Below are 224,587 nucleotides of genomic sequence, written 5' to 3'. Positions count from 1 at the left end.
CATCCCCACAGCTGGCCAATACTGGAGAGCAAGAGAGTGGCAGCTCAGGGCAGGGCAAGGGTTCTGGCACTGTCACCCAAGCTTGTTTCACAGAAACAGAAAAGAACAGAATCTGCCAGCACCAGGGCATCCCCCTCTGCTTTTGGCAGTGGCTGGTCTAGGACTCAGGGACACAGCCAGGAGGATGAGGAAAAGCAGAAGGACAAGGCTGAAACAAGCACCTCTCTTACAGGCATTGAGGAGTGGTTTTGCACTGGAGTTATGCAGAGCCCCAGCAGCACAAACAGCTTCCCTGTGAGCCTGCTCTGGCCTCTTAGCCATATATTTACAGTTGTGTGAGCACCAGATAGCTAACCTCAGTCCTTTTCTGCTGACAAACCCCTTCAGGACACCTCAGTATCCCTGAGCAGCCCCAGGTCCAGCTGCTCCTTCCATGAGCAGGAGGAGGAAGAGGAGGGGAAGGAAGGCAACAGCACAGCAATGCTTGAGCAGAGAAAGCCACCAGACAGCAAACGAGTGTCCCTGAGCACTCAGGAGTAATAAAGTGCCCCACAAACTAAAGAGCCCCCAAGTGCTACTGAGGACTAAGTAGTCCCTGAATACTCACATCTCTCTCAGGTCAAATTCCACTCTTTAAACCAATCCCCATTACGTTTTACACATCGGGCTGTAGGAGGCCTCCAAGGGGCTGTTAGAGTCTATTGTAGGGGAATAAAGAAAGTGTCAAAAAGACTTTTAATGCCCGGTTAAAAGTGGCCAAAATACAGTCTGCAGTTACCTGATAAGCTGCAAGGTCTCTACTGGGAGAAGTATTTTGGTTTTTCAATTGTCTCAGCCCTTGCATACTTGCAAGAGGCCGGCCTTAGCTCTGAACCAAAGCTTTGTCAAGTATGTTAAAACATTATTAAAAGCCTGGCTTTTGTTCCATAAAGACTTTTAATGCTTGCTGGTTTGGTTTTGGTTTTTTTCTTTATAATGTTTAAGACCAGTAATTATTGAAGATACCAGAGCACTGCAGATTGCTGCAGCCTCTCTGTGGTTTGCAGCATCAATACTTTTTCCAGCACAGTGGCTGTCCTGCCACTGCCATGCCCACTGTGCAGGTGTGGGAATCAAAGTGCTGGGGGGGATTAACAGCTCCAGAGATGAACAACAGGGCAGTGCCAGAGCCAGAGGACAATGCCTGAGTCCCCTGTTCATGGGCTCTGCTCATTGCAAGAGAACATATTCACAGTCCCCTCTTGGTGCAAATTACCCTCTCTAAAGGGAAACTTGGGACATTTCACCTACTTGCTGTTTCAGTTATCCTTTCTCATGAACAGCTTCCTAATGGCTATGGACTATGCCTGGTGTCCGTGGCTCTGCTGGTATTTTTTATGGTGATATTTGGACATCAAAAAGTTAGGTATTTGAAAAGCTAGAATTTTGGGGTTGTTTTTAAAGAGATCTGTAATTCATTCAAAGGTTCAGTCTCAGAGTGTCAACAGGCAAGAGCTGCCAAGCTGCTGAAAGCAGGGTGTTTTTCACCATGCTCTGTTTGCTGCTCTGCACTGTGAGGGCTCTCTGGGGTGGACAAGCCCTGTGGTGCAGTTTTGCTGCTATTGCTGTGCTTTGGGAAGGGTGTTTGCATAGTAGCGAGCAAGGCCAGCACACAAAATTAATGACATTTAAAGTTCAGTGCAAGTCTTGACTGTCAGGAATGCAGCGCTGAAAACAAAACTTTAAGCTTCCATATTGCAAAACCTATTAACTGCTTTACCGTTTTTGCAGCCGTGCCAGCTCACTCATACTGGAGCTTTTACCAAGGCATGACAGCTCATTTGTTTAGCTTGGGCCAGGCTTAAAGTTCTGATGAAGCCTAATCTTGTGACCTGTATTTATTTTGGCCAGGGATGCTTTTTGCACAGATGACTTCCTATCCTCCCTAATCTTTCCCGCAGGAAAGGAGCTGGGAGTTACGAGGCAGGGGAGGAAGGCAAAGCCAACCAGACATGCAGTGAGAGAGAAACAAGTGCTGCACATGTCAGTGAAGTGCTCCAGCTTCAGGGACCCTGTCTGCTAGGGGAAGGAATTAAAGGGGGAGTCAACACCTCCATGGTTGTCTTTTGAGATGTGTCAAATCCATTATGGTTTCTCTGGAATTTTACCCATCTGGAAATATGGCTGTCTGCAACTTGGACAGCTTCACAACTTAAGGATGGAAATGTCTCTCCTTGGCTTGAACTTATCACACATCCCACTGGAACAGAGAAGAATTTTGGGGGTATAAACCCCCAGCAACCCCATGGGATGTGACACAGGTTCCCCACAGCTGCCAGTCCCCCATGGAGCGAGCTGGCCCTCAGCAAAGTGCCTGTGGGAGGAGTTGCTCTCTCCTGTGTGACTACAGAGGGAGGACAAACCCCGTGTCAGGCAGCTCAGCTGGTGCCAACAGTTCCATAATGTGAACTCCCTCACTCCTCACTTCCATTTCTTCTGAAATTAACTCAGAGAAACACATTTAAGTACCTGCCTTGGGCATCAGACTTTCACCACCCCTCTAAAATCTGCCTCGTCACATCCCCTGCAACCACAGGCCACTGGAACATTATGTGTCCATTTACTGGAAAGAAATCAGGGAAGGTGTAATTGGTTTGAGTCCTTCACCCTCTGCTTTAACAGGCAGGACAACACCAACGTGTGTGGAGGAGCCCCATCAGGACCCTTCTGGTACCTTTGCAGCTTGAGCTGCACCAGAGAGCACCAGTCTTCCCCTTGGCCTCTCCTTCAGACACCCTACACAGTAGCTGTAAGATTAAAGACAGGGAGAGAAAGACTGAAAACCTCAGCACACCCTTCTGGTTGTTTTCCAGCAGAAGCCAGAACCCTGTGGTGGCATTTCCCAGCTCTGAAGGCACAAGTCACCTGGGACATGACACCATTTTTCCACTGGAAGCCAGATGCTTGAAGTACCAAACTGCTTTCTAAAAATGTCTTTTCTCTCAAGTTGTGAAGCAATGTGGTAAGCACAAACCTGCCTTTCTAATGCAGCAGTGGGACTCTGCACTGTGCTGGCACTAGAGCTGCTGGTGACCTTCCCAAAACCCCTGCTTTACAGAAATAGGGCTCTGAATGCACAGCCATGGCAATGAGGCAGAGGGGTTTTTTAAAGACAAACCACCAGTTAGGTTTGGTTTCTGTTGGATATCTTGAGTTTGACCAACTCCCACGAGTTGAAATAAAAAATTTCTGAGTAGCTGGAACTATTCCCCAGTTTCATTCCCATGGAAGAAAAGTGCTTAAAAGCATTCTAAGGTTAATGGGAACATAATGAAAGAGACATTTCTGTAGAGCAGCATTTTGAGTATGTGCCTCCTTTAAATATATTTTCCAAGCATTAAAGCAGAAAAATTTGGGATAGATTTCAAATCCCTCAAACCTCTGGAAATTGGGTGGCAAGGAACCAATCTATTCACTGCTGCAGGGATGCTCCAGTTCAGGGCTTAAAGGCTCTGCAGTGGCTGTGCTGAGAGTCAGCACCCACATCAGCAAATCCCCCACTGAGTGGGAAACAGAGCACCCAGATGGTTGCAAATGTTTTGGTAAGGATGTCAAACCCACAAGCAATGTTAGGAGAGAGCCTGAAGAGGCCACTGGCTTTTAAATTACTTGAGAGCTGCTTAATGTGCACTGTGCATTGAGGTTAGGCCTACAACTGCCTTGCAAGGTTACCCTTACTGTGACCATTAGCAATAAACCTTAAATAGGCTTCACCATCAATACACATTTCAAACCCTAGGGATGTGCTTTATGCAGAACAGACACTCACAAATCTCACAGGTGATTTGCTGAATCAGGACAATAAAGTGGGAACTATTTTCTGCCACTGCCCTGTGCTTTTCTAAGGCACTGAATTTTGAATGCCCTGCCAAAGAGGAGCACTGGTCTCACCACTGACGTGCTCCTGTCCCCCCTGCTCCAGTGCCGCCCTGCCTGGATGTGTTGTAGCCCAGAGGTGAGGGCCCAGCAGATCAAATCCATTGCACAGTCCCACATTAGAGACCTTATCAGACAAGCTCCTCCTGACCCCTCACCTTTCTGCATGGGAAAATGCTGGGAGGCTCATTCCCTCCAGGAACAAACAGCAGCAGTTCCACATGGCAGGACAACACCCACTGGGGAGCTCCCTTTGCAGTGCAGGTAAACAGTTGTGCAAACCATGAGCAAAGTTCTCAAGAACTGTCAGGCTGAGGACACAAGTTTTCAATTCTGTTGACTTAGTTTAAGTGCCACAGCAGGCTCTGGGAAGAGGGATGCAAAGAAAGGCTGTGGTGACGGACTGCCCAGCTGAGCTAGTGAGAAGCAGTCGGAGCAGAGCAAAGCAAACACGGGGCAGGCTGTGCCTCCCATCCTGTTTGTGTTTATGGGACACAGCCCCTGCCACCAGCTGCACCTGCAGTGATGGATGGCTTCTGCAGAGCCCTCTGTACCTGCTGGGCCACGAACAGCCTGAGGCAGCCCCCAGTCCATCTCCCTGGTCTGTGCCAGGTGTGCTGTGCCCTGCACAGGGGACAGCAGGACAGTGTGTGTCTGCACAGGCACACAGCAGCAGCTGCCTGGGGACAGCAGGACAGTGTGTGTCTGCACAGGTACACAGCAGCAGCTCCCTGGGGACAGCAGGACAGTGTGTGTCTGCACAGGCACACAGCAGCAGCTGCCTGCAGCCCCCTCCTCGGCAGAGAGGTGAGATACAGGGAGCTGGCAGCCACAGGGAGAAGGCAATGGGGGCTTTAGCAGCTGCCTGTGGCTCACTGACTCTTTGCTCGTGCAGAGCACATGTGTAAAAGACAAGCCTTGTCTTGCAGTTTAGCAGCATTCCCAGCACATGTCCTTAGGAAGCCACGATGATGCTGGGTCACCCCAAAAAGCCACCAGCCATCACCATGGCCCATGATGTCAGCCCTGGGCAGTGCTGGTGCTGGAGAATCTCCAGAAGACAAGCAGCACCTTGCAGCCCCACATGCCACGTACCTGAGAAAGGATTTAGGAAAGGAAAAGGACTGAGAGTAGCTGCGTTCAGGCATTACCTGAATGGTAATGGTTTGTCAGGGTTTAGTCTTCTGCTTGTAGAAGAAATGCTTTAGCAGTTCATGATGCCATTATCTTGTGACAGTGCTCTGTGTCATTGATACTGTCTCTGATGCAGCTTCTGTTCAGACACAATTTGCTTTCATCGAGCTTTCATCTAAGCTGTCCCTTTTGCAGGACATTTCCCTTCATTCTCCCACGGGTACCAGAGCATCCCTCAAGAACTGTGCAAACGAAACTTGCAATGAGGGTGTTTGATATTAAACAAGCATTAGGAAGAAATGAGGTAACCAACAGCTCCGGAGTCTTTGCTGCCTGTGGCACCGCTCATGCCACAAACCACCTTAAGGCAGGGAAGTGAAGAGGGAGCCCGGCCCCAGCACCCACAGCCCCCTCTCCTCTGAGACCCTCCAGAGCCCCCGTTTGCCCACTCTGACGAGCAGGCTCTCCACAGCCGGTGTGCAGCTGCAGCCAGCACGGTCGGCTCTGCACCATCTTTAATTTCTCATCCCCCTTGAGCTGCACCCCGTCCTGCCGGGAGCCCCGAGGTGTGTGACCCCAGCCCGGCCCGGCGCGGTCGCGCAGCCCCAGCGGAGCCCGCAGCGCTCCGGCTGCCAGCGGGTCTGCAGAGCGGAGCGGAGCGTGTCATACTTCTAAAGAGTGACAAATTGCCAGGAAGGACCCCCCCGCACCCCGGCTCTGCTATGCACTGCCCAATTCCCCCGTGCCGCATTAACAGCTAATAAAACAATAGAGCTTTTAGTGGGGAACTTCAAAGGGCTCTCAGGCAGATGAATGAATTTCGCATTTCTTCACTTACTGTCAGCACTAAGGGAGAGAAGGGCAGGCTGAGGTCGAAGGCTTCAGCAGGCAGCAGCAAACAAATACAGCCTGGTGATCGGGCTACTGCAGAAAACGGAGTGGGAAATCAGCTAAGCACTTAGCAAGTACCAGGATTTTCTTCATCCACTTCAGCTGCCCTATTTTCTTTTTTTGTTTTCAAAAAAAAGTATTATAAAAATTAAATAAACAGCCATAGTTACACCTAAACCATAGGCTGAGCCAGCAACAGCTCATTTTAGTGTGGAGAATCTTTAGGCAGCCTGGCCCAAACTCAAACAAATATAATTATTTTCAGCAACACAATTGTATTTGGTAAATGCGCCTTGAGGTCCCACAGCTAATTCACAACTATGTGTCCATCTACAAAAGACATCCTGCAAACCCTTAGCTCATTGTCATGTGCAGCCACAATGAGCACCTACATGAACTAAGCTATGAATTGAGTGACTAAGAGTGGGTTAATGAATTGAGTGACTAAGAGTGGGTTAATACTGCTTAAAAGATATTTCCGGTTTAGGACAGGGAGAAGGAAGTACAATTAAGCAGTAAAAATGGAGAGAATAATATTGCATAGCTCAAATCATAGAATCACAGAATTGTTTGGGGTGGGTTTTAAAGTTCATCTCATTCCAAGCCCCTGCCACAGGCAGGGACACCTTCCACTCTCCCAGGTTGCTCAGAGCCCCATCCAGCCTGGCCTTGGACACTTCCTGGGATGGGGCAGCCACAGCTTCTCTGGGCGACCTCTGCCAGGGCCTCAGCACCCACACAGGGAAGAATTTCTTCCTTATATCTAATCTAAATTGTCCAAATTTCAGATTAAAACCATTCCTCCCTTGTCCTAGCACTATCTGCCTGTGTAAAACACATACCTGGCTGGCCATGTAGGTAAAGATTCTCCTGCAGGTTGCTCTCACATGGAGCAAGGAAAACCCAGAGCTCAGGACCATAAATTGCACCTACAACAGAGATACTCACTGGTGGAGGAGACTCAAGGCCACCAGCAAGACTCTGCCAGCCACACCTTCACTAGGGGTGGAGCCTGGAGGGCAGTTTGGAAGGAAATAGGGATGGAAAAGATTTTAAACAGATGAAGCATCATTTCATAAAACTGCCACAAGCAGCACGGCTCAGTTTCTTATATTTCTCCTCTCTTTTCTGACCAACTTTTGTTAAGTCACAGCCTTTACCCCCACACAGTATCTGAGGAAGAAAAGAAAAATCTGATTGTTCTGTGCATGGCTTTTTTTTTCTTTTTAATCCTTATGTAGTACATGATACCCAAAACAACAGGAATAAATTATTCTAGTTTTCAGAGCTGGCATGTTTTAGCCCCTTGAATACCATCATCTATATTCTACATCACTTCCAAGCACAGCCCGAACGGCTCGTTCTGCAAAACGGCTTTAAAGGTTGCAATCATTTATGTCGTGCTCAAATCTGCTGCCAGACTTTCAAAGCATTCTGCCTTTGGCCGTCCTGGCAGCCACGCCTGCATCGGACACTTTGCCAAGGGCTCGCCGTGGCCGGGCAGGGGCAGCGTTCGCAGGCAGGAGCTCCCGGGGAGCCGCGGCAAGGCTCAAAGCAGCCGGCCGGCAGGAGGGGAGGCAGGCTGCCTCCTGATAACTGAGCTGACAACTTCTAGGTTCTCTAAAACCAGACCCTTCCAAGAATGCCCTTTGTTCAGCAGTTGCTCCATTCAGTCTCTCTCCCGGTTTGCTTGTAATTTATTCCTTCTAAAAGCCTTGCCCTAGGCTAGCAGAAAATGAAAACAAGGAGCCAGATTTTCTTTTTTTTTTTTCCTCACTTTTGCTCTTTCATCAAGAGCAGTGAAAATTTGGCACAGTCAGATATTTTGTTCAGCTCTTTCTTTCAGTCTTTGAAGTCCCCTAAAGCCTTGGTAGGAGTCTAGGCTTCCACTCACATCTGCTTTCCATGAAGCCATTTACCGCACTTTATTTGTGCCATATTAGATTTTTCAGGACAGGGACAGAACTAACGAAGCATTTACATTCTTGGGAAAGTGGCAGAGATACAACAACCACATTACTCTGATAGAAACAAACTCTAAGTGACATATTTCAAGTTCTCAAGCAAGGAGCTGTGTCATGCCACAGGCAGCAAAGACTCCAGAGCTGTTGGTTACCTCATTTCTTCCTAATTCTCATTTAATATCAAACACCCTCATTGCAAGTGTCGTTTGCACAGTTCTTGAGGGATGCTCTGGTACCCGTGGGAGAATGAAGGGAAATGTCCTGCAAAAGGGAGAGCTCAGATGAAAGCTTGATGAAAGCAAATTGTGTTTGAACAGAAGCTGCATCAGAGACAGTATCAATGACACAGAGCACTGTCAACAAGATAATGGCATCATGAACTGCTAAAGCATTTCTTCTACAAGCAGAGGACTAATCCCCTGACAATGCTCCATTCCAAGAGCTCTACTGCTGTTAGAGCAAGGAAAGGGTGTTGACTGAATCTCTATCAGGAGAATCTTGGCAATGCCTAAAGGAATATTGATTATCCTGCTGTTTTCTATTTTGCATTTCTCTCTTCAATAACCAAACTCCTCCTCTAGGAAATGTTTGTCTACTTCTCATAGACAGCATTATTGAGAGAGTTCTAAGTCAGAAGTGATAAAATAGCAACTGAGAAAAATATGCCTTGGAGGAGGCAAGATCAAGAGCCCAGCAAGCTCATCCTCTGAGCATGGTCTCCAATGGCCTTCTGAGCTTAATGAGGGGAGTTTGTTAAAAAGCCAACTGCAACTTGGAAAGTTCATCACAGGATTGCCTATCCAAGCTCAGCACAGCTCCAATCACTGAAGCTCATGGAAGAAACATTTTTTGGAGTCCAGCCCTTTGCCATCCAGGCAAAGGACCAAATCACAATCAACTGGCAAAGTATGAAATGTGCTTGGATTTGTTCAGGCTTGGGAGGAAAAAGTCACTTACTGGCTGGACTTGATCACAGGGGCTGTTCATCAGCAGGTGAAAGTCTTCATGATATTGCTTAACATTACTTAGGGCAGAAATGGCCAGATCAGGCTCTTACATGTGGCTTTGAGCAGGCAAATGCCAATTTTGTTGTCTATACAGACATGGAAATCACACCCCGTGCACAGCTATGAACAGCTGCAAGGAAGGGGATAGCACAGCCTCCTACCTCAGCTTTTCTGGGTTTGAAAGTGAGAGAATAAGGTGTCCAGAATGGAAGTTATTTACCACATCCTGACAGTGAGAGGTAGGACTGTGGATACAGGAGGATAATCCTGGGTTTGATGGAAAGCTTGGAGAGGGTGCAAATCCCCATCTTTGTAAAGCCCCATCCAGTTTCCCCCATCTCGAGCTGAGCAGGGCTGGTCCCCTCCCTTCTGACACATCTTTCTTCCTAACACTTTCTGCTTCTTCATCTCTTTCATGGGCAGTGTTTTCAAGGATGGAGGGTACTGAAATAACCCCCAGATTGCAGTTCCCAGAAGATGACAGCCCTGCAAGAGGTGTCACATTCCTGTAGGACACCCTCACTGCTGCCACGTGTGTTGCTGCTGAACTGAACAGCCCTTACAAAAATATTGAGACGTGATTCAGGTGTGTAAAAGCAGCTTAGACCCCAAAGCCTTCCCCAGCCAGGGCAGGGGATCAGGTGCCCCATCAGTGCTCAGGTGTCCCCTGTCCAGAGAGACCCAGCTCTTGCTGGGAGGTGCCTGCAATCACTGGAGCAGGGGCTGAGGGGGATGTCAGGAGGTAGGGGCCCAAGAAAGGGATGCTTTCCCCTGCTGCCCTAGCAATTCAAATTATTTCATGATGGCAGAAAATTAGGAGAGGAGAAAACCACAGCACTCTGTTGAAAAAAGAAAAAAGAAAAACATGATTTTAAAAAATGCTGTGCCAGGTAAAACTCCTCTGCTTTGTTATTATGAGAGTTCCCAGCACTGATAATTTCTCCTAGTTGCTGGTTTGTAAGTTACTTCTGAGTAGAAAATTCAATTACATGGGCCAAGTCAACAATAATGTTTTTCCTGGCAATGGTTCATTTTGCCAGTGGAAACATTTCCCCCCCTCCCTTTTCTGGATTCAGCTCTGCAAAGTTGCTAAATTCTTCCAGATCTCTGGTCTGATGTGATCATAAATATCCTGATTGTATTCGACTGATTGACAGACTGGGGATGGATTAAGTGGGGATTACAGCCTGGAATGATCAAAATGTGCTTTCATGGTCAGTAACTCTGCAATAAGTCATAGTTCCAATGTACATTAACTATATAATCTAATTAACATGGCTGTTTATGTATTTAATATTACTCTTAAAACTTTTTAATAAAAGAGGTTTTAAGGAGAATTAAATGTTGTTTAAAGTATAAGAACCTGTTCCTTGAATGAACAGTAGTTTGGGGTTTGCTCTGTCATTAAGATGACTAATAAAACTCTCTCTTACTATTAAAATGAGATTTGAGCAGTATGAAGGGCCTAATCCTGCCCTAACTAATAGTTGTGTAAACTCAGGTTTTCTCTGTTTTATTTAAAGTTACTTCAGGTGTAGTAATTCTGGGCAGAGTTTAGTCCATTAGAATTAGAAAACTCCTTTTTAATCAACTGAGAATATTAAATATAGGTCCATATAGGTACATAACAAAGAATATTCTAGGGTGCTCAGCGCTCACAGATCTCACAGCTGTCATTATTTACTGAGCAGGAGCAGCAGGAATTACCTTTATGGGTACAAATTAGCACAGGCTAATACCCCCCCCATACATACCTATTGATATCACACTGAATGAAACAATTCATCAAGGCAAAACTCCCAACAACAGCAATGTGTTCAGCAGCTGCACTTGTGAGTATAAAAAGAGCTGGCTACTTGATGGCAAGGGCAGGGAATTATAGTGGAGATGTTGTGCAGTTGTCCATAAAAAATGAAATCTGAAACGAGTAAATATTTCAGAGGACATTGGGTTCTCTGCTGTCTCCAAGGCTCCAGCCTCAAAGTCAGCTCCTCAGAGCTGTGGATCAAATTGCTCTGCAGCTATAGTGCTCCTCCAACACCCTTTTTAAGTTTTCAGACTTTTCATTTTCACTTGAGAGGTTCCCAAGCCAGTTTACCATGGTGTGTGAGCAGTGCTGGGCTGTGTCCGTGGAGATCGGGGCAGAGGGAGCCCTTCTGCCCTGCCCTCTCTCACACCCACGCTGGTCTCCCCCCTCCGCTGCATGGCCAACTTCTCACCTGTGTCCTTACAGCTTTTTCCTGACCTGAAAACTTCTTAAAAGGAGCTAAAAACTTTCAGCTTGTCCAGCAGTTGACTTCTGATGTCCCTCCTGGCCAGAGGATGTGCCCCAGGGACAGCGTGGTCTGGTGTGTGGCCATCTCTAAACCAGGGTCAGGACAGGCACCCCTGCCCCAGACTCAGGAGCTGACCTGGAGATCAGAGAAGGGGTCAGCCCTCTGCCCACCCCAAACCTGGGCTCCTGGCACAGATCACAACTCCACTGGCTCTCACCAGAGATCAGGGATGGCTTGCCTCAAGACTGACCTTGCACGAGTCAATCCATCAACACCAGGATGAAACCCACTCCATGGCACTGCTGATCCTCCAAGCCACGCAGAAAGCTCTGCCCAAAGTCCCTTAAATGAAGCAGGAATGTTTCAATTTAAAGGAATTAAAAGCATTTTTAAAATGTGATGGTTCCCATCACACCAAGTCCCTGCACAGTGCACTGCCCGACAAGCCTGATTATTCTCCAGCCAGCCAGGGGCTTAGAAAGTATGTTGAGCACTCAAACCATTTTAGATCCCACTGCACTGCACATACCCAGAATTTGAGCAGAGTTCACATTTGAGGGCTTATAAAAACTTGAACACACTCCAATAACTTAAATCACTCAGTGAGGTTTACAGTGATTTAAAGCCATTGGAACTCTCCACGTTTGGTGCACAAGGGCTCCAGCTTGGAAAAGAATCAAGGCATGTTCCAGCATGGCAGCTCCAGGCATATTGAATCAATTTCAGCATGTAAAAATAATTAACAATGATAAAAATACATTAATAATACTGTAATTATAAGGCCAGACCAAAGTTTCAATCTGAAGAAAAAAAAAATAAAGAAGAAATTCAGCAAGGTTTGTGAACAGCTTGGACTGGGACTAATGAGGGATTTCTGTGACAGGAAAATGAATGGAGGCAAATCAAGGGTAAGGAGCAAAGGAAGATCACATTTGTCAGTAGTTTAAAAAGTTATCCTGGCCTGAGCTGCAGGACTTGCTAAATTCTGCCCTGGAGGTGAGCCAACACAGCACTGCTAGGCCAAGGGATCAGACACAATCCAAGGTCCAAGTTCTTGCAAGCCATCAGGACAAGGATCAAATGCTATATATCATGGAGCTGGCTCATAAATCTTCACTTTCTAGTAGCTTTGAGTAGGGAGGCCAAAAGTAGCACCTGTCTGGAAAGGATGCCACGCTGTCTGAAGGATGCTTTTCCAGAACCAGCGCAGTCCCTGCAGGGTGATGTCAATCCCCCAGCGCACAACGGGGCTTTGGCTATTTCTACATGAACTTTCCAGCACCTGGTACAGTGGCTTCAGCTTGGACCAGCACCAGGAAATGCCTGAGGCTACAGGAATAAATACAGCCAGGGACATTAACCACCAAATGGTTTAGTCACATCAAACAACAGATTTGTTCTGGTCAGCAGTCCAGGATGACTCTTATTTCATCAAGGCTGATTCACCCATCCCACTTGTTCTGTGCTCAGCCATCATGCAGGTGCCTCCTCGAGCCTTCCAATAACAACTCTACAGAAAATTTTGTAAAGTGAACTAACAGCACAAGGTCTGTCCAAAGGCTGTGAGGAAAAAAAAAGTAAAAAATTAAATTTTCTAGTGCACGTGTTTGAGAGGAAAGGGTTGGGCATAGAATAGACAGGTGATGTCCCCTTTTTGTAGGGGAAAGAAGTTAATTGGAATTCCCCTGGCAGAAGTATTTTCCCATTGTTCATGTTAAGCTGAGTTTCTGCACTATCACAGAAGATAGTGACTCTGTTCCCAGAGCCACCAGAAAAAAAAAAAATCCTTATCACATGCCATTATACCCCAAGCTCTACTGCAGTTTTGAAATTAACACAAATTCCCATCTCATTTTCTGTGAAACACAGCAGAGCTCAGGACAAATTCAACCAGGAGAGATTTCTATGGAGGGGGAAAAAAAAAGCCTGTAAATCCTTTACCATCTTTAATCATGAAAACAATTCAGTTGCTGCAAACGTGATATTAATGGCCAGGGCCCAAGGACCTTGCAATTCACAACAGCACTGAAGGGATCCATAAAGAGTGGCTGGCCATGAGGAATTTACACTTGTTTTTTAAAGGGAGTAAAAATGTGGCTGTAGCAATTTAGAAGAGTTTATGTGTTCTGGCCTCAGAGAGGTTTAAATCACTCAGTTGAGAAAGATGCATTGGTGCATTAGTGAGCCTTCAGGAGAAGCAAAAGGACAGAAATCATATCACAGAATGCTTTGGGACAGAGAGTGCTCTCAAATCTTGCTCTGCCCCTAAGTGGAGGCCCTGACTCACACTCAGAGCATCCTCCCAGCTTCCCCCATGTCCCTTCCACCCCTCCACAGCTCCAGGCAGGGCCCCTCACGCCCAGCTCAGGTCCCCCAGCTCCCCTGGAGCTGCCCCTCACATCACCCAGAGCCTGGGAGGTCCCCTGGTCCCCTGGGATGGCCAGGAGCCCTTGGCCAGCAGAAACATCCAGGACAGGGAGGCCCAGGAAGAAAAGTGCTTTCAGAGGGCTCAAGATAAGATGTGGTCTTTGGGAGATAATGACAATCCCCAGCCTCACAGCATGCAGGACTAATTGCAAAGCCCATCTCCCTGACCCAGGTTTCCCACTCTAAGCCCTTCTCTGTTTCTCATATTCACTTGCTAATTCTGTTCAAGCATTTTAATCCCACCGACTGCCAGGACAGAAAAATAAGAACTTGGTGTTTGGAAAGCAAGCTAGTAAAAACACAAGAATGCAGGGCAGGAAGAGCTGCTGCTGTGCAAGGGCAGTGATCTCTGGTTCTGCAGGATCTCAGGGCCCTGACCTGGGTGCCCCACATTGCCCCTGGGCACCTGGGGGTGCTGCTGCCCATCTGCAGCCTGGGCTCAGCCCCACAGCTGTTCAAGCTGCCTTCCAGGGTCACACAGCTCTGACAGCAAATGCCATCAGATGCTGCTCCCTCTGACAAAGATTTTCTGGCAGACTGCAAGAACTCAGGACGTGACATTTCTGCTGCTTGCAGGGAGGGGGTGACACAGCAGCAGCTACACCAGACCTGGAGCTGGGGATACCCAGGGAAAAACACCTGATGCCCAGACATTTAACCCAGCACTGACAAAAGCATCTGGCACTCAAGTGGCACAAGCTTTGCAGCTCAGAGAGCCACAATTTCACCTCTGCATCTCCCAAAGCTGCCATCCCAGGAAAAGCCCAGTTGACTTTGTTGGCTGCTCACCACCCCCAGTCTTGGGAAGAAGTATGGGGAAAGGCACTTTTCTTGTTCAGCTTTGGGTGTGTGTTTTATTTGCCTTGCCTTGGTGCCCTCAGGGTGGTTGTTGGCTGTAGTAGATGGTGGGTTTTATTTTCCTGACTGGTTGTACCCCTCTTGAGAGAAGTTGTTACAGTTGTAGTTGTATTTTTCCAGCTTTTCCAAGCTTACCAGCTCCCCAGGGTGCTGTTTCCCTGAGTGGTTTGGTACAGTTTTATTTTTACAATAACTATTACACTTTTAAATTTTATTTTTGTATGTTAATTAAATACTTTTTAATCACAATGCAGACGCAGTTGCAGGGGCCAAGAAAAATACATAAACAAGAAGAGAATCCAAACATATATCTGCCCAGCATGGTACAGAAAAACTTTCCAAACCCAAGTTCAGCCTAGCCCAGTCCTGGATCTCTGCATTCAACAGCAGAACTCAGCCACCAGCAGTCTGCTCTTCAGTTCACTGCAAAGCTTTTCCTTGCATTATGGAGCAGGAAGTAAAATGCCCAGAGAGCAGCCACTGGCATATGGAAAAAGCAGACCTGTAGCACCAAATCTGCCCACCCGAGCGCCAAATCAGAAAAATATCCTACAGTTTTCTGAAATAGTGTTTGCCACATCATTCTGAAGAAATGCTGAAATTGTACAGCAAATGGGACTTGTTTCTCACCCCTGGAGCTGGGCACCTGTCAGGCTGGCAGCTCCATCAGCTGTGCCAAACATTTTCTCCCATTCCAGTGCTTGCCCCAGTAAATTCCGCAGGGAATCAGCTTGCCCACCTATGCAAATGCAGCAGAAAGGAAGCAAAGATTCTGTAGGCAGCTGGAGAGACATGTCTATGCCTATAGCATGGCCCTCCTTAGAGGGCAAGTGCTGTAAAATTCTTGCCATGCCTGAGAAATAAAATGTGAGGTTTAATTTAAAATGAGAGATATTAGAATGGCGAGCTGCAGGTGATGAGGTGATGGCGTTTCCTTGGCTCAGGGCCAGGAGGGTAGGAAAAGAAAACAAGTGAGATGCATTATATCCTCCATTCCTTGGCAGCTCAACAAAGTGACACTCACGGAGGGCTCACGAGCGAGGCAATTAATGACGGGGAAGTGGCAGAAAGAGCACTGTAAGAAATTAGAGCTGAAGTTCAAAAGCACAGGAGAGACAAGACCAATGAAAAAAAAGAAAAATCCAGCAGCAGTGTGTTTGTGAAAAGTCAGTGCAGTAGGTATGCAGTGAGAGTGGAAAAGATATTTTTTCTGAGAACCTGTGTGTGATCCTTGCATACCTGTTGCCTCCTTTTTATTAAATGTTTGACTAAGTGGTGATTTCTTTAATATCTCCATGTATCTTAATCATGTAAGTGGTGAACACAGTGGTGCTGGGTTAACAGCTGGACCCAATGACCTCAGAGGTCTTTTCCAACCTTAATGATTCTGTGAAAGGCTGGGAATGGTACAGGTTGGAACAGCTGAGCATGAGGACCCCTCGTCCTCAAAAACAGGTTTTCTACAACTCTCTCAAATTTGCCTGATAAAAACCACAGCAATGGTGTTATCTGGATATGTACAAAAGATAAATAATATTATTTCAGGTGAGCACACGTGCATCTCAGTGGGGACAGAACCCTGCTGCAGACCAGCAATGGGTGACTGTGCTCCCGTTTTGGCTCTCCCACTGCTGCCATGAGCTGGGGCTCTGGTAGTCCCTGAGCTGAGCAGGAAATTTTAGTGCTCTTTGTGTCTGTTGTGGGCCCAAAGACCCTTCCAATCATTTGGAGAATTTTTGAGACTGAGTCACATCAGAATGATATTTTCTTCCTATAAGTTATTATTGCCACCAAAACTACTTATACTCTTTAGCTTGAAAAACCAATTCTAAAATAATGTCCAATCTCTCAATTTAAAGCTGGGCAGTAAAACCAAAGCAGTATAACTTCATAAAACATGTTTTGACTAAAATAGATTGTTTCATGATCTTCATAAAGAAGATTTGGAAGACAACATTTTATTGGAAATGTCTATATTTAGTTATTTCCCACAGTGAAGTTTATTCTAAGTTTGTTGTTATTTTCATAGTGGTGGGCTGTGTTCCTCTTCAGCAGAAACTGCACAGTATGCCTGGCATGTGATGGACTTATCAAATCTGCTGTAAATAATTTTTTAGCTATTTATAGCAAATTGATTCGAGCTTTTGTGAACAGGCAGCAGCTCTTCCACTCATAATTTGCCCAAAAAGACAACAACAAGGCTCAGCTGCTGGGCTGCCAAGCAGGAAGGTCAAATTACTGACCTCCATTTTGGGGTATCAGTTACAGCCACCTCAGCACTCCCCACTGCTGCTGCACTTGTCTTCTAAATATAGCTGCTCTCACTTGCAGGATATTCTCTCCTTGTACACACTGCCAGTGTGGTTCATACCTCCCCCAGGAAAGCCCATCACAGGATACTGGCAATATTTATCATTAAAAGTTACAGGCCTTCTGCTGTCTTATTTATTGAGTGTTGACAGAGACTTTGGTGCTGCTGGTACACCCAAGTAAAGACAACATTGTTTGAACAGTTTAAGCCTGAACTAGCAAAGCTGGGCTGGGTAAGTTGGCCCAAATATAGTCTGATGAGGGGCTCAACAAAATCTCAAGTCATTTTGCATAGAAAAATTAGGTCCATAGATATTTTCTACACTGAAGAATATTTTACATTTCTTTCAAATCACAGGAACGCAAGCTGACCTGAAACTCACGATTCACATAGACCAGTCAAAGAAATGCAGGACTGGGAAATAAGACCTGGAAATAAGACCTGGACCATGGAATCAACTCAGCTGCCCATGGGCCCCCTTTCATCTCCAGCACAACAGATGGTGGGGACAAAGCCAACCCCAGAGCTGCATTCTGGCTTGGCCTAATTTTAGACACAGATGTGTTATTCATAAGAAAGTCTCAGGTCGTCTATTGGTTTGGGAAGTCACTACACAACAGTGGGAGACTGATCCATCTTTCTTCAGGGAAAATCCAGTAATGTTTGCCAGCCTGCCATAGCCTGGGGCAACCAGGGGCTGAGCAACACATTCCTTCACAGTGGCCTCCCTTCCTCTCCTGCTACAGCAACACAAAAATATAAAACTTCTGTCCCTAGAGGATCTTTTTCTTTGGCTAATAACTGGAGGGATCCCTTAGTACCAACAGTTACCTACAGAGCTCACCCTGCAAGGACAAACACCAAGTGATTTCACTGCCCATCATCTGGGACCAAGGTTGGACTTTGGGGACAAAGAAAAAAGTCTTTCCAAATATGTGAGGGATAAGTGAGTAAGTTTGGCTTGTGCAAGGCATTTTTGACATTCCCACGTCTCAAATGTCCAGAGCTTAAACACAAACAAAATCAATGGAGATTTAAAGAACTTTGACCCTATATTCTTCTTGCCTTTCATTTCAAGAGGAGAAGCCAAAAGCCCCTCATGAGCGCTTGCAGGCACAGCTGAGCACCCTGGTTCAGGCCATCTTTCCATCTCTTCCAGGGGGATGAAACTCCCCACTGGAGCCTGGCCAGGCTGTCCAGGGCACGTTGTGCTTGTTTGCATATCTGCAGTCTCAGCAGAGCAGAGAAAAAGGGCTGTCAGGAGTGTTGAACAAATAGTGTACTTGATTTTTCACTGGGCTTTTATGGGCTCAGAACAAAAGCCTGGATCTGAACCCACAGAAACTTTGGGGCATGTCAAATCTGAATCCAGATCTGAAACTTGAGGTTGGATTTCCACCTCTAGGGTTTCATTAGAGTTCAGTTCAAAAACACTTCTGCCATGGCCTTTTTCTATTTTACTCCACCATGAATCAAGAGCTACTGCCATGAAATAAAGCTAGACCTGATCACAAGTGAGAATAAAGCAAAATTTATTCATATCACCAGCCATACCTTTTTGCTCTTTCATTTCTATAATATATCTATCATATATATATAATTTATTTATTTATTTATATTTATATATTTGTATATTTATATATTTATCTATATACGCACACATACATACATATAATATAGAATACAGTCACAGTGGCTCAAATGTACACAGACTGTGAGCACAGCCCTGGGCTAAAGAGTGGTGAAATGATGGTAGGAGGAGGTGAGATTAAAGAGAACAAAGGCTCAGCAGAAGAACAAAAAGTATTCAGAAGTGGTTATAAAAATTCATCTACCTCCTCTGTCAAATGCTTTGCACACACTGCAGAACCCCCTGACTGTTCAAGCCTTGCACACATCCACCAACAAAATGTTCTCACTCATGAACTCCTCACCAAAAATTCAGCTCCTGAGCTTTGCTTGCCATTCAGAGCAGGCAGGAGTCACATGTTTGAGACTTCACCAGGCAAAGTGATTCAAAGAAATAATAAACAATTTAACATAAATTAAGAAAAGCTGCCTATGGGCTTGTAACAGTAGAACTCCAAACCTGCACACCCTGTCTCCAAGCATATTGCTGTAAGAACCACTGTAAAGCTTTTCTGCTCCCTTCCCATGGAGGGGAGAATCTGAACTGAAAGATGCTCCCCAGTCTGCCCCTAAAGCTCTGTGAAATGGGGAGCTCAGAGTACCAACACTCCTCCTCATCACACAAGGTGATGCCATCTCCCTTCCTTCTCCCCTGAGTTTTGGAAGCTGGCAGTCCCATTCCTGCATTACAAATTCCCCACTCACTGAAGATTCCATGGCAGAAGGTCTAACAAGGACTTTTATGCTTTGCTGGCCATTTTCACAGCATGATATCTTTTTAAGGCTAAAATCTGTTAGGGAGACCCTTCCCACAGTCGATGTGACCTGCTTGTGCCTTTCCTCCAGGATCCAACAGCTTCTCTGCATGCTCTGCTCTGCTGCTCATTGCCTCCAGTGCACAGTATTATTTTCTATTTGCAGAAGGAAAAAAGAAAATGAGCTGGTTGTGGGGGGAGCAACCAGATATAAACCATCATCCAGTTCATCAGAAAACTTTTCACTAACCCTTTGCATATTCAGTGCTTCAGGGGTTAATAAAGTCTCTTAGAAAGCAAAAGGTTTCCATCTGTAATTGGATCCTTTGTATGTGCTTTCCGCTGTAGGAATCAACTTAGCATTGACATCCTCGTAAAAATTTCCATTAGATCGAGCCCTGAATGCCCACTAAGGCTCTGTGTGGTTTTGCAATTGATTCACTGAATGAAATCTTATCTAAAATCTTTTTATTTTATGCTATTATGGGCACAAGGGAAAATAGTGATGTAAAAATTTTCACTGCTTAGTTAATGCACAGTGCCTCTTGGAAATGGCCTTCAGGTTAGCTAAAAAGATTGCCATTTCTATTTCCCACTATTTTGTTTCATATTACCAGTAATTGAAAAATGTTTCATTTCTTACTGAGTTACATATTGACACTTCAAATTGAATTCAGAACCTTTATCTTTAATCTTCTCATTAGATCTCTTCAGACAGCAGCTCATGCTTTTGAGGGCAGGAAGACACAGTTCATCTGTTGCATTTTTTTCAGCAATAGATAATTTTCACAAGATATAAGTAAAGCTTTTCTTGTGCTTTAAAGATGTAAAGAGCAGCCTGGCCACATGGAAGCTGCAAACCAGACCTTGTATTGCCAGTGTCCCTTCAGTGAGGGGGGTCCCCAGAGAAAGGTGGGTCAAAATATTGTTTACAAAAAATGTCAAATCTTTTATTCTTTAAAATTATATCAAACCCAGAACAGGGAGAACCGAAGGGAAAGAACATTTTGTCTTTATGATCTACAGGTATATATGGATTATCCACTATTTTTTTTCCTTCTTTACAAGTTTGTGAAGAATAATCACCCAGACCAAATTCAGCAGAATGGAGGTTGAACAGAGAAATTGTCAGAACTCTTTGCAATGACTTCTTATGTCCTCCCAGCCAAGCAGATTGGACATTCCCATCCATCCACCACCGTGGCAAAGGGAACCACACGCTCACAGCCTGTACTCAGAGTGCCCTTAGAAACACCCCTCAAATCCGGGGCAGAAGCCCTCATACAACCCCTGCACACTCACTCCCAGTGCAAACTGCTCAGATGTGCCCAGTGCCAGCACTTTGTACACAAATATCTGCACTCAGCACACAGACACATGGTCTGCATGTGAACAGTCTGTATCTGAAACCATCAGGTTTATTTTCCTTTTCTCTTCGCTGGATCTGGCCTGGGAACATCTCATGTCCCAACAGATATTGCAGCATCCCTTACTCCAAGCTGGAAGACATTTGGGCTACTGAGTAACATCACCCCAATTCAAACAGGAGCCTCATGGTCTGCTCTTGGGCAGCTCACAGAGCAGACAGGAATTATAGCAACAACAATAATAGGTTTGCCTCTGCCTTCCTGCCTCTCATTTCAGTTGCTGGAGGTCTTTACAGTGCATAGAAATGAAAAGAAAACAATCCTGTGCCCTACAGCTGGAGGGAAGGCAATGGAGCACTGGAGCAGCCAGGAGCAGTGTAAGGCTGTGCCAGCCTGGAAGAAACTTCACATCCCAGGGTGCAAAACGTGCCCTGTCCCCTGGACTGGAGGCAGCCGAGGGAAGAGGAGCAGCATCAAGCCTTGTTCATGATGTCTGAATGATCCCTGCCTGCCCAAGTTTCTCCACAGGAGGAATGTCCACTTTCCATGCTATAGGGTTCTCTACACAACATTTAATGATAATTGGAAAATATCCTAGCAATGCTGTGTTGTCAAGTTTCCAAACATCTATTTCAAGCTGAGCTGGCTGGCAATTTTCTAATTTTTTTTTCTCTGAGAAAGCTACCTCCCTAATATTTTTCAGATAACCTTAAATTTTTCTTTTAAATCAATCTCAGATTTCAAAATTAAATTGTAGAGCTTTTACTCCAAGTGTTATGAGAGATCTACTCTTTCCTCTGCCTTCCCTCACCTCCTGAGTGCAAAAACACGAGAAAGTAGAACAAGACAGCAGGAAAGAAATGATAAAAAAACAAACAAATGTAGAACCAAACCCAAAATTTTAAACTAAATTTTCTTGTTTTCATGCATTTTCTACTGAAAATGCCAAACCCAGTTCTTTTTCACAAAACAATTTTTTAAGTAATATTAATGAAAACAGTCATTTTTCCTAACAACTCACATCTGGCCTGAGTAATCCTGAAGGCACCTGACATTAGATGAGCCATGGGACCGTTGGCTCAGCGGTGATATTTGTCATTAGTCCAGCAAGAAACCTCAAACTGGCAGAATTTTCATTCTCTGCATACACGAACACACACAGTGTGACCACAGCCTGGAAACTCCCCAAGACGACAAATGAGCTGAATCCCAGATTTCATTTCAAAGCCAACCTCAGAATTTCCATGGTGCGTTGAGCCCTCCAGCCTTCCATCCAGAAACCAATGAGGTGACATTGGCATGGAATAAAAATAATGTAGTGATGAAACAGGGCCCTAAAGTGCTTTGCAGTGACATTTTAAAAACTGAATGCCATGTGAAAAAAATGAAGTCAAATGCCCTTTAATCTCCATAACTCTGTAGTGTCACAGACTAATTAAACCCTCAGCCTTCTGCTGACTTAGAGCTACGCCCACTGGAAAAGGATGCCCTGTGATAGACATTATTAGGTGACCTCCTCCACCCCAACATCTGTGTAAGTGCCCTTAGCTCTAACGAATGCACGTGCTGGAAGAATGACGGGATTTCCTACAAGCTCAAATTCACCCCATAAACTGCAGAGCATTGCTAATGTTTCTGTCTGTCCTGCTAAAATCCTGTCCCTGGACCAGACAGGCAGGAGGAATGAGCTGGACCTCTCAGCTGAAGTCCTGTGCAGTTTCCTTTAATATAAATCGAATACAAGAATAATGGCAATTTATAACGCAGGCAGCCAGTTCACAGCCTCAACAGCCCTTCTGAGACTGAAATGCAACTCCTGGCCCCAGAGGGAGGTTTTGGGAGAGCGATTCCACCGTGCTCACATTCCTGCTGGACACCATTCCTGCCCCCAGCACACCAAGCAGGAAAATCCTTCCTGCACTCGAAGCAGGAAAATCTTTCCTTTGGCTGTGGCCGCTTCCCCATCCCCATGAGCAAACCAGGTGCAAGGAGAGAAGCCACAGAGTGGGGTACCATGCTGCTAAAATTCCTGTCCCAGGCAGCAGCTTCATTTAGCCCCTTCTCCCCCATCACTGAGCTCAGCACTTTTGGGGACACACCCGTCACAAGGCTTGACACCATTTCTGCCTCTATCTCCATCCAATGCCTCTGTGCACTTCAAGAGCTCTGCAACATTTTGAAGACCAGTAATATTAGTGAGATTATGACTAAAGCAACCATCTCTATGCCAAAGAAACCCCTTGCCAGTAGGGATTAAGTGCCCACTGGTTTTAATGGGCATAATACCAGTAGGAAACAGCCCTGCTTGTTTCGGGGAGAAAAGGACAGAATTGTCCTTCTCTCATGTATTTACCAGTGCACATTTCTATTACTCTGCATTCTCACTTCCCTTCCAGACCACAGATGCCCCACTTTGAGCTAAGGCACCATTCAAATTCCTTGCATAGAAACTTTAGAAAGAGTAAACAATAATAAAATTGTGTTAAAACACAGCCCTGCTTGCAGTAGAGATCCGTAATCATAGACCACCCCAAGACAAAGTTTTCACAGCCCAGTTTGAGACATTCCCCAGGTTACCCAGCAAATCCAGGATGGACTAGAGAAGATTCACCTCCTTCAAGCCAGGCCTGCTACATCTGCCTGCCCTTCCTGAGGCCAAGCTGCCTTTCCCAGGAGATGAATCCACCCAGCCAGACTGTGTTGCTGCCAAAAAGTCACTCCCCCTGCATCTTTTGGAGGAAGGTCCAGACTGCAGCAAGCAAAGCCAGGGGCTACAAGGCAGCAAAGAGGGAGCAGAGGGGAAAGCTGGCTGGAGATACAGATGGGACCATCAGTGGGATCATTCACTGATGGGCACACCAAGTGCATCCTTATCCTATGAATATTGCAGGGTGCAGATGGATTTTCAAAGCAGTTCCAGAGGCTTGAGCCCCGGGTTTGCTCTTTACAGTGAGCCTCCACACCTGGCTTGGCAAAATGATTGATTCACAGGTAGATGCTGCCAGCCTCCTTCTCTGTGCACCTCCAGGGGAAAGCAGGCACCGAGGGGCTGCAGAAGGAAGGAACAGCCCAGAGCACCCAGCCAAGCCATTTCTAGGAGAAGGGCCCTGGCACCCCGTGCTGGGGCTGGCAAAGAGGGAACCTGCAGCAAGAAAGCAGCAAAAAGCCAATTTCTGTGCTGGCACCACTGGAGCAAGAAGAGAACATGTATCCACAGGCCACAGTGCTCGTGATTTACACTGACATGAGTAAGATCAGAACCAGGCCCTGGTGCTTTGTTACAGCAGTAAACACGACAGGGAGCTTTGCCTCTCTTCCTCAGGGTATATCCCTATGCCTTTGTGGTACCAGCACAATAAATAATACATTCCTGGAAAAGGAGATCCAAGGAGCTTTCCATAAACAATTCAGGGTTTCTCCTTTAAAAACCTCTGAAATATATTCTTAATGCCTGGGCCATGTAAGTCATTAGGTTTCTGTCAGTGTGCTCAATACATATGTATGTGCCAGAGAGCAGAATCCTGGTGGAGTCTGTACTGCAGGACATCTATAAAAGAAAATTGCAGTTGAAGTGTCCAAAACAATGATCTCTGGGTGGTCCTCTGGTTAGCAGATGGGTTTGTACAGTGCACATATATCTACTAGCACCAAACACCTCCTTGTTTTTGTCTGCATGTAAAGAAGGGTTAGTGCACAGAGGATTCACTGCCTACAGATTAGCAGTTCATGTGCCTTTGTAAAACAGAGTGGGCAATCCTATCTAGGCAGGTCTGAGAGCTCTAATTGCATTCTCACTCAAAATGGAGCTCCTTACAGACATTTATCATAAAATAACAACATCTGACATACGTGTTCTCACATGGCATTGTGTCTTCCGGGGGAAGCCAAACCAGAACAGGTAGGGTGAAAAAGGAAATTAAAACCTCTTTTCTTTAGACTCATGGAGACACCCATACAGCCAGTGGGATGATCTGCCTGCTTTGACCACAGACCCAGCATGGAGCCTCCTCAGTCCAAGGTTTCTTACAAACAGACCATCAAGTAAGACCTTGAACATCACAGTTCAACCTAAACAGTGCTGCTCTTCTGATTTGGGAAGAACAGTTGCATAAAGAAAATTGAGGTGGAGAGAAGAGTGAGGGATGGGGACAGGGAAAGGGCTGTCAGGAAGGTCAGAAACCTTTAAAGGAAGCCCATGAAGATTGCCACATGCCAGGAGCTCACCAGGGAGGGAGAAGGGTTTAACCCACACACGCTCCCAGTAGACAGCTGCCAAGTGATCACAGCATCCCCCAAATCCTCTGCACACCTGGGAACAGCCCAGACCTTTCTGGATGTGATGAGAAGATAGGGCAGGCTCACCAAGTACTGTTGTTCTGCAATTCCACATACAAATGTTGCCTTTTACAGGTCTTTAGAAAATTCAGTTGAGTTAACAAACTGGCCTCTTGAAACTTCCTTTCCTGCCTCCACAGGCCTTTGAAGAGTAAAAATTACCCGTGTAAAAATGAACTGATTCTAGTTTGCAGTTCACTGTATGGACAGAGATTACTTTAACCCTCTTGGCTTTAGCCCTTATTTAGTCCACAAGGATCATTGTTGGAATGGGACAGTTTGGCCAAAGAAGCACTGAAATTATGAATGTTCTAAAACATTCACTCCAAAGTCAATTAGTTCATAAGCACTTCCAGAGCACATGATGTTTCATACTGCAGAGCATGTCTTAAATTTTCCATCTGGGTGTAAATCCTGGAAGAAGATGTCACCAGTCAATTCTGAGAAGTGAGAGTGTCATTAGCATGTTGCTTTAATTGTGTTTTAAATATTATATTAAACAATTTTTTTGTACATTTCCTAAGAAGAGTCTTCTTTCATGAGGTGTCCCAAGTCTCATGTCAACTTACTATGGCTCAGATGTGTACATCAAATCAAATTAGCACATTCCAAACTTCATTTCCACTGAAACACAATCAATTGTAACTTATTTTTGAATCACGCTGCTTTCTCTAATTGTTAGCTCCAGCCTCTGCTGAATAGGTGGTTAAGCAAATTATTCCATCTCACATATGAAAATTGTGCTATTTATGCTGGCAGCTTTCACAATTACTGATGAGGTTTCTTGAGCTAATGAAATAATGAAAACACAAAGCAGATTTAGCTTTCTTAATAAGGAAAAAGATAATGAACTAAAATTAAAATTGAAACTCTCACTATACACAGAGTTACTGTAATATCATTTCTTTTTTAAATTAATGCCCATGCTTTTTTATTTTATTTTTAACATGCCAGTGACAAAGCTAGTTAAAAATCCACTTCAACCACGGTAATGTAAAGATGCTATTACTTTATTGCATTTTTTGTAATGCAATTATGGGACATACAGTTTTAGTGACTTTTCTGTGTGATTAGTCATACATGAAAGGGTAACACTTTGATTAGACACTGTGCTTGGCTTCATGGAAGGGGAAAGGTGAAGATGGAAGAAAATGACTTTTGGTTCCCTTTATATCCTTCTATCTTTGATGGATGGGCACCTAAGGGCTAGCACCTTCCTGGTGCAGATCTGCTGGGATTTGCCTTGCTGCAGCCCTGCAATGCAAGCCAGTGTCCTCCCTCACCCCTGAGCCAGAGATCTGGCTCACCAGGAAGTCTTGCCAAGGAGAAAGCCCAGCCACACTGTGCTTAAAAACTCCTTCTTCTCACCCCAGGGCCAAAGCAGAGAGGAAAACTCAATGTGCCCTTGTCACCTGTATGGCAAAACCTTCTTGCTTCCTCTGGTTTGCTCACATTGGGTTTGAAAGGGCCCTGCAATAGTGTTCTTCTCTCTCCCTCGTGGTCCCCACGGGGAGGCCAAGGACTGTGGGGCTCCAGCTGAGGCTGAGCTGGTGCTCCATGGGTCGAGCCAGGAAGGAGCCTGGCCACAGCTGCCTGGGCTGTAACAGGAGATACCCCCTGGCACCACTTCAGAGCTGGAAGCCTACAAGCATGTGGTCCCTCTGGTTTTAAAATATGTACTTCTAGAGCTTAGCACCATTGGTTTTCATTGCAGAGAGATTTTGGCTGGAAATACAAAATCTGAGAAATTTGATACAGGCCAATGTCAGGATATATTGGTGTTTCTGTCAAATAACCTGCACAGCAGGGCTAGGAGATGCTCCATGCGTCTGTGACACGCCTCTGGAATTTTGCAGGGTTACCAGCCGGATCCTGAATTCGTTCCTCAACCCCATCAGTGAAGATTTCCTGAGGAAGAGGAGCAAGAGCAGAGCCCAGTGCCGAGGGTTCTGGCAGCCTGAGGGTCCCAGGGCTGGCACACCACGCAGTGCCCCTGCTTTGCTGCATCAGGAAATGGCTGCTAAAGCCCCTCGGGCTCCCACTCCCTTGCTGAACTCTCAGCTCACACATCCCTTCTCTGTGCTGCAGCACCCAGTCTTGTCCTTACCCTAAAACAATTAAACATTCCTGTCAATAAATACCATACCATGAATTAGCGGGCTCGCTGGCTCTGTGCCTGCCAGTGCAGGAGGAAATGGCCTCATAAATATTTGTGCAAGACATCAATAAATTTGAAGTGTTGACTCGAGTACTCAGCTTCCCTATCTGGGACCTGGAGCAGAGTTTCCGGAGTTCACATGTTCCTGCCGCCGGGGCCGGCGCTGGAGGCCAGCGAGATCCCCAGGATGCTGAAACTGGAGCTGCAGAGAGAAACCCCACAGCAACCCCTCAGCAAAGTCCCTTCATGCTACTGATCCAGGTGGAAAACGTCCTTGCAGTTCAGACAGGGGAGGTTTTGAGAAGGAAGGTCTTCCTTTGCCCACTCCTGCTCCTTGCATTTTTTCTGATTTCCCAATTTTTTCTGTTTATTACTACAGAAAAGCCATTGTTGTAGAGCTTCATGTGGCCAGTGAGCTGGGCAAACCCCTCCAGCAAAGCTGCTTTAGGGTGTACACAAGACCCCGAGGAGGATGGGTGACCATGAGCCTGCTTCATGCTGGACAACTTCAGAACACAGGGACATCGGTGTTGGGAGCTCCCTGAGCTTCTGAGACCAGAATAATTTAATCTGGATCTAAAATATTATTTTGAGCTCCTCTACTTTCATAATGCTGAAATGGCATCACTTCAGACTGTGGCTGTTTTGCTGCAGCTACTCCCCAGCCTGGATAATCAGAGGCTTTTTGGCTTCACTACCAACTAGCCCAGGTTTGCAAGCTTTTTCTTTTTTTTTTTTTTTTGGAAAGAATTACTCCTTTTTGCAACACCCCCACACTCGTATTAGTGCTGGATGCTCTTCTCCAGATAAGCAGTTTTCACCAAGAGCAGAAAATGGGATGAATGGATGAATTTGATTTTCTCTCTGCTCCGTGTCCATGGTGTATGCACACATGGAGTGATCTGAGGAGCATGTCCTCAGGAACAGCTCCCTTCCATCCTCAGGAGATGGTCCAAGTGGTTTACTGAGCCTTTCATTTCTTGTAAATCAAGTATTTGGGAGTCTTGTCTAGAAGTGCTCTCTTGCTACTCGTGAAAATGTGACTGTTAGAGGAAAAAACGGCTCTGAGGACGTCAGGAGAAAAGGTGAGGGTCAGGAGGTTTCCCCAGCGCTGTGTGGAACTCCTCCCTTCTACCCCAGGAGATGAGCAGCAGCCAACAGCTCCATTTTAATGAAACAGTGTTGATTGGAAAGACAAGTGTGATATTTTGTTCCTGCCCAGGCAACAGGCTCTCTTGTATTCTCAGTCTGTGAGGTCTAAGATCGTGACAACCAATTAGAAATAGCTGTGAAAAAAGCACATGTGCAGAACTTGGAGTAGAGAGTAGAGCAGATGTACAAGGAAGGTGCTCTCTGCCTCACTTTCTCTGGTGTTCCCAGCTCACTGTCTAGACTCAGCTCTCCTGGGGGGACTGAAGGCAAGGAGGCTCAAGGAAGAAAAAGAAAAAGTGAAACTCAAGCTAGCAATTGTCAGACCTGTGATAATGCTAAATTCCATCATTATTATCCAGGCTACTCAGGAAACCATTTCACAAGGCTTAGAAGACATCTGGGGCTCGAGTCAGATATATTTATAAAGCCACTCACAACCAGGTTTGCTAAAGCAATTGCTTTATCTCCTAATTTCCCATGTGTTGAGAACACAGACCTGGAGAGACTCCCCTCGAGCACCCCAGCCCAGCACGGATCAGCAGTGGCACAGCCAGACATCCTCCAAGGCAGCACTCCCCGCAGTGGCCCTTGGCTGCTCCAGCAGCTCTCGCTGGTGCTGCTCCCACCAGCACACGACCTGTGTGGCTGCTGCCAGCACAGAATTCCTGTGTGATGGGTTCCCAGCCCCACACTGCTCTGCAGTCACAGATCATTCACAGCTCCGTGTTCCCCCAGCCCAGCCTGGCATCCCTGGCTCCCACACCAGAATTTGCCATTTGGCTGCAGCCAGGACTTGGCATCATGATCCATCTTCCCCTTTACACGTTCTTTTCAAGACAAGAAAAAGCACTTTTTTTCCTGCCCTGCTGGAGGGAAATCAAGGAGCAGACAAAAATTCTTCTGTTTCAGGAGGTCTTTTTGCTTTTTTGCAAGAGGACAAGGGCTGGCATGCAGCAACTGGGCTTTTCCCCCAAGTTCTGCTTCATGAAATGGATGTTTTAGAGAAAAGGAAAAGCACTGCTGGTGGAGTAACCTGAAGAGGCTGTAGAACTGCTCTTTGGGTAGGTGTGTGTGCATCAGTTGGGTTCACCTCAGCAATCTCCTTCTCAGCATCTCCCCAGCTTCATCAGCAAGACATTCAAGCTCAACCCCACCTGTCAGTCCTCCTGGCTTTAAAACATGAGTCTGTATGCCCATCATCCAGAAAAACACTACAACAAATTGGAAATCTACACTGAAATTACTGCTGTGATAAATACAACTACTGTAACACTGGCTACAGAGAAAGATGGCAAGGGAGTACTCCCTAAAAATTTTTTTTCCCTTAAATCTGCAAACAGCCATCAAGCATTATCAAACTATTGAGAGAAGATGGCAAGAAGACAGCATCTGTTTTGTTTGCTGCCACATCTGCTTGTTCTCGTTACCCTGTACTATCTTCCTTACACTGGTTTTCTTTCTCTTGTTGAACATTTTTATTTTGTTTTCCTAAGAAAAGCAATGTTGCAGAACAGTAACATCGGTAATGCATGTGTGGAGGGAGAATTGCTGACTAAGGGGATTTATGCTGTTACACACAAAAATTATTCCTCAAAGGGAAAAATATATGCCACACGTTTTTGGCCATCAGAGATCACTGTTCTGACAGAGAATCTGTTCAGCTGAGCTGGTGGGAAAGACTCTCAGGAACAGCTTGGAGTTACTGGCACCACACCTGCAGCAGCTTTCTGGAGTTCACGACTCGGAGCCCAGCGCCAGACCACAGAAAAAGGCAGAAAAGGCAAAGAACAGCCAGATATTATGTGCAGCTATTGTGACTCACTAGGGCTCCTATTCTCAATTTGCTGTGACCTTTAGAGAAGTGGAGCTGATACAGAGCAGACAATGCAGCTCTCTGCTCCCTGGCAAGCCCCAGCTCCTGCCCTGTGCCTCTCTCGGAGCGCAGCCCAGCCACACGCACCACCTGACCCGCCTGCCGGGCCTGGGATGACGCACCAAGTCATTTTGATTTGTGGCACCTCCCTGGGTAAGATGGGCAAAATAAAGACAGATGGCAGTGGATAAACTCCAGCAACTGTGAGGCTGCTCTTAGCAAGAGCTCCCACATTGTGTGCAGCGCCCTCAAATGAACTTCCCTGCGGCCCCAAGCCCCTGGTAACACTCAGAGATACTGCAGCCCATCTTTGAGAAAGAACTTCTGTGCCTTTTACCATTTCACCATCTTTTGCTTTACATTTTTTCCCAATGTCCTGACTTTGCTTTTAATCCACCACCTTCACACAGCTGTTCCTGCAGCCATCGCTGTCCAAGTTAGTGGGGGTACCTTGGCCAGGCAGGGAGGTCTCACCTTCAGGGTCTGTGTGGGAAAGCTCCTTCCAAATCCAGGCTTTTCATGTGTTCCCATCACAAAGCACTAAAATTCTTATTCCTCCAAATTATTTTCTCCCAGAATTTCTGCAGCATCACCAAACCATGCAGAACAAGATCCTCCAGCAGGAGGATCCAGGTGATAATCCAGGCACCTTTCTGCCCAGGGGATAGTTTGGCTTCTCTCTTTATTCTTCATGTTATTTCCTAGTTCAGATGCCTGAGGTCTGCAGTTTTGTATTTCATCCAAAATAAATGCAGGCACACACTAGTGTTTTCTGATGCTTTTTTCCTTAGGTATATCAATAGAATTCCACCACCGATTGTCTTTCCAGAAATGAAATTAGGAGGCAAAAATAACCAAAAAGCAAAAGCCATTCTGGGGTAGCATTTTTATATGAAACCTTGGTGGTTTTGGAGCCTACCTGTTATTTTCAATAGTATTTTTTTCCACCATGGATTCAGGTCAGTTTTGAAGAAGAAGAATCCTACTTTGCTCACATGTTTTTGCAATTTTTCCTTTCAACCTTCAAAGGTCATCTCACCCCCAGGTGAGATGGGACAGCAGGGACAAAACTGGGATGGTTTCATGTGAGTTATAAAATCTGAACCTTCTATGAGAAAAAATATGGAAATGAATGACACAATGAGAACAATAACCTTTGTGGGCTTTAGTCTGACTATTATTAGTGTGGAAGACATGATAAAAGAAATCCCACACATTTCCAATGGAGAACAATCTGGGTCTGCCCAAATTAGCTCCCCAGCCCAGCAGAGGCTCAGTTAAAGCCTCTGGTAGCCTCACCAGCAGAATTCCAAGTTTCTCTGGTGAAAGCAAAGAATTTCTTCATATGTGCAAACATACCTGATGATTGGCATAATCCCAATGAACACACATTAGGTAAGTAAAAATATTCCAGTGTATTGATATTAATTCCACAGCTCAGACCCAAGATCAAGTTCTCATTTGTCTGAATAACAGAGCATTTAAATATTTCATTCAAATATAAAGAATATTTCGGCTTATATACGGTGTTGGGGGGAGAAATCCAAGGAACAAAAGTTTTCCTTGTAGCATGCACAGTGCTGATTTCCAACCCTTGGCAGCCACAGCACAACACAGCCATGGCAAACCTCTGGCCAAGACAAATCTATAAAATTTGCACTGTACATGCACGCCTTCCATGCATGAAGGTCTAATAAGCCCAGATACTTTCTGCCTCTCCAAACAGTTGAGCTAAAGAGGTTTCCCCATGGATTCTAACAGGGCCAGGGGCACGGAGACTTTATTATGTAACAACCCACATTATTTAGTGAAAATCTGGAATGTGCTTTATTAGTTGGGCCTTTGTTTGGTCAGGAAATACCTCCAGACAAATGTGATGACACAGGCATTTTTAATTTGCCACTTCACGTTCACAGCAAATTAGGTGATTTTACGTGTTATTCCCTCCATTAAAAGCGACAGGCTGCAAGGTTAGCAGTTTCCCTCAGAAGCTCTTGATGACATTACAGACACACATAGAAAGCACAAGCCCATCAGAATGAATTAAGATCACCCCTCTCTGCCTGTAATCTGAAAGACTCCATGTGGTCTCTCTTAGCACCAGTTCCAAATGCCAACCCTCTGGAACAGCATGTGCAAGTGGTTGGAGGTAAGGGGAGGAGAGGTCAAATTCTGTGTGCTCCATACGATCAAATTTGTGGTATTAAACCAACAATTACCAGCGAAGTGGTGAGTGCAAAACAAACCTCCTATCTATTACCCAATTTCAAATGCCAGTGTGATGCCTGCAGGACTCTCAGTCCTCTGGCTTTTTTTTTTTTTTAACATACTTGGTAATGTGTCAAGTCTTAATACCTGCTTTCAAATGGAGTTGGGTTTTTCCATTTGTGAGCTTGAAGTCATTTTCATTTCAGAGCAGACTTTAAAAAAGGCCGGTTAGACTGCTGCTAGTATAGTTGGTGAAAATATCCATTGAGGATATTTTCCTCAGTGGATTACACCTCTGCTTAGGATAGATAGGAAAAAATGCAGGAGATATTATGTTAAATACAAAATATTTGGTCTTGACTGAACATCACTGAAGCAGCTCAATGAAGACCCAAAGGAAACATTGGCAGAGAAAAAGAAAGGGGGGAAAAAAGCAGTCCTCATTTTCTTACAGTGAGAATTAGGAACTGAAGTGTGGCCAGCATAGGAACATACACTTCTGCTGGACTTCAATCCAGGTAATAAAAGCAAAAATAGAGATTGTGTAGAGCTGGGTAATAAAAGAGGTAGCAGTGGTGAGTCTGCTGCGGCAGGTTTTTTGGCTGGAGCTTTAATGACTGGGGCTGAAGCTCTGCCAAGCAGCGCTGAGCGGGACTGACGCAGCTCCTGGGGTTTGCCTGAAGAGGGGAAGCAGCCGTGGAGGTCTGCAGGCTGAGAGGCAGAGAGGGAGAGGTGGAGGTCTGCAGGCTGGGAGAGAGAGAGGGAGAGAGGGTGGGAGCCCTGTGCTGGAGCTGCTGCTCAATCCATCAGCAGGGAGGGACACACTGACACCTTCCCGAGCTCCGGGTGTTTGTGCAGGCTGCAGGACGCCCTGAGAGCCTCCCCGGCTGCACTGGGCTCTTTTATGGCCAGGCAATGAAGTATGGCTGGGATTTTGAGCAATAGCAGGTGTGTGCTGGAGAAGCTGATTTCCATGTTGGGAAAGCCTCCAGCTTTCCAGGTGGGTGGCCCTGTGCCTGCCGCTGGCATCCCCAGGAGAGCAGGTGACTCCCCTGAGCAGTGACCTCAGCCAATGCCACCAACAGCCTTGGGTGGATGTGCAGGGAGCAAGGAAGGAGGAGAAGAAGGAGGAGGAGGCAGAGCTCCACACAGAAGTTGTCTTTCAAAACCAGGAGCTGCAGACTTTAATCTCTTCCCACCTCTTAATGAGGCTCAGAACTTAAGTATGATGTTTTTTCCCCAAACTTCTCTGAAGTTGGGCACCTAAAACTGTCAGTGAAACTCAGGTTTTAGCACAGGAGGAATAATCTGGCTGCTCTCTGCACACATCTTTTAGAATTACTCCCACAGCCAGGTACATTTCTGCACAGTGGCTTTGTGTGTGTTATTGCAAACACCTCAGTGGGGACTGGGTAGAGGGAGACTTTTTTCCTTCAGGTCAAGTGAATTCAGGCTGTGTTTGTAATGCAGTTTCCAGGTGTTGGATGGTCACTGGCCTTGGCAGGCACAACATCCTTTTAGAATTCTTTCCAATCTCAAGGGGAATCCCTTTGTGAAACATCCCCTCACTAGCAGGGCACACGTCCTTGGAAGCCACCTCAGCAGGTGAGACAGGGGTGGTTTGCAGGCCCTTGTCGTCAGTCTCAGGAGGTGCAGGGTCTGGAGGTCAGCCAGGTGTGAGTGTGGCAGTGAGCATCTGCTCCTCTGCCTTCTGCTACTCAAGGCTAAAATGCAGGAAATCCCATTCTTGCTTTTTTTTTTCTCCAACATTAGATGAATAATCTTTATTTTTAAAGCAAGAAGAAGCACCAGGTGTATCTCCATACCTGCCCTACTGCTGTATGCCTCACCCTCTTGCCACCACCAGCATGCAGTGAGCATTCTCTGTTGACTTTGTCTGCCTTGATGTGTTTTAAGCCCATGTTTAATTGCTGAGAAACCCTCTCTACTGAAGAGTCAGAGGAGAGTCTTTCTTTGTGTTTCTTTTTGCTCAGAAGGGGCTGAAGCAGCAATCTTGACTTAAAGGCTGACTCTGATTGGAAAATAAACAACTATAAAGTACAATAAATCCCATTGAAGAGCCCAGTCAAAACATCCCAATGAACAGCTAATGCTCCTCTAACCAACTCCAGATGTCCCAGCCTTGTCTGGCACTAATTGGTTGACTGGAGAGTCAGTAACTGTGCAACCTGGAGGAAATCTCTACTTCTTGCACTTGAGATGAATTGCTAAAACAGAAAATGGTTTTGTTTTGTTGTGCTTCCTAATTTCCAAACTGCAGAGGAGTCGCAGGTACCTGCTGATACCTGCCCAGTGGCAGGGCACTGTCCCATTTTGGGGTCCCTAAGGCACCTCACAAAAATTTTCTCAAGAGCATGAAGCTGCCTTTGACAGCAGCTCGGATGTTCCTCCATTCCCAAGCTTTTCTGGGTTTATTTGTTTAACCAGAGGACGTGCCCTAGCAGATTGCAGCTAAATTCTTAGATAAAGGTAGTTGCAAATTCCATCTGGAAATGTCTGAAGCACCAAAAACTAAATTAAAAAAAAAAAACCTCAACCAAAACCAAACTAAAATCAAACAAACAAAATCCCAAAGAAAGCAATTGCTTCCAATTATAATTAAAACACATAGAAAGATGAGTTTGGAAAGAGAAAATAATTTTTTTAAAAATGAGATGAGCCTGGTGCAACCCAATTCCTACAGGCTGAAAATTCCATGTCTGTCTGCATTGGCCAGGGATGTACAAAGTGGCTAACCAGGATCTTCCAATGGGCTTTTTTGGGGATCTTTGAAAGGATCTTATTATCTATTCTGTGTAATACTGCAAAGCAATGTGTGCCTGCAGGTATCTTCTCTGTTTTACCAGAATACTTCCCAGTGCCATGACTCTGCACACACTTACCTTGTTGTTTACCTTCGAACAAAGATATCTCACCGGCTTCTGAGACTTCCATGACATTAAAATTGCTATTCATAATTCATTCTTGGGGTTCCAGTCATATCCTGAGCACACAGGAGGAGGTTCTGTGAAAGACTTTCCTAGAAAGTTACTTAATAAGTTTCTGTTTAAAAACTACTATTGGTATTCCTTAGTATTTTTGATTAATCTGTAAAAATAATATCTTTAATTAATTTTTTAATCAAATGGCTTACATGACTTTTAATAAACATTTCCTTTAGTGTCACTGACACATTGTTCATACATTGTAAGAGCATTTTAGAGCTACATAAATTAGCACACCAAAAGCTGAGGTAAAGCTTCAGCTTGCTCACATATAACTGATTTTTTTTTTTTCAGTGCTTGTAAAAATACCCAAAAAACCAGTCTATAACCTGTTTCTCGAGTGTCAAAACCATTTTTTTCTGCAGAGCAATGTGCAATACAGCATCTGTTTGGACACATCCAGCCATATCTTTCACTCCTGATCTGCAAGGGAATAACACAGGATTTGAAATACAGTAGACACTTGTGCAAAGCATGAACAATGAAAATTACATCCAGCCCTTAATCCAGGGGATTCTGAGCTGAGCTCAGCCTCTGTGGGTATACATATCCATTCTGCATTTAGTTCCACATATTCCAAGAGTGGATGTTTCCCTATAAGAGTCACATGGGAGCAAAAGTGGGATTAAGTGGCTTTCTCTCCATGTTTTGCTATTAGCGTTACACATGTAATATGCAGCACATGAGCAACTGTGCTGCACCATGGTCAGCGATGAAATTAATTTTTTCCAAGTTGCTAAAGGTTTCATATTTCAGGTATCATCTTTATTTTGTTCACAGCCTTGGGAGAGAATGGATGGAAAAGAAGCAGGAAGTTAACCATACCCCATATATTGAGATTCAGAAAATCTTCCCCCTTTGAGCCTGAGTGAAGGTCTGGTTCCTGCCAACAGGGCAGAGCTGGGTCCCTCACCAAACTTGTCCTTTTATGCTTTTAAATCTGCCAGAAGCTGGCCTGGCTTTGGCAATGGTGACACAACAGAGGATTCCTCTGGGTTCTCTCTCTGGCTGCTGAGTTTGTATCAACAGAAATCACACCCCTCTCCTTGCTGGTACCGAAGTTGGGTGCAAGGAACACTTCATCTACCTGGTTTATTATTTGGCTCCAGGCTGGTACCTCTCATCAGCAGGAGTTAGATCTGTAACCTCAATATCAACAGAATTTTTTTTAAATGCAACGCATGAAAGTAAGAAATTTAAGTAGATGAATATTGAACTGTTAGGCAGAGGGGATTGAATTTTCTGTTTATTTCGGTTCTGTTCAAAAGTTCCTACAAAGAAACTGTGGGACATTAGGAAGGAAATGCCTATAGAAGTTAAATTTCTGTTTCTGTTGAGCCAAGCAGATAAAAATTCTGAAACAGGTTTTATATACCATTGCAGAGCTTTTTGACATTCAACATTAAATGTCTCTGTTTATCACTAACCACTTCAGAACACTAAAGCACATCTTTAAAAACCAGCCTTTGATATTGGCAGCAAAGTTGTCTGTGAAAAGAAACTGTTAACATTCAGTTGAGTGGCATTTGGAAGAAAACTGGAAAAGTAAACTCAAGGGTTAATGAAAGTAAATGAGATAATCCTCATTGATCCCCCATAATCCCCACGGTCTGAGTGCAACTGTCAATCACTGGGAGAGACTTTTTCCTAATCTGTCCCTCTGTGAATAAGTCATTCCAAACTGAATGTCCTTTATACACAGACGTATTTAAATCTACAAACACACACTCTGAACATATAACAAAAAACTTAGCACAGTCAATTCCAAAATGAAGGGGAAAATAAAGCATAGCTAAAAATATGGTGCATTAATTTTAAAAAGTGAAAGTTTCTTTTACTAGCTAAAACATATTCCAGCTGTCCTTACTAACTCACTGTTTCCCATGTAAGCTGGTAGCAAATAATGAATCTGTTAAATCCCTGCTCTGTAAAGGAGGAAAGACTGTTCCCATAAAATTAAAACTTACTGTTTAACAGATTGACCTAAGCCAAATATGGTCTGGAGCATAAAAGAAATTATTTCAGTACTTTTCAGAGAAACTGCTGACATGAATAATGTATTAAATCACATTATGCCATATCTGAGGCTCAGAGGGTGCTGCAGGAAGAGCAGGCTGTAGGAGGGAAGGGCACAGAGAGCTGTGCCCATGACTTGTCCTGGCTGCTCTCAGGCCCTTCCTCAGCAATGCCAACCCCACCAAAGTTGTCTCCTCTTTTGGGAACCACATCACTGCAGGGCCACCCCACACTCCTGTGGGATCTGTGGTGTCTGCAGAGTCTGAGCTCATCAACCCACTGTTCCCAGGACTGTGCTGAGTTCAAAGACAGAGGCACCAGTCTCCCCTTAACTCTTCTTCCCCTTTGGTCCTTAAACCCTGAAGCAGTTCTGTGCTCCTCCTGCATGGGCACAGCCAGGGAGGGATGCTTGTGGACAGGCACCAGCTGTGCACTCCCAGAGCTGGAGAAGGAACTGGCTCAGGAGGCAGTGTGATCTGGGGAGGTGAACACATCTGGACTATGAGGGCATCAGCTCTCCAGGCCAGATTTGCCTCAAAATCTCAGTTGTAAATTCATGCTTGATTTTGTGAGAAATCCTTTCAAGATGCCCAGTGCACAGACACTGTTAATTTCAGCATTTATAAGTACCTACTTATTCTGGGAAATCTCCCTCTAATACTTTGCATCTGGAATTCTTGATAATGCAGACATGGCACTTAGGGACGTGGTTTAGAGGTGGACTTGGCAGTTTTACATTTACAGTTGGACTCAATATTAAGGGTCTTTTCCAACCTAAATGATTCTGTGTTTCTATACTAGAGTCACTTACAGAGAAACTCTCTGGCATTTAAAAGAAAGACAATCTTTCTACAGAGCTTTCAGACACACCTGTAATAATGTTACTGCTTTCTGTAGAGGAAAAGGAAATTGTCTGTCAAAGGTTTGGGATAGAAATGCTTCACACCGCCCAAAGGTACCTCTTGATAACACAGTGCAACACCCATTTTCCTCCTGTAAACACTCAGAGCCACCACCTCTAACCTGAGGCTGAGTTGGAAATAAATGCCCCACTCTCAGGTTTAAAGAAAAACCAGCTTGGTAGCCATTTGGCCTGCAGCCAGGATTAAAGTGTTAACTCAATGTCTGTCAACCTGTCACTTAAACATTTACAAAACTACTGACCACTTCTATTAAAAGACCATTAAACCAGGATTAAGCTTTTCCAGGGTTAAGCTGATGTAAAAATGCAAGGAATGTCACACCAAGGGCAGCTCATTTTGTTTGTATTGTAAACAGGCAGAAGTTGGAGGATAAAATGTTACATGTGTATTAAATATGGGGATATACCCCTGCTTTGCATTTTTCCTTTTTTCAGCTTCCTAAACACAGATCCCATTACTCAGTGCTCTCACAGCTACAGAGCACACCAGAGTGAACATGGAAACCCCCAAGTGCCTTAAAACCAGCCCTGGATGCCTCAGGACAGGCTGGGGTAGCTTTGCCTGGAGAGGGGATGTGACACAGGCTGGCCACAGTGCTGGGAATGGCCATGGATATAACACAGCACTTACTTAATGTGCCATATTGTAATAAGAGATAAAATGTTAAAAAATGAGAGCCTTATCAAAAGCAGGAGCCCATTTGGAGCATTCCCTGGATTTATTTTGTAAAAGTCCACCAAGGGGTACCAAGGAGCTCAGTGGGACTCCCTGCAAGCTGAGCTGGCCAGGTGCTGGGATGGGACACTGAGATTGCTCTGGTTTCTTACATTTCTTGCCCCTTGCCAGCCCTTGGCAGAGTCAGGGTGCAAGGCTGGATGGGCTGATGGCCTGATCTGCTCTGTTTGCATCTGCCACATCATTAGCTGTGAATAAAAGCATGCTGGCCTGTCTGAGCATCAGTGCAGAGGCTCGGCTCATAGAATTATTGGCCTTTATTTATTAACTACTATCCTGCAAAATTTCAAAATATATGAGCCATTGAGCTAGTCTGCCTACATAAATATTACAGAATTGGCCATCTCCAAAAAGGGAGGTGCACACATGAAATGAGATTTCTCTCCTTCCCCACAAACCTCCCTCCATCTAGGCTGTTATCTTTATGAAATATAATTTTGCTTTCAGGAAGTATCTATGACACTTCCATCTGAAGCAGTGCTTCCAGTATTTACAGATATCAAAGAACTGGTCTTAATTTCATCTGATACTTTAAAAAGCCTTTTATTCTAAAATAAATTATTGAAATGTGGTATTGGTAAAATGGGTTGCTCCAGTAATGGATTTACTGTGATGGTGCAATCAATTTCAGAGATTGGATTTCAGGATAGAAACTATTCATCACTCTCCATGTCAGGGCAAGGTTTACCTTCACACTGCGGTCACCCACTGCAGCTTCTGGATACAAGGGCAGAGGAGGATCCATTGGAGGAAAACACTTTCTGTTGTTTTTTTTTTCCATTGTTGCTGAGGTGAGAGTTTGAATTTTTACAGTTGCAGCAGCTCCAGAGCATCCTGGTGCCACTCAGGGGGGTGCAGAGGGACTCACCTATACAACAGCAGATGTGCTTAAATATCCTATTTATCTGTTGTGCCATGACTCAGTGCAGGCTTTGCTACCGGAGTTTTCCAACTTCTCTGTTTCATTTCAGGATCAGCAGAGCCTTTTATCAGGTAGAGGCCTTCAGGGGTAAGGAATATAATGGTTTTAATTGGAATGATGGGGAGAGAGCTGCATTGGTACAAATCCTTCCCACCCTGGAACACCGAGCACTCAGCATGAGTGATGCTAATGAGGGGAGAGAGGAGGGGAGCTGTGACAGGAACCACCCCTCCTCACCCCTGCACTGACCCTCTCTTTCACATCTGAGGTTTTTCACAAGCTGGAGACCCCAACACCTGCTCTGCCATAGCTGGAAATGGAGCTCCTGGACTTCTGCAGCAAAGGAGGAGGTTGAGAACAGAAGAAGTTTAGTCCTGGAGGTCAGTGAAGACAGGATTTTTTCTCCATTTATTTTTGCTCCATGGAGGCCCATGTGCCTGTATTAGCATAAATACATATTCACAGTCTCATTAGTACTTCCTCTTGCTCTCTGCCTGATGGGGCCACAACCCAGAGAGGCTCTGCAAAGCACCACAAAACACAGCTTGTCTGAGGTATCCTGACCTACCACTGGCAGGAACAATTGGCATATCTAAGCCTTGTGACACAAAAAAAATGAAAGCTTTTTTCCCATCCTCATCTCCAATGAGTCTTGCTCTTCACTCCTAGAAAGCAAAGGCAGCTCCATAAATCTAGAAGAAGTCTGTGGATTTGGGGTTTTACATTAACACCTTCAATTCATGCTTTGCTGTGACCTCTTGGATGGGGATGAACTATTCTACTGTGCTGGGAAATGGCAGCTCCAGAGCCAATTTTAGCACCTAGAAAATTTCCCTTGGCTCCCAGATGCCTTAATTTTAAATCTGACCCTCTCCTTAAAGACAAAGCCATGTTTACATTTGATTTCAGGAGTTACATACAATAATTTAAGAAGTTATGTGGGGACCCAGCAAGTCTCTGACTATGGAGGGGGTTGGAAATATTATTTGGAGACAGAATTTCAGATTTCTTGGCTATGGTCTATCTACCAACCTCAGCTCTGCATTTAGTCTTTCACCGACTTTTTCAAGCACTACAAATGATGGAGTTCTGCTCAGCTGGAGAATCACCATCAATAAATACAGCTGGATTGGAATAACTAATGAAGGGTGAAAAACTGGGCTTGTTATAGTTATTTATAATGCCTCTTAAGACAGTTAAAAGTAACTGAAAGTTCTCTGGTGTTTTAAATCTTTCTTCTCACTCCACTTCACTACTCACACTCCTTCTTTTCCTGTTTTTTTCATATGAAATATGGACTACACTGGAAGTTTATTTTAAAAATCAAAACTCTGAAGAAACTCAAAAAAGGCACTTTGAAACGGCTAAGACAGAGTGAGCCTTGGCAAGAAAACTACTGCTGATGTGAAACCTGCAGAGGAAAGGCTCCTGGAAGGGCACAGTGTCAGGGAGAGCCAGCTCTAACTTGGGTCCCAGCCATGGGGGAGCTCAGGGCTCCTCTTCATGATGCATTTAAATGCACCCATCCTGCATTTAAGCGCACCAATCCTTCCATCCATCCACGGCTGAGCCTCTGCTTCCCTCAGCGTGGGGCCTGCCTGCAGCCTCAGCAAGTCTGTAAGAAAGGTAACTCAGCTCCCACCTTCCCAGTCCTCCTGTCTCTGCTCAGGGATGAGATGAGGCTGCTCTGCCTGTGCCAGGGACTCAGTGTTTTCCACCTGTGGTAACCACAGGAACATTGTAATGAACAGGCTGCACCCCTGGAACCCAGCACTGACCAGAGCAGAGCTGCCCAGCCCAGTGCTCACCAACACCAGTGAATCTCCTTTGGGAGTGCTTGGGGAAGGGAGGTGATGGAAGGGTCCAGGAAGACGCAGCAATACTGAAGGGGGGAAACTATGTTGTAAATTAAACTTTCACTCAAAATTCCAAATTTTGAATTTTGTATTTTGCATTTTCAAACCAGCAGCAATTGCTGTGATGAATGAAGAATTACTTTATCAATGATCCAGCACTCTTCACTGCTCAAATAAGAGGTAAGTAATCCAAATATGCTAAATAAAAATAATAATCTATTCTCAAGTCTAACCATCTATGATAACCTGTTCCTGCAATTATTTTGTACTTCCTATCTGAGGAGTATCAATGGACTGGAAATAAATTAAACCCAGAAGACTCTTGCAGCCTTCTTAATCCACTGCAAAAAGGGAAAAAAAGGATACAACTGGAAAGCCTGGTTAATGACAGCTGGAGTGCAGGACACTCTGAAGTTACCAGGGCTGTGTTAGACATTTCGTAGCAAGGCAGAATCAATCACTCTCCAAGAAAGCTCTGGGAGCCATGGATCTGAAATGATGATCTGACTCTGGTATTCCTTGGGATCTCACAGCCCTGATACCTGGTTCATCCATGACGGGATGAGATCCCAGATCCTCCCTGGATGAGCCAGCAGTGCCTCCTGCTGTACTACAGCCTGCATTTATTCCCAGGCTCCCAACTCTGTCAGCTTTCAGCTACCAGTGAAGCCACTGCTGGCATTTTGAAACCTGGGATGAGTAAAGGGAGTTGTGTCCAACTGGGCTCAACAGCGCTGGAAACATCAGTCTGTGCCACAGGAACCCACCCTGCCCAGTCCAGCGGGGGACAACGGGGAGCTGAGCAGTCTGTGAGGCAGCCTGGAACACCCCAGAGATGTTCTGCTCATAAACCAGCTTTTAACACATTTCTGAGTGTGTTTGAGTATCACAGCACAGCAGGGCTAATCTGAGGAACCCAGAGGGTCCCAGCCTGCTCAGCCATGCTCCCTCCTCTTGCTTTTACACATTTCAGCACTAATCTGCAGGAAGTCCTGCTGCAGTTCCACGACCTTCTACTGAACAGGCTTTCACTTGTGCTGACCCATGACAAACCATCACAGCTAGAGAATGCTGACTGTATCACAGCCCACGTGAATGCCAAGTCTGCCTTAATCCAAAAACATCAGAAAAAGGAACTCGGGGTCAATCTCACTTAAGGAATGTGCCAAACTTCCTGGAGGTCACAGCAAGAGAACAAGCCCAATGTTTCACCTCTGAAGCTGAAAGACTGAAAGGTTTTAAATCCTTTTGAGTCACCAGCCTGCAAAGCAGGTAACTGGGAAAATAAAAGGGGGACTTGTCTCTACTCTGGGCTGTAACTGGAAGTCTTTCACTGGAGAGGGTTCTTCCTCCCCCTCGGGGTGGTTTTCTGCATATCAGGTAGAAAATCTCTTTGAAAAACAGCAAGTCAAATCTTTCAAAACAATCATTATGATAACAAAGAAGAATGAGACTACTCTGTTGCCACAGCTACCCAAAAAGTTTCTGAAGGCTTTGCAGAAGCTGTTTATTGAACCTCAGTGGCTCTGGGGAGGAGCATCAACACCAACCTCCTCCACATCTTGCTGCAGTCGCTCCTCACTGCAGTTGGAAGAGCTCTGAGATGGCTCCAGTTGCAGAATGTGGCAGCAGCCCACCACCCTTCCCTCCCCAGGGCTATGCTAATCCTAAAAACGTGATCTCAGTAACTGACATCAGATGATGGCACTGCCAAACAGGATGTCTGTCTGTCTGTCTGTCTGTCTGTCTGTCTGTCCCACTCTCACACCATTTGAATCAGTCCTGTTTGCTGACTTGCAGACTCTGGCACCAGGTAACACCTGCAAAGCAGTCCAAGATTTTGGATTCAAGGATACCATGGGTGCAAAGTAATATCATTTCATTCCCTGGCAAGCTTTAGACTACCTCTAATTTTCACAGCACATGTAGACACTTCTACAATTTATATTCAGATAAGCCAAGGCAGAAGGTCACATGGTTTCTAAAAATGACCAAATGAAGCTGTGGGAGTGCCAGATAACCCTTCAATGATCTCTTCCATTACAAAAATCCCTTTAATATTAAATTCCCATCAAGAATTGAGAAATATCCTAATACTCCAATATATGAAAGTAGAGAAGGACATTTTTACCTGAAGCAAGTTTAATCAGGGAATGGGGTTACTAAACACCCTTCCTTATGCAAGGACAGTAACAAGTAGGAGGGGACAGTGGACCTGGAAGGTGTGACACCTCCCTTGCCAGGACCACAGTGCTCCTGCCAGCCTGGCTCTGGAGGCTTTGCCAAGTCCAGCTTTGCTGCAGTAATCCCCTACCAGCAGCATAGCCAGGAAAAATGTGGTCTGCAAGCTGTGATGCCAACAATGAATGAGCCCTAGGAGGGAGTGCAAGCGCAGCTAAAGTCCAATGAGCAGTAGTGCAAGGAGAGCCTCAGCTGAGGAGAAGGTTCTCTCTCCAAAGAAACATTTTTCCTTAGAAAATTATCTGCTCCCTCTGCAGACCAAAGAGAGCATCATCTTCTGAGCATCTGTGCAAGCCAAGCCAAACTTTTCAATTGTTGGCAATTCAAAATTCAGAGTTCAAGACACAGCATAAAACTGAGAGATTTCACTTTTCCACAGTTTATATTGAATTCTTAGAACAGAACAAGCACTGCATTTGGGCAGTAATGCAAAAGTATTAATTTGCATTATTAAGATTGTTTTCTTTAGCTTCATTGACTGCTTTGCAAAATTGTCCCTGAGAGTGAGGTTAATTAGAACAGTAATCCTTCTGACATTAATGGGAACATGAGCATGTGCCAGGCTTTCTGAAGTGAAATAGTTGATACTCACTGTCAGCCAGAGGAAGGAAGATGTGACCACAGCATCTCTCTGCACCCTTGTCACAGACATTCTGTGCACAGCAGCAAGAAATGCTCAGAGTGAGAGTTTTTACAAGGGAAGGGGAAGAGGCTTCTTGACTTCACACACTGAGGTCTGAAAAAGAACATCTGCAGAAAGGAAATTTAGAATTCATTTAGGGAGAACTTAAGAAGGAAATAGAACATTAAAGGCTGAGTTCTTCAGAAACTGAGGTCCTGTATCAATCACCCAGTACCAACCTGCAAAGTCACAAATGAATTACACCCCCAACTAATGGAAGGAATGAGCTTGCATGAGGCTGCTGCAGGATAGTCCAAGAGTATAACTCAGAATATGTTAATTGCTGTTAAGTTTGGGATCTGCTTTAGCTGTTCTACCCTCTTTTTGATTAATTGTTTTTCACTTGATGAGCTGTTGTATTTAAAAATCCCAGCTCCATTTCCCAGGTCACCACTTAAAGGGACTGACAAGAGCAGGTCCCTTAATTTTGACCAGCATGAAAGGACCAGGTACAATTGCAGAATATTGCCCAGCCAGCAATTAAATCTGACCAACTTTCTGGCTGCCCCAAGTCTTCTGGAGCCTCCCCATCTTAGCAGACGAGCAGTTTCTGAGCTAAGCTGAAAAGACAGGCAGTCAGGAACTCATATTTTCTATCATATTTTGCAATTTTTTTTTCATGAACTAAGCCAATTTTGTTCTTCTCTGCAGAAACAAGACCTTTCCTAAGTCATTGTCTTTCATGCATATTCAATCTTTATGCCAGTGAGACTCTAACCCAAAGCTGTTAGTCAGTCTCAGGCAGAATAAACTCTTCTCACAGTGCAAATAAGTACTTTTTAGACTGGTTTCCTTTCTCTCAGGCATTTATAGGTGATTATCAAGAGGCAAATGTCATATTCCTCCTTTGTCTGACAGGCTTTTTTCCTTCTTGTCTCTCTATTCTCTGAATAGTAATTTAAAAGCTGGAGTTTCTGAGGGACTTCCCAAATTTCTGACCACACTTGCCATGGGGTTGCATTCCAGCATAAAATCCCAGCCATTTCCTATTTTTCTGTTGCAACTAGTAAACAAGGACCACAAAAGATCAGCACATGTGGGGAGGAGCTGTGGGTTGTCTGCTGGCAAATGACTGCAGTTAAGTACAATTTTATATTTATGAAGTACCCTCTTCTCATGAAAAAAGACAGAGATATGTTTCCTACTTACTATACACTTGAGAATGATGTCTAGCTGAGCATTTTATTACAGTTTGATAACCAGAAATATCCTTGGAGGGATTCAATTACCTGGTGCAATCCCTATGAAGAGCCTGGCAATTAGAAGCAATTAAGATCCCCCTTAGCTTTTGGTGGCTTCCACCCAGCTGCTTCCTTCAGCCTCCTGAGCATCTTCCTGGCCTCCCTTCCTTTTGTTTCTGGGGGAGCCCAGAACCAGCCTTTCACTCCAAGAGGGGTCACAATGCTGTGAGGCAAAGAGGAATCCCCATTTTCTCCAAATTACTGGCTGTGCTTTCATTAAAACACCTCCATGTGCCTTCATCACATCTGCAGTCCTTGTTCCCTCCCTCTCCTTGCTTTCCCTGAGAGGAGATGAGCAGATTCTTTCAAACAAAGGTAGCTTTGATGTGTCCTTTACCTTTGCATCATGCAAAAATAAAAGGAGGTGTTATTGATTTTGCAGTAGCCTCACAGTTTTGGGAAAAAATTATTCTTAATTTCGCCTACTTTGCAGATACACTGTGGGTGTAGGAAAGCCTGAAGGAATTGAAATGGGGCCCAAAATTGAGCAAATGTTAGACAGCTGCATGCATCTTTCTGAAGTAAAACAGATACTGAATGTAACTGCTTGGAAATGAAGATTTTCTGCTTCTGCTATGCTTGTCATCCTGCAAGTTCTTCTTGTTTCATTTATCAGTTTGGATGCACCTGACCTTGTCTGTTCCATCTTGAAAACCTCCTTGTGCAGAAACAGCAGCTGGGCACCCATCCCACTCACAGCCCTGAGCAAAACAGCCAAATGACCCCAAAAGTCTGTCCATCTGTTTGTTTTGCATTTTGTTTAAGCAAAAAAGGAGGGGGGAACTCAGTGAGGTTCACCAGCCCTCCCCAGGAGACACGCAGAAAGAAATCCCTCTGGGTTCTCAGCTCACTGCCACTGCTGCCCTGTGGCTCCCTCTGACCTGACACCCTGTCACCTTCCTCCCAGCTGTCCTTACTCTGATGGAGAATAAACTCATCTGGGAAAAAAAAATACCCGAGAGAAGCAAGGAAAAATCACTCTTTGTACAAGTTTCTGTCCTATCGATGAAAATGTGAAATGAAAACATCTCTTCAGTCATGGGATGGTGCCAAGCACTCAGTCTCTTCTCCCTGCCCTGCTCCCTGCAGTGCCTGTGGGGTGATTTGGGGAGCTCTCCCACAACCCAGTAGGAACCCAAAGGAGCTGTGGCTGCACATCCCAGCCCTCTCACTGCTGCCAAATGTTCACCAGGGGACTTGGTGTCCCTTCAGGCTCCCTTCAGGGACTGGCATGGATCTGCATTCTCTTAGCTGAGAACAAGAGATCCCCTTGTAGCCAAACTCCCCCAAGCTGCTGAGGAGTGCTGGCCTGGCTCTTCCCTCCTCTCTTGATCTCTAGGCTGGTGACACCATGCACCTGTGAGTTGTACCAGGAGAGGTCCTGGTCTTGGGCTCTGCCTTCTACATGTACTTGGATGGTGAGATTAAAGAGCTTGATTTCATCTCAAGGAAAAAGGGTTGGTGCCCCAGGCAAATGCAGAGGTCACTCAAAGGCAGAGGCTCCTGGCCCTCAGTCCTCTGGAGATGTGGCTCCACTCAGAGCCTCTGGCCTTGTAAAGATTGATAATTGAGGCTGGACACCTCCCCATGCTGTCCTGTCCCCTGAAGCAGTGTGAGTGATGGACCAGGGTCATCCCAGCCCCGTGCTCTGCGGAACCACAGCTGATCATCTCCTGGCTGTCACCACGGGACAGCATCACTGGGGCCACTTCTCACCTGCCCTGCCATGTGGGCTTTTACACCAGGGACAGGGCCTGCAAAATTTATTTAAAGCAGAATAACAACAGTTCCACAACAGGGAAATGAAAATGTGAGCATTGAAGAAGCCAAGGATCAGTCCTCTCCTGCACAGTAAACAACTTTCCCAGCTTCAGGATAATTTCTTGGCTCCTCTCTCTTTAAATCATCAGTGTCACAGTGGAAAAACCAGAAGGATGCAGTCCCTTAAAGCTCTTTCCTCTTTTTGCCTGTTGTTTAATTAAATTATCCTATAATGAAATCTTTCCCTAATGAGTCAGTGTTTAATAATTTATTAGCCACTGAAGCCCTGCTTGGAGTCTCATCAATTATGTATCAGAGCACCAGGCACTTTCAATCTCTCTTTTTTCATTTCTCATTCACTTCATTAAAAGCCCCAGCCTTGCTGCTTCTGGGTTTCAATTCACTTGCTCGGGCATGGAGGTCAGTTCACTGATACCAGTTTTGCCCAGTGCCCACCAACAGATGTGTGTGCATGTGTTGCTGGGCTAAAATGACACCTGGCATCTGGGTACACATCTGTGCACACGTGGGACAGAGGTGGGCACCTGCCTTTCTGCCTGGGAGCAACAATGAGCATTTAGCTCAGATTTACAGAGCTTGTCACCTAGGTGCACACGTAAATAAGTTTGGAGATGTATGAAATCTGTTAGCACTTGTGCAGCTGCGTCTGTAAGGTCAGATTTGCTCAGATATCTGTGAGGAACATGTCAATACTGGCATTCTTACCCAGGTCAGCCTGCCAGCACACCCTTCTAATTGCAGGGAATTCATTTGTCTTATTCTGCCATCTTTTTTATTTTTGGTGTACTTTAAAAAAAAATGCACAGATAACCCACAGGAATCAGTCAGGAAATACACATGAAAGACAAGGAGTTGATATCTACTGAGGAGATTGGGATGGGATTACCAAGCACTCATTGCTGCAGTACTGACTGTCACCCATGGGGCACGTTGGGGAGAGGAGCTGGCTTTTTAATGAGGTTTCCCATCCCATTCACTATCAGCCTTCTGCACTAATCTTTTATAAGGACCAAGCTCCTCCAGATACACACAGGCAATTCTGGAGTCACTAACCCAGCTAACTGTTTAACCTGGATGCATTTTTCTGTGAAGAATTATATAAAAATATATTTATATTATATAAATAAATGCCATAAAATCTAGTCCAGGGGAAGTTTTCCTTAAGGACTGTTGGCCTTGGAAGCATTATTATAAAACATTCCCCTTTTGCTCCAGCTTGTTTTTGTGTCAAATTTTTTCATTTAGCAGAAAAACATAATTGGTTTAATCTCCATTTTGGGAGTGGAGAGTCAAGCTCAGTTGTGTTGACTCATGCAGTGTCCTGGGTGTGTTGGAGAGCTGGAGCAGGAGGAGCACCTGTCTCCACACACCTGTGCTCTGTGCTGGGAGCACAGCTCAGTGGCACTGGCAGTAGAAGAGCAGATCAGGTGTTCAACTTACACTGTCCTGCAGAGGCAGAGAGTTCTTTGGTTTCTCTTCCTGAGCAAAGCCTGGCTTAGCCCTCCATGGATCTGAACATGTGGAAGCACCACTGATTTATGCTGATGTCTTACATCCCCCTGAAACTCTGGGTCAGGATTGTCCAACTGCAGCAGGTCTGAGGTTTTGGTTTCAAAATGATGCTTTTCACAGTAGCCAGTTTGAAGAGAGGAGCAGAGGAGCCATGGTGCTGGCTGCCTTTCACTGGGGTCAGATTCTGACTTTGTCCCACTGCCCAGCTATGCCAAGAGAGAAGCAGACCCACAGCACATGCACTGGGTCACCACATGCTCCCAGTGACCAGGAGGAGCCAAGGGCAGAGGGGATCCCTTCTCCTCTGCACAACCAGCACAGCCCAGCTCTGCTTCACCTGACCACTGCCCCTGGTGGATCAGGGCTGCTGCTCCTGTCCCTGGTGACGTGAGGTGGGGTGTAAGTGCTGCTCCCACAGTGTTCCCAAGGATGGGAAAATCACAATCACTCACATATACATGCATTTGCATTTTGAATACTTAACTAGACAGCTGTTCATGGGAAAGATTTTTTTTTGATCAATTTATACCCTGAAGCACAAAATTTGATTTTCTTCTTAATTATCTTATCAAGCATTTCTAGAAGAGCTGTTAGCTGTAATAATCTCATCAGGCCATTCAAAAAACCTATTGTGATCTTAGAGGATCTTTCTTTACCTTAAATTGCTTCTTTCCAAGCGAACACTTCCCCATGAACATTGCAAGAGAATCTGTAACAAACACCAATAAAATGCATTTTATTAATTAAATCTTAAAAAAAAAAAAAAAAAGGGATGCAGCCCTCCAAAACAACCCTGTATTGGTGTCACTGGAACCCTGTGTTGCTCGTCAGTAAATATTCTGTGTCAATAGGCCATTAACTATTAATCCCAGTGCTGGCCATCTGAGAACTTTACATCAACACTCTTGTTATTTTACACATTGCTTCTCATCTTATTAAATGCCTTGTGCATATGGACAAGGGCACAGGCTCTCAAATGAGCCCACATCAATAACGCACAGGACACCACCTCCGATAAGGAACGGAGAGAATCCCAAGAAAATGAATATGTCTGGGGCTATCATGGGTATTTATTTACACTGAGAAGAAAGAGAACCTGTTCTTGAAGAGCTTATTGTATTACCTAAGCTGAACTTCCAACATATGTTCACTCTCAACCACATCCTGGCTTCACTTTTTTTTTTTCTTTTTTTTTTTCATCCTTAAAGCAAATTTGGTGTTAGTGAAAGATGCCAGACTGACAGGCAGAGCTCCCTGCTCTCTGTGCAGGCTGCTGCCCAAATGTGCTCCTCTCTTGCTCAGCTCCCTGCTGCTGCTACCTGATGCAGAGGGATGATTTCCAGGGTGAGAACTGAGTTTGCTGATCCAGTCCTACACTGCTACCAAGGACTATCACCTCTGGGAATGTCTGCTCCAGAATAAGAGACAACAAGGGGAAAGTTGAATAGCTTTGATTCTCACCCTTTTCTTCAACAGTATCTTGCAGCTTAAATGCATTAAATGCAAAAAGCAGGAGGAACATTTTAATAATGAAAAATGGTGCATCAATAAACAGTGTTTTTTCCAATTATTTCAGTACGCTGGACATTGTTCCTCCCAGGCACCTTTCTCCCGGCACCTAATTTATGATCTCAAATCAAACCCTGACCTGCTGATTTTAACCTGACTCTTCTGTAAGTCACCCTGGAAATATTTTGATTCCCCAACTGGCTTTTCACTTCCTTCCAAGTAAGAGTCATGCAAGTCCACAAAGCTACTCCAAGCAATTATTCAACTGGACAAACTAAGAAATACAATATCCTGTATCCAGCTACTAGAGATGTCCCTATAGTATTCCTCAGGCTGTTACAGAAGGTGACTGACAAAAGTTTTGAAAAGTCCTATTAGTGACATATGTAGTGAGACTGAAGGGGAAAAAACACTCACTTCTGGTTTTCTCTCTAGCAGAGAGATGGAAGTGAGGGATAAGCACGGAACAGAGATTTGCAGTAGGCGTCAAGAGCATGTGGCAAGGTGGCAGCCGGACAAACGTGCGCACACATGGACAGAATTGAATCATATTGCCATGGCAGTTGCTGCTGTCTGATTGCATGGCTCTAATTCCTGGTCAGAGCTCAGCAGGAATCGGGGCGTCTTCGACAGAGAGAGATGATGACATTGCAACAGCTGTGCTCTCCAGTAAAATCTGTAATGATACTCAGGTTTTATGGCTCTCTGGTTTGATTCCCAATAGCAACCCTCCCATTATCCGTGGCTGAGACAGGTTAGCACCTGCTAAAAGCAATTTCTCATAAATCAGCCTGTGTCAGCCCGTGAATGGCCGACGCCGGGGCCGCGGCCTGCCCGTCCCGCGGTGCAGATGGCCGTCCCCACACAGCTGGGCGGAACAATCGGGCCCTGTGAGAGCCCTGCCAGCCTCTGCTGGCCCCCGTGGGGACCCACACCTGCGCTGGGCAGATGGTGCCGGTGCCCCTTCCCTCTGGGGCCGCGGAGGAGCAGCACACGGGGCGTGTGGGCATCGAGCGCCGGGTGTCCCGGTAGCCATGGGCAGGAGAGGGCCCAGAGGGCCTTGCTCACCACAGGAGGCAGAGCCCACGCTGTGCATGGCGTCCCTGAGAGGGAATTGTTTGTGTCATGGGACATGGGGCGTCTCTCAGGAGTCAGCACGGCCGTGGCTCAGCCATGAAGTGGGCCCCACCCGTCCACGCTCGATTCTTGCTGAACATTTCTCGGGGTCTCTAGCTGCCAAGAGTGACCCTGAGAAATGTTAGAAAGTCTCTTTCCCCAGCCTGGCGCTCTCAGCTGAGAGCTCTTCAGTTCTCGGTCTCAAGGTTATTTATTGTATCTTATCTATAACATTTTTTCTCCTGTCCAGCCAAGGTCCGCTCAGCAAGACAGTCCGAGGCACTCTGCTTGCTCCAGAGCGGTGTTATATTTTATACAAAAAACTACATGTACACAATGTTTACAATTACTTCTCAATACCTATCTCCTATGTTAGACAGTGAGCTTCTACTCTAAACCAATCTAGAAGTGCCACTATCACAGCAGAAGATTCTCATTTCTCACCTCATCCTGGAGACCCTCACAAACACCCCACTGAAGGGTTAAGAGCAAAATTTGAATCACTCAGCTGTAGAAATGCAGGTCAGCCCCAGTTCCCCCTGTCCTTTGGCTGCTAGACCAACATGTGCTTTGTGCTCTCTGCACAGACCCAGACACGTCTATTTGTGCCCACTTCACGTGCAAATCCAGAGATGGCACGGTGGAACTTGACCCACGAGCAGCAGCTCTGTGGGCTGAGCTGCCGGCGCTGACCTTGGTGGGGACGAGGCGTTTGCAGGACGGCACAGATGGAACATTTCCTTGACACTGATATTACACAGAGTCCAGTAGGTCACTGTGAGTGCTTTGGATCAATGAGGCATCTCACAAGAGCCCATGCAGGCCCCCAGACCGGGGTGAAATCTGATCTCCTGGCTCAATGTGTTAGAACAATTTTTCAACTGCATTGAAAACAAGAGGCTACAGGGAAAGCAGTTGTCTCTCTTGAGGAAATAGCAAGGAAAGGATGAGGTTTACATGAGGCATGTTCAGGATCACCAAACAAAAAGTAACAGTTGTGACCAGTGGGAAGCAACAAAACCTGATGCCAGTGAGCTTATCTGGCAGTGGTCAGAGCGTGGATCATCAGCACAACCTCCAGCCGTGGCCATTTCATTGGCCTGGCATCAGAGAGCAGCATTTCCTGCAGATGCCACAATCATCCCCTTGCAGACCATGGAGCCTTGTTCCACCTGTCCTGCTGGGCTCCAGACCTTCCCTGCCCGTGCCAGTGACCACTACAGGACGCTGGCAGAGCCTGCCCAAAGGGGGCACAGGGCTGCTTTCCCCATGTCCATTACCACACTGGCTTTTACTCTAGACTTCCTTTTATATTTCTGACAGTTTTGTTACAATTTTTTTTTTAATTTCGAAGGGATAATTTTTTTTTTCATTTTTTTCCCTGTGTATCTCTTCCTCCTACACAGTGTTTCTTATTTTTCTTTTCCACTCAGTCCTACCACCACCTCTGCTCTGGAAACTGTGCATTTCCACAGCTCCTTCTTCCTCTTGATTTGTGGACAGCTTTTATTTTTAACTCAGCAATTTCTTTAGCTGTTGGACAATGTACTAAACCCTACCAGAGGTTTAGGTTTCTATCCAGAGGGAGGCTGAGCAGACTTTTCTCTCTGATAGTGATAGCATGTCACACTTTTCAGGCAGAACATGGATGTAAGCAGTTTCAAATTCACACTAGCTAACAGCTAAACTGACTGGCACACCTTCACCCACAGTCATGACTCTTGAGAAAAACATTAAATGTCATTTTAAACAGTGACCACAGAGCAGACCTGAGTCCTGTATGGTGGTGTGGATATGCACAGGTGCAGAGCCCCAGGCAAACCTCCCTCCCCCAAAATTGTATTTCCAGCACATCCAATTTCTCAACTGTTGAAACACAGCGACAGCAAAAGCCAAAAAGCAGACAGCACAGATGCTCCAGAGTTAAATAGTCACAGGGACAGGTGCACCCACCACCCAGGACAGCAGTGCTCTGCCTCTGAACAGCAAAAAGTTACATGGAAGGTTGGAAAAAGCCAGGAAAGTCAATACAGGAAAGTCACGGTCAGCAGGAGCATAAAGACCTTGGTTTACAGCACCAGACAGGGGGAGGGAAAAAAAAAAAGAAAAGGAAAAAACCCACCAGAGTCAACTTCATCTCTCATAGGCAAGCTGCAATCAATAGACACTTAATGGTCTCTCAGAGTCCCATCTGGGCAATTAGCAATAGCATTAAGCAAGCAAAGACGTATTGTAAGTCTGTTCCTTCAGTGGAAGTGACAGAAAAGAGAAATAAGAAACCAAATTACATCTTTAGATCCAAATTCTTCTCTCATTAATACTGCATGAAACCTACTGTCACAGTCAAAAATAGAACAAAACTCAGAGTTTTGTTTTCTTCCTGCAATTTTCTGGTGTATTTTTTGTTGTTGTTGTTGTTGGTAGTGGAGGTTTGTTTTAAATTCAAAAAATTCAACCTCAGTTTCAAACTGTAATAAAATCTATCAGAGTTGGGATATAATTATGAATGCCAGTGAAAGAAAGAGTGGCCTTTGGAGCCATATTTATTTTATCAACAAATAAAAAATAATTATTTTGAATGTCCCAGATTTCACGGGAAAATAAGGAAAGGATAATTTATATTTTCACTCTTTCAACCTTAAAATGCATCAGGCCTTCTGAGACAAAAATCAGCCCTAGCAATAACTGGAAAAAGTAAAGTTTTCTGTACATCTTTTATTTCGTTCATGACAAACCCTGAAGAATAACTTATTAATCAGGCAGAAGTATTCAGTGTGCTTTCAGTTTTATTAAATATGACACTGATGCACTATAGATGACAACATTATATACTACAAGTCATGCAACTAAATTACTGTCTCCACTGTGATCTCAGGACACTTTTCCTGAGAAATGAAGCAGATCCTGTATCCTGCACAAATTTAGTTGATTATCCCACATTTTTCTCTAGCAATTCAGCTGACACACTATTGTGCAAATTTTGACCTGTGATTTCATAGAAAATAAAGACTAAGGTTGTTGCTGGATTGGAATAAAACTTTCTATTGTAAGTTGTGTTCTTTTATTATCTATCTATCCAGATCTTCCAAAAATAACAGAGAAAGTCAATTATGAGTACAGGAAGTTCCTGTGTGAGGTGTGCTTAATATTGCACAAGCAAAATGGGAATCTGTGCACACAGCCAACAAACTGGGTGCACTCTTGCATTACAAGTAACTACCTGTTTTGTGTGCCATCAGTGAACTTATACAGATGACACAAAATATCATACAGAAGCCAAGCCTATAATGGAAAAAAAGTTTTGAAAGCTTTTTCTCAGCTCAAGACTTCAGAGACTCAGCCAGAGTTAGAGTGGAGTGTTAGACTCCACAAATTTTGGCAAGTTATTAGCACCTTTCTGTATCCAAGTGGGGCTACCAGGATCAAATTTGCAGCAGATGCTTTTAACTTCATCTGTGGAATTTTGCAGACAAAACAGACAAATTACAGAAAGTATGTCAGCTTGCCAATGGAAAGTCATATCCTGTCTATATGTAAGTTTTGGGGAGCAATTAAAAAGGACTGGTGGGATGTGCATTCCTTGTGCCTTTGCTTTGTGGCACAGCTCTGAACTGAAAATGGTAATCTCAAAACGATGGAGCAGGAAAACTCCCCAGCTCTGAGCATGCTGACCCTGTACTGAGATAACTTTCTGCATCACTTACCAGTGTAACAGAGACTCCTTTGAGCTCCCTGTTGCCCCTCTAAGAATCAAATTACATTTTAAACCTGCAGTGCTACTATTTTTCTTATCTTTGACCTACTGTAGGAAGCAACTTTAAATCTGCCCTGAGTGGACCTGTTTTCAACATGCTTTTAAACTTTTGCACTGGTGGTGAGTTCTGAAGTCCAGAAGCAGCAACTCACTTGTAAAAGCTTAGTAAATCACTTTATCTGAAATAGTTGCCAGTGAGATAGAGCTTGTGTTTCTTTGCAAAGTCTTATCTGAAAAAGGATTCTTTATAAATGCTTTATTAAATACTGCAAGAGTGACAGACATAACAACTGAGCCACCACCAGATGCCAAGAGTCTGGCCATGGTAGCAATCATATTTGGCAAGATAAGTTGCTGAAATGCTTCTGGTCATTGAATTTCTTCTTTCAAACCCCTTTCTTTCATCTGCCATAATGAGTTTTGCAAACATATATAAAAGATGGCACTGAGACAGCTTGTAACATATTGACTGGGTTAACCAGCTCTGCCTAGAAGGGTTTGCAGTAGGAAAGTGATACTGAAAGCAATCCTGAATCCTGGCTGCTCGCTCCTAATTGATTTACATAAATGTTTATGTGACTCCAATTTCATAAACATTACATGCAACGTTAAGGGATTTGCAGGACAGATTTCTACAGCTTTCCATTTGGTCTCCATTTATCAGCAGAGACAGAGATCAGACTGAGAAGGGCCAGAAGGAGAGGCAGAGAAGGACCAGGAGATCTAGTGTCAGGTACTAACATCAGATTAAGTTCATAATTTCTAATGGGCTGTTATTAAATGTTTCTGGGCTCCCCAGTACAACAGAGATATGGTCATACTGGAGGGAGTCCAGCAGAGAGCAAGAAAGGTGATTATGGAACTGGAGCATCTGACAGCTGAAGAGAAGCTTAAGCCAGGACTGTGGAGTCTGGAGAAGCCCCTTGGGGATCCTTACTAATGTGTACAAATATCTGATGGGAACTGGATGAGAAGGTGGCTCAGTGATCCCAGTGGTGAGACAAGAGGCAATGGGCACAAAAACACCATTCCAAAAGATGAAAAACTTTTTCTATGGTGAGAGTGGTCAGAGTTGCCTGGGGAGGTTGTGCTGATACCCAAAACCTGGCTGGACGTGGCCAGAGAAACCTGCTCTGGCTGACCCTGTCTTGAGCTGGGGGCTGGATGTCCAGGGACCCCTCCCACCCTCAGCACCTTTGGGTTCTGCTGTATGGATGGGCCTGAGCAGCAACAGCCACATTACCCTGCCTTACACCATTGGAAAGGTTGGTTCTGTAGCAAGACACTGAAGGAAAAAATTATTTTTATTACATTCTTTGTCCTGTAGATTAATTTGGTGGCATGCAAAATATGTTATAATTTATCATTTATTACTGTCAAACACTGTGGCAGCCCTGTAGATAATTTTTTTTTTCTCTGAACATGCTGTGGGTGTCTGTATGTTAATTACAAAATCCTGCACCTGGGTATAATTGTCATTATTAATACTGATGTAAATGAAATGTTAATTCCTGCTAATACATCAAACGATGAAATGCTTTAAGAGCAGAATTACTGTAATAAAAGCAATTGGGCTGTTTCTTTGTAATTTGATGGCCCACAGAAGTGCAGAAACATGTCTTATGGCTTTACAAATCTGTGATAATTTCCTTCAACTTTTCCTTTTATTGCCTTGTCATTAAATTCTCATTGAGTTCTTAAAACAAAAATGTTTAAAACAGATGTGGCTGTTAAAGTTACAATATGAATTTTACAACCTTAAATTTTATGACACTGAAAGAAATTTCAGCCACCAAAGTGACAAGAATTGAAGCAGAAGGCAGCTCTAAGGGTGACAAAATTCCATAATTGCCAAAAACTTAAGTCAGTATAGCCCATACATTATAATCTAATTGTGTAAATCAATATTCAGAATGAAAATTATCCAAACCCCCATGAATTACCAGAATTGAATAACAAAGAAACAAGAAAATAAAATTTTAAAAAAAAGGGAGGAAAAAATAAAATAAGGGGAAAAAATGAAAGAAAAAAAATTTTCTTAGTTCTACTTCTGTCCTTTATCAGTTTCCTCTATGAATCTAATTTATTTGACCTAAATAGTTCACTTCACAGTGATCCACACAGAATTTTTCAAGCAATCCTAGGGCAAAGATTCATTTTTTAAAAATTAGTAATTATCATCCTATTTTGGAAAGGAAATTCAACTTCCATTTAATCTATCTATAAAAAACCCTGATATCTGATTTCACCAGAAGTCTCACTACAGGTAGACAGACAGACAGAAATGTAGACACAGTCTCTTTATGTCTTTAAATAATTCCCAACAAGTGTAGGAATGACCCCTCGCAGTATATTATCCCACACAATATGTTTTCTGAACTTTTATGTGAATTGCTCCATGCTAATTCCTCATTTCCTGGATTTAAGTGTGTGTGCCACAACCCTTCACCAGGGTGTACATGTTTCCTTTGCTCCCTTTCAGCAAGAAACATCTTCCCATGCTGAATATTCTTTCATGTTGAATATTCTCAGTCAGTTCAGCAGGATTATGTCAGGACTATCCCAAGTAAAAAAAGTAAAATCTGATTTCGGACTTCTTATTTTTTCTTTCTATTTTTTGGCCTTTCCAGTTCTAAGGATGTCTAAAGCTTTGTTTCACCTAGCAACTGCATTTTTATTCTTTTCCAAGGCAATTAATATTAATGGTCATTTGCTAAAATTAAAGTCTATAAATTTCAGATATGGACTGAGTAGTTCTCTTTACAATGAAACATCCATAATTTGGTTTAAAACCTGTCTTCATTTCGCTGTTTGTCAAGTTCTACACACTTCAGCTTTGTAACCAAGAAATAGTTTTAGTGAGGGTTTTAATCTTATGCTCAGGGAAAGTGAAAATTCAGCCCCAAATAACCTTTAGTAAGACTGTATGATCTCCCTGTGTGCTGTGAGAACAACTGTGAAGTTGTCCTCTTGGGTTTCAGTGGGATATGTATTTAAATAAAGGCTGGTATCATCTAATTAACCTGTGCAATCAAGTTGCTACAAAGACTGGTGTTCATTTCTATAGTCCCCAGGTTTAATGGCTCCGTTTTGTTCTTTAACCCCCGTCAGCAGCAATGTCCCTGCGCCACACTGCTCCGTATTTCTTCTCTCCAGCTCTCCTGCAATGAGCCCTGCAGACTTTTCCTGTTCCCCAACTCTCTGTTCTTGCTTGTATTTTGCTCAGGATTGGGCAGAGGCTTTCCAGCTTTGTTCTGGTCCCTGATTTACTGCTTTTCCTCCCGTGCACTTCGCAGTGACTTCCCCGTGCTCATTATTCCCATCGCATCAGGCACGTTCTAGGGAAGGCAGCTCTGTCAGTCAGCCACATGATGACGTACACTTTTGGCTTCAGCAGAGCAAAATCCTTCACCTCTTCTCTTCCAGTCGGTCCCAGCTCCAGCCCCTCTTCCCCAGCAGCCACATTACCTCACGGTTTCGGCAGCCCTGCCTCTGATCTTCCCTTCTCCCGTGACTGATCTCAACCCTGGCCAGGTAACTTTCCATATTAGCAGCTAATCTCTCTGCTCCCATATGGCTGGGGTCAGTCATCGTTTCCATGACTTATTTGTTTCAATATCCGTAAAAAGTGAGGAAGTCCTTGGCATCAAGTCGCTTTAAATGATGTCAGGGGTCAACTGTGCCTTTGTTCCAGAGCTGTGAATGTTCCCCCATGCCTGTGCTCACCTCTGAGCGCTGCCCTGCAGTGAGCAAAGGGTAACACAGGTGCCCTCCCATCTCATTTAATTTACTGCAGACATTATTATTTTATATCCATTGTAGTTCAGTTAATAATATGGTCCCTTTTCTACCAGCCAAGCATGAGAAACGTCTGTTAGGAAAGTGAGTCTGGGGCTTACAGGGAAATCTGATAAAATACTGTCTCACTTCCAGAATCACCATGCCAGCAAGACTCAAATCTGCCTCAAAATCTGTATCATCCATGCAAGGTCACAAAGGCAAAAGAGGGGAAAATAGATATACAAAATGATCTTTAAAAAACTCAGAGATCTGAGTTCCCAGAAAAGAGAAGCTCCATTGCTAAGGGAGGATTTAGCTTGGTTTGACAGTCCAATTTGCTCAGCCCTATTAAACTTCACCTGTTTTTAAATTATTTTCTTATGATTTCTTATCCATTGCTGTGTAAGGTCTTTAAGATCTGTATATGCTTTCAAAAATAAAGCACATACATCTGCCAGCATCTTGGTTCCTCAGTCCTTTAACCATGTTCAGAGAGGGATTGAATATCTCTGATTAATGCTAATGCTTGATTAGTGAACTAATGCTCTCATGAATGGTAGCAAGCCACCACACAGACAAAGTGCTACATGAAACATTTAAGAGACTGCCGTGAGAAGATGATCCAATAGGCCTCTTAACATTTTGTTTTATTATTTATTGTAGCTAATTCATGTACAACTTGCACGCTATAGTGTTAACATGATTTGAGAAGTCATAAATCTCATTGATATTAAGAGACTCATGCACATATATACAGAAATTTTTTAACTACTCTCCAGACATTTACAACCTAACTGTTGCACGTAGCTTCAGGCTTTTTTTTTTTTTTTTTTTTTTCTGGAAGTATCACCATCAGTTCCCATGCACAAATAGTTTGGTCATGATATAATGACAACAGTGCTTCAGCCCAGGCAGCCCCCAGATTTCACAGATGTGGTGTGTAACTGGCTGCCACCCAAGTGGTGATACACTCCTGTCAGAGCAGTGCAAAGAGATTTCAGCCAGACAGTCAGACCAGCTTTTCCCTCAGACTGCAGAGTGTGAGCTGTGTTTGTCAGCACTGACCTGCACGTTTTCAGCAGCAGCAAAACCAGATGGGGCATCATCCACAAGTAGTACCAGCTGGGGGATCCTCTGAGACACAACTGTTTCCTTTTGTCCTTAGGGAAAAAGAAATACACAAAGAAACTCCGGGAATAAATTCCGCCTGCCGTTTAAGGACATGTTCAAGAGCTAATTAAGGCTCTTCTAGGCACAAGCCAGAAGGAATCAAACAGGAGGAGGAGCTGAGGGTCTGTGTAAGGTTTTCATCACATTAGGAAGCTCCAAGTGCTGCTATTCAGATCCTGACATCCTGACCCACCTGGATGATGTCTCTGAAGTTCAGAAACACTGTAAAAATAACAACCTCACACACATTTCACTGAGATTTTGCCTGCTCCCGTCTTTTCAGCAAGGGCTTAACATTTGTTGGTGTGGGAATGTGTGTGGTGCCTGGGAGTTTTGCAGTCCTCAGTTGTGACTACAGCTCTGCCTGTGTCTAACAGGCAGTTCAGAATTGTTGGTCTGCAAACACTCATCAGAGGCTTGGGGAAGCTGAGTGTCTGTCTCCTCTGTTCAGCTGTAAAAGGGGGTAATAATGGGATTGGCTATTGCAGCATTGATGCAAAGGTGAAGTAATTGATTTTGAGATGCATTCAGATAGAATGGTGATACCACCATGGGAATGTACACAACCAGATTCACTTTCATATTCCAGCAGCATTGGAATAATGTGCAGTACAAAACATCTTGGAACATGTATTAAAAGGGGTTAAAAAGCCCTGAACAGCCAGTGAGTACCCAGTGGATGAAGCAAGACAGGATGATGCAGCTATGATTTAACTGAATAAAGTACAGGGGAAAAAAGTCTGTGTTAAAGTTACAACATTAATTCCTAATTATTTTCATTTTTGAGTGCTTGAATTAAGAATTTCAGCATATTTTGAGTAAAGTAATATTAAAATTTTTATGCATACCTTCCACTTCAGTGGAAGTGCATGTAGGTTTGACTAGGCCATGTATAATAGCCCTGACACTTTTCTCTCAGTTACACTACAGCTGAGAAAGCAGAGATATGTGTGAAATAGATACAAACAGGCATCCATTTCACTTTCCAGCTCTGGCATTTAGAAGTACCTTGGATCTCAGCTCTGCTTCAAAGTTCCTGTGGAGCAGCTTCCCAGCTTTTTGCAGCTTCCCTGATAAATGCACTCACAGAAAATGCCTGTAAGAAAACTTGATATTACGTGAAACTAATCTGGTTTCACATTCTGTCAAAGCCTCCAAACCAAGTACCTCCCAGCTGAAAGATTTGTGTACCTGTGACCCATTATTGTGCTGCCATGAAAACTGAGCAAAGACAGGAACAGATGCTTTAGACACACAAATGAGATGATTACGACAGTTTAAGCTAAGCTTGACCTCTGGATTTGGGCCTCATAGTCTCCAGCTGAGTGATAGCCAGAGTAGACACTCTCTCACACACATAAACTGGGAAACATTCCTGCAGGGTCCTGGAACATGAAATACAGAGCTGTAACTGGAGTCTTCTCAGCTCCTTCTCAATATGGAGATAACATTCCCAATGCCAAGCAGTGCATAAAGACTGTCAAACCAGGCTTTGGGATGTGTCCCCCCAAACAGACCCTACAGGATGCTGAAATAGCCTGGACTTTTGCTATGAGCATGCAAAATGGAGTCACAATTGCAGAGATTTTATTCTCACACACTCATCCTGCCTCCCTCACCCATGAAGATGGTCACTGACCCCTGCACAGCCCCTTCCACACCAGCAGCTCAGCAGGCAGTGAAGATGGTGACCAAAGTGATCATTCACTGATGTGTTCATGGCAGTGCTGGCCAACAGCCTTCCTGTAACTCCCTCTTGGCTATGGCAGAGAAAGCATCTCCCTGGTGTAAGCTCCTGATTGTCCCTTCTCCTGCCATCCCACATCAGACCTGGGGACAAACACACCGTGTCCCTTCACAGTGGAGCAGCCCAGCCTGGGCCAGGCTGAAAGACTTTGATGGAGAAGATGAATTTTTTAGTTAATTTTCACTTCCTGTGGGGTGTGCACATGAGAACCCATCAGTGAGGCAGTGGAGGCAGAACTAGTTTGGTTCTGTTTGGCTCTGAAAACACCATCATGGGGTATTTACTCCTTCTCATATTGCTCTCCATATAAATGCATGTGTAACATACAAATAAATACTGTAATAAGATTTGCATTTTCAAGACTATAGTCTGGTCTCTGTGTGTGAGTTCCTTCAGCCCTCTACCTTCATCATGCATTACTTTGTTGGTTAAATTAGAATCTCAGCAATATTTATGGTAACCCACTTCCTTAGTGAGTTTAAACAGGCAAATTCAGTGAACTTGGATTTGGATCATTCAATCTCAGTTTGCTGATTCTCCATTGGTTTTTGTTCTTTCAGGCTAATAAAAGTAAAAATCAGTAAAAACTTATTTTTGGCACTAGAGACGGTGGGTCTGACTGAATACAGAAAAACAGGAGATTGACTGAAATGGTTCCATTATTACATGGTCATTTTGAATGTTGAACTTCACTTCAAGCCAAAGAACATGCTAAAGAAAATAAAGCTTGAATATATTGTTCCCACATTTGCAAACCACTAACATAGGAATATTTTTGAGCATCCTAAATATTCACCATTTTTGGCTATGACTTTATCTCAGTCACCATCTCCAATGCCAAGTTTATTTTTAAAGAGCAGTCTAGTTCCTGCTCCTTCAGGTTTCTGCAGACAGCTGTTTTGTTTTGCTCTTCCCATGCTATGAAAAATCTGTCATTCAGTATTTAATTCTAGCACCTAACTGCCTCTCTTGAGACAACAGAGGAGCCTCCAACAACTATGAACCCATCAAGATTCCCAACTAGGATAAAAAACCCCAAAGTGAAGGTTAAAGCAAAACAGCAGGTCAGGAAGCTCAAAGGCTTGTAGCATTGATTTCTTTGGCACAAAAACCACTGGGTTAGTCCAGTCTGTCCTCTGATTTAAAAGGAATTATCCTGAGGTAAAAATAAAGGAATGCAGTGGTGAATCGGGCTCATTGTCTGGATGGAGCACAAAGCTGAGATGAAGGTGCTGGGCTGCGTGTGGTGCAAGGTGAAAATGAACAACACAGGAGCAAGGGCTGATCTGTTCCTTATGGCCTGTGCAAAACTCCTCTCAGGTGCTCCTCTGCACAGCTCCTCAGGCCACACAACACTCATCTGTTTTCTAATAAAAATATTGAGCTGATACAGTAAGACCTTGAAAAACCACTGGAGCCAATGCAATGAGACTCCATCATTTCTCTGTCAAAATTTGGAATAAGTCATTTTTAATTTGTGAGGGTTTCAGGCTGCAAGCTCATGTTTGTCAGTATGTGCTTGCAAGTGATTTGCTGTCCTTCTTCTACTCCTTCCCTGTGATTGCCCAAGAACTGCACTTGAATTTTTCACCCCTTTTGAAGGTTTAGGGGCTGCTGCTGCTGCTTCCCTCCTCCAAAACAATTGCTGTTTTTTCTGAATAACCTGCAGAAAGCAAGGCTTTGGCTGGCCAGTCACACAGCCTGCAAAGGTTCATGTGGGAGAGGCTGTGGGGAGAAACCAGGCTGGGTAAGAGCAGAGCTCATAAAGTCCTTAATGTGGCTTTCAACAAATATTGCTCCACTGTGCTCTATATCCCTGAGGAAAGCTGTTGGCAAGTGACACAGCCTGACTCAGGCTGTTCTAAACTCTGCTCTCTGTGTATCAGACATGAGCAAGGGGCTTATCAGACCTTCTGGGTGTCCTGTAACAGGACAATTGCACCCTCCTCATGCTATCAAAGCTCGTCAATAAGACTGGCATTTTTGAGAATTGCCTCACACAATTCTTTAAGAGGGGCCCACAAGACAGAGATAACCAGAGAAGCACCCACAGAGCTTTTCCCCAAACACTGCAGTGTTTGGAGCTCTGTTTAAAGCACCAGCCCTAATGGTACGGCTCTGGATAATGAGACGTGACTTTAAATGAAATACACGGAGTGCATCAAACATCATCACAGCCATGAGGACAATCTAAACCCCAAAAGCTCAAAGAGCAATTGTTTTTAGCATCAACTGATGCTCACACTGGTGAGGGAACCTCCCTGAGCTGCTGGAGCTGTGGGATTAGCAGCACAGCCTGGCTTGCAGGGACCATGACCTGGGCGCACCCAAGACTCCCAGAGAGGCAGTGACACTTCTTGAAGCAGCTTCCTGCCTTTACAGAACACCTCTTTTGGAGATTTTCATATCTCACTATAATCTGGCTGAATTTTAAACAGAAACTTAGGTGAAAAGGGGCTTCTCACTGTGTTTCACAATAGCTGGCACTGGTTGTTCCGACAGTGAGCACAAACGCCCTAAGAAAAACACTAGTTCAGCCATAATTTCCTGTCTTTCTGTTTCTGCTTTTCGGGGTTATGCATACCATTACCCAGGGCTTAGCAGTGTTGTGAAAGACACTAACCAAGTGTAATGACTTGGGGAATTCAGCTCACTTTAGAGTTTCCAGAAATCTTTCTCCCCCAAGAAGATTTTCCAGCTATTTTACAGGCAGCAGAAGGAAAAACAGTTTGCCCAGACAGCAGCAGCGTGAGCTATCTTTGGATCCATGCTGTCAAATGCAGAAGGCATTCGCTGGGCAGCTCTCAAAGTGTGCATACCACAAGATTTAATCAAGGAAACTCAAGTTCATGTCCTATTTTGCAAGAGGTATATTCCCCAAAAGGGCTGGGCATGCCTCCAGAGAAAACTCATCACTGCTATGGAGCAAAATAGAGATGGCAAATGCCTTAAGGTTGGAAACACCCATGTGCTGCTCCTGCTCTGCCTGGTGACCCCTGGCCTGCAGAGCTGGGACCACAAACTGTGCCTGGGCTTTTGCAAACTGTGGGGCACTGGCACTGCTCTCAGCATTGTGTTCTTGGCAGCAGCCCATGCAAAGTCCCTTGGTGGATCATCTAAAAACTCAAGAAGGCCGTTCAGATTTGTAAAAAGTTGTGACAAGTGCTTTTTCCCTTTGTTAGGCAGATAACTTTGATTTGAAATGCTTTTTTAACTCGGAGACAGATTAATTTGGGAAGCACATTCTGTCCCACCAATGACATTGGGGTTATACCAGCCCAACCAGAAAAACTCTCAAGAACCAAGACAGAGAAGAGCAGACGGGTTCTGTTATCTTTGCTCACCTAAACTAACAGCTCTATAACAATAACCCCACGGAAGCAGACAGTTATTGAACAAGGAAAAGATTAGTATTAAAATAATATTCAAATGGCATGAAAATCCCTCTTTTAGAATATCAAAAATTAATGTCAAGTGTGATAATGATCAAAACTAATAAGGAGCAAAATGGCTTCTTTCAAAAGGGAACACATCTGCTCTGCTTTGTTTCTTCCCTGATCACTGTGAAAATAGTAGGTTTTGCCTCAGGAGGTAGAAAAGGTCTCTCTCCTCTAGCAATGCCTTCATTTTTCTTCTGACCCCTTGGATCATTTAATTGGGCTCCTTTTAAAGCCAGTCTGTAGGTAAACTGCATGCATAATTAGCCAGCTGCGTCCCCTGCCAAGAGTGTGTCATTTAGTATCTGTGAGTGCCAGCAGGGTCAGGCGTGACACATGGCGCAGCTCTGAAAAGCAAACAACCCTCGGGTCCGTCCATAAAACAGGGAACACGTTCAGGGCTCCACCAGCCTCTTTCAGCAGTTCCTCATGCATGACCAGAGGTGTGGATTTTATGTGCAACTCATAAAGAAAACTCTCCAATTTGCACGCCACAAGCACTAGCAGGTGATGGCTCAGGGTAGCAGAGGAGGTGAAAAAAGCTTTGGCAAAGACATTAAACTGTGTCTGCATGTAAAGAATACTCTTTTCCATTTAGTGCAGGCAGCAGTTGCCATGTGATGGCTTAAGCAGCTAAGCAGCAAGTTAGAAATAGCTTTGTGAATCACTTCTTTGTATCCCAGCAGGACTAGCCCAGACCCTTTGGAGGGTGAAATTTTAGGAATCTACCTGTAAGTGCATTTTAATTTTAATGAAATGCCCTGGCAGGACCTATGCTTTGCTTTCAGTGCAAGGGTGGTGCTTTGCATGGCTGGCAGAGTTAATGGTGCCTTGGCCACATGGTGGCCCACCCTGGGTGGATCTTGGAGAAGGTTTTGTGTGTAAATTGAGCTCCAGGCATCTCTGCTGCCACTTGGAAAGCTCTTGTAGTACCAGAGCTGCATTACACTGTGCTGGGTGTTACCTGTGACTGGAGGGTCTGCAGCAATGAGACACACAGAGATTTATCCGGATCTGATGGACAGAGAAAGTTTCCTGACCACAGTAATCTCAGCATTATTATACCACCACTTCCATCAAGTCACTCTTCCCTGAAGTATCTGCCTTGCCTTCCATTCATTTTCCCCCAAAATCCAAGTGAGACTCACACAGGTGCTGAAGTGTTACTTGCCTGCACACAGTGTGGAGCCATCAGACACCACCTATGTCAAGAAGTTCCCATTTTCATCAGCCACCTCTGTCCTTCCCCTGGCTCAGCTGTGACTCTGCCACTGAAGAGTTCTCCATTCCTTGAGGGTGAATTGCCAAGTCCTTTGTTGCTAAACAAATGCATTTTTTGATGAGAAATTTCACACTTCATGCAGGAAATGGAACATGGAAATCACTCAGTGATTTAGGTACATTGTGACATTCTTACCCTGCTCAGGACAGACCCAAAGTCAAGCCCCAGATGTGGATCCCAGCAATTCTTTACTTGCTAAGCCCTCACACTGTGGCCCTTCCCTGCCTTGCAGAGCTCTGTGAAACACCCACCTGTGTGATTCCAAAGAGCCACAGGAGAAGGATGAGCAGGAATTCCTGAAGTATGCCGGGATCCCAGGATGCCCACACCACCTCTTCCCACTGACATTTCCTTATTGTGGACACTTGATAGGACACTGCTTTCATTTTCTGAGGGAGGGGCAAACTTGCAGATTCAAAATAGTAAGATCTGCCAGATCTGCCAAATCAGGAACTGTTACTTCTTTGTATTTTACTATCTGAATCTTTCAGAGTCTCATTTCTGAGCTTTTCTCCACAAGTAGCAACACCAGTAGCTCATCTGTGTGCTTGCTTATATAAAATACATGGAAATGCTGACAAATTCATTGATTCCAGAAGCTGGAGATTCAAGAAAAACAGCCGGTATTGTGAGACTCCCAACAGTCACAAGACTTTGATGTTTTGAATGATGGAGTTTCCACCACTTCCACTGGAGACTAGTCCAAACCAGGCCCCTGTATACTCATGTTGCTGTTACTCAGCAGTTTTGTATTTTCACTGCAAAACCACTCCTTTCATATCATTCTTGACATCCCATACAGAGGAAATCCAGAGAATGGAGGTTTCTCAATTCTCCATAACACTTAGGAATATGAGATTAATACATTCATGCGGTCCATTTAAGGTTATCGTGATTGTCTTCAGGAAATGAAAGGGGCCAGAGCTTTCACACTGGTTTTGAGCATATATAAAAACAATTATTGAAAAAAAAAATCTCTCCAATCTTCCTGTTTAACAAAGAAGATATTGTTTGGAAGATAGAAAATAAATTAATTTTCTACTATGACCTCATTAAGATTGGATTTAAGTTCCAACCCAAAAGAATTTTAGAACAACATTAGTCTCCTGCCCTTAAATCTCCATCTATTGAAGCTGGTCTATTTATTAATTTCCCTGCTGGAGAGCATATTTTGACTGGCCTGCGAGCTGAGCAGACAGTCTCTCCCCAAAAGCTCACACATGAGGGCCATTTCCTTATTCATTTCTTCTCAGTAAAAAGGGTGTTTCCAGCCATATCATTTTTAATCAAAGCACTCTTGACTCAGACACAATTGTTCACATTGATGGACAGATGGGGATTTGATCCAGACCCAAGAAAACAAAAAAGCAGAAAGGGCAGTGCCTCTCTTATCTTCAATGAATGAACAAGATTAACCATAACCTGTTCTCTTCTCACCATACAACAAATCCAGTGTGTGCTCCCAGCACAGCCACAGATTCACATCTTGTAATTTTTAATACAAGACATATACAGCCTGAGGGAACAAATTACTCTTCTGTATTCAACATGCTTCAGTGCCTTCAGAGGGCTGTGCTTGAGAAATACAGTTACTTGGCTTGGCAGAAAAAGCCTTTGAAAACAAAGGAGAGGGCTCTCTGCGATGAAAGTCAAGTTCATCCCAAAAGCAACAAAAGAAAGCAGTTTGGGAAGTTGGACAGGCTCTGGTGGAAAATTGTCCAGACACGAGTTCACTTTCTAAGTGGCACTGTGCAGCAAATTGGTTTTCTGTGCAATCCCAAAGCATGACTGTCTTTAAAAAACCCCAACCAAAACACAAAAACCACAGCTCAAAATGGGCCAGGCTCCATATCCCAGTTTTCCTGTTGGGACCTGGATTTGAGCTGATGGAATGAGGGAGCCCTTCTCCTCCTTCTCCTCTTGTCTGCTTATCTTAAAATCTCAGCTCCTCAGGAGAGGCATGTTCTCATGTGAAAGTGCAGGAAGGCTGGGATCTCAAATGCTACTGAAATAAAAATTCCAAAGGGAGATGAAAAGTGTGGGTCTCTCTAAATGAGCCTGGGGGGCTCCTTGTCTGATAGCCTGGGCAGCTGTGCCAGCCCCAGCACTAAATCACTGCAGGGCTGCTCCACACTCCCACTGGGACACCCACCCCAGAATCACCAGATTTTAAACACTACAGAGCTGGAGAGATCTCATTTGTTTCATTCAGCAGGAGTTGGTTTGAGCTTACGAAAGCCATGAAAACTAGAAACCTACTCCATCTCAGAAACAAACAAAAAATTAAAAAAGAAACAAACCAAACCCCCCAAACAAAACCAAACGAGTAAAAAATGAAAAAAACCAAAACCCCCAAAACAAAAACCAAACAAACATACAAAAAATAATAAAAACCAACGAAACAAACAAAAAACCTAAGGAAAAAAAAAAAACAAGAAAGAAAACAGATTTGTCTGTAATGGCCTGACTTCAGAAACAAAACCCCACAAACAGTAAATTCATTTTTACTGAGCAAAGAAATGGGAGACTTTTTTATATTGATTATTTGACCAATCACATCAGATACTCTCTTCAAATTTTTTTTCCCCCAGGCTTTTCCACATGAAAATTTCTATAAGACTGCAAATGTCAAATACAGAAAATATTTCTATTTCTCTGCCTGCTGTAGTCCTCACTGACCCATCTACAATACTTCTTTTTTGAAAGTGCTCTTCATAAGAATCTTGTTCAAAAAAAATCCAATTACAAAGGTTGCAGCTTTTCTGTTTCCAGAACTGTTTTCAAATATGATATAATTCTATTTCCATTCTAAATGGCCCAACTGAAAATATCAAAATATTGCTGCTTTATACTGCATCCATTGAGAACATAATTCTAGGTTTTGGCAACTGAACATTTTTGTTTTCCACCTCTGCTGGCAGGGCAGGAGGGTTTCCAATTTCCTAACCTTCTCCCTCTCTACAAAAAAGCCGCAACCAAACGAATAGAGCTTTTAAGAGGCATGAAAAGAGAAGTAAAAAGGTTAAATAAAAGAAAGAGTGATATTGCTTTTCCTAGGGGATGCAAATTATGTTTATTTACCCCCTTTGTCTCCAAAATTTTCATGAGATTTAATTAGAATGCGATTTTTAGACACAGCTTTTTTTTATGATTGAATTGAGATTTTCTTATGCATTAGAGTCCAACATGGAAGTCCAAACTACAGTCCTATTATCTCTTAAAAATGTAGCTAGTTCTAAATGCCTCTCTTCTTAAACAGCTCCATGGGTTTGGGAACAATGCAGGTTGTATTTTCCAGTTTACAAGTAATAAAGTGTAACTTCCAGGAAGGAAACCCAGGATAAAGTATCCTGTCATCTCTCTGTGCAGTGTCTGGTATATTCATTTGCAGAACAAAGTATGCAAAAATATAAAGAGACCAAATCAAATGTCATTTTAGTGCAGACACAATTGCTTAGGGAATGATAATACCTTGTTAGTTTGTGGATGTGCTACTTTTTCTCTAAGTTCAATGTTTCTCAGTCTATTCTGAAAATCTGAATTCACACACAGCCAAATTGTATTTAGTATCTTCCTTGCTAATAATTGTCATAACAACAAAGAAAAGACATATGCAAGAGTTTACATATGCAGTGCCTATTAACACAGAATCAAAAAAAGAAACCTTGCAAAATTGTATATATGCTCCCTGCCGTGGATTTGATTTTGTCTGGCCTGTAACTAAGGTCCCTTGATACTCCAGTTTTATGAGGGTGTGATGTAGTGGTAAATCAGGGCCATACTGATGATCTAAATCAGAATAACCAGCATGTTTTTCATTTCAGAAGAAAAAAAAAAAAAAGAGTTTGTGAGAGAAAGTTTGCCAGTTTCAGCACTTCCTGGCCGCCAAGAACATTTACTGAAAATCAATGGTCTGTCCAAAACCTAATGTGAGCAGGAGTCGTAGTGCAGCTGTTCAGAATCTATACTGCTTCCTAGGCAAAGTTTCTAAGCCCTTTCAGTCCTTTAGAATAATAAAAATGATTAATGGTCTCAAACACTGTGAACCAAGTGTTTTGAAGTGTAACCTGCTACTTGTAATGCACTCAATATTTCTGATCTGTATTGTACTGGCATACGGCGCCTCTGGAAGTTAATGTTAAAATGGGCAACATTTGAAATGAATGAAGAGAGGTGCATGAAGCCTGGTGGCAAAATCATTTTCTCCCAAACCAAGATATTATTTCCCATCAGTTCATAAAGGCAAAAAAAAAAAAAAAGTGACTATAAATATATATAAATACCCATTATTTTCTATAAATGTGCTCTAAGAGAGCAATATGGATACCTCACAATGCAGAAGGAAACTGATCCATCTCCTTCAGTGCTCTAAAGAGACATCAACTCATTTTGGACAAAAACAAGCTGGGTCTTCTCAGAGACTGTGCAGCAGAAAGAGGTTAAAAAACTTCATGGAACCACTTCCCTATTGCTGGCCCAGCTGGGCACAGCCCTTGCCATAAACACAAGCCAGTTTGGTCCATGCCCAGAGTTGGTAGAGTCACACAAATAACAGAGCCCAGCGAGGCTCAGAGCCCAGCGAGGCTCAGAAAGCCGCTGGTGGCCGGAGCTGGCAGTGCCTGCAGGGTGGTGGCACAGGTCACCCGGGCACTGTGCTGGGCACAGACCCCTCTCCAGCTGGCACACACCTGACTGCCAGCTCTGCCTGCCCCGAGGCTGCGGTTGCACAAGAAGCTCCCTGCAGGGGCTGGAGCCCAGCCCGAGCTGTCGCTGGCGCCCGTTTATCCCGGCCTGTTTGCTCATGCCCTGCACCAAACAAACAGATTCTTTTGGACCACAGCAATTGCCAGGTATTGGCAGCACCCTGCATGCATGGAGTCCTTAACTGCTCCCAGAAGCCTCACCTGGGCCCCCACCCACAGCCCCTGCCCATGGCCCAGGAGCTCTGTTTAGGCTCAGCCCAGGAGCTTTGTTCAGGCTCAGCCCAGGGTACGCAGTCCCTGTTTGGGCTAGAGGTGTTTCTCTGTCCAGCCTGGAGTCCTGGGTGAGCCTTGCTGCTGTGCTGTGGGTGGTTCATCTCTGGTGTCCTCTTTGCCCCCTCCTGTCCCCACCTGGATGGGCTCCCTGGGTGGACCCTGGTTCACTGCTCCTCACCTCTGGGGCTCTAAACGAGCCCCACTGCTGGCACCCATCACTGCCTGGGCTGCCGCCACTCTTGGGTCCTGGGCCCCCTTCCCTCAGGGATGTATTGGCATTTGCTGCTCCCTGAAACACATAACATTGTTGTTAGGCAAAATATCTACCAAACAAGAGAAAGCTTGTCCACTGGATTGCCACTTCATCCTGGCTACCTGTGCTGCCCTGTCTTCTTGTTGGGTGCAATAGAAGCTTGGGAAAGCATTTTTAGGAACATTCAGTTAATGTTTACAGAGAGGTAATGTGCCAAGTTCCTTTATAAAACTTTCAACTCTAAATTTACAGGCCTTATATGCTATATTATTTTGGGGACAGCATATTGTATTCATTAGATATTTAAAATGGTATAAACAAGGCAGTAGAAGTACTCAAATTGCTGCAAGCCAGATGGAGATCTTATCATAATACCTCCCACAATTCGGAATAACTTCTTTTTGAATGTCTCTCTGCTCACAACCTAGCAAAGGAGTGGATCTCTCCTGGGTCAGCTCTGATCTGGGCTGTGTAGGGCAGACAGTTGCCTGTCTCCTCTCTGCCAAGGAAGAACATGAAGGGCTGCACTAGTACATGGGAGCAGAAGGGGCATGTAGGCTTAAACAAAAACAAAGTAAAAAATTAGATCATGCAAAGTCACATTTTTGGAGCATAAGGGAACATTTTCGTCCAATTATCTTCTTGAGCACAGAAAGAAAAGGAAACATTTTACCAGTCAGTTTTTAAAAGAATTATCCTGGGTAAATTGATCTGCAGAGAATTGCCCCCAAAACTATAAATCATACTGATTTCCTTGCTTTACACTCCTAAAGAGCGACCAATGAGTTATTGGAAGGATGCATGGAGCTCTTGGCCTCAAAGATTGAGGATGGGGCTTATTCCTGCCTGTAATATGGATTAGCAAGATGCAAATGATCTCTGTCATAATAAACAGTAAGGGAATTATTGTATGCTTGACAAAAACATTGAGAATACACTAGTAGTGATTTCCTAGCACTAGTTGACTAGATCTGTCTTGAATTTCACTGTATTTGCATAGGAGTTAGGAAAGAACACCCACTCTTTTAATTTGGGGTGGATCTTTACAGTTTGCAATCCCACGCAATATTAAATGCAGTACAAGCTGCACTCTGGAAGCACATCTCCTTTGGTGCATTCCACTTCTTCCAGCATCTGCCCTTTCATCAGTTTGTAAATCAAATATAAAAGTCCAATGACTACTAATGATGGGAAACTGGCAAAATGTTCTTAGGCATCTATTATATTCTCAGATTGTTTCAAAATATTTAACAGCCATGGTTTGGAGCAATGTTTTTAATATTGTGTTAAATTTCTAATTAAAGTTTTGCAGCAGCCAGAGTGGCTTATCTGAACAAAAAGATTGGTTTGGCAGAATTGACTCATGGTCATTCTACCTGACAGCATTCCCTTTTGTGGGAATGTAACTCTCACTGTGAAAATGTTGTACTAAGCAAACCTTAGTTCCGCTCGTAAATCAGCTCGATGAAAGGTTTGAAAGCCTGTTTCTATGGTGCAGCTAAATTACATTCAAAGTACAACTGAATTTGCCCCTATTTCTCCATCAAGTGTAATGTGATTTAAAGAAAGGTTCTTTAAAGATAGAGAACGGTTTAGAAAGCCAGATGAGAATTCCTGAATAAAAGTAGATAGAATTTAGGTAAACATTCTCCAAGTTTAAAATAACAGACTGAAGCATTTGTCTTTGATTATCAATTTTAATGTACATAATAATGAGACTCATTCCCACTAGGACAGGCATGCTAAAAAACTTTTGGAGTGCTTGCATTCCAATTCCTAAAATCAAACTCTTCCGTTCAGTCAAAATCAAGAAGAATGGCTTTTGATTCCTGTGTGAGGAAACTTTCAAAATGCTTGCAGTTCTACAAGATAAATTAGATGAAATATTTCTGGGAGACTGCTCAGGCTCTCTGTCCCAGCAATGCTGCTCAGATGCTGCTGCAGCCCAGCCAGAGCACTTTGATGCTGTTGCATCAAAAGCCAACCAATGCCTAATTTGGATCCCACCCAAAATTCAGCTTTTTTTGGCTTACTGAAACATCAGCCGCCTAGAGAGAGATACAACTTTATATGGGTCAGAGGCAACTTCAAATTATGTCTTGCCTCATGCACGCTGCTCCAGTCACGAGGAAACAGAGCCAGAAGTTGTAATTCATGAGGGGCTTTGCCAACCTATGGAGTTCATAAGTCTTCCCTGAAGAGGAAGCTGATATCTACAAAATATTTCACTTAAAGTGTAAAGTAAAAAATTTTTAAAAAGCCCAGGACCCATGAGAAAATAACTGCACAAATCCCTTCTGTTTTTACTCACAGCCACAGGAGTGGACCATGTGTCTTCCTCTTAGATAACCAATACATATTAGATTCAAAGGGAGTGTGCTTTTATTAAAAGCTAATATAGATTTTATTTATCTGGCTTTTGATGCATGCACTGATTAAAACTGAAAATTGGTCATTTCTCAGCTCTGCTCTAGTGTAAAAAAATCTCCCCAGTCCTGCAGCTCCTCTCCAAATGGATGAATGTCCAAATTCTTCCTAGTGATTTTTTTTTATTTTATTGCTGGTAATTGAAATAACATCAAACCTTAACTTTAAAATATTGCTTTAGCTCAGGGGCAGGTTTTCAAATCTCTCCTGCAGACCATCATTCCTTCCACCAGCAGAGCCATGGCATTTCCCATATTCAGATCTGGGTTCAAAACTGCACGTGGCAAAGTGAGTCAGCAGGAACCATGAATTTGCATATAATGCTCCATGCAGGCAGCACAAGACAAGAATTTTAGTCTCACATTATGTTATTAAAAGAGGTCTTGGAAAAAAGCTCATGAAGAAAAAAACCAAAATGGTCATAATACTTATTTTTCATTTTAATACCTTTCTATGCAAACTATTTGTTTTTCAGCTGCGCTCAAAGATGAAATTTGGTTTACTCCTATTGTTAGAGATGCCTGCAGTAAGAGTGGAGGATACCAGCCTGAAACAAATCACACATTTTCTGTCAATGGAAGTTTTATTTGTGAAGTTGCATTGTCTACACAGTCCAAAACATTTTTCCTCTAAAGCATGAGGAAACAGGAAGGATGGAGTAGAGGGATCTACTGTTTCTACAGGAGAAATTCCAAGCAAAATAGTGGGAGAGTATTGGGGGAAAAAGGAAAAAAATTCTGGTTTTTTTCATTTCAGTCCAGTAGTGGAAATTGATTAATGAAGCCCGTCTGCAGCCGGTACAAAGGGCCAGATCTTCAGCTAATATTAAATAGCAAGCTTCTACTTTTGAAAACCAGAAAGAGGAAGGGGACATAAAACTAAAAAACAAACAGGCATATTTGATCATTTAGCGGTGAATAGATCAGGCACTCCTCAGTTGCAGGGTTTTATTTTTGTGCATTGTGTCAATGATTAGAAACCATATGTTTTAAGACCAGCTTCAATAGTATCAGTAGCTACAGTCCTGCTCTCAGATTACTTTTTACTGCCTGCCTAATTTTGAGCTTTAATAGCTAACATGCACTTTGTTTATCAGTTACAAATGTTCTGAATGTTGATGAAACAGGCTAAACAACACATTGGCTTATCATCAATACCAAAGACTGAGATAAAATTTGTTAAATGTTGTTGCCTGTGACTTTGCAAACAAGGAGTTCTTAGAAATAAGAAGAATAATCTCAGAATTGATGGCTCTGGTTCTGAATGTGAGATGTTAGCACTCAGATCCTGACACAGCTCTTGTTTTCCCCAGAAGAATCCATCCTAGGAGGAGCAGAGACTTTTGGCACCAAAAATGCAACCAAGTACAGCACAGTTAAGCCCCCTTGGATGGCACAGTCCCACGTGAAATGCTTTATTGTACTGGGGGCAGTCTGGTGGTATTCAAATTAAATATATTTAAAGTATTTCCAGAATCAGACCCTTGGTATCTTGCAGCTCTGAGCACTAATGCATGACATTTTTACACAATTCTGTTTAGCTGTACAGCAAAGAAATTTTAAATAGTCTCTAGATTATGTTATTTATCCTCTAATTACTTGAGAACAGAGTACCTCTCTTCTGTTTTTAAATTACTGCATAAATTAACAATAACAGCAGCAGCAATTCAGGACATTTACCAGAGAGAAAACAACCATTAGCCTTGAGAATGAAATTTCACTGGAATCCACAAAATATTGTGTTAGGAAATATTATGGTTGCCAACTTTCGTAATTTTGTTGAAAGTCTTCTAAAATGTGAGGGTTGGGGTGTTTGGGGTTTGTTTTTGTTTTTTTTCCCCACAAAGCCAGAGCTCTGGCATCATGTGAAAACATGAAAATGTGATATTCTCAGTTTTAATTTTAGAAGACAACTAAGTTACTCAGCATTGTGGTTGCAAACAGAAATTGAAAACATGAACCCAAGGACCAGAGAACAATTAGGAAGAGCCCAAAATGCATTATTTTTAAATTCTTACACTCTGTAAAGCGATTTCTGACTTGGGCTGTTTCTGTGCTCAGGGTAAACCATATTCAGTATCCCAACAAATTTTCTGCATCCTTTTCAAGGACTTTTCACCTTGGTTTTTGACAGAGGGTGACATCTTAATTGTGAAGGAGGGTGATGAAGTTCAATACTGGCTAATTTCTTGTTTTTAAAAACAGAACCACTTGCTGGTACTGATGTAGTTCTCTTCATTTTGACAGCGAGGTCAACAGCAGACACTGGTAATATTTCCTCAAGGGAAATGCATTTCCACAGTAACTAAAATTTGGAATCTAGCTCTTCACCTTCTCCTCAGAGAGGCTGAGGTGTGGCTCTCCCACACTATGGGATAAACCCTCTGGATCCCAGTGTCTGGCAGAAGACAGCTCCCCATACTCCCTAAGCACAGGGCATTGTCTGCCTGCTCAGCTGCCAAAGGAGGACCATCATCTCCTAAATCTGTGCGGGACACTGGCACCCAGCCCAATGATTAGGAGCATCTCCATTTGGAGCTTTCTGCACCGTTTCCATTCAGTCTTTGAGTTTATGATATGTGGGAATGAGCACAGAGTAACAGGTCAAGCAAACCACCTTCTAAACCTGCCTTGGTTTTTGACCAAAAAAATTCCACTGGTCTGAGAAATCTGGCATTGTACGGCTGATGATGCCCCAGCTTGATGAAATTTGAGGCTTTTATCAAGCCAACTCCAAGGAGTGGCTCCTTTTCTCTCACCTTGCAGCCTGTACCCCATGCAGCTGTCTGACCCATGCCCCTGATGGGGCAGAAGCCATACTATTCCCTTGCCTTTCCAAATGGATTTTAACATCTACGGGTATTCTCCTGGATACTAACAATGATGAAAATACTTAAAATACCTAATTGATAAAAATGTCCTTTATTTTCCTCTTTGCCCGCCCTTTTCCCACTGTGCCTTTATTACTTTTCTAAATATTGCATACAATGTTTTTGGTAAATAAGAAGGATATTAGAGTAGACAAATAATGTTTATTCACCAGCTCAAGAAAGGTGTTTCTGGCACCGATTCACAAGTTACTCACAACTTACAAAAATTACTTATACTGAAAGGGACAAGGAGTGTCTTTTTGTGTGCAGGTTGCTGAACAAACAATGAGGTCCTGGTCCCTGCCTGGCTTGCTGTGGCATTACCACAAACAATACTAATTCTTAAATACCAGCCTGACTTTAAGCACTTAGGTAAATAATTGTATTGATTGTTGTAGGCCTATTCACATGCATAAAACTAAGCATATATTCAAATATGTTGTGAAATCAGGGCTCGGGAGAATTTTGCAAACAAGACATTTTTAGATATGAATTTACTTGTTAAAACCAGCTTCAAAAGGAGCTAATGTGGCAATCAGGCTTTTGGGCACGGCAGGTTGAGGAAGGAAAAGATTTATTTTCAAGATGGATCCAAGGACGTTCATGTACTTCAGAGACTCCTCGCCAGAACCCCAATTACAGGTGAGAAAGGCAGCAAGGAAGCCCCCCCAGCCAGTGATTGCTCAGAGTTTAATGTGAGAGCAGTGTAAACTCAGAACTGCAGATAATCCTTGGGGAAATCAGGGGGTTAGTGCCGAGAACTGATGGAGAATAACAACTGAAAGAGCTTTGGTTTTTCTAGGCTGGCGGGAGGTAGCTCATGCTAGGAAGCCTGCCAGCTCCACACTGATGCTGGGAGCTTTGTCTCCTTTGGATTGTAGGAACACACTTTGCAGTCAAACTGATCTGAGAGATTTTGATAGTAAAAACAGCTGTCTCGTTGCAATGATGTTTTTGTTCCATTGTCAAAATTTTGAGTTAAATCCATGAGTGGGCTGCAGCTTGTTCAAACCCTGAACTCAACACCCTTTGTGCTCCTTTGGCTTTTCCACTGCGGTTCATGGGATATCTCCTTCCTGAGGAAAGGGCTAGGTGTAATAAAAGCCGTCAGGACAAGGAATTGCAGGTCTCCCCCGATGCCTCCCCAGTGCTGGAGAGACAGAACTGGAGGACTGCAGTCTGTCCCAGACTGGTAAGGAGGGGAAATAAGGAGGACGAAGAGCAGCCTGTGGAAATGAAACACTCCAATGCTGCTGTGGCCAGGCTGCATCCCCAGCGAGCAGGTATGCCAGTGGAAGGGGGAACTGTCTGGTACCTGAGCAGGGAGAGGCCAGCATGGGCAAGGGGAAGCAGTTTGTGGGGTGTACAGCACAAGGGGATTCAGGGAAGGGGTGTGCAATGGGATGTCCCAGCGCCATCTTCCCAGCATAAACCATCTGAAGGTGCCTCCTGCCACTTTCTTAGAGGATGTGCAAACAAGCAGATGAGGTGCCTGATTGAGGCACCCAACAGATCAGGCAGGAGCACAAGGGGCACACGCCAGACTGCCTCTGTTTTTGCACTGACAGGAGAGATGGGACAGCGCCTCTGTACAGTCACAAATCCATTCTGTGTCGCTTGAGGTGATGGGAACTATGGGCAGGGTTTTGCCCTCTGGGGAGCCAAGAGCCGTGTGGTGCTCTGTGAGTGCAGAAAGGTGACTTGTGTGAGTGATGCTGTTTCTGCAGGACCCACGGCTCTGTGGCACTGTTCGTGTTAAGACAAAATAGATGTCAACAAAAGCCCTTCCTTTTAAATTGATATTTAAAAATTGTCGCTAGAGATCATTAACACAAGGACTGTAGTGAAAGTGACTTGTTTTCATGGAAACAGAGGCTACAGACAAGGTGATATTCACATGGCATTTAAAGGTCCAAGTTCTAGAGGAAAAAAATTCTTTCAAGGACTTGCAGCTCGACGAAGGCTGATAGCACCAACCTAAAACCATAGCCACGGGCGGGAGCAAGCGCGCCCGGCGCGTACCTGCCGCCGGTGGGAGCGCAGCCCGGCCCGCGCCCGGGAGCGGCGGCTCCGCGCTCCCCGCGGCCCGGGGGGCGCGGGCAGCTCCGCGACAGTAGCGGGGGGCTGCCGGGCGGCCCCGGGAGCCGCGGGAGGCTCCTCCTCCGCCCCGGCACCGCGGGCAGCGCGGCGCTGCGGGCGCCGGGACGCGCCGCGGCCCCACGCGTGCGGTAGGTGCGCCCCGACGGCGGCGGCGGCGGCACGGGGGCAGCCCCGCGGCGCTGCGAGGGAGCGGCGGCCCCGGGCTCGGGCTGCCGCGGGGGGCGGAGGGCCGGTGTGCCGGGCGAGCAACGGGGCAGAGGAGCCGAGGGCAAGCCCCCCGCGCCGTGCCGTGCGGTGCCGCGGTGCGGCCGTGGCGCTGCGCTCCGCGCCCCGCGCAGCCCGCGGGCGGCTCCGGCGGGAGGCGCGGCGGGGAGGGGGCGGGTGGGCGCGCCCGGGGCGCAGCGCGGGGCGCGGAGCCGCCGCCCCGCTCCGCTGCGCTCCCTTCCGCGGGCATGCGCGCCTGCCTCGCACATGCTCACTGCGCCCGCGGCGGGCGCGCACACTCCGCAGCGCCGCGGCTCCGCGCTGCACCGCCGGTGAGTGGGGCAGGGGTTCCGCCGCCTCCGCGGGCGCGGGATGCCCGCCGGGCCGGAGCGCTCCGCGGGCGCGGGGCGGGGGGCGCGGAGCCCGTCGGGGGGAGGCTCCGGCGGAGCGCGGGCGCGGAGCGGCTCCGGGTGCGGAGCCCCAGAATTAGCGCGGGGAGTTAATTGGTGCGCAGCGTGCGGTTCGGTTTTACCGTCAAGCGAGCCCCGCTTTTTAATGATTTTAATAGCTGGAGCGTGCGTTTATATAAAATGAGCCGCTGCACTTTCCCGCGGCTGCTTCTATGAGGAAAACTTGTATGTGATTTATGCAGTTTAAGTAAACTTTTCTGAGTGTTAAATTGTGCTTGAGCCCAGTGAATGGCCTCTAAAAGAAATTATTCCTGGTATACAGCTACTGTTGTTCAGACATTTCAAATAATGATATATTCTGTTGTATAAAGTTGTGATTGCTATAATACATGTAGTGAACCAATAAACAGTTTATTGGTCTGTATCAGATATTAACAGAAATTTAGTTCAGCGCAGTATCAAATTCACGCGTCCCTGAGCCCCGTTAAAAGCAGTGGCAGGAATGGTTTATTGTTTTGTCTCTCTTGTGGACTTCATTAATTTGCTGAGAATTTCTTCTCTCTGCAATGCCATCCGTGGACGGGTCCCTCCCCTTCTTCTCCCCCAGTTTATTGAGAAAGCATGTCTAAATTTCTTCATGCTAGTCCCCATCTGTGTGTATTAGGGCAATCTGGTCCTCAAAATATGGCATACATTTAAACTATTAATTCTGTGTCTAAAGTAATATTTCTTAGATAGTTTCGTACATTTAGCATTGCATTGTTTTGTTACTTGTTGCTTCTGACAGGATAAATTCTTTCTCATCATCCTTTTTTATATGGGGAAACTGTTTCCTTTTCTTAATAAAGCTGAATTTTTATTTCTGCTTTGAAATTGAAGGCATGGTGTGGCCTCAGATGTAACACAAGCAAGTAGGAAAGATTGCAGTACAAATGCCTCGAAAATAATCAGTACTCATAGCTTTGGAGACATTCCAGAAACTTTTTAAGCATGTTTTGAAAATTTAATTGAAATGGTACAGCAGCTGATAACTTGACTCAATTGTTCTAACTTAAAACTCTTAATTTAAAAAAAAAATAATCTAAATTTATGGTGTAAAATTGAATTGTGTAGTTACAGAGTCAAATTGTCCACGTAATTCTTGTGCCTCTTCTGCTCACCCACCAACAGGTCAAAACATTTGGCTAAATAACAAGTGGTGTATGCTTTTGGTTTTACACTCATCGATTTGTTTTGCTTTACTTTGCTTAGCCCACTCCCCTCAGCTCATTTTCCTTTAAAATAGTACGCGGAGACTCGATTCCCATGACTCGCTAATCTTATCACCATTATTTGGTGGAAATTTTTGAAACGGGTTCCTGTTTCAAATACCTCACAACATTGGCAGCCTTAGGTTCCATTAGAAAAGCTTCATTAGGGAGAAATAAAAATTAAAAATGTTGTTGATAACTCTCCCTCCAACAATAAGCCCCGTATTCAACTCCATGGTGTGTGCGGGTATGCCTTGAATTTAACAAGGAATTAAACTCAGGTATTCACACAAAGAACTTGATCTCAGAATATCACTTAGAGAGTCTCGTGTGCTGCTGTGTTGTTATGCATAGCTGGTTAATATGCCTTTTTTTTTTCCCTGAAAATTGAATAATTTAGCTATTAATCCTGCAAATATTAGTTGCATGTTTAATTTGAAGCCTGAGAGGCGTCGGGCTGAAATCTGCGTGGCTCTGTTTGTGTGTCAGTGTCTATGTGTACACACTGCTGACAAAGAAAACAATTAGAGACGTTACTAATTTTCTGCTGTCTTCCCAACTGTTATTTATGATGTGTAGTAGTACAACAGCTATTCTGAAATCAGCTATAATTATCTTCAGTAAGATTTGTTTCTTCTGTGCCAAATTTTGCAGTAACCAGATGGTCTTAAGGTGTCTTCAGCCGGAGAACAAGCATGAGCAGTGCTGAAGACTAATTATTCCTTGCAGTACATTCCTTCTGCAATAAATTCACAGGTTGTTAGACCTAATCTGTGGAAATGATTGTTAAGATTGCTTATGCAGTGAAAAATGCTTTTATAAATCTGTGAAAACTAGCAGAAGTTCTTAGAATGCTGAGAAAATACTTTTGAGTTAATTTTGCCTGGCTGGGGTAACTTTTATTCAGGACGAACTGTTATATGAAGTTGCAAATTGAAATCCTTTTCATAAGCCATGGAACACTGCAGTTTTAATATGAAGATTTTAAATGTATCCTGTAAGTGGAGGGGTCATTTGATAGACCATGTATGGAAGGAAATCTCATACTGCCATTCCCCGTGTATAGTTAGTTTCCTTGTACCTGTGTATTTTTCACAGCAGTAGCAATGTTTATTTGGTTAGTGCATGGAGGAGTGTCCTGGATTAACAAACAGGTTATTTTCATTAAATTTCACATTGTACTGCACATGACAGAAAAATAGTTGGGAACAAAAAATATATTCAGTTATAAACAATGGTATATATAAAAGTAAATCCAATGGTATATATTTATAAGGTAAAGCCATTCGGGCTTAAATTTGTCCTTCTTTTTGGTGGCTTAATTTAGTAAAAAAGACAAGATTTTTTTTTAAAATTAGAATATGTCTATTAAAAAAATCTAAGTACTCAAACACCTTGGCATTTTTTTCACTTTGATATGAGTAAGGAGAACTTGTCAAATCTCTTTCTCTTCCTTTTCTGTTGAAAATCCTGGTTGGGACTGTTCATTAAGAGATCCCATCAGAAAGCAATTGTTTCGTGGCAGTCAAATTCTTAAAACAATACTTCATCTTTATTTGCAGATCTTAACTCAAGTAATGATGTTTAACAAACACCTTGTTTTAATCAGGTGAGGATAAGCCCTTCAATTAGGATGCAAATAATTGCTCCTCCTGGTTGGGTCATTTGGGGCCTGGAGGTGCTGCCATTTGCAGGTAGATTTGGTGCTACCCAAGGTTTGAAGCAGGAGAGAGGAGAAATCTGGAATAAGGATTTAAGTCTTGTGCAAAATATTTTTTTTATTGCAGCATTCAAAACCCGATCCAGCTCCCTTCTTTGTCAGGCTGTTCAGTTGATCTTGATTTACTGCTGCAAGAGGTGTGAGAGGAAAATTGGATCCAAAATAATGTTCACTGCAGAGATGGTTCCAGTGAGCGTGTCACAGAGTGAATATTTAATTAAAAATAGTCAAACCTCTTTTCACTCAGTCTTTCTGCTTGTGCTTTAATTATGTATTTTAATTATTTCCAAGATGTGTAAAATGAGATGAGAAAGATTACACGGGCATAATCCTTCCCATTTAAAATTATTTGTCTGCAGCTGCCTAAGTCCTGGCATTAGGAGTCACATACAAACATGTTTATTTAACATCAGCGTTATCTGTTAGATTGTACATGGTTCATTAACATGGAGAGAATACTTTTTGTTTACTAGTGTGTGGGAGCTGCCAGAGGTCAGGAGGGGTTGTTTGCCTGAAGTCGAGATGGCATCTTGGCTTTGCTCTTGTTCTGTTTGTCACCTCCGCTGTGCCCGGAAAACGCTTCCTTAGTGCCGGGCTGAGGTATTTTTCCCTGGTGTTGAGGTGCAGAGGCTCTGTGCAAAGCCAGAAGTCTGCTGCAGGGTTGTGGTAAGGTTTATGGGGAATTTCAGGGGAGGTCTGTTGTAATTGTTGTAGTTGGGGTTCAGTTAGAAAAAGCGGCTTGGAAAGGATGGAGCGGGAGGGGACAGAGGAGCCTGAGATGTTCTTGTGGTGCCCACAGGGTGCATGGCAGTGATGGAGGGATTTTACAGATTTGGGGTGATGGCTTGGGAAATTTGAGAGTGTTTTGTGTGCCAGTGAATAAGGTTTTGTTGGTGTGGCTGGGTCAGAGCTGGGCTCAGGACAGTCCTGGTGATGGTGCTGAGCTGCGAGAGGCGGCAGCTCCTCTGCAGGGGCAGCGCAGGATGGGACCCTTCTCTCTCCACAGAGCTTGTGGGGGGTTCCCACTCTTTCTACTGCTGGATTAGAAGCATGCTTGGACTTATAAAACCATATCAGGGACTTAAGAAATTCAGAATTACCCATGGCCTGAAGTTTTAAAAGGTCAATTAAAATGTTTTACTGTGACTTCTGTATATAAGGTAATAGCCATGCACTGCACACAGTATTGGCAGAGAGATGTGCACACCCATCTCCATGCACAATTTTAAGTTAAATTTCAGCTTCTTGAAAATGTTTCTGAATGTTTCCTACAACTATGTGAATTTCTCCATTCTCATCTGGATCATGGGGGCTCTTTGGGCTTTTTGTGCCTTGGAGGAAGAAGATAATTTAAATTTCCATTAAAAAAAGGTAGAAAATTGCCTTCTTTGATTTTTATCAAGCAAGGATCCCTGGTAGATAATAAGCAAAAGGCGTTGAATAAAATGAGCATTATTGTAGAATTCAAAGTGCAGTGGAAGATGCAATGTGACTGAAGCATACCGCAAATGTGCAGTTTTTAAAAAGCGTAACAGTAAAAATAGAAGGGCTTAAAAAAATAAGCTGAACTACTGTGTTGATTATAAGTTGTAGCTGAATCACTCTTCAGGCCTAGATATTGTTTTTAAAAAGCCAGCAAAACATCTATTTCTAAAAAAATAGCAAGTTCCCTCAGAAGGGGGGGGGGAGAGAGAGCAAAAGTGTTATCTTGGAGGAGGGAATGTCTGGGGTAGGGTTTTTTCCTTTGAATTATTTCAACAAGTACTTACTCTGTTCTGTATTTTTAAGAAATTATGTGGACAGCAATTTTGTTGCTTTACCAAGGCAGTGAAAACACCAAGAATCCTTTTTATAATTTGGAAAGAATGTCAGAAGAATGAAGTAGTTAAACCTAAGTGTATTAGATCATACGCCTTAAATGCATAAATAAGCATAGCTGCAATCACAGAAACCAATGTTAAAACCACCAGGAAAACTCACCCACAAACCGTAATGACTTAAAGGGAATGACCTCAGCCATTGTGAAATTTGTGCCTATTTGTTGACTGACATTTATTTAGTAGAAGCAGGGTGCATGTTTTGCTGGGGTGTGGGATTTTGTTATTTGCAAGACTGCTAGGGGTTTTTTTGTTGTTGTTGCTGCCGGGTTTGAATACAAAGAGTGAAAATGGGCTCAAGGCTGTGAGAGCCTGGATATGATTTGGGCCGTAGCAATTTGAAAAGCAGGTGAAGGGTTTGTTGTTGATGCACAGAAACTGGTGGAACTGAAGTTTGTTTTTCAGATGTTAGGAACTTCCTTGATGATAGCCCACCTCTAGCTTATTCCCAGCTGGTTTTCTGTTAAGGAAATGAAAGTTTAAAGTGTTTGGTTACAAACCTGAGATTTCTTCACGTCCATGTCTTTGCGTGCGTGCTGCATGAAATGCTGGTGTCATTCATCTCCCCTCTGCTTTTTGGAGAGGAAATTGATGCATGGTAGAACCTCAACTTGCCTTTGCTGCAACACCACTTAATAATTCAGGGAAATGGAAGTCTTGAATTATTTTAACTATAATAGACTTCTTCAGGAATGTTTTTATATAAACCAGCATTACAGACTTCAAGCTCAACCAGAGCCATGTCTCTCTGCAAACAGGATTTCTCTCTGCTGCCTGCTCCTGGATGTGGGCTCCTATTTTTGTGGGTTGCAATAATTAAAGAAGTTTCCAGTTTTAATTGTCCCTTCTTAGATGTGCAGAGAGGTTTGAGAAAATGCATCAGTTCATGCTGTTGGCTTGAACACCTAAGTCTAGATATCTGGTCTTGTAGTGTAGAAATTCTTGTTTGCCGTCCCTGCTTTGGAGAAGGAAAGCAGCCCAGCTAAATAAAAAAAATAATCCTATATAAAGAAAATTATTTAATACTAGTCAGCCCAGATACTAACTGGTCAACCCAAGGAGAGTTGGTGTTTCTGTCTATGCTGAAAAGAGCAGACTTCACAGAGAAACTCAACCAGGGCAGGACTTCCAAAGACAGGGGGACATGGGGAGTGTTCCTTAAACTCAGCAAATGCCTTAAAAACTGGACATGCCTCTAGGATTGCTCAGGCACCCACAAAAAACAGTGAGGGGAAAGTGGGGCAGGCATCTGAAATGTTTTTGTTTTTTAAATAGGTTGAGTAAGCAAAGCAGTCTGGGGGCCCCAGTTATTTACAGCTCTGTCTGTGCGCCACGCAGAGAGCCTCATCAGCTGGCCTGAGGACAAGTTTTCCATCTATTGCAAATCGTGTCTTTTGATGACACATTTGATTTGGCTGTTTGCTGTGTAATTGTCCTACAGCTCCTTTGGAAATAACTTTGATCAGTTTTGAATATAGATCTGTATCGCTCGTTTTGATTCCCCTTGCGACTGCTCCTCTGTGCTCAGTTACCATCCGTAGAGTTCAATTGCAACTATCTGACAATTCTTTGTTTCTAAGACAAGTCAAAATGTATTTACAAAATACTTTATCCTCTGTAAATGTTGACAGTGTGTACTTCATTTTTGTAAGCTATGTAAATTTATTATTTTTCCCCACTACTGTGGGTGAAACAAGACAAAATCTTGTCTAAAATTGAGCAATACTTTTTTTTTGAAAAAGAGAGATTGTTTTTTCCACCCCTTAACAAACTAAAAAGCACCATTTTTTTCTGAAAGTTGACACTTTTTAAAGTAAAACATGTGAATGTTATTTTCACTGTATCCAAATTTTCCTTTTTATTCTTCTTTTGTGGGCTGACTTATTTTTGAATTTACAAACCCAAACAAACCCGTTTTTTGCTAGCTTACATTTGATAAGTGCTGTGTTGATACTACTCCTCTTCACTGAGATTGAGTTAGGACTAAGTCAGCCTTAATGCTTGTAGCAAAGTACATAAATTTTCTCCTTCCTTGTGTTCAACTGTGCATAAATGTATTAGATCCAGTCGTGCTCTCACTGCAGTTGCCAGTCATTTCACTTGAGTAAGGGTTGAACTTCACTGAGTGGGAGCAGTTTTAAACCTTCTGTACTTGTTGCAAAAGGGCATAATTAATTTTTTTTTTAAATCCCATCATAACTGCTGCCAATGCAAGTCCAGCTGACTTCTTCAGTGCCTGAGCCTTGCAAAAACCAGAGTGGGAATCAACATCTTTCTGTGCTGTCCACACTCAAATGCATGTTTGCAAATCAGCAGTTTCCAGCAGCAGTTAAAAAAGTTGATAAATCTGAATTGGGTGGAGAGAGGGAGGTGCCACAGCCCTTTTGGTACCAGTGGTTGTAACCTCCTGTACCAAAAATTTGCAGTGATATGACTTAGTCACATATCACATCTCTGACCTGGTACTCCTAAGTGTGTTGGTGGAGTTAAGTGTGCAACAGGAAAATAAGGCAGACACCATTTTCCTTTTTAATTATTGGAATAAAATTATGAGATCCTTATTCTGTGCAGCCTTGGTGGCCTGTTGTGTAAACACCTACCCTAGAGGAATCTTGTTTTTAATAGAATTCATTTCTCTCTGAATAAGAGACGAGCTTAGGTGTCTGATCAGAAATACATAATCATTCAGCAATGCTGTAAATGTGTGTCACTCTGCACAAGGCAATGTAAGATTATGTTCTGTATAGCCACTTTCACAGACCTTTGCTGTCTTTCCCTCTTCAGTGGCTTTTCACCTGAAAACTCTTGAGTTGTGGTTTGAAGGAAGGCGTGTTCTGCCTATTATATATGATTTCATATTGTTTGTTTGGCAGCCATCCCTCCTGTTCACTGCAGCAGATGAATATAATTTGGGGAGGAGAGCTAGATGGGGAGGGGGCTGAGGAAGCCAAGTGAGTCTGCTGTAAAATATTTGAGATGCAGCAAAACCTTCTGGGCTAGATTAGTTCTGAAACAGCATTTATCCCCCCCTGCAAATTAGGGGTGGGGTGTGGAGACAAACGCTTGGTTTCTAATTGAGTGTAATAAAGGAAGATAAATCTTGGTTTTTAATTGAGTGTAATAAGGGATGCTGCTGCTCAAAGTCAGAGGTGTTGATGCTGCAGCTTGATGTTTTTTCTCTTAAAGCCCAGGGCTTTTCCTTGCCCCAGCCCCCTGCCACAAATCAGGATTATTCAGTCCCAGCAGTGGTTTAGCCGTGTCTGTGGTGGAGCAGGGTGGTTCCTGAGTGATGCACAGAAGCATTGTGCCCTGGTTGAGGAGGGGAAGTGGAAAATGAATATTGTTTTGAACTTGAACTCTGTGAGCAGACAGAAGGTAATTATTGGAGCTAGAACTCCCCCGGGAGGAGCGGGGGAGTGATGCTCTGCACTTGTAAGGAACACTGTGGGATCTTAAATATCTCGTAGTGTTTAAGGCTTTGGTTTTACATTTCTGCTTTCTAATTGATCTTCTGCTCTTCTCTTTTCTTGGCAGACAGAGGAAGAAACAATTGGATGTAGACTGAATGTGCTGTATTTATTGATAGACACACTTCTGCCCTCCTTTTGCTGGTGGGGCAGGACTCTTAAATTTCAGTCCTGGTGTTACTTTCTGTGGTAAAATTAACTCCTTTTCTGCTGGCTTACTTAGTGGACCTATTATAATTTGAAAAATTAATTAATTGATGATTAAAAGCATATAAATGTATATGAAGCCATTGAATCAGAAGCTGTAAGCCACTTGTGTAATATTTAGGTTTGCTCATAAATTTATCTGTCTTATGAAGTAGAAAACCCCACTGTAATGACACAAAATCTGTGTGGTTGTAAAGTTAACATTTCGAGAATCAACTTTTTAATAATATATTACTACTAAAACTGTAGTAGCCTTCTAGTAAAAAAAAAAGGTAAATCTCTGCCTTCACTGAATATTTTGCTGTATTTCAGTGGCCTGTGGCTTTAGCAATCTACCTAAGTGTTTTTATGTTTTTTTCCCCTCTCTTTTGGCTGCTGCTTTACAAGTTCTTCAACAAAGAGTAGTGAGTGCAATATTTCTCCTTTTTTTACAGTCTGTGTGGGGTCCTCTGGAGATTTTTTTAATACTGTTCCGTATTAGATAATTAAACAAGGGAAAATATTTTTCTGTTATTTTCTACCTATGGTAGTACATGGGCTTTCTTCTCAGAAAGAAATAATTCCCTATTTTAAAAACACCATTTAAAGTATGAAAGGGAAATCACATTAATTTTCAAAGTATAATTAAAGACACACTATTTACTATGAAGTTCAGAAGACTGTTTCAATGGTGATGAAGTTTTAGAGGCAGTAAAATTAAGTCACTTTAAAAGAAAACTGTGTGATGATTTATTGTAGCAGAGCAGGTGAAATTCCTCTCGAGATTTTAATATCTTCCACCTGGTATAGAAATGAAAAGAAAATATTCTTTAGCTGGTGACTAATTTGTCACTAATACCCAGGGGTTCCTTCATTACAATGCAGAGATGTCAGTTCTAAGAGAAACGTGCGGTGAAAAAACCAAGTGGAACTTCCCGTCGGAGACAGTTACAAAAAGGAGAGAAAATAAAGGTCTGGAAAGCAGCCGGAGTGGTGTGAAGGAAGGCCCTGAAGCTATCAATCAGGGCAGAATGCCTGGGGAAGGATTTTACCTGCAGGCTTAAGTGGAATTCATGGGGACACGTCTGAGTTGGAGCTCTGGCACGCAGCAGTGCCCAGTTCTGCTCCCAGCTGCACGTACTGCATCCCTGGGATTGCTGCAGGAGGAACTGGATTGCTAAAAAACAAGAAACAAGAAAGCCACACTCTGCTTACTGCTGGCTGTTATTCTTTATCACGGTGTTAGATGAGTTGAATCCAAGGCTTGGGTGAAGGAGCTGCTAGGGGATGTCTGCAGCTCGAACCTTTCAGCACAGAGCGCGGTGTTTGTGCCACATCAGTGTTTTGACAAGTCATTTTTCCCAACAGAAAGTTACTCCAGCGTTCAGAGGCTGGTGTGGTGTCCTCACTTTGCCTTTTGCTGCAGTAACAAAATTTTAACTCCGCTCTTGCCCTTCCAGAGCTGCCGTTTCCAACAGCTTGGAGCGAGGGGGAGCGTGAGCCAGCGCGGTCCCGGGGGAGAGTGAAGTGAGGATTTCAGCCTCTCTCCCTTTAGAAACAAGCTGCTGAGCCTGCAGCAGCAGCACTCCTGCTTCTTCAGGGCTTTCTGGTTTCATCCAACCCAAAAAGTTGCTCAGGAGGAGCGTTTGCAGGAGATGTCTATGGCAGAAGTGGGGATTCAGTGTTAGGACTGCAGTGGTGTTAGAGATTTGGGAAGGAGAAGTGAGTGCTGCACCAAACAACATGAATGCTGGAAACCACCTGCCCAGCAGCTCTGTGGTGGAGGTGTTTGTGTCACTGGGGCAGCCCTGGCGTGTCCTGCAGGCTCCAGGCTGTGGTAACACAGTTCTGTTTCTCACTGGGAAGATTTACTCTCAGCTGTTCTATGGTTAGTTGGAGAAATGGAGGATTTTATGTTCTGTCAGAAGGAGATTATTGGAAAGGAAATTTATGGGATTTGCTACATTTCTTCCAGTTATAGTGTATTCTTTAGTCAGAGCACTGAGGTGAGTAAGAAACGCTCTTGCATTTGTGCTGGGTTGGTGATGGCCCAGATGTGCACCCAGCTCCTCACCTGCTGCCCATCCTCAGAAGGTCAGGGGAGAAGATATGAAAAAAAAGCTCATGGATCAAGATAAGAACAGGGAGATGACTCACTGTCTCACATCACAGGCAAAACAGACTCAGCTTGGGGAATGATTTTGATTGAAAATGTAGTTGTACTTGTATGGTAACTTGCTGGCTGTGAAATGTGTTGTCTTTTACATGAATTCTTGAACTAGGGACACTTCTTTTGCATGTGCAGGATCTTACATTTCCTAGATATGTTTTCTTAAGTTTGTTTTTTGATTTTAAGTTGCCAGAAAATTTGTAACTGCTCTGAAGACTGGAAAGGCTCCTGTAGGGGACTTCTCCTCTTCCCTGCCTCTCCAGAGGCCAAATCTTCTTTAATGTTTGGGGGTTTTTGCCTGTATTCTAATAATATTCATATCTAAAGTGTAAAAACAGGTGAGATGGTCTTGCCAACAAATGGTGGCCATCCTCTTGATTTTAATCATGCATCCAAGCCTTAAATAACATATAAAATTTTCTTGATGCATTGGGTTTCAGGGCTTCTCAGACATTACCCTTAAGCTTGCATGGCAGCACTTTTTAACCTTATTTATGCTCCAAAGGAAGGCATATTCAGTTCCTTAAGAGCACTTTTGCCATTCCTGATGGTGATGGCAGCTCTGTGCCTAGGAAGAGCCTGGAGAGTGTGGGGCAGAGGTTTTCTGAGGAGGGTAAATGATCCTGCTGTTCTCAGTGGAATTAGGTTTACTTTGAGAGGGATCTTGCTGAAGATTTGCCTGTAGCTGCTAATAAGGTGGTAATGAAAGTGTGCTGCTGGTGTTACTGCATATATGAATGTGCCAGATGCTCTGGCAAACTAACAGTTTGTTGTGCTGCTTTTTTCTCCTCAAGACAGCCTTACATTTATGTTTCTTGTCCTTGGAAGCAAGTTAGAAAAGTCATTTGATCAGCAGTGAGCTCAGGAGAGAGAGCTCTATGTAAGCATTTTTATGTTTAACCTGACAAGCCAAAGTCTTGCCCCAAAACGTTGTCTGCTATTCTCCAAAGAAGCTGTCAGCCCTTCATTAATCATTTAGTGGTCCTTCAACTGCACAGTAAACAAAACCCACCAGGCCTGTGTTGTCCTGCTTGCAGCCAATTCTCTTTTGCTCAGCACCTCATGGAGAACTTGGTTTGAAACCCAATCTAGCGAGGTGCAGCCTTCCCCAGCAGACTGCTCTTAATGGCCCAGATGTCTCCTTAATGAAAGGGTTTTGTTGTGCCAACACGATGCTCTCTGTCTTTCCTCAAGTGGAGGCTCTCATCCTTGATGCAAATACCATTACCAGAAGAAGCAGAATGGAACCTGCAGTGTTGTAGTCCCTGGAACTCAAAATTCTGTAATTACTCTTGGCGTAAACTCGTGGAAGTTACTTCATGCAGGGGTTTTTCAGCATCACTGAAAAGCAAGCTCCGAATTTTGTTGTGTTTATTTTTGTAGTGCCTGAAGTGGCTGATGCACCCTTGTGACTTTGGGAAGTGCAATTTGGATTGTATTCTGCAAATTAAATGTTAGTAAAGAAGAAGTAGCTGGGATGTGATTTGTTGAGGTGTTTTTCACATGGTCCCCTGACAGTGAACAGTCGGGTGCTCAGATGTTGGTGCATTACTTATGCAAAAGGAAGTCAGAGTTTAGTTGCCAAAATCTGATTTCTTTTACTTGTGAGTGGATGGAATATAGGTATGCTTTGCCCTGAAGCCTTAGCCTAGAAGTTACACAGCAGTTCCCAGCACGGTAAATTTGAAGATTTCCAGGCTCACTTAAGTGCTGTCAGCCAAGGCTTGTGTTCAGTCTTAAGCATTTTTCGCTTCACTTAGGAGAGCCCAAAATAATCAGTGCTTGGAAAGGAAGCTGTGTTATCCTGACATGAGTTTAAAAGAAATATTACTCCCAGATTGCACATGTCTAAAATACACTTCTCAAATTTCTTCTGCTGAATGTTAACTTACAATGGTGAAGGTAAGTGACTGTGAAGATAATTTTCATGTTTAATTAGTTGTGTGCATGATTCATATGTGTTTTATTCTCATTTCAGTTTCTTGCCAGCCTTGTATTTTTATATTGCTGTAAATCTGTGAGTGTGTATTTGGAGGCAGTACTTGTGGAGTGATGGCCACCAGCTCTCATCTTGTTGAATGTACTAAGTGCATTTTTAATCTGAGGATTTTAACCCTCTAGATACTGACGAGGCAGATTTATTTTTTTCCAATACAAAAGATATAAAATCCAGTTGTCTTTAACAATGCATGTAATCTCAGAAGAGTAAATCCCAATGCTTATCCCTTAAAAAACTCCTCAGAGAAAGAACTGCTTGGAGGAAAGAACCTGCTAAGCTTTCTTTGGCTTCAAAATACTTGCAAGTACCCTGAAGCCAGCCACTGTGTTCACTGATACTGAACGTCAGTGAGCAACCTCCCACCCATCCCTAAATGCAATTTAATTTTCTGGTTCTCTAGCTGAACTTTTTGGCTCTGTTTTTAACTGCAGTGGATGGCTGTCAAGCTGTAAGCATGACAAGAAGTAAACACCCAAAGTGCTGCAAATACCTAAAGTAGATATCAAATAAGAATTGCTTAAAAGTCTGATTATGAGTATAATTTATGGATTAGGTGGTATGGGCAGAGTCCTCAAAGCCATTAAATTAATCTCTTTGTCAGGTAACATAATGGTACAAGTAGTGCCAACTTCAGCTGTGTTGGAGTATTTAATTGTAATCCTGTGTTTATAGGGAAGTGTTTACAGGTAGCTGTCACCTCAACAGGGGAGTAATTTGGGTTTGTCTTAGGTGGCAGTGGAATTACAGGCACCCCATGGGCAGTGGGACCCACCTGAAGCAATGGTGTTGATAGATCCCATGTAGGAAAAAAAAAAAATCAGAATTCCAGACTGAATTATTTGACTGAGGGCTGTGTCCTGCCCAGCCTGGCTCTGTGTTCCTGTCTCCTCCTCGGTGATGGTGCCATTGATGTGCTGCAGGCTGGATCAGCAAGTTCATCCAGCAGAAAAACACTACAAGATGAGTTTGTTGGTCACTGCAGGAGGCTGTGGCTGTCCCAGGGACAGGTTGTGTCTTTGGTCAGTAGTAAAACCTCTGAATGTTTGCAATCAATAGGAGTAAATCAAATCCCAGGGTAGATGATGATACAGTTTTGCGATTAGCCTGGATAGCTGAACTTGCAGGCAACAATTTGGGAAAGAAGCCAATTTGCAAGTAGTTATTGTGGCTGTTGAGGATTGATTAGCTTAATACTTCAGTTTACATGGGGTTTTTTATGTTCTCTTTTTTTCACTAAATTTATAAAATTTCAACCCTTACCTCCTTGAACTTCCAACAGCACCTGCCAGGTCCTGTCCTGTTCATTCACCTGTTTCCCAAGGGCAGTTTTAGGTGGGTATTTTTGAAATGTGCATCTTAAACACATTCCAGAGGAGGTTCAGAGGAAGATGTGAAGTTTACTGCTGCCTTCTTTTGTAACAGCCAGAGAAGCTGGAGGAGAATCATGGTTATGTATTGAATGACAGGAGTGCTTGCCCCAGTCATAGGAGGCCCAGGACAATTTCCTCCATGTGCAGGCTGTGTGAGACATCCTCAGTGTAAAATAGTAACACACTGATCCTTATTTAATTCCCATTTGGAATCTTGTCAGAAGTGACTTGCCCAAAATCTGACACCGTATTAGTAGGACAGTGATGAAAACCAGGTATCCTTAATTTCTGAAGTCATTGGTGCATTACCTACTTAAGACCTCTCTGAAATGAGCTGTAGCAATCCCAGTTTCTGGGTTGCAGTTTGTAAATTGTATTTTAAAATGGCATTATCTCTTCCTTCAAGGGGGGTTGATAGGATTGACTGAGAAACCATTTTAATTACTGCATATATACAAGGAAAACTTCTCTCTGACAAAAACATATCTTGGCTCTTGGTACTAACCAGCTTAACTTAAATTTCACATCTTGCTGCCAACAGCTGCCTTACTGAGACACAGTGCTCATAATAAATGAAATTTCATGAAAAAGAAAAATGAAAACTTTGTTCCAGCTGGATTGTAAAGGCAGTTGGAGCATTTCTATCATGCATATAAAGCTGCCATCCACATAAACATTGCAAATTAGTTTTTCATTTTTAATAATCAGGATCAGACCGTTTCTTATTATTGAGGCAAATGCAAGCTATTAGAACCATACCATTTCATTCAATGTCCATTAGCTGTTGAATCCTGTCCAGAGTTGAGTGTTTGGGGAGAAACTCACCTTTTAGTTTCAGGTTTTCAGGTTTCTGACAGCCTCCTTGGATGAAGACCCTGAAGTGAGCAGGCTGCTGTGGCCCTGCTGGGTAGCACTCAGAGGGGTGTTGGTTACATCATTTGTTCTTGGAGCTGGTGCTGTGCATTGTTGAAAGCCCTGCAGCTGGTGAGTGCTTGCCCAGACTACCAACAGGAATCTCAGCTGAATTATCACACACCCTCTCTGCACATGGAAGGGATTAATTCTTACAGCCACAAACAGAATGAACACTTTGTACTTAGTACCATCATGTAAGTTCATGCTGAAATACAGTGCCAATAACCAATAAAATCACAGTTCTAATAACCATGTGTTTTTACAGCATCCTCATCCCAAAGGATCAAAGCAGCATTGATTTATTTAGCTTTGGGTCCCATCCCCTGTTGTTCTCACTCCTTCCCCTTGCTCCCCATGAGCTCAGAAAAGCCATATATGAGCTGCAACCCAACTGTTGATGTGTAGCCCACAGCAGGGAGGGACACTCTGCAAAACCACACCAGAGAACATTTTAGCCAGTAGGAGTGACAGGCAGTGTTGTGGGCAGACAGAACACAAACACGAGAGCCTGCTTTGGCCAGGGGTCAATATCCACACGTCCAAACTGCTGTAACATTTGTTACTGACAATAGATGGATTAAAAGTTTCAAAATTCAGCCTTTTAAAAATGACACTGCATGTGAGGTACAACTTTGCCTCTGTTTGTTAAAGTCAGAGCTGACCTCTGCCAAACCTGGCTGAGGATGCCACAAACAGGGTTGGTTCAAGAGAAATGTTGGTGTGAGTGCCTGAGGCAGCAGGTATGCATTGTGCACTTGAGGTGCCAGCAGCAGAATTTTGTCCTTTAGTAAGAAAAGGTGAATAAAGCTGTCAGGGAGCTTTGCCACCCTACGGCTGAGCTGTTGGGGATGTGATCATGCTGCTGTAAGGGCCCCTTGTCCTTGCAAGTGTGTGCTGAGCCGTGGTGTCACATCTCTCCTAAAAGGCAAACTCAGTACAGGAAGGTTTCTGCCAAGTTGAGTGGACAGAAGTATTTAGCATGCAGTGCTGAGTCTGCAGGGTAGAGCTTTGTGGTTCAGTGTGTGGTGGTTGTTGATTACAGCAGCAGGTAGAGGTCCAAGACCTGCTGTGAATGTAGATGTAGTTAAAATGCTTCTTGCTGCAGAGTATTTATTTCTTATGATCAGAGAAAATAACGATGTGGGCACAAGATACAAATTGCCATGACCAGGTCGCTGTTTTGTTGAGAAATAAACCAAATATTTGGGGTTTGCCTCTGAATTATAGATCTTTGGAAAAGCTTAATAATTCTTAATAACTAAACAGTCTACTTCTAAGCCTAAAAAAAAAAAAAAATCCTCTTTTTAAAAAAGAACCTGTGGCTGTACAGCTGCATATTTCACTGTTTTAAAAGCTTTTCCATCTCATCTTAGATGGGTGGATGAAAGAGGTTGTATGCTGGCCTGTGGGTCTATCAGAACTGGCAGTTTGTCAGGGAAAAAGAAACTGATGCACTACCCTGTCAGGAACTGGAAAACAGTCCTTTTCTGGCATAATTCTTACTCCAAGATATTTGCTGCTGGGGAATATTGTCACCTTGAGCTGTGCCTTGTTTGCTGCTGCCTGGGGTCTGTAAAGCAGAGATTGCAGCCAGTTCTTGAAGCAGCATCCATTTTTGTCACCAACAAGAGTCAGTGTTGTTGGGAGAGAGGGAAAAATTACATGTTTTGTGCTCAAAACTGTGTTTCTTAGGTGTTCATGGAGAGAGAAGGTCCAAAAGTGTTTGCTGCAAAAATGTCACTACTTTGTGTCTTTGTGGAGGAGAATGGCAGAATTACTTACATGTGTCTGTTTCTAGGGAGAGAAGAATTGTTGGAAGTATTTAAAAATGAGAATGATTGAGTATCTAAAACTGTTCCCAACACAAAGTACAAATCTTTTTTTTTGACATTTGATCTATAGTGTTCATAGACCTTTTATATACACAGAGGGATTTACTGCTTTGTAATCAAGCTGCTGAAGAAAAACGTTGTCCTTTTATTCGCTGGGGATGACTGTAACAAATTAAAATGGTTTCCCATTCGCCTTCCCTACTTAGCTGAACCACTTAAAATTACTTGGGACTTTGCCCTTTCCCGACCTCCTCACCTTTGCTCGAACATTTCTGCTTCCAGGGGTGCAGCAGTGTCGGTCCCACAGCCTCACCTCTGTGCCTGCAGTTACAACTCATGTTGGGCTGCAAGCAGAGAACCAGGACAGAGCCCAGAGTGAAAAGAAATGTTTAGTTTTAAAAGCCTGGTGCACTGCAGGTGATCTCTGACATCAGAGGCTGCTCGTGGTGTCAGGAGCTAATTGCAGCTTGATTGCATGTGTGTTTTTCAGTCAGACTGTGCATGCAGATGAAGATAGGTTGTTTTGGTTTTAGGTTTTTGTGGGCTCTTGGGTTGGTTTGTTTGTTTGTTTTATTGCTCCTGTGATGTTTCTGTGGCAATAATGGTTTTACCAGCTTGTGGGCAGAACTGTAGAGCTGAAACAACTAAAGCTCTGAGGCTTGTCTGAGCACAGAAGTAGATTTTAAAAAGTATATATAAAATTCTCTCTTTCTTACATTTATTAAATGCAACCAGAGTTACACCGATTTACCAAACAAACTGCAGGTTTGAAATGGCTTTTCTGTCAAATGTGCAAGTCTTGTTTCATAACTGACAGTGCCCTAATGTTAAATGCACACACATTAATCAGTTTTTATGATAAAGTAAAAAGAAAGCCAATATTTGGGTAGTATGTATGCAGTTGAAGTCTAGATTGCTCCAGTTATTATAGGAATGAAAGGTCTGTATTTCATAATAGATTCCTAAATCTTGTTTGCTCCTGCCTGTTACTTCTCTTTGTACCCAGCTTCTAAATTCAGATTTTATACCTTGCACTGGCTTGTAATAGTGACTTGGAGGTGATGTGAAGTTGTCTTAGTGCAATGTCATAATCTGGAGAGCCTTAGAGAAAATTCTACACTTGGAACAGGGCAGAGAAAATACATGGCATTACTGAGTTGTGATACAAATGTGCATAAGGAATAGCAACAGGACTGAGAAGTTTTTTACCAAATAAAAATCACTTGTCTATGCATAGAAGCCTGAGCAGACTGACTTGTTTCTGTGCTGGGAAAGAATGCAGGGCAGGCCTGGAGTCCCCCCAAGTTTGTGGTGTGCAAGGTGGTTCAACCATCTGACTTTGGAGGCAGCACGAGTGGAAAATCCCCCTGGCTAACCCTGGGCATGCACACCCTGAGGGATGGCATGCTGATGAATGCCTACAAATTAATGTCTTGTTTTAGAGACAGCAGAGCTGGGTAGAGCTCCAGCTCTGTCTCAGCACAAGTAAATGCAGTGGGGAGAGGGGCAACTGCACCCTTGGGAAACACAGCACACTTCTGGGAAGGCAGCACTGGGAAAACAAATGGAACTCAGCAGAGGTGTCTCGTGGTAGCCTCCTGTTACAGGAATTAGTAGCTAATGCCAGCCCTTAAGATTGAGGAAAAGTTCCAAGAACTGTCCTATCAACCCCAACTGTTCCAGTTTTGAAGTGTTTTTGTTAAGCAAAGGCTAACTTGTCAGAACAAAAAGAGCAGCTGTAGGATTCTTGGCTGGTCGTAGTGAAGATCTCATATCTTAAATATTTTCAGCTATCTGTGGTTATTCCACATAGGTAAAAATAACTTCCAGTCTGCATAAATGTGGAGAATGAACACAAGGAAACACAAGCTGACTGCAAATGTTGCTTGTAAAAGAAAAACATCATCTGTATGTCATTGATCAAAGGAATAAAATTAGAGCTGAGGGCAGTTGGGTATCACTGGTGTCTTCTGGTCAAGGGTGTGCTGGGATCTGAGTAACTCTTGGGGTGTTGTGGGTTTCAGGTGGGTTGTGCAGCATAGGCGATGTCTGGCAAAGAAATAAGAAAAACTACTGAAGTTTCTGAGACTGTTTGGATTCCCTACTCTTGTATCTGGGGCCATTGGGGTGCCAAGGACAATATTTTGAGCAGTTGAGAAAAGGAAACGTTGCCTAATTTTGCAATTGCTGGTGAGTGCTTGCATCCTGGGAGGAGAACAGCCCAAACAGAGTGTTTGCCTAGTGAGGCTTGTCCCTGCTCCAAAGCACACTCTGAGCTTTTTACATATGGAAGTATGCAAGAATTCATAATCTGACCCTCTCTTTTATTTGTGTGTATACATAACCTGCAGTTCATTACAGAAATCCTTGCTGCAGCTCTGCCCCTGCCCTATCTGGGAGTGATGCAGAGTCAAGAATGGCCTTAGAAATAGCAAGAGGTTTCATACAAAACCAAGAGCTTATCACTGGTGAGAGAATGATCTCTGGCATTTCATAAATCATCAGCAGGACTAACGTGCTGTTTGTTGATTTGTATCCTTAGCAAATTAATCGTGCTCAGGAACACTTGGGCAGCGATGCTGGATGAGACTCTGTGCCAAATAACCTGCAGGGAGAAGGGCCTGGGGGATGGGAGGTGGAGAGGAGCAGCCAGGCTCAGCTTTCACATTACCTCAGTGTTGTCCTTGATAGCAGTCTTGAAAAATATCAGTCCTTAAAAACTGCTAAGCAAAATGACAGTGAAAAGCTTCTCAGCACCTTGCCTTGCTCTTGGCAGGATGTGATTTCTGCTTCTGACACCTCCAGTGTCATTCCTCACAAGAGTTATCCACAGGAGGTTTTTCACTTGCCTCCCAAGTCTGTAGCATCTCAGCTGCCCTCCAGCCCTGGAGAGCACATGGGTCATCAGGATGAGTGGAGGTGTTGGGAGGTACCACAGGAAAACCTCCTTTTGGAGTGAGGTTCCCCTGGAATTCCACCCACCTGAGTACTCATGTCAAAAACCATTGAGCTTTTCTTGGCATGAACCCAACGTTTTGGTGTAGCCAAGGGTAATTTTGCCAGCCTTTCTAGAATTTCATTTATATGTTGGGTTATTAATAGATTCTTGTGGTATTCACACAACTGTTTTTCCCTTGAATTAACCTAACTTGACGTTTGAATTCTAACCCAATTAGCAATATTTGCCACACACTGCAGTCTGAAATACATACTTACATGTAAGTTTCCATGCAGCTAAGGATGCTGTTTATCCCTCTGCTTCTCTGGTGTTATCTCCTTTTCCCTTTAAAAAATAAATACAAATGTATGCCAGGAGCCAAAAAACATGTTGGACTATCAAATCATGCCAATTTTTCAGTTGCTATGTGTAGCCTGCAAATTAATTTCTCTAGCAATGCAGAAGACTAATAAACCCATTCTGTGCACAGGTATTTGATAAACTGACTTGTATATAGCCTTTATTTGGCTTTTTTCTTTGACTCCACTTTTTTATTAACCAGACTGGAATGCTTCCACTAAGAAGCAAAGCAATTAATTTCAGCATCCTGGAGCCAGGACTGTATTTTGGGGGTTGCCATACATTGCATTAATCTATAGACCACCACTGCTCATTCAGTGTTCTGGTGTAAGTCAGATAACGACAGTTAATGACTAAACCCTTGGTATAAATCTGCTGTGTTTCCAGACAGCTGTTAGATTAGTTCTCTCCATTCTTCTGCTGTGCCAGTGGATGCCAGCAAGTTCCTGATTTAAAGGCTTTTTAATGCTTTGAGCAGCACTGGACACGTTTTACAGAGCTCAGTAGGAGATGTGCTATATTGTGCTTAATAAACTATTCTTTAAAATATCCATGATTCAGCTGCTTGCATGGAAAAATGTATGCTTAGCTTTGAGAAAAATCTTAACTCTTACAGCTTTCACTGTCAGGCTGTTGTTCTTAAAACCTGGACTTCTGCTTAAGGTGTGTGTACGTGCTTTTCATATTATTTGTCTCACGTATTTACTGGCAAAGTGGTATGTGGCAGGACCAGGAAAACGTTGCCTTTTTCAATTACATGTTGTTAACTTCTCTCCAACAAGCCAGAAACTCAAGTTCTTGTGGGCAGTCCACAAGAATTAGAGGGGAATAGATGGAGTGTAATTCTAGCAGAAACTTGTTTTGTTTGTTTAGAAATTGTACTGAAAGTGGGTTTTGTTTGGGTTAGTTTGGTTTTGTTTTTTTTTTTAATCCAGTGCACAGAAAGGTTTCAGAAATTCTGTTTTTCAGTAGTACTCTACAGCATTTCAAAAGGCTTTTCTCTAAAAGCCTTTTCCCAGGAGCTTTTTACTTCTGTGTCACACATTCTTCTTATTTTGTGCTATTTTCTTAATGATTTTTGTCTTTCCTAGCTTTCACCCACTGGTACATGAACACTAAGGAAGCAGTTCGTGGATGAGTTTAGGAGATGGAGCTTCTGGCACGTGTTGTCCTCCCCTGTGAGACCTTAGAGTTTGGAATCTTTGCACCCATCTACTTTGCTGAAAATGCACCCTATGAACCTTCAGAAGCTGTGTTTGAGGTGCAGGGTGCAGGATTTTAAGACTTCAGGTGATCCCCCAGTGCTGGTTTGTGATTAGAAGCTGAACTAAGCAAGGCTGCTTCTCTAAATTGCGGCGTTTCAATTCCACCCTTACATTTGCAGCTGAACTGAATGAATGCAGTTGCTGGGCTGCTGAAGAATCAAACCCCTCCAAGCAGGCACACAGGCAGCCTTTGTGATGACAGCCTGTGAAACCAGCAGCTGTCCAGGGGTTAGCACATCGGTCATGCTCCGCGTGGAGCGCGGCGGGACATGTGCGAGCAGGGGATGCGCAAACCTGGCACCTCCTGCTCCAGAGAGGAGCAGACCAACTGCAGTGGCATGAAGAGTTACACAGCCAAATCTGTGTTAAAGGGAGAGTTTAACCATGCAGAAGCTGGGTGCTGGAATGAGGAGGGATGATACATGGCCCAGGAGGGAATAGGAATGCGGGACTTGGGCTTCTGTTTGGTGCTGACAGCTGCAGGCAGTGCCTGCTCCCTGCCAAGAGCAGAGAAGGGTTCTGGAGTGGCAAGAAAAAGTCAGAAATATGCTGGTTCCATGGCATTTTTTGAGCAGAGAAAGGTTCTGAAGTGCTAAGCAAAACTCAGAAGTACACTGGTTTCATGGCATTTTTCGTAGGTGTAGGGCTGCTTTTCTGTCTTTGGTGTTTATATATTTTTCTTCCTCGTGTCCTTGTGCTGATTTACCTGAGTGCAGCTCATTGTCCTCATAACTTCGAGCTCAGCATGCTCAGAAGTGAAAAAATGCAGAAACCCCTGTTTTACAGAGAGGGGAATAGAGGCAAGCAGGTTAAATAGGAGTTGGCTTTGTGAACTACTCTAGTAGCAGGAAATCTGTGGCTGACACAGGACTGAATCCAAGTCTCCCTTATGAGAGCCCTGGCCACTGGATCGTGGCATCAAACTTGCCATTTCTGACAATTCCACTCAAGAGAAATAAAGTAAATTGTTTTTCTAATAGCAGTTCTATTTGTGTTAGTATTTTAAGGTGGCTCTCTAATTAGTGATTGAGGGAAATTAATGTAGAACTGTAATTTGCTTGAGCTCAGATACCTTTGCACCAATTTTTTTATTTCTCCTGTCTATGCACTAATAAAAAAAAAGGCCAAACACAATCTGAAATTAGGCACAGTCTCCTTTTTCCTTGTTTTTTTTTCACTAGAGTTATCTGATTTTCTGTGAAGGGGAAAAAGGGGTGAGCTGCTGTATTTCTTTTGGAAACCAAGCACTGCATTCATATATTTTGCACTGTTGATTTTATTTTTTTAATTTTCTGGTAGCTCATTGCTGCAAACAGTTGGAGTCAGCAAGAGCATCTTTACACGCTGCTTGTGAGTGAATTGGACATAGCTGTAGTACCTGGAGGCAGGAAATTACTTTGGTTCTTTTGTCTGTGCTGGAAGTTGTCAGAGAGAAGCTGCACTGAAGGTGATGAGCTGAAGTTAATCCAATGTCAGGAAACACATCCACTGTTGAACCAGGCTGTCAGGCTGCTCCTCTGGGCTGTGGAAAGCTGAGGCCCTTTGAAGTCCTGTGTGTGTGAGTGAAATTTGCCTTTAAGCTAAGGAAATTGCAGATCAAATCTGAGTTTTAATTCTAAGACAGTCACCTTGTCCATGGCACATGTGAGCTTGCTCTCAAATATCCAAGCAGTGAAAGTTGGCTTTTACTTGCAGCTGAATTTTTTAATCTGTACAGATGATGAAACTCTTTTCTTAGATTATCTGAACAGACTCCAGGAGCTGCCATTTTCTGTTCCTGCAAGGAGTTATCTGGAATTATCTGTGAATGGCACAGTTGCCTCTTGCTGGTTTGGGTCCCTCTTGTTCCCAGCTGTCCCAAATTGGTTGCTGTGGGCAGGTGGCCTCAGAGGTGAGGAGCTGTGTCACAGAGCTCCACTGGGGCTCCCCAGGGTAAGTGGTGTATAATATGATAGGAGCAAAGTGCTCATTAGAGAAACAAAATGGGCTTTGAGGTGCAAGTTTTGTCACTGAAGCTGTGAACATGTAATAAAAGATACCATGGTTTGTGGCCATTGAAAGTTGCCCTTTGTTTTGGGATTTGACATGATTTTTGAAGAATTTGAAGCCATCAGAAAATAAGTTAGGTCATAGCAATCAGACCCTATTTATTTCATTTTGTTTGATTTTTGGTAGTGAGGGGGAAAAGTGCATTTTCACTTTAAAACAAAGCTGCAAAAGGAAATCTGTAAGTTGTGAGTTCCTCCCTACACAAACACCACGCTGGCTATCCCATTAGGAGAGCTTGTTGGTACTGCTGATGAAAGTCACTGCTTGAAATCTGCCTTCAATGTTCCTACATGGTTTAGTGCTAACCAAGAGACAAAAAGCTGTTACAGCACCACACATGCTTCTGACTTTTATCTGACAGGTGAAGGTGGTCCCTTATTTGAGAGTTGGTGCTTAAAGAATTTTTTAGTTTAGTGAAATTTGGGATGGAATATGGAGCTCTTCTGCTAGGTAATGAGGTTTCTTTTAAAAAAATGAAGTAGCAATTGAAAGATGCTGCTATTACACGGCTGTCTAGTTGTCTGTGTGAAATAAGCTGGTGGCATCTGTCCAGTTGCAGACAGATGTCCACATCACAAATCATCAGGCTCCTTTTATAGAGCAGAGAAAATCAGCCCACGCTCGCTCAGTTCAAGCCAGGAGGGATCCAGTGAGGAAACCTCCTCTGTTCCATCTGCATTTAAAGAAGAAAAACACACATATGTGCCTCTTTCCAGAGAGCTGTTCCAGCATCACTGAATAGGAGCAAATGTCCTCCCGGGAAAGCATAACTGAGAAGTACTGGAAAGAGAAAATTTGTTGAGACAGATGTGCTCTTGTATAGATCAAGTATTTTTCTTTGAATAATCTGGTGGAACTTGCAGTTGTGCATGTTAATTCTCCTGGCTGACAGGTAGCTGGCTGGTGGGTTTTGTAGGCTCAATTTGGTGTGATGGACAGATGAAAGGCACTGTTATGTTACACTTTGGTCCCTGCTACTGCTGCTAATTTTGACATGCCATTGTAAAACTCTTTACTTTTCATATATGAGAAGGTGTTAGATTAAGTGGTTGGCTAATGGGCATCTTTGTTCCAGTTACAAACTCACGGTCTCTTTCAGCACTTTTCCATTTACTGCCCTGACTGCTGTTTATGGCAGCAGTGGCAAGAGCAAGGCTGCCAAATTTATTTTAAAGATCATGGTGTATGGTGCCAACCCTAATCTCTCTTGGTGCCAAACTTGGCTCCAGCAGCAGTAGCTCTACATTGTTATTCTTGTGCAACACTTGCATTACATCATGCTGAAAGGAGGAAAAGAGATTTTAAAAATTTCAGTTATTCAAATGCAATATTCACAGTGGGGAAAAACAAGACGGAAAACAAAACTCCTGCAGTTCAAATGTCAGTGTCCCTCTGTACTTTGTTAAGTTATTTGAGGCCTGTTTAATATCATAAAATGGCACTTCCAGGAAGTGTTTTTCATTATCAGATCAGGCTTTGCAAAGGAAAGGGGGACATTTGTGTGCATGGCATTGGGTTGGTGCATTTGTTTTATTTGGGGTTTTCACTACCGCGCTGTCCTGCCGAGCATCAGTGACTGGATGGCAAGATCTCTGTGACTCTTCTTTGTTAAAATCCTCTGGTTATCCCTGCAAAAATTCCTTCCCTCTGTCTTGAAAATAAACCTAGCAGCCAGCAGCTTTGGGAACTCGGACCTGGGTTAACTTTCACCTGGGCTTAAAGAAAAAAGCTTCAGCCTGTTATCCCACCAAAACTCGTAGGAAATCAGACCTTGGCCCACCTGAACACACAAAGTGAATCATGCTGTCCCATTTGTTATTCTCGTGTTGTTATTTTAGCCTGACTTTCAAATACCCACAGAAACAAATTATTAATGGAGTTAATATCAAGGAAAACATTGTGAGCATTTGCTCTGAGTAGATTCCTGTTCCCCTTGGCTGTTTCCACGCTATTAATTGGTATGAGTAACAAAGTGCAGTTTGCTCAAGCATTGCTTTTGATTATTGTCCTTTTTTCTCCTAACATCTCCAAGATGAGTAGCAATTACATTTTGCTACTTTGCTCACTGCATTTGTGCTGTAGCTTTTTAAAACGAGAAATCTGCTGCACTTTTATCTATAAACTGCCACTGTCAGCCAACCTCATGATTCAGAGTGTCCCTTTTGAGCCTTTCGGTTTTAGATACAGGAACAAAAAAATTGACATTTCAGTATTCCTTCTGGCGAGGTAACCAACTTTCACTACAGGAATATTATGCATAATGACAGTTGATTTTTATTTTGAGTCAAGAGTGGAGGGGAAATGTGGCTTTAGTTATATCTGTGAAGAGGAGGAGGGAAGGACAACTTCTTGAAGTTCAGATGAGTGGTAGCCTCTCTTGCAGGACTATCCTCTGCTCTTCCCAAAGAGGAAGGATTGCGACTAAGGGAATGTTAGAAGTCCATTAATTTGATTTATGTAACCACATATTTGGTAAATCCAGATTGGTAACCTGATTTACTTGGTATCTAAATAGGGAAGGTGTACAGTTGGTTTTCCTCATCCAGGCCATGCATTTGGGAAGCAGCTTCAGGGTTAAAGGCATTGAGTGAGCAGCTGCAGCAGTGCTGGACCAGCCTTGCCTGCAGCATTTGTGGACAGGAGTGTGTTAAACTGCACCAAAAGGAGGGGAGCAGCTCTTGTTGTGTTATAAGGATTAACTGGTTTGGCTCAACATGTTTGAAGATGACCCAGCCAGAAGTTCGCTGTTGGTCACAGGATGGTCTAAACTTTGTGAACCTGGTATTTCCATAAATTGTAGCACTGGCAGAGCAGTTCTGTTCAGAAGTGCCATAGTCATATCACCATCACTGCTCCTCTATTGATAAGGAAAACAAGGCAATCAGAGATTCTTCAACCTTCTACACACACAACAGCTCTTTGCTGTCTTCTCTGCTCGGAGAAAGTCTGACTAGAGGGATTTAACCAAGGAGAGAGTACGTCATTCTCACTCCAGCCTCACCTGTACTGTTATCCTAGACTTTTCCTTCACATCCAAAGTCCTTTTGCTAACTTACATTTCATAGTTCTTTTCCCACAGCTCTTTCTGAATTATTATTCCCCAAGTGCTCCTCCTTTACAGGCTGAGAACGGAGGTGCTGACACAGGCCTGTTATAAAGGGGCAGCCCTACCTTTCTTAGTGGGTTGCTGGAGCCATTGCAGGACTCTGACAGGTTTGAGAAGTAAATCAAAATGGTGAAGAAATTCTCATAGTCTGGGAATGGAGAGATTTTGGACCAAAAATGAGTGAGAGAACATGCCCTGAAGGACAGGTCTCGTGCCTCGCCTCCTTCTTGGCTGTCTCACGGTCACGTTGGTCATTATTCATTGGCATGGATATCAGTACTCCAGCAGTGTAACAGATTCCACCCAAAGATTTCAGAGGACTTTCCAGCCCCTAAAAAGAGCTTAATTGGCAATTTATACTGTAGTTCCCAGTTTTACAGAGGCCTTGATGCAGTCCTGAGAAACTTGCCCGATCTCATAGCGATTGGAAGAACTCAGTAGTGTAACTTCAAGGTAAACTGCAGCCCTAGGGAAAATAATATAAATATGTATCTTTTGTTACTGCAGTTTATTTAATACTGCAGTGCCTGGAGGTCTCACAGAGAGTAGGACAGCATTGCCCTGGTGAATGCTGCACGTGCATAGAGAGGAGCACTTGTCCTGCAGCTTCTCCAGGGAGGACAGACAGAGGGCAGGAAGCACAGTGGTGCCACAAAGGGAATCAGCTGAGCTGCCAGGGGCAGAGCAGGGAGAAAACCCCAGGTTTTCTGAGTCTCAGACCAGGGTTTGATCTGCTGTTTCTCTCTGACAGAATTAATCTGTTGTGTCCTCTGTGAGAGCTGTTCCCGTGTGAGTGAGCGCCACTTTTTCTTGCGCACACTTACCTGTGGATTTTAATAAGAGTATTACTTCTCAAGTGGCATCAGCAAGTATTTTCAAACATATTGATTTTTCTGTGGGAACTTCATGGAATCATGGAATGGCTTGGGTTGGAAGAGACCTTAAAGATCATCTTGTTCCAAGCCCCCTGCCACTAGACCGAGCTGCTCACACTCTTGAGGCTTTGGGGCAGCTTCTTGAATTGTGCATCACTGCCTTTTGAATGAGAAGGTTTTTGTAAGGATGTGGGTGGTATAAATGCTCTAAACTTTCTGGAAAATGTTTTCCCTTGGCACTTGTTCCAGCTAATGGCCAACTTTCACTGCCTTAAACTGTGCAGGGATAGAATTCCTGCTGCCCTGCAGCTCCAGCTGTGTGCTTGGGCTTTCCCTCCCAAGCCCTCTGCAGCTTGGGAGGATTTGTCTTGTCCTGCTGCATTAAATAGAGTTTCAGAGAAGTTACTACTTGCCTCATTGAACAGTTAGTTTTACAAAAATGATTGCCTAAAAGCAGTTTCTCTCATGCCACTGGAGTGTGGGCAGGTGTGCCCAAGGCTCCACAGGTAAGCCAGGAAAGCTCTGTTCTCTGTTTGTGATTTTCCGCTACTTTTTGAAGCAGATGTTTTTTTCTGTGATGTTCAGTGCTTTATTGTCTCCTCTTCATCCTGGTATGGTAGAGCTGAAGTTTCTGGATGCTTAATTTTGTTTATGTAACTGCTTTATGTTACAGTGTATTGATGATGCAAATGTTTTACAAAATGAGGCCCTGCAAGCATAATCACCCAAAAATGAGTTTTTTCCTGGTAAGATCAGAGTTTCATGTTCCAGCAGAGATGCTGCTCTTTACTTGAAAACTGGGGGGAATAAACTCTAATTTCAAATATATATAATTTGTGTCTTTAGCCCTTGTGATTCTTAGGAGAAGGATTAAAAAATGTAGTTCTTCAAAGTGGAAAGAGGTGCCTAAATAGTGACAATTGTCGTGAGCTGGACTCTACAGCCCTTGGTTTGGGAAGCCTGGCTCTGGGAGCAGTTTTTTTGCAGTTATTTATGAAGGGCCTTAATTCTGCAGCTGGAGCTGCTGGAGTGGTTTTCTGCAGTCACATGCAGCCCTTGCATGCCTGGGGGATCTGAATAGGAAGAGGTGTGATGAAATTAAAAAGCTTGTGAATGTCACACAGGAATGTGGAAGCTGAAAGAGATTATTTATGTACTTTTGTAAGTTTGCATACACATACAATTTTATGTTTCAAATCACTGTAGGCTGTAAGCTCATAGTGTTTCTTTATCAGTGTATTCTGTTCTGTGTGGTACTTGCTTGTTCACAGTAAGAAAGCTGAGCAATTCTATGCTTTGGAAAATAATATCTTTGCAAGGGTTGTTCCAGTTAACAAATAGATCCAAGAGACCCAAAAAAGGCATTGTGAAAAATCCTCCTTTCTCATTTTGACTAAGAATAAGTGAAATACTGTCGTTGGGATGAAGTTTAAAGGACCCAGTGACTCCAGCCAGTGCTGTGATGTGTGTCTGGTCAGGCTGCAGCTCTGTGGTGTGAGCCCCATCCTGAGCTCACTCCAATTCTCAAGCTGCCTCTCAGAGTGAGCTCTCAGAATGGATGGTGAAGGTGCCTTGTCTTGGGTGGTTTTATGGGCACTGAATCCCCTTTCCTGTGGACTGCTCAGCCAGGAAATGCTGCTGCACCCTCTGCTCTATCTTCCTTCAGTCTCTCCCATTTTAATTGCAGGAAAGGCAGGGGAATCCCAGCCCAGCTCATGCCCCTTTTTCATCTCAGTTTGCTGTGTCTGCAGGGGGATCAGGAAAGCAGCCCCTGGAGAAGGCAGTAGTGAAGCCCTGCTAGGAGGAGGAACAACATTTATTTATATGAAGACACCCCACTTTTTTTTTTTTAAATTAACAGGTCTGACCCAAAAAAAGAAATAGTGTATTTAAAGAAAAAGAAAAAAAAAATCAATAGCATTTAAAGAAAAATCAATGAAAAGCAGGCTGGAATAGCAGGTGATGAAGCCTGGTGAAGCAAGTCAATGCTTCTGGAAATTCAGGACTTCCAGGGAAACAAGGCATGCAATTACTTGTGCCGGTTCCAAGCACTGAAAAATCTTAAGGCTGACTTTCCTTCCAAAAAAGAAAGAAAGAAAAAAAGTTAATGTGGCTCAAAAAATTCATGAGACAGGAATTTTCATCTGTTTTTCCCTTTCTGGTCTATGGGTTAGAGCAAGACAGAAAACTTCCAGTGAAAGTAAAATTTTGATAAAAAAGACTGTCTCATTTAAAAGAAAAAAAAAAGACAAAACACAGAAACCATGTGGGGAAAGATTTTAAAGCTGATGGAATACTTTGGTTATTTTTAAACAATAGTGGTTTCAGAAGTGTGAAAGAATTGGTCTGTTTTGTTGGTTTTTCTCAGTTATTTTTCTTAAACTTGTTTAGAATTAACACTTTTTTTTTAAGAAAAAGAGGAATTTGACAATCTCAATGTTAACCCAAACTATTTTTTTCCTTGCCTATCACATAACTTTTGTCCTGTTTCTCTTGGTTTCATCCTCAGCCTGAGATAACACGTGCTGGAGGCTCTGTACCCCCAGCCCAGGGGCTGTGCTGCAGCCATAGTGAGGACTCCTCTTTCTTTTCTCTGGGCAATGATAAATCCAGACAAGTACTGCTGCTTTTATTGTGCAGTTAGATGGGTAAAAAGCAGCTCTCAGGAATATCAGCAGCCCAAGGCATCTGCCCTGCAGGTCACCTTGGAAGGACACCTTGTGATCAGGCTGTGCTGTCAGCCTTGGACAGGAGCATTAATGCCAGCCCAGGTTTACCTTGGTGCCTGTTCAGGCTTTCCCTGCGTGCAGCTCTCAGATGTACTCGTGGGTGAACTAAGACTCATTATAAGGGAGAAAACAGGGTCGTGGCTTTCACCTGCTGAAGCATTTGTGAGTTTTTGAAATGGAACAAAGAAGCTTTTATAGATGGAGAGAGGAAGGGCCAAACAGTGTGGGGAGGAATGTACTGACAGAGGAAATGAAATTACTTTCCTCTGCTTTTGAAATGTGTGGATAGAAGTAGCCAAAATCTTCAGTGTGGGAGATTCCCTATGATTATACCATGTGGAAGGTGGCTGCAAGATAATACTGTTTTCTTTGCTTATGAATGATTCCTTTCTTTTTGTACAGGAGCAAAGTAAAATTGGGAGCAGAATTTTGCTACCAAAAGTCCTGGCAACGCTGCCTAAGCTACTATGCTTCCCATGGAGTTAAAACAGAAGAACTTTTAATTCCCAATGAAAATTAATGAGGCATAGCAGGTGCTTTTGAAAATTTTATCCATATGGGGAAAAAATTAATCTTGTGTTTCCTAGGAATGAATTAAACCCAAACTTTTTAGGACTGGGATGGGTTTTGTTTGTTTTCCCTGAACCAGAGAGTGAGAAAGCCATCTTTGGATTTTTCTGCATGTGATTCACTTCTGAAATAAAGGGGGCTGTCATCTTTTTAGTGATGAGTACCACTGGAATCATCAAGTATTTCTTAGCAATCTGCACCATTTCTTAGGAGGGTAGAAAGATGAAAGGGGTTGATCGACTAATTAAAACCAGATAAAGTCACAGAAGCAAGTCCAAAATGTTCCTCTTGCAATTCTGCTGCAATCTCTGTCTCCACTCCTCCCCTTCCCAGCAGAGCTGAAAGGAGAGGACTTGGCTTGTACCACTCCTGCCTAGGGCTCTGTGTTGGCATATGCAGATGTTTAGGAAGATCTAGTGGTTTAAGCTTGTATTTGGCCTCCATCCAGATACAAGTAAAAAAATTCTTGAGAAGATCATTGGATGGGATTGTTGCAGGGAGCATAATTTCTGAGAAACTTTGCAATTTCTCACTCCCTTGAAGTACTTGTCCTTTCGCTGTAGGCTCTGGCAGGTTTTTCCCAAGGGCAGGAATTTTGTCTTTTTCACCTGCAGGGCTCCCACCTCTTCAGTTCCTTCACTGATGGCAGATGCAGAGCTCCTTCTCTGTTTTTCCCACACCCATGCCAGTCCCCCCCTTAGTGTCTTTTCCTCCTGACTGCCCTTTCTGTGGCTAAGATGCCCTCCTGCACACTGCTGTCATTTTGGGGAAGTGCCCTGCTCTTCCTTGCACACATTCCCTCTGAAATCTCTCAATCACTTGGCCATTGAGTTTACCTTGGTACCTCCTGGTACCACCTACCCAGGTATCTTATTTGCTGAAAATGCTCTGAAAGCTCTCCTTTGAATGTTTTTTTTACTCTTCAGGTACATTTTGAAGCCAGAATTCTGTCTGCTCACCCCAGAATTGGAGTAGGGATGAGTGAGAAGTGCAGATTCCCAGGCACAAGCCCACTGCCTGCACAGGGAGGATGGAAGTGCCCTGGGCTGCCTTTGGTGTGTTGTGGGGAGGATGGAATAACAAGGGGGAGCAGTCTGAGAGAGGGTTGGGGTTCTGCCTGAGCAGCAGAGCTCCCAGCTTTGGAAGGAGACTCCTTGATGTGTTGCTGGTGCCCTTCTGGCTTGTCAGCTGTGCTGGGCAGAGCTGTGGTGAGGTTCCATCTGCCCACAGTGCCATGGTGGTTTCTCTTCCACCCTCTCAAAATATGGTCCATGGAGTTCTCAGCACCTTGCAGACTCAGTCTGCACGCCTGATGCCTTGAGGGGCTACCTAGAACAGAGGCTAGGTGGTGTTGGAGGAATAAAGCAGGGATTTATTAAAAGGCCTTCACAGGATACTCTTTGGGCAGAACAAGAGCCTGGCCACAGCTCCAGCCAAGGTGGGTGATGGGTCATGAGATTTCAGACTTTTATGAGTTTTGGTCCATTTCCTTATTGGGGTTAATTGTCCAATTCCAGCTGCAGGTTGTGCAGTCCCACCCTCCCAGATTGCTCTCCTCAGTTTGCTGTGTTTGCACTTTTTGGGCCTGAAGCTGTAATAGTGTCCTTAGTTCTCAGGCTGAAAAATGATTGTTTTGTGTGACTGAACTGTGAGGAGAACTTGCTAACTTGAAGTTCAGAGTTCTGTACAGAATCTGGAAAACATGAAAGCTAAAACTGAAGGCATCACACTGGGTCCCTCCATGGCACTGGACACCCATTTGTGAGCACTTTGCTGGAGGGAGGTTGGATCACTCAGGAGCTCTGCCTTCAGCACACGTTTGGCTGCCTTGACTTGGGGTCTGGAATCACTGCTTCCAAAACATCACTCTAAAAGAATAGGGGATTTGCCAGTTGCCCCAACACCTCAGTCAAAAATCTGAAACCTTAAATTGTTTAATCTGGCATTCCTAGCTTCATAATGACTGAAAAGAAAAAAAAAAAAACACTTATATTTCTATTTTTTCCTTCCTAAACATTAGAAAAAAGTTTCTGTTTTTGGCAGGGATTTAGTGGGCTAACTTTCAGGGCGAAATACTGGGGTTTGAGTAGGGGATTCTGATGGAAAAGCTGAGCAACAAATTCACACAGGGTTCTTCTTAATTGTAGAAGCCAAAAGCTCTTCCAGATGTCTGTCAGCCCTGCATGCTAGATGCTGCCATCACTGGTTTTAATAAAAGCTCATATTCAGCAAACTTTATTACTGATTTACTGTACACTGCTTAAGCCAGAAAATGTTTTTTCTCTAAAAAGAAAACAAAGACCTGATATTTTCATCAGTTGCACTCCAGCATGTCATTTACTGTGTTAAATACCAGCCCTGTTCCATTATTTGACTGTTTTCTGTAGCTTGCCATCATTAAAACTGGAATTTCAGAAACTCTTGTCAAGAAGTCCATAGGCAAGAAATGCACATGAATAAATCAGTAAATGGTGCGTGCAGAACAGGCAAAGCCACTAACAGCACTCAGACGTGACATGCACAGCCAGCCAGGCAGTTCTGTGAGAAGTTACCTGTTTGTACATGCAACTAATACAGGCTCTAAACCAGAATGAGAGCTGAAAAAACAGGGAAATGTGATGTGACTTGGTGAATACAAAAGTGAACAGAACAAAATCGGTAGAAAAGCCATCAGGCAGAGAGTAGCTAATGAAATCTCTGAACAATGATGTAATTAAAGTGCATTAATCACTATAAGAGATCATTTCCCTTTAAACATCTGCTCCTGTTCACTTGGCAACAGCCTGGGCAGTGTCATGAATGATGGGGGTTTGGATTATGCTGAAGGGCATGTGTTATCTGAGAAACAAGGTGGAACAGCCCCAGCTTGACAGGGTCTGGGGCAGCAGTGCTTTCCCTCAGTTCAGGGACAGCACCAGGGAAGCGAGGGGAAGAGAAGTGAGATGGTGCTCAGAGTGGAAAGGAAAAGCTTGTGTAAAATGGAACCCCACCTTCTCAGCTATGCAGACAAAATTTAATTGGGTGCTAGTGGGTTTGAATAAACGAATTCCTTAAATCCTCTGGGAAAAAAAGCCCCTGCCCACCCTGCTGTATTCAGAGAGCATTAGGAACCATAGCTCGTACCTTGTTCTGCCCCACTGAGAAGCACCACAAAATTCTCCCTGAGCCCTTTCTCTGTGGCAGCCTGGCTGTGCCAGCAGGAGAATGCTGGCTTTTCTGGAGAAAAAGCTGTGGCACAAGTTCAGTGTGCAGAAGAAGGGTTGTGACCGTGCCTTGCTGCCCTGCAGTGCTTTGGTCCAGATGGAGCAGAACGTCCTGCAGTGCTGAGTGTTGCCTCTGTGTTCTGAGTTGAGTGAGCAGCCATGGGCTGTTGTTTCAGCTCTGGGCTGTGTCCCTTGGTAGGATTTTTTATACCTGGGGACTGTTTTTTGTATCCTCACACACGTCTGCCTCCTTGTTGCATTTGCACAGCCAGTGGGCACTGGCTGTGGGCGCAGCTGGTGGCCCTGTGCTTCTGCATTTTCACTTTGTCTGTGTCTAAGGCAGGGAGGGGAGCCAGCTGTGCTCCTCTTACAAGGACACATCTGAAGGTGGAACCCTTTGAGACCCACTAGAACAAAGATGCAGCTGCAGAGCAAGGCTGATTTTTATGCTGCTCTGGTTTCCTTAGTGGATCTGAAGCAGGTAGCACTTGGGGACAAAGGGGTGGCACAAACATTGGATCCAGAGCATTTCCACCACGCTGGTCATTCATAAGATCTCCTTCATGGCACTGACTTGGGAAGCCTTTACCAGTCTGGAATCAGGCTGTGTTGGTGATGAGGTACCCAAATTAATTTCCAAGGGAGGCAGACAGATCCCACCTGGAGAGAGGGGCACTGGGGCTGTGGGCACTGTACATGGTTATGCCTCTTCATTGCAGCCTGTTTTTGGTAGTTCTGTGAATTCACAGAGGGTTCATGTTTTTTCTGTCTGGGCAGCTGTCAGGTGAGGAAGTGAAAATGAATTTAGCTTTGGTTTTGCTGTTTAGTTACAGATGAAATGATCTGGTTTGTGCTTGTTCTTAACAATACTTGTCCTCCCTCACAGGGACTCACAGCCTTTATAAAAGGGATTGGGGAGGTTCAGATAAAAAGTATCTGGTTTTCTGTTTCTCAAAGCTGGTAAAGCCATACAGGGGTATTTAAACAGAAAATCAAAACAAGCCCCTTGGCTTCTCCCAGAAGCACATGGATTGGTATTGCAGAAGCCTGATGATTTCAGCTTTGTGTGCTGCTCTCTGTAGCTCTGGGATGTTTTAGGTGTGCTGTGGATTGTTAGCAGCCAGGTGCTGCCTGCAGAGTCCAGCTCAGGGAGGTGCCAGCCTGGAGCAGGGATGTGCCAGCTGCCTTGGCAGGCAGGTCAGTGATGAGGGAAGGCAGCCTGGGCAAGCTGCAGCCAGGATCCACTCACCACCAAATTCCCTCTCCCCATCAGCTCCTGCTCAGACCCTGCTCTGTCCAAGAGCACAGTTATGCTTTCCCTTGATAGCCCTAATTCCACCCGGTGATTTCAGGGAGCTGAGCTAAGGTTGTGCTCAGCACAGAATCTTTGAGTTCTCTGTTCATCATCTGTTCTGGCCTTGAACCAAAAGCTGCAAGTTTAGTGTTGGAAAAGCCAAATAGGTTTCCATTGCATGGTGTGTATTTAGAAAGAAATAAAGACAATTAATTGAGAAATTTAGCTCCAGGTTTTCCTTGCCCAGTGGGTTCTTCAGGTCTAGACACAGGCATTGGTTGCACAGGGAGCAAGGAGAGATTATTACATGATGGGAGTAAAGGTTTCAAAGAAACCTGCCTTGCATAAAAGGAGTTGTGCAGGTATCAAATGTACCAAGACCTTATTGGACTCACCCCATTGTCTTCACCAAAACTTGCAGACACAGGTGTGTAAATCTGTGCACTTAATGACATATTTTGTACCCATCCTAAATATCCAACACTTCCAAGGGAAGCAAGCAGCTGAACGGGTCTGTCACTGCAGGTGGGCACATGAATGGAAAATGGTGCTGTGTACAGGAACAGACCTATGGATTTTATACCTAAGGTCTGAAATAAGGATTTAGTCCTTGTTTCTGGACTGTTCATGTAATGCAGAGGTTGTAAGCTTTCATGGTGGTGTAGGTCATGTGCACACCTGAAGAATTGTGTTTTCCTTCAGAGATGCAAGTCCTAGGTGTCCTTAATTTGAAGTTTTTGGTTGCATCAGAGAAGGTTGCTGATGTGAAAGGGACTGTCCTTGTATCACTGCCACCTAATGGCCAGGACATTGCAGTGGGGTGCCTGCTTCGGGTGTCCCCTGGAAAACTGATCCTGTCACCAGTCCTGACTTTGTTACCTTGTAAGACTCGATAATGATCTTAACTGCCCTCGGCTTCATTCCAGCCTGTTACAGTCTGTCCTGCAGCCTCACTGGACACTGGGGTCTGTATTCTTGCTTTGATGGCATATGAGAGAGCTGGAATTTTGTTTTTGTGTGGCAAAACCCAGGAAGAAAAGGGAAATCATTAATCAGATGGGTGTAATCTCCAAGGAAGCAAGTACTGCATTTTAATTCAGCATTTCCCTTTGATGAAAACTTTAGTGAATGTTATTATGTGGAATTTATATGAAGCCTGGGTTTAGGTAATCAGCTTTAATATTTATACTCTTAGGGAAAAAAAAAATTGAATCATTAGTAAGCATGCATAATTAATGAATAAATTGTATTTTTCCTTTGTTTTCCTTCAGGTATAAGGAAATGCTAGATCTAGTGATATCACCCAGTCTGACTGTAAATAGAGAGTGCCCTGACAGACTGAAGCTTAACCTTTCTCACATTTATGCCACGGCTCCAGATGACATAGAAGGTAGGCTGCTCTTCTGCTTGCTGTTTGCTGCTTTAACATAAAATAAATGAATATATGTTACCAAAGGGAGCTGGCCACTGCAAGGCCTCTGCTTCTGGCAGTCAGGTCTACAGTGTAGTGAGCAACTGAGATTTTGGAGGGTTTTCTTTTTTTTTCTTTGTTTACTCCCCCAGTTGTGGTTGAATCCTTTAGTTCCACAATGGCTTGAATGCAAGTGGAATAGAAATATTTCATAGGTAAATGTATATCTGTGTATAGTTGGTGCCTGCATTTACACACATACATAGGTAGATTTTTGTTCCACTGGAAGAATTGCAGATGTAAACTGTATTTTGTGCAAACCTGGTAGTTTTTGCTGGAGCCCCAGTGGTGGGGTGAACGTGAGCCTTGGGCTTTGGTGGCTCTGCTGCTGCTGCTGTTTAGGTGGGGGCTGTGGGGGTTCCCAGGCCCAGAAATGTATTGAGCAGCCTGAAAACCTCCCTCCAAAGCAGCTCTGTGCCCCAGTCTGCATCGCTCTGAGACCACTGCTGCCATCCCCTAATGGTTCGCCCTGCTGGCCTCTGCTCTGGAGTTTCACATTTGGCAGGTACCAGGGACAAATTCTTTCAGTGGTTGAGGCTCTGATGGAAATTTATCTGCTCTCCTCCCTCTCCCCCCTGCCCCATCATACTGTTCAAGTGAGGGAAACAGAAGAATGTTAAATCTGCTAAAAAAATTATTGGCAAGTGATGCAGCTGAACTAGTTCTTGCTAGTACAATCCCAGCTATTGTTTGCTGCGGTCAGGATCTGTCAGCCTTCCTGTTAGAGGGGAGGTAGGAAAAGGCACTGGCTATTATGTTTTAGTAGTATGTTTAACCCTTCATTTAGAGGCTCTTAGAAGGCCAGGAGCTGTTTTGTTTGCAGGTTTGCTCAGGCATTAGGAATTGCCTGGTTAAATCACGCCCATCGTGGCTGCCTGTTTGCGAGAGCAGCAGAAGGAATAACAGCCCAAAGGAAACAAACATCCTTTTGAATGGTCCTGTTTGCAGAAAAGATTAGAGCTAGAAATGATTTTTGGGTACATCATTTTGTACAAGTCTTGGTGCAGGAACTGTTTTTTGTTATGTGGTATAAATAAGAGCCAGCAGAGGAGTTACTGTTGGACCCCACTTTGCCAGTGACAGCTCACGTTGATTTGTTTCTTATAGAAATATTGTGATGTTTTTTCTACAGAATGATCCCCTGTGCTACCAAGATTGTGCTCTTTCCCTTGGAAATACTTGTGGTTAATTTGAAGAGCAGGAAAATACTTGTGTGTTTGACAATTGTCAGACTGACAGAGCTCTTCATGTAATAAATGCACACAAATTTATGCTGTGTGTTACACATAAAGTATTAAATTTAGCAAGTCTAGTCATAGTACTTACTCATTTAGATGTCCATGCAGCTGTCTGGTCTGTTGTTTTCATGGCTGCTTGTCTTGAGATGTGCAGTTATATCAATATAATTTTCAATATAATTGAAATATTATATATATAATGTATAATTTGCACATTTTGCCTGTAGGATCAACTTTGCCTTTTCTTGTCAGTGGCAGTAGCAGATTGCATATTCAAACACAGTAAATTCCTACTTGGCATTCTTGGCAAACTTATTTACTCTGTACCAAAATAAAAATTTGATGCTGTGGTGTTTGTCAAATAGACGAGAAATGAGGCTTGTGCTTGAACTGTTCTGCTGGTTTTTTGATGTAAAAGCCATTAAGTATTAAAGAAATTAATTGTAAAATGTCTGTTTCTTCAGTGCAGTTCTCTTTGGTAATGAGGAACAGACAGAAATGGTGTAGTCGTTGTTTTCACAGTCTGAAAATCTAATTTTCTAAACTGTTGTCTTTCAGGTAAGTCAAAGCTAATTTTTCATGGTGAGTTTAAAGGTGTCTCAGGTAAGCCCAGTTTTGGTTTTAAATTCAGTCTTTTTTCTGTGGATGTGTAAGTGAACAGATACATGTGTATAACATTATCCTTTGTCAATAATATATGCAGTTTTATAATACTGTCCTTTGTCAGTATTTTAAACTAAACCCCTCTGCCTGTTGCTTGGGAAATAGGTTACTGTACCACATTTTATAGATACAGAAAGCAAGGTAGGGTTGCAGGTGGGTTTTACTTTACTAAGGTGTGGAAGGTTTGCAGGGGTTTGAAGAAAGATTCTTTCTGGTTTTGTTTCTGTCAGTGATTAAAGGTGATCCTGTCGGTGATTATGCATGTAGAGGTTTCACCATTGATTACATAAATTAACACTCTAAAAAAAGAATGATACCTAGTAATTAATATTATAGTAAGGACTTATGATGATGCAATTTTTATTGAAATTTAGTCTAAAAATTTACCAGATGAAATGGCAGTGTTTTTAAAAATAGTTTGATGTAATCTCCATGGTATAGCATAAAAATGATCAAGCCATGTAAATTGTTGTGAAAAAGGGTTGTGTTTGAAAAACAATTTCAAGAGAGATCTAAATCAGGGAGAGCAAACATTTCAGATGTGAGCCTGCTGGATCTTTTTGGCCATTCTGTCCATGTTTACAGCACAGGTTACCCAAACCCACAGAACTGTTTGCATGCATTTAGGCTTTATGTGTGCTTGCATATTTCATTAAATGAAAAATGGGTTAAATGTTCAATTTGCCAGCTGACCAGTGTCTGAACAAAGGAGGTTGTGCTGCTCTGGTCACTGGAGGTGGCTGGAGAAGCTGTGGGCAGAGTCTGGTGTGTGCATTGATGCAGCCAGCAGACACAGAGCTGAATCAGCTGTGCCTTGTCATTATTGATGATTGTGAGAGTGTTTTGGCATTTGTAGTGCTGAATTAATGACAGCTCCAGCCAGGAGCTGAGGAGCAAAGTTTGGATGGCACTGTGGAGGCAACCTGCAGAATGTACATGATGGTGTTTTGGTATGACAATTTTAGTACAACTCGCAGGTTTTCATTTAGCTTCTATTTGTTTGTTTGTTTTTAATTTTTAATTCTGTAAGTGTAAATTTATCTCTGAATAAAGCTGGTAGCACATTTTTCTTTGGTAGTGTTACAGCACACAGTTGTTTGGTCCATTAGAAGGCATCTTGCACATATAACTTGCATGATAGGTTTTCTACTGATGTAATTTTTTGATTGCTGGTAGTTCAATAAGGTATGCTATAGTTAACTCAAAAATTTCAAATTAAGGAGATTTATGATGTTGTATTTTTAATATTTACTATTATTTGATATGTTTTAATGGACATTAAAGAAAGTGAGTCATGGTCTAGGAGAGTACCAAAAAAAGCAAAAGATCAAAATGTGCAGTGAGCTTAAATCACTTCAGCAATCATAGTATTGGCTTTTATAGCCTTTAGCATATGAGTCATTGCTTCAAAGCCCAGCTTCATGACTGATATCAGTCCCATGAGAAGAAGAAACTGGTAGTTCAATCAACTGGTATCACCCTCAATTAAAAACTAAATCTATATTTGTTGTTAAGCAGAGAATATCTTTCTTACCTACCTCAGCTTGGGAATATTAACTAAAAAATAAAAAGTCTTTTGATTCCTGTCTATTTTTCTCAAACCAGCAGTGGTAAAAACAATTGTATCAGCTTGGCCACAGAACAGAACACAATGAAAATCTAAGACCCTTTAATTTTGTTTTCCAGGCAGCAGCAAAGCAGCACCGCAGTGTCCTCTCCATCTGTACACCACAAAGTGAGTGCTCGTGCCAAGTGCTGTAATTTAAAATCCCCGTTTTGCTGAACAGCCATTTTGTGCAGACTTCTGTCACCTTAAAAAACATCTGCCCTAAGCCCATCCACCTGTTCCCCCACACATCTCTGGCTCAGGCAAGTAGCTGGTTCTTAATCTTCTTGGATATGGAGTGAAATAAGGTTTGAGGTACTGTGAACTGTGTTTTTGTACCCCAGCGTATCCAAACCTTATCAGTTTGAATATTGTTGTGTTTGAGTAACCACAGAGGGGATGTGTAGAAATGTCTGAGGTTTCCCATCTCACTCACTTGTTGGGCAAACTCAGAATGAAACAGGAAAAATCAGTGCTGATTTTATTTTATTTTGTTAACTTGCATGTATTTTGCACTGTCTTAAAAGTCACCGTGCGTTTGGGTGGCTTAATCTGATAGTTCATAAAACAAACTTCAGCTTCAGTCCGCTCAATTCAAAGTTCCCAAAATACTCAGCACCCTGTGTTGACCGCTGTTTTAGCAAGATGTCTAGAACTGTTCTGCTTGTGCTCTAGAAGACCATGTGCAGTAACTATTGCCTCAAACCCTTCTGTTTCTCCTTCTGAATAGACATTATCCCCACATAGTGACAGTGCCGCCCTTCCCCACGATGGCAGCCTATGGCCAGGCTCAGTACAGCACGGGAATCCAGCAGGCTGCTGCCTACACTGCCTATCCCCCTCCGGGGCAGCCCTACGGGATCCCCTCCTACAGTGAGTACCCCACCTGTGAGGACACTGTCCTGGCAAAATGGATTTGGAGTCTTTATGTTTTGCACTGAAGTGTCATGTGTGTCTCAGCAGCATTGTCTTCTTATGCTTAGGAAAAAGTCTGAGCTTAAAATGTTGGGTTTCCTTTGAACTATGTCAGCTTTAAACCTATCAGCTCATCATATCATGGGTTAAGTTTCTGCAAACTAGGTAAGTTTGGAACCAGTCAATAATAGACTGTGAGAAATTCAGGTTCAGTAGGATGTGCCACATAGGAGTAACAGCTTGTGAGTGTTCCCATGAGTCACTGTCAAGACAAAGTAAATATGATATTTATGAAAACTTCACTTTGCTATCCTTGATTCTTCCTGAGGTTTCAATAACACAAGCTACTTTGAGAAAATTTCTGTGTCTGTTACTACAGAAGAACCAAAATGCAGAGCAGAAGAAGGCATGGGTGAGATGTTAGAGAGTACCTTGGTTTTGGAAGATGGTTTGTGTTCACATGGGCACTTACTGGCTCTATGTGCAGTCAGCATTTCTTTGTTCCCTGCCTTTCTGCACAGCCTTGCCAACAGCTGTGGGGAGACAGTGCTGGGCAGGAGCAGCTGGGGGATTCGCTCAGGGAGCTAATTAAACCAGCACTCCTGACAGAGGAATGCCTGCTAAACCAAGCCTGAAGTGCCTCAAGCTCTGCATGGGGACACTGAGCTCTTGAGGAAGCCAGAAGTTCTTTCCACTCCTAAAGACCAAAGAGATGTTGCTCTTGTTTAGGTGCAGCTCTCTAACAGAAAACTTTGGGGCTCCCATGAGAGCTGAGTCTTGCACCATTAAAATGGCTTCATAGTTTTGTTTCCACTCCTGTTTTCTCTTGTGCTCCTTAACACCTTTGTTTACTTGGCAAATACAGGATCTCTTCCCGACAAGACAAAGCTTTTACTGAAGGGAAATTTAGTGCAGCACTCTGGAAGGCTGGGCAAGTGTCCTTGGCAGAGCCAAAGCTCTACCAGGATGATGAGAGGAATGTTTAGAGACCCTTTCCTGGAGCTTTTTGTGTGTTTGCATCAGCTGGCTGACTTCCAAGGAAAACTCTGAACAGTTGTCCTGTCAGAGCAGGTGAAAGCAGAGCCATTTGCTACTGCCCAGAGGCTTTAGGGCATACATGTGTCAGGCCCATATGCTGCTTATAAATCCTGTGGGTGACCTCTTAGCATCCTTGAGCAGTGATTTCCCTCCCCCAGCCTGTACATTCTCTCTAAGATACTCAGCACAGCATATGAGAAACTCCACCTGGCTGACAATCAAGAACAATGAAGCAGTATTGTTTTTAGGCACAAAAAAATAAAACTCAGCCAGTTCCTAGACAAAACAGAATATTGTGTGGAAATTAATTTGGTGCTAAGGTATTTTACTGTCTGACAACAATTTTTAGGCTTCCAAAGAGGCCCATTTGCTGAAGATTAATTCTGACTGGGGTGGGCAGGTTGAGTGCTGGCCTGTGGAGTGCTGATGGAATAGAAAAGCAGGGGATGTTGGGAAGAGGGGCTTCTCTGCACACTCTTCCCCAGCAGTGATGAAGCCCCACACTTGCGCCAGAATTTGTCCCTTCACTGTCCAAATAAGCTTCCTGCCTTTCACAGTCATCTTGTGATGAGCTTGTGCTCAAACTGCACCGCAGTTCTTCTCACCTAAAGCTGTAATAAGTGACTTTTGTTAGAGAAAACATTATCTGGGAGAGCTTACTCCAAACCTGAGCAAGCACATACTTGCTGCTTCCAGTTAAGCTAGAAATGAACATGTTTGGGGTAAGGCACCTGAACTCAACTTGTCTGCAAGTGCTAAAAGATGACAGCAGCATGGAAAGTGTGTAAATCCAATGCCCAAACATCAGCAGGGTCTTTTTTTAATCCCAGCACCCAGGGAGTGTCCATTGGCCATCTTTTGTTGTGCAGATGGGATGCAAAGAAGGGTAGGATCACACACAAAGGGTTCATAATATGTTGCACCTTTGAGCTGTTTATTTTAATAATACAGCTGTACAATCTCAGCAGCATTTTAGAATAAAATATCAACTCCTTTCATTACCAGCAAGGGTTTCATCTTGCAATGTTTAATTCAACTATTGCTGTTCCCCCTGTAAATTGTCAGTTTAATTGCCTGGTTTTAAAATGAAAAGATTTTTGTGGCTTCAGGGCTTACCTATTGTTCCTGAACTGTATGTTATATCCAACTGAGTAGATGATAACCCTCCTGTAGGACTCGCCAATAAATGTTTTGATACCAAAGCTGAAAATACAATGAGAGTAAAAAATAATTCTTTTGAGAACAGAAATCTTGAGGTTATTTTGCTGAAGGTCCTGTTCCATTGTTAATCGTTGCTCGCATCTGATAACTTCAGGAACTTTGTGTCAGTTTCTTCAGTTCTATAACAAGAGTTTCTTCAATTCTATAACAAAACTCTGTCTTCAGAAATTGCTTTTGAGAGCAGTATTATTCATGGTTGTTTACCCATCTTAGCAAAACTGCTTTTGGTTGTAGATACACGATGTAGCTGACTCAAATAAATTAATAAATCTCAAATAAATTTGGGATTGATTTGTTTGGCTGTTAGGAGACCTGTTTGGGTAATGCAAATAATTAAACATGCACACACATATCTGCCTATCTGTCTATCTATGTGTTTATATTATATTATATTATATTATATTATATTATATTATATTATATTATATTATATTATATTATATATTTCATTATATAGTATAACTGATATATATCACATATACATATTAGATAGATATATCTAACATATAGGTATAGATAGATCTATAACATGTATACATATAACATATATATATATATATCTCACATATACATATTAGATAGATAGATAGAGAGATAGATGTGTCTCCAATATGTATATGTGTGTGAAAGAAAGTGTAAAAAAAGAGAGCTTATTAGGTTAAAATCCAGCTGCAAAATCGTGAATGTACCTCATAGTAGATGCTGAAGACATCTGTGTTGGATGTGGCACCAAAAAAAAGAAAAGAAAAAAGAAAAAGGAGGCCTTTTGGGGTTTGGGGGTTTTGGTTGGGGTTTTCTGTCCATCTCTGCATGCCAAGCACTCATGTTTTGCTCTTGGCTCCCCAAGGCATTAAGACAGAGGACAGCCTGAGCCACTCTCCGGGGCAGAGCGGCTTCCTCAGCTACGGCTCCGGCTTCAGCGCGCCCGCGGCGGGGCAGGCGCCCTACACCTACCAGATGCATGGTGAGTGATCAGGGCCACTTGGGCACTCACAGGGGCACCTGGCGCACTCAAAGGGTCACCTGGGCACTCACAGGGGCACCTGGGGCACTCACAGGGCAACCTGGGGCACTCACAGGGCAACCTGGGGCACTCACAGGGCCACCTGGGGCACTCACAGCATCACCTGGGCACTCACAGGGGCCACCTGGGCACTCACAGGGTCACCTGGTGCAAGAGCCATAATGAGGGATGTGGGACTCCAGGGGCTCTCCAAAATGCAGTTTATTGTACCCAGGATTTCCCAGCAGTCCAGGGTGGTGGGTGGCAGAGCTGTGCCCACAGCTGTCAGCTCCAGCTGCAGGCTGGCCTGGAGACCCTTTGGTTTTGTTACAGTGCATTGTAGACTTTTCTTTGCTGAGCATCTCAATACAGCAGAACCAGTCTATATCTCAACTATTACCTATAGCCTATCATAACTCCTATAATTACCAATTCATGTTACTGTTCTCCAGTCACTAAAGTCAGTACATTACAGTTTAAGCTAGAAGTTGTTTTTCAGTTTTCTTGCAGTGGAGAATTTAAGACCTTTTTTCTACTTGCAACATTTGCTGACTTGTTTGCCTGTGCTCTCTTTCTGCTTGGTAAAAACATCTTCTTGTTTGAGGTGGGTTTGTCCTTTGCTCTAAGCCAAAAAATCCACTTCTAACTAACACACCCTTTGCCTCCTTGGTTATCCAGTGAGACTGGCTCAGCAATTCTTCTATATCAAAACTTGCTTCCATTTCTATTCCTTCATCAGACTCTTCATTTAAAAATATTTCTGCTAAGCACACATATCTGTGAGACTTTGTTGTCAAGCTTTCATCCTTCCCAACGACCTGGGGCACTCACAGGTTCACCTGGGGCACTCACAGCCCCGTGCTGGACCCATTCTCCTCCTGCAAGTGCTGTGGAAATCTTGTAGGTGCAGGCAGTCAGCAAAGGGAAGGAGGTGAAGTCTCTGCTTGATCTGTTTTGCTCATCAAGGCATTGATTTCTGGCTGAGGGCTTGGATTTAACAGTGTTATGTCCTAGCAGAATTTCACCTATGATCAATATAAGCTTTGTCTTCTTGCAGAAACTGTGTTTTCTTTTTCTTAATTAGTTCTATGACTGCATACCTGGGATTGTTGTGTTGGTGTGAGTTCCTGCATTCTGATGGAAGCAAAACAAAGGTGGTTTTACACTTCATGCAAACAGTCCTGTCAGTATTATGCTTCTTTCTGCCCTATGCTGACCTGAACAAACTGCTTTGTGCTTAAACTGCTGCATATTCTCCCTACTAGTATTTCTTTAATTGCCTGATACTTCAATACAAAGAAAAATGAAAGTGATTCTGCTTGAAGAGAGACAAATGCACACGAGGATAAAGCTCTGCATTGGCTTTGTCCATCCCTCTGAGATTTTCCAAGGGTTGGAAAACCAAAGAGGAATTGCATGGCATTCCCAAACTCTTATAGAAGGTGTTGAAGGGGAGAGAGATCACTTTGCTTTTTGATATTGTTGAGGGTTTTGTACAAAAGGCCCTTTTGTGACATTATACCTAGCTGTTCCCATTGCAGAACTGTCTTTTAATTCTTCTCAATCCTGAAAGTGAAAGGTGACCATACACATCCACTTTTATTTTAAGTCTGAGAGCAACTAAAATCCTAAACAGTTATGAAAACAGAGAAAACAGGGTAAAATCCATTTTATCCCAGATATTTTCTAAGAAAGCTGAAGACTTAAGAGTTGACTTTTGGCTGAGACTTCACCTGTTAGTTTTGTTAGAGCACGTTATCTCTGTCACTAAGGTGGTTTTGGGGGCTTGAATACCTCATAGTACACACTGAAGGCACCTGTGTTGGACATGGCACCAAAAACAAAAAAAGAAAAAGAAAAAGGAGGCCTGTGGATTTGGGGGTTTTGGTCACCTGGACTTCTGCCTGCTTCTTCCTACTTCTGGTCCTACTTCTACATGTGTTCTCTTGAGAAGACAAACTCTTGACTTTATTAGGAGTGAGGTTTTTAAGGTGTCCCCATTGTCAAGAGGTTTAGACAAGCAAATTTTGTGCATCAGCACTTGGAAATGTACACCTGCAAGCAGCAGTGACACAGCCAGGAGTTGTACCAACACAGGTAGAGAGAGGAGAGCTGTGTGTGAGAGCATGAATGTGCCCATTAGGTAAAAATCACTTCTCTTCACATATTTATTCCAGGAGGATCATTTCAGCCAGCTCAGTAAGCCTTTAACACAAAAGAAAAGAGTTTCTGCAAGTGGCAGGTGCTTTCTCCAAGGCGCAGGGAGCAGGAGTAAATGCGTCTTCCTGCAAACAAATATTTCCACCCTTCCTCTGCTGGCTTGTGAGAGGAGCAGTCTGAAGCTCCCTGGCTGTATGGTTTATTTACCTTGCTGGGTGCTAGTGAAAGGTTTCAGTGAGGAGCCAGGAGCCTTCCTGTGCTGAGTGCTGCTGAGGAATGTGTGCTCAGGGCTTTCCCACGCTGCTGCACTTGGGGGTGGGGAGGTGATCCCTGCCTGTGCCACCCAGCTCCAGGGCCACTGGGGCTTTGCTGGTGATGGGCTAAACCAGCTAAAAGGACACACTTTTATCAATATGTTTTCAGTAAAAAGTTCAGGGGGGCTTTAACAGTCAAGTTTCTAACTCCCAGCTCAAGAACAAAATATTTTTTGCATCATGGGGGAAGACAGATTGTGAAGAGGGTGATGGTCAGGGGTTCAGCAAGAAAAGGTTCCTCCAGCTGCTGCTCAGTTTTCTGTTACCAAGTGCAAGGAAAGAAAATGACTTTTTAAGCTATTCTCTGCAAGTATTGTAAAGAGTTAATGGCTCAGGTACAGAAGTGAAATAGGTTGGTGTTGTTTGCTGCTCAGCCCTTGGGATTCCTCCTCCCTGTCCCCTCAGACAGGAGTTACAGCAGCAAATCAGTGCCCCTGGTAGGTGTTACACCACTCACCAAGGCACAGACAACCTCTGCAGTGACAGACTTTCATCTCACAGGCTCTAGGACCGATGCTGTCCTTGGTTGGTGCTGGTCTGTTCCCTCTGGTGTGTGTTTGGCAGCAGCCTGGCAGGCTGGATCCCTGTGAGCTGTAATTGGTAGCTCTGAAGCCAGATTCTGCTCCCTGTTCAGGTCTGTTTGTTTGCAGTACAAACACAGGTGATGCAGCTGTAAAGGGGCAGCATTCAGCTTTTCATCCTGAGCTCCAGCTGTCAGCTGTGTCCTGGTCCTGGAGCGAGATCAGGATCCACCAGAGAGCAAAAATGAAGATAAAACATCCTTTTGGTCAGTAAGTAGTAAAGAAAAAGAGCTATTTTACAGCCAGCCAGAAAGGGAAATCTATTTTCATGCTTCCCTAGCATGAAACTGAATTGATTGTGGAAGAGTTTGTTAGCCAAATGTCTAATGCAATGTGTCCCACATATATACAAATATAGATGAGATTAGCAAGTTCCATAGCTCATAAAAGTGACACAAAACCATATTGCAAAGGTTGTGGATGGAACTAAAGATTTTAATTGCCAAGTAACAGTGGATATCATCAGGCTTCAAGTAACATTCAGACTGAAATCTGGTATTCATATATTTGCTCTAAAGGAGTGACTTTTTTCCTCTCTTATTTTCCTTTTTAACCTGTGCTGTGTACAGAGTTGTTCCATGTCATTATTACATTTAGATAATTATTTGTTTCGTAATGGAGAGATCTGAAATATGCATGTGGCCAGTCTGGGGATGGCACTCACTTTTAGAGGCATGAATCTGGAGAGAAGGTAACAACTTGCATTAGTTTTTGCCTTTAAAGTGGTAAATTTGTCATGCTGGGAAAGAAATGTTCTTCAAGGTCCATTTCATTTCTCAATCAATCCTTGGAAGCTTTCAGTTACAGCACCAAATCACCAAACACCCTGGGCTTGATGTTGGAAATATATTTTTGCTTTTTTTACACATTTTCCTAAGTTTACATTTCCTGACAATTTAGCCATTCAGTGATTTGCTCAGACTTCTGGTAAAATTATTATTCAGTGATAGAAATTGAACATGAGACACAAAGATTATCTTCCAGTTCTGCCCCCACAAACTTACTGTCTTAACTGGCAGCTGAAGAAACTGCTTGTTGCTGAGGGTGGGGGAGAAATCTTTGGAATATAAGGAACTTAGCATTTAGTGAGCTATGTAAAATACAAAGAGAAAATTGTGCCAGCACATTAGCTAGCCCAGAAACCCATCAGCTCTGCAGAGAGTGCAGTAACTGCCAGCTTATAGAGCATTTCCTGTGGCTGCAGGAGCATGTGCTGCCCCTTGATTGCACATTAGGCCATCTCTTCTCAGCTTGTCACTAATTCCTAGACAATGCCTTGCTCTTCAGTTATAATTGCTGAAATGACAGCTGGCATGAAACTATGGAGTTGCACAACACTTGAAACTGTGGCCAAAGACCACTGTGGATGCTGTTGTTGGGCAGGAAAAGATTTGACTGCTTTTTTGGGGTTTTTTAATATCCAAATCTATCTACCCACAAAATACTTTTTACATTACAAAGGAAAAATCAGTTATGTAACTGGGATAACTTTCCTTTGCCAAGGAATTGCAGAACAGTGTTGAGCTTGGGACAGACATAAATTTGAGACCAAAGACCTATGCAGTGAAATTCTTTGCTGCTGCTGAACATTTGTTTTCTTTGCAAAGCCCTTCTGATGAGCTGTGAAGTAGTGAATGAATAGAAATTAGCATTTGTTTTGTGCAACACTGATTTAAAATGGATTAATTATGTATATATTGCTTATGTTTGTGGAATGAATTGGTTATGAATTGTTCTCCTGGCCTGAGAGCAAGTAAAATCTGAATAATTAATCAATTCAAATGTTTTCTTATGCCGAAAACATTTTGACCCTTGCTGATATCTGGATAATCTAGACAATTTTTTTTCCAAGAGATGCCAGAATTTCTTGCAATTATGTGCCAATTTGTGTGTTAAAAATTCAATACGAGGTCATAAATACCAATTTGGTGTGAACAGTTACCTCTGCTTGCATGAGTTTTGCAAAGGAAGTCCATGTTTAGTTTTAAACTTGATTCTTGAAGTACTTGGTGATGAAAAGAGTGATGAAATTTCAATCTACACCTGAGAAATGTGGATCACACTTTGGCATCCAGATCATGAATCCATGTGAAGTCCCAAAAATAAAGGAAAGGGAGAGCGTGTTCTCAGCAGTCTGTCACTCAGATGCCTGAGATTGATAAAATTAAAACCTCAGTAGAAAAGGAGCAGCCTCTTTCCAAAGCTTCTGCCTGGCAGCTGGTTTGCATTAATTGCAGTCCCAGAGCGTGGCAGTGAAGTTGTGCTGCACTCCGTGGTGGGTTCAGCAGGGAGAGGCCTCTCTTCAGGAGGGGTCAGACCTCACTTTCTGCAGTGTAAATACAAGGTTCCTCACAATAACAGCACAGCCTCCCTTTCAAAGATTTTTAAACACCAGGGGCTGACTGTGCTCCATTTACTTTGTTTTAAAAGGAGCTGATTTCTAGGAGCAGGAAAGTCTGTGGGAGAGGCAAAGGTGATGACAGTGATGCACTGGAGGCTGCAAGGATCTGTGCTACTGCTGCCCAAGGGGAAAGCTCTGCTCCACCTCTTGCCATTTAATGGAAATTAAATATTAACTGGTACAGTCAGAGCAGCAATCTTCTCTGAGGCAGAGCTTTTATTTTGGGGGTGTCTTGTGTCTCCTTGAGAGTTTTGTGTGACTTTGTCGTCAGGCTTGCAGAGGTGGCACTGGGGAGGTGGGAGCAGCTGTGGCAGTCAGGAGTCAGAGAGAAGCAGTAAGGTAGGGGCAGTGGTAAAGGGACTGGATAAGGAAAATACAGAGAAAAGTTTGTGTTGAGAAAGGGGGAATCTACAGAGAAGAAAGAACTGACATTTCCCTAACATGCTGCTTGACTGTCTTGGGAGCATTGGTGGAAGTCAGATAGAAATCTCAAAACGTGGATTCATGAACAAAATCAGCACAGAAAACAGTCACAGAGATGTTTGGATGACACAGAGACTTCTCTGTGGATTTTACTTTCATTGCTTCTGTAGGATATAAAAAAAAATCCAAAAACACAGAATGGTAACAGCTTGGGAAATCATGAACTTGGCCTTGATTATTCAGTTTACAGTGCAACTGGCAAAGAATATGCTAAAATATTATGGAAGCTTCACTGAATAATTGATTCAGTATACCTAATGATTTTGAAAATGTCTTGAAGGCAATGGAAGAACTAGTGTAAAATTACATATAAAAATCTGTATCAAGAAACATCATACCTGCATAGTCAAGCATTTGAAAGTTAGGGAACATCAGATCCATGATGCTGTGCAGTACTGGTGCTGCTTTTGTTGTATCTCATCTCCAAGCACTGTGTGAGGTCATGCTGTGGTGGAAAAACCAGAATTCAGTCACTGGATGAGACTGGGATGATGTTTGTGGGCCAGTTCAGCCTGACCCTGCTTGAGTCAGCACAGGCTGTGCAGCTCAGGGGTTTCTGAACTGCTCTGGCAGTGGATCACACTCTTGCATGGGCCTTTTTATTTGTAGTTTGGATGCCCCTTCTGTTTGTGTTGGCAGGGTTTGAACTCTGACATTTCTGCACTGTGGCCTCTAGAACCTGAGAATACCTGCAGTGTCTGAAGAGGAGCCCACTGAGTTTTCACAGATAAAAAGAGGAGGATGAAAATTTGACTTTAAAAGTCTGTAACTGGCAGATTTACTGATGCTGACAAGTCATTACCAGGACAAGGATCACTCTACTGTTGTCAAGTTTCTCACATTTTTCTCTGTTGTGGCTTTTCTCCTGGAGCCCCTGCAGAACTGGGGCTGGAAAAGCCTCAACACCAATGCCTGGATCTGGAGTACTCAGTTGAGACTTAGAGGGATCCTAAGTAAGGGGTCAGAGAGTGGAGGTGTGCTGACCCCTCCCTCTTTTCCACTGATATGTGGAGATTTACTTTGCTCAAGAGGAAGAGAATTGCTAAATAACAGCTGTGCTGAGAGGGCAAGTTTTTATCCCCAGTGGCATGACAGTAGATGTGACAGTGCTACTTAGATTTAAATGCTGACTTGGGAACTGGAGGTTCATGGCCACTAACTAGCATAGGAGGAGGCAAATCCAGATTTCCTTTATCAGGTGTTGTTATCCATCAGTGAAGGATTGGGTCCAGGATGAAACTGTAGCTGGAAGAGTCTTTATTCTTTGGTGTCCATGGAGTCACCCAAATAAAGTCAGTTTTGCTGGTTGGTTTTTTTCAACAAGAAAGAGTCTACATCCTTGCTGTGAGTATATTCCTTTTTTGGCCCAAAACATTTCCTTGTGATTTGTTTTTGAAGACAGTCCAGTGTGATTTCCTTCTATAGCTGTAGCATTGTTAGCAATGGTTAAAAACACTTTCTCAGAATACAGTAAAATCTTAACTGCTTTCCCATGGTTCAAATCCTGAGAGTCACTGTAAACCATCCCAGCACTTTCAACACCAGTGTTGATCTGGATTGAGCTATACAAATGACCAAGCTCATAAGGATGGTAAAAGCCAGGCTCTTAAAGCTGCTTTGGTCATCACTTATTAAAGCTCTTTGAGGCTCTGTGGGTTGAGTACTCCCAGGAGCAAGGGAAGAGCTTTGACTCAGAAAAGCTGAACTGTGAAATGTGCTTTATATCACCATGCAGAGTGCCCTCAGACACCTGGTCAGGCTGACAGGACTGCATGGGATTGTGGTGGGAGACAAATGGACTTATTTAGAAGGGGTTTTGTATCTGAGAGTATCATCTGCAGGAGGTGTTCAAATGCTTTTGGGAGCAATGTCCTTTACCAGACACTGCTGATGTCAAGTGGTGTAACACTGTAGAATAATACTTTTCATCTATGTTAATGCAGTCTGCTCTTCCCTGCACTGTCTGAGCTCTTCCAGACAGAAATACAAAACTTTTTAGGGAAGGGTTCATTACACCTAATGGCAAACAGTTGAGCAATCTGCTGCAAAGTACATATGGGTTGAGTTTTTCTTCTCCTTTAACAGGTTGGATAGTCTTGAAATGCCTCCACAGCTGACAACCATGCAAGGTTTTATGAGTCCTCTTGCCCAGTAAATGCAGGCAGATGTTGTAGGATTTGGGACCTTACAAGGCACTAGAGTATAGCTGGTGGGAGGTAATTTTGATGAGTGCTTAACCTCTCACTAAAAGTGTAGCAGCTTGGAGAAGGCAGTATTTACTGCAGGAAACATGAGCTTGTCAGAGAGCTAAAGCACTGCAGAGAACTCTCTGAATGACCATGGAAATCTTCAGGCAGATGTTGTTTGTAGCACAGGGTGCAGCACAGTGTGCAGGGAGGAGGACTGGGGCTGTGCCTTCATCACCCAGAGCCAGCAGAGCTTCCTGCAGGAGAGCAGCCTGGTGATGTCAGAGTGCACAGGCCATTGTGTGCAGGCTTGTAAAACACCATGCAGTTCAGCTGACCCCTGCAGGCATTTATTTTATTAGTCCTAAATGGTCCTAAATCCTTTGAGAGAACTCTCTGTGGAACCATTGTGTGTTTCATCTAAGAGTTAGAGGAAATACTTAGGGCTGAGCTTCCTCATTCTGTTTTTTTGGGAGTTAAACCATGACACAAACATACTCAGAAATGCCCATGGCAGCCACCCTCAGTGTTGCATCTTTTCCCTGTTCCTGGGCTCACAGTTGGCTGCCCAGAGCTGTGATAAACACTGAAACTGTCCAGCTGTGTTGAACCTGGCCATCTCCCCCTCTGACTGTTGGGTATTTCATTGAATGTTGGAAGTGCAAACCATCTGTTCTTCTAAATAGAGCAGTTTCTTGTCTTTGAGCAGTACCTGAGGCTTGGAGAGCACCTCCCTGTTGGCAGGGCCCCTCTGACCTGTGAAGTACAAGGACACAAACCTGATTTTCAAAGCTTGCTGTGGTTTTGATCTGAGCTACACCACGGGCCCATCCTATCTTCATAATCACCACTCCCTAAGACCAGTATTCCTGTGCCATTCTGTGCATTCATGAGCTGAAAAAAATATTTATTTTTTTTTTCTTAGCAATGCCAGCGCTAAGTGCTGAATACACTGAAAATAACCATAAATATTCCTTTCTTCTCTTTACTTATTCATACCTGGCAAGGAGGGGAAGAAATGCAGCCTATTCTGCAGTGACTGAAAGACAGATGTAGAGGGTGAGAAGCTGGTATGAAAGTTTTTGCTGGCCAGATCACGCACCATTGCAATGATCATTGACCATGGCATAGGATTTTTGGGAATGCTCAAATTAAAACGTGAACGAGGGGAAAAGAGCAAATGAAATCCATCTGTGGGAGAGCAGGAATAGAACATTAATCAGCTCACAAAGAGTTTTTCTGTACATGTTGCCCTTGGACACTCACATAGAGGAGGGCCACATCTACTTATCAAGGGAAAATCGTGGCACTGGCTCTGCCTGGCATGTGGACTCCTTTCATGCAGTGTCTGTCCATGGGAGTGTGTTTGTGATAGAAATACTTCACAGGAACACTTACAGTGCCACACATCTGAAGAGCTGCTCTACTTCAGAGTTCAGATTGTTTTATTATGAGCTAAATGTTCTTTAAGCTACCTGTGAATGAGGGCATTGTGACATTTAGCAACTGGCTTGATTGAACCCAGATGTGAGCCATATTCCATATGGAGAAGATCCAAAGGGGGAGATGCTAGGCTTGTTTCTGATTTGCAGGGAGTTTGGATGCAATTACTTGGCATTGAGCTACCAAGATAGATGGAAACAAATCGCTTGCTCCCACCTCCCAGCTCTGCAGCATTGCAAATGTAAAGCCAGTTTGAGAGTGTGTGTTGTCTTCAGAGGTCCATGGAAAAAAGCCAATATATGTGAAAGCAAAAGTCCTGCAGAAATAGGCAGAAATGAGAGGGGGCCAGGCATTCATGTACATTCCTTACCAAGGGGCTTCCTAGAAGTGCCCCCTTCCACATAGCACCACTTTCAAACTTCATTCCAGTCTTCCTCTGAATATTACAAGAAGTGTTATTACTTGGGAAAGTGTTTGAGGGGGTAAAATGGTTACATGGGAAATAGGGCTAATTTGCAATATCTGTTGATAATTTTCCAGTTTCTTGAGTGTAAAATTTAGTGATGCAAAGCTGAAATTGCAGCTGGCAGAATTCATTTTGTTGTGGAAGTGTTTATTTCCTACCAACAACTTACTGAGGAAAAGCAAACATTTGGGGCTGGTTCTGGTATGTGTTCTGAACTGCTGAACTCTACAAGGCTGCTCACAGAAATTGTGACCTGCAGGCCTCATTCTCTGTTGATGGAGGGAGAGGGTTTATCTCTGTCTCAATTGCCTGTGGCACTTGTTTGTTTTCCTGCTGTTTGAGCTGAGGGTGCATCATTGAAAACGTGGTCTCTGCAGTCTGCCCTGTGAAGTGGAACAGGGTCTGAGCTACAACAGTTCCCAAGACAAATATTGCTGAACCTGAATCTTTAAGAACTTTCTTTTCCATGCAGATAATTGATTTTTTTTTCTCCCAGCTTTTCATCCTTGTTCAGCTGGGAAGAAATTCCAAGTGTTTACTAACTTTGGTTGTCCCCAGTGTCCTTATCTGTAATTATTCTGCTGTAACACTGAGCTGCCAAGACATCCTGAGCTTAGCAGCTCTCAAGGTGTGCTGTGGGGAGGGTGTTCAAATCTCTGAATGCACTGCTGGAAGGCAAGGAAAAGGCTTGTGTTTGATCTTAGTTAGACAGACAGTGCTGAGGTGAGTCCTCCTTGGCCAGGATACAATGATGGGAGCCAGAGGAAGAGAAGAACCTGAGCTGACAGGTTGCACTTCAGTTTATAGGGAATAGCAGTCTTCAACACTTTCACAAAAATTTAAATATGTGGGCAAAAAAATCTGTTGTTCCTTTGGAAAATCCCCTGGGCAGAGGGAGCCAGCCTGCACTGGCCTCTAGGGACACCTGAGGTTGGGTAGCTCAGCCAAAGTGGCAAAAATATAATTTACAAAACCCCAGTGTAAAATCCACCCCACTGGGTCCAGTCACAGTGCACTGTGGGGAGCTGTGGAGTCACTCCCCATCCTCTCATCCCCCATCCCTGCCCTCTTCTCCCTGCTCACTTACCTGTGACACACTCACTCCTCACAGCTGGTACAAAGTGCTGAGTAAATTCTGAGTAAGTTTAATCCAGCTGTGTGAATCCCTCCTTTCCTCCTCTCTCTGACTGTTTGGAAACCAGGAAGCTGCAGTGTCATGTGCAGGTAGCACAGCAATAAACATGTTCTCATCACAATTTACACATAAAGCGTGAGTCCCTCGAGGTAACTCATCCCCCTCCTGACAGCTTTAATAAAGGATGATGGATTGTTTCTAAATGACAGTTTAGGAAAATCAAAAATTCCCCCCTGTATTGTTTCAAGCTCTGGTGTACAAGAGCTGTTTTGTCTTCTGTGGAAGCTGTTTTTGCCTGTAAGCACTGGGGCTCTATTTCTCTCCTTCAGAGTGGTGAGAAATGCTGCCACCACAGGAGCACATTCCTACTGCTGCATGCCTGGGACCTGTGGCAAACCTGTCATGGCTGGGAAGTGGGGAAATGCCAGGAGCTGGATGTGCTGCTGTCTTTGGGAGGCTGCTCTGGGCAGTCTCCCCATGTGGGTTGTTGGAAGGGACTGGACACTGATCCACCCAGAGCTGCCTGCAGGGCAGGAATGCCAGGAGAAGGCATCCCCAAGGCCACCTGCACTGCTCAGCCCTGGGGACACCCAGCCCTCCAGGTACCTGGCAGGCACCTGCACTCTGCTTTCTTCCTCTCTGCTATTTTCTTTCTAAAGACCACACGTGGCAACAAATTAGTTCAGGAGGGCAGAGTCCTCTCTCTCTCCTTTCTTTTTGGGTGGGGATTTATTTCTCAGTGCATGTGCTTTGTGGCAGAGGGGAGTTTGTTCAGCTGTCCATTCCCCAGCTCATCTGGTGTCCTAAAATAAAAGCAAGCAAGTGGAAGCTCAGAGGATGGTTGCCACATGAAGACGTGCAGAGTGTCACATGGTTAAAACAGCACTGCTCAAAGGCATTCCCATGGTGAGGAGCCAGATGAGAGAAAAAGCCAAAGGTCTGGTTAGGGCTTGGTCTGATGGCACATGGAGGTGGCAGAACAAAGCCAAGGTGAGCCCAGTGCAGCCAGGCAGCACCAAAATCACACCTCAGACACACCATGTGAAATGAAAAATGCTGAAATCAAAACCAGCGTAGAGTGAGCTAAATCAAGGCTAGGACTTGAGAGGGGAGGAGAGCTGATGGCTGATGGGAGGCAAAGACAGATCATTCCTGTAGATCTTACCTGGACATTGACTTCTGCAAACAAAATCTGTGTGGTGGTGCTTCCTCCAGCTGAGGGAGCCTGGCTGGACATCAGCTGCTCTGCTTGGGACAGATCCATGTCCATCCTTTCTCTTCCTGATATCCCAGGATGAAGAAACATCTTTGTTGTCCCAGAAATCTCAGCAATATTGTTCTCACATTGGGAATAGCAACACCAGGGAACAGGTGCATGACACAGCACACATGGGAGGATGTCTGTGTAATCTGAGGGGTTTTCCTACAGGAGGAGAAGATAAAAAGTACTATTCCATTACTTCTTGTAAAAAGAATTAACTGAATTTTGAATCTGGGCTGAATCCTTGTGTTCCTGCTGCGTTTCCCAGACTGATAATCAATGTTTTAATGCATGTAATGAATGCCTTTCAGTCAGTAAACCCCAGCAACAGCCCAGAGTTTTTACAGCCTCAGATTTGTGCCATACTTTTTTGTAGTGAGCTGGTACTTTACTTCCTGTTGGAAATTACTTGGATTAACATACCCTGTTACTTTGATTGCTGGTGCATCTTATGACTGTGATCCTCTTTCCCTCAGGCACAACAGGGATTTACCAGGGAGCCAATGGCCTGACCAATTCTGCAGGATTCAGTGCTGTGCATCAGGTATGGTTCAGCACTTACTGCTGGCAACCTTGTCACTTATTTTTAACCCCTTGGAAGATTTATAGATCAGAGAGATTATTTTAGTGTTCACATGTATTTAAGGAAGGTATTGCTTTGTGTTTTGCTGAGTGCCATTCTGCTCTGCTCCTTGTGCCTGTCCCTTTGCTGGACCTGAGGGTATCCTGGTGGATGTTGTGTCTCAGTGCACACACAGAGCCCAGTCCTGGCAGGAGCAGGGTGCCCTGGCAGGCTCTGACTTGCTGCTGTAGCAGTGCCAGGAGTTTCCTCATTCTTCTGCCATCTCACAACTTCCAGCCATGCGGTGCATCCTCTCCAGAGGGGATGGCTCCTGGAGTCCTGTCATCTCTGTGCTGGCTCTGTGCAGGGAGTGTGAACACTCTGAGAGAGGCCTTGGCAGCCCCTGGTGGATGTGGAGCCATCTGGGATGTCTGTGCACGTCCCTATTTGAGAACACACCTGTCTGTGGGCTCCGTGCCTCAGATACCTTGGTAAATGTGGGTGTGTAAATAAAACACAAGACAGATGTTTTCCAGTAGCAAAAGGCTCTTCTTGTTTGGAGCAAACAAATGAGTACACTGTCCCAGAAAATGTGTTTTGCTTGGCCAGTAATTTCAGTTCCTTGTTTGTAGGGTGATTGTTGACTTGTATTTTTAATGGCAACAGTGGGCAATTTCTTTGTTGCTTCAGTTTGGCCTTAAAACATCAGCATTACTGACAGAAGGGCATTTGATTGAAGTATGGAGGTTGCCTAAACAGAGGGAAAAGCTGGGCTTTTTTCATTATTTTGTAATCTTCTGCAGGAGAAAACAATGAAATTATCTCATTTCTTTTTCAGTCTAATTGTTCTTATGACAATTTGAGTCTTTGTTCTTGAGAGCTCCCTGGTGACTGAAAGTTAATGAAATAGCTGTCACAGACAAAGATGTAAGCTGTTAAGGAGGAAAGTGCTTTTAGTCTTTCTAAAGACTATTTATTATTTAATTTTATTTAATACCAGAGGCTAATTATAATTTCTGAGGAAATAAAAGCCTTCTGCTCAAAGACAATGCCCAGAGCATGAACACAGTTCTCAGTCTGGAAAAGCAAATGGACAAGGACAGAAGTTGCAATTAAAACAAAAAGAAACAAATGAAACCTTTTATGCTTTGATTGTTCAGAGATGCATTTTATAATGTTTTCTAGTGTCCTGCTTTTCACAGTACTCCCACCAAACATCCAAGGATAATGCTATGGGGTTTCTCTGGGTGCCTTAAAATCAAGGCAAAGAGTTTTGTGATACCTCAGCTCCCCAGGGTCACTTGCACCTCATATTTTTTGTTCATTTTCTGTAGGTAGGCAAGATCACTCAGGCATTTATTTATTGCTGAGATAGTTGGGCAGACTGTCGTGAGCATTGCTGCAAAAAATTGCTGTTTTCTTTTCATTTTTTTAGCCTAACAACTGATCAGAAGATGTTGCTGATCATGGGAAAATGCAGCCTGTTTTGCTCCTTCCCTCACCCAGTTATTCATTCTGTTCTTGCAATTTCTGAGGTGTTTTGTTGTTTGCAAAGATTATATGTTCCATCATGGCCCTATTCAGAAAGCTGCCCCTACTTCACTCTTACATTAAATTGTTAAACTCTGTAATATAAAATGTGTCAGCACTGATAACTAAAATCCTATCCAAAAACCCAGAACTTGCCATGTTTCTGACCTCTTGTTGGTTAGTCTATCATAATAAAACAGGAGTATATTTGTGAGAAGCAGAAATGTAATTTCCTAAGTGAATGCAATGCAGTTCTTCAGTGAAATACTCCCGAGCCGTCACTTGCTGCGTGCACGAGTACCACAGCTTTTGTGATGCCTGACTTGTCTGTAAGATAAAACCAGACACATGCCAGTCAGATGTTTCTTTTTCTCCCTCCAAGGAATATTCCTCGTATCCCAGCTTCCCTCAGAGCCAGTACTCTCAGTATTACAGCTCGTCCTACAACTCCCCGTACGTGTCTGCCAACAGCATCAGCCCCTCGGCCGTCCCCACCTCCACCTACTCCCTGCAGGACTCTTCCCACAACATCACCAGCCAGAGCACAGAATCACTCTCTGGTAGGTGCCTCTCTCGTGCTCCCAGCCTGGCAGCCTCAGCCATCCAGAGATCTCAGTGCTGTCCTCTTGTTGTTGGAGTTTTTATTTAAATGCGCGTTGATGGCTCAGATTTTCTAGCACTGAACAGTTCTTACACTGGGGTTTGGGATGAGATTGGAATGTTCAAGCTCTCTAAAACCATCCTGTGCTGGTTTTGTGAGTCTGTGAGGTTTGATCTCCTCTAAGGTTGTGCAGGGAGGTGGGACAATGACAATGACATGCCAACCCCAGAGCAGCACTGAGGGCTGACATGGATGGCAATGAATTCAAAAAACAAACAGCAGTGCTCTGAAAAATTCTCAGTTTCCTCAGTGTCTGATGACATTTTAGCCCATATCTTTGTCAAGGATTATACTCACCTCTTACAACAACACTTAATATTGTGCATTCATAAACCACATCAAGAGAGAGTCCCACGCCATAAGATAGCTTCAAAATTTGTGTCCTCTCTTTGAATGCCTAATTTTCCAAGTTTCAAAGCTTAAGTAGTTCATGGAATTACTGGTGGATTATGATCCCCCAGTGTCCTGTTCAAGAGCAATCTTCAGATATCACTTCCCTGCTCGTTTTCATTGGCGTGCAATAACATTTATATATAACACCACACAATTTGTGGATGATCACAGTACACACCCACTGAAGGTCTGCTGACTTAAAAAACAAATCTGAACATCTGTGGTTGCTCTAAAAGAAAAATAAACTGGTATTGTTATTTAAAAAGAAGTGATCACAGACTGCTCTAAAAGCAGTTGGAGGATTTTCCGTTCCTTAGATCTTATCTCGGCATTTTTGAGAAAGGATAATTTCTAAAAGGCTTCCTAGGCACAATCCCAGCTTCTCTGAAGAAGAGTGTGGTTATTCTAGGAAGTTGCAGAGGCCACAACTTAGCAAGGTGTAAAGAAAAATATGTTTGAAAAGGATTTGTAATGTAAGGTGAGTGAAACCCAGACAGATCTGTGAAACTCAGGCCAATCAAAACAGATACTTTGTACATGGGAAGTTTGCTTTTTACTGTGTCTTCTCAGTTATTTCTAAAATACTGTCCTCTGAGAAATGGGGTAAGGCTCAACAGGTTAGTTCTGTATTTTTGAATAAAAGTTGATGTTGAGGTATATTTTCATATATACTTCATATATTCATGTACTTCATATTAAATATGCTACTATGCATACTCATTCACATTCATTAATTTTAAAAAAGAAAACAAAACCAAAAAGATTTGAAAAAAAATTTCAGAAGTGTAATTGGTCTTGGGTTCTGTTTCTATTGCCTTTCTAATTTCTGTCTTTGTAAAGAATGGGGGGGAGTAAAATTCCAAAAGTTTTTTTTCTTTGCAGTGAAAATTTTGATAAGGTTTTTTGAAGTGACAGGTCCTTTTTAAAATGTTACATATGCAGCTTTGGTGATTCTTGAAATTGTTTTAACAAATCTTAGGAACTAAAACTTACTTCTCTTACACTGTCAGCTGCTGGTGTGAAAAGAGTAAGATTTTCTCATGGTGTTTTCACAGCGTTTCTGTTGCTTTTCCATAAAAGGTTTTGTGCTCTAATTACAGTGACACAATGCAAAATGTAGGTTTACAATGGAATTTCTTTCTCCTAATAGGGGAATATTCAACAACACCAGCAAAAGATGTAGAGACAGACAGACATCACAGAGGGTCAGATGGCAAGGTACGAGCCCGGTCAAAAAGAAGCAACGATCCTTCCCCTACTGCTGACAGTGAGATTGAGGTAATAACTTTGATTTATATTCCTTTGGTGCATCCAGCAAGGATGTACAGTTGCCTCTGCTAGCAAATCTGAGAGACAGAACAAAATTAGTAATACAACTGGAACCTGCAGGCACGAGTAGTCAAAACAATTGCTCAATTTCTGTGTTATCAACATCTCAAACTATTCTTCATACTTACCCTTTTTTTTTTTTTTCCTTTGGGCTTTTTGTAAGTCTGATGTTTTGTTCCCCTGACTTGATAGGCAACAGGGGATTTCTGTGGTTGTCAGGAGATCAGGCTCTTGGGATGGCAGTTCCAAAATTCCTGATGTTTCATTTTGCCTGCTTTTCACAAAACATCCAGTCAGTGCTCCAAATGGCTTGAGATCTTAAAAATCTCTAGTCCAACAGGACATATTTCCTGACTGAACCTGTTCTTGCAGTTGCTTAATATGTAACTATATTTCTTTTTTCCACCCCATCTGTCATCACAGCGTGTGTTTGTGTGGGATTTGGATGAGACGATAATTATTTTTCACTCCTTACTCACGGGAACCTTTGCATCCAGATATGGGAAGGTAAAATTTAATTTTTTTAGCATTACTGCTTGTCCAGCCAAATTGCGTCGGGAACTGTGGGGGCAGCTAATGAGCCAGCTTTTCAACAGATGCTGCCTGTTTTATTCAGACATATTTGTATCAACGTGTCCTGTGGTATTTCCTCTGAACATGTGAAAATTTAATTTACCTCCCTTTCATCTTGCAAGTAGCCCCTTGTTTTTCCAAAGCTCGTGTTGTTCAGCTGCCACTTGCTGGGATGTTCTTCCAGTGTCTGTTGTCTGCAAGAGAGAGCATCCAGCAGCCAGGCTCCAGTAACTCCAGCCTGAATAAGCTAACACTTTTTTTTGGTAGACCAGTGTTTTCTTACAAATCTTAGACAATTTTTTAAGAGAGATTTTGTGTTCCTCTGTCTGGGTTGCCATGAAGAAATGGCTGTGCTTCCCACATTGCAGCCAGAGCTCACATTTCTTAGGGGGCTTCAGAAAAATGTTTAGCTGACCATATTTTAGATACCCTCTCTGAAATGTAGGCAATTCCATTTTTTTTTAGGTAACTGTGGCTGAGCAGCCTGAAGTTGGCTGCTAAGGAAAAAACACTGGTTCTGATTTAGTACCATGTGCTTCAGTTTCTTCCTAAGGCAGCTTTTTATGATAAACACCTCAGTCACTTTGAATTACAGAATGTCAAGCACTTTTAAATGGGTAGGAAAAAAGACAATATCATTACCTAATTAAAGGTGGATGACATAGTTGGCAGCTGTTTCCACACATGGCTTTGAGCACTCAGCTTCATCAGGAGACTGGAAAATAACCCAGCTTCTCTCCAGAAAGCAGAAATATGATTTGACATCATTTCATGGCTTTACCAGCTGTACTTCTTTATGATGGTTATAACAAGCTGAACGTGTAATTAGTAAGATAGATTTATTGTTCACTGTTAGATGTGCACAGTTGTAAAGGATATAAAATGGTGTTTGTGGTGTGGAAGTCTACTGCAGCCCTTGGAATGCTGCTAACACTTCTAGCAGCACCCTCTGAAAAGCAAGCACGTGTTTCCAGGCAGGGATTTACCCAGAGCCAGGTTGTACAAGGTAATTGGAGTGGTGACTTTTCCCAGAGAACAGAATGAACGAGGTGTGCACGTGTAAGCTCAGCCCTGCAAACACCAGGGAGAATTAGGCAGGGTCAGGAAACAAACTCAGGGTGTGCAGATCTGCTCTGTGGTCGAGCTCAGCCCTGGGTAGGGGCTGCTGAATTCACGTGGAGAACTCCCTCAGTGGGCTGGCTTTGTCCTGGCACAGAACCTCTGAAGCAGATGCCTTCACCTGCTGCCTCCTGCACACATTTGGAGGGTGTAGAGTTGGGCTCTGCTGTGTGGGGGCTTCTGTTGGCTGTTTCCTTTACTAATTTAGAGAATGATCCAAACAGGATTATTTTTTGGAAGAATCAATCACCTTTTCTGTTGAGTTATGATGGGTTCCTTGAGAAACTTCTCTAGAAGGACTTTTTTCTTTTGTTCTTCATTTGTTTCATCAGTATTAAATTCCTCAGGAATTGGAAATGGTTTATAATACTTATAAAAGCATTATTGGCTGGTGGCTTGATCCAAAGACAACCAGAGGCTTTGGTGGGCTTTGGAACAGACCTTAAACCAAGAGGGAAATGCAGCACACTCAGACAGGCTGGGAACTGTTAAATAGTAGCACAATTCAAAACTATCAAGAACAAGTGAAGCAGCCAGAGGTTAATAGTTTCAGAATCTCGTACTTCAGTAGTGCAGGAAGTGTTAATCTCCAAGTAAATGAAGTATCAAAACCAAAATTCTCCATAAAAGAATTCACGTGCCTGTAATTAGACATGCATATGCTTATAATTAAATCTCTCACATGGAGATCTTGCTTCCCTCTGTCTTCCTCTGGAAAAGGTGTGAGTTGATGTGATCCTGACCATCCCCTGGCCAGCATTTATCTCCCAGTATCATCCTGTCTGTTGCACTAGTGGAGCTGCAGGTGCTCAAAGAATTAGTCTGTAAAGTTGTTCAAGCTGAAGAATGGCAATTCTCTCTGGGGTGATTTTTCTTAAAAGATGGGAGGAGGAACACCAACCACAGCTTCAGAGATTTGGGTCTAAATCCTGTGTTCTTTAGCTTAGACCCAAATGGTTGTGTCTGTTGCCCCTTTGTTGGTGATGGCAGCAACAGGCAGCTGTCCAAAAAATGAGAAAAAAAGAGCAGGAAGAACTCATAGAAAGCCACGTTATTAACGGGTGATGTTTCAAGGCATATTTTCTGACCTAATTTAATGGGAAAATTCTCTTTGTTGTCTCTATGCTCTTAACATAGATACAGCCTCCTCAGGGCACTGAGAGTTACCCTCAGGTGTTTAGAACATACTTTGTCCACAGCATCAGTAGCAGTTAAAACCCAAAATGTACTAAAAGTTGAAGCATGAAGGAATAGCCCAGCCTAGGCTGCTCCTTTTTTGTCGTCTCTTCCCAAACCCTTTGCTGTAGCCCAGGGATTGCAGAGTCATCAGAAATTTGGTCTTAATTTCTTTGCCATAGGGTGACAAGAAAAGGCAACTCCCCAAAAGTTCCAGAGGCAGGTAACCCTGGTATTATGTTCAGGAGGGTTTATAAAACCTGTTCTGCAGGTTTCTGATCACTCTATGGGTGCAGAATATTTACCATGTGCCTGCAGACCTCAGCAGATGTCGACCCTTGTGGCTTTTTGTGGCGTCCATGGAGCATTTCTAATCCTGAGGTGTGTGTGATGGATCCTGCTCCACGGGCTGCAGGCTTGGCCATGCCAGCAGAGGTTTGTCCCCAGAGCATTGAATATAGTGGGGAAATGGCTCCAAATCCAGAACAGTGCTGCTGGGCTTTCACAGGAGCTGGTAAAGGGCAGGGGGCTCGTTTGGCACAGCAAGGTGACCACAGACCCTCATTTGGTGGTAGTAATTCAGAAACAATATGAGGAGATTGCATGCAGTCCTGTACCAAAAGTAATCATGACTCTATTCCTCTTTCCCCATCTGGGATATTTGCAGGATTGTCCCATAACCTGTGTTGTCTAAGCCTTAAAATTTCTCAGACTGAAAGAGACGCAGAAATTTTTGTTCAAGTGTTATACTGCAGTTTCATTCTCATGCTTTTTGAAGGACTGGAATCAAGAAAAAAGGGAGCAGTGGGTATGTTGCTTTCCCTAATTTGAGGGAGCTCTGTGAAGCCAATATATTTTCTTAGTATTTTGTATTGTTCCAAGAATGTGTATTCTTGTTCTTGGGATTGAAGTGTCCAAGTGACTTGTGAGTAGAGTAAAAACTGGAGTTAAAATTCACCTTTACATGCCAGATACTCCAAAATGCTGGAATCAAATGGTGAGGATTTTATTTTAGTCTGGGCTTAGAGATTTGAACACATAGGACAGTCCAAGTTCTTGAATTGTGTTGGATCTTTATCAGCACTTTGACAGTGCCTGCTGATACCTGGGAGTTCAGCTCTGTAGAATTCCCTGCAAGAGCCATACCATTTCTGAGATTGTTCAGCATGTGGAATTAGCTCAGACTAAGAAACACAACTGCAGAAATGTGTAAAGCACATTATGTCCTGGTTTAAAATCACTCATGGTTTAAAATCAAGCCATGCCCTGGGTGTAGGTTGACCTTCAGTGGAAGGGCTGTAGCTGTCCTGTGTGACCTGGGAGCTGGGGCTGTGGGCTTGCTTCACGTGGAGTGAGAACCTGCAGCGTGCCTCAGAGGTGCTGGTTGGAAGCACAGGCTGGTTTTCTGTGACAGCCACATTTTTCTAATGCTTTTGTGTTCCAGAAGTGGCAGTATGAGGTTTACTCAAGCCATGGGCAGACAGGAGATGCCCTCAGCTTTGCAGCCTGTGCAAACATGGGCTTGGCCTCGCTGATGAGAGACTTGCAGTCACCCAGGAGAGGGCTCACCAATCATAGCAGGACCTTTTGGAGAGAGTAGCAAAAGTTTCTGCTTGGCCCAGTTGAGGACAGGACATAAATATGATTTTCTAGCATTGGAACAAATGTTATAGCTGCTGCGTGCTGGCTGTGAACTGGAGTGTCTTGTTCTCACCAGAAATGATGTTGTGGATCTAAGAAACCTTATTCCTCAAAAGTTTCACTGGCTGTTACATGTTCTTATGAAAAGTCTTCCTTTGAATGAATTATAATTTCCAATTTTAAAAAAAGTCATTGAAAAGTTCCGCCTTGGCTCTGCTCGAGATCCTTGTAAAACCCTCGGTTTGATTTTTTAATTTCTTTTTTTTTTCCCCTTCCCTGAACACTTCAAGTAGCTTGTGCTTTTTGCTGCTTTGTTCTCTCACAGGACCCTAAAGCCAGGACCTGATTGAAACACCATGGGGATTTAATCAAACCTGCTGGTGATTCATGCTCCTAATGGCCCAGCCTGTCCTTTACCGCTTTACAAACTGAGAAGGAATAAAACCCCATTTTATTGCTCGGCTGTTAAAAACTATTTGTAGAAGTTGCTAAGGTTCAAATCAAAAGGGGCCTCCCTTGAGAACTATTAGTTAATTCTAAGTGCCAGGGCATTGCTTTTTTCCCCTTCTCTCGCTTGAGATGTGGCCTTATATCATGACTGCTGTTCAAACATCTGAGAGTTTTCCATTCCTTTGACAAACATGAGCCAAAGTGCTTAAGGACATCTGTTTATTTTATTTCTTTAATGAGAAAACCTTCCAATTTCTTACTGGCTCAGCTGTGTTTATTTACATTTTGTTAGTCATATGTGTGGGGCACCTTGGGACATTCAGAACCTGCAGAGGCCTCTGCTGAGGGCTGCTAGCAGGCATCCCGGGCAGAAAGGCAGAATGAGCCCTTCCTAAGGAAAACACAGCCCTTGGAACTCCATAAAATAGATTTTCAAAACAAATAGAGCCTAATTCACTCAGTAGATCATGGATTAAGTCAAGATGAATACAATTTGGAAAGGATTTTCTGAGGAAGTTGGAGATTTTTTTACCCACTGGAGGCTAAACCTTGTGTTTAATGCCTTTTTAAGTTAAATTAAAGAAGCATTCAATCACTGCAGGTAATAAAGAAGTCTGTTACTTTAGACATGCTGCTGCATCAATTATTTAGCTCATTATTGGAGAGAAGGGAGTAAATAATTCCAGCCATTGGGTTATTTCAAATGTGTATTTCGGGAGCAGACATCTGTGTTTATCGTGGGGATGAGAAGCAGCAGAGCCAGATCCCGGCAGGTTGGAGGTGGGCACAGAGATGCTCTGAGCTCCTGTGGATGTAACCCCTTGTCCTGGAGCTCAGGGGAGCTGGGGGGTTCTGAGCAAGCTGCCCACGTGGCATTTGGGGCTATGAAAGGATTATTTTTGACATAAAATAAATTGCAGAAACGATGGTGGGTTATGAAACAAGCTCGAGGAGAGGGATCCTGCTTTCCAGTATGGCTGAACTGGCTCTGAAGTTTCAAGGGGAAAAGTTTGAAAAACCAAAGGGACATGACTTCTTCTAGGGAGCTGCATGTGTAAAACATGGCATTGTGCTGAGGATTGCACTCCATGGTGTGTTTCCACCAAGCTTTCCAGAAGTTTTGTGTTTTTCACAGGGCTGTCAAGGGCTTTCATACAGAAATACAGTGACTTTCCTGTGCTGAGGGGAAGGAAATGAAGATTAATTTGGTTTAAATTCCACTCCCTTTTCTGAAATGCATGCCACATACAGTAGAAAGAAATTATTTGTAGGTTTTTGGTCATGAACCGTTTGTATTACTAAATAAAAATAATTCCCATCAATCCTCAAGCATCATGGCCCAGCTTTTAACCTGTATTTAAGTACATATTCCCACAGCACTGGAATCCACTTCAGGCTTGATGGGTTCAGAGCCTGGATGAATTAGTGAGCTCCTTGCTGCCTGTCCCTAAACCTTCCTTTGCAGAGGGAGGAGAGACTTTTCACCCTCTGTTTGACCCTAAATGTGAGGATTTAGTGACCTGTGTCCCCACTTGGTGATTGGAATAATTTCCATCCATATGTGAAGAGACAAGACGGTAAAAAGAGTTGTTCAGTAGACAGCAAGAACATTTAGGAGGGTGAATATGCAAAGGTAGCTGAAGAAAAGGGATTCAGTTATATTTGCTCTCCATCACAAGGTCACACTGTGCTGTCTTATGACAGGAATCATTTCAGTTCAGTAAATTGTCTCATAAACCTGGATGGTTCAATCTTTTCATAAACAATGTCTTTATTTTGGTGGGAAAAACTTTGGATGCTGAAAAACGGAGAGGTTCTGTTTGAAAAGGGATGATCCTTTTCAAAAAAGCCTGATGTAGTCCCTTAAGTAAATCACTTCTGAAAATGGCTTTTGGGTCCTCAGCCGCTTTCCTTACTTTAAACAACTTTTCTCACAAATACTCACCCTCACTGGGGAAGCTCTGAGAGGCTCAGTCTGCTGTAGCCTGTCTTACTAAAGAGATAAAATTGCAAGCTAAGCTACTTAGGTGCAGTTAGTAAAAGAGTGAAATGTATTTTTTTCCTGAAAAAGACATGAATTTACTTGAACTAGAGCTCGTGCACATGGTTAATTTCCCATTATTCTGGGAAAGTCTTGTTCGTGTCTCAAATTTTGATCAAGGTATAAAATGTTACAACGAAAGGATGATTATTCTCACAGACTTTTTTTTGTTCAAACATGTGGCCCTGATATTTGTATCTTTGAATTTTTTTTTATTTTTTATTTTTTTTAATGCTACAACCGAGCTGGTCCATTTTCCAGGCGTTTCCAAGTAATTAAACCCAATTAAAACTATTAAATTCTTTCTTTTGGTGACAACTTTGTTATTAACAGATAACCACAAGGAGGAGATTTAACTTGGAAGGCCCTTGATTGTATCCTAATCCGTCTCTCACCTCTGGCTGACACCTGTGGCAGATAAACCCTATAGAATAGGAGTCTGCTGAATACTCTTAATTAATACTTTCTTCCTTGTAGAATAGTAATTATTTGCTCACGGCATAAATAGGTATTTGGCAGGGATTTGAAAGGACTGATTAGTTTTAAATACCGGGGCTTTATTTTGGTGGGGTTTTTAAGGGAGGTGGTGGTGTCTGAATCCAGGACCCACTGACTTTGTCCTGACAATCTGAATGTCGAGGTAATTGCCACATTGCTGGAGAGAAGCAGAGTCAGACAAGAAGCAGATCTGTTATCTGCCTCAGAGGAGCCAGCTCTGCCCCTCTGCTAATGGCCTGCAAGTCTGAACAGGGACCCTGCCAGGCAGAGGGCTCTGGAGTGACTTGCACTTGAGAGATTGCCAGAGATAAATCTGCTTCCCCCTTCCTCTGAGAGCCACAGCGTGCAGGAAGGGAGAGCTGGCCCTGGACACGCAGCCTGCACTGGCTGCAGGTGTTAACAAACACTGGTCCTTGCAGGGCATGCTCCAGGGCAGGCAGAAGCAGTGCAGGAAAAATCAGTCTGTGCGTTCCAGGAGGTCTGGGAGAAGGTGCTGTCAGTGCAGAGCCTTGGGGAGGTGATGGGGCTGCAGTGTGAGTGGGACTGAATGCCCAGGGTGATGTCAATGCAGAGCCTTTGGGAGGATGCTGGGGATGCAGTTGTTTGTTTGCCTCAAAGCCCCAGGGCTGCTGTGCAGGTAGAGCCAGCACCTCTGGCAGCTCAGCTCCTGTGCAGCTCAGCTCCTGGAGGGGCTCCAGCACGGTGCACATCTCAGCATCCTGGCTGCAGTTAAAGCTGATTTGGGTGTGCATGCACATTCTGCATTCCCTTTGCTCTGCTGAAATGCAGAGTAGTGGGAGTTTGGTGTGGTGTGAGCAGATCTACCTTCCCACTGCTGTCATTTCCTTGATCACCTCCAGCTTTCATGGAAATTATCTTCAATACAAACTATTCAGCAAGGTCCTTTCAGCAGTATTCTGCCATATTATTACTTGAAACAAAGGTTAAAAATAAAAACTGAAATAGAATTTAATTTTAGGTGAGGTGTTAGTAGCCCGGAGGATGTAACTGAACTCAAATTGTAATTCTTAAAACACAGTTCACTTCAAATGTAGAGAACTGCTTCAAGGGTTAGAAGCAGTGCATGCAAGTGGCCAAACTAAGAGCAGCACTGGCAACCAATGTGAGCTTGTGCCACTGGCATAGGAAAGAAAATGAGCTCCTTGATAAATGAGTGCTTTAGTCTTCCTTTACAACACAGAGGCTGCTGCTGCCCATGTTTTCTTTCCTCAAGTGGGAGTATGTGCTGAGCAGGCAGCAAAGCTCCCCAAAGCAAGTGGATGTGGAGCTGGAGCTGGCAGTGCCTCCCTTGGAGTGGAAATTCCTCCCTCCCAAGGGGTGGCCGTTGCCAGCAGTGGGAGCAGCCCATCAGAAACTGCAGGGACGTGTCCAAGGATGCTCTTTAGAGAAAACATTTCTGATCAAAACGTTCAAAAATGCTGACAGTGTTTCAAAATGTTGAAAAGGGACTTATTCTTTGTATGTTTTCATCACTTGTTGTTTATGAAGCAGCAGTAGGGAGTGGGGGCTTTTTTACCTCTAGGTTCTCCCAAGGTGTGCTCTCAGGAGAAATGGGAGCTCTGACACTGACTCCTGGTCTTCAGAAGTGGGAGTGGAGGGTGTGTTGAGGAGGAATGAATAATTCAGAATGATCCCTTCCCTCCCCATGCTTGGCTCCCCCAGGTTTCCATGGGAGGCAGCTGTTGAGGCTGTGCATGGGAGGATCAGGAATGCTTGGTCTGAGCACCAGGGGTTTGCTCTAAAAGTAATTTGTGGGGCTGTTACAGTTTGACCCTGAAGGAAACTCCGCCAGTGGAGCATGGCAGAGATGAGGCATGTGGGGATACTCTGTGCTGCTGTAAGTTTTATTTACAAAAGGAGTTTATTGCCTGTTTTGCACCCCTGCCTCTCATTGTCCTTGTTTGTGAAAGCATGACTGGTAGATTAGCACAGGGAGGACCTCGCTCTCCTAAAGTTACTAAACAAGCACTCAGAGTTGAGTTTTTAGATTAATCTGTTTTCACTGCAAAAAGTGGTTCCTGGAGGAGATTTGATTTCAAGCTCTCTGTGGTCCTTGGGCTTCACATGCATCAGGAAGCCTTGGCTGGATGTGTTGTCAGGAGCTGGTTCCCAGGGCTGCTGGGCACACTTTTCCTGCAGAATGGTGTTAGCAGGGATCACTGGGAACACAGCTCACACTGCTCCTGCATGGGCAGCACAGAGATGTCCTGTGGTGGCACAGGGTTTCTGTGCCTAGGAAGGGCACTCCATCAGCATCTTCACACCAATTTCATAATCCTCTTTCTGATTATTTACACACTGTACAGAGGATTTGGATATGCTAATCTCATTTTTGGTGCAGCCTGATTTTTGTGTTTGTTCCTCCTTGAACTGACAGCTGTAGCAACTTTGTCTTTCCTCAGGGTGGGCACAACCTCTGGGACTGGTGCTTCTAGATGTCCAGCACTGCAAATAAGTAACTGCTGGAGGAACCCTGCCCCTCTGCCTCTAGACACCTCTGCCACACTGGGAGTGCTGCTTGGCCTTAAAACTTTATCAGCCTCTTTAGCACTTGGAATTGTGCCTTGCTGTGGGGGAAATGTCCACACTGTGGAAGCAGTGGTGCCAAATCATTTCCCCAAATGACTTCCCCTCTGGGTGGTAAAGTGCATTTTTCTGTTTTGTTTTCATTCCATCATATTCAGTATCTCAAGAGAAAGATTTTTTTTCTTTCCCACCCCCACCCCCATCTACAGTTTGGTTTCCATATTGTTTAGTGAAAGAGAAGGTAACTTCATACACTGTGGAAATGTTTCCTACTCCCCATTAGTGATTAATACCAATAAAGCCAAAATGAAACTTAGGGGATAAATGACAGATAGCAACCAATGAGATTTCCTGAAAGAGTTTTAAAGGCTAATGATCCTTGAAATGTATAAAAATAAATTGCTTCATTAAAAACCATTTTACAAAATAATTTCTTCCTAGCAGCATATTTTCTTCAAAACAGTTCCCCCGTGTAACTACACCTGGGTAGTAAAATTTGATTCAGTGCTGCTCCTGTGGGGCCTCTGTGAAATGCCCTGGTTAGGTCTGTGTCCCTGTGCCTCATCAGGGGAGCAGGTTTGGGGCTGAAAATGAGAGACATGTTCAAGGCAAGTCTGTTGGAGTTTTTGCTTTGTGCCCTTGTCTGTGGGGCAGCGACAAGAATGTTTAAAGTGAGTGACAGAGCTCCTCTGTATGGACCCAGGGCTGGTGAGGCACACAGGGCTGAAACCACAGCCATTCTGCTCTAATTAAAGAGAGCTTCGTTAGGAATGTGCAGTAATTGGCTTGGTGTGGAGCACACCATCCTGTCAGCTTGATTGAGATGTGCTCACCCTCCCTGCACTGTGCTCCCTGTTTGAGCTCCCCAGTCAGTTCATTGCTGTGCTGTCCTGCAGCAACAGGACCCACTGAAATCTGCAGAAAATTAGAGCAGAGACTCTCTTTAACTGGGTGGGTTTCCTCTGCTGAGCTCACACACCAAGGCAGATTTATTCAGATTTATACAGATTTATACATCAAGATGAGATCCCTGACCTACTGAAGATGAATGAACAACAGAAAGGAAAATTCTCTTGTGGGAATGTGAGCTTTTTCCAAGTTGTCTGTTGTTCAGTTTGAACAGGCACAATGCTTTTGTGCTGTGACTGTTTATCAAATTAAATACAGATTATTTTTGCTTCTGTTTTTGAACTGTTTAATCAGTAAGAAAATGCACTGCTGGTAACTTAGTTTGCATCAGTGTGTTTCTGTGCTCTTGCTGTGGATTTGGGAACAAGGCTAGTTGTTTGGGGGCAGGAGGGGTGGTTGGCTTGCTGACTTGGTGGGGCAGTGAAGTGACAGCCTTTTCACAGGCTCAGTGCTGTCTCAACTGGGAAAAACATTAATTTTCTAGGATGAATTAACCAAACTCACTTAAGTAGAGCTGCAGGTAGCATCATCCTTCTCCAGGGGAATTCACTGGAGGTTGTGTCAGCGCTGTTGGCAGGAGCAGGATCTGGATGTGAGGAAGTTCACGTGTCCTTATGGAGGTGCAGGAGATACTTTAGAGCTGCCAGCACCTGCATCTCCACATTCAGTGGTTTAAAAGTCCTTCCTTTCCATGTCCTTCCCTTCCAGGAGGAGTTGGGGACCCTGAGTCAGACCCACAGGTGTTGGGGCTGGAGCAGCTGGGCACAGTCAGGGGCCCTGGGTGCGCTGCCATTCCCAACACCAGCTGCACTGAATGATGAACCTGTCCTGCATTTCTGCTGTGTCTTGTCTTTTGTTTTTTCCTTTTATTTCTTTTTTTTTCCTTATAAATTTTATGGGTTTGTTTGGTTGGTTTTTTAAGCAATATTGTTATTTGGTGTAGCTGCAGTTGGGGCTCTGCAAGGCTGCTGTCCTGAGCAGCAATAGTTGTACTGGACAAGGATTTTACTGTGTAATAATTGGGTTTACATGGCAGGATGGGGCTGTTCTAACTCTGCTGATGCTGGTAAATAAGTAGGCAGCTTCAGTGGGAATGGAATTGTTGGTTTGAAGGACAAGTCAGGAAAGAATCACCCTCTGCATGTTGTGTTGCTGGGTAACTACCCCCAAGCCAGTCACTCACTAATGATGCTACTGGAAATGATTTTTTTGTCTAACCTACAGAAGCAGTTCTTGCATAGTTTCAGGTGTTTAAAGGAGCTTTGTATCATCTGAAGTGTGAGGGCTGTTAGTGGTCACAGACTTCCTTCAAAGAACAGAATTTGTTTATCTGGGAGAGCAAGAGAAAGGATGGGGAAATCATGATAGTGTTAAAATACACTTGGGAGGTAAAATTACTTTAATAAATGTATCTTAAGAAATAGGAATGTGTAGATCCTGGGTTCAGTCTAAGATCTCCCACCCCCCACACCTATCCCCAAAAAAGAAAATCAAAGTGAATGGAAAAACCCTGATTTTCCCCTGACAGGACACCACAACATCTGTGAGGATAGGTCTCATGATGGAAGAAATGATCTTCAACCTTGCAGATACACATCTGTTCTTCAATGACCTGGAGGTATGTGGCTGCTTATTTTATGTAGCATCTTTCTCTGGAATCATTTGCATGTGGTCTAGAAACTTGGGGGATTTTGGACAAGAAACTTTTTATTTTTGACCCCAGAGAAGTGGAAACATCCCTTTGACAGCTCCATTCTGTTCAGGGTTTCTTTTTTTCTAAATACTCAGTTAATAATGATGGCTTTGTGCAGATTTACCCAATGTAATAATGAGGACATTGCTGCTGCTTCTCCTGAAATTTGCTATTTAATAATTTTATTCAGCTAAATTGGCATAGATGAGGAGTTCAGTGGGGATTTCTGGTTCATTCAGTGCTTGACTGCAGTGTGGTCCCCTCTGTCAGGGGAGGCACAGCCTTTCCTGCCACCTGGCTCTTGCAGCCTTGAGGTGTCACTTGCTGAGAATTGTTATTTCCTTTCAAAGACAAGCACCTGAGCTGACAGATTTTTCCTCTTTCAACTTTTTTCATAGTGGGAGTTTGTGATGAGGGCATGGAAAGTACAAAGTAAAATCTTTCTCTTAGGGAAAAAAAAAAACCCAGAGCTCCTCTTTGGGAGCCCAGGTCATTACTTAAGTAGTGATGATATTTACTGCAGAACCATCACCTTTCACCCATCAGCTCTCAATATGTGGTGCAGCAAAGCTCCATGTCCTGCACAGTGACCCTCCAGAACCCCTCTGCCTTTCTAGATTTTTGCAAGAATTACCAATTTTAAAATAAGTTTTCTCTCTTTTTTCACTTACTGCTGTAAAATTTTAAATCAAGCAGGAAATTGTCTGGCCTTCATCAAATTGTGCACATTTGTCAGTCGGTAACAGCTCTGGGCACTGGTGGTTTGGTTTTAGCTGAGCTTTTTCAATGCAAAATTGATGGATGATGGAGAATTAAAGAAAAGTAAACGTGCCTTAGAGAATTTAATTTTCCAAAAAAGCCATGTCAGTTTGGAGGAATTTGCAGTACCAGAGTCATCCAGAGTTACCCACCCTACTCCTTCATTTAGGATGATCAATAAAAGCCACCTTTGTGTACTCACAGTGGTATTTAAGGATCATGCATCGCTGAGTACTGGGCTTTAAAAATTGCAGTGAATGACATCCTTAAACATGCAAAAAGGGATTTGTGAAAAGCAGCCCAGGAGTGGGTTCAGTTGTGCACCCACAGCATTACTGTGTACATGAGCACCATCATGTGGTGCAGGGCTGGACAGACAAAATGAGCTGGAACTGCTCAGGGCAGAACCATTTCTGGCCATCTCCTGTGCTGGGGCAGAGTGGGAGGTGCTGCAGGGAGAGTTTCCCATCTGAAACCACGGCAGGAGTTCTCTCAAACACAAAAAACGCTTCTCTGGCACAAAACCAGGTTCACCTTTTCTGGGGGGTCCAGCAGACTGGACTGACCACAGCATGGCTGGCCTCAGAACTGTCAGTGGAACAAGGGGAAAGAGGGGAGGAGATGTCACCCATCCTTTCCAGAGAGGCAGGTTGGATAAGGAAATCTTCAATTCCCTTGCTGTAGCACAGGGGGATGGTTTGTTCTGCTGCTGCAGTTTGCAGTGCAGAGCAGAAGGTGCTGCCAGCGTGCAAAGCCCTTCTGGAGCATTCCCAGGAGGTGCCTGATGGGGACAAAACGTTTGTCCATAGACACAGCAAGGTTTGCACTGCCCTTGGTAGAATTTGTGTGATCCTCCTTAGTCTGGTGAGGATGTGATGTCACCTGGCCAAAAACTGGCTTCAAAATCTGAGGGAGGAGCCTGAACTGGAATGCAGCCTTTAAAAACAGAAGATTCTGAAACTCTGGTTAGCCAGGGCTTTATCTTTTCTTTGGATCTCCCCAGGAGGGATTCAGGTCATTGTTTCCTGGATGCATTAGCTGCATGCATTTCTGCATTTTGGCTGTGCAGTTCCATTCAGATGGAGCTGTTCAGATCCATCCTGCCTCAGCCCATCCTCTCTCAGTGCTGCAGTGCAGTAGGCAGCCAGGATCCAGCTGGTTCACCCCAAAACTCAGATTGTTGTGTGGGAGGAGGCTGATCACTGCTCCCCAGGGCAGGGGGGGACTGCAGAAGTCCTAGACTCCTGCTGAAAACTTTCAGTCTTTTTACAGAAAGGGATTCTCTGTCAGCAAGGTAAGTCCTACAGGCAGGTGGAATCCCTGCAGTGTGCAAGTGTGAGCCATGCAAGGTGTTTGCACAAAGGGTCATGCTGCAGAGTATACCAGCAAATATTCACCTGGCAGCAGATGTTCTCCCTCTCTGCTCCCCTTTCTAGGGGAATCAGGGAGAAAAGAACTCACCCAGGGTTAAAAATCACAGTGAAGTTAAAATACAAACTCTGGGCTTTGCAGGGTTGTGCTTTTTTTTCCCAGATGCTTTTTGTTCACAGTACAATGCTGGCTGAAGAACAGCACCTTCCACCCCCAACCCCTCTGGAGATATTATTGTCTAGCTGTCTGGAAAACAGGTATTGAGGACAGGAGGACTGACAAGGGGATGAGGAACTGACAAACAAGGGGATTAGTGTGTTTCCAGGCTGCTGCCTTTGGGAGCCATCCCTGGAGGTTTTGTGTTCTGGGAAGTGTTAACCCCTCCTCATGAGGGATGCAAGCTCCACTGATCAGTGAATCCATGAGATGTTTAAAACTCTCCAGCACAGCCCTGATCCACAAACAGACTGTGTGCACCTTTGTAAGTTGTTTTTATACCTGCAGGATACATTCCTCAGGAGTATCCAGGGGAATGTGAGGGATAACAGCAGCAGCTCTCAGGAGCCCTGTATTTCACAAGGAGGCAGCAGAGGCTTTCTCCAAGCCAGCAGTGCCATTTGAAACAGCTCAGGCTGCTCTAAATGTGGCTGATCCCACCTGGAGGCAGGTTGTGCAGCACCCAGAGATATTCCAAGAGTAAAACCAGAGCTGCAAGGGCTGGCTGAGGTCTCACACACTTGCCTGAGGTACAGGCTGTGTGTGCCACACACCATCCCAGCAGAGGTGAGACCTGGTCCCCATCCCAGCCTTGCTGCCATCCCAGCAGCTGAGGTGTCTGGGTGTGTGTGTGGTTCCCCTCTCAGTGGGATGCCAGGGAAGCCCTGCAGGGATGCAGGACCAGCCTGTGAGCAGAGGTGGAAGGTGCAGGCTGTGCCTGGGGTAACACGAGAGGTGCAGCTATGAGGTAGCGTCTCAGGCAGTGTCAGGGTGTTTTATTAACTCAGAAATGTGATAGCTACTGTTGTCACACTTCAGTGTACAGAACAATCCATTCACAAACGAGAGAAACAGATCCCTGCACAAATGCCTTTCCCCTGACTTCATGCAGTACAGCTGAGGTGGAGTGGGCTGACCCAGCGTGGCTCACAGCAGCTCCTGGGGTGCCAGCAGGGATCTGCTGCTCAGCTGCCATCATATACAGCAATATATGCTCCAGTGATGGGTTGATTAGAGGGCTGATGAGATGAGAACAAGATGCAGTTGTGTGTCATTTTGAGAATTATCTAAAATGCTGCAGAAAGTCTCATTAATATGGACAAGAACTATCTGTCATTGACAAAGAGTTTGGTTACTTGTTTGGGGATTTCTTTTTTCATTTCTTGAAAGGGGCTCGTTTAAAGTAATTTATCAAACTCATCATTGTGTAGGGAAGGTAAAACAAATTCTGTGGTTTACAGAGCACTGAAGTGGTGAAGAATTACCTTGGTTAGCTGCAGTTGTTCTGACTCCAGGGTCCTGTGGTACCAGGTGTCACAGCTTTTAAACTCTTGCGAAAAATCCACTAAAATAAAAGATAGTGTTCCTCAGCTTGCAGGCTCTCTGTTCTGCTCTCTTTCCTGGAGGAAGGAGAGTTAAGGTGCAGGGGGAAACTTCCCAATTTTTCTCTTTTTAATCTTAATGCTGAGACTGGGAAAGAAACCAAAGGAATAACATTTCTCACATTTTTGAGGCAGGGCCTCCCCCATTAGAACAATGAGGGATTTTGGAAGATAAGATCTCGAGCACATACTTCATGCAGGCTGAGCTCCAAGTGTATATTCTGGTTAAATTTCCTGTGCACAGATTTCCTCATTTCTGACACACATTATTCCTCAGCTCAGTCTGGGGCAGTGAAAGAGTGTTTGTTGCCTTCAGTGCTTCAGCCCAGCTTCCCTGCACATCAAAGGAAGCTCAGCTCCCTCAGAGCAAACTGGGAAAACACAGTCAGGATGGGCAGGACAGGCTCTCTGGAAATCTCCCTGGGACAGATCTTCTCCCCTGTAATTATGTGGACACACACCTCCTGTCCAGAGCAGTATTCTCACAGGGGGAAAGGCTGCCAAGTCTCTGCCTTATCATGCATACAGAGTAGAAAAAACTCAGCTTTCCTGGCTAAAACACAAGCATCTCCATCTCTGTCTGCATAAGGAGTTCCACTCTCTGTGTTATTCAAGAGCTGTTGTGCCCTTAGATAGCAGCAGATCTCACACACACTCTCTGTCTGTTCATATTTAGTGCAAGTGCTATGTGATACTTGTTGCTAACAATTAACTGGCTAGACTACAATACTAGCAAATTGTAAGATTTTATCTCCCTGATATTACATTTAAAGTAATTTTGCATTACATTATTTCAATTTTTTTTCCCCACGACCTTTACTCACCATTGTATTTTTTTTTTTCATCTGCCTCCCAGGACTGTGACCAGATCCACATAGATGATGTGTCATCAGATGACAATGGCCAAGATCTGAGGTATGGAGTCTCCCCAGCTGGAAGCTGCAGGACAGGCAGTCCCCAGCCATTTGGAAGTAGCAGGGGGCTGGCCAGTGATTCTCAGACCTGCACTGTCTGCTCTCCTGGCTCCGTGCTGTCTGCATTTATTGAGCCACACAAGTACAGAGTCCCCTCTCTCACACTGTTGTGCCTGTGCCTTCTGTCAGGCCCTGACTATGCTGAGCTTTGAACCATTCTGGGAGATGTATCTAAATTAGGTTGAGCTCCAGTCAGACCACACCAGTTTCAGGTATAATTTAACCAGACAGTTATCACAGCTGTCACCAAAATGCTTCAAAACCAGACTGAAAGGTTTCCCACTGTCCAGTCTGTAGTGAATGGGCTTAGTAATGAGGAGCTGGACTTTGCCATGCCAGATCCTTGTTGAAACTTGTACCCAAAGTGCACCAAACATTACCCTTACCTGTGTAACTTGGGTCACCATGTTCATAGAAACTTCTTCTGTACAACTCCATCTGCTTTTCCCAAAGTGTTGCCTGCAGAGCAACAAAAGGAAAAGAATGAAATGTGCAGAACTCATATTGAGCTTTGCAGTTTGTGGTTTTATGGATGATTATTGTGAGAAATTGATGCAGGAACAGAACATTTTTTTAGATCTGTGCTGGAGATGAACCTCAGTTCTGTACAGCGTGTGCTGTGCGTGCCACTTGTCTCCACATTTCCTTCCAGCCCTCTCCCCTCCCTGCTGGCACTGTGCAGCTGTAATTACACTGACCTCTCCCCTTGCCTCCTGCCTCTCCCAGCACGTACAACTTCTCTGCAGATGGCTTCCACAGCTCCACTGCCAGCGCCAACCTGTGCCTGGGCTCGGGCGTGCACGGCGGCGTGGACTGGATGCGGAAGCTGGCGTTCCGCTACCGCCGGGTCAAAGAGATGTACAACACCTACAAGAACAATGTGGGGGGTGAGTGCCAGTGCCCAGGCTGCCAGCTGGCCTTTCATCCTCCCAAAAACTGCAGAGCCCCCAGGGCCATCTCTGGAGGAGGTGTAGGAGCTTCACGGTGAGCTGAGCAAGTCACCCTGACATGTGGTTCTGTACAGGCTTGTGGGAGTCACTCTGAAGTACCTGGTCAGTGGCTTGAGAAAGACTCACATCCCAGTGTGGGGCTTTGTTTTGTAATTCATTTGGCAGGAAAGCAACCTTCTCCAGTTTTCCAGAACGTTTAGCAGGCAAGCAGACAGTTCAAAACTAAATATGCCTTTTTTTCTACACAGCATGTCTGACTGCTGCCTGAAGGCCTTCTTGTATTATAGCTACTTGTATTTAACTCCCCTAAAACAGTACCTCCAGAAACCAGGATTCCCTGGGTTCCTTCATCTCACCTAGCTCCAGACAGGTCTTCCAAGAGACTCTCAGCTTCCTTTTCAGTACATCAGTACAGGTTTCCCTCTGACTAGAAAAAGAAAGAAGCAAAACTCAAAGCATCACCACAACTTATTTATTGGTTGGAGGACAAGTCTACCCTGCATGCACTGGAAATGGGGCATGGATTTTCAGGAGAAACAAAACCACCCTGGCCTCAGGTGTGTCTCTGCCCAAGTCACTGCCCACTTTCCACAGCTCTTCCATCTTCTTGCTCACTCCAAGGCAGGTGTTCCAGGGAGGTGCTGCCGTGTGCCTTACTGAACCATTCCAGCAGAGGGGAGGGAGGCTGAGCTGCAGCAGCAGAGCATTGTGCAGCAGCTGAGCCTCAGAGCTCAAGGGACATGGCAGTGACAAAGGGAGGCAGTGGCACCAGGGTGAGAGAGTTGAGAGCACAGGCAGGTGTCCTTTGGCATTCCCATGCAATTCCCTTCCTGTGCTTTCCCTGCTTGCAGGTTTAATAGGAGCTCCTAAGAGGGAGACCTGGCTGCAGCTGAGAGCAGAGCTGGAGGCACTGACTGATCTGTGGCTCACCCATGCTCTGAAGGCTCTGAATTTGATACATTCCCGGTAAGAGCAGCTCCAGGAATTGCCTGTGGGTTGGATCCAGGAGCTCCTTTGCTTCCCTTGTTTTCCCCCTGTGAACAAACTGAGACACATTTACAGGGCTTTGCTGGCCAAGCCTGTGGGAGGCCAGTCTGCACGTGTTTGCCAGGCTGGATTATCAGGGGTTGGGGTGGGCTTGGGATGGTGAACTGAGCAAACCAAAGCAGTCCTTGTCCTTGCCTTCCCTTGGCTCCCTCAGCCATGGCACCATTTTCAGGTTTGCAAAAGAGGAGAGGGAAGAGCCCTTCTGTCCCTGAGCATGCTCACTCACAGAACCCAGCATAGACATCACTACATGGTGTTTAAATTCCCACCAAAGAGATCCTGGCAAGCTTGCAGTAAGGCTGCATCATTGCTGCTAGTTTGGTTGATGTTTTTTTCGTTCTTCTGAGCTGATCACAAAGACATTTCTGGTACTCACATTATCTCCCTCTGGCTGCAAAATCCCCCATTGGCTCAGGAACTTCCAGTGGCAGGAAGGGTTTGCTTCCTACCACCTTTCAGTCCAGAGTGAAAGAAATAAACCCAGATTTATTGCAACTTCTGTTTCCTAGGCCCAACTGTGTGAATGTGTTGGTCACCACAACTCAGCTTATACCAGCTCTGGCTAAAGTGCTTCTCTATGGGCTGGGCACTGTCTTCCCCATTGAAAACATCTACAGTGCAACAAAAACAGGTAAGAACAAACTGGCTGAGCCTCACCTAAGGCAGGCTGAAGTTTTGTCCCCAAGGGATGCAATGAGTGAGCTTTATTTTTAGCTCCCTACTTACAGATGTCTAACTCACATCCTGACTCCCACACTTAACCTAGTACAGACTGCAGGGGGAAAAAAAAAGTCTAAAAAACACTTCTCAAGTGTGTCCATGGGAAGTGAGCCAGATGTACAGAAATGTACCCACCTGTGGAGCACTGGCTGCTCGTGGGATGTCCAGCTGCACCCAGCTGGAAGGAAGGTCTGCTTGGACCTGTGACAGAAACACTTTTTGGATCCTTTTGCTCTTGCAGAGGGGTCAAGTGTGCTGATTGAGCTTTGTGGAGCTTTGTGAGTAATAAGTACTGGTAGGGTTGGCTTGGGGCTTCTTTGTGTTCTGCTCTTTCTGGTGTGTTTGAACCTCTGAGGATTGCATTTTCATGTTTTTACTGAAGCAGAATGAACAGAAGAGGGCTCTGGAAACTGAGTGACACCAGTGTCACATCAGTCTGCCAGCTGGTGGCCTAAGCTGGGCATCACAGTCACAAAGCTCACAGAAAACTGGCAGCACTTGCAAGTCCTTGGCTGGCAAACAAGTGCTAGTGACTGTCATGAGATGGAGAGGATCTGCCTCAGAAGAAGATCCAGCTTGAAAAAAAAGCAAAGAATGTTGCAGCCAGTTCAGTTAGGGGAAAACTGTGCCTGATTATTAGCTCTGCCTGTGGTGTGTGTGCAGATAAAAAAATGTATCTTCTCTTGTGTTGCCCAGGGAAAGAGAGCTGTTTTGAAAGAATAATGCAGAGGTTTGGAAGGAAGGCCGTGTACATTGTAATAGGAGATGGTGTTGAAGAGGAACAGGGAGCAAAAAAGGTACAGTTTGTGAATGCCATGCTGGATTCTTCCAAGTTTTGACTGCAATGACCCTTTCTTTATTTAAGAATATAATGAAGCTCCCTCCATTTGAAGCTTATTATTTCTTAATATGTAAAATACTCAACAATCACCTTGTCAGAAATTCCATACTCTAAATCCCCCCACTTTGGCAGCTGGTACAATATTTCAGGTAATTGCTGTGTCACGTGTTCCAGGAACCATTCTTGCTTTATAAAGATGGTTGTAAAGACATGAAAAGGGAAATTCCAGTGTGTGATCTCAGATGAGCAGGCAGAGTGAATTTCTGATCAACACTTGCTGATTTGTAAATTCTGACTTGCTGGAATGAGTTTTGAATTGCTTCCTAGACCATGCCTATACCCATACATGTGTTTGTATTTATGACTCATTGAGATCATGAGTGTAACTTCACTGTAGCAAATACCAAAGGGCTTGTACAGGGCTGCTGCCTTCATCAACAACTTCTGGATCAATGTAATTAATTTCAAAAGCAAAATGAAATTAGAAAATTGTCCTGAATACAAAGAACAGGAACTGCAAAAGCAGTGTGGTTATGAATAATGAGAATTGGAACAGCCAAAGTTTTCATTTCCTAAACTTCAGAACAGAAACTTGCCTGGAACTTCCATTTATGTGGCTGTACAGGGCCAGGGATACAATTTGTTAATGGCAAACAATATTTGCAAGATGCCTTTGTGTATCCTGGGTTCTGTGCTCCTGAGGTGACTGGAGAAATGGGATGGAGCTGCCTTTGCTCCAGGAGCATTGCACATGAGTTGAGATGCAGGAACTGGCTGAATGAGCTCCATCTTCAGCAAACTTTAATTTTTAACAGATACACAAATGCTGTAGCTCAGGTGATGTTGAAAATATTATATCACAGGAACTCACCTATACAGCTGGACCTTGTGCTGTGGGACCTGGTATCTCATTCTCACTGCAAGGACTTTCCAAGCAAATTTGAGCTCTCTGGTTGCACAAGCCCAGTAACAAAGGGATCCCAGAAAATGAGGTGGGGGGCACGTGTTCTGTGCCCAGAACTGTATCTCAGGGTATCTTCAAAGCAGCAGAAACCCAGGTTTTTTATAATGTATTTTTCTGGCCAGTGGAAGCAACAATATCTGCACCCACCTTGGAAAACTACCTAAAACTGCAGATGGTTTTGTAGCTCAGGAAGGGTTAAGGAGCTGTCAGGAAGAGCCCAAATGCAGGACTGGGCTGAAGTGACAATGGCCTGCTGCTTGTGCAGCTCAGTGCCACACTTCAAAGGCAGTGGGTCAGTGGACAGGAGTGCATCAAAGGCTGCAGGGGCTCTGCCTGCCTGGGGAGGTGGGGAGGTTCAGCAATCTCCTCTGCTGGGATTTCAAGGGCCTCCTGTCTCCTGGCCCAAGCAGCTCAGCCATTAGCAGAGCACATTCTTTGCTGGGCTGTTGCCTCCTTTGATTGATGACAATCGTTAATCAAACCTTCTACACACCTGAGCTTCATACAGAAAAAACAAAAAAGGGAGGGGACAGGCAGAGAGCCTTTTGCTGCTCTGCTGACAGCACTGATAACATCTCCAGTTCTGTGGGTCATTTTTCTTCACCTGTCTGATGAGTGATAAATCTCTAAGTGCTGAACAGCAGGAGTGGCTGGGAGGCCAAGTTTTCTTCTGGTTTAAGAAAGAAAAACATAATTTAATGGAAGAGGTTTAATAGAAGCTGGGAGAGGGGGAATGAAATAACTTTTCCCCTTAAAGTGAAATTGCAGAGCAGTGGATTTCAGTCTCTTCAGCTGTCTTGGTTTGCTTGCTGTCTCTACACACACTGATAAACAGCTCAAAGAAAATATTTGGTTACTGGTAGGCAGCAGGCAACATACCAGAGAGCAGCTTTAGTTGTTTTTAAGGGTCATAGGAGTGTAAGTAGACCCTCTGTAACATAAACATCTGGAACCACTGCAGGCAGGTACAGTTGGAAAAGGAACAGCTTCCTTCAGCAGGATCTGTCTGGGAAGTGCATGTTCTCTGCAGCTTTGTTGAAGCTGTTTATGCAGGAGCAGTGTGGTTACAGGAGAATTCCTGCAGGGATAAAAGACTCTTAGCAGTGTTCTGGCCATGCTGGAAGGGACTAAGTGCTGTCAGTTCAGGCTTTCTGTACATTTATTACTACATATGTACCACAGACTGTGCAGAGACTGACATTTTGGGAGAAGACAGAGAAAATCAGAGTCCCAAATGTTACAAATCCCAGCACAGAAAGAAGCTGTGTCTTTGATTTTACTACTTTAACAGTTTTGGAGAAGAAATAAATCCAGCACAAACTCCAGGCTCACCAGAACACACTAAAAGAGTTGTATTTAACATCTAAGAACATATTGTAATTATTTGGAGGTTCTCTCTGTGCAAGCAGCCACGGGGATCAGAGCTTTATGCTCAGGCATTCTGCTTTTCAGGGCATTCTGGTGACAGGTAACATTTCAGGTCCTCAATGAAGTCAACTGCGCTTGTTTCACAGCAGTTAAAAAGTTGACACTTTGTCCTCTTTCAGATGCAAGTCTTGTTTTCCTACAGTTTATTCACAATTTTTAGGAGAATGATTCAGATAGAGTAGGTCACAGGTAGCTGACCTTCCAGATTTTGTCCAGATGCTCAGATTTCAAGTGGAACAGGCTGGTTAAAATTTGGGCTTCAGATTTATCACAGAAAATACAAATTCAAAAACAGGGAGGCAGAGGAGTAATTTAAGATAATCTCCCATAAAAGAGAGTTAGGAAACTTTTGTGGACAGGCTGTTTTATAGCCCTATTGCACCTTCCCCTGAGGCAACAGTGTTACATTAAATGAATAATTGATCTGAGCAATGATACCAGTTCCTACATTTACAGAAAATGCAGTATGACCTCCTGTTCCAGTTAATTGGGAAAGTGAATTGTTAGAAGCATTTTGATTGTGTGGCATTTTATCCCTTTATTTATATTTTTATACATTTTAATAACTTCCTTTTCCAATAGATAGATCCCATTTATTTGTCTGTGAGTCACTGATAACAGCTTCCACTACTGATGCTCGCTTAAAACTGTTTCTAGTAAGACTGCAATTCTAGAAATATTCCTAATTAATTTGTGGGGGGAAAAAACAGCAGCAGAGTTTAGCATCCAGCCCACATCCTCCATCACCTGTGAAGCAGGATACTCCTGAATTGTGGGGGATGTGTCTGTCTGTCTGCACAGGAGAGACAGATCAACAGAGACAATTCCCACTTTGTCCCTCCCTCCCTAAGATGAGCCTCCTTGCCTCTGGCACTGTGAGAACCTGGTGGCAAAACTCTGGCCCTGAGGCTACAAGCTCAGAAAGTTGTTTTGATCTCAGTATTATATGAAAACAGAAAAAAAACCCTGCACTCTTTTGGTTTCACTCTAGCACAACATGCCCTTCTGGAGGATCTCCTGTCACGCTGACCTGGAAGCGCTTCGGCACGCCTTGGAACTTGAGTATTTGTAGCAGACCCCATCATCTTAGCACTGGGAGGGCTTCACTCAGACTCTTACAGCAATTCCAGCTATTCCTCAATGTTTTCTTAGTAAAAAAAAAAAAAAATCCCACAGCAACTGCAGTTTTTCTCTTGTTTGAAGGAGAACCCTTTCAGTGGAAGCCTTGAAGAACTTGCAGCCAAAGAATATTGTCTCAAGTCCTCCTTCCTTTGGACAGAGGAAAAGCCTCCTGATCAGTCACTGGGATGCTGCAGTTGCTGGCTGAGGTGGAGGCACAGAGCTCTAATGTCCTTTTTACCATCAACAAGGCAAATGCTACAAATCTGGGTCTCCCTGTCAGCGTTCTTGGTTTTCAGAGGGGAAGAGGACACAGCAAGGAGTCTCTGCACAATCCATCACATCACACAGGACCTTCTGAAAATAGGAGTGAAACTGTTGATTTTTTTTTTTTTGGTTGTTTTGTTTCCTTTTTTTTTTTTTTTTTTTTTTTTTGTATTTTTTTAATTTATGATCTCATTACTCTGGTATTAAGCTCTGTACCTGTTTTTCATCTGGCTTTTGGGGGTTGGGAGGGGTGGGGAAAGTCTTACTGTTCTAAATTAATAGTTCATTTCTCCAGAACAAACTCTGGGGAGAATCATATTGTGTACATGAGTAGTAAGGACACATGGTACTGCTGGTAAGAACTGTGGCTGTGGTTTTGAACCTCCCCAGGAGGGTACATGGACTGTGCCTGTGTCTACACGCTGCCTTATGCTGCCTTCTTGGGGCTGAGGATGGGGAAAAGTACCTTGTGATGAGTGAAAGGCATTAAATAAAAACATGTTTACATTTTGGGGGACTGGAGTACCTGCCTTCTCTCCCAGCACTCTTGGATCTAAAGGTAGCAGGTGGAATGTGTGCTCCTGTTTCAAGGCTGGCCTGGTAATGTTGCTGTCAAAATATTTAAATTCTCTGGGCCTAGGTGGATCTCCTAGTTTGAAAATGACTGATTGTTCCTTGCTGTGGCACCAGGTAAGGTCAGAAGGATCAAAGCCTCTCTGGAAGGAGGGGTCAGAGATGTAGCAAATGCTACAGCCCTCACCTCTCAAAGGGTTACACAAGTCTACACAAAGCTGAGGGATACTCCTAAGTTCTAAAAACATTTAGGGAAAACAGTGCTGGATCTGAGAGGGGATTTTCTGCCAAGCTGAAGAAGAAAATCTGAAATTAATCCAAGGACAGCAGCCCCACAGCAGCTGTGACACATCAGCACAACCAAAGCCAGCCTTTCAGTACACACTGTGGGGGCATTTGCAAAGAGCACAACTCCATGCAAGATGTCACTTTTCTAGCACAGGGCTCAGGGCTTGCTGAGCAGAACTTTTTCCTCAAGGTTTCCCTGCTGTAAGAATGGCTTCCTCCACTTGTGATATAACTTCCTATTTGTGACAAAGGCAGTGGAGAATTCACTAATGTTTACAAGGTAAGCGCTCTGGTAAATAAACTTCTGAAAGAGGAAGAAATGCCAGGGATTGCAGATTCCCAGAGAAACACAACTTCAACTTTTAAGACCCCATCCATCATCTAACTGATCTTCATTGAAATTCCACATTTAACACCTGACTTAATCGAGTCAATTGTCTGAGCACTGATTCTGGTTTTTTTCTTAAAGATTGTTGGACGGTTTTGCTTTCAGATTGTTGGACGGTTTTGCTTTCAGACTATATTTAAAGGTTTGAAAGCTCTTGGTTTTGTTGCTGACATTCTTAGCAGAGCTTTGGGTGGGACACACAAGAGTGAGGAACACATCTGTCACACAGGTGTCACCACTTCCTTCCAGTCACCATGGCACATGGATCTCTCAGTGCAGCACGAGTATCAGGATTTACTGTTCCAGGGAATTTCTGATGGACAGAAGAGGGGATCTACAGCAGTTTTGTATTTGGGAACATCCAGAAGGCCTGGGAAAATGCACAGACACATATACAGCTCTTGCTCAGTTCCTTCACCTGTAGTCTTTACGTCTTTCTATATACTTTACTAGGATTTGGTCACCTGTTATTTTAGAGGAGGAAAGAAAACATCTCAGAAAGCAGTGGGGTTTCCTACAATTTGTACATCACTTTCTTTTTCCTCTAACACAAGGCCTCACTTCAGCATCCAAGTTCCATGGGGAAGGCCAAACCTCATTTCAGGCTTTCAAGTTTTGAGCTTTTCTATAAACAGCAGCACTGGGAACATGAACTGTGGTTGCCTTACAAATGCCCAGAACAAGGTAACTGCAGAAGCAGGAACTTCAGACAATATTCATAGATTTTACAATGCTTCATGGGCTTCCTGTTTCTTTTAACTTATAATTATGACACACACAGAGAAGTCTTGCCCAATTGATGCTCTCTTGAGGGGCTGCAGTTGCACTCAGAGGCCCCATTTCTACCCACAAATACCCCTAGCACTGACATGTAACTGTCCAACCCAATCCAGCCACTGAATCAATGACACACAACATCAAACTGGACAGGCTTGGCTCCAAAGGTCCCACACTTCTGAGACAGAAGATGCAAACATAAGTGAAATTACCTGTGATTTGGAGTCTGTGCAGAAATGAACATTCCTCCAGATTGAACCAAAACTGGAAATCCAGGAACACAGAACATTTTTCTAAAACAATTTAATAAAAAATTTGTGACGTGTCTTGAAAAATTGGAGAAACCCAAAGCATATTGTGTGTGTCACCTGTCTTAGTCACAAAGAAACACAATTGTCAAAAAAGATATTTAAGTTTAATACAAATTTTTTACAAAGAAAATGTGAAAAAATACTTCCATATGCTAAAAGCAATTATGCTTCACAAATAAGGCCAGCTAGGCTAGTTTTGACACAACTGCAATTAATGAATATTCTGTTCTCACTTTTTTTTTTATTCTAATACTTTTTCCCTCTAATCTGGGTACTAGCTGGAGACTGTACAAACCGCATTCTTATATAAACAATGGGAGAAATCAACATGACTAAAATGTACAACAGGATGTACTGGAATGATATCATACAGTTAATTTTCTCATATACATACATCACCTTTGCTTTGTTCAATGCTTTCGTTTTACACAACATACAAAATGGGACTACAGCCTCAGTGTAACAGACAGCATCTCCAGGGGGTACTTCCTCTCATACTGCACTGCTTCATGCTTACAGAAAAACAGAAATTCCATCATATAAATAATACATGCTCTGGCCCAGCATCAAAAGTCCTTTGCCCATGTTTCCCAATGCGTGTTTTTCTCCACACCTAGTTGTTCTTCAAAGTCCTTTGGGAGGATTTTTAAAAAATAAGAAAACTGTGAAGCATAGCAACAAACTTTACTTTCCTCAATCTTTGATATCAGTAATCAGAAATCCTGCTACAACCAGCTGCTATTACACTTTGCAAATTTTCTGATCTTAGACTGAATGAAATTTTAAAATCATTTTAACCTGTAAACAACATTAATATTCGTTGTCAGCCTGGTTATTGTGAAAAACAGTTTACATTTTTATGGATTTCAGGTCCATAATTTCCCTAATAGAGTTAGCTGAAAAGAGATATCCTTCATCACTTGGTTGTTCAGAAAAAATCCACAAGAGTTTCAAAGTGCAGAAATTTTTTTTCACTCCAAATGCAAAAAGTTGTTCGGATTTTCTGTATCAGATATTTTGATGCAGTTTCCCAAGACCAGTTCTCAGCATTAGGTTGTGGTAAGGCTCTTTTAAACCAACCTTTTCCAACTTCAAACACTCTTTATAAGTTAAAGTCAATACAAATATAAAAAGGAGATGGTACTCTAATGACATCCACAAATTGTACATTATTTACAAAAGAAGCATAGATTTAATGTGGATCTTACCTGTCCTTAGCTTTTCTAAGCCAGCACTAATGCTTTACATTAATGTAGTGTAATTAATGCTTTGTACACATACACAAAGCTAAAGTCTGAACCTCTGAGGTTAATCCAAAGAACTGTGTTTATTTGTCACATTTCTATTAGATTTTTTTAATTCCAACAATTGTATGAACTTCTTGTTAGCAGTTAGACTCTTCGTACTTGGACTGGCATTGTGGTCTGAACATACTGAACTCCAGTTCTCATTGCCACTGTCCCAGCAGAAGGACTTACCACTACAGGAATGGTCTGTGGATTAAAACCAAGAGAAACAGATTGTTATGTTAAAGGTCACATAAACATGACCACAGAAATAGAGATTTGTTTTCCAGGGGAAATCCAGAAAAGTTCCAATTTTGTGCAAGAACTAATAATACCTTTATTACCACAGTATTACCTCATTCCAGGGGAGGAGTAGTGCATAACTTCCCTATAGCCAAGAGTTTCTGTGTTCTCATCACTGCTCTAGAATTACAGGGACAGGAGGTGCTACAGGGGCTGCTGCACACACTGCCTGTGCTTGGAGGGTGAGGGTTTCAGAGTTACATCCAGTTATGTATTTTCTGCAAACTAATAGGTGGGAAGAGGAAAAAGGGCTAAGAAAATCCTTTGTCACTTGAAAAAGTTCTGACAAATCAAACTGGAGTACAAAAATACCCTTGTTTATAAGTATATTCTCGTTACACGTTACTTAAATCTTTTTCCCCAAAAGGAACTTTCCCCCATGCATTCAGTCTACACAGAAGAGAACAAAGAACATCCATTTGAACAAAAAAAAGTACTTAAGTTAACTTCTGCACAAATCAATAGCAAAAACATCAGCATTACTGGGAACTGTCTTACACACCCTGTAAAAATATTAATATAGAATAAACTTTACACTTCCATCATACTGATCATGATTTATACATCTCAACAAATGGAGTTTCAGGACATCTCTATAGGTGGTAACTGATTCTACAGATGCAGAGACAAAGGCACAAGAATGTTAAACAATCTGGTCAAGGTCACATCACTCTGGAGATCTGTAAGAGGATTTATTGAACCTAAAGTCTGTATCTTAACCTTCCTCCAAAAACATGAGAAAGTCTAGAAATGTCTCTACCATACAAACTGCAAAGTGTGTTCCAACACAATTCCAGTGATGCACAACTGGTGATCAGACAAACGCATCCATTTCAGTTCACAACATCTTGTGGAAGAAACAGGGAGTGAGATTTTGAGGAACCTGAAAGGGATGCACAGATCTTCCCCCAATGGTAGTGTGACATTCCAGAGAGGACATGGAAGAACAAATACAAGTTCACCGAAGCCCAATGTTTCCCCACACTGATTCAAGAAACCACATGAGTGTCTTAATGATATTCCACAAAGACTCTGAGTATCCCTGCTGAGATGGATTACAGCTCCTTTGTGACTGAGTCTGTGCCTTCCAGAAGCCTACTCATTCCATTCCCTGGAATGCAAAGAAGATGGGTTCATATTTTTACATTATTTTAACTGCAGGAAGAATAAAAAACAAACATGGGACCAATTTGCTAAATAAATTCAAAATTACTGCCATTTTGTAATGATTTCAGACGTGTTTCCAAGGTTCAGTGGAAATGGTACCCAGAAGATACAATGGAAGTTGTTCCTAGTTGGACACAAAGTGCAAACTGAATTCTAAAGAAGCCATTATGTAAGTCACTGTCAGTACTAGGGGTGGGGAAATTAAGGTTGCCACAGTTGCCTTTTAAATATACACACTTACACACATGGAATTAATTAATTAATTTCAGTTCTCAGCGCGATCGGAATATGGAATGTGCGAGACTCCTTAAATGTGTTTAGATCATTCCCTGAGAGGTAAATTTTCCACCTCTGCCAGTTTTACACATATGTACATTTTGCATACATATTAAACATGCACTAAGGTTTAAAATTATTTAAATTGCACGTGCAGTCATTAGAATACAGAGGTGTCTGTAGCTGTGCAAGACTAATGCAAATGTGTACAAAGTTATAAACATGCACAAATAAAGTTGGAAACCTTTCACGCCTTCCAATTCTGCTTTACATAACTCAACACACTTTGTGTTACAGAAAACAGATGAGGATAACTGCCACTTTTCTGAATATTACACAAAACCACCGTAGGATCTTACAACCTTGCAGCTATTCACAAAAGAAGCCTGATGTCTTAGAAGTCTGCTATTGGATTTTAAAACACATACAAAACCTTATTGTTAATGGTAGTTCAGTCCAAGCAACTCAGGACCAATGCTGCAATGGTGCACAGTGGTCTCAGGTGAGACCAAGTGGAACTGAAATGCTGTGAGGAATGTGGGAAGTCTCCATCCCCACCAAGTGCTGTGTTTGTGTGGAATCTGATGGCTGTGAAGCACGGTTTGTGCATGAGCGTGTATCCACCAACACACACACAGGTGTGTCCTGCAGCTGGGGGTGTGCACAGGGAAAGAGAGACAGAGGAACGTCTGCAGCACATCAGGCCTCACTCTCAGTGTGGGTAAGGTACACTGTTAAATCACATGGTTTATAACAGTGTCTTTTAAGTCAGAAATGAAGTTACCCACACGTGGGCCTCCCTGCTGAACCCAGCACAGAGGCAGAGCACGTGCAGTGACCAGGGCAGCATCAGCTCAGTAGCTGGCTCTGAGATGAGCACTGCAGAGCACAAACAGCTGAAACAACAGGCTAATATGGTGTATAAAATACAAAAATCCAACTCACTTTTGTCCCATCTACTGTGACTGACACTAGGGAATTCGGATGTCCTTGGTTAAGCCTTTGATGGAAAATACCCAGGCTGATTCCAATGCGATTTCTCGTTTCGTTATGCTAATGTGCAAGACTGCATGGGAGAGACACTGCTGACAAATGCATATTCTTTTTCACAGGTACTGAGATGTCACAGGAATATCAAGCATAGCTTAGAAATAATTAAATCTCTAAATCTCTTTAGGATACCATAGACAAAACGATATTTAAAAGATATTTAAAATGAATTCTATATATTTACATTGATGTTGTGGTCAAGTATATACATGAAACAGACCAATAATGTGAAATGGCCTCTGCCTGTCCTCAGTGCCTTTGCCAAACTTAAAGATTTCTGAATCCTTGCAATCACGAATGGAATGAAAGGGTGGAATGTTGCACAGCAAAATAAAGCATTTTGCACTGCAATTTGAGACTATACCAGTGAATTCATCTCTTGATACAACAGCAGATGGAGACAACCCCCCAGAGATACTGAGCAATTTTAATGCCAGGAACAGCATTGCTGCAGACTTTAAGTTATGACGCTGTACTTACAATTGTGGGTAGAGTAGTTGGAATATAGGTGGTGGTCTGCGGTACCTGGACCAGTTTTATAGGCTGGGTGCTTGTCACACCTGTTGCTATCTGCAGAGACAGCACAGGCAACCTCAGTAGAAGCCTCAGCTTGTACATAAATTCCACCTAGTTGTTACATTATTATTGTTATGATATGCAATTTATGTTGGATGTTTTCTTTGTGTTAAAAATTTGCATCTTAATGAATTCACAGGTTACTTCTTTGTTAATAAAACAAAAATCAGATTATGAACATGATCAATGTATACAGCATGATGTTTCAGGTAGAACATCTATATAAAAGCAATTCCATATCTGTGTAACTGGAATATTCCCTGGCAGGTTTTAGGTCTCACATTCCCTACTTCCCCAGTAATACAAAGCTTGTGCTGCCATAACAATGCATACAAACATTAAGTGAGTGAGCCAGAGTTTAACTAACTTCATCAAAACATTTAAGTGAAACAGCACCTCCTTTTCCCCCCTTCAAATCTGTTCCCCAAGTTACTCCCTTAGATGACATTTCAAGCCCAGAGATCTAACACCAGACAGTAGCAAAAGTGTCAAGAAATGAACACAGCTCTCTAAATTACTATGCTTCCCAATTCTACAGGACTATCTCGATGAGACATCATGCTGGAATCACAATACTACAAAATTAGTTTGCTTTTAATATTTTAAAATACAACAAGGCTCCTACTGATGTGGAGGATCGTGTGTAAGGGTTTGAAGGATCAGCCCCACCCCCCCCCCACTAAAATTTTTCATTTAATAAATCTTGCAAGGGCAGAAAAAAACTGATGCCAAAATTGCTAATAGTCAAGCCCTACCTATAAAGCAGAATCTTCTCTATAAACATTTTCTATATATGCAATGTTAAGTCCCTTTTTTTAGAGCATTTGCTCATCCTTGCCTACTGAAAACTATCAGAGTAGATGCTATGGAGGATTTCAAAACTGCTCCGTTAACCGTAGATCCAGGTGAAGTGTTGTATCAGTGTTATGGAACATTGTGGTACCCTAATGGCAGTCTGTGGTGAGAAAGTAAGTTGGTTTGAATGCAGGTCTTGAGCTTGGCCTCTGAACCCCCAGGCAAGAAGGGCTTGGAAGTGCTGCAGTCAGTATTGCTTATCAGAAGGCAACTTGTATCGAAAGATCCAGACCAGAAGCTACACTGATGGGTCCTGGAGAGAGAGAGAGAAAGAGGTCCAGTCCCCCTTGGCTGGAAGGATCAGTCAAGCCAACACAAGGTTTTTTTGGGAATTAGTGAAAGGGAAAGGGTGTTCCCAAAGGGAGGAGGAGTTTTTTTTACAAGATGAAGAACAAAAACCACAACTCTCTATCACTCCCCAAAAAGTACTCTTTCAAATATACAAATGGTTAAAAATTCCTGGTTTATCCAGGGAAGCCTTTAGGGGTAGGTTTCAGAGAAATCTTACACATGAATTTTTTTTGAAGTGCTGATACTCACTGTAACACTCTCTTTGCTTTTATCAGCTGAACCTTCCTTTTCCTTAGGAGTGCTGGCTGTTTCTGTGGGTGTAGACTGCACGCTTGAACTGGGCTGGGAGGATTTATTTAGTGTTTCTGTGCTAATTTCAGTATCTGTTTCTTGCTGTGTCGCAGTAGCTAAAATCAAGGAAAAAAGAGAATGAAAGAGAATTAGGCCACTGCTCCAGGGAGCCAGTCCACAATCCCTCCTCAGAGTCACATCTGCACACGAAGAACTGAGTCACTGTGGATCCATCCACCCACCCAAACCCCCCAGCTGTGCAAGAGGCACCATTACCTGACTGTGTGCAAGACTTCATGTGCTCAGGCCAGTGAGCTTGCTGGCAGGGGTAGTCACAGTAGCTGGTATTCCAACAGCAATAAAAGATGGCCTCTTTCTTGCAGTTGGCACACCATTGCTTCTTCTTGGTCTCATCCACCGCTTGTTGCTTTTCCAGTTCCAGCTGCTTCTTCACCTCAGCAATCAAACGATCTCGTTCCTGTTCCAGGCTCTGACGCATTTCAGCCATTGTCAGTTCTAGCAGAATCCAGAGAAAGGTGGGTTTGCACTTTCCACTCCCCAACAGCAAGGAGCAGAACAGTAGTATTCCCAAGTTTAAAGACAATATGAAATTAAAGCTAGCAGTCAAGATATTCCCTGGCATCTGATTCATACCTACTCAACAAATGCAAGTCTTCCATCTTTTCTTATTCTGGCACCATGATTTTTAACCATTACCTTCCATTGTTTAACACTTTAGCTCTAGATGTCCCACAAAGAACCAGAATACAGCATAAGCACAAAAAGGACAAATGCAGCTGTTGCTATCATGCTTTGCCTTTGAAAGCCCAAACTTTTGTTCTGCTCCAAATTCAGAAAATTCAGAGGATTCCATCTCTTCTCTCATCTCATTTGTTCATCATATATTAGTTTCTTTTCAAAGCAAAATGTGTTAGTTCCAAGAGGGACAATGTGATGAAGGTAACACATACTATAAGCATTCCCATTTTCTATGTAGGACAATACCTGACACTGTTTTGGACTGTCATTTTCATACCTAGATTATGTTTCATTTCTGAAAGTTCCTGTTGATGTAACCATTGAAGTTTTTCTATCTCAATCCTCAAACGCCGAATCTAAATATTAAAAATTTAATAGTTAGTAATAACAAACAGGGCATGGTATGTAATACATTATTATTATATAAAAAGCCATGCCCAAAGCAATGAGCCATTGTTTACATCAAGGCTCCTTCATATTAACATGAGGAAAAGACAATAGTAAACCCCAAACCAAAGTGTGAAGTATTCTAAATATCTGTTTGCTGGATTTGCTCACCATAAAGAGCACAGGACTCTTTGAAGACAAAAAACTTCTGTTAAACTTACATTAACTTCTTTTAAACTTGATTCCTCTGAAACATCTCAAATTTCTGACTGGAATCAAGAACCTATTCCTCAGTGCTGTTTGCATTTATTAGCATGACATTTCATTTCTTTTATTTTAACTAGATGAGGCTTAGAAAAGCAAGATTACCTATACACTGTGGAATGGGAATACAAATATCTTTGCCCAGAACTTTGACTTCCTTATTTTGGTTAAAGCAGGTACACAAATCATCACACTTTGAGCTTTATTTGTTCCCATTCATTCTTAGTTTGCACTGCTTAATCTGCTTTTTCCAAGGTTAAAAAAAAAATCCTTAGAAGTTTCTAAGTCCTACCCTTAGGGAACATTAAAAGCCATGTATAGCATTTCATTAAAAATGCAAAGTGTTTCAAAGTATTTCAAAGAAGTATTAAAAACTATGGTTGTAATAAACTACTGCACTATAGAGTTTACAAAAATTGTATTTTCAAAAAAACCCACCTTCATTTCTGATTTTAAAAAAGGTGACAAATTCTTGACAGAAGATTGAAGAACCGGGTTTGATGGCTCAGTGCATATCTTACAGAGCCCACCTGGTATTTTTTCAGTGGTTTTTTCCACCATTCTAATCATTACTTCTAAAACAGCACAGAAATTACTTCTATCTTGACAATCTCCATATATAAGACTTTGTAGATACAGTTATGTAGCACATTTATATGTATAAAAATACTAATTTGCATTTTTCAAACTTAAAATGGAAGGGGTTTTTTAATCTTACACTAACCTCAGCTATTGTACTTCCAGTAGTATTTTTTGAAAGATCATTATATATTTCAGTCATTGTTCCTTTGATGGCATCCATCATCTGAAAGACAAAAGAAAATAATTCTTTGATATATCTTTTCAATAGATTTCCACTTTCATTTTCTTTTAACCCCTCTATTGGGAACCTATATTGCTACCCTTCTCTCTCTCTCTAAATATATGATATTTACCTGGTTCTACTTTTTTACAAGGTAGAGCACAACAGTTTTGATCAGAACTCCAATTTTTAAGAGTCCTGAACAGGTGAACTGCTTGACCTTCTACTTTTGTAAGAAATTGCTACTGATACAATTTATAATTTATGTTTATACAAAATATATAACCATGAATTTGGGGAAGAAACTCAATGCAAAAATATATAGTATTCATTGGTTTTTTTTAATCTAAGTATCTAAGAGAGTATAGAAAGTGTCACTATGATGAGACCATCCCATCTCTTTAACAACTTAGCATCTCTTTAATGTGTCAACACACATTTATCCCACCTGATGAAACTACAGGGTGTTTGAAAAGAGAGGTACAACTTTAAAAGAAAGGTACAACTTCATAAGAATCTTCCTCCAGAACTTACTTTGCTGGTGTATTTAGCAATATCTGCAGCCACATCAGCTGAAGCTGTTGCAATTGGCAAGTCTGTGTTGAGTGAAGAAGAAAGTGTGCTTGCAGACCCAGAGCTGGTAACCATGGAAATAGGCTGAGTGCTTGTGACCAAGGTTATAGTGGATGTGGAAGTGCTCTGGGTGATCTCTTTTTGCTGCACAGCTAAGAAAAGAGAACATTGAGGGGATCAATCACACGAGGAGTTACGAAAACAACAGGCAAACTTCTACCTTCAACATCTAACTAAACTGTGTGCATGTAACCATTTCAGATTTGTATTATTTATACAATGGTGCCATCTAACGATTAATTACACAGTGCTCAACAACTGAACTTGTACATAATTGTAAGGCTTAGAGGTAATGAAGTAAATATAACTTTGAAACTTATAATTTTAGACTGGCCAGAGCAGAAGTCTCCCTCAGTTCTAATCGACTTATCTGCTTGAGTATTTTTTAAATGGTGGTTTTTTTAAGACTAAAACTTTTCAAGCTATTTTTACTGATTCATATTACAAAAGATGTCTTTATTACCAATTCCCTCAGTAGTGGAATTACTGAAATAAACCATTTATTCATCTTTATGTACTATGTTTCTGTTTATGCCAATTCAGTATATAAGAACTCTATAGATATTAGTTTTCACATGACAGATTTCCAGACTAAATTATTTAAGATGGAACAGTGCCATGATGTGCTCAATAGTAGACAATATTGAGAAAACAAACTCATGGGCTGAACACAAAGCTTAGCCCCTACTATTAAGGTATGTATTAAAGCATGATTCCATTTAAAGTTTAGCATTTAACTTCTCCAATTCCCACATTTATTTTTCCTCACTGCTTATTTCTGTATCGATTTGTGCAGTCTAAAAGCAGAAAGATGCCACTTCCTCAACACTGCTTAAATGACAGAAACAAAAGCAGTTTGGGACCAGAGAAATGAGCCTCTGTAGAAGTCTTTATGTGAACCATCACCTAAACCTCTGTCCTCTACAAGATCACCTGTGTGCCAGTGGTCTCAGCAGAGTGGAGAATGTCTCATCAGGCACAGCAGTAAATATTTCAATTTATTAACTTGAAATGACAAATGAAGCTGATTCACATAAAGTTGCTGTTAAGTGAAGGGAAGCATCAGCAGCACAGGCTTGTGTTACCCTGTGCCAGCTATTGGTGAAGGCTCCAGGAAAGGGATGGTGAGAAAACAGTTGTGAAAACATTCTGAAACGCCAGGGCTGTTTGCTCAGTAAACTAGCATCAAAGTCCTGTTAAACAACAGGGATTTCAAAGACAAATCCTGGAGCCTGGGTAATTTCATTGTTGTCAAATTATACTCTAAAAACCCTTCAGATCTGTCAGATAAAACTGGAAGCAATTTGTGGATACTGAGGTGACATTGGTAAAGATGCAAGTGGAATAGTTAATGGTTTTAGCAGATGATCCAGAAAATTATTCAGTTCACCCTTCCAAATCTGTTATGGCTATGAAAAGCAAAAATATTTATACAGACACACAATTTTTTTGTCATTAAAATAAGGAGACATGACTCCAAATATACACCAGAAAAAGCAAGTATAGTGAGTAACTTTTATACTAAAGACACTTATCAGAGTAGAAGTACACTTTGAGATTTTGTTTATACAGAAGAAGTCTTGGCTGGGCACCCTTGGAGCACAGGGATCACTACAGGGGAATTATGGCACCACAGGCACATTTGAGCTAGGAAAGGGTGTACCTTTAACTGCTTGTCTTGTCTGGTATCTTGTCCCCTGAGAGGACTGAGGCTGCTGTGACTGAGACTGCTGGCTCTGCTGCTGCTGCCTCTGTACCTTCTGCATGTGCCACTTCTGAGAAGATGTCTGGAATTTATTTGAAGAATTCCACACCACCCTCTGCACAGCAGGGGCAGTTTCCTTGGGCAGCAGAGGCCTCTGCTTTTTCACAGGGCTCCCTGTGGCAGCAGAGGGAGCGCTGACAGTAGAAGCAGCACTGGTGGTTGCTGTCACACCAGCTGGGGGGGTCTGCGATGCCGAGCGGGTGAGCACTGGAGTTTCTGGCAGAGGCTGGGTGCTTGCACTGGAGGAAGGTGGAGTTTTACCTACAACTAAACAAAACATAAAATGTTACGCTTGCTTTTCACCAACACATCTGATTCGTAATTTTCCATCCAGTTTTTGGAACTACTATATATACCTTCCGGTCTGCTTTGAATTGTTTTCCTCAAGAGTAATCAATATTCTACAAGTAAAGTCATTTCAGTCTAGTTGAAAGTGGTGGGAATTCAGATGCATCAGTGGCTAAGCAAAACAAGAAGTACAAAACCAAGAAAAACCAGCCTGACCTCATTCAAAATATATGTGAGAGGTTAGCACTTGTTAGGTCTGCCTTACCACTTTCACCTGTCATCCCAATTTCTTTCAGGGGAAAAAACATTCTAAAGGATTAACATTGAGCAGTAACTGAAGAAACTGAAAACTTTCTAAACAACAGTGAACTGACACTGACCACCAAATGCAGATGACATCTTGTTGGGCAGGGGTGCTGATCTGCTCAAGGACAGGGAGGTTCTGCAAAGATCTTGACAGATTGAATCAATGGGCTGGGACAACTTAATCAAGTTCAATAAGGCCAAGTGCTGGGTCCTGCCCAGCAAAAATTATGGATATTCATAGTTCCACTCTGCTGAAAGGAAACAGTAAAACTAATTTTGTTTAAACCAGAAACTACAATGGGCACTGAAAACTTTTCTCATAGTCACAAAGAATGAACAAGCACTCCTAAAAATATCTGTGTTAAAACAATTTTTATCTTAATGCAAAAATAAAGGTGACAATTCTACCTTTGGTAAGAACAGAACAGAGGGGAAACAAAAGGAAATCATTTCATCCTACCATCTTGTTTAGGAGAAGATTCTTTAGATTCTTTCTTGTTTTTCCTTCCTTCACGAGCACAATGATCATCTCCTAGATCGATGACAAGTTCACTCTCAGAATCAGAGTCCAGTCCTAGATGCACAGTTGGAGAGTCTGTTTCATCTTTACCTTTCAGCTTTTCTTTTGTAGGATGCTGTAAACTCTTTCCCTTTTCAGAAAATTCTTTTTCAGTGTCTGAAACAGCCTTTTCCTTGACCAGTTCTTCTGTTTTCTCCACTTCTGGACTTGTGCTTTTAAGTTCCTCCTTGTCTTCATTCTGTGCTGGAGGCTTAGGTTTTTTTTTCAAGCTCAATGATTCTTTGTCACTTCTTGCACCTTCCTTGTCCTCCCCATCCTCTTGATCATTCTTTGATTTCTGATCCTCATCACTATATTCACTGTCACTGGTATCAGATTTTTCAGAATCTTCAGAGTCACTGTGTTCTACTGCAGTATAAACAGCTTCAGATATTTCATTTATTCCTAATTGTGGGAAGGAAAGTACATTCCATGCTGACATCAGATGACTGACATTACCAAGAAAATACTCTATATACTGGAACAAAGTGTACACATACCATTACCTTAACTATCAGTCCTTAAGGTACAAAGCTTAGTGCCCTATCCCAGCATCATAATGTATAAGAATGAACTTCTACATACTCCAATTAATATTTTTATTTCATTCAATGGCCTTCCATTCACTGCTTTTTCCCACTACCTGCAAGGTCTTTTGTTCAGCTGAGGACCCAATGCTGACAAATACAAAAATGAATTATTTTTATCCACAAGAAGCCACCTTAAAAATCAGCAACTCTATTCACCTGATTATAGTTAGTTACTTACATTCATTCTACTTTGTGCAACTGACAGAATTTAGGCAGAATTCTCCAATTTCTCAACATGCAAAGCAGATAAGACTATAATCCTCTCATCCTATCTACATCAGAACCGTACAAAAACAGGTTAAAAGATAAAATAAAAATTTGAAGCATCAGGTTTCACTGTGTTTTAAAACAAACTAGTTCAGTGCATTATACTCACCTCAAAGAGCTTGACTATTCTTGTTTTTTTTTTATTCTTGACTATTCTAGATACTTGACTATTTTTTATTCTTGACTATACTCTTGTTTTAAAACATAAATATTTATGGTTTTACTAATCAGAAGCTTGTTTGGCCTCCAATTTGAGTGTCTTTATAGCTGTCTGATCACAAGCCCAGACAAAGGAGGAATGATGAGGACTCCAGTGATATCAGAAGGCTAATTAATTACTTTATTATACTATATTATTCTATACATCTAAAACTGAATCTGCCAAGCACTCAACCCTGCACACAACTGCTCACACTGCCCAGAATCTGTGACTGTCACCTGACAATCTGCACACACACTTGGCCCTGACAGGCCAAGGAAACAAAACCCCATCACTCTGGGTAAACAATCTCCATGTTGCATTCTGCTTTGGCACAAACACAGGCACAGCAAATGATAAGAACTGTTTTTCCTTTCTCTGCTGTTCAGAGAATGTGAAACCCAGAAATATTCTCGGGAAGAATTGTGCCTTGCTTTTTTCTGTGAGGAGAAATGTGGCTACAGTTCTTGAGGGACACTCACCCAGTTGTGCCTTACAGCTCTCGATGGTCTTGTCGAGGTTGAGCTGGAACCTGCTGCGGATCTGGCGCTTGGGGGAGATGAGCTGCACGGGGGTGCTCTGCTGCTGCACCGACTCACTCAGCTCCTTCAGATCCATCTCGGCCTTGCTGCGATCTGCAACAACAAACAGCAGCTCAGAATAAAGATTTTACACAAAGAACCAAGATGACTATCCAGATAAAACACTGTCGGAACCCAGGACATCCCTCTGGCTGTCCTGGATGGCTTGAGCCCCTGCCAGGGGGTTCAGAGACCTTGGCACAAAGCCACAGACACCTGTGCCTTTGATTTTAACCCATGGAAAAAAATACCAACTTTATATTAAAGCCACGAGAGTTTAAACAGAATGATAGTTAATTTGTCTTTTTCACAGGGTGAAAAAGAAGCAAAATTTTGGGGTTTTAGAATGGGGGTTCAGAAGCCAAGATGGAGAGATTTGGGTGTGCCTTGTCCTTCTTTCTTCTTAGCCTCCAACCTCTTCTGGGTGATGGTGGCACTTTTGGATTGGTTTAGAGTAGAAACACACTGTCTAACATAGGTAATAGGTATTGGAAAATTATTGTAAATAATGTACACGTAGTTTTTAGTATAAAAAGATAACACCGCCCTGAGGGCGGTCAGTGTGCCACGGACTGACCTGCTAGACATAACTCAGCAGGTCAGGAAAAGAATGTTATAGATAACAGAAAGTAAACAACCTTGAAAACCACAGCTGAAGAATCCTGACTCCTCCTTCGATCTCAGGGCTGGGAAAAAGAGACTTTCTAACACCTTGGGGTCATCTCAACCACAGAAACCCCGAGAAAACACATTTCACCAAAGAGAAATGCAGACAATCTGGAACATACTATTTACCCCACAATTTCAAAAAAAGTGCAGTAACTCTGAAATTACTTAACTACAAAAAATGGATTCTTCATCTCTCCACACACAAAACACATGCATCAATTATGGGAATATTTTCTCCATCAATGTGAATTTATCAAGAAATTCCCATTCAGGTATGTAAAGCTGTCTGACAGCACCTCTACTAAACTACTGCTGTTATTTACTACTAGGAGTACTACCTTCACAGAGAAAATTAAATAGAAATAAATGCTTCATAATATTATAGGACACATAAAATCTTTATAGTCATCATTTAAAATCCAAAAGTTAGGTCATGAGAATACATATAAAAATGAATTATTTCACAGGATAAATTAGTAAAATTCAAGATAGAATATTTTTAGTATATGTCAGCAAAATCTTGAGTTTCCATCTACATGTACAGAATTTTCACTCTGAAATGCACACATCTGTCTGCAAAGAATACACACTATAGTGCTAAGGGTAGAACTGTCTTAGCAACTAATTTTCCCACTTCAGAGGTTGTATTGGTATAGCACAGTCCTATCCTTTACCCTTTGCTAGGAGTGTTGACATCAGTGCTCAGGACACTAAACCAGTTGGAAGTTAGCTGGGAAACAGAAAAGACCCATGAAGAAGGGGTAAAAAAAGGAAGAGAATTATGTTTGGCCAGTTAAGCTGCTTCAACTGGCTCATAGTAGAGCCAATGCCATAAGCTGAGAAAAATGAGGGGCCATGGAGAAGGCAAAAGGTAACACTGGCACAATGTGCATTTGTGCTGTATTTTCATGTTTCCTTCCAGAGAAGTTAAATATGACACAGTGTTGCCTTATTTTACCCTCTCTCTATCTCTCTCTATGTATATATATATATATATACATATATATATATTTGAGGCACCACTTAGAGAAAAGCGAAATAAATACAAAGGCCTGAGCCAATGATTCCTCTGACCAGACATTCTCTGTAAGTCTGAATTTCATATCAAGGTACATTCTGATTGTTTCTTGCCTCTGTTATCCAAGGGCAGGTCCAATACTATCAGAGACACATTTTTCTTCCCCCCAAATCCCTGTATATCTTGCTCATTTACACCTCCATTTTTCAAATTAGCAAGCCTGCCAGTAGCAACAGATGGTTCATTTCTGTTACTTTTCCTTGCATTTTGCAGACCACCGAATCCTCCTAGCACTCTTCTGAAGATACAAAGTGTCTTTGTTTTCTGGACTCTAACTTTTGTTTTTGCAGAGACAAACTCTGTTCACATCACATATGACAATGAGACACAATAAGTTATATTGGAAAAATTCTAATATCCACAGAAGAACACGTCTGGCACAGCTGACACTATTAAATGAAGAAGAGTTGTTCACTCTCCTCACCAAAAAGTATATTTAATAAAGGAAATTCCCCTAAACCTAAAAAATCCCAGATATTCTACTTGAAAGCATACAAGCACTTCTTTTATGGTATTACTCATGGACCATAACATCAGATTTTCCAATCTATGCTACTTATTCAAAGTGTTCCAGCTGATGTCTCCCATCTGTGGCTCCAACAACTGCAGCACTATGTATTTCTTAATGTTTTTCCAAATGCATTGTCACCTCAGATGAGGTGACAAACAACAGCAGTGCAGCAGAAGAAATTAATTCTACAATTATGTCCCCACATAATGACCCACTGAAAAATCGACTTGTGAGCTTGTATCCAGAATCAGAATACCTGTAAGGCACTGAAGACATGAACTCATTATTTAAACTGAAGCCTTCCTGAAGTACCTGGCTAACACCAAGGGGGCAAAATCCTGGTTCTCTGTGTAATATTACACAGAGGTAAAAACAACCAGAACTGAATCAGAACATTCACAAGAGCAAAGCATGACTGAGGAAACTGATTTACATGTTTGGCTTGCAGGACTATTTTACCAACTTAGTACTTACCTACTCCATCTTTTAAAATGCCACAATCCCAAAATTTACTTCTAGGGAGTTTCAAGACTTCAAGAATTCTGCTAATTCCTTTCATCCATCTATCTCCCTAGAGAGGGATGGTCAGTGAGGAGGTGATGTGAAAGCAGCAAGAGAGAAGCCCTAGTAAATCCTAAATATCACAAGAAAACCTTTCCAGCAATTCACTTGAGAGAGACTGAGTGGTGAAGAGCAGCAATGTTAATGTAATTACAACCTTTAGAAACTTACCTACTGTTTAGACACCGTTTATTCATTTGTACAGTTCAGCTAAGAAAAAAATGATCCTTTAACTACTTCCTTTCATCAACAAGAAACAATAACGGAAACTTTCTTTTAAAAGAGAAAAAAAACAGTAAATCTGATAAAACAATAATTACATGTGCACCTCATTTAAAGACCTTTGCTCATTTGAGGTCACATACAAGCACATTTGTTCGTATTCTGCTGCACTGACACCACCATAATTTGTTCAGCTGTAAGAATATTAGGTTTTCAAATATCAGAACTAACCAAGGTTAAGATTCAAAATGCTTCCTGGCGTGGAAGTTCTTTCTTGCTTAGCAGAAATTGGCGTTGATGCTTGAGGAGAGAAAGGCTTGGGGCTGCCTGACAAGCTCCCTGATTGACCTGTTCTTGTTGGTGCTGGAGAAGCTGAAAAAGTACAAAATGAATAAAGACACATTTAAAACCAGAACACCTACTCATGACAATTCTAATTTTTTTGTGTATTTATTTCCACTCTCCATTCACTTTAATAGTTACAACTATTTCTTGCTATTTAAATTGAACGGGTTTAGTCATTTTTCAAGACTATTCATTCCTTCTCATGGTGACAGAAAGAACTGTTCTTTCTTATCTGTGATGCTGAAAGTTAGATGCATCTCCTTTTTGTAAAATTTCTTCATAAACCAAGTCATAACACAGCCTGTCATTAAAAAGTACATGGAATAAAACTAGTCCATTTCCAAAGCCCTGTACCTCCTTTTTTTTACCTGTATTTTTCTCAATGAAGTCCATGGATTCTTCACTGGCACTAAAATGACTGGAAGTTGCTTTTTTCTCTGCATCCTGTTCAACATCAGAGCCAGTGTGAACTGATGAGTTTGTACTCATTGGTGACCGTGGCATATCTGTCAGTGAAATCCTGCGACCTGTGCTACTGCCCAGCATGGACTTGCTCATCAGAATCTTGGGTGATGCTGTCATATCAAAATTCAATTTGATTTTCTCCTGTTTGTCTGTCTTTGCAGTTCCAGCAGCTGGGTTTGCAGGGTCTAACAACATTTGGTATTGATTGTTGGGAGTATATGGTGTCCGGAAAGGTGCATAATTAAATACTCCAAATTTTCTACGAATGTTATCAACATAAACCTCCATTTCTTGCATTGCACTATTGAAGATGCTTTTAGTCTTTTTCACAGAAAAAGGAATTTCTTTAGACATGAGGTAGCAATTATTTATTGGAACCCAGGCCCTATATATAAAACAGAAAAATAAAAGATAATATAACTACATTTCATACTGCGAATTGACATTGCCAGCTTTTATGTACATACTAATTTATTTTTGCCTATTCATAAAGATATGGGTAGCTAGATTATTTTAAAGAACCATCATTACATTCTTTTAATATTTCAGTGCTTAGTTTTGGTAAGTAAGCAAATTGCATGTCTTGGATTATCACTGGCTTATTTTACTTTACCCAGTAGCAATAAAACATGACTTAACACTGGTCATGACAACATATTCTAATTGGAACAGTCTATGTAACTGCAAGACAGCCATTGCTAAACAGTCTGTAAGTCATAGCACAAAAATGTAAAAAGCAGGTAAGGAAATGAATACTTCACAAGCACCTTCTTAGAAACATCTTGCACCCCAGGGCAGGTTGGCCAAATTCCTCAGTGCCAGGAAAAGTTCCATCAGCAAGTACTGGACAGATTTTATTTATCATGAAATGAAGCAGACCCTGAAACTCCCTGCCAAGACCCTAAGATAGCAGGAACTTTGACTTAGTTATTCCATGGCCCTGTATAGTTAGGTTTTCTACATGTTATTATAAATTAGTATTTCTAATTCATGATAAATCAACTTGTATTCATCATGGCTGTGTCCATCTAAGCAGAAGATTCACAACTACAGAGAACTCCCTTCAGAGCAAGGCATTTTCAACACAGGTTATATTTCTGTATTTTTAGAGCTACAGGTATGTACATATTCCCATAATGTTTAGACAACATAAATGACTTCACTGGTTTCTTCCACCTTTAAGAACTGCCCATTCTCCCCAGCACTACACCAGAAACAGGAATTAAGCTGCACACCCACCAGATTATGTATGTATCTTATAATCATGTAAGGAACTAAAACTGTGTTAGCTACAGTATCACACAGTTTTTATTAGGGTCAAGGTTCTAAAGACAGGATCCAAAAACTTGCAAGCACATAAAATTACAACATGAATTTTTGAAGTACAGCCAAAGACATCCTTTTGTTCAGCTCCCACCTGTCATGTTGGCCAAAGAAACGGGCATCGACTTGCCCATCTTTATCCCTCAGTGCTTTAGCAGGCCAGAATGGAAAGCCTTTGAGTTTAGCCCAGACCAAAGGGTGGGGATTGCTCTAGAGGAAGAAGCAAAATACACAGCAAGAAAATGTAAGCAGTACTAGCTTCAAATCTGATAATAAACATGATTTTTTTAAAATTGTATGGATTACTTAGATTCAATAAGGATCCAACAAGCACAAGGCACTTGCCAAATACAAGATGCCATTTTACTATACACATAATAAACCCTGAGAGGACAAAATGATAAAACTATATTAAAAAACTTGCTAAACGTAAAACCTTACACATCTTAATTTAACTGCTAGTAGCTGCACTTCTTCATTGATTTATTTTTTATCGGTCCCCTCCAAATACATAGCATAATGGAAGTTAGGCTAGAGCAAATCTTTGAAATGCTGTATTTTCCCCTAAGCTTGGGTCTTGGCAGATCGTAAGACACTAAAAAGTCTTTGACTTAGGGTAAGCAATACTTAGCAACAAAAACATCAGTGTGTCATCATAGTATTCCCATCGTGAATAAAAATTACAGCACTGTTCCAGCTGCTAAGAAGAAAAGGAACCCTTATCCCAGGTGAAACCAGGACAGTCCAAAAAAGAACTTGATGGGTTACACACTTCTACTTGAGAATCTTAAGGTCTTCCCAAATTTGGTTCAGTATTAAACAGGAAACAGACAACCTATCAATAGATCATGAAAGAAAAAGCAAGTCTCAACTGATGCACATCTGCAGAAAGAGATGTTCACATTTCTGAAATCCTCCAAGCACTGAGGGTACCACACAAGCACTGCTGGCACAAGGCAGTTACCCTGTATTTGAGGACAGAAAACTTGTGAACTGGTTGCTGACAGCCTTTACAATTGTTTCTGACTGGATCAATCCTTTTGTGAAAACCTGCAATCTTACAGCTAAGTAATGTGAGACAGTCTGACTCCACAAGGATGGTATACCAGCACAAACTGCTTGGTAAATAAACTACAGCAGCTTTCCTTGACTCAGTAACCACCACAGGTATAAAACAAAGAGGGGATAACAGTCAAATGAGAACTGCTAGTTTAATGTAGTAGGTAGACCACCATAATTCTCAACTTACACAAGGCTCACAAAACCAATTCTCGCGTTTTTGGCAAGCAGCTAAATAACATTCCGGACACACTTCAATTTCATTCATCTGGAAAGAAAAAGCAAAAGTTATTGGAGAGATAAAACAGAGTACGAAGTGTGGTCATCTGCATTTAGTCAGAGGAAAATCATATTGTTACAGTAAAAGAATCACAAAAAGTACATCTATGCATCAGAAGATGTTGGTGTCTTTTTCCAGCTCGAATGATTCATTAACAAGACAGGTGCCTTTAAGCAGAATCCATATATCCACTTTCTCTTCTTCCCTCTCCTCCCCACAAGGCTTACTTATAAATAGTGAATATCCTAGTGGAAGACATATTAGCAATGCTATTGCCAATTCTGTAGGCCATGGATATGCATACATCAATGTAAGGAAACCTACAAAAATTATAAATCTGCAGTAGACATCTTGGAATATATGCATTATGTCACTCACAAATACATGACATGGAACACTAAACACACAGAGCAATTAATTTAATTGGGGCACTCATACCTCATGCTCACAGATTTTGATGATGACTTTTGCTGTTTGTGTCAATTTGTGATTTCCTGAGGAAACAATAAAATGTTTTAAACCAAGAAAATTGTTATAGCAGAACTATGATAAAACCAACAGTTTTTAGATATAAAAGTCATCCACAAAAACAAAAGACCTAAAAAAACTACATAAAAATATATGCATGAACTACATGCTTGCAAAAGCACATCATCAGCACTTTCTTCTCAATGTAACACTTAATAATCTTTAAATGCTCCTTTTTGTAGCCTGTTGCAGCCTTCCCACCACTGACACACTCTTTCAATGAGGGATTTACTCTATGATCTTCTCCAATATGTCTCAATTAAGTGTCGTATGATGCAAAACATTAAAGCAGTTTGGGGGTCAGAACTAGATGGGGCAGATTGGATCAGGTCATTTAAGACCCAAACTATTCCATGATTCTATCTTATTTGAAATGTTTTCTCTAAGGTGGAATGAGCAAGTGACAGCACAGGTTGTATCTGGCCCCATGGTTTTATTTATGCCACTTGGTTAAAAAACAATTGTTGTTTTTAGGCACTATGGTCATTAACAAGAAGGCACTTTCAGTGTAGAAGTCTACAAATTGCTCCATGACTTTAATGATGTTAAGGTTTCATATCTAAGGATGTAAGTACATATTAATACCTACCCCCATTGTAAATAATGCAGTTGTGCAAAATCCATTTGGCATCAGCCAAAAATGCTTCAGTGCAACCGTACATTTTCTTTTTAACATTCTGTAAAGAAGAAATTAGGAATGGAAACAGAAATCAGTAAAAAGTGACAGCTTCTTCCTGAATGCTGTGTTCTGTCAGTCATACAATAAATAAAACTGGAGGCTTTCAAGGCCAGGCCTTGAAAACCCTGGAGCTCTGCTTCGCTCTTCATTAAGCAATGGAGAATTTCTTCATTATATGTACTTTCAAATTACTATTGAACTAAAAATGAAAGTTCCATTATCCACCTCTTGACTGTTTCTTTTTTCTCCTACACCTCAGGTGTAGTGGAGATTACAGTATTTGTTGAATGATCAGTAAAATGAGTCAGGAATGACCCCTGGATATACATCAAATGGTCCCTAATTAATGAACCAATGATCCATAATGATCAAATGAAACATAATGCAACATCATGATCAAATGAAAATCCTGTTTTAAGAAGTCCCTCCTGGAGATCATTCATGGAATCAGATTAATTTAATAGAAGCAAGTCAGCAGTGTAAGCTTGTCTTTTTCACACTATTTTTTCCCAAGCACTTGTTACTGGCTCAGACAAAGCAGAGAAGTTCAGTTAACATGTGACTGGTTTTAAGCTGTAAATGAACTCATTTTCATAATAACCAAGAAACCACCCCATCCATCAAAATCATTTCAAACAACTTCTCTCCTCCTGCCATCAAACATTTTACACATGTTACAGATAGCAATCAAACTCAAGGACCTTCCTCAGCTAGCTTCATACAAACCTTCTCTAATGTACAAAGGTCCATTGGATGAAAGATATATTCTGCATAATCTGGGTGTTGATCCAGTGAAACTGGCTTTTGAAATGGCTCTGTCTGTTAGGGGAAAAAATAACCACACTGGTTACTAATACTGAACAGTTTCATCAATGACACAACCCCCACTCATTTTCTGTTATCAGACAAAATTCATCAAAGGTAATTATAAAATATTGTGAGGTAATAAATTAATAGTAGAACAACAGGAACTAAAGGATTTCATTTAGCTGATTTTTCATATGCTGAACGTGATCAACTGCAAAAATCACAAAAGCTGGGGGATGTGTAAAAGGTTGTAAATCACTGTTGTGATTCACAACACACAATGGCACATGTTTAAGACACACTGAAGGAATTTCCTCAGCATTTTAAAAGTACGTGATACAACCAACTTCTGTGGTAAGAGCACTTGCTAATAACAGACAGACGCTACATTTTCCACAGAAATACTCAATAAAGCAACAGTGTCAATGCCTAGGGTTGTCCATATAAATATATTAGGAAGAGATCATGTCTCCACATTTCTCTTTTATATCTGGTACAGCACTGTCCACTTTCAGAGAGTAAGAAACCACCACCTTCCACTGGAAAACCACACTGTACTTTCATTACACCTACTGAAAATACGTGCAGAAGTTACATCCCAAAAGTGCAGTTTAAATGCACTCCAGAACAGTCTGTACAACCTAATCTGTCTGTGCTAGACAGGTGGCAGATAGAACAGAAGCTGCCACAAACAATCTGATAAACTAGACATTCCTCATCCACTAAAGGAAGCAAACCCCAGATTATCACAAACACATGATCCAAGTATTTAAAGAAGAAAACAACAAAAATGTCCTTACCCCTGGCTGTTTCATTTTCTGTAGTGCAAACTTCAGTAGATATGATAGCTGTTCGATGGTGAGCATTGTCATTGCTTTACTCTGTGTTTCTATGCATTCTGCAACTGTGATTTTCTAAAAGTTCAGATTAAAAAAACACTTTGTCAGCAAACATTTCTAGATAAATACTTCTCCACTGACATATTATAGCAGTCAAATGAAATATAATAGCTGTTCTATAAGAAACAAAACATTTCTGATAATGTAATAAAAGTACTTCAGATGCCTGTTTTACCTGGATTTTGGCCTGTGTATGTTACCAAAAAAGAAGAAAAAAGGAAAAAGGGAAAAGAGCAGAAAATTGTCCAGCATCTTCAAGATCACACAAAGCGAGTATGTGAATACATAAAACTCCCAAATACAATTTGGGTTCAGAGCAATGTGAAAGAGTGAGAAGGTCACCTGGGCTCTAATAAAATAAGTGATGAGAGGAAAACATGCCATAAACCAATTTTCTTCCATTACAGATATTTGGATGCTAAGTATTCTCTCCCCAGAAATCACTGGAGGGGAATGATTAAATTCTTCCACAGTAACAAAACACCCACTTGTTTATGTAGACCCTACAGTGCACTTTTTTCTGCACTGTTGAAAAGCTGATCAGCCCACAAGAAGAAGCACAAGTTAAACTAGTGAAAACTTCAGAATTACTGGTGCCTGATGAAGAGATCACTCTTTGAAATGGTGCTTCTCTAGAGCTGGACACACAAAGGAAGTTGGAGACTCGTGGTAAGAAAGTAAACACAAGGCAGGTAACACACAGGAAAAAAGTGGTGAAGCAGAGCCATGGATGCCTCCTCTTCTGCACAAGTTTTTCTGGTACCTTTACCAAGAGGCAACAGGAATAAACCAGAAACATTTCAGAACACAGAAAAAGCTGCTTAAATCTCAAAACCAAGCAAGAAATCCACTCCTTATATCAAACTAACCTCACATTCTGGGCAAAACCAATCCCCCTCTGGTTCGGCTGTCAGTTTCAGACACTTAGCATGATAAACCCGAGGACAGAGTTCACAGCAGAGGACTTGGCCTTCCCGATGACAAACCCAGCAATAGAAATCATTCCGTCCATCCTGTGGTACAACATCAACAGGGTCTGTGGTGAGTGGCTGCTTCATATAGTAAAACGGACCATGTCTTAGTTCTGACTGAAATGTAGGCAAGAAAAACAGGTTTGGTTTCAAAACAAATTTGCATTTTTTCAAATCATAATAGTCATCATATATAAGCAAATAGCAATTTACAGAGTTTGATTAACATTTATGCAAGCACAGTATCTTAGTCATTGCACAAAATCATTCATAAAGAAGTTTTCTGCTTATTCAGATGCTGAATGACAATTTGCACTCAAGACAAGAAATAAATTTTTTGTGGCAAGTGAGCGCATTGAGTACAAGACATGCAATCCAACAAGAGCCAGCAAACACTTTCAGCTTCAAGAAAGAAGTATTGCTATAGAAGCTATTAGGCCCTCTAAACTCAGAATTTCACGGGGCCGTGCAAGCTAAATACTGAGATATTTAGTGGTGGCTAAACCTGGGACAACTGAAGAGGTTAGTCCTGCAACAAGAAGTTGAACACCATGCAAATCTGTGCTAGTTTGCAGCAGTTTATAGCTTTGTACCACGAAGCAAGCCAATGCTGATTTTGATTAATAAGGTAAACTGTAGAGAAGGATGACAAAGGAGCAAATTCACATCCTGAGCAGCCACCTCCACTACAGGAGAGATTTCTTTCACCACCCAAACGCGTATCACAATTTGAGACTCCCGTCTCTACGGGTTTGCCTGCACTAGAAAACAGTATTAACTTTGTAACCTGCATGAACTGGTCTTTGCCTTGAGCCTGACAGCTCAAAGATGACACAGCTGACGCCAAAACACAAGAGTGAAGAGCCTGGGATAGCTTAAATGGGTCCAAAGTTTGTGATATCATCTCTGAAGAGCTGCTAACATGGAAAACTACTTTCTATTTATTAATGACAAGGGAACTCAAGTTCTCTGTTTGATATTCATTATAGGGGTGGTTTGCTGAAGAGGGAAACAGCCTTGAAATATTAGACAGCTCATTTAATGTGACTTTTTTGTTTGATGTAAAACCACTTGCTTGTGACTTCACTTGTAATTATTTAAACACTTGTAGTCTGAAGAACCATTTTGTTTTATTCTCAGGTCATTTTTCAAGTGTCCCACACCATTTACAAATCTGCAACTTTTGAAACTCTCAAGCTCTCACACACCCATGTGATTCACAGGACAGGGCAACCAAATGTGTTCTGTACCTTTGAGGCATGGCATCCTGAACAAAATCAATCACACGGGGCATAAATAATGTCCCCAGAAAGCACCAGCATGCCACTTTGAATTGTGGTATTTCTAGATACCTAAAGTTACAAAGGAGGTGTAATTATCTGCAGGAATAAGGGATCTTCAAGGTAGTAGCCACAACCCACCTGAAGATATTGTATTTCAAAAAAAAACCAGATTACCTAACACTATACAATATTTTAGGCAAAGAAAGGATGTTATCCATAAACATTGTGCGACCTAAAATTTCACATAATTTTTTGCCAGTTTTGGTGGTTTTCATTTTCTATTCTACAGATGATAAAGCTCAGAGACACTCTGTTCCCACCACAGAAATGGGGAAAGCGTTCTGTACTTCCTATACACACACATTTAATGACTTAACATGATAAGAATTTCAGAAGGATGGTTCTGTGAGATCTTCTGGAATAAGTGGGACAGAATACGGGTTTCAGCCCATTTCAAACTAATTACTACAACAAGCATTCAAACAAAAAAAAACAGAGGAAGGGAAAGTTTAATTTCCAGTGCAGAAACATGTTTTGTTTGCAGCTAAGTGCACCACAGCTGTGAGACCATCTCAGTCTTGTACACATGGACAGGCAGCTGTGAGGCACTTCCTCCACTGCAGATAAAGGAAATTACCAGAGGAATTTAATATATATTCTGACTTTGAAGTGGATATAAGTACTACATTCACAGTAACTTTGTAAGATTCAAAGATTCTGCTTTAAGAAAAAACATCCTGCTTTTTAAAAACATAAAACCTGTGAAACTTCCACAGAAATCATAACATCCAAACTAAGAGAAGTCAATTTTTGCTGGCAAATGAGATGAATTTGGTTTCTGTTCAAGGATGCTTTTATCATTTAGACATCTATCATCTTATTTTGCCTAAGCCAAGTTTAAGAAACAAAACAAAAAAGGGGTTTAGAGACTCAATAGAGACCCAAAGAACAAAACTAAAAGACTGAAAATGAAAGATTCAACTGCATCAAGGGACCTTTTCACTTGTCCTAGTCAGAGTAATATGTGTTAAGAGTTAAAATTTTAACAGTTATCAAAGTTCAAGCTCATCTAGGTGGTAGCTTGTTTTAAAGGCTTTATTGAAGTTAAGATCTGTAGAATGACAAAGGAAACTGAAGAAAACAACAGTACTGCAGTGCTGTTTTAGAGAGAAAAAGATCACTATTTATATTCAATTTAAATTAATATTAAAACTAGTAATAAAACAAGCTGACAACTTGAATTACATTATAACTGTCCAATTAAATGTCAGAAGTTCCTGATTTTTCACATTAGTTACATTCTACAATTCCTTAATTCTTTTCTTGATTTTCAGCACTTTAAATACTTGATGGCACCATTCTGAAGATCTGTGACTGCACATACAACATGTTTAACAAAGCTTTGTGCAACTGTAATTTTAGTAATGGTATCTTGAAATGTTCAAGCACTATAAAGCACTTTGTAATGTAGAATATTAAGTTAGAGGTTTCCAGGGAGGCTGTCATACCTCAAAACAGATTTATCAGTCAATCAGAACCACAGCTATCAGCTACATCATACTCAAACTCACCCTGAGAGCAAAACTAGAACCTGCATGCTCAGCTCACATCTGCTCAGCAGTAAAAGTATCTTTAAAAACAGCTTCTGCTACCACAGAGAGCAGTTTGAACCTATTTAGAAACAACAGTCTCCAGGTTTGCCCACTTCAAATTTGACATGCAAGACGACATTAAATGAAAAGCAGCTTGTAAAAGCTAAACAGAACTAAACAGATGATATTTTCTTGCTAACTTGTAATAAGGACAGCAAAATAAGCAAGTCTGATAGGTTTTCTTCATTAGATACACAACTTTATTCTATCCTGTACAGGTCTGAGACACCTGGAAAACAGAAAAGTATTTACCAAGGGGAATTTATCAAGTTCAACAACTGCAACTGTGTTTTCACATATATCTTTAAATGCAGGAAGAAAAAGTGGAAATTAATACCCAAGGATTCAATTCCACTATTTGCAAAATTATCTCTGCACAGTTACAAGCTCAGACTTCAGAAGGGCAGTATCTGCCCAGAAAATGGCCAAGGAATAAACTCAGGCTGCAGTGAAGCTCAGCAAATGCCAAAGTGACCCCAGTGCACCTCCACATGATACAGTTACACCTCCTGATTATCCTGAAATAAAATACAATTTATACTGAGTTTTAAGCTTTTGTTCCAGGACAACTGCAGCGAGTAGGAATTTCATTTTCTTTCTTCACCAATGCAATTGTACCAGGATAATGTGGAAGCTCTAATGCCAGGAGAAAGTGCTTTGAACACTCAGAACTTAATCCTGTGTTTATATGATACTGGCAAAGAACCCCATGACACAAAAATGCACTTTGAAAAATACACAGGTGTGTCATTGGTATATCAGGTGTGAAGTAATTTCAGTAAGGCTGAAGACTGCTTTCATGTCATCTACTCCAAGATGATACAGATGCTTTACAACATTTGCTATTCAATACAATTCATATAATTCTTTCACGTGCATCATACAATGAATCAGAAATTGTCAAAGTCTTGTGGAGTCAAGTTCTAAGAAGGATAACAAATGCTATCAATTCAGGATTCAGAAGACAGTAAATATAAGGTTATAAGCATAAAGACTGAAAAGCCAGTGTGACTCTTTGATTTAACTAGTTTGGTAGGAGTGTACACTGCCTGGAAACTTTAAGGAAGGGGAGGAAATATACAGAGTACCAAGGTGGAGCTGACTAACGAACAGTAGGAAAGAACTGCAAGCAGGTGAAGAAGTTCACTGACATTATGAAACCTTTCATAATCTAGGTTATCACACTACTGAACATTTCCTGCTAATGGTTTTAATAAAAAAACAGCTATTTTGGGGGTTTTGTTATTGTTATTATTCATTGTTGTAATTATTCATAATAATTCTGTTCCAAATTGCATTTATTGGTTATACATCTCATTACCTTTATGAAATCACTAAGCAGGACACAGGTGGTCTTTTTCAACAGATGTAAAACAAGAATCAAAGAGCATTCAAATCAAAATTATAATACCAACTCCTACCCCCACTGCATTCAAAAATCGATATCCATCCCTTAGGAGTACAAAAATGGAGCTTCCTTGAAGAAGACTGAGCTCCTGATCAGCTATCTCTACATCCTCTATTTCATATTCTAGCATAATAAAACCATGACTTCTCTTACCTGCTCTTTATTATTACTGTTCAACAGACCAGGCTTCTTTTTCTTTTTTATAGGACTTGTTGATGCATCCTGAGGGGAGTGGCCATTGGAGGAATGTGGAGGGCTGGGAAATTTCCGTTTTTGTGCTGCACGTTCAGCAGAGCCAGGATCTGAAACAGATACAAACAATGTGGGTAAAGACTGGAAACTGATGAAAAATGTTCCAACAATGTTACAGTTTTGGTTTGTCATTCACACTCTTCCAGGATTTTTATTTCATCTTTTTAAAATAAGAGCATTTGCAACTTCATTCTCTCAGAACAAAATTTCAGTAATCCCCAAAAGACTACTAAATGCTCAGCTCTATTAAAAAGAACTTACTGCTATTTTCCAAAAGAAACAAGTACACAATCAGCTGCAAAAGACAGTCATAGAATAGTGATATAATTCTGACAAAATACAAGTGAAATTTCATCAGAGTTAGGGTCAACAAGTTTAATTTTTCCTTAAGCTTTTGATGCATGCAATGAAACAAAATTATACCTAGAACCACAGGGATCAGAATTCAACAATATCACAAGAGAAACAACTGAACCCTAATATTTAGCTGCACAGAAAAAAATAAAAACTGCAGTGGTTTTGGCCACTTTCTCCACAAATCTATGGAAAATATTGTGCTATATGATGACTGCTGATTGACCAAAAGCTTGCTTAACATGTGTCAAGATAATGTTTAGGGAACTATAAATAAGGATGAAAATATAGGTGGAGGGACATATAACTGCAAGAGAGAAAACAAATGTAAAACTGTTTGCCCATCCTGTGTTTTACAACCCTAGAATAGCTACACCAGGCTAACAACATCTGGAATTTCAACAATTTCAACCATTCTAGAAGTGTCTGCCATTAATTCTGTAGGCACAGCAGACATTACTGTCAGCTCTCAGAGAAACTCTTCTGTTGACATAAGCTATAAAATGTAGTAAACTGCTTTAAATAAACAAACAAAAACGTGTCATGTTTGACACTAAAACCTGTGACTTTTTTCCCTTCCCACACACCCTTCCCCTTTTACACATACTGGTAGCATTTAGCACCAGTTATCTGCTGACATGCCTTGGCTGAAATCAATCAATACAATGTGCCTGAGACCATTATTGTTACTTGCTGTGTTTGGATTCAAGCAAATCTGCCTCCTGCTCCATTTAGCCTAAAATTTAGATTGATGTGTCAATACAAAGAGCTGCTATGTCACCTATATGTGTGAAAAATACAATGTCTGTTTCCTCCCCTCCTTAAGCAATTAGGACAATAAAAATGCCAACACAGTACAAATCTGCTGACAGCAAACTCAGAGGGTTTGTCAGTTTGGCTGATTATGCACAGAAGGTGGCAGAAGAACTCCTTGGGCTGGGATATGCTTCATATATCTCAAGAGAGCTGTGTTAATCCAGCTATGCTGGAAGAAACTGCAGCATCAGTGTCAGCTAAACCAAAGATCACAACTAAATCAAAATGATCAATCCTAAAACCAAACAATGCTATTTTTTTTCATGAAAGTAGAATGGAGCTTCTTCAGCATGGGAGCTGCTTGTATTCAGTGACCCACAAAAAACAGCATCATACCATGTCTTTTCTCATCTTCCCACCACCACATTAAAGTCTTTGTTTCTTTACTATAATTTGCAAACAAAGGGGTCTCTAAGCCCAAGTTTTTCACCAGTAAATAAAGCCATGCCTAAAGAGATTTGGGCTTATATTTCAAAACTGTATCTTAAACCAGGAGGGGAAATGGACAGTAGAGTTTTCTGCTCTTTGCCTTTATTTCTTACTTCCAGGCACAAAACTGCCATCAGTGGAGCACAGCAGTTTCCTTTCAGCTCTTCAGCCTCAACTGTGAGGTTTACAAAGAAGCTGTGATACTGCACATTGTGTCTCATCTCTTAGTATGAAAATCACCAGTAAAGTTCCTGGCCCCTTCATGTGATCCATTTCTCTTTTAAATGTTGTTTCTTTCCTAAACTAACTGATTCAGGGTCAGGAAAGTGTTAAACTGTTATTAGCTAAACCACGACTGAATGACTATTCAGTCACAGCCAAATCCAAGCTACAATTCAGCAGAAAAGGTGCTGATTCAATACTAATCTTATTAAATGGTCACACAAACATGTATGTTTGGTTAAGTAATTTCAAAAACTACTTAAAGTGATGTAATTTTCCTCCTTGGTTCAAGAAGCCTGAGTATACTGGGGATTCTCAAATCAACTAGTGGTGACTCATAGACAACATACAAAAACTGACCTGAAATACACTTCCTTTTTTTTTTCAGCTGGCAAGTTATTCAAATGCACAGAGGTTCTCTTGAGGCAATGTAACTGGAAAAGTTAAGGAATAGACAGGAAAACAGCAATGCACAGGCATATTTTTTCAGATTTAGTTGTGCTGGTAGAATAGGCCAGTGGCTTTAACTACCATAGTATGTTGCCAATTTACCAAACTGAGGGACCTCATAATATAAATAATCTTTTAATTCGGTTCAAGTAACGAAAGAATGGTAGCATCTTCTTAAACTGTTTGAGCTATAGTTTTCAATTCTAATTATGATATAAAATTGTATTTTGTGTGAGTTTCTTTCAGTGGAAATATCCTGTTTAGCACAAATTGCTGCTTCTCCCTCCCTGAGTCTCCCAGCTTTGTAAGCAGAGTTCCTATAGCTGAGTTGTGAGCCAGATCAAGAAACTCATCCCTGTTAAAACAACCTGTAAGGAGGAAAGTTAATTTTTAATTTTGAATCATTTCCCTAGTGTAGGGTTACTTGAAAAAAAGTGAACTAAATCTGGGGGGAAAGAACAAAAGAGATCAAATTTAAGCTGTGCAATTACTTGGCAACTACATCAGTTGCTTAAAGGGGGGATTCAAGTTTCTGCCCCAAAAGGGAACAGCCAGAATTTCTGTGATCACTTCTATGATAAGTAAATATCTTTCAAAGAGTGTTTAACGAGCAAGAATGATCTCACCTTAGGAAGGATCTCATCATGCCAGCTGGTCACCACTTGGCTTGTGACTGAGTAATCTCCCTGCTCCTACTGAACTCCCATCACATCCTGAGCATTGTCACCCTCATCCAAACTTCTCACTGATAAACCAAACGTACTAAAAATATTAATTTTGCCAAGCAACCTTAGTCTGCTTATTTCTTGATTTTTTGTGTGATTTTGCTTTCTTACCACCACTTTAAAAATGTGCTTCCAGCTCAAGTGAAAAAATAGACACCTGAAATAACTTTTGAAATTCTCATTAAAAGTTGCCTGGTTTTACATCACTGGGTTAGTATTAATTGGTCTGTGATGTTGTCAAGGTTGACAATAAGCACCTCTGAGTGCTCTTACAAATCATTCACTGGGGAGCAACCAGCTAACCTGAGCTTCACCTGAAGCTTAAATCTTTGTTTCTGTATGCCATCATGTGACTGAAGGATTAGTAACTACTGCTCCCAGGGGATAGACTAAAGCATACTTAAACCCTAAAGCAATTTCATCTCACACTTTATGACTGCTTTGTAAGTCCAACTTTATGTGATGGCAATGTACTTTGTAAGCAGATAACTATGGTAATGACTTACTATAGTTTAGCTTAAAAAATTATAAAAACAAACAAAAGTGTATTATTTACATCAGAGATCTTATCTTGCTGCAGCATATGGAACACAGACCACAATCAAATATTTTTATACTCTGTGTATTGCAAAGTGCTGCACTGTAAACACTCCATAGCAGGGATCCCTGACAACTGAGAAGTCTCACTTTTCTCAATAGAAGCAGGTGCCAACTCAGAAAACCTGTAACAGTAGGATGTTGTTTTCTTTGCTTTTCCTGTGATATTTAAATATAACTCTTCTTGAAAATAAGCACCATCAAGATGCCTTACTGTAAGAGCACAGCATAAACTGCTCAGTACCACAGACTGACAGTGACACCCCCTTATGCCCTCCTTTCTGTACTTTCTTCTTGTTATTTTTTCAATCAAAAAACTTAAGCTAAATGCAATCAAAGTAATTACAGGCTGAAACAATGGTAAAATTACATCTACATATGTAATTCTAGGCACCCCTTCCAGAAATGTGGAGCCTTCCAGTTAAATTTATTATCCTGAATGGTTGTTAAAAGATTTCTGATTTTTCAAATCCATTACCTGTAATACTTTAGCAAGGGTAAATATCTTAAAAACTTAATAAAACCATAGATAAATCTGTTAGAACTTACACTCAGCTTTGAGGAATTTTAATTTTCTGTCAGAGTTTTGAAACATGATGCAGTTGCAACCAACCACTAAAGCCCTGTTTACATTCCAGAAACTTCAACTGATGTAATTAACCCAATCCAGTTACTTAATGCAATAAATAACAGAGGTCAGCCGTGGTTGTGTAAATTCTGATGAACTCCTGCCACATTACAGTTTTACACAAGTACAAAAAGACACTGTTAGTTGTTTCTTCACTGTAGGACTTTGGGGGATAAAGAAAAACACTTCCCAACAACTTGCAAGGTAAGAGCTGAAAGGCAAGGATAAGCTGGAGCCTGGCTGTGGGGGACTTGCTGTCCCAAGGCCCTCCTAAGGTGGGACTGCTGATAGCAAGGGCTCTGCACTAGAGACAAAAGCCCAGGACTGCACTTCAGTTCCCTGCAGGAGTCTCAGCTTCACACTGGAGTAAGAATCTCATCTCTGTGTGATTAAATACTTGGTAACACTACAAAGAAAGCTGATAGAGATGTACTATTATGAAACTGTTACAAAATGTATCATGCATTCTCAGAATTCCATTTAATTAGTCATTTTTGTATTTATATTCACTGTATCTGAATAATTTACCACTGAGAGGAGCTCCTAAGACCAAAGCCTTTAACACAAACCTGAAAAAACCCCCAAACCTACAAATGTCAGAATTCTCCGTATTAAGCAGTAAGGCCTCAGCATGACTTTATGCCAAGCTAAGACCATCTAATGACCAGCTGTCCCTGCTGGGGCAAGGCTGCTCCCAGCAATGTCCAACATCTGCTCAACTCCCCAGTAATCTGGTTCAGTGAGAAAAACAGGTAGAAAACAACCTCTCCACCCAAGTCCTAAGAGCCAGCAGAGATGCAAAGGCAATGTAAGAGATGTGTGACTGATGATGGCAAGAAGAGAGTTAAAGAGCTCCTTTTGACTGGGCACTAAACAGGCAATGGTTCCAGTATCTGCTGAAATACATGAAAACCTACATGGAAGTCCATCTGCCACCACAGCTTGCTACTGTTAGCAGCTAAGTTAAACTAGCAGAGAGAATTAAGAAAAAAAAAATTCTTCCAGGTTAATAGGAAGAAGACACCCAGTGGAGAGTTCATTCCATCCAAAGAGAACAAGTACAAGCAAAGACAGAATTTGCACTGAAACCACAGCCTGGAAATGCTTAGACATTTATCCAGAGACCTTGCAAGCCCCATCCTGAAATATTTAATAAACAAGGTTAAAATGTAGTCCATAAGGCTGGAGCAGAAATATAATAAGATGTTTCTGCTGTACATGTTAATTTATGATATACAAAGGACAAAATGTAAACATGTAATCCACAGCCTCTCTCCTTCACTAAAGAGCAATCCTCTGTTCACTCCATTTTCTAGTTTTGGACTCCTTGGATCTTGGACTCCTGTTTTTGGATTCTCTTTAAGCTGTCATTTCCCACTTCTAGCTCTCAGATGCCTTATGCTTTCTTGTTCTCATCAAGAGAGCAGTGTGTTTTAAAACCATGTCTTTAACAAGGCTGCACATGCACAGCTTATAAGCAGATCTAAATTATAACTGCTGGAGCAACTCTACTCCTCTTTCCCACCTTACTAGGTATCTGTCCCCACAACTTTTTGGAGACAGGCACTTGTGTGTAACAGGAGGGTTAATTGGTTCATGATTCATTCAAAATCTGGTACTACAAAAAATGATCAATTTTCTGCTGGATCAGCTGCTTGACACAGCTGACTGTGCAACAGCAGAAGCATTACAGCCAGCAAAGGAGAAGGGTAGAGAAATGCAGCTGAACATGTAGGACTCCATAGCCCTGACCAGCTACAGACTTGCTTCAGCTATCACAATATAAAGTAAGAAGTGTCAGTGATGGCTTTTAGCTCTGCTTTCATTCCAGCCTAGCCCTGTCTAAATGCTTGCTAACAAAGCTCCACACTTCCTGCACCCAACTGGTGTATTCCTGCCTTCTCTCTTACACCACTTCTGGCAGTCCACCAAGCTGTTTCAGCACACTGAGCTAGAAGAAAACTGTTCATGTTTTATGGTTCAGTTTGTTTCCTGCCAGCTTAGGTATGGAAGGAAGTGGATAAAACTGCTGCCCTGAGCAGTTTGACCAGCTCAGGCTGCTTTGAAACCACCATGTTACCCAGACCAATTCAAAGGCTGCGTTCAGACCCACGTTACAGATTAAACAATGCATGGCTTAGTTTAGCTTAAACTGAACTGCAACTGAATTATAGCAATTAAACTGCTTATACCAAAACAAGAATGATCATGAGGAGGTCTGCATCAGGCTAATTGGTATTACAGCAATTAAATTTATTTCCCTACAACTTTCTTTAGACACAGCCTCAGATGAGCTGTACAAACCATAGCTGGGCAAGCAGGTTACAGACTTGCAGCACATCTGCTGCTCCAGGTCAAGGCTGAAGTTGTACAGTGCTGTGGATTGATCTCCTGCACAGGCTTCTCACACATCAAAAAACCCAAACAAAGCACAAAGAGCTCTGTGCTCCACACCAGTTTTGCCTAGATAGGGTCAACTTCCTCAACTATACCCTTTCCAAAACACACAAAGCAAAACTCTGCACAAGCTAATTGCTGCAAGTGGAGACATTGCTGCCACCATCCCACCAGTTGAGAGCTTTCCTGCACTTCTTCTGCCTTGCACAGAGCAGAATAACAGTTTTGAAATTCTGGTTTGTGACTTCTCTGCTGCAGAAAGACTGCACTGAACTATCAGAGACGCTTGTTTCAGTCCCAATAACAAGAATTCAGAAAGATTCATTACACCAGGCCTGCAATGTGGCCAGCTCTCGGAGCTGACATTTATGATTCTTTTATTTTCTGTGAGAAACTGTATTTTCAACTATTATAGAGTTCTATCACTAATTTACAGATTAGGTTGGGTATACAACAAAGAGAAATGGTTTACAGTTAAGTCTAAAGAGTTCTTTATATCCCACATTCTTCACTGGAAAAAAACAAGCCTGTAAGGGCTTGGGGGTGGGTGGTTGTTAATCTTGTCCTTGGAGTGGTGCTGGCAGGGCTTTTATCAACATATATGTTAAATTTAACAAACCAGCTAAAGCAAGTCAGTATCTAGTTAAACAAATACCAATTCCCTTATTACTGAAGTGATTCAACACTTGCTAAGCTTTATCTCTACTATGGTGATACAGAAATGCCATTTACATCACTCCCACTGCTATTTACAGCACTAGGAGAACATCTATGCATGGACAGTGGCTTCCACACAATGACAGCTTGGGTCAACCTAAACCAGCACTGTGGTGAGACTGGCTTTGGCATCAGCTGGTTCAGGGAGCTGCAACAACAGTAAACAGTATGAAAACCTGTCTCTCTTAACCTCTGCCAGGTTAAATCCCTCTGAACTGACCACTTCTAATTGTTAAGAGCCCACAGTGCAAGGGAAGGTACAAGATCATGTTTGTGAGAAGACTGGGACATGACAGACTGAACTCTTCAATAACCATGATATTAACTCAGCTCGCTGTCCTAAAAAGCTTCATCTTAACCCTGCCAAACAAAAAAGTTTTCTGTGGGCTTAATTCACTGAAAAAACATATCCTGAGGTCAGGGCAGCACTAGGACTACCACGAGGAAATGGAAACTTTTTGTATGGCCCATACACCTGTTTGTGGCTGATTAAAGCACCAGAACCAAAATGTAAACATCTACATAAGTAGATATCAGATTTTAAGTGTCTTTTAGACATTAATTATGTCAGAGTGACATAAGTAATGTTTTATCTCAGTCGAGGCATGCAGAACTCTTTATTAGTACTAGAAAGTGGGCCAGGGTTTCTAAGGAGAAATAAAGATGAGATTTCATGGGCAGCTAAATGTATCTAATAACCCCCATTGTCTGTTACACCAAGTTCTTATGTTATCAAACTCTTTCACAAACAAACTGGTCACTACAACAGCAGAAAAATGTTTCAGCTTCTAAGTTGGTTAGAAAGTTCAAGTGGCTGGGGTGACAAGCACCACAAAGGAAATAAGTGGTGGAGTGCAGAGCTGGGAGCTCACCCCAGACAATAGCAATCATTAAAGCAACAAAAACATTTACTTTCTGCTGGCTTAGAAAACTGAAATACAAAGAGAAGTAAATATTGAAAGCAGTCCAGTGGTGGAGACTGACATACAAGATCAGAAAGAGAGAAGGGAGAAAAAGACAGGGAGAACGGACAAAAGGAGCAAGTGTATCTCTTCTGAGGTGTCAGATCACATGTACCACCTCACCTAACCATACCACACCTGAAACAAGAAATTTACTGTTAGTACAAATAAGACCTGAATCCAATTTTATAAGCATGTTATCCAGCCAAGCTTCCTTATCAAAAAACATGCAGATGATCTGTGCCATGCCTTCAAGACAATCCCACCTGCACATTCAGAGTTAAGCAGACTTGTGAGGCCTGCTGTAAGAATGTGAAGAGTAACTGGGTATGTGCCAGAACTTTAAAAGAATGGTAGTAACTATTACTGCTGTTTTAGAGAAATGGCTTTCAGTAAGCTCAGCTGCAAGTACAAAAGGAGATGGACAGGAATGAATGTCCATGAAATACATACTGCTCAGGGGACTAATTTCTGTGGAAACAGAAATGTGACTGTGATTCTTAATTCTTAGAAAAAAGGTAATTCATTACAATAGGAAATACTACCTTAATAGTTTTGCTGCTACTACTACTTTCTCCTGTCTTGCCAACCTAGAAGTACTACTTTAAAGGAAGCCATGATAAGTGATACAAGAGGTTGCTGGTTTTTGGTAATTTAACCATAGCTATTCATAAACCTGAAATAACACTGAAATATCTGTGTGTAGAGTCGATACATAATGAAAACCAAGGAAAAATTAAAATGCTTCCTAACATACACAAATCATTGTAAAAAATACAGTGAATTTTGAGTCTCCACTCAAGAGTAGCTTCATGGTAGATGACACATCTTCACCACTCTGGTTTACAAATAACTGTGCTGTAGAACCTAATTGAAATATTCCTCTTACTCACCTTTGGATCGAGTGGAGATGTCCATCCCCTCCACCACCTCCTGCTCTGCCTTTATTTCCTCTTCAGCCAAGCTGCAGGATTCAAAAAGGAGAATTAGAATACTTTATGGACTGTATTAATCCCATGACTAAGTTCTATCCATTAAATTCAACCCAACACTGTCAAACACAACTACATTAAAATTTCTAATGGAATGAAAGGTTTGCTGTTTGCCAGAGCTACATTTGATACATTGATCAAACCCCAGAGAGAAACAATCCAGGTACACACATATGCGGCAAGTTACCAAGCACAAAAATTACATTTTTGTACCAAAGACAGTCTTGTAACATGTACTGAAGATTATGGCAATGTATATACGAACTGTGTGCGTGTGACAGACAAACAGGAATTCTGTTCCTTGCAGCTTCCAATCTCATATAAACCATGTGGACAGAGGCCTGCCAACATTTAAATGCTCATCAGCATTCGTGAACAGATTAGCTGAAGTAACAGACTTAGCAACACAGAACAACTTGCAAAATTAGAAGGTAAAATGTAATTTTTAAAACAATTAAATAAATAATTTAAAGTATTTTGGAACTAGAGTATATAACAGAAAACTGAATATTTATAATTTATTGGCAATACAATTCCACCAATTATTAACTGTAAAGAGTAAACAGTGTAGAGCTGCTACCATTCAATCTTACACAGTCATTTTTCATTTGCTCCAGGAAGGATTAAATTATTACAAAGTACATCTGACTTTCTGATATTCTACTTATGATATTCTAAAGTGATGCCATTCAAGAAAACAACTCAATCAATTTGGCTTGTTAAGTCACTTTGGGGAAGGAAGATGGAAGGGAGAGGATAAACGAATATAATGAACACAGAGTTACAGAGCAGTTTTGAAGATGTGACTACCCTAGATGAAAGGGAAAAGAAAACACACGATGTTGAAGCAAACCCAAATTCAAAATGATGGACAAATGGGGTTCTGGAGCTTCAGGCAGGTATTGCAATGTCCACCAGAGCACAGGAGCCATGAGGGATGTAGATCCTCTCCTGTACAGGGACAGTTTACCCTTCAGTCTGTTAATGGAAGTTGTTGCTGATAGCAGTTTGCACTGATATGGCAGATTACGAATTTCTGCTGCTATGGAGCAGGCTGAGGTTCAGCCACCCCAGCTCCAGGGACAGGGCCAAGAGGTCAGCAGGAGACCTTTGCCTTAGCCACTGTGTATAAATCTGCCTGAGACATCTCATCAGAGCTCGGAAACAACAGTGAGGACTTGGTTACATTTACACCAGAGAAACTCTTCAGCCTGACAAACAGTTTACATTAGCAAGACTTTTGTTACAGGTGTAAGTTAAAAGAGATTCCTGAACAAAGTAAAACTTCATAGCAGAAGGATTTTTCAGTTTGCTATTTGACAAAACTACTTGTAATCAACTCTGAGCTACTGGGGAGTTGGGTTGCAGTTCCTTTCACAGTTCTAAACAGTACAGTTATGTCAGCAGAAATTTTATATACAAATTAACCAAGCTCAATGTACGGAAAACCCAAAGCTGAGAAGTACCCCAAATGCCAGACATCATTATTCTTTGTCATTTGGATATAGAAATAATTTACAAAAGAAGCTCTTTAAAGTTGTAAAACACTGAAGGGAAGTTCTCTTCTACCAGCATCTACCTCCCAGTTCATGAACTACTCTGATCATTTCAGGAGCAAGTCAAGGCACCCATGTGACCAGAATTATGGTAAATGTGTAGCACAGTTGACTGTAACACAATGCTTCTCAGATTTATTTTGCATGGGCAGATTAAATGCACAACACAGCCAACCATACTACAATGCTCACACATTTACTATGCATGGGCAGATCAATTATTCTGCACATTTGTTACACCCTTTCCCAGGGGCCTCAGCAAAGAGGAGCTGGCAGTGGCCTGCAGACACCAAAACATTTCATGCACCACTTGCCTTTGCCTGTTCCTCTCCTAAGCAAAGGGAAGGGCTCATGGGATGGGTTCATTGTTCTCTTCCAATGCTGCATTGGAGGTTTTTCCTTCCCCTTCCTCTCTATAAAATCCTATTTCAGTATTGCCAAACTGTAACAAACCCCATATTTTAAAAACATCATGAATATATGATCAATAACTCATACAGGTAAATACGTATTCATGCCCAGTAATTCTGTAAGACTGGAGTAATCTGGCAGTGCACATTAACTGCTTCTAAAAACAGATCCAGTTCCAGACACAGAGTAGGATGGACAAGGCTTTACAAGACTCAGGTTGAACACTTATGCTCATTTTACATAGGGTGCTACTAAAAGGAATGGTTTCCCCATTCCTTAACTTCTTGTTCCAGAAATGATGGCCACATTATCCAAATCAGTTCTGGAATGTAACTCATTGTGCAGTTGGACATGCAGAAAATGGGAGAGAACCACACAGGGAGAAACGGGTGCCACCCTTTTAGCAGCTCACATTTAAGTGACATTAAAGCAATCATAATATTCCAGACTCATCCAAATCTATCAGGTCATTTTGTTTAAAACACCACCTCAGGGGAACATGGTACAACATGAAAGAGACAGTAGTTGGCACAAATCATTATTACCATCCAGAGAGTTGTGCATGAACCCTGGCTGAGAAATGGGAGTGATGGATCCATATGGCAACACCATAGCAGGAACTGCTCCCACCTCCCTGACCAAAGCACCAGGAGATGTTTCAGACTAACTGAGGATGTTCTGGGCCCCTGGGCCCAAACCCAGCACTGCAGGGCAGGACTCCTACCCATTAGAGACAGCACAGCAGGGTTTTTCAGCTCAGAATGTGTTCCACTCATATAATGAGCACGTTTTAGGAAACTGAGTCAGTTTCCTCCATCACCCTTTAAATCGCTCTTGCAATGGTGCTATAAAGAAGAAAAAGATTCTTCAGAAACACTTGTAAAGTGAACAAAGTATCTTGCAAAATCTTGAAACAAAGAATCATGGAATGATACAATGGCTTGCCTTGGACAGGACCTTAAAGATGATTTAGTTCCAACCCCTGCCACGGGCAGGGATGCACATATCACAAAAAGGATGCCTGAAAATAGCCTTCCTAAAGATTTTAAGTATAAATGAGCAGTCAAAACTGCATTCTCCACTTGATAGCAAGGTTCTTCACTTTACTCAGCAGTGGAGGAGCACATTTCCCTACTCACACAAAATCCAGCAATTACCTACTACACTATGAAACCTGAGCCTCAGAGGAAGAGGCATCTCCATATTCTCTGCAATTAGTTAATCTTTAAAGGGCACAAACATTTCAGTATACAAGAAAACCACGAAACTGTTCTGAAAAAAAAATCCCAATGTTGGGGAGGAACAGTTAAATAAAAAGTTGTTAGACACAGCTATAAAAGACACTGAACATTTACAGCTCTTCAAAAGCATCTCCCATTGCTTTATTTGCTGTTATGTATAATGACTTCCACAGCATGACATTGTTGGAATGTTGGCAGAGATTACTGCAGTGGTCATCTTTGAGATTCAAGTTTATAAATACATCCCAGCAATTCATAGCAAGTTTACAGTAACTTTTCTAAAGCTGACATCTTTTCACCTTTGCCAGCTCCACCAATACAAGGAAAATTCTGAAAATGCTTTATAAAGCACAAACTTCCAAATAAAGATATTAGTAAAAGATTTCCAATTAAATAATTCAAGAAAAACAGGTTCTTAATCAGTTACCTTGCTACTACCACAATTTTAAAAAAATTAAAATTAAGACCAGCAGCAAAATAATTAAAAACAAGTATTTCATTCCATGCAAACAATAACTGTGTGGTCAAGTAGATTATTCTTGAGAGTTTTATTTTGAGAATTTACTTTTGCAGGGCTCAGAGCAGCTATTTCAGGCAGCATGTGTTACTGTCATGCATGTATGAATGGGATGCTCTGAGACTGCAGATCAGAAATGATACTGGAATATACTCAATTAAGTACCTAAATGAATACAACAAATAGCTTATGTAATTCTGAAAGCTACTTTTATTTCCTCATTAAGATGAATGAACACAGAGAAACACGTTTTAAGAACACAACTGAAATTTAAGCTTTGCCAGTTTCCCTGTCAAATGACCAGAAAACCAATTAATCATTTAAAACTTCCCTACTCATATTGACAAAACTTGCAAAAACAACAACAAAAGTTTGTTTTCTAAAATGTTAAGCTAATTGGTTTCATACAAACTAGTTTAGCATGTCTGAATAAGGGTAGAAGGTTATCCCTTTGGTAAGAGTTGGGCACAGAAAGAAAAAAAAAAAAGATTGCAAACATACAAAATTTATTGTTACTTAGGAAAAAATGGAAAAATAACTCAACTGCCTAATTTTTAAATATGTTCTCTACCAAACTGAAGAAAGGGTGGGGTTTTTTTAATATAAAATTCAGGCTTTCAAATTTCACATCCCTGAATTATATACTGACTTTTCTTTTTAGGAAAATCCCTCCTTTACTAATAGTAGTACTTACCTGAGAAAATGTACATATACAAGAATATATAAGCTGCTCTAATCCATAGTAACTACAAAGAGCAATTAAAAGTTGCACATGAACTACTGCACCTTGACATTTAACCAAGAAAAACTGACAGATATGGAAAACCACTCGAAACAGCTAATGCCCACATACACAATCTAGATCTACATCAGGGAATAACACATGAATTTCAGATCAAGAACTACATATTTCTGGATTCATTTTTCCTTTTAATTAACAGAAAACAAAACAAAACAAAACTGATTAAAGACTATAAGCACTAAAACTGAATTTTATCTTTAAGATAATTCCTGCCTCTCATGCACCACATTTGTGAGCAGCAATTCTAAATAATGATTCCAAAAAAAACTGCATTCAATAAAAGATTTAAAACCAAAAACCACTATTTGCATGCCATTGCTGAATAAATAGCAGCTTTGTATGAGCACTCACCTATAACAGTCTCTTACTCATCGGTAGCTATGCTATTTATGCAGGGCTCTTAAAATGGCGTCTGCCAGCACTGCACTGCCTCACTCCTGCTCTGGAGCTAAAATGGTAGCACTTTGTTCAATACCAGCAGCTCCTGTTTACACAGCAGGGCAAGATTCAAAGCCAGCATCTAAATATCAGAAATGGTAAAGAAGGACCAAAGGACGCCTGACATCTGAACGTTTAACTAAAAAGGCACAAGATAGGGAGATTTGTGAAGTCACAGGTTACTAAGGAAATCACTCAATTTTAGCTTCACCCTCCAGTGTGAGCACCTCATGTTTTGCATTTCCTTTTGCAGAATTCCCTGCAAAGTGCTCCCTGTGTATTAAGTAAATAAGACTCTGTATTAAGTAATTAATATACACAAAAGGCTCATTCAGATATCTATGTATAGCAATGTTTAAGCTGGTTACCTGTGATAACAAGCAAAGTAACTATTTTTCATTTAAAGAACATTTCAGTTCTTTTTAAAACCTTACTCTTATTCGGTGTCCATTCAAAATAGCTGCATAAAAGAGAAAAATCAGGGGAGGGAGGGGGATCCTCGGTGTCACACAGTCATCTTTAAGCCTATAAACTATACAGCTGAGGCCCAAGCAAGGCAACCAAATAGCTACAGATTTTAGATGCTACAAATATAATTTGAGAACAATCATGCTTGAAAGTAAAGGTTTATATCAGCTGAATTAAGAATGGTAACATCCTGTTACAGCATGGTTTTAACCTCACAGTGTGAAACACAGATGCTCTGACAACAGGCAATAAAGGGTTAACATGAGAATGACAGACAACTACCAAATACATGAAACTCACTTCCTATGTAGCTATGGCTAAATTAGTCTTTAACCCATGAACACAAGACATGTTTATTAACAAATGTATTTAAATTACTTTCTGAATACAATTTAAGGGGCCAAGCTTGACGGCCTACTGTGCTGGTTTCCAGTCTGCAGACCCCTCAAAGCCAGTGTACCACCACAAAGGGGTTTGCAGACAATAACCAAGTAAATCAAACCTAGTCTAACAGGCTTAAAGTCACTCTAATGGGATTCATGTGCCCATGGGAAAAATACTGGGGATCCACAAATAACAACATTTGAAAACTGCTGTCTACTCCATTTCATATGGGCAAAGGTTTTGTTCAGCTTTCAAGATATTTAGAAAATTCAAATTAATACCTGAATTTCAGACAGAGGAGAGCTTCTACTGAGATTTATCTCCCTTTAACCAATTATGCTGGAGTAGTACCACCATATGGAAAACTGACCACCAGCTATCACTTTGCAGCTACTGGATGCACAGTAGCTGGGAAGTGACACAACACAATACACTGGAAAGCAAGGCAGAACAGGAGAAACAAAGCAACAAAACCAGAAACAAAACAAAACAACAACAAAAACCTCAAGCAAAAGTGATATCACAAAATGGAAGACAGCTCAGGAAGACGAGCCAGCTGAAGTTTGTGGACATGATATGAAGGGCTAAATTTGTAATGTAATCTATCTATTTCTTGTTTTTGAGCATGAAGTTCCTTTCATTACATGCTCCCTTAGTAGCAATGTAGGTTTTCTGCTACATTTCATACTCCTACCTACTGCGAGGGGGGGGTGACTGTTACATTTGGAGTGGTTTATACTCCGCATTTTTTTCATTTCCAATATGTTAAGTAGTGTCATTTGTTTAAAGAAATTACTCAGCTTTTCCCTAGCACTACTGAGCTTCCAAGTAAAACAGTTTGCCTGCAAAGAATGAAAAAGGCATGTAGCTTTTAAAAAGCTTCTGTTTTCACCATGATTTATAATCCAGAGCACTCCTTTGTTTTCCCCCCACTCCATTCTTTGTCCAGTTAATTACAAAAGTAACTGGATGTTGGCACTAAATAATAATGCCTAATCATATTCATCCTGAGCAATTCAAATTACTCTCTAGTAGCCAGAAAACTTACAGTGTAATTATACGATTAACTGCTAGTTATAATCAGAATAATGGCCATTTGCTCCAAGCTGAATAAACCTCAGCTGTATTGCTTCATACATGTCCTGTCTAATTGTGATTGTAACAAGATCCAGGCCAGCAAAATCTTGGGGAGAAAGCATACGTGCTTTTTTCCCTGCATCTGTCACTTAAAACAAAAACCCACATTCCATCTGCCCTGAACAGAAAAAACAGCTTATTACGCAACCTAGGGAAGCGAGTGATAACACTGTACCTTGACAAAGCACCAACAAATATATACATCTGAAATCCTTCAGCCTGGCTGAATTTGCTTTGCTTAGATGGAACAAAGATGGCAGAAATTTCCAGAAGGCCTTTCTCAGCCTTGCCACTGCAATTGTCAATCTTTAACCTGCCTGCTGCGGCAATTGGCTCCGGCGCTGGCGGAGCAGCGCCATTGGGCTGAGCCGAGGCACAACGCTGCTGTCTCTACCTTGCCTCAGACATCTTGCTGCAATGCAGACATTTGTTTTTTGTGAACTATAAAAGAATTACACCCCAGTGATTGAAAATAGTGAACTTTTAACAGACTCACGATGCTCCGTTTCATTACATGCACGAGGGCAGCTCACACAAATGCGCTTCACTGTCAGCAGCGTGTCTGGAGGTGCAGATTTGAAACAGATCCTGGTTTAACAAAACCTGTGGGAGCCATTTTAATACAAGCTTTCTGATTGCAGATCACTTACCCCTGCTTCCTCACATTAAACAAATATTATGTTGTTCACTCTTAAAAGACTGAAAGTAAACTGCTCACATGTATAAACTACTACTAGGAAAATTGTGTCCAAATGTAATTTCTGTTTTTTAGCAACTGAAGAACAAAAACCAGAATAACTTCTTAGCTATGTCAGCACTTTCATGTATGCTGAAAAGTGCATTAAAACTGCACACAAAAATACTATCACATGAAATGCAGAGGTACCCCAGCAGTATTTCAGGTTTCAAATTGAACTAGACATTCTTATAATCTAATCACAGGGGACTGGGGGGGGGAACGGGAACTTTGGGGGGGGGGGGGGGGGTGAAGGAAAGCTTAACCAGTGAGATATTCAAAGTAAGGTACTCATACTGGTAAACAAGTAACTAGGGGTAAATTGCTATGTTAAAAGAACGTTACCAAATACATGGCAAGGGTCTATAAAAGTTTGCATGCACTGTGCCTAAGCACAGTCATTTATTTGCAAAGCCAGCCTAGCTTTCAGTTCTTTCCTAAAATAATGAATGTGTATGGACTGTTAAAACAAGTGCAAAAATTACATTAAAAGCACAAAAGAGCATCCTTCCTCTGCTTTTGTAACAGCCCTGGTGATCACTGAAAAACAGCTTGTTCAAATAAGCATGCAGGCGCTACAATTAAAATCTTTATAAAGAGCACAAAATGTTTCTAAATTAGTTATAAACCAAGCAAGCTTGTCTGAGGTTATACTTTGCATAGTATCAGAAACATATGCTCATTAAGTGTTATTTACTGTACTTCATAAGGTCACTTCATTGCTGAGCACTAGCACTTTCATCACACCCGAAAAGCCCAAGGAACGGTGAAAACGCGCTTTACCCTGCAAACATGGTAATTCATGGTCTAGGAACAAACAGCAAGTAGAATATTTTTCACTGGCCTAAGGTAAACAGGAAGTAAAAGCTTCAAAATTTAGAGACAAATTATCAGAAAAACAGTGCAATCAAATAGAGCAGTTTACATGTACAAGTCCCTTAAAATGGACGCTAAGCAAATCTGATCTTTTACATGACTAACCACTAACATCACTTCATCTACTGCACTGACTGACCCAGTAAAAACAAAATGTTTGGAAAAGTATTAAAAATGTTCAGAGAGTAGCATGCTGCTTACTTACCAACTGTTCAAGCACCCATCTCATTTTTCCAGTTAAGGAGATACAACAGGCTGGCAGATTTGGGAATTGATCAAAAAGGAATTTCTTGAAATAATTACGTAGCATTTAACCAAAAGTTTAAAAAAATAAAAGGGAAAAAAAACCCCAAGAACGAACAACATGTACTACTGTCATGAACCACACATGATTTTATATCTTCTGGACTCCACAACACAGAACTGTGGCTGATACAATGTAAAACAAAAAGGCACAGATAAAAGTTGCATTAGTTTATTTGAACTATGCAAAACAAGAAAGCTAACAGTTCAAAAACATTTTCCATAAAGCATCAGATTTGTAAACAGATGCACTGCTGCGTTTTACTGAGCAGCACTCCATTTCCAAAATCTGCAGCATAAAAACTCCCTTTTAAAGGAACAAAATATTAACCATACATTGTCCCTCAGAAAGAGAAAAGCGTTGTATTAACTACTCCTGCAAGAAAAAAGGTTCAATAATCATTTTAAGTTAAGATAAGCTGCATAAAAAACATGATGCAACAGCACACCACCACCTAGGCCCAATATCTACAATCTGCCATTAGCACTTTTTGCTGATGACTAGGTTTTTAAAAATCCCATATTTTCTCAGAGATAACTTATCTTAGCTGTTCCATTCACTGTTTAGAAAGGTAAACTTGCCTGTTCCTCTGTCTGCCATTATCCCTGCTTGACTCCCTGTAGGGCAGTTAAATGCATCTGCTCCCTAGCTTCCATTTTCTCTCCAGCAGGCATGTGACACAACAGACAATAGTGCTGGCAAACTGCTCAGAGACAGAAACCTCCTTTGGAATACCAGGATCTTGATAAACTCTAAAAACACCATCCTCCTGTGAAGAAGTAGGCATGCCAAGGCTTTGCCAGACTGTAAAATAAAGCTGTGGCTAATGGCTACTAACCATGTGACCCAAGAAAGCAAATTTAAACAGTTCCAACTTAATATAAGTGCTGTGGTGTGAGTTTTGCACGAGAAATCACAGAGAATCACACTCTCAACCCACAACTCATAGGTCTTAGAGAAAAAGCAATGTAAAAAGCAAGGCTTACCTCTGTGGATGCATTGTTAACACAGTGTTATGTCAATACTTATAAAACATGGAGGACAGGCTCTCAGTACTCGGGCAGGGAGGGCTTGGCACTTGGGCTTGATGATCTGTCTTCCCCATGAAAGCCGCCCCCGGATTGGCTGCCCCGGCAAATCCGCATGTAAAGCGCCAGGGGATTGGCTGAGACACTTCCTGAGCGATTATCTTTGTGCGGCTCCGGGAGCAGGAGCCATCCCGGGCTCGGAGCAGGCCGGCGCGCTAGGCCCGGCTGCGCTCGCCACCGCCGGCCCCGCGCCGGCCCGGCCCCGGCCGCGCACCGCCCGCCTCGGGCCGGCGCCCGTACACCGCCTGCCCCGGCCAATGTGCCCCAGCGTGCCGGTTGTTGAAGGCAGCTGGGTGTTCTGAACGCGAAGGAGGCAGAGTTTGCCCAGGTCGCCGGAGCTGTTCTTTTGTTTGCACGGAAAGCGAAATTCGCTTGGCCGGGGCTCTGTTGGCCGGGAAAGCGAGGCCACAGGCAGAGAGCAAAACTTACCCAAAGTGCATGTGCACAGGAGGGACTGGAATTAATAACTCAGGATTCAGAGAAGGGTTCTCCTGCTCCAGAATTTAAATATATGAACCTGCAACCATGTACCTACAGTGTGATTTCTCTAGACATCACGGTATGCTGAGTCTTAACAGGAGAAGGGAACCTTAAACAGCAACACTCATGCCTCCTTTCCCCACAAAAGCATTCCAGAATTGAAATCACTTTATCACAGAGCGTCGCTACCACTTGGTGCAGGCCCTCCCTGCGTTCGAAATGCTGCAGAGCAAAACTAAAAATATCCACGTCAGCCCAGGCCCTGAGCTCTCCAGTCCCCCCCGGCCCCCACCTTTCGGCCTGGCCGGGCTGTTAGACACAAACTGACTTCCTTAGGAGCGGCTGCAACTGCAGCTTCCTGTCCGTTAACCCTCTAGCACTCTGAGACGCAGCGCAGGCCCTGGAAACGCGCATTTCTCTACGTGGCGATCAGTCTGCCCCCGTGAAAACATCCGCACAGCTTCTCAGATGTTTTTGCTTTACCTTTTTTTTTTTATCTCCTGCGAAAACGCTGCAAATGAAGCAAAATGAGAAAGGAGGGTGTAAGCAAGCGGTTTGATCTCGGGCCGGTTTCCAAGCTTTTGATTAAAAATGTGATTCCTTGCTTTTCCCTAATGCAGTGAAAGTGGGAGGATTTATCGTTGTGCCAAGAAGGAATTCTTAACTCCAGATGAAGATCTTAAAGGTTAAATTTTTAGAAAGCCTCCAACATGCCTTTGCATTATTGTTAAAAATTTTGCATTTCTGTGATTTAGCTCTGTATTATTGTTCTGTAGCCATGAAGATTGCAACGGAAATTGCAGTTGAAAGGGTGATTCTCAAGCATATTGAATATCAAATAATTATTTATTAAACAAAAGCCAAAAAAAAAAAAAAAAACAAGGGAAGGTGTAGAGGGAGACGCTTAACATTGAAACAATAATTATTAAATAATGAGATAGAATAACCAAAGAAAAATAAACATTCTTCCGGTACAACATGCAGGATCTCAGATTGTGCAAAGCCAACTATAAAAAGACCTCTTCCACAAATCTACGACAGTTGCCAACAGAATATGCATGTCACGTTTAGTCGAGTGCCAATAATCCCAGAAACAATCACCACAACAAAACCTAGTGCCCTCCCTTACCTCCATACAGCACCTCTCACGATATAACTACTTTACCACACAAACCTCACTGCCTGAGAGCCGACGTGACTCATAACTGTGCCACTCAGTAAAATTAGTCATCCTGCTCTGCATTGTCCCATTCTGCATTCAGATTATTCCTTGAGATAGCATTGTCACAGGGAACTGCTGTGCTTACACTTCTGTGTCTCTGCATTTCAGGCTGCAACAGCAGATTAACAGCCCAGAGTATAAATTATCATCTCATAAGGAATTCTGGAGTCCCAGCTGGAAGCATTTTCTCTTTTTAGATTTTGCAATGTTTTTCAGGGCAGGGAGCAGGAAGGCTCGTGGATACACTGACCATTTGTTCTGTTTTAGGAATGAAGCAGAAACTGAGCAGAGTGCTGCTATAAAGGGAATCATACAGCCCACTACAGCAGCAGGAACACACTGGAAATTCATGACATTCAGTGAATACTTGCATCAGTTTCAATAGTGCAAACCATTCAAGATAGATTTCTTTCTAATTGAACACCTAGAGGCCTGTCTTGCTCTGAGATATCACCCCCAGCACACAAACATCCAAATTTTGATTCCCCTAAGCAGTAAATGTGAGGATTGTCAGCCATTAACATTTATGCTCATTGTGTGACTGCTCTGCTCTAATATTATTCTCTTAAAAAAAAATAAATCCTAATCCCTATGAAGAACAGCATGAGAACAAAACTAAATACACAGAATTTGTCAATGCTTTGTGCTAACCCAGCCCCGACTCCAGGAATGTTGTAATGCTGATGGTGCCTGGGAACGCTGCCAAGCTGACACACTTGGGCCTATCAGACAGAATGAGCACACAGTGGAGAGAGAGGCAACAGCAGCCTTAGGAAAGGCCTAAGGCCCCTCTCCTCTTGATTCAAGGAAGCAAAAATGCAAAAGAAAAATTGATAAACCTGCAGTCATTAGCAGGAACAAAACCGTAGAAAGCACATCAGACACATACAGCATGTGTATTCAGCCACTCGGCTACTCTGCTCAAAAAGACAAAAGAAATCTGCCAGGAATCAGAGGGGAAGCTTGAAAGATATTTCTCTTTATTCTCTTGTCCTTATGCTTATTTTGCAGCAGGAGGTACAAGCCTAGTATAACACAGAGGTACATCTGGAAAATACAGATTTTTGTCTTAAGTCCCCATGATTCCATGTCCTGCTGCAGCTTGACCATTTCTTTTACATAGGAGTAGTCTTTTTTTTTTCTTAGGGGGAGGGAAGGAAAGGTAAAGAAAACAAAGCAAAGACAAAAAAAGAGTATGAGAGGGGAAGCTAAAAGCTTTGTTAAAGCAGAAAAGAGGGCGGAGATCAAATTAGCTTGTATTTGTCCTTTTCAATTCTTTGGAGATATTAAGGGAAAACAAGGGGGGGGAAAAAAGGGCTAAACAGAGAAACCAAAGGAAAGATGGAAAGCACATTCAGTCAAAAGGAAATTAAAAGACAGTAATGTTAAAAGTGCAGCCCATTACACAGGGCTTTGCAAAGACCTCTGCCCACTGTGTATCATGCCCAGGAAGCACACACAGCAGGCATCACAGGGTTATAAGGGACTATACTACATAATATATACCAGAGCCTCCAAACATAACAAATGCCAGTAAGGAAAATGTCTGCCTGTATGACAGAAGGAGGGGTTGATATTTACCCCTCCCTACAGTGGCTGCATTGTCACTGACAGTGATGGGACATTAGGTGATGGACAAAAGATGGAACATTTTGAACATATACACAAAAGGGGAAGTGTTGTATTTTTCAAGTATGATAAATAAGTAGATAAAAACAGGAGAAAGAAAATTCAATAGGACCACATAGCTCAATCTGGGATTTCCAAATCATTGGCTGGTAATACTGATTTCTAGAGTAAGAACAGAAAACATTGTCATTCAGTGTCTTGGAAAAAAAACTCTTCAAGTTTTTCCCCTTTATCATGAATCTAACAAAGTATCAGCAACTGCTTGAAGACCACTGTCCAGTATAGAATCCAACAATAAATGTCTATAAAAACAGTTCCTCGATTTTTAAAAGTAGGCTGGATTCTAAAATTAATGATCTGTCAAAGAAGGTTGGTAATTTCATAAATTATTAGAAAGTACAGGAGAGGGTACTATGGCCAGCAGGCCCTTGGTTTGTCTGTGAACTTAAAAGGCTTTGCAGCCTTGGTCCTTCTGAAGAGCAGCTTTCAGTACTTTGGGTTCACATTACTTGTTCTGGACTGAAATGGTCACTCATTGTCTGCAGATTAAAACCTGGTTCAGTTTGTAACACACAACTGAATATCTGGTGCATTATCAAAGTGTCTCTTGACAGCCATTTTTAGTGTGCTGTGCAATTGCTTCATGCACATATCTTTCTAAAGGAAATCTCCATTCATGTTCAATCATCTGCCAAAAATACCTGGAGGAAAAAACCAGGCGTCTTTGAGCCCTTTATCAGCTGTAGCTTTTTAAAAGAAGTGCTGTGTTTTCTTAAGGCATAAGCCCATTTCGTCACTTTCTCCCCTTTCTTAAGGCATAAGCCCATTTCATCACTTTCTCCCCCACTTTGAACCAGTCTCTCCACAACTAAACAGCTGGGCTGCTGGATATTCTGTATAAAATTGAATTTTCATTATTATGTATTTAAACTTTATGTTCTATATTGAAGGCCTAACAGATACAATTGCTTTCATATTTTATATGCAGACATAGACTTTCCTAGCTCCCCAGAAAGCAGCTGTGGGACACATGCAGATGTGGTGCACATCAGGCCTGAAGCACACCCAGGTGCAGGTGAACAAATGGAATTATCAGCCCTGCTCTGTGGCCATGGAAATGTAAATACCCTGCATGAGGCCTAAGTACAGAATCTTGAAAGAGGTTTGTACTTCACCAAGTGGTTCTAATGGCCACGTGTGAGACATCTTGTGTATATCACTTACTCTGGCATGGGGCACTTCTAAAGGAAACAAAAGGAAGTCACTGCTGTTAGGGAGGAATTATTCAGGACTGCATAATGCTGAACTCCAATCCTATTACCAGGATTTCTTTCTGGATTTTTTCACATTCAGGAATCAGTTGGTTGGCAATAATCAGATGACTTGACTTCTTTCATGTTTTGGTTTGTTATTACTGTTATTTTAGTTTGGGGTTTTTTAATTAAATCTGATCATGCCCCAGAAGCTAAAGCTCATACCAAAGATGTCAAGTGACAGAATTACAAGATGAGTTATTACTTTATTTTTTCCTGCACAACCCACTTCAGATTCAGACCATATCACTTTCACTTTTAACCTCCTGCATGCTTCTTCACAAACTAAATTCACAATTTGGCTTCAGCTTCAAAGCTCTGCATATTCACACCTTTCTCCTCTCTATGTGCTCTTCCAATTGCTATTTCATCTCAGTTTTGTGGTTTACTTCTCACCAGCAAAAAGTCCTTTCTTTTTCCACCACAAGTTTCTTTTCTTTTTCAGTCAGACTTTCTGCCTTAAGCATCTCACCCTTCCTTCCAGCCACAGCACTCAGCTGCACTTGGAGCAGAACTGTCTGTACTGTGACACTGAGAACAGTGAATCAAAGATTTATTGTGTTGACTTCAGCCAGGAAAGGCTCCAGTTCACACCAGTTCACAGCACTGCTGCAGTAACTGTTGTCATGGCAGGGCTGGGAGCAGGCATGAGCAGCTCCAGGTGATTGAAACAATCACTACCACCATGAGAAGTGTCTGAGAAACTACATGATCAAGCACTACATCCAGCTTTTCATCACATTTGTGTTATTAGCTAGGTTTTCTCCATGTCTTAATGACACTGTAGATCTGACTTTTTGTCTCTTCAAGAATGAAAAAAAGCCTTTGAAATAGAATAATGTCCATATAACATCCTTGCAAAGAAGCAACACTTTTTCCAGGTGTGGCTTTGCTTTCTCAAGCCAGGTGAAAGCCTTGCCTGTAATTAGCACATGTCACTCACATTAATTAGCCCGTACATAAACTGTTGAATTCATTCTAGCACCTTTACAGATTGTTATTTTTCTTGCAATGCTGGACTCACAGCCAGTGTTTACTGAGTTCCCCTTATCAGGTGACAAAAATGAGGACATTTCTGAGATAAAGCCACTGCAAAGTTGTTTTCAACAATTGTTTCATTTTGCTTACTGTAAAGAAATGCACACCCACATTAAAGTAATTCTGAAAGAGCAGAACAAATCATGCTCTATTTAATCTACTTGCCTTTAACAATCAAGTCCAAGTGTGTGCTAATTATGTACATAAAATAAATCTTAAGTATGTCACTAGTCTGCAAGTTTTGTTATTAAAGGCCACAATATCCTCATATGACATTAGAGTGGACAGATGTCACAGTTGGGAGGAGCCAAAAGCGAAGCTGTATGCAACATTTCAACCATATAAAGAGCACAGAAACTTGGAGATATTTGCATGTGTATGCATTTGCTCAAAACTTAAATCTTGACAGATAGCATAGAATACCACAAACATTTCAAATAAAACCCCAAAAATTACCTTTTTTCTGATGGCCAAAAATCCAACAAAAGGACTCTGATAAACAAATGTTGCAAGTCTTAAGAATAAAACAGCATGTCCTAAGGTAGGGCTCTCAGCAGGAACTTCAAACACAGCTGCCTGTATAATTTAACATACCAAAACTGGTCCTCTAGAACTCATGTATAAAAATTTTAAATTTTCCTTAATATTGCTTCTATTTGCAAAGCAAATGCAATCTCTAAATAGCAATTCTTTGGAAAGTAAGCTCTTCATTCTTGCTTGTTCCAAACTTGTTCTTTTAATTGAAAAATGTTACCTACATATGTTTTTCTATTTTGTTTTTCATTTTAAAATATTATGAAAGTTTACATAATTGTCTAAATATCTAAATATTCATATTCTGTACAGTTTTTATAAGCACTTGAAAACAATGTGAATCATTTAAAGGAAAAACAACATCTAGTGGAGAATGACCAGCTTTGCTCTGTAACAAATTTCAGACCTACAGATTGTTCTGTGTTTATTCTCAAAGGTCAGTTTCTACCATTTGAGCCCTGGATTAAAGATCTCTGTAGATTTGTGTGTAGTGTATCTTATGTTCTCTACCTACTTCTGCATGCAATTTATTGAACTGGAATCATGGTCTTGACTTGGATGTTTCAATATGATAAATATTTATAAATCAACCTCTTTATACACACATAAAAAGGGCATTTATACCTAATAGGACAGACAATTAGCAGAGAATTAAAAAAATTATCTATTTCTACTCACTTAAATACTTACCAATAAAATAGCCTCGTTGCATAGAATGACCAAAACCTTCTTTTCCCTATTTTTTTTCGTGTGGACAGGAATAGTAATAAGGCCGCAAAATTGGTATTTTCCCTCCCGCAGGTGAGAATTTGTGTAGGAGTGCAGCATCCCCTAGCGCTCATCTGGGGGACATTACACTCACTAAAAAAGCCACTTTTTTTAGTGAGGTCTCCATGGAACATCAGTCCTAGGATTTGGTGGGAAAGAGGAGCTTCCTAAGGCATGATCTTGCTCCATCCGCATCAAATAACTCCTGCAATAATTTAATCCTATGAAGACAAGCAAATAAAAAGCATTTGAAATAATTTCTGATTCTCAGTCTGGATATGGTTTTGGCCATATAATTTAATTCACTGTTTAATATCAAGTATTGTAGCAAGTCTTAGTCAAGGTGGCAGAAAATACACAGGCTAGAAGCAAATGGATTCTTGTGTGGTGCAGCAGGACACAGAAAATCCTGAATAAACTGGGCCTCCTACTAAAATGCACAAGGCAGCCACACACACTTAACTCCAATATAGACTAAAAAAAGCTCAACAGATTCATGGTGAGAACAGGTGGACACGTGGGCCCTCAAAATTCACCTCTAATTTCAATACAAATGATGAGCAGCTATCTTCAGAGTTTTGTCAATACCCAGTGACATTCAGAATGAGTACTCCTGCACAAAGCACATGAGAACTTTGAGCTTTGATGTGTCAGATTGAAATGCAGCTCCCTAAAAAGCACAGTAAAAGAAGGAAGGTCTGCCTGAGCTTTTGGAGATACGTTTAGTTTACATTCAATTGAGTTCTTGTAATCAGAATAACATTTTCTGAGCTGAATGTTTTCCCATGTTAGAAAATTGAAAAAAAAATTTATTTCAGGTGGTGTGAGAATGGCAGTGTTGGAGGTTTAGAAGTTAATTTCAAATGGACATAAGAGCTTAAGTCAGAGTATCTGTGTTTCCTGCAGTAACCCAAAATTGAAAGGGCTAAATTACAATCCTCTTCTCAATTCCCTTCTAAAGTTTGTGGTTTATCACATTTTTGGAAGTGATAAAGATCAATGATGGATTAAATTATTTTTAAATGTTTCATCCCATTTCAGGCGACTTACTGCATCAACATTCCGTGATGCTGTGATTCTGTAATTCAGTGATTCTGTAATTCTGTGATTCTGTTATTCCGTGATTCCGCGGTTCTGCGGTTCTGCGGTTCTGCGGGGCCCCGGCTCGGCGTGCGCCGGCACCTGCAGTACCGCGCTCAGACCGACAGGCGGCAGCAGCGCAGCGCGGGCGACCGGGGCTCCCGGGCGGGGACCCCGAGCGGGGTTTGGGGTCAGAGACAGCCCCGAGCCGGGGTTTGGGGTCGGGGAACAGCCCCGAGCCGGCGTTTGGGGTCAGAGACAGCCCCGAGCCGGGGTTTGGGGTCGGGGAGAGCCCCGAGCCGGGGTTTGGGGTCGGGGACAGC

The 224,587-nt window shown here is 42.5% G+C and overlaps 2 protein-coding genes across 5 annotated transcripts; one reads left to right on the top strand and one right to left on the bottom strand.

The window, feature by feature from the left end:
• Positions 1 to 79,667: 79,667 nt before the first annotated feature.
• On the top strand, positions 79,668 to 166,651 carry EYA2 (EYA transcriptional coactivator and phosphatase 2). The gene is made up of 16 exons (XM_084217842.1): positions 79,668 to 79,723; positions 116,656 to 116,774; positions 120,443 to 120,491; positions 121,093 to 121,235; positions 124,384 to 124,500; positions 137,446 to 137,513; positions 139,444 to 139,621; positions 141,266 to 141,393; positions 141,868 to 141,951; positions 153,927 to 154,016; positions 158,676 to 158,734; positions 159,520 to 159,680; positions 160,595 to 160,709; positions 161,300 to 161,421; positions 162,207 to 162,307; positions 165,735 to 166,651. The coding sequence occupies exons 2-16, from the start codon at positions 116,666 to 116,668 to the stop codon at positions 165,813 to 165,815; spliced, it is 1,605 nt and encodes a 534-aa protein (XP_084073968.1). The 5' UTR covers positions 79,668 to 79,723; positions 116,656 to 116,665; the 3' UTR covers positions 165,816 to 166,651.
• Positions 166,652 to 168,488: 1,837 nt separating this feature from the next.
• Positions 168,489 to 216,183, bottom strand: ZMYND8 (zinc finger MYND-type containing 8). Of its 4 annotated transcripts, XM_084218069.1 has the most exons (22): positions 216,099 to 216,183; positions 206,144 to 206,214; positions 196,855 to 197,003; positions 192,257 to 192,475; positions 191,289 to 191,402; positions 190,408 to 190,500; positions 189,592 to 189,679; positions 188,913 to 188,968; positions 188,385 to 188,462; positions 187,230 to 187,345; positions 185,716 to 186,197; positions 185,234 to 185,374; positions 181,863 to 182,015; positions 180,226 to 180,729; positions 179,070 to 179,438; positions 177,308 to 177,498; positions 176,696 to 176,776; positions 175,598 to 175,676; positions 174,838 to 175,077; positions 174,520 to 174,677; positions 173,029 to 173,118; positions 168,489 to 169,959 (listed from the first exon to the last, which is right to left on the bottom strand). In XM_084218069.1, exons 1-22 carry the CDS (start codon positions 216,110 to 216,112, stop codon positions 169,858 to 169,860), a joined length of 3,588 nt encoding a protein of 1,195 aa, XP_084074195.1. In that variant the 5' UTR covers positions 216,113 to 216,183; the 3' UTR covers positions 168,489 to 169,857. The 4 variants fall into 4 exon arrangements, 3 of the variants coding, with proteins under 3 accessions (XP_084074195.1, XP_084074193.1, XP_084074194.1); XM_084218067.1 differs by lacking the exons at positions 168,489 to 169,959; positions 173,029 to 173,118 and adding an exon at positions 173,177 to 174,232; XM_084218068.1 differs by lacking the exons at positions 168,489 to 169,959; positions 173,029 to 173,118 and adding an exon at positions 173,177 to 174,232 and having other exon boundaries at positions 192,257 to 192,400.
• Between the last annotated feature and the right edge of the window lie 8,404 nt (positions 216,184 to 224,587).

The sequence above is a fragment of the Fringilla coelebs genome, assembly GCF_963513975.1.
Source record: "Fringilla coelebs genome assembly, chromosome: 18".
Classification (NCBI taxonomy): Eukaryota; Metazoa; Chordata; class Aves; order Passeriformes; family Fringillidae; genus Fringilla; species Fringilla coelebs.
The sequence above is the reverse complement of the archived record's forward strand: the minus strand, read 5'-3'. Positions and strand labels throughout refer to the sequence as shown.

Excerpts from the sequence above, each read along its gene's own strand:
- ZMYND8 (XM_084218069.1), bottom strand. Across the intron at positions 173,119-174,519 it reads AAAGCAAAGAGAGTGTTACA|ATAGCAACAGGTGTGACAAG; the intron begins GTGAGTATCAGC and ends CTGTCTCTGCAG. Across the intron at positions 169,960-173,028 it reads CAACTACTCTACCCACAATT|ACCATTCCTGTAGTGGTAAG; the intron begins GTAAGTACAGCG and ends TTTAATCCACAG.
- EYA2 (XM_084217842.1), top strand. The coding sequence starts at position 116,666 with ATGCTAGATCTAGTGATATCACCCAGTCTGACTGTAAATAGAGAGTGC. Across the intron at positions 137,514-139,443 it reads GATTCAGTGCTGTGCATCAG|GAATATTCCTCGTATCCCAG; the intron begins GTATGGTTCAGC and ends TCTCCCTCCAAG. Across the intron at positions 141,394-141,867 it reads CTGCTGACAGTGAGATTGAG|CGTGTGTTTGTGTGGGATTT; the intron begins GTAATAACTTTG and ends CTGTCATCACAG.